Below are 279,067 nucleotides of genomic sequence, written 5' to 3'. Positions count from 1 at the left end.
GGCACGTGCCTAAAGCCTCTCACTCTTCACTTAGCCCACAGTGTTAGTTCCATTGTTCTCTGCTGGCTTTCTGCCCTCTGCATAGCCTAACCCTGAATGTTTTACAGACCATAGGAAGGTGACTGAGTTACCTCCAATTTAGTGCTAACACTAAACTGTCTAACACTAACATTGGAGCAAGTGTTCAAATGAGTCAGGAGAGTGAAAAGAGAACAGAGAACAATAATCTGACATTATTTACAGGAGATGTTTGATTGTTCCTTCTCTGTCAGCATCCTGTTCAGATCAGAAAGAAACAGAACTAAAAGAGAAGCATGTTTAAACATTAAATGCCTTCAGAATGATATTCTGAAGAATAATTCTCACTTCAGACAGAAAGTGATGTCACTGTATCTTTCCCACAAATATTTGCAGCTTAGAGTGGAAGCTAATGATAAAGGAAGTCGACTACAGACTTGCCATAAACTCAAGGAACTCATGTATCTGAAAACACAAAAGTCCACGGACTTTATATTCAATAGGCAAAGGTGTAATTAGTTTTTAAGTAACTATACAGGTGGAAACAACTAAACAAACAAATTATACAGACACATTCACACATAAGAAACAAACAAATTACACAGACACATTCACACATAATAGATATTTTTAGGAGGCAAGAGTATTTATAAAAGACATTAGTATAGAATATTTTATCTTCATCCTGCAATTTTTGGGAGAATAAACTTATTCCTAAAGACTGCAGCCACTGCACCAATTTAGGAATATCACAATGAAGTGTTCTTCCAGTTGGGGACTACTGCTGACCTGTAAAATAGCAGAGCCCTGAGACAACTGAGAAAATCATCAAGACCATAGACTTATTTTCATATAGCAAAGAAATTGTGGGAAAATAATAATCTAAAAAGTACCTTATATTTGGTTTTATGGCGAAATAAAAACATGATGACAACACTGCCTAATATGGCTCTTAAGACAATTTTTCAATTTAAAAGTGTTGGGAAATGGAAATACCATGCCCTTTTTTCTTTTTTCCCACTCAAGTTGCACATAACAGTGACACATTTCTACCACCAGTAACTACTTATGTCTATTGATTTAAAAAAATCCAAAAACTTCTGCAGCAAGTATGAACACAGCAATATTTATAATAGACAGCAGTAGCCACTGCCTGTGGATCAAATGGAGCTGAACCTGCAGCTGTGTGATATCTCAGCTACTCTTTCCATTTAAGCAAAGTTAGTTTGTGCCTCTGCTTTCTTCCTGGTAACCCTGAGATATGATTATCTTTCTAAAGATCCAATACCAGCATGTTTAGTATATGGGCATTGTTCTCTATATTTCCAACACCTTTTCAAGCATTTTATTATTGTAATAAGAATAGAGAAATAAATAAATAAATAAATCTTCAAATTATTTAAAGAAGCATTTCTCAAGAGTATGAAAATGTTCAAAAGTGTTTATATCTCATGAAGTCTAAAATACATTTTCTATTTTAGAAACTCTAGAGGAATTGTTTCCAGGTTTGTTTTTTCCTAGAGACAGAACTCTTTTGTTAAGAGTTGGCTGGATATAATGTAGGGATTGGAAGGTTAAATCAATTGAGCCCCAGTCAGAGATGATCACTGTAAAAGACTCCTTCTGGCAAGAATTCAAATTTTTTATTCTCAGTAATATCACTTCACTTTGAACAAAAACAGAGGTAATGTTAAATACTTGTTTTCAGTTGGCAGCAAGTGTCGGCTGCAAGATCCACAATACTGTTTCTGTTTAGTCACTGAATGAGTCTCAGTGGTCTTCCCAGACTTAATTTACAGAATAAAATGTAATTTGCTGTCTTTGGTAAGAAAATTTGTTTCTTTTCTTAATGAGTTGAAGGTCTACAGTATACTATTCAGCTTCAAACATGATAAATTAAAAGGCATGCAAATGTTATTATACACCCAGGATTTGGGATTCTCTTCCATGCACAGGAGGGTGCTTGGTGTGTGGAGCAGGACACCATTCTTGCTTGTCATTTGCAATTTGTTCTACCAAATCTGGAACAGCCACTTAAGGGCAGGCAAAGTGCCATCTTATGCATGTGGTATGAGCACAAACCACCAAGAGATTATATATGAAAATCAAAGTTGTTCAGTGACGGCAGCATTTCAAGCTAGGAATGTCCAAGCAGCTGTGAGGGATGATATACCCTGCCTATTTTTAATGGGATATCTTACTGGGCCTAGATTAATTTCAGAAATTAAAGATGCTTATGTAGACATGTGAAGGGAGTTTCTACAACTCTGCTGAATTCAAATCAGTACAATGCAATAGTGGTGTACTGGAGATTTCCAGGTGCTCTGGAGGACTCTGCAGGGAGCAGTGCTGGGCACCCTGCAAAGCTGGGGGCAAGTGTGCCACCATGCAATGCACAAGCACAGGCTCTCTCCCAGACACTGCTAACAGGAAGGCTGCAGCTCACTTTTTCCCTGGTAAACCCAGAATTACCCAGAACAGGATACACAAAGGTCTACGTCCCATCATGCTCCTGTTGAGATTAGTGGATATTCTTCCACGAGCTCCTACAGAAATCTGTATGGCTTAACCTTGGTAGAGGGCCAGGACACATAAATCCTGTCCTGTGAATTTAGATCAGAAGACCATTTCTGTGACTTTCAGATTAGGAGATCTACATCTCCATTATAATACAGCTGACTAACAGGATTTAGCTTTATATGCAGTTAAGCCCTTTAGGGTTACAACCACTTGATTCCTAATTCAAAAGAAGTAGGTGTGAATGCTCACATACTGCTTTCTCATACTGTCATGGCAACAAAATCCTCATAGCTGCAATGTCATTGTTAGTCACATAGCAAAGGACAGCCAGAGGATGATCTCTGCCTCCACCCCTCTCAAAGGTTAATTACACAAAAAAGTCCTGCTCCAAAACACTGAAACATCTACTACTGGAAAACCTATTTCAAGATCACTGTAATGCAATTTTTGTTCATACATGTTGACATTGTCTTTAATGCCCTGTGTTTTCTGCTCTTTTTTGATAAACCAATATTATTACTACTCAAACCTACCTGTTTTTTATGCAATATATTTTAATAAATATGAAAAGGCTGTCTGGGTAAGAATAAATACGTTACAGGGGACCTCAAGATTAATTTGTGAAATAATTCCAAATAAAAAATATTGCATTTGTAAACAGATACCAGTCTGGTGTAATATGCTGGAAACTTCTATGAACTGACTTCTACATACTAAAAAAAAAAATTTAAAAACAACTAGAACAAAGTTTAAAGTATGTCTTTTAATAGATTATTAATTTTACAGTGCTACAGCATTAACAATCTTGAAAACAAATATCTGAATCTATATCTCAATAAATATTATAATTTTTTGCAAATAAATAAGTTATTAGAAGTATCATACTGTGTTGTTTTCCTGTCCGTGTAAACTTCTAAGGGTAACGCATTTCAGAAGAAATAACAATAATAAGCAGTTGCAGTGCATTTACATTCTTAAGAAACTTTAAGTACAATTCTATACATATACATTCTATACATTTGGATACATTTTTCTGCACTTACACTTTTACAAAGCCATAAACTGAAAGGACATTCAAATACATTCAAGACTGAACAGAGGCAGGAGCGGTATGAATGAAAAGACATGTTTCAGGTGATTCAACCTGACACAGAAAGTTCTGTACATCACCAGCCACCAACAGCTGCTGGTGTGAAATTGACAGCAACTTCCCAGAGAGGGCTGGAGTCACCCAACATCCAGTTCCCCATAGCTCTCTTGGGACAGCTCCCAGTTCACTTGTCAGATTGGCTTTTGTGACCTAGGAGTTCCCCAGACAGCTCCTCACCACCTGGGAAGTCATAGGGATGAATAGCTGGGGACATCTGCAGAGCTGTCAGTCCTTCTGAAGGCACCCGAGACCCCAGGACAGCACAGTGGCACAGTGGCACCGACACTGACCCCAGAGTGCCACCCACTGTGGAGCTGTGCCCTGCTGGGAGCAAGCTCATGGAGCCACCCTTGGAAACTGAAACCTGCCCCCTTAGCAGCCTGGCAGAGCATCACAGGCAAAAACAATACTGCAACTCACTTCAGCAAGAGAACAGAGCTCTGCAGAAAAATGGGGAGTTTGTTTTTTAAACAGCCATTGTAACAAACACAGAATGAAACATTTTAATGGGCAACAGTTAATCATCTATAAAAACTGTAGGTTCAGCATGTATTTAAATTGTAAACTGGCAATAAATAATACAGTAAGTCTCAGCACATTTAAAAATATACATTATTAAATAAACTTTGATTTTCAGAAGTTTTCACCTTTTTTGTTCAAAAAACCTCACTTAAAAATCCTTTAAGAACTGCAGCCAGTTTGCTTGCCCGAAAATTTTGATTTATGAAGCCCTACTGCCTCGTGCAGAACATTTATTTGTATTAACATTCCTTGCTTTTTTTCTTTCTAAGATGGATTAAGCAAGAGCTCTACTCAAAAACTGTTAATGTAATTTAAACTAATTTAAAATTATAAATTATTATAACAACCATAAATCGGTTTCATTCTGGTTTATTTAGTAACTATACACAAATACAAATGTCCACTGAAGGAAGCTGCTGTGAAGACTGAGAGTACCACAGTCAGAGCAGTAACTAAACCTAGATTTAAAATGGACATATTTCCATATGGTCACAGAAAAGGTGCATGCATCTCCCTCCATTAACTGGCCTTGCAATCTATCCATGAGCCTGAACCTGGCTAAATGTTATGTTCAATGGGAATTAGCAGCAGCACCCTGCAGCATTTCTGCAAGGCAGTGGATGTTGAGCTGTACTGTTGAGATTGGTGTGCCATGCCCATGCTGGCACACCTGTCTGTCTCAAGGCTAACAGATAGCAAACCACAGCTGAGAGGAGTGGGAAAGCCCTCCCTGTAACACACCCTTTGTGCACAGACATCCTCCCAGCCCATCTCCTGAGCTCCCTCAGCAGATGGTAATGACAGCACACTCAGCTTCCTCTCACCTCACTCACACCCTGCAGGGTGGGAGAAATGACATCAATCAACTGCTGCCCACCATGGCCCGAGAGACCCTTGGCAGATAACATAGAAGATGCAGTATCTCAGCACCATATTCCCTTCTGCTTCCCATGCCCTGAGGCCGAGATCTGACCTCCAAACATTCTGGGCTGAGCTGTAAAACAGCCCAATCTGTCCCAAAACAGCTTTTCACAGTATGGGAGTGCTGGGGAGAACATCAAGAAATCCAGCTGCTTTCAGGTGGAGTTTATACAAAAAACGGTTTCTGTTTCTACTAATAGTAGGAAATGTCACCTGATTAAAAGGAATCTTCCTGTTTCTATGTACTGCAATTCAAAAAGTTTCATAAAGCCATGCTCTATATGAATTAATTTCAGAAGGCCTATACAGAACAAGTAAGAAAAAAACCTTTATAAGGACAATTTGTTAAAGACTACATGAAAACATTAGAGATGTTGATGTTTGAATACATTCCTAATCTTACATAAGCAGGAGGATTTAAATGCTTTAGAAAAGTAGGAATATTGCAGAGAGGAAGAAAAAAAGATGCAAAAAACAAGTTGGAAAGAAAGCACCATATGAAAATCATACTTAAGTTTCAATATCTATTTAACAGGTTTCAAGATGGTATATTGAAATTTAAATAAGCTACCTAGGATAAAATCCCAGCTTATCTGAAGCCAATAGGAAGAAGATTTTACCTGCAATTCTCACTACATTTCAGAAGATATGTTAACAGACCAGCAACCAGACAAGAGGAAAAGGCCTCAAGCTGTGCCAGGGGAGGCTCAGGTTGGACATCAGGAAGAATTTCTCCACAGAAAGGCTGGTCAGGCATTGGAACAGGCTCCTCATGGAGGTGGTGGAGTCACCATCCCTGGAAGCATTCAAGAAGCAGCTGGACATTGCACTTAGTGCTATAATCTAGTTGACCTGGTGGTGTTCAGTCAAAGGTTGGACTTGGTGACCTTGGAGGTCTTTTCCAGCCTTACTGATTGTGTGAAAAGGAGTCTTCAGTGAAAGGTTTCAGTCAAAAAAACAGGAGGAAGAAAAGAACATGTTGCTTACTTTTTTTAGGAAAATGCCATGTAATCTAATCTCCATGGCAATCTCTCTGGTCAATGAAACATTGAATGTGATACTGTAAGTAATTTTTAGCTTTACTTTTATTAATTCACTATTTAGCAAGATTGTTTTGTAGCTATAAATCCATTTTTAAATTGTATCATTACTTTGTACATTGTTGCTTTATGGAAGTACAACCCAAGATTGTAGCAAACAGTGTTGTATTTTTTTCATTTCACATGTACAAAAGGATATAAAAATAGGTCCTTGATTAACATATAATAATATCCTTAGGCCACAATGAAAACAAATAAAACGCATTCTTATAGTGCAAGTATTCCTTTTAGAGGGAATACTATCTACAGGATACACTCATCTGATCAAGGATTTCAAAATCACATCCTTATGTATCCAATGCATTTTCAATAAATTCATAGCTATGGTCTTCATTGAGCTGCCCTGACAGTAAAAAAAGAGACACAGAACTTAATCTAATCTTAGTTTCTCATATTTCATCACACTATTCTGCTTGCTAATGGAGTTATATTTCCCAAAACTGCCAATATGTTCCTCATAGTTTATAAAACAGTACTGAAAGAATGTTGGACACAAACAACAGCTAGTCTGAACACACGTAACACAACTATTTTGTGATTCAGTGTTGTAAATGTATTTTATATTTTAAACTTTCAATAATTTTAGCTGCATATAAAACAGTAGTAGTAAGTTAAATCAGAGCACCTTGTGTGAAATTTAAGGAACATAAAGATTATACCTTCTAAAATTTAAAGAAATACAACTGTTCTGTCTCAAGTCCAGTATGCACCTGTCATATAAAAGGAAACTCATTTACGTGTAATGAAGACATGCATAAATATCACAAATTCAAGGCACAACATGGAATTTGAAAGTTAGGGATATAGCAAGTCCTTGCTTTTTTATCCAATTACCTTATACACCTTATTCTGGCCTACCTACAAATTTCAAAAAAGCTGTATTATTATATAATCTTTGAGGCTAAAAAATGGAAACTGCCTATTCAAATATGTAGTTCAATCTCTTGCCAACTCTACCTGAAAACCTTCCAAGACACTGCATACATTGATAAGCACTACTACGTCATTCTGTAACCTAAGTGTTCTTACTGGTAGGACCTTTATTCTGATATTCATTGGCTATTCACCTTGTTTCAAATTCATCATATCTACACCTCCATACTTAGAAAAGCTCTTCCATGTATTTATCATATAACAAAGAATTACACATATTAACAACTCAATCTTTCTGACTTCTTTCTCACTTGTTTCATTATTGTTTTCGGAGCTTTCAGAAGATTATCCAATTCTTCATCCCTGAGGTAGCTAAAATATAAGACTGTACTCCTGAAATTACCTCAGCAATCACAAATATTCTTATTTACAGCTGCCTGCTGCAGCTCTTCCATGCATGTTTACAGTTCTTTTGACATCAGTGAAGCCAGAAGCAAGACTGGCTTGCTGCCTACATTTTGAAGGCTTCATGCCACATTACTACATTTCCATCTTCTCTCCCTCACTAAGTATCCACATTTCCTCAAAGGCATCACCTTTTCTCTGAATCTGCTAGGCTGTTAGATCAAAATCTAATTTGTTGGCTCTCTCCCACTCATATAGTGTAATATCATCTGTAACTTCAATCAACATACTGTAGATACTTTTTGCGGATTATTGAAAACATGAAATAGAATTAAGTCAACACAGTATAAACAATTAATGGGGAGGGAGCAATTAAAATTGCCCCGTGGGATGAATCAAAGCACAACTTATATTTTAAGACGCTATTTTAAATATATTTGAGCTGTTTAAAAGAAGTCAAATATCTCAGCATAGCTACAGTTTTTCAATGCAATACTGATTTTTCTGCATACATAATTTAAATGTAGAATAGGAAACATGCTGACTATCAGCTTTGTTCTGCAAAGGAGCCTCATTCCAGCCACTGATTAGAGAAAGGTAGGCACATCCTGTCTACTCCTCAGAACTAACTTTTAACCAGTTAATATTATATCTATTATTCTAAGTATCTTTAAAATTACAAATGAAAATACAGGGAAGTCTAAATTTGCACTGACAATCAACAATTCAACTCCTTTTGGAAGTCCTTCTGGAATTCTGCAGTGTGATACTGTAATTCAAAAAATGTTGAACAACGTGCTACAGTACTTTTAATTGGAAAGGTATTACTTAATATAAAGCTTAAATACCATTCAATTCACCTAGTCTATGAAAAACATCATTACCTAATTTACACTCTGATTTCCACAAAACTCACTTTCAGTACAACTTATCAACTCTCCTTCTGTTCTTGATAACGAGTACAGGTCATAACAGAACTTTCAGAACAGAAAGCACAGTAGCCAACTATTCTAATTCTTAAAGCTACTTGTCAACCTATTGAAAATAAGAAAATATTTCTTTGAAGAAATTAACAATTAAAAACCAAAGTGAATCTAGGATGAAAAGGTAGGTCTGAAAATATATTAATTGCAAAAATAATACAGTCCATGATATTTTAGGCACAGCTGTTTATTCTTGTTCCATGTTTTATAACTTGGACTCAGAAAAATCAGAGGAAGTTTTGGGTTTTTACCCTCTCTTCTTCTCCTTTCCATTAAAAGCACCATGGTTACACAGCTTGATTCAATCGTCCTTTTCCACAATCACTTCTCCATGAAGCACCCTTCTTCTCTGCCGCAGCATGTGGAAGTAGAGTTGTGGAAATACTTGATCAAAGCATAAAAGAAAGCAAATTAGATGGAAAAATTCAACAGATCACATAATGGAAAACCACAATTCTACAGAATGATGAACTGACTAAAAATTATAGCACACAGTGGTTGAGTTGATTGAGGTGAATAATAACAAGTCATGAACACTGCAGTGATTTAAAAAAACAATAATTACTCAAAGGTCAGACAAGGCCCCCTGAATAAATACCCTGTATTCAAGGAACTTCACTCCAACAGTTTCCTGGTAGAAACAGGATTTAACCAAATTCTGGTAGTGCTTGAAGACTTCAAATCTGTCCTAAGCATTTTTCAATTAAGACTTGGAAGAGGATACAAATTTACCCTATTTCTTCAAGTCTGAAGTAACGAGATCCCTCTTCCTGTCCCTCTGCCATCTATTACATTACTGTCCTGCTGACACAGTCAGGCTAGAAAACTAGATTTATTCTTGAAGTGTTGTTACATAAACAGATGAAAAACTGTTAGTAAGTTATTACACCTTAGAATATTTTTTGTTGACATATATATCTCTTATTTGCCTTCATGATTTCTTGGGACAAAAAATTTCAGTGTGTGTGCATATTGTAAAAGTCCATATTGAAGGTCACCTTCCTTCTCAAATGAACATCTTTCATGAATGCAGATCACAGACCTTTTAATTTCAGTTTTCCTGCTTTTCAATTTCTCTCACCAATCTGCACCCTCAATTTACAGATTATTAAAAAATGTTACATATTCTATTATTAATATTATCTAAAATATTACATTTGCCTAGTTTGGTCTAGCCCTATTCATGTTATCTCAGGTTGCTTTCTCCTTGTCTTCACTGCTTGGGTAGCAGTGGAAAGAACACTGGAAGTGAAGGACAGAAGCTCTCTCTACTGTTACCTCCATGACTTTTGGTATGCATAAGTATAAGGACAAACTCATGAAATCAGGGACTGCAGATGTTCAGAGAGGTTTGGGTGGATTGATTTTTGTGAAAATTAAATCTTAGAGAATAATGATTTAACTTTTTCCTGAGCATGCTTGAATGGTGATTTTTCCAAGGTAAATGGTTACTGGTAGCAAAAAGCCACAGCAAATCTCTGGCACAACTTGCAGGATCATTTTAAAGTCATTACTTCAAAGTGAGAGAGGCACTACAAAAGTCTCAGTGACAAAGTTACAGGCATTTCTGTATGTAAGCAAAAAGTTTTCTTACTTCGTCAGGGTCTGAGAAATAATTTTAGCATTTTCATTGAAATTTTTAAGACAGATTATGTTCCTAAGCAGGTCACAGGACAGAAAATTACAGCCTAACCAATTAAAACATAGAAAAGCTTGGAACAACAGAAAGGAGGCTTTTATAGTAGAAAGTGTTCAGCAAATTTTCATACAGACAGTTCTTATAGCATTGGTGAAGACTGATTATTATGTTGTTAAAACCTTTCTACAGTTAAACAGTACTTACATGGCACGTAAGAGAACATGACAATAATAAGGAAGTAATAGTAGTCAAAGGAGACATTGTATTTGTTGGGAAGTCTCAGTGAAAACATTCCTGTTTTCTTCACATAGGGTAAAGCAGCATATATGGTTAGCAGTTCACCTGCAACTCCAGCAGGATACAAAATGATAAAAAAGTTGTATCTGCATTGAAAAAAAACCAAAAAAACACCTTGTGAGAAACACCCCATAAACTTAAAATTTTCTCTTTTTGGTATTAGTGGCACAGCAACGCATTAAAGTAGTTCCTGCACCAGAATCAAGGATCACATCCTGACTTGACAGAGTTGCTTAGAATGACAAGAGTATGCATTCCTCAGTGCTTTCTTTAAAAAACAGTGAAGTATCAAAATGTTTTCATGTCTTTCTAATAAAACAATCCTCAAATTTTTAGTCTCCAATGATAATTTTTAAAAAATGTACATTCTTACTCCTGTTGTCACTGAAAGGATTCAGATCAGGACTGAATCTCAAATTCAGATGATTCTACATATTTTCATCACAGTGCACACACATTGGGTTAATGTATGTACTACAATTTGTTTGAAGATAATGAAAATGTTGAAAAACATCAGAAGCTGTTTTACTCACTACAACATGGGAATACTGCATTTACCACTAATGGAAATTGGAATAAAAAGAAAAAAGAAAACGACAGTGTAAGAAATTTATCAGACCTATTTTAAAGTGGCATGATATTCAAATAAAAGGCAAAGTATTCAGTTGAAAGAAAATGTGGTTTCAATGCCAAAGGCCACATAGGCAGTGACAGAATGAAAATTGTAATCAATAAGATTTGTGCTGTCCTTTCACACATTGCAACATGGATATGGAGGTTCTCCTAAGGAACCATGCTCCAGTTCATATAGGGAACAGCAATGAGAGCTGTCACACAGAGAGAAAGGTAGTGTGCACTCCATGGCCAAAATAAATGAGATCCAAAACAGCAGCAACTAAACACGAAACCCTCCTAGAAACAGAAGGGCTTAGAAGACTCACAGAGGTGGGGAATCACAGAATAGTTCAGGTTGGAAGGGACCACAAGGAGCCATCTGGTCCAATCTCCCTGCTCAGATAGGGTTATCCTAAAGCACATGGCACAGGATTGTGTCCAGATGGTTTCTGAATATGTCCAGTGAGGGAGACATTAGATTGTCTCTCTGGACAATTTGTTCCAGTGCTTGGTCACCTGCACAGTAAAGAAGTTGTCTTTCATATTTAGGTGGAAATTCCTGTTCATCAGTTTCTGCCCTTTGCCTCTTGTCCTACTGCTTGGCAGCACCAGAAAGAACATAGATTAGATAAGAAGGAACTGAGAGCTTATATATAGTTTGTCTCTATGCACTTATAAGGTAAAGATCAGAAATTCCATCTCTCTGAATTACTGAACTCAATACTGAATTAATGCCTAGTTGTGCTGTTTGTTTATCCATAAATCTTGACGGGATATTTTAGACTATGAAAAAATAGTATATTTTCAAATGTTTTGTTTACATTAATATTTCAACATATATCTTTTCAGTGAGAATCTCGGTTTTCCCTATTGTCTATATTAACGAAACAAAATTCTGTTATTCAAGGCACACTGGCCTGATGGGAAAAATTATTACCTGTCAAAGTAATATGTTCTGGTTTTATACATATTTCTTTCTGAAATCTGTATAAAATCTACTGTTGATAGCCAATTTGGCTATTTTTAAGTTTGTCGCTTACTGCTTAAACAAGTCTCTCACTTAGGCACTAGCGAAAAGGTAATGTTTTACAAGAATGGACATAAATATCAGACATATCAAAGAAATGTGCTAGAAGCACCAAATCTGCATTATCTATGAAACAAAAATAAAGGAAAATAACAACTCTTTAAAATAAGAGTTGCCTGTACTGAATGTAGGTTAGATATTTTTCTTCTTACATAGTAAGTGTGCCTTACATGTATTTTTCAAATAATGACTACATAGAATACTATTCCAGCTAAGTCTCCTGATAAACACACACAGTGTATGTGATCTAGTCGCCAAACTTAAGTATTCTTCAAAATCAAAACAGTTTTGATGTGGAACACAATTTTGGGTGGGTCACCCAAACTAAGTCAGTATTTAACTTTACTATATGGATATAATCTTTAAAAAAGCTCTGATAAAGCAGAACTTCTTACAAAGTAATAATAACACAGATTGAGTGACAACAACTCCCACATTTTCAAAGAACTAGCATCCACAAAGACTAGCACAGGTGCTTAATTTTGGGCACTGTATTCAAGAGCATTGTAAAGAGTCATAATGCAAATTAAAAGATGACTCCAAGGATCGAGAAAAAAAATTAGAGTGAGTTCAAACTGTGAGACATAGAAAGCAAAGTAAAATCAAACCACAAAAACCTCAGCTAAAATATTTTTAAGATTTTAAACCAAGCAACAATGATCCCAAGTACAGAAAGCAACTGACTTGCACTTTGCTGACACATAACCAAAGCTCAAACATCTGCTCTCCTGTGTGTTAGTTTAGCATGCATGAAACCAACATGCACAGAATTATGAGAAACTCAGTGCAAGACATCTCCACCTGGCCCATTTAATGAAGTATGGCAAATGGTTGAGCAGGTTGAATGTGTAGAAGGAATATCGAGTAATCTCTGTCACAGTCCATACGACCAGAAAAAGAATAACGCTCTCCTCATTCTGGATCTGCAGAAGTATAAAGAACCAACATTTTCTTCATCCTTAGGCTTTTTTTCTGTGCAAACTGCAACAGACTTCTCTTTAAGATACACAGAGCAGAGCTAATATCTTGTAAAGAAAGACAATTCTGGCACAAAAGTGATATGCTGAAACCATTACCATGTACAGTTCATTGTCATTATCATATGTGTTTACTAACATACAGACATTTGTCAACTGAGCAATCTTCATCCATTATGAAAATAATCAAAATATAAAACCTTATAATTATGCTTATTCCTTCTCTTTATTATTTATCTAGATTCCACTACACTATCTAACTACCCCTTTTTCATTTGTGGTTGCCCTACTTTTTTACATTCTTACTCCTCAAAACACCAAGAACAAGAAAATGCTACAGAAGGTATGTTCTCACAATCACTTTTTAATCATTCTGCACTTCGCTACTCCATGTCCTAGACTTTCTCTTATTTTTATCTTCTTCATCAATGTATAATGCACATTTTCATGAAACTTTAGACTAAAGTAATTGCTTTATATAACCGACTAACTGGAACTTGGTCACGGAAGATCGAGTTTGGCAGGCTTCAGGGAGCCCTAAGATAGTTAAGGAGCTGGAGCACAGACAGCTCACTAAATGAGGAGTAGTTAGTAGATCAGGAGCTTTGGGTAATCTCAGTCAACAATCCCATGTAAGGTTTAAGTTCTGAGTCATTAAACTGCCTCATTGGTAGGTAGCACATATCTGCTGTTTCAAAACACCACTTCTTTTTCACTCTGAGTGAACAAAAGACCAAAAGTCCCCAAATACCAAGAAAGCACCTGGGGTCTATTACAAACACTACCTTCTGTGAGGAAGAATTACACACAAGTAATTTTCTTTCCTTTAAGAGGGGAGAAATTTTGTAATACACTCTGCCTGAAGGCTGAAAAGCTCCAGGAATGTCTGTGAAATAGAATAAAGCAACACAAGTTTTGTTAAAACTACGAAAAAAAGGAAATTATTTTTCAAAATAAAATGCAACATGGTGACAAAGCTTAATATATCTCCAAGATGATGAAAATCCACAACTCTGTTAAAAATCAAGAATTGTAAGCACTCATAAAATCGCACTCTCAATGTGTCAGCAAAAGAAAGTGCACTTTTAGCATAAGGATCTCACCAACATCATAGAGAAAATCGAGACATAAAAATAGCACCAAAATCACAAACAAATAGCAGCAACTGAAGTGCAAAGACACTCAAACAAATAAACAAAGGTAAAGACAGAATTAGGCTGTTCTTTGCCTCATGCAATTAGAGACAAACATTGATAAGTCAAACTTGGATTCATGTCACAGTGCTAAATCCAAGCAGAAGAGCTTTAAATAGGGTATGCAGAGAATTCCTATCTGCTGCCTTGCAAATCTCAGTCAAGTGGGGAGGTCTGGCTCTGGCTATTATCACTGATGTGCCTCTCACCACCTAAAGTGACCCTGAACATTCATGCCTGCTAAGCAATAACAGCGTGAAATACAATCAGACACACATTCAAAAGTATTTCTTTTTGGACACAGCTTGGCTTATAGTAGTGTAGGTAGAGGAAATAAAAGAAATTGCTGGATATGCTAAAGATTTAGTCCACTGCAGATAATAAAACATGGCAAAATGCAGTGCTATAGTCCAGCTCACATGCAGACATTCAATATAAAAATCTTTTTTATCTTTGAGACATTTTGCCTTACAGAAAAATATAAAAAGTTTAAAAACAAATAAGCAAACAAAAAGGAAACAAAAAAAAAAACAAGAAAAAAGAAAAACCTAAAAAACCCTTTGAAAAGCCTATTTAATTTATTTCATATTAAGAAAATTGACAGTAAAGGAAAAGATGCAGTGTAGAAAACAAGTCCCCTTGTGAAATGAAATGAAGATTTGACAACTGAGGCAGGTGCTAGGATAATTCATCTGCAGAAAGGCCTATGCCATCTGCTGGTGAGACAGTTTAATGGCTCAGCTTTTCAAGTTCTGAAGAAATTCAGGAGCACAAAATCTATCACTTAAGTTTTTTACATGCCTTTCATAGAAAGCACACCTCACAAACTGAACCTAATGTCCTACCTACCAGCTGTGAACTGCTTCCTTCATTCTGCTAATGGATCACTAGCCTTCCAACAGCCACCTACAGCCAGGCAAATAAACCACTGTCATTTACACAGGTCCTTAAGCGCCATTGTGACATATTGGATGTCATCAAATGTTAATACTACCATAACACGAGTAAAATTTTAAAATTTTAAAATTTTGAGAAGGTTTCTAAAAAAACTGCAAAATCCCAACCATGTTTATCCATGTGAATTCAATTTAAGACATAAATTTAAAGAAATAAATTGACATTTTATTTAGTTTAATTCAGCAAGTGACAATTAAAATTTTTGAAAGAGAACTGTTAATACTAGGGTAGTTTTCCTTGTAAATAATAGGAGTAGTCATTGATTTCATTTAGGCAGACCACAGAGGGCACGATGCTGAAGACACTGCTAATTCACAGCTAAGACCCAGACTCAGTCTCCTGGCAAGAATCACACAAATTCTATTTTGCAACCCTAACTTCCAAAACTGCACTCAAATTTGTAAGCATTCTCTACAGGAGTATCATTAATTTTTAGATTGGTCTTCCTTGTGAAATGAGAACTGTAGTAATAGCTTTTCCTTAAATGCAATCAAAGCATCATTTGCTCACACACATACCTGTTTTATACTATGTGCAATAAACCACACCATGAAGATTCTTGAACTCACTTGGACCCCAGTCACAAGCACAGATGTGCGAACTATTCCTTAAAAAGAGAAACATGTTATCTCTGTTCCACAATTCTTGTTTTAACTAGTTACAGGAGAAATTTAAACAAAGAACTCACCAATTGCACAGTGGATTACCTGTGAACAAAAATAAATCAGAGATTACTGATGTGCAGCATGTTACTAGCTACCCTAGAAACATGGCCTTTTTATATTAATATAAACCTAGGCTCAATTCTGGCTTTTGTCTCCCACTAAAAGTCTTAAAAAGAAATACATGGTGGAGCCCTGGCAATCAGTGTTGGGATGGTCTCAATATCTGACCTGTGCAAATACATGAAAGACATTTGTTTTCCTAATTAACTGTAAATATTAGATTAAGATACTTACAAAGCATCTTATTCAACTAGTAAGCTTTTCTTCCTTTACCTTTTTCAAAGAAGAATTTTACAGGACAGCGTAGAGGAAGTCATATAAGGAACGCTAAACACTCAGCAATTTTAAAATGTTCTACATTCATTACAAATTAATTACATTATTATACTTTTGTCAATGACAGCTATGAAGCTCTAGATACAGTGCATTTTCTGGTCAGTAATGTTTAGCAAATAAAGTGCTTTTCATTGTTTTGGCAGGTATTAATAGAATTACTTACTATGAAAGTTTACAAAAGCCTATATACAGCTGGTGACATGATTTTAACAGTTTGAACTCGAGATGTTGTAGGCAAATTGAGAAAAAAAGTTAAAATGCAGATAGACATTATTTGTTGTGCCTGGGAAAGAACTGCAAGTGCTCCATAAACCCAGCAATAAAGCTTCATTCCACAAATGTACCAGAACTGAGACCACTAGTGCATAGCTAGCAAAAGTAAAAGTAATTACTTAAAAGTATTACTTTGCACATCTTGCACAGACCCCATTGCAATGGATTATATGGGGTTTGCAAATCCCACCTTGAAATAAGCAGAAGCAGGAAAGGTACAGAAGGATAGTAAGTCCAGTGTAAAGAATTTAAGGTTAGTTATAATCTCTGAGATGGTGATATCTACTACACTAAAGGGCTGATCTGCTGGCTGTAGTGCCTTTGAGATTTTGCCTTTTACAATAAAGACTCTCAAATCAAAGCAGTTCCCAGGCACTGATTAAAAGAAATATTAGAATTAAGTTTGAAAAACACGTGCACATTTGTTTCAAGTAATCACCTTGCCCCACCCCCAAAACTTCATTAAATAATAAAGTAAAAAGGACTTTCAGTACTAATAAAATTTCTATTTTAAATTCAGAATAATAATGTGTTTTACCTATGATATGCAGCATCCAGTAAAGCAAACTAATGTTTAAAATTTACCTCAAGCAAAGCAAATGTCTGGAAAAATTTAAGCGTCTTTTGAACGCTTCTGAATAAGCCTCTATGTGTTCCTTTCTGTATATAAAACCGCACCATGGCAATACCTAATACCAGCCACCTATAAAAGAAAGAGAATGGATACATTTCAAATTAGAATTCTAAAAATATCCATCCATTGTAAATAATTTAGTAGAGTATTTTTCTTCACAGATTAACTTTGATTCTTCACTTGTCGGTGTTCAACTTAGATTATAAAAATATCTTTAGACACGAATAGTATGTAATATTATGTACACATTACACTCATCTCTTTACTTGGAAAATAATGGAGAATAACTTGCTGCCTTCTGAGGATTGATGTAATTGAGGGAGACTCCCAAAACCACCCATCCATCAGACTTTTCTTTAGAAGTGACTACATATTTTTACTGTTAAATCCTCATGCATCTTGACTATTAAATCCTATTATTTGAAACCACACGATGACCTTGGCACTGAAGTCACTGTTTGGGTTGCTAGTTTGCAAAAGTAAAGGAAAGGAATTTATGCACATCAGTTCTACATTTTTCATGGCCCCTCAACTCACCGATTTCAGGACTGACTAGTGATCTCAATGCTCCTGTTTGTGATTGTCCAAATGAAGTTACCACTACAATTATGTTTTTCAAAGTGTTGAGAAGTGTTTTAAAAGTTGACTTAAAAATCAGACGCCAAGGTGCTGAAAGATGGGTGCTCTATGCTCCAGACTTCCAGAAGCAGATATATTTAACTAACACATTTGAGGGCATTGGATAAATTTATTTTGGTTTTTTTACGAAACTGAACAGTGATACCAACTAATAATCTTGCCAATGTAAAAGAAAAAAGTAACAGCATATTTTAATCGTAGCAGAATTTGACATGAAACTTAAATTGAGATTTAAAATGGAAATCGAGATTAAAAAAATAAATGTCTGAACTGTGGGTTTATCCCACCACCAGCACAGACTCTGTAAAATAATCCAAGGCATGAGGAATTCCTTCCACGTAATAAACTTCTTTTTATATAATAAGAATTTTCAAAACAGTGTACTATATCTCCCTTAATCATGGGATTGATTGGGTAGGAACGGACCTTAAAATCACCCAGTTCCAACCTCCTGCCATAAGCAGGGACACCTTCCACTAAACAAGGTCACTCAGGACCCATCCAACCTGGCTTTGAACACTTCCAGGAATAACACAGCCACAGGTTCTTTGGGCAACCTCTGCAAGTGCCTCACCACCCTCTGAGTAAAGAATTTCTTCCCAATATCTAATTTAAACCTGCCCTCTTTCAGTTTAAAGCCATTATGCCTTTTTCTATCACTATAGGCCCGTGGGAAAAGTTTCTCTCCAGCTCTATCATGGGCTCCCTTCAGGAACTGAAAAGTCACAATTATGTCACAATTATTTCACCCTGGAGCCTTCCATTCTCCAGACTGAAAAAATCCAACTGTCTCAGCCTTTCAGACCTATACCTCATTCTCAAAACATCGCATTAGCAAGAAGACTGAAAACTTCAGCTTTCAATCCAAAAATACTGAGAAAGTACAAAAATTCTTTAACATGGACATAGGCGTAACAAGAGCTATGGATAGCTATTTTGAGAGGTAAAAATAAAAATCAGAAAGGATAAAAATTTTAGTTTAATGTCTTCTCTGATGTTGCTGGGAACAATTACTCAGTCCTTTCATTCTCCATAAAGCCATAGCAAGTATCTTCTACAGCAACATAAGCTCTGGCTGAGGAAGGGCCTAAGTGACAAAGCAGAAGGGTCTCAGAAATCCTCAGAGGCAGATTCAGAGAGATGACAAACATTCAGAGAAATATTTACATAAACATTGGGATAAATATTTAACTTCTTGTAGTCCTCCCTGAGCATAAGATCCATTCTTCTGTAAGAGTGTGAGAGCTGCCTGGATCCTGACATCTCCTGCTCACCTCGGATGGCACAGAGCTCCTATCAGCCCCTTCACAGCTCCTACACACGGCGGCCACTGCTATGCAGTCACTCGGCGTGCCCCATTCCAGCACTCCATGACAGCATTTCAAACTCACAGAGAGTTAGTCAGGCTTCCCCACACAGCAGGAATGATTCCCCTCTTTGATCCCTTCTACTTTAAGCCCATGAATCCGATCTGTCAGCGCTCCAAAATTTTCCCCTGCAAGTGTTACTTAGATTTTATAACGTATTTTAAATATGAGTGCATTTATTTCAGGTTGTCTCCCACCACTGTGGAAAGGAGGAATTACTGGAATATCACTGGTAGTCTTTCACAGTGGAGCTGCCCTGTTTCATAATGAAGTGTTTGACAAGAGGAAGGTGACAGTGAGTTTACATCCAGCTGGCAGCACAAATATGGCAGCAATGGCTATGTCCCAGACTTAGGCTGAGAAGTCATAATTCATTTAACCTAACAAGGCATTTTCTGCATCTCATTCCACAACCAAAGCATTGCAGAGAGAAGTAATCTTGGACTACACTCAAAGACAGCAAATGTATTTTTCTTAAATGATTTTTTTATGTGGACATAAATTTCTGTAGATAGATTTATTTAGTTGTCAGTGCTTTGACTTTGCATCTAAGGAAAGCCCTCATACTGATTATTACAAAACACCAGGAAGTGGAAAACACTTTCTGTAATAAAGGCAGCATCTCCAGTTGGGACTTTCAGCAAGACTGAATATTGATCTGTCATTTCAGTCCCTTAAATATGTTTAGAAACAAAGACAAGCTGCAGGGTTTTTTTATTAGAATGGTTGTTAACATGCAGTTATGCATTCTTCTGTTAAAAACTCCAGAAACATTTTACTATATTGCCCTGCCTGGACAACTGGACAAATATACTGTTCTAGTTAAATATTTATCCTGTGTAGTGTCTCTGCTAAATATAGTTGTATTTCAAATGCATATTTTTCTCTTCAATTGTACCCATAAACGATTATAAGAATTAATTCCTAATTTTTTTTTGTCTCCACATAAAAAATCCAATTTTGCATGTCTTGATTTCTTTTGATATTAATGGAAAATAGAAGAGAAGGAAGTGGGAGATACTGAAGCAGCACCTAAGGTCAAAACTAATACGGTTCGATAATCTTTTAGAGACATATAAAAGTCAGTGGCAAGAGTCAGTGTTCATTAGCAAATTCACACATGGAGCACAAGACTGGTAATTCAATGAGGTAACATTAACCTCACGTAAAAGCACTTTTCAAAAAGTTCTGCAGTAGTATATGAACAGACTCGAATACATATTCAAGATTCAGAGTTGCTAGTGAGAAGAAAGCCATTACGATCATATTTCTGGCTTTTTCCATCAGTGCTTGAGCTCCTGCCTCAACTGTGGCATGTTAGTTTTACTCCACGGGATTCAAAGGGCAGAGAGATCACCCAGCAGTAACCAAAGTAAAACTGTTCTCTTGATGAATATCACAGTAGAAGTTACACATTTCTTAGCTTTCTTTTAAGCATGTGGAAAATTAATAGGATGGGTTTTTTCCCCCCCAAGAGTTAGTGAAGAGGGAAAATTTTCAAGAAGTGAGAATATGTGCTTCGAGCGATAACAATACAAACCTGACTGCTCTTTTGACCTGTTATTCCAAATAAACATCCTCTTTTCTCACAGCAAAGCCTCTCAGCGCGAAGCAGAAGCTCAAATGAACCACCTGGGCTAGTGCAGCTCCTGCCCCTGCAGCGGTGCCCGCTGATCGCTGTTGCCCGCGGCCGCGCTGCCTTTGGACAGCTCTGCCTGCCGGGAGCCGGGGCGGGCTCTGCTCGCTCGGACCCGGGCGCACCGACCCGAGCGCGCCGCCCCGCACGGCACCCGGCCCCGGAGCCCCCGGTAGCACGGAGGAGCGCTCTCGGCTCCCCGCGGGCGGCCAGCAGCCCCCTCCGCATCCGGCGGGGCCGAGCCGAGGGACGCGGCTCCCCCGCCCGGCATGCCGCTCCCGGCTATACTTAACCTCCGCGGCGGGCGCGGGGTGACACGCCGGCGGCTGGCAGCGCTGCACCGTATTAGGCAATGCAGGCAGGAGAGGAGAGCCCCGCTCCGCGCTCCCCGTTCCCCGTTCCCGGCGACTCCCCGGCGTCCCGGCTCTCCCGCCCGGCTCCGCCGGCCCCCGCCTCGCCCCGGCCGCGCCGCCCCCGCTCCGCGCCCCGCGCCCGCTCACCCCGCGGTCATGGCGACGTTGTAGAAGATGAGCCAGGTCGTGGCCAGGGCGCCCAGCTTCTTCTTCTTGCCATTCTCCTTCTCCTCCACCGCGCCGTTGCCGCCTCCGTCCTCCTCGCTGGACGCCATGGTTCCCCGGCCGGGAGCGCGGCGCACACGGCGGGGAGGAGGGGCTCCCTCCGCGGCGGGGCTGGGGCCGCGCTGACAGCCGGACCGAGCGCTGTCTCTCACCCCATCTGTCTTCCCCGAGGGCCGCTGCCGCCGCCAGCGGCTCACATGGCCCTGCGCGCTCCTCCCTCCGCGCCGCGGGTCTCCCCGGGTCAGCCGGAGCCCGCGGGGGCGGGTGAGCCTCCATCGGCGGGGCCATCCTGCTGCGATGGTACCTGGCCTCGCTGCTGACCGTCGGGCACGGCCCACCTCAGGAAAAGTGACAGAAAATAGCGCACTTCTTGGAAACACAGAAATACGTGTCTGAGACTGAACACATGGGAGCCTGGCCGGAGACCGACCGGTGGGAATATGCCCAAGCCCCCACGTCAGAGGCCAGACAGCCACCTGCCAGGGTGACCTCGAGACTCTGGTAGGTCTCCATAAATACCACCCTCAATACATGAGGAACACTAAGGCTCACACCTGAGAAGGGGAAATTTCTTCCAAAGGCCTGAAGAGCACTCAGGTGGCAGACTGAAGGATGAGATTTGAGCGTGCATGTTACCTTGTAATGTCTGCTCTCTGTGCAAGTGCACAGGACAGCTAAGGCAGCACAGGTAGCATTGCTGGGACTGGCTCTGGAAAGGGGACAGCTTTAGCCTGAGCTAATGTGACATGATGCTTCAAAAGTGAGGGCTGCACCCACTGTCCTGACACCTGGCTCAGTCTCTGCTAGCCTGGGGATGCAGGCTCCTCATTTCTACAGATAGCATGGTGACCTTGGCCTCTCAGCCCAAATACCTTGGACACAGGCATATACAGACAGAAGAATCCAAAACCGGCTCAGGATGTCTTTGAAATGCTACTTGTTCAGTAGAATTTAAAGAGTTCAAGTCTATCTACTTTAGAATGGGGTGGGTATCTCAATATTGAAGACAGTTGGAGATCTCAGGTTGAGAGCCGTCGTGTAAAGATAAGCAGATGTACCAAACAAAACCTAAGTCTCTCCCTCCTCCTCACCAAAGCACACAAGCAGAGGTTCATCTTTCAGCCTCAAAACACACACCCACTGGCAACAGCAGAACATAATGTGCAAAATGAGTCGTTGGCAAAAGAGCACATTATATATGCTGGTAAGATTACAGTAAGTACCAATATTATACATGCACAGATGCTTTTTGTGTTCAAGTCATAAATATAATCCCGTTTGAGAATGCTGTAGTTAAAAAATCAAGACAAAGAATTTACACACAGGATTGAATGACCCAACTCAGAAGTTTTTGCCAATACAGGTTAATCTGAGCCTACATATCATCTCAGTGTGCCAGCTATAAGTTGGTTTAAACTGTAGTTTTCCAAAATATGTTAAATATTTATTATTTTAATTCTGGATATTCCTGCTATTTTACCGGTTTTCTCCACTTGAATTAATCTTCTCTCTTCAAACCATCCTAACTTTAGTGGAAAGAGGCATCAAAAATTAACCACATTCTATGATCAAAGTGGGTTTTTTTCTCATTTGATTTTGTCAATTTATGAATTCGTTAACTGATGAAGACTTTCTTAAATTATGATGTATGGAGAAAGACATGACTCCAACCCAATTTTTAATATCAGTTTTTATTTTTTACTACTTTTAGCTGTCCTTTTCCATTTTTCTTTTGAGATTTTTCCACAGCAGATTTGAGGCAACAAATCCGATTTTCTTTTTGAAGTAAAAATTTTCCTTTTTTAAATCCCTTCTTGGATGTTTTCCATGCTTTTGCACAAAATCTTTTGAAATTTCATAAGCAATGTTTGTCTAATTCTCATTAGAATTCTGTGTTACTTTCCTTCCCCTATTTATTTGCTCAAATTTATTGATTTTGGATGCACACATTATCTGAATTGATGATTGGGTTTGTCTTCAGTTAATTTAGTCAATTCAGAACTTAGTGGTGAGGATAAGCATCTCAATGTGTTTGCTCTAATATTGTGGTTACTATTTATTAAGCTTACAGTTTCTCTTGCTATCACACTATTCATTCACCCAATTGATGAAAACTTTCTGAATATCCCCATAATCTTTTCTTGTATTTAAATAAACTAAACATTTTGTTCCATTTGCTAGTTTTGTCATCCCCATTTGGCTATGTTTCCCAATAATTTATTAAAGTATTAAGCACAAAACATATTGCAGAACTTTTATAAACACCCTGCTGCTCTAATTTTGCTATAATAAACTTGCTCCTTGTTTCCATTTCCCATGTTTTAATCATGGAGATATTTTATTCCTTAATCTGTAGCTACTTCATATGCTGGGTAATTCCTGTGTGACATTTTTCAGCAGCACTTTCAAAAAGTATTTGTTGTGTTAATGATTTTTTACAAATCTATTTTAATAATTATATGTTCCAGGAATTGCAATAAATTAGTTGAAATGTAATTTCTTTTTCATGCTATTTTTTCTATTGTTATTCTTTAAATCAGTATTTTTGTCAATTACAATGTATATATTTGTGATTACTAGTCTTTATTTTCTGAATACTTCATTTAGATTTGATAAAGTATCAGCTATTTTCAAAGTATTAAGTACAGTATCTGTACTTAATTAGAAATAACATTCTTTTACAGTAGCAAAATTACATGTAATATTTGGCTAGCACCTTTTTGACCTCCAAAGAATCTCAAAATTATTCATAAGACAGACTTTCTTTACATACAGAAATTTAATCAATAGAAGTCAATAGGCTTATATATTAATTGCATTATCTAAATTGGCTTTTAAAATCAGTTATGACTGGTTTATCAATTGAGGAGAATTTGCTGTTATTCAAACACAAACCAACCTTTCCAATACATTTCAAGACAGTCAGATCAATGTCTTTTATGTTGTAGGTGAGAGCATCATTGTGTTTCATGTTCATTCTCAGCCTTTCCTGGCAGTTTACCTTTATTTACTCTAGTTCCAAATCATCAACACTGCTATACTGTCACTACAAAAATGAGGGGTTTTCTTGGTCTTCTTCATGATTGATAATATCAATATATATTTTACTTCTAGATTCCTATTGCACACAGAGATAATCAAAACCTTATAAAGCTGAATGGTTTTTACTTCCAGAAATAAAAGTGAAGCTTGTATGAGATTATTTTCTGATGAAATATTCTACGGTGTTTTGGGTTTTTTGTTACAAAATTTATCTATTCAATATAGAAACACTTCTATGAAATGAAAAATTATAGTGCTCTGAAAATAATGTAATGACTTATCAGCTCCACTATCACAGAGGAAGGTCCTCTACTATTGAATACTTCAAGAACTACTTGATATGAACTCTGCAGAATTACCTTTATACCTCAGACTAGTTAAATGCTAGACAGTAACTTAAAATCCTGGAAAGAGGAATTTGTTAAAAAACTTAAAATTGAACAGCTTCGATTCTGCTTGTCCTTCTGCCCTGTCTTCAGTTAATGTTCCCAACACGCTGCAAGAACAATGTGTTTAGACAACAGACTTTATATATACGAATTGCACATATTCTAGGTTTATGGTATGCAGGAATCAGTGAGGTATTCAAGGATAAATGTAAATAAACAGAATTTTGTCTAAATTGAACAACACTCTGTGTGTGTCTTTTTGTGTATTCATCCAGGTGTGTATATCTATTATTTAATTTACTATGCTAAGAATTTGGTAGAAGATGTTTTCAAAAGATGTGATGTAGAATGGATTGCATAAATCTTGTGGGAAGAACTAGAAGATCTCATATTTGGCACTTCTGAAGCAGTTGAAGTTTTGCACTGCTTCTGCAAAATAAATGATTCATATTAAGCCTCTGACTGTACAGCTCAGTAGTCAGCAAAGGAAGTGTCATGAACACAGGCTGAAGTGGAATTTTATATTTCTGTTATAAAAATACAAAAATTCTGGTGTGAACATTTAAAATGTTTTGTATGAAAACTATTGATTCTACATATCCGAAACCCCTTGGTTTATTAAATGTTCTGAAAAGCATATTAATCCAAACTCAGTGTACTTTTTGCTATAATAGACTAATTGAACTCTGTACAACAATTATTTTCTTTATGGGATGTTTTATGGGATCTGTGCAGTTGAAATCTTTGCACACTGCAAACTGGCTGTATCAAGAAGCTAACCCCATTCTAATATTCTAATTTTGTGTGTGTGTGTGTGTATTTATATATAATTATTAAAACTGAAATGAGTACTATTAACTTCAATTGTACTGTTCATGTGAGTAAAATAAAATACACTTTGGAAATTAACTGGTAGTATAAATATATTCTTAAATTTCTTTTTCTATATTATGCAATAAAAGTAATATTGTTCTTATAAAGAAGCTTTTCTACCTGGCCCAACAGATATCAGGCAAATTTTTCACAGGGTTTCACAAAACACACTTGAATAATACCAAAAATTCCTTCAGATTTTCTGTATATTTCAATGGTAGCTTGCTTGTGTGGGAACTACAATCTCTATAGAGGAGACTGCTTCCATTATTAGTTTCAGAGCAGACACAATCTAAGCTTGTTAGTTAGTTTTATTTCAAGAGCTTGAATTAAAAGTGAGTAGTGCTCCAATCTGATGCCCATTGTGGTCAGTAGAAGTATTTTTATTTCCTTCTTCAAAGAGTAGTAGAGAACAAAAATATTAATTTTAACCTCATCATTGGTTGAAAACTGGTCTGAGTTATCAGCATGAAAAAGTGCCCATATTGGGTGTAGTCAGTTTGGCCTCTCAGAACAGGTGTTCGTGCCAAAAAAAGCACTAGGACAAGTGGTTCCCTACAGCAGTGTTGGGAAGCTGGCACAGAGTGATGCTCTGGCCATTATCCCCAGGGAACCCCAGGCACCCAGACACCCCAGCAGCCAGCTCCTTACAGGTTATCTGCCTTCCAGAGGTATATCACAATACATTACCATAAGATTACTCAAGCAAATAGCATAAACACACTTTTGTTTTTGAATTCAGTGAACTCGTTTTCCAAAATCACTTAACAAAACTTCAGTGTAAATATATGAAATATTACTCATGTGAGTTGCTTTGAAATTACTGCTTTGAATTCAGAGAGATTGAGGAAGACAAAACCCCTTGTTTCTGGCATCTATGTGCAAATATTAACTAGAAGGTTGCACATCACAATTTTAACGTGGTCAGGGCAAAATGAATTATTTAATAAAATGTATTAGTAGAATCTTTGCCTAGTTCTAAGATTACATGGGTTTGAAGAACTTCAGTTATATGCTTCATATAATCCTACTTGCCTACTTCATAAATATTAGAGTAAAAAGGGGCAATTAAATAATTTTAGCCTGATCTCCCAATAACAGATACCAGGCTTACTGTATTGATATGTTTCATATATTTTCTCCATACATAATGGAATAGATAAGAATACTGTAAGCCATGTTACTTGGGCACTTGCAAAATATTAAAACATATACAGTAAGATTATAGATGGGAAGTAAATCACTGTGGTCCAGTAGTTAAAGCATCTACATGTGCCCTGTAACTGGGAAAAATTTTCTCTTCATCATTTCATCATATTGTTATGCATTACAGCATCTTGTATGCCATCCAAAACATTTTGTACTTGCCCTGTCAAAGACAAAAGCTGTTATTAAATGGATGTCTGGCACTTGCTCTATTCTGAACCTTTTGTCTTTTCCTTTGATTATCTTTTCTTCACAGCTTCCACTTCCAAAAGCAATGTACACAGCAGACTATAACGAAAATGCAGTTAAAAGAAAGGTCAGTGGGACTGATTTGTGAGACAATCATTGTTCTTTATATCTGTCTCCTTGCTAGAAGTGTACTGGACTTTTTCCTGGCATCATACACCTTGTTTTTGCTATGCAGCAGCTATAAAACTATGATATGCTAAAATAAATGGGCACGACAAATAAAATACTACCCCAGCAAACAGGAACTGCAGTGGACCTCCATGGCTACAGTGGTTTTGCCTTACTTTAAGAAAATGCTTATCTAATGCAGATAGGTGTCAGCTGAGTGATTGTGAAGAACATTAGAACTTCCTTAGCAGATCGTTATTTACAAGTTACTGCTCCTAAGCATCATTTCCTACTGAAGACTATAGAGAAATGCATATCATCAGAATCCAGAATTTACCTTCATATGGACAAACCCTTGTCATAATTTAAAAAATAAATCATAAATTGTATAAACAAACAACCCAAATAAAACACCTAATCAAATTTAGAAGCATGTCACATCTTTAAAATCCAGGAAGTGCATTACGCTGGAAATTAACGGAATATCTGCATTTATGAGACTCCACCCGGAATACTGCATTCAGCTCTGGGGACCCCAACATTAGAAGGATGTGGGCCTGCTGGAGTGAGTGAAGAGGAGGCCATGAATATGATCAAAGGGCTGGAGCAGCTCTGCTATGGAGATAGGCTGAGAGAGTTGGGGCTGTGCAGACTGGAGAAGAGAAGTCTCTGGGAGACCTCATTGCAGCCTTCTGGTATCTGAAGGGTGCCTACAAGAAAGCTGGAAAGGGACTTTTTAACAAGGACATTGTAGAGACACAGCAATAAGACAAGGGCTTTAAACTGAAACAGGGTAGATTCAGATGAGATATTAGGAAGAAATTCTTTACTGTCAGGGTGGTGAAGCTCTGGAACACGTTGCCCGGAGAAGTTGTGGATGCCCCAAAGCTGGCAGTGTTGAAGGCCAGATTGAACAGGAGTCTGAGCAATCTGGTATAGTAGAAAGTGTCCCTGTCCATGGCAGGCGGATTGGAACTAGATTACCTCTAAGGTCCAGTCTAACCCAAGCCATTCTATGATCTCTTAGCTGTATCTGTACTATATAAAAAGAGAAGTGTGCAAAGAAAAAAGAAATGTCTGCACCGGTCATCTGAGACTGCTTACTTCAGACAAAAGTAGCACATATTAAAAAAAACAAAACACCCTACTTAAAACTTGCTATAAGGCTGTCTAGAGACAAGCCCTACGTCACAGAACTGTTGGACAGATAGGCTTATCTGTGAAATCAACAGAGTCACTGCTGCAGAGGCCATCTTCAGAATGAGGTCCAAAATAGAACAGATGAATAATCCTCTGGACATGCCTGTTTTTCCTGACCCAGACCGCTGAAGTACTGTCCCCAGCCATGCCTTCCCACCTCTGCACATGCCTGATCTAATTCCAAGGTGAGTCAGAGGTGTGACATGACCCAACAGGGAACTTCTTTGCAGTGAGGTAGTTTTCAGCTGGATCAGCTGATTGTGCAGCCACAAATGAAATGGATCAAATTCCAAATCTAATACAAGAAATGTGGTGGCAGCACATAGTTGTGGGCACAGGGCAGTGTTGCTACATTCTCTTCAGCTGTAGATACCCCAAAATTAGATGCAATATGAGACCATACCTTTGAACTAGGCACCTTACTTTTAGATAGCTAACTTAGGCAGCAGTAGGAAATAATACAAGCATTTTGAACTACATCCAGTAAAGATGTAGTTCACACCTGTTTATTAATAGCATATAAAGTAACACACCTGTTTTTAATAGCATATTCATTATACTACTCACACATAAGGTGGAAAAGTTGGTTCCTATAGCCATTTATGTTTGAGAGGGCAAACCCCACACTTCCGGGGAGAGTGCTCTAACTACCACGCATTTATATAGTACAGTGCCATGGAAAAATGCTAGAGCCACGAGACAGGGAAAAGAGGGAGACACAATATAGTATAGAGTTTTGGAAGGACTTCACACTGTGTCCACAGTAAAATAATAATAAATAATAATAAATAATAAAAATAATCATTACAGAGTCAAAATATGAGCCATAATTACAGGGTCTTAAGATGCTTCCTGGTACAGACTGTCTTTTTTCAAAATGTTGAGTAGGGTGTTGGGAAGGAAAGTTGGGTTGGAATGCTTTTAGGCTGAAGGCAGTCTAAAACCCCAGTTCCCCACTTGTGTTGTGTTAGCTCTTCCTGCAGGACTACTGAATAAAAACTCTGCTTGTTTTGAAAGGATTCCTACAATTCGTTTTGAACCCATCAGAAAGAAGGGATGAGAAAGGAGAGGATAATACAGGCTCAGAGAACATCCACCATATGTCTTTTGTGAACATAATGGGAGATGATGAATGGGGAGGAGGTAAAGCATCCTCTGAGAATATCTAGTTGTTGAATTGAGGTAGAATCCAAAGAAAACATGCAATTCCTTACAAGCAGTCAGTTCTACACAGTAGATCAATGCTGACCTACATTTCAGCAGCTAATGCCTCTGAAAACATTTGCTATGGATAGGTAAAGAAGCAGAACTAGAGGTCTGGGAAAAAAAATTAGTAAAATAGCAAAGTGCCTAGTGACTGTAAATCCTTGTGGGAAGAAGCTTGGTGTGCAGTTTTCATTTGATGTGTCAGAAGTCTGCCTGATGCATGCAATCACATTCATTATTGAGCATGGTTAGTGCTATTGATTGCATCTACTGTTCCTGCACTGCAAACAGTCATAGTACCCTTTTTCATTTCTTGTTTGCACGCCTGTGATATGCCCTTATTGCTCTGTGTCTGACTCTTTCCCCAAGTGTATACATGAGCCTAGTTTTACTTAATTTGCAATCCAACAGGTTCAGAGTAATTGAACCATACTAAAAGGCCTTAAGGATAATGACTGGAGTTTTATATGACAGCAGGAATAGGCAGAGGATGTCTTATCCTATGAGTCATATTATTAATGTGGGACACACCCCACTGGAGGCAGCAACATAGACTTACAAAGGGGAACACCAAGCTAGGCGACCAGAGACTATGGCATATTCCAGGCCCTGTGACCAACTCATAGCTCCTGCTTTCCATGGCATGTGACGGCGGAGAACCGCTCAGTTCTCGTGCCATGCTGTGAGAGATGCCGGCACAACCACCAGCCTGCACTTTGCCGTCAGGCTCACCATGTCACAAGCACCATGGCAATACCAATGAAAACATTCAGTCAGCCCAACGCATAGCGAAGCTCCAAAAATCTTCCACAAAAAGCAAACGTCTTTGGGCACAAAACCGTCTCTCTTCCCGAGCAGGGGGACGAAAGGATTCCACGTAACTAAATAACATAAACCTCCGCCTAGGGTAGCCAGCCGGCCGGCCTGGGGTGGTGGGCACGGCCTGGCTGTGGCTGCCGGGCCCCGCGGAAGGCCGGGCGCCGGCGGTGGCGGCGGCCCCGGCCCGTTCCCGGCGTGCTGCGCGGGAGGCGGTGCCGGCCCTGGGAGGAGGTGGCGGCGGAGCTGCCCGGGGCAGGAGGAGGAGCCGTCGCCGCCGCCGCCGCCGAGGGTTGCTCTCGCTCGCCCTCGCTCGCCGCCGCTGCCGCCGCGCTGCCGGGAGGGGCGGCCGCCCCGCGCCCCTCGCCCCGCCATGCCGCTTTTCGCCACCAACCCCTTCGACCAGGATGTGGGTGAGTGGCTCCCGCGGCCCGGCCTCTCCCCGACGTAACCCCGCGGCCGGCCGGCCCTCCGAGCCGCTGCCGCTCCATCCCCCTTGGGTGGCCGGCCCGCTGACCCGGCCCTGCGCTGCTGGGCTCGCTGGCGCCCGGCCGGGAAGCGGGAGCAGCGGCGGCGGCCCGGGCGGGCCGGCGGTCACGGTGCGGCGGGAGCGGCCGGGCCGGGCCGGGCCGGTGACAGCGCCGGGGCCCCCGCGGGCCCTTCTGGCCTTGCGGGCCGCGGGGTGAGCGCGGGGATGCTCATGGGGGACGAGCTGGCCTGCTCAGCACGAGTAACGCTGCAGCACAGCAAAACAAGTAGTGAGAAAGGTCCGCGCTGGAGTGTTTTTGAAAGGACGAACAGTAAAAGACATCTACAGTTGCTTCACAGACAGGCATGAAAAAATCGTTAAAGCGTTTTGTAATTAGTTCTTTAAAGGGGTTTCCTGTAGGAGCTTTCTCTTTTGCTTTCAAGTACAACTTGACGTGCTGAGCTCAGGTGTTATCCCTACCTTGCTTGTTCCAAGGCCAGACTACATGGAGAGGAAATATCTGGCTTTTACTTGATAAAAATTTTTCTTAATGCTGATGTGTTGAAACTGAAGATAAAATAACAGTTAATAATATCGACAGTTAATAATTCGTTTTGTGTGTCTTATTTGAGATTGTGTAGTATGGTTTGTTTTCGACCTGCTGCAGACATCTGTTACTCTGAGCCATAAAAGCTTTGTCTGGGGAATCCCATAACATAAGGGGACTTTTTCTCATATGTGGATTAGCACACCCCTCCCCACCGTTATTTTCTTTCAGCAGTGTAACATTGTATAAGTCTCTTGAAACTAATTTCTTTAATAGCTAGACTAGATGTAACTTTGAACCACAGATACATTGTTTCTTAATGTTTATCAAACTTTAGACGTTTAGGCTGCAATTCTTCCAGCTCTTCAAAGAAAGACCAAGTCAAAACCGTTTGAAAAGTGTGTATCTTTTCAGGAGAAAGGATTAGTGCATAAACAAAGTACTGAGATATAAATTCTGTATGTATGTTATCAGAAATTCTTAGTCTGTTGCACGAAAATAAAACAGACTGAACAAAATAGTTCAGTCTTCTCATTTTGAACTGTTAACACTTCTAAGCTGAAGACTGCACTTCAATTAATGATTTTGTTGGTAGCAAACTTGACTGACTTATTTTGGAAAGTAGTAAATAATTCTTCTTAGTTGTTCTGCAGTCTTCTAGTGTGATTTGACAGCTTAAAGTGAGGAAGAGATTGTACTGCTTGCCAGTTTTCCATGGATTATTAGAGAATGATTTGAACTAATAAGATTAAAAAGTGACAGGCTCAGGTTCTGGCAGGTGCTCACTTTTTTCCTTTTCTGCCTCTGGCTGGCAGGGAAGCTCAGACTGCTTGAAGGGGGTCTCTAGAGCTCAGTTCCCTGGATGTGCTCCTCAGCACTGTGAGTCTCAAGGCAGGGCAGTAGCACCCAGCATTTACTTCAGTGGCTCATTTGCTCTTTTCTAGGTGCAGAGGATACCAATGCCTTACCTACTGTGCTTGCCTAATGTGATCACCAGTAAATAATATTTAAAAGCGTTATTTTGTAAGCTGTATGAGGAGATAGAAATAACCAGTCAGTACCAAATTGTTCTTGGAAAAGCAGATAGTGAGCAATGGGCTCATTTTCACTGTTAAACAGACTCTTTCTTTTGGCCTTTTTCATTGTGTCCTGAGGGAGACTGAAGGAGCAGCAGGCTGTTCAGTTGGTGACAGCCTACTTTCAGTAGCCTGCTGCCTTTATCCATCACTTAACTGGATTTATGCCAGGGAGATGGGAATGATGAAGTCTCCCGGAAAGCGTCCCTGGGCTCTTCTTCTCCGGGGCCCCTTGGGAATGTGCTATTATCTGGATGAATTTTTTGGCAGGCTTCATAAGATAGCATCAGCTGTAGAATAAGCTCTCATGTTCTCAGGAAACTTCCAAAAGTTGTCAAGCCATAGTGCTATTTTTCATTTGTTTTCTCTGAGTGATAGTTGAGTGCTCTGCTTTTGTTCTTATCCAGCAAGAAAGTTTTCTTTTTAAAATCAGATGAAGGAGAAAGGCAGTCAGCAGCTATTCTTAATTTAATATTAATTTGAACATTGGTGTAGTTGTGATAGTTATGCATTCTTGTCTATTGAACACTGATCAGTACTGTGGAGTAGTTGGAAATTATTTTGGAACCATTTAGGATAATGGATTGCAGAGAACATATCTGGAACTGAATTGTTTTCCATAATTTTGAGGAGCATAAATATGTCTTACATTCGGGAAAAATTTTTCAGTTTATCTGGCCAATTAGCAGCATTTGCCTAGTCTTGTTAGCATACTGCTGCAGTGGAACCTAGTCATCCATAATGGTTTACCATTTAGTGTCAACTTTGTACACCTGATTTTTTTAAGGTGTAGTTGGCTAAAGAATGTTGTTTAAGACTGTTATTAAATTAGAAATATTAACGAATGCCCAGAGATTTGAGGTTAACCATTGTCATCCTCAAGAGTCCAAATCTCTGGATGAACCCCAAATACTTTTAATTTTCTGAAGTTTCTTTTTACCATATTTAGGAATATTTCAGCAGGAAGGGATACTAATCAGTGGTGACACAAGTTTTCACAATCAGATTGGGGAACCTTTGATGATGTGCCTAAGTAAGAAACATAATAATGGAATTTAAAAAAAGAAAAAATCTTCAAGTCACTGGGCCTTTTGAGAGTATAATTAAGAAACTCTAATCCTTCATTTAAGGGGTTAGAATTAAAAGTGTTTTTATTAAGTTCATGGGAGGTTTGAATTGGTTTTCTTTTTTCCTTACACACAGTAAAGGATGAAGGTATTTGCATTTGCTCTGGATGCTACTCTGGTTTGAGGTGGTGATGGTTTGAGGCAGCACAGGATTGGGAAGAAATTCAGGCTTGTTATTTACAGGAGTAGGAAATTAAGCAGGTGGTTTAGTAAGGTAGTAGAACTTGATGTGACTTGCAGTCATTTTCCCCATGTTTTATTAACTCTAGCAATTGTTGATAATTTTATGCTATCGACTCTTCAAGTAATTAATAATGTGCTTGAATTACATATGATCAGGCTATAGTTTGATGCTATTAGAATGTAAGAAATGGTTTGACCATGATTCCCATGGTGCAATTTCTTGAATAAAATCCTCTTGCTATTTAAACTCATTGTTTTTAGATTTCTCCATTGCTTAGTCAACATTTTCAAAACATCTGATTACATGTCTCTCTGAGCTGGACTTTTTGTATTGCACCAGGTTTGCCAAAAGAAAGGAAAATTGTCACAGATAAGTTTCTTGACCCCAGATCATTATGGAGACTGCAGACTGTGAGTTAACATCTGGCTGCAAAGGAAGATGAATTCCAAGGATTTCAGCTTGTCATGAGACTGGCACTTTTTTGCCTGAGTTGGCCTACTGATTTTCTCAGCTTTGTTTTAAGTGTCTTTTTTAAAAGGGACAGGGAGACTGAATAGAAAATGTGTTGAAAAGGAGCAATAACCACGCCCCTTTTCAGTAATTTATAAATATTTATAAAAAATAAGAACTTCTTAAAGATACCTTTGGCGGTAGGTTCTTAGTGAAAAATGGCAATGCTCACAGGATAAGACTCAGTGGAATACCCTTTCAGTATATCAGCCAACAAAAAAATTATTTTCCACTATCAATTAGCAGGCTTTCAGTTCAGTTGGGCACTTTGAAGCCAACATAGTATGTTCCATAGTCCAAGACTACTTTTCTGGTAATTCTTTCTCTTTCCTCCCAGGGAAGAACTGTCACTTAAGTGCTTCTCCTTTCAGCTGTGACAGTGTGCATTATAATAATGAATATAGGAGAATCAAAGTAGATCTTCAGCATGTAAAATCTGTTCCTCTAACTGATAAAAATAACAGTGCATACCTGATGGGGAAAATTAAGTTTCTTGCTGATCTTCCTTCTGAAATGCTTCTTGTGCTGTGGCTTGGCTTATGGGCTTCCTCAAATATATCCTGGCACCATTTGTTCATATGACATGTCTGTGATACACCTTGTTTACAGACTATTCATCCTTCTCATGTGTCTCTAATGTGCTCACCTTCCTGTTATGTTGTAATATTTCTGGGTGAAAGGTAATTTGAGTTCTGTGCATTTGTTAGGGTTCGCATGAGGTATCTAAACATCTAAATTATTTTTGCTCAGCTTGTGTTATGATTTCAGCCTTTTCTAACCAGGTTGTGAATCCTTTTGTCTTTATTCTGCTCGGCTCATTGAGCTGAGCGATGCTCATTTTGTTCATTTTCATACACTGCATGCACTATGAGATCCTACATGGTTTTCTGAAGGAATGAGTTGAGGTGGCCTCAGTCACTGCTGCTTGCTTTGCCTCAGATCAGCTGCAGTGCTTTCATAGGACACCTTCTACAATTGCTCCCAAAAGGACTTGGGAACAGTGTAAATGTACAGCTTAACTGCAGAAGTTGGTTAATAGCCTTATCAAAGTTAATGGTACATGGAATTCAAGTTTGTCTCCATGGTGTTGTTGACTGTTAGGGGTTATTTTCAATCTTGTCTAAAAGGAGTCTGACTGGACATATTCTTCTTGTGCAGTTCTGAGCAAGTTACTGAAATGCAAAGTGGTTAATATTCAAGTAGTGGCTTTTGTAGAATGGACCAACAAATGTATTTGTTCTTTTTATTTGACAGACAAAAAGAACAAAATTTAATTGCATTTAACTTCAGTGATGTGGAATGGTATGTAATCCAAATTTCTCAGCAAGTGCCTGCAAAATAAAGAAAAAAATTGCAGTCTTCTTTAAGGGCCATTTAAACTATGTTGCTTTGGAGTTTTAGTGTTTGCAATTTCATAGAGATGGGGAAATTATTTATTTAGTCTTGTGAAGAAAACAAAACTTTGAGCAGAAGAAGAGAGAAAACTGAGGAGAGTGTTGAATTTTTAATTAAATCTGTTATTTACAATGATATAACAGATTTTTAAGAATTTTTTTATCATACTAAAAAGCTATTGTAATATGAGTCTGTGAATTGAAGACTTTTCTTTAGCTATTCTTTTGAAGACTTTCTGTAGCCATTCTTCTCTTTGTAATTGAAGTTACAACTTCAGTATTTCATTTTAATGATGTCCAACTGTGAAAATGATGTTACATCCATGGATAGAGTAAGAGCAAATAAATAGGATGGTTAAAAACCTTAGTTTGGTAGAATTTTCTGACAGTTTTTACTGATACTTATTTTGAGTGCTTCAAATAATGTACATTTTAAGTGTTGGATTTGAGGGTGTTTTGATGCAGATTTGTTATTGAAATTCTACTAGTTTTAACATCTTTGAGACTTTGTTGTGGAAAAATAACTCAGTTCTGAGAATGTGGTTTTTCTTGCAAAATAAACTTCAGTAAAAACTAAAGCTTGGAAAGCTCAAGCCTGCCAAGACCTCCCTCTGAAAATGATGTTAGGAATGGATAGTAACTAAGTTTTCTGGCCTAAGAAATGCATCATGTGGTTCATTGCAGTGTCTGAACAGTGATGAGAATATTTGCTCTTGCACATTTCTAATAAGGTAGTAAAATGCTATTGTTAAGGTGCCGAACTAAGGCAGAGAAATCAAGTGACTAGCACATATTTCCATGGAAAATCTGCAGCAATATTTATATTCCTTTTACCAGCACCTAAAGCATCAACCACTAAATCTGGCAATGGATTTTTTTCAGCATGCACTACCTTTCTTCTGTCTAATAGTACTTGGTAAATCTGATGATAAATTTATTTTAGGATAAGCATGAATTTTAGGAAATTTTAATTTTTCTTCTGAGAAAATAGTTTTTATTTTTTTTATTCTTCTGTCCTAAAATAATCAAGTGCAATTGTGTTTTGTATGTAATAGGGAACTTCAAATAGAATCACAGTGCAAATATTTTTGCTTAGCTTATAATTTATAAATAATGCACAAACCCAGAGGAGCAAGCAGAATTTTATCAATGCACCAAGCATTACAGGTTTGTGTAAATTAAAGGGAAATGGGGCCTCAACACACTTAACGAACTTTACAACACAAGGAAAGGCAGTTTGGTTTAGGTATCCCAAAAGAGCCCATGCAAGAGCCTGTGTGCTTTCAACCAAAGTATAAGTAATTAAACTCATATACTTAGATCTTTTTGGCCTGGCTTCTCATTCAGTAGGTGTAATGCTGTCTTCTGGGTTTTAGGTATGGTATTTCAGTGAGAGCCTATGGCATTTGTAATGACGAATAATGTTTTCCTTAGAAGCCAGGTGCTGTTCAGTGCCATATAGATTTTATTCAGGGGTTTACTTGAAAAAAGATGCAATATGTGTTTGGAAGAATGATTTCAGCATCTAGATGCTGTACTTGAAGGACATTATATTCTACAAATTAAGAAGCTAAGGATACAGACACAGCTGAGATTTCTGTCATAGGAGGTGCACTTTGCTTCAGAATATTATTTGTTCTATATGTGATTTATGACAATGTTTGTGTGGTTGGAGCACCAATTCTGACTCAGGAGTTACAAAGCTGCAAACTGTTGGTCACTGAAAGGTGTGTTGGTAGGGAAGTACAACTAATGCTAACCTTGTTCTCTTATGTTTTCCTAAGTGTCTCTTTTAGATATATTATATGTTTTAGAGACTAACTGTTGGGCAAGATGGGATAGGTCTGACCCAATATGGCTAGTGTTTTGAATGAAGAAGTATAAGGAGAGAGGCCTAGTGATTCCAAGCTCTTGTGCCTTGAAAAGTAGCCAAAAAATTATACATTGGTTTTGTGTCTTTTGTGTTTGCTTCAGGAACTAAATAAAGTGTTGTGATAATTAAAAAAGGTATTCTTATATTATGCTCGATCATTGTTATTTTTGACCAAAGAACCCTAGATCCAAGTGTTGTTTTCTGCTGAAATTATGGCTCTTATGAATATGTGTGTCTGTCTTTATGGAATTACTGCTAAGAAAAGAATATTAAATAACTCCTGAAAAAACAAAGGTGAGCTGTAAAGAAGTGTAATGAAAAAAGAAAACCAAGGAAAAAAAAAACCAGTTAAAAAAATTTAAAACTACTATTTTACTAACTACTATTAATAGTAATTAGGATTAATAATAACTATTAATTACTACAAATTAACCTAACGCAACATAAGATTGTACAGTCTTGCACTGCTTAAAATTACTATGTTCAATTGTAGGCTCGTGCTCAGAAAACAATGCCTTGAATTTGAGTGGTGCAGCATCATGGAAGAGAGCTGTGATGCAGTCCTGTTTCCTTTGTGTTTGGCATAGCATTAATAAGCTTTGAAATATGCTGATTTCATGAAGGAGCCAGTGCTTTCTTTTAAAGTTGTTTTTGTAAAGTTTGAAATGTTATCTGATCCTGGCTTGGCATTCACTAAGTTGAGTGAGATTTTGAAGCAATGATAAAGTGGAGGGATAGGGTCTGAACTAAATATTAATTCTGTTATGGTGGAATTATTTTCAGTCAGGGATGGAAGATGAGCATTTCTTCTTTAGGTTATCTTCTATGTGCTGTGCTAATCAGTCCTAAGACTTTAAACACAAATATCTGTTTTTCCTCCCCTCTAAGGGTCCATTCCAGTACTAATACAGTCTGCCATTGACATATCAAATGTACCTGAAGGCTGGGGAAGTGCCAGCTGTTAGGCAGGGTAGGCAACTACTGAATGCACATAAACTATTTTTTTGCCTGCGAATGTGTGCTCATGTTAGAAGAGAGAGTATTCATGGATTTTAAGTGATAATAGTGTAAATAATTTAACTTAAGTAGATTTAAGTAATAATTTTGTCTACAAAGCTTTGATGCAACAGAAGAATTTTGTCAAAGTGTCTTTGTTGCTTCTATTCCCAGAGTAGTGAAAGGCAATAATAATTTGCTAATGTTCTGACAGAGATAGTGGCCTGTTTTGTGGACAGTCAGTTCAGACAGTGTGCTGCTAACATTTTTAGTATGTTCTTGACTTTTAACTCCCCTTGTTTGAGACAGAATTTAAGTAAAACTCTAGAGGCAATAGTTTGTCTCATGTCGTACCATGAATTTTATTATCTAATTGATTTATTGGATGGTTGCTACTACAGAAGACTGAAAGTATACAGTGAAACTTGGTATCAGGCTAAAATTTAGTAAAAAACTAACTAGTGTTTGTTGGTGGAGGAAGTACCCTGGGGGAAGGCATTGCAAACAAATGGTACTTTTTATATAGGACTAACTTTGCCAAGAAAGAACATGGCCATAGCAGAAAACTTGTAATTTTACTCATGGATAAATTTGCAAAATATTCTCATTGAGAATTAAAATAAAGGTTATAATCAGTGTGGTTAATGTGGGTTATCAATCACTATCTTATTTGTAGTTTTAGCCAAAGTATTTTAATTAGCACAAAGCGCAGTTTGCTGTTATAGTAAAATGTTAAGCATACATTAGTTTATTCCTTGGTTTGTTAAAGACATAACTGATTGCTATGCCATTTCTCTTTGCTGACATTGTGAGGAAAGAAGGATCAATTGTTATCAAAAATACAGACAACTGTCTGTTATGTAGAACAATGGATAAGACCAAGGTTTCAGTTCTGTTGGATTGCTCATCTCTGCTGAAGGATGTGCTAGCTGAAGTGCAGCATTGGGCATGAGTGAGCAGTCTGGGTTTGTGAGCTGCTTGTGTGAGCTCAGAGCCTGGCAGAAACTTAAGGCTTTGGAGAGAACTGTGCAAGCACACTTTGACTGGAGCTAGTCCAGCTCCAGGAGAATTGGCAACAAACTGAAGCAGTGGAGTCCTGGAAGTAAACTGCCTCCGTGTGGTCTGTTCTCTGTGTCTCTGGACTGTGCTTATCAGCTGCTTTCAGTTCGAGGAGTGCAATGTAGGCAACTCAGGCTCTGTGTTTCAAAAAAGCAGTTCTGGTGCTGCAGTTGAGGCTGTCTTTGGTAGCAGGATAGCTGCGATGTGCATAGACTGCAATTTCAGAAGACTGCCTTGGTCTGTGATGGTTCCTGCAAGGCATTGAGTTCAAGTGTCTTACTTGAAAAATCACAAATTTCTATGATTGTTGGTCATAGGCATGATTTGGAGCAAGAGCAGACTGAAAGGAAAATGAAATGGTTGGTTGATCAGCTGGTATATCTTAGTGCCAGATGTTAGCGTTGTGTCTACCCATAATTTTTGATATTTCTGTTAATTCTGAATGCTTTTTCTAATCAAACAATTTTTCTGATAGGATTTAGAAAAAAGATATAGTGCCCTTTTACTCTATCTGAGACAACATATAGAATTGTAACTAACTTCTATTTAGGATTTTCCTATACTGTTTTGCTCTTTTCCTTGCACCAAGGAGTACAGCTGATGTGTTATCGTTTCAGTTGTATATATGTCAGTGTTGAATTTTTCCTCAGAAATACTTTGGGAGCACATAACCATAGAGTTTTGCTTTTCTGCATTTTTGTTCCGAATTCAGAAACTAATTAACTGTAATCTACATCAATTTGTAGGACATAGAAACACATTCATAAGAAGAGCCATCAACTTTGATATGAATAATCCTTGTAATTTTTGGAGATTAGATGTTTTGCTTTGTCTTTCTCTTTGCAATTTTGCCAGTGCTAATCTAGATAATGCATCTTTCCCGGCAGATAAGTTTTTATAGGAAATCTTTGGTTCCTTTCATAAAACTAAGTAGTCTGAGACATTGCCTGAAGGATGGTACTCGTTGCTGACACATTTTTTGTGTTTTGTGGATAAAGCTGTAAACACTAGATGAAGCAGGGTTGGGAAACAAAGTTTCTGTATTATTCTGTGCCCATTCTCCTACTGTTTGGTTACTAATTAAAGATGTGTGTGCATTCCCTTATGCTCTCCAGTCCTGATCTGATCTATCAGTATTTAGATAATCTTCTATTGCACTGTAAGGCTCAGTTTCCTTTAATGCTTTTATTTATTGCCATCCTTACTGTAACTAAGCTTTTCTGGGGAGAAATAGGGATGGAGTCTATTTTTCCTTCTGATATTGAATCTATTTCTTTTCTACCTCCTCTCTCTGTTTCTCTAGTCTTCACCAGGGACTCTTGTCCTAGTAAAAAAAATTGGAAGGAAGAGTCACAATGGCTTTTTTGAGATTTTGGTTTAGCAGTCTTTATAACTGAAAAGAAACAGTGAAATATATCATCCAAAGCAGAAATAACAACGAGAATATTAAGTTTAGTGATTATGATGACTTTTTAAATCCTTCTTGTTGAGATGTAATAAATCAAGCAGTTTAGTGTCTGGGAAGGTGATAAATTTAGTTGTATCTGACTCTGCAAACAGTGAGCCAGTGCTTTGGGTACTCGTATCCTATTAAACTTTATAGTTCAAATGGAAAAAGAAATCTGTTGGTAGCTATACTACTTGTGTCATGTTCTGGTACATCTATGATGTGGTAAAACAACCCCAAAATATGTTTCCTCATTAATTAAAATTAATGGTCACAAGTGAACATTAGAAAATTAAAAATAATTAGATGTAACATTGTTAATATATGCATTTTATTAAGTATAGGGATTTGTCATACATTTGGAAATATAAAAAGATGTCATATTTCAACATCATTGTTGACAATTTTTAATTTTCTTTTTAAATTTGTATTTTGATTTACTTATGCTTTATTTATCAGAGAAAGCAACCAGTGAGATGAACACTGCAGAGGACTGGGGCCTCATCTTAGACATCTGTGACAAAGTTGGACAGTCACGCACAGGGTAAGTGACTTTAGGAATTTCCTCCCCAACCGCTTTTAATTCTGTTGTTTCAGTCTTATTCCCAGGTGAGAGGAATTATTTTTCTGTTATCTTTTATAAACTTCTGCAACAGCTAACTTTTACTTAAATTGATTACAAATAAAAGGAAAATGTATGGGGTTTCTGCTGTAATATTTTGCAATCCTTCCTTTGGAGACTGATCTGTTAAAATTAGGACTTGTGTACAGCAGTTTTTTGCCAGTGTTGCAGATAAATTGATATGTTTTAGCAGTATCACTGTAAACCCAGGAGGCTTCATGAGGCATTTTTCTTGCAGAATCATTATCTAAGTTGGAAGTGACCTCCAGAGGTCATCTAGTCCACCCCCTCCCGAGCTTCAAACAGGTCTAATTAGATCAGGTTGCTCAGGACCGTGTCCAGTCTTGAATGCCTCCAAGGTCAAAGGTTCCACAACTTCTGTGGGCAACATGTTTCAGTATTTAACTAGTTGTACTTACTAAGTAAAGAAATAAAATAATAATCCTGCAATCTGATTACAATTTTCCCTGTTCCAACTTACCTGTTGCATCTTGTCCTGTGACTGTGCAGATCTAAGAAAGAGTCTGGCTGCATATTCTGAATATACTCTGATGAACTGGTTGTTGAAAGCAGTAAGGCCCATTTTTTGTCTGCTCTTCTCAAAGCTGAAAGCACCTCTCCCATCTTTCCTTGTATGTGACCCTCCCTGACCATCCGGGCAGCCATCCATTGGACTTAGGGCAGTGTGTAAAGAGCCTTCTTGCACAGGGGAGCCCCAAAGTGGACAAAGTGCTCCAGATGCAATCTTACATGTGCAGAATGGAGGGAAAGGGTCAATTTCCTGACCTTGTTGGTTGTGCTGACCAGTAGTTCTTGCCAGGATGGGGCTGGTTGTCTTAGCTGCTGACACCTCTCACCCAATCGGACCTGCAGATCATTTCCTGCTTTTCATGTGGTCAGCTCCCGTCCTCATTTAAAATGCAATAACTTACCCTTGTTCTTGTTGAACTTCCAGTCTGCCCATCATTTCTCCAGCCTGTCTTGGTCCATCTGAACATTAGCCAAGCTCTCCAGTATATTGATTATTCTCCTTCAGCTTGCTCAGGTCAGTAAGTTACTGAGAGCACTGTTGGTCCCAGCAGAAATCCTTGAAGGACACTGCCTGCTAGCTGGAATCTGCACTACAGGTGACAACTCTTTGAGCCTGGGAGACCAGCTTTCTACCCACCTTTATCCAGACCATATTTCATCAGCTGTGTTATAAGGACACTACAAGGGCTTCAGCTGTATCAGCTGTCAAAAATTTGCTAAAATCAAGGTATAAAGGATCCACTTCCCTCCATTGTTCTTGCCATCAGACCACCAGTGTCACAGAAAACAACAAGGCTTTGTGTTTCTTCCCCTTGTTTTCAGAAGCCATTCTCTGTCATCAGGTCTTGGATAAATATACATTTTGAAGATGTGGTACTAAATTAAACACATCTTGATATGGGCTGCTAAAGTTGCCTTTTTTAATATTTACTGAGCTCTTTCATAGAATTTATTAATGAACTTTTTGGACAAGAAAAGATAATTTGAGCTAGCAACTAAAGTGCATTTTAAAGACATTATTTCAGTGTATTTCTAGTGCTTTCAGTCAGTGTAGTATTAGGACTTGGAAATGTTTTAAATATACCTTCTCAAAGTATTCCTTGTAACAGTTCAGGTAAGGAACAGACTCAAAAAGAGAATTTTCCCACTGTTGCTGTGAAAGGCTTCTCCAAGAATGACTTGTAAAACTGCCAGAAACAGTGTGAGATGCCAGAGAGCAAAGTCCCACCTTGGACTTTTGTTGCAAAGGACAGGTTTGCAAATGAGCTTATTCCTTAGGATTAGAGATGGTCTCTGGTGGAGTACTTAAAAATAGAACAGCATATTGAGACTTTTGTGCTGTTGTGTGTAACTGTAGTTAAGATAACAGCTGGCAAGTTGTTAATAATGTTTCATATTAATATTTATATGTAAAACTGAATTTCTGTTCTTTGAGCATGTTGATACTGAGCTTGTAACAGTTAACTATATTATTGAGTGTTTCAGTATTCTATTTAATCACTGAAAGCCTTTCCATAGATAAAATTTAGTCTTACAGCAACATAGCCTGAACAGTGCTTAAATGTGTGTACCTGCAAGAGACAGCAGTACAGACAAAGCTAGAGCTCTTCTGGTAATGTGCAGCTTAATTTCTGTTGGGATTTGTGAGGTTTGTTGGTGTTGATTTTGGTCTTTTTCTTTTGTGTGTTTGTATTTTAGTATTTTTCTTAATAAAACTGTTTTATTAAAAAAAAAGTGGGACTTTAACCTTTGTAATATTTATCCTGCTTGTAATAGGCTGCCAGCTGACTTGTTGCTTAAATTCAGATTCTGTTAAAACTTGCTGAGAATGGGGTTTCTTTGTTTTTGATGGATTATGACATGCAGTAGCAAGGTAAAGCAAGACCATGTTTACCATTAAGAAGTTTAAATGGGATGTGCTTAGCTGTTTGAAATTCTCCTGCAGTTTAAGTTCCTCTGACAAAGATGCAAGTCTTCTTAACTGGGATTGGCTTTAATCTTTTAACCAATTTTGCTCCAGTACAAGCTGTTTGTTACTGTTCTTGGCAGAAGTTTAGATTACAAAATCTCTCCTTTGTGGATTTTCTTTATAGCAGTCTGTAAGCTCCATTGCATCCTGCAGCATTCTAGATTTGTGTTACCTTACACCTGAAGCCACAGCAGCCTAGAAAAACTTATTCATTAAGTAACATTCTGGTATAGCACATTGTCTGCCAATTTGTTGATATTCAGATTCATTGTTGGAAAACTGTTATGCTACAAAGGTGTTGTATTTTCTCATAAGATAAATTAGTTACGGTTCCATAACGTAATTGCTACTGTTATTTTTTACATGGTCATACTTCCCATACGGAGAATTGCAAATTGATGGAAATGTTATCTTGCTTCCTTTAATCCAAAGAACTAAACCAGATTTTTAGCAAGTTAGAATTCCACTGAATCTCTCTCTTTTACTGCTTTCTCTGGTTTTTTGTGTATTTCAAAATTAGAGTTGTTATTAGAATTTTTATAGAAAACACAGGAGAGACAGAAAACATGTAAATATTTTAACAATATGACTTACTTACGATAGTCTATATGAAGTACTATTCTATGTAGTATAGAATTAACACTTTCTGCACATTTCACATATCAGGTTTTTAGATGATCTAAAATTTGTCTAATGATGAGACCACACATTTTTTAATCTCTGAATTTCCTTTAGGATCTCATACAGCTTAGCAGTTGCCCATCACATTGTTTGCATCCTGTTTTTTGCCAATATTAGCTCAGCGAGCAAGTTGCCTTTTCAACATAGAAGCATGATTAAAGCAAATGTTTTACTGTTAGAGGCAATCCTTTCTGTCTCCTGATTTTGTACAGCATTCTTGAAAACTTGTTTATTTTTAAAATTTTAATCACATGGTGTGATTCTTGAGGCTGTCCTGTGCAGAGTCAGGAGCTAGACTTCGATGATCTTTGGGGGTCCCTTCCAACTCAGGATATTCTAAGATTGTGTATTTGACTGACATTTTAGATCTGACTACAGGAAAGGACTTTTGTATAGTGTTGCTTTTCTGCAGTGAAAATGCTTACAAAACTGACTCTATTGTTTATAATCTCAGAATAAAATAACATTATTGAATTTGAAAATTTGAATGGTTCATTGAGCAGAATAAAAGGAAAAATTAAAGGACAGGTATGGTGTATTTTAGCAAAGATGCCTCCCTTCTTCAGTCGTTTCAGTGCTAGCCAGTTCCTAACTCTAATTGTGTTTGCATTTGGCTTTGGGACAGTTGTACTGTTTATTTCATAAGACATATCAGTCTACATTGAAACTATCACAATTTCAGTTTTTTTCCAGAAAAGTTGCTTAATTTAAAAAAAATGATGGCTGAAAAAAGATGAAGTCAGTGGCTGAGAGACTACACCAAAGGTTGAGAAAATAAAAATGTTCGTTGCAGCACTCTCCACTCCCACTGGGGGTGGGTATTGGAAAATAGTCATTGAGAAATGGTTTGTCCATATTGCTGCTTGCCTAACTTTATCTTGATCCCTTAAGAATTAATCACTGCCTCAGCAAGTCAGTGTTCTGGTTAGCTTTTTCTTCTTTGGATGCTTTTGTGCCTGTTCATGCAAGAGAGAGAACAGCAAAACTGCTTACTTGATAGTTTTCCGATGTGTCTTCCATCTTTTCCCCCTCAAATTATGCAATCTTGGTAGCATTTTACATTGTAATTGCAGTGTATGTCTATCAGGCTGACCAGGAAGCTTTATGACCAGCCTGTTTCTGAAGGAGCAAAGAAGAAAGCTGAGTCCCACGGAGTTACCTTAGACTGTAAATGAACAATACATTCCTGAACATATCAGAAGTGTTTTGTGCAAAGTAGTATTTTGGATTGCAAATGCTGCTGCTTGTGTCCTTGTTAAATACAATACAATCAGAATTTTTTTCTGCTTTCTAAAATTAAACCTGAAATTCACTGTGAACATTTTCTGTATATATTGGTATGTGATGCCATATGATGCCACGTATGATACATAGCTTCGATTGTATCTTGCCATATTTTCACTCTACTTATTTGTTATTGCTACTCCTTGTGGTGCCTCTGAAATTCATAGCATCATTTGAGTGGAACTGTGGCTGAATATTTGTATTGTATGATTTGGAGAGATGCCTAATAAGTAGATATATCTACACTCATAGTGCATGCTTCCCTCTGGTTTCTGCATAGTGCTTCTCATAATTTGCACACTAAATGATGAATTATTTAGAAGTAAAAATAAGAATTACAGGCCTGTCTAGAATACGTGTTCTTACCCTTGGTGACTAAAGATTGGTACACTCGGATTATTTTCTTTATCTACATGTAATAAAAAAAATTCTTATTTTTAACATATGAGTCTTAATTTTAAAACATTGAACACTCAAGTATTGATCATTACTGTTAAATATATGAACAAGTAGATTGTACTTGAGACGTGGGGATGATAATTTGGCTTTGAGGCGTTCTTATTACTTCTAATAAGACTTTGGATTCCTTTGTAAAAAAAAATCGTATGTTAATGGTCCTGTTCCAGAACTGGTAAGCTCTAGATCCTGCACCCTGCCTTTATAAATACTGGCTTCACAATGGGCAAGTACTTTTTTGAGCTTGCAGTCATAGAACATTGTTAATGCTGTTCATCAGCTAATGGTTAGAGAAAGCAGTTATTTCTAAGAATTTTAGTCTGTATTCTTTCTCAATTAAACTAAACACACAAGAATTCTAGGATATTTAGTAGATAAAAGGCAGTACTTGCCTTAAAGCCTTCATCTGTAATAATTGGTATATAAAGGTATACACTGAATGATATGTACTTGTGTTGTGTGACAGCACTTTCTAAAATTAGTGCCACTAAATATGAGGTGGACATTTCTGTAAAATGTAGACACTGCCAAATATAGTATAGCCAAGCAATGGTGTAACTTATACCTGAGTTTCATGTTAATTTTTGGATATCAGTTCAACAGAAAAATACTTTTGCTTCCAAAGACAACCATGCTATAAATGTTGAACTCCGTAAATGTGTAAAAAAAATCTCTTAGTTTAGATTTACTTTCTCTTTTCCTCTTTTTCTACTTACCCTCTTCCAGGGCTGTTTTTTCTGGTATATTCAACAGATAATGACTGTATACTCATGATAATTTCTACCTCAGCCTGGTTTAGCTTTGCACTACTTTATAGATGGAACAAAGTATCAGAAAGTCACAAAGCTTTTAATATGCTAAACTCTGAAATGCCCTTTCAAATTCTTTGTTGAGTTGCTTTTCGTGTTATTTTTGTCTACCACAACATAGGTAAGACTTGAATTCTGTATTTAATTGTTTTGAAACTTTGATGTAGATTGTCTTACAGGTTTTTTTTTTTAATTATTGAATCATTATATGTCTTATTTATAAATGCTGTTCTGTAGATTAAAAGAGACTCTGAGGTACATGATGGTAATTCAAAATAAAAGTAGCAAAAAGGTGTTGGTAAATCAGTATGTAAGGAAATATTCTTGCATATATATGTGAAATATAGAAGAGTAGGTTCATGGAGCATAGAGAATTCCAGTTCTCTTAATTGTAAGGGATTTTATGCATTTCTGGAGTATTTACAGTAATTTGCTTAAAGTACAAGAGGTAATATTAATTACTGAGGGGTTTTGATAATTAAGAGAGCTACAAATCCTACAGATAGAAATGGCTACAACTGTTTCTGGTGTTTAATTTGTATTTAAAAAAAATTTAAAAATAAACTACAAACTAATTTATGGTGTTGAGGACATCTTTGTTAATGTTGTAAGCATTGTCATGTGTGCAATAGGAAATATTTATTCCATTACATATTTTTAAGCTATCCTGTGTTTTTTAGGCCTAAAGATTGCCTCCGCTCTATTATGAAGAGAGTGAACCATAAAGATCCGCACGTTGCTATGCAAGCATTAACAGTAGGTTCTTTTTAATGTAATTAATTTTCTTCCTGAAAAGTTACATTGCAAAAAAATCTCTAAGTTTTAATCTTTCTTTCATTAGCTTCTAGGAGCGTGTGTATCAAACTGTGGCAAAATCTTTCATTTAGAAGTCTGTTCGAGAGATTTTGCCAGTGAAGTAAGCAATGTGTTGAATAAGGTAATGTATTGCATTGATTTATACATTTTACCTATAGGTGAAATTAGATAGAGAGAAGATTATTCTAAAGGCTGTGGCTCTCAGAACTTCCTGAATGCCACTTCATACTAGTTAACACAGGTATTCTGCTTGGGGGAGGTGTGGTTTGTTAGTTTTTAAATAAACTACTTTATTTTCACTTTAAATAATATGGTAAAACACTAAATACAAATATGATGAAATGGAGATAAAACAGGGTTCTATGTAATCTTATTTTACTTTATTTTGGGCCTAGCATGTACTGTACTGGTACAAACAGAAGTCTGATGTATTATTCTCACTTTCTAATAAAGACTGAGTGCTAAACTTGACTACAAAATAAAGTTTCTATATGTTTTATATTGACAGTAACATGCAATTACTTGAAATTAAGATCAGATTCCTACATTATTTAACTGTTTTTTACTGTCTGTGCAGGGTCATCCAAAAGTTTGTGAAAAGCTGAAAGCCCTTATGGTGGAATGGACTGATGAGTTCAAGAATGACCCACAGCTTAGTTTAATATCTGCTATGATAAAAAATCTCAAGGAGCAAGGAGTTACTTTCCCAGCTATTGGTTCACAGGTATATTAGATTTTTGTGGTTGCTTTTTGTTGTCACAAATTCTTTTTATCCTCAGCTCTGTATTTTATAGTTTGTACTCTTGAATTCTAGAATGTTTGGCGAACAAAATGAAAACTATCTTAAACTTTTCTTTGAGGAGTGAAATGTTCTCAACTACTTTAGATATTTATATATATTAGATGAATACAAAGTGATGAACTTAACGCACTGTCAGTTTTTTGCTGGATTCATTTTTGCATCTTTTACTTTGGTTAGGCTGCTGAACAGGCAAAAGCAAGTCCAGCTCTAGTTGCCAAAGATCCTGGTACAGTAGCCACCAAAAAGGAAGAGGAGGATTTAGCTAAAGGTGAGTGCATTTATTTACTGACATGATGCATATTGATTTATTTAAATGAACGTTAGCCATTGTGTTCAGTAACACTGTATGTGTTACTAATGGTTTCTTCAATAGTCAATCCACCAAAGTCTACTTTTAAAGAGATCTATGTCATGGATATCTGCATGAGTTTCATAATGTTTGTATCCACCCTGACCCTTCTTAAATATGATCATTTTTTTCTACAAACTCGAGCTGAGTTTATTATGAGAGAAACTTCTCTGCTCAGTCAAGCTTAATTGAAAATGACGCAGAAATGTGAAATTATTCAAGGAATGGCAGGGAGGAAAATAAGGAAGGGGCAAATTTTTGCTTGTTTAAGCAAAAATAATTTTGTCAATTATGAATTAAAGAGGGACTTTAGAGTGAAGGTGACCAAGTACTGGCACAGCTTTCCCAGAGGTGTCATGGTGTCTTTATTCTTGAAGATATTGAAAAGTTGTCCTTGGCAGTCAGCTGTGGTGACCCTGCATGAATAGGGGATTGGACCAGATGACTTCCAGAGGTGCCTTCCAACCTCACCCAATCTGTGTAAATCTGATTCTGTGAATCCAGGCTAAAGTCTAACAGAGAACCAGTGTGCACTGGAACAACAGCATCTTTTTAATGTTTCAAGCAAGCTGGGAAAGTTCAACACGGTGTAAGATGTAAAGTAAGAATGTAAATATTTTACATCTGTTCAAAGTTGTAACAATAATATAATAATAACAATTGGATGACTTTGTGTAGTTATTCTATTTGTGCTTAAGTGCTATTTATTTATCCTGTCCGTGTTGGGAGCCTCAGTAAATTCATAGGCAGAATTCTGCTCTCTCTTTGTTATTTTTCATTAATTCTAAGAGAAAGACAGAAAGTCATTAAAATGCAACAGGAATAGAATTATACTAAAAGTTTTCACAGAATTAAATTTTCATATCAATCAACCCATTTTTATAGGGAATTTTCATCTGAGTAACTCTTCTTTTGTAGCTATTGAGCTGTCACTAAAAGAACAAAGGCAACAGCAGACAACACTTTCCAGTTTGTATCCAAGCACCTCAAGCCTTTTAACAAACCACAAACACGAGGGACGAAAGGTTCGTGCAATCTACGATTTTGAGGCTGCTGAAGATAACGAACTAACTTTTAAAGCTGGAGAACTTATAACTATCCTTGATGACAGGTAAGTTATATAGAATGCCTACTAGAATTATTTTAAACTGTAAAAATTAATTAGAAATAATTTTATCTTCTATGTAGCAGCATACCTTGACATACAATGAATGGAAACATATTTTTGTGTTAGTACTTTATTTTGCTATCTCCTAGATTTCTTACAAATAAATGTATTTGCATAAAAATTATTCTGTAAAGATCTCTGCATATATACAAATTATATTTATATGCTAGTAATATAAATGTCTTTACTGTGCAATTCCTAGGAAAGTTCCATGTGAGTATAGGATTTCTGATGGATGAGTGCTTTATTTATTTATTTTTAATCTTTAGTGATCCAAATTGGTGGAAAGGTGAAACTCATCAGGGTATAGGATTGTTTCCATCTAATTTTGTAACAGCTGACCTTTCTGCTGAACCTGAAATGAGTAAGTAACATTACATTTATCTATATATGTTTAACCCTGCCATGGCTCATGGGTGATTTCCTTTCCCTTATGAAGGAGTTCACTTGCAAATTAATGTGATAATTGAAGTAAAACAGAGGAGCCCTTGCTATGCTATCACAAACAACAGTCAGACCAAGCTTGCCCAAACTGTCTTCTGCTGAAAAATGCTGCTGTCTGCTGCTGCCTTTGTCAGCAGCTTCTTTGAGACTCATGGAATCACTCCATTGACACCTAGATAAACGTGGGCAACACCAGCGTTTTTTCCAAATCACCTTTTTATCCAGTTGCAATGGTGCATGTCTAATTGAGATGAAACTGAAGGCCCCATGGCAGATAGGACTTGGAGACAGATTACCAGTGTTTTAACAGTTCCAGAAACCTACATACTGTAGGTATGTACATGTGCATAGTGGACAGAAGGATTTTCTGCATGCAGCTTATTTATTTTTACCTATTTATATCCATCCAATCTACTTTAAATATTAATAAAAATACTAAATATTAGACAAGACTTCAAGATTCTAGAGCCTATTTCTGTAAATCTTGTGGGTTTGCAAGATTAATCTTCTGTGATCTCAATCTGAGGGTGCTACAAGTATAAGCAGGTCAGTGGAATTACATCCTGTAGCAGTCATTTGTGCTATGTTAAGACTATCTCATAAGAGTGTATAATAAGAGTTGTACTTGGCTTTTTTGCTAAACATGGAGCTTTTTTGTACTAGTCTTCACTACTGAGGAATGAGATGCTTTGCATATAGAATTTGGTGAAGAAGGAGTAGAGAAATTTGAGACCTTTGGGTTGTGTACTTTGCTCTGGAGAAAAGGAGGCTCAGTTTGTCATAGATTATTTTATCAGTTTTATCTTAAATTTGACTTGCTAGCCCTATTGTTTCCAATCACTCTTTCTGAGTCTCTTATCCTGATGACTTTTTAATGTGTGTATTATGTGCAGGGAGACTATGATAAAGCCATTTACTTACTAAAACATGTTTCTGCTGAGCTTGTGTGATCTATTTTTTTACAATGTGGAAAATTATTTAGGTCTGTGGCTTTCAAATGTCAATAAAATACTAATTTTTAAAATTTTCACAGTAGAGGTTTCAAATGCAAAGAACCTAGCCAATATATTAGTTATATAATGTTTATGCCACTGATAATTTTTCTTTTTAAAAATTAAATCTGACTGTTTATCTTACAGTGAAAACTGAGAAGAAAACAGTGCAGTTCAGTGATGAAGTTCAAGTAGAGACAATAGAACCTGAGCCAGAACCAGTTTATATTGATGAAGTAAGCATGGTAAAAATACTGATTGGTACTAAATGCTGAGACATTTAAATATGCAGTGTTTAACCATTTCATCTTGTATGTCAACAATATGATAAAAAGAGAATGGAAAGAAAGGTTTCTTTTAAGTAATAAAATAAATCTGCAATATTCTCTTTTGTTTAGGGGTCTTGAAGGAATTAAGGAAATTCTTAGGAATTTCTGAAACTGAATTTGGAACTGCCTTCCATTTAGGGCCATACTCGGGTGTTGTACATCTGTTTACTTCCAAGCTAGAATCTTAATGTTGATTGGCACATCTACTTTCAAACTTTGCTTAAAGTATTTCAGGATACCATAGAGATAGCCATCTTGGCTGCTCACTTAGATTTATTTCCAGTAAAACCACACTGTCTATCCTCAGATGGAAAGATCTCTTTCTGTCCCTGAAAAGTCTGAATTTCTGTTCCTCTGTAAGTAATATTTAGTAAGATATTTACAATCTCACCACAGTGATCCTGTAGGGTTTACAGGAACATGCCGTCCAGGATGTTTCTCCCCTGTTTGTTTTTTTGTTTGTTTGGTTTTTTTTTAGTTTTGTTTTGTTTTTTGTTTGTTTTGGGGTTTTGTTTTTTTTCCTTCAACCTGGGCTCTGTCATTGTTTTTTGAAATGAGAAATCAATTCCTGCCTTCCTGAAAGTCCTATTTAAGTCCCATCTCAAAAACTTCTTCCCAAGAGATAATAGTTTGTAACCTGCTGAAATAGATTATCTGAGGCTTGCCTTGAGGTGCCTGCCAGCTTTTGTTTTCCATGAGTCCATTGTTGATTTTTGGTTTAGTATCTTCTTTTGTTTTTAAATTTGCCACAGTTTAATTTTTAAGGAAGTAGTTAATTTGATGTTTCCCCACTTTTCCGTGGTTTAAGGAGGACAAAACGTGATGTTATTTTTTTTAGTTTCATACAACCTATATAACTTAGTGTGGAAAAGACTATTTATTTGATAGTGTTCAGCTAATAAATGATTAAAATAATTTACATGTAATGCTTTTGGTACTTTAACCAATATAGTCTACTCCAAGGCACATTTTTCAAAGACTTTATGCCTGTTTATTTTCTAACCTTTGATATTTTTATTATAAAAGGGTTGCACTTGAACTCCTTATTTAAGCTTGACTTAATGCTTGATGTAAATCCAAACATCTTAAAACAACACTTCCATATACATTGGTAATGACATGGCTCACGTACTGAATAGGCTTCATGCACTTAAAATTGCTTTTCAGTGAATTTGAAGTACTCTCTCAATGTATTCTGTCAAAACATTTCCACTAATCCCACTAGGTGGTGGTATTGCATATGTAATAACTAGGCTGAAAAAATAGGACCTGCTCAGAAAATAATACATGTTTAGAAGGACTTTTAGGAATAAAGGAGTATTCTGCACATTCCACTTCTTACCACTATTTTTTCCTCATTTGGCTTTTCCTTGTTCAAGCATCTTCATTTCTGTAAAGTAGTATCTTGTATCATTTGTATTTCCTTAAACTTAGTCTAGTTGATTGGCAAGTGCCAAGACATCAAAATGGCTGTTGTGAACAGCTGCTTTAGTTTACTATCCTGAAAGGGCTAATTGCCTTGCTGCCACTTTTGCCCTAATTATACAATTTGTGTTCTAGGATAAAATGGACCAACTCTTGCAGATGTTACAAAGTGCTGATCCATCTGATGACCAGCCAGACCTCCCAGAATTGCTTCATCTTGAGGGTAACAAAAAGGAATGAGTATTTTCATTGTTGTTTTCCTCACTGGTAATTTTCTGTATCAAAGCAAATTGAAACTAAGCTGAAACTACGTCAGCTTCATGTGCATGTGAGAAGCATGCCTGAGAAAAGTGCCCGAGCCGTAATTATCTTCTAACTTCTTGTTCCCACATTTATGAGACCAAAGTGCAAAATGTTAACTTAAAACAAATCAACTTTTCTGTAAAGAAAACTGTTTCCTATATTACTTTCCTTTTCAAGACACATAAATACTTAATTCAATCATATTCACCCATTATTTTTTTCCTTCATAGAGTAGCACATCATGAGTGGTGAAAGGAGTGTCAGGAAGATTTCATGAGAGGAAGCAGAAATACTACGAAGGTTTAGGATAGACCTGTGGGTGTCCCACATGCTTTTCACTTGCATATGTATTTCTGGAGGAGTTGCATATCAACAAATACCTCATAGAGTGCTACAAATTGTTCTACTCTTTTAGCATCAAATTATTCAGACTGCCTCTTCATAGAGGCGTTATAGATCATTTTACTTAGGTTGACAGATGCACAAAAAAGTTTTGAATGGAATTTGGAAAAGGAAGAAAGGAAACTTCCCAGTTATGAGACAGAACATAGGCTTAAACTGACAATTCAGATACCAGACTTTTATTTTAAAATATACTTTTAAAATTGTACCACTACTAAAAACTTTAGCTGGGTCTCGTTCTTAAATTGTTCATGATGCTACCTCTGTTATTAAAATTTTTTTTGGCATAGAGATTATAGTAATGAACTAAAATAAAATTGGACTAGCATCTATTTTTATCTATTTTTTAAAATTGCTTTCTGGCTTTGCAGTATGGAAATGTTTTACTCTGATATATTTTAATGTCTTTCTATTCTAGCAATGTGCCACCAGATGGGACCTCTCATAGATGAAAAATTGGAAGATATAGACAGGTAAAAAGAAATGTCATGTGCATTGACTGAAATTAAAATTCATTCTTAGAAATACCAGAGTTGGAACTTGATAGTATCTTAATTTCTGTGAATACTGGGGGGAAAAAAAGTGTATTTATTAGTAGTTTCTCTGAGAAGAGATCTGAAGATTTTTTTTTCCCCATAGTCGCATAATAATTTATAGTGTCGTACCATTTGACTCTCTGGCACTTGTCAGGCATCACTTCACAATAAGAAAATGTTACTTAACATACCTCATGAAATTACTCTGTTTTGTCTATCCTATACTAAAGTTATCTAAATTGTAGAATGAACTGTAAAATATATTTTCTAGGAAACATTCAGAACTTTCAGAGCTCAATGTTAAAGCAATGGAGGCTCTTTCTTTGTATAACAAATTGGTGAATGAGGACCCAATGTATTCCATGTACGCAAAACTACAAAACCAGCAGTACTACATGCAGTCATCTGGTGTTTCTGGCTCTCAGGTATGGATGTAACCTTTAATAGCCATTGACCTTATCAAGTTCACACTGACTAAGCAGTGTTTTGTCTCAGGTTTTTGTACAGTATGTAAAAAAATAAAAACAAAAATGTTTGTTTTAAGCTAAAAGTTTTGAGTGCTCTTCTTTTGTGGGTTTTAACGCTTTTAGTGTTTTTCTGTTCAGTTCTTTTTGATCAAGGAAAAAGCCTATCCTGGGCTTTAAGTTGCATAAATTAAAAAATAAAACAGCCATGGCTTTGCATCAAAGAAAATAAATAACCAAAGGAGTACAATTTCTCCCTATCTACTCATAGATAATTTAACATGAAAATGATGCTAGGAAAGAATTACCATTTTTAACTTCAGTAATTTAATGCTAAATGCTCTTTATGATTATTAAAAAAAAAAAGGAAACTAAACGATTTGAGAGGATGTTCTAAAGTCAGATATTAAATAGCAAATTTTCTTATATTTTATTTCTAATCTTTATTTAACTTCCTAGGTTTATCCGGGGCAAACTCAAGGTAATGCATATTTGGTGGCAGGGAGTGCACAGATGGGCCACATTCAAGGTTACAACCTTCCTCCAGAACAGCTCCCTTCTCTCAGCCAAGGCACAGTTACTCCATCTGCCAGCTCAGTAATTCCTGGTCAGCCTGCACAGACATCTTACACAAAGTAAATTTAAATATTTTTCTATTCAAGTTTAAATCAATTTCAACAGAGAAATTTTAAATTACAGGAGTATACTTATTAATTACTTTTTTAAATTACAGGAGTATAATTATAAATGCAACTGAACAATACTTTAGTGCAGTTATTTCCAGAGTGCTTATTTTTGGTGTCATGTATTTGGTAAAAACTACTTTTTTATTACTTTATTGTTTTATTATTTTTTCAATTTTTATCTAATTTTTCATTTTCTATATAGGAAATATGTAATTTATATAGCTCTATACTTTTTTCTATAAAACAGAGAAAATTATACAGACATGATTTAGTAGTAGTAAGTAACTTCTAATATACTTTTAATGTTAAAGATTATCTGCTGCTCTGGCTAGCTCTGTATAATTTCTGAGAACGTATATTCTACTTCCTTTGTCAAATATCTCACCACAGAAGACTGGGGAGAATTCTGCTCATTTTGGGAATGAAGTGAATAGCCTATGAATACTTACTAAAGCTTATACATTTTACCCAAATAAGGAAGTTAGAGTAGTACATTGGGTAGATGGCCAAAGATGCTAAGTATTGGTTAAGTTACCTATATTGTGAAAAGGTTGGTGGGTTTTTGTTAGTTGGTTTTTGTTTGTTTAGGTTTTTTGTTTTTGTTTACTCTCTGTGGAAAGTTATTTTATTCTAAAAAGTTGGGAGAGACATTCGTCTTGAGGCATTAATGTATTTGTTAGTCTTTGTCCTCAAAGGTTTTAATTTGGGCTAGTAAAGCATACAATGATAAAGTGAGTTTCTGCATATTCATCTGACTTGTTTTGCTATTTAAAACAGTTTGCTGGGTTTTGTGTTTTTTTCATGAACAGAATGGAAAATAGATGATATTCCATGTTGCACCTTAAAAAAACCCACAAGTACAGATTCATGGTCTAATTTTAAATTCATTGGGAGTGTTTATTGTATGTTTAAATCAGAGGAGTGTGTTTGAGTTTTAATGGGAACACTCATTGGCTACAGTTTTAAATATGCAATGTGTCCAGATATAGAAGATTTTTGTGTTTATAAATAGAACAACTGAAGAAGCAATAAAGTTTTGCTGTTGGTAAATTTTTGGTAATTCTACTTTAAATATTTTTTCTTTTTTTTTTTTTTTTTTTCTTTTTTTCCCCAGTGCAATGGTTGGTTCTGTTGCTGGAAGTACCTACTCTAACCAGCCTTCAGTGTACAGTCCACCACCTGGTACTGTTGATGTTGCTGCTTATCAGAATGCTGGAACTAATATGTCCCAGGTGCCAAACTATAACTTAGCACCTACGGCTCTGCCACAGACATCAGGCAGTCAGCAAGCACCTCCACAACAGCCACAGCCTCCACCACCTCAACAGCCACAGCATAGTTACTCACAGAAGGCTCTGCTATAGGATCCAGGACTTCTGATTCCAAATCTTCTTTAACCTCTGCTAAAGGCGGTTGGCGATTCTGAGTTTCTTCATTTAGTCTCTTAAACTTTGTTTATCCTCAGCTTAATAAGAATCTCTCTTGGTGAACAAGTTCAATTTGCACTGACTTTTTAGGATTTTTTTTTTTTTAATTTTGCGGAGGAACTGATATATTTAGGAAATTTAATTCCTTTTAAAATGCCTAAAAATTGGTACAAGATTATTTATGTATGGTTAAATTGGCTAGTTTGTGAGAACTCAACCATTGCAAACTGTTGTGGCATATATGTTATGTACATATAGTGTGTGATTGCAGTAGTGCCCATTTCGTATAACTATGGTGGTCATGTGAATATATTTAACACAATGTTTAAAAATAATTTGCTTTACTATTTTATTTTAATCATGAACTGACAACCGTATTTCATGTCTAGTTTTAAGACAGATGCAATGTCTTTTTCCAGTGCAGGAAAAACAGCAATTCTGCATATCATGGTTAAAATTACAAGCTAAGGTCTATATATGAATTTACAAACTTAGACAAGTTTCACTACTTCTTGAATTGAACACAAGTGTATCATGACTATTAGATTGCTTATCAACCAAAGTAAATTTGTTAACTAGAAAATGATTTGGGGGGATAACAGCAAATTATGATTCTGCTTTGGACATAATTACTAACTTAAAACTACTATTCAGAGGCTGCTAACTTATCATGGGACCATGAAACAGATCAAGATCTTGCATTTTATCATGAGAAGCATGTAATTTTATTTTTCCAGGTTGTTTTTTAAAGTGAGAACCAGAACTATGTGTGTTGGTAGAGATTACACCAAAGACAGACAGAGGAATTGATTTGAAAGAGAAACAATGGAGTTTTAAACTGGACACACAACATGAATTACACTATTTTATTCAAGTCTTCTTAATTAGAACATGGAGAATTATGGACATGTAAATCACTTTGCTGACCAAACCTTCAGGGCTTCGTTTTATCTCTTGTGGCCTTGCTTAGCAATTTGTTCTGTTTACTGTTCTAACACAAACACTTCTGCCTTAAACGTCTGTTTCAATTTCCAGTTGTACCACTTGAGTTTATTAGCCCTTCTATAGTTTGAATAGTTTAGGAGGCATCTCATCTAAATCCACTTTTAGTTTACTTTAAATTCTCTTCTGCAGCAACGTGCATTAGGCTGTTTTATACCCTTGTGTTCCTCAGTAACTTAGCCACATGGATTTGTAAAGTATGGTATTTTCTTTCTGTGGATGAGGTGCTGCAAAAGAAACATGGTAATGGAAGGCAGCATTTCAGGTGTGCTTGAGCAGAGTTTTTTGTACAAAGACTGTTGTTACTTTGTGTTTGTATTCCATCTAGTAATGCATCCTGGTTTTGCCTTTTCCAGCAACGCTAATTCCACTACAGCAATACTAGATGGCTTCAACATCAGATCTGCTTTCAGTCCTGTGTGTATGTCAGAAGTTGTTTGTTTTGTGTACTGTATTTTAGTGTGATGCTTCTGGAATTAAATGTTGCAATTGTACATTATACTATAAAATGAGCTCTGTTATCCCATATACTTCTGCATCTGTTCACAATTACCTAACCTTTGTTTCACTATTTTAATTGACATCAGTGTTTTGCTAGATACTTTCAGATGACTGCTTTGCATAACTTCTGACAAAACATGTTCATGGTTGATTTATTCCAGTTGGGGATGTTCTAGCCAGCTGATTGATCTAAGTCTAGGATTTTCACATATTTATTTTCTCTAAAATTTTTAAGTATCCTCATAAACTGTCATTAATTATTTCAGTACTTGGTGTCATCACAAAAGCCTGTGGAATTTGAAAGGAAATACTAAAGAAAGAATAATAATCCAACATACTGTGTCATGGGTGACTTTTTATGGGTTGAAGAAGTTATGTCTTTAGAAAGGACTTATAGTATAATTTATATAGTGTTCTCTTTATGCATTAGGTATCTTATTCCAAAATCAGATATTCAATGTGTACAGAAGTGTGTAATTTATACACAAAAGTGAAAATAATTTTTTATTCCATTGTTCGTAGTCCCTGACTCAAGAGGAAGCTTGAAGCATCAAGATAGTCTTTTTGATATTAAGTATTGTATTCTTGTGTTGTGTCACATGTTCCCTAATAAGGGCAGGTGGAACTTCTGTACAGAAATGACCCAGAAAAAAATACTTTTTGTTAGTAATTTGTCATGGTTTTTAAAATTTTTGAAGTTTTTCCTTGATATACAGAAATGCTAGATCCTGGTTTCTCATTTGAACCTTATGTGTATCACAGTTTTTCTGCTCTCCAACTTGTTTATTTTGGCCATTTATCCATTTTTATGAAAATTAAAATCACCTTTCATGTTCATCATGACCATAAAAAACCACTTGCCAAAATTCAGTGCCCCTTTAAATTCAATATAATAAAAGTTGTGAAAAAAGATAAACACTTTCTATTTTCCTTCATGCTTTTATTGAAGTCACTGCTCTAAGGTATCTCCTGTAGCAGGCTGGGAATTTTAATTGACTTTGAATCAGAGTTCATTGTCTACAGCTGGTGGAGTAGGTCACTATAATTTTAGGTTCCAATTCTTAGTGTTTCTGTTGCAATCTACATTTTCCATTTTATGTGAAATTTTCAGATTACCTTGAATTTGGAGCTGTGTTGCTCCATGTTGATTTTCTCTTATCAGAAAATACCTTCCTGCTTGGTTGTGTTGGGTATGCTCGACACTCTGAAGTGATGCCTTCTCCTACTTTGCTTGATGCAGTCATTGCATGAATTCCTGCAACCATCCTCTCCTATTCTCTGATAGCTTAGAAATGATACTTCAGCTCACCTCCTCTCTGCTGGTTTGTTATCATGAACCTGGAGATGCCATTGCTGGTGCTTCTCTGCCATGATTTATTCTCAGATTCCTGGTTTATGCATTGTTTTGACCAAGTTCACTTATGCTCTACCTTACTATGGTACTGAACACTGAAATGTTAGTGAGCAGGGGAAAGTACACACACAGCTACTGTGTGGAAAATCTTTTTAGCAATTAAATGAAGTGTTAGAATGTACACTATTTGAAAGTAAGGAATCATTGGAAATGTTATTCATGGTCCAATAGAAGACCTGTTTTTTTAATGTCTTGTTTCTTTACATGTAAATTGTCAATTTAAGGCTAAAATGTGTTCAAGGTATTTTGTATAACCCTTTTTTACTTAACCCTTTCATTAAGGAATACGAAAATGCTAATTAACTTTGGAAGGGATATTTCAGTGGTTTGGTTAGCATGAACTGGAGCAAACTCTAGAAAGTGCCTTCTGTGCATTTCACTTCTATAAGCAAATTTTTTTTAGCCATTTGTATCATCTCATAACAAAGCTGTCAAGATTTACTGTAAAACCTCCCAGGAAAAATACTGGAGTACTGTGTAAAAATTTTCTGTACTGGCGTCATGGCAGTGTGTTCCAGAGTGTGCAACTGCAGAAACAGTCACAATGTATTTTCCCACCTCTGTTTAACTGGTGCTGTGTATGTGTGTCTGTAATGTCATTGGCCAAAGCATATAGAGACAGCAGTAAAAAGGAGAAAAATATCAGAATTCCTGCGTGCTTTTCAACGGGTGTGGAGCAGCATAATGCCTCATGTTACAGTTACTGTTCATGAATTTTGAGTCAGGAAGAACTGAAATAAATCTGAACTTCAGAAAATTCTGCCAGATTGCGAATGGTTAGATGTAAGAGAGATAGATTTGCTTCTAATACCATGTAGATATTTTGCTGATCGAATCTAGGCTGCTACTATAGTTCTCAGATTTCTTCTAGATGGCAGGAACATCAGATTTACACTGGAGAACTGCTTAATACCTCATTCTCCTTTTTTTTTGTATTTTCTCTAATATCACTTACTTTATTTTTCACTTATATTTCAAAGATATCTGTGCAGTCTTTATATACAAAGGTCTTACCTTATTCCTTCTCTGCTGGGGTTCACAGTACGAAAAAAGACATCTCTAATTAGAGCAGCTACACTGGCACTTTGAATTACACAACTGCACCTTCCTTTGGAGAGCATGTATGTATCTGTTTTGAAGAACAAGGGAGCATAATTTCTCCAGTTAAAAACCGGAAGAAATATTTTTAAAGAAAAAGATAGGTAAAAGTTATAAAAACCTCCATTGCCAACAGCAGGCAGAATCATTTTTTACTCTGTTACTCAATCTTAGTAAAGCTGGTCAACTCCACACTACAGCTATTCCCTTCTCATTTTCATCTGCAGTGAAGAATATTGACCTTCATACATACACTGTCCAACACCATAGGAAAACATGGAGAAGGCCTTGACATTTGAACTTTTTGCTTCAATATGTAAAGAACACTGTACGTTTTTGAAGCCTTGTTTCTTAAATTAGGATGGTTGTGTTTAAAGACATTCCATTTGCTACTATGTAAATTGCAGATCTAAAGTTCCCTTTTCATGCTGCTGCCTTGGCAAAAAGGTGGTAGGAGTTTTTGTTCTATCCTGCATGTTCTGGAATCCAAATAATTTTTGTCTTTGTCATGAAAAAGAAAAAACTGCTGCAGTCTGCTTTGGTTTTAATAAAGTGTACACAGTAGCAAAGTGCATTTTTGTTTGGCTTTGTTTGTTTTGATGCTCCCTTTGATGTTGGCATATGTATATATTTAGATATACTGCACTGTTGTACAAGAATTGTTTTAGTAAATAACACTATTTGTAAAAACTGTTAATTGTTTTTGGTATGAATGCAAAATATTAAAGTTGGAGTATTTAGTTCATTATGTTGCAAAGTCAATTTATAAATTTTATGGAAGAGTAATTGAAAAGGACTTGATGGAAGGTCATAGAGATACAATAAGCAAGGTCTGTTAGACGTACTTAAATTTTCTGGTTTCAGTTGGGGTGAAAGTGGGGTTTTTGATTGTTCTGGTTGGGGAGGATTTGTGAGTTATTCTTGTTTGATGGTTACACATAAATTACATTATCTGTTTTAAAATAATATGTCATTGATTTCCTTCAGCTAACCCAAATAATCAATTGTAGATGTTATTTCAAGTATGCTGCATGTCCTCTACCTTTTGGTATATACAGCATGAGTATTTTAAAGGGATTTTAAAGAACAAATGGAAACAACTGTGTCTGTACTGTCATGTATATATTCAGTTACAGATGAATAAGTAGATTCTATGGTAGCTTGACAGTTAATTCCATTTCTGATGACAGCAACACAAAGTAGGGTAGAACCTGGTGTTTTGATTGATGGGAAAGATCAGGCTAAAACCTAGTTTAAAAAAAATGCTGTCAGAATTGAAGCTTAGTAGACTTGACAGCTGTATGCTGTGTTCTTAAAACAATGTTAAGCATCAATTTCTTGCTTAAACCGATGTAGACCATGGGACTTTGGGAGCAGTGGGCAGCAGTGACAGTTTGGCCTGTTCATAGGGTCTCTTCCTGAAAATGTGAGCCAAACCCCTTAGGATAAGAGGTTATGTGGATTGTGAGTTAATTCAGTAGGATAATTTGTGTCTTTCAAGAGAATATTCAGTTGACAGAATTAAATGTACTGCAGATTGTGTAGAAATGAAACTTGTTCTGTTTTGGAACAAAGAAGGGCAATTAATGTGGAGTTTGCTTTACTGCCTGTCTTTTATAGATAGAAAGCATTTCTGTTGAGATGCCTATGATGAAAATAGATTTTGAGAGTTTGTTTCATAGTATTTAAAGTTTATTGTAAATCTGCTGCCATGAACCTGGCCAAGAGGTAATATAAGCATCAGTCTGTATTTAAGGAGCTGGAACCAACTCTTAAACATTTGAAGAGCTGGTTCATATGCAGTTCTATTCATAGCACTTGCTTCATATCACATTTATGAAGCTGAAGACCTTAATGAATTGTCTTATCACTGTAGCTTGTTTTTGAAATCTTATTCTACTCTATTACAGGATAAAGATATTTCTCTCTCACAATATTTGTAAATTTAGATTTCTGGATTATTTTAAATTGAGTTTAGTTTTGTTAATACTGATTGTGATCTATGTTTTAAGTGAGAAATGAGAATTAAGCCATTATGAGAGAACTTCCACTGATTAAGGCTGAGTTGTACTTTTTAAAATTCACATCAACTCTGGGAGTGTACATGGGCAACCTGCAGTAATGCAGATAATTATATAGGACTAAAAAAGGCAAATATGTATTTTGAGTTAAAGGTTTAGAGCACTTTTAGCATACAGACTTCTGATACAATATATAAGGAATGTGGTGATTTTAGCACCTAATATTTTTCTTTGACTTTGCTTAACACTGTTAAGCATGGATTTTGAGACCTTATGCATGCCCCCTTGATTGCTCACAGATAGTGCAGCTTGGTGCCTATGCCTCATGTTCCCAGGCTTGGTGACATCCACTGCCAGAGCAGCTGTGCTTTGGGCCCTCATAGAGGAACAGAATCCAGCAGGAACGTGGAGGGAGCTCAGCAGAGCCTGTTGTCATTGGGACACTGCTCAGTAGTGCAAACTGACTGGTCAGCATCTCTGTCCACCATTTTCTGGCTACAGGAAGCACACATATCAAGGAATGGAACACCTTCAATATATACATACCTGGACCACTCACAGTTTTGAAGCTTGGTTTACTAATGGCACTCTGACTGCTACTGAAATCACACTATATCTATTTCTAGCCACCCCGACTGATTCATGCATCCTCAGGTATTTGTGAGTTATGCAGATGTGTTTTATTTTGCAGTCTATGTGTCAGACTATCCCAACTTACTGTGCTTCTTGAAGGAGTGTGAACATTTAGTTCCCTTTGTTTTAATAGCTTTTAGACTTGTGAAAATTTCTCCAAATCTTTTGCTTTGCCTTGTGAAATACTGTCATAGCTGATGCTGAGAAATGGTTAGGCAAATCCGTCAGTAAAAATCATACAACTCGATGATTTATAGGTAATACAATGATTTTCATAAAAATATGTTGGTTTACATAAAAACAAATGGAAGTCTCCAGCGAATGGCAGAGAAGTCATGGTTCTCTGAACCTGAGTTTGAACATAGGGTCAGGACAAAGCATCTCACTGAAATGTACTATTGAAACTTTCAAATAAGTTGGTTGGGTTTTTTTCAGAGAAATTGTGGGTGGTGTCTAAAAAACTCTTGTTAGGGGTGTGTTTGTTCAGAGAACTCTCTTTCCTCTTGATGGGGTTAGGCAAAACAACTAGTGAAGAATTTTTTGTTTTGTTCAAGTCCACAATCTCACTTTTTAGCCATTTCTTGCAGCTTCTCTGGACTCCTGATTAAATTATCTGTGTAGCTAATGATACTCCACTATATCCACTGGGATATAGCATTAGTAATTTTTAAAGCTCTTCCTGCTCACTTAAGTATAAAGTAGGTGATTTTAATTTAGTAGTTTATTTTAGTAAACTTGTTCTCTGAAAACAGACATGCTTTCTACTCTTGAGCACTTCTTATCTTCCAGATAATCAAGGCCTTCTGTAAATGTTAGCTGTTCCTTCCAGGGTTTCAGAGTCCCACTGATCACTTCAGGGGGCAGCTATGTGTCCTAGTTGCTCAGACCAGTTCCTAATTGCCTCTTCCAGGAACTAGGCTCCTTGAATTTGAACGTCCATGAGGCTCAATTTGACACCAGATTTGTTCCTGAGCTTTCTTTATTCAAGACAGAGAGTAGGTAGCATGAAACAATTTTGTGTATCTGTGAACAGCACTGAGTTGAGCAGCATTTAGTGGGATTCTGTACTGCAGCAGCAATGCACAAAGTGCAAATCCCAACTCTCCTCTATATATATATTAAATCAGTTTTATTTAGTATATGTATTTTTTAATGGTTATCCCCTTTCATGTGCTTTTTCATACTTCATCCTTCCAGCAAGCATGCCCAGAAATACTAATGGTTAGTCATAAATCTAATTAATTTCATATATCCACATATATGCAACCTTTGTCTCTCTCTCTTTCTCTCTGGATGTTTCCAATCTGCATATCATCCTTTCACATAATGCTGATCTTTAACCTCTGAAGTACTGTGTCCCTCATCACTGGTTCAGTCATGCAATTGCTATAACTGAGCTTTGTATTTTTCATGTTTCTTCAATATCCCTTTGGCCTACCAGCAGCATGTTGCCATTAACTTGGGATCATTGCTTTCTTGTTCATTTTATTTTCTATTTATCAGTGGTGCAGTTTCACCAAGGGAATTGGCCATATTTCAACCCAGGAAAGGAGCACTTCTGATTTTGGGGACCAAAGTTTGGTTCCAAGTTGTTTAGTGATACATGCTGATAGTTGCATCCTACTTGCTGGTTTTATTCATTGCAGGATTCAGAAACACAAATACCATAATATGTGTGGCAAGTCCATCATAAAATTTTATGAGTAGTTTGCCATACACTGTGTGTTCCTTTTAAGATTCACAGAATCATAGAATGGTCTGTGTTGGAAGGGACCTTAAAGATTATCTAGTTCCAAGCCCCCTGTTGTGGACAGGGACACCTTCCACTTCCTCAGAACCACATTGAGCCTGGCCTTGAACACTTCCAGGGATGGGGCATCCACAACTTCCCTGGACAGCCTGTTCTTAACTGTTGGTAAGAACTGTTGTTATTACATTACAACACAGTTTCAAATGCAGGCAGCAGTCAGGTAAAAACAGTGTTGACCTCCTACATGTTCAATTTTATTTTTATAATGTTCTACAACTGTATTAAGGAATATGATCTCCTAGCTGATCACTGCCAGAACAGTTTTTATCAGCAACTTTACTGCATGTTCTACAACAGTTAAGCCTGTAGGCTTAAAAATCTTTCCTATCAACAAAGTCAGAAAAAAGACTCCCTTTCATGATTCCCTCTTAAACTCTGGGATCCTTCAGGATAGATGTAGCCTTGTCTGCATGTTCACAGAATATTTAAGCCTGCCTTGTACACTGAGTTTACTAAAATATCAAAAATTGTCTCTCTTTTCTTTTTCTACTGGGGTTACAAATTCCTTTGGAAAATAAAGGATTTGGCCTCTGAGGTACAATAGTCTTGGGTTAATTTCTATCAAGAGTAATAATCAGTTCTGCATAAGATCAGCAGCACAAGACTAAAGAGATTCTATTTCGCTTGAGAAAGTTGGTAAGAAAGCATCTTTGCCTTCTTTGATAGGAGAATGCTGTATTAAGGTATTGATATAGATGTCACCTTTTGGCATATGCTTTGCATGGATAGTAATCTTTCCCTCACTGATTTTTCAATCTTCTAGCCATTGTGACTCCTAATGCAAAACTGTAAGGTATGTTGTGCTGTTAAGTGACTCTTGACTACAGGTTCAGTCTGCCTAATTAACCAGAAATATTTTGTCTGAATTTCTCAGCTAAACTAGACAAGCTATCCATAGCTTGTTACAGGTATTCAGTCTTTTTTATTTGTAATATTTGTTTGTCTTGCAGAAATGAACAGAAGAGGCAACTGTTGAAGGTATCTCTGGTAAAACATGGAATGTAGTAGTCAATATTTTCGGGTAATGTTCTACTTTGGAATAGCAATGACAAGCAAGAGACCATGATGAAATGTTTTTAATTCCTATTCTTGGTGCTTTACTGCCAAATATGGCTTCTCTATGATTGTGCATGACATGTGGGGCAGGGTTTCAAGGAATTGAGAAAGGTGGAGAGATTGAAAGAAAAAAAAAAGCAAGAGAGAACTTGATGCAATTAAAAGAGATGAAGAAGACTTTGTGCAAATAAATAAATCTTTAATAATAAAGCTTTGTTTCTAGGAGGACACAGATGCTTTGTATAGAGAGGGTTCATACATAGAAACACTCAATTTCTGTAAACCAAGCACTATTTTAAGTCTGTGTCAAAAGTAAACCAGGCATCTGAGTGAAATCAGTTATGGCATGTTCTGTAATTTCAAGACATTTGCAGAAAGTTTTCTGCTTTGGGTGCAGTAGTTAAACATCTCACTCAGGAGAATTATTAAAACAAACAAAATTTAAGGATGTTTAAGGCAAGCCTTTTTGGACCATGTTCTGACTCCAATGGCATGCAATATCTTGAGCACTAAATGTTCACCTTCAGTTGTTTACATTTGCACTGGGTAGTTTGTAGGGAGAATCAATTTTAAGATTTATGAAGCTCTTCAGCTTTCTTTCTCTCCTATACCTATGTTTGCTGTTTGCCACTTGGGTCTCAGCTTTAAAAGTGTAAAGGAAGCACGGGATGTATAAGTGGAGCATGGTTTACTATATCCTGCTTTGCTGCCTGTGTGACATTTGCTGATTTGGTTTCCTGTGAAAACTGATGGATCAGCTCACTTTTGGTCATAGATAACAGGCAGGAAGAGCTGCTAGGACTCCTAAGAATAGTCCATTAAAATCCTGCATGTAGAACAGAGCTGAAGTGAGTATTTTTATTTTAGGAAGAAAAAGCAAATGGCATGTTTTGATACTGCAGAAGGAAGCTGTTCTCAGAAAATACAGATATTTTGAGTTGTTCATGATTTCAAACACATTACTCCACAGAAAGCTTAGATAAGGTGACAATGTCAGAATGAAACACAGAGAGGACGAAGCTGTTGTCTTGTTGCTGTCTGGGTTGCTTGGCAGGCTGCCACAGAGGGGCTGCCTGAGCAGCTACACACTGTACTGGGGGAAATAACAAATGGCACAGTTGCTGCTGTACCTTCAGAAACAGACTCTAGGATTCTCTCGTGCTGAACTGAATGCTGCAGATATCTAATTTCTGGTTGAGGTAACCTAACTTGGGTTTAAGTGCAGATAGCATAGCTAGCTACTAGTCAGTGAAAAATCAGTTTGTTTTATCTAGGGACTCTCACAGTGCTTGAAATAACAGAAGTAATTTGAAATATTTAAAAGTTTTTTTTTATGAAATAGTGGAGATAGTCAATATCTTTTCTACATTTTTCTAAATAAGTCTCAAGAAAGGCAAATGCCTACCCTATCAGGAAACTGTTCTTAATCCATCAGAGTAGTTATTTCCATTTGACTATTTTTCTTATTTAACTGCTATTTGATCAGTCTTGCAACTTCACATTCAGGATTAAACTAACATCTAGGTTTCATATTTTCAAAGTTATTGTTAAGCCTAACTCCCACTGAAATGAGGCATCAAAATAAAACAGTAACAATTGTGGCTGATCTCTTACTATTAGCCAAGGCGCTAGGAAAGGTAGGTAACAAATCCAAACTCTGGTCTGAGATTCTTATGCCTTTCCTCTTTCATAGGACATTCTTTCACAGTTGTGTTTTGAGGCTTTGGCTTGTTTGTTTTTTTTTTTAATTTGACTTATATCAGAAATGTTCATCTGTGGATATACCAACAGAAATTGGGAGTCTAGGCCACCCATAGACAATCTATATCTGTATGAAAAAGGAGATGAAACTCTCCTGGGAACAGAACTGCTGCTATTTGGTCAGGGAGGAGGTACAGGACCATTTTGTAGGAGAGATGGAGAGATGGTATGAGGCTCCTCAGCCCTGTAGTGCTGTCAATATCCACATCTGTGAGGGCTGATCTCCACTGCTTGTACAAAAATGATATAATAATCACAGAAAATACTGTGGAAATATTTTACCCTGAATAATTTTATTAAACAGGACATTTTTCAGCTAGGACCCAGGTGCTGTTGCCTTCTCTTTTGGTCTTTGATGTGGTTTTCAGACCCACCTGGCTCCCTGCTCTTTTGTGGGAAGCTTTCATGATTGTACTTAATTGCTCCATCTGCAAACAAGTTTTATCATGATGTAACTACCTCACCTGGGAGAGGCCACTGTCCTGCAAGTATTGATAGTCCTACTCAGGACACTACATCAGCATGTCTTGAACTGGAGAAATGAGGCATGGGGTGACTGTGCCACGTACCATGAACAAGCAGAAAAATTGAATCAGAGTCCCTTACTCAGGTGCTACTGGCCTGAGTCATTTCAGTACTAGTTCACTCAGCAGTTTTCAGGTGGCAGGTTTTTCAGGGTTGTGTAGTGCTGTACATGTATTTAACATATTGCTACTTTTTTAATTAACTTTAGAGCTCTGGCAAAACTTCTTAAAATTAAAGGCAAGACTGTTGAATTTCACAGAAATTATTATCTACAAACTTAGACTCACCCCTTCTATGTCATCAAAACTTTGTAAGAGGAAGAGAACAACGTAAACTTCTGTTTTCTCTTTATCTTTGTCCCACTAAGCCTTGTGCAGGAGACTCTGCATCAACAAGAGGTGGTAAACTCTTTATCTCTTGGAGCCTCACTGCCCTGAAGTTCAGTTACAGAGGAGCAGAAGGAGGAAAAAGTGAAAAGGCTCATTATTACAACTCCAGGAATGCAGGCTCAGGCTCAAGTTAGGTAAGACCAAGCATAAGAGTATGACATCTAAATTGGTCCTCTATTTATTGCTCCTGCTTTGCTCCATTCCCTGACAGCAAGGGGAGGTTAGGATGACTGTACTGCAGTTTTAGGACATCTAGGAGCTGAATATACTTGTGTATTTTCTTATTTTTTCTTTCGGTGCGATTTAAAGTGATTACAGAGCAGTGATTTAAATTTATTGGCAGTGTATTACTACATTAGTTTTCTTTTTTTTTTCCTCACCAGTGGTTACAATTTGTTGTTAAGGTAATGGTATTGTAAAACCAGTGCTGGACTGGATCCTACTTATGTATTGTTTTGTTCACTGTTCCTATTAGCTGTGTCGTGTGCTTGGAGAAGTCAACAAGATGAGCTTGAGCCTTGTAAAGCAAGAAATGAGATGAAAAAGTGCTGAAAGTGTTCATAACCCTTTCTTTTACTGGCTCCTGTATGGAGAAAATGTGTTTGATTCAGCTTAACTACACTTGAAATAAACTGTAGTAGCTGTTGATCCACACCCAGCATTCACAGGTTTCTGTCCTGGCTCTTTTAGCTCATACAAAACACTGTATGAACGAAACAATTTTGCCTCAACTTCATAGATAGATTTAGTCTGACTGTCATTGAAAATTCTTTGAGAAAATTTAAGATTTCTCTCCATTTTCTGTGATTTTCCTCTTAGCTTTTAACTCCTTTTGATCCTGAAATATTCTAGTTTAGACAAAAATTGTCTCACTCCTAAATACTAATTAGAATTAGAATGCATAGGATAGTAAAGTTCTTGAAACTATTTTAATAAATGTCTGTGTCTGTTGTAGTTTAACCCCAGCTGGCAGCTCAACTCCACACAGCTGCTCACTCACTCTCCTGCAGAAGGATGGGGGAGAGAACAGAAGGGTGAAAGTGAGAAAACTTGTAGGCTGAGATAAAGACTTTTTAATGGGGAAAGCAAAAGTCTGCATGAACAAAAAAAAAAAAAAAAAAAAAGGAATTTTTCCTTTCCTACATTCCAGCAGCAGACAGGTGTTCAGCTACTTTCCAAGGAAATCAGGGCTTTGGAAAGACAGACACCATAATTCTGAATGTCCCCCCTTCCTTCTCATTCCCCCAGGTTTTATGGCTGAGCATGGCATCAGTGTGGAATATCTTTTGTCCATTGGGATCAACTGACCTGGCAGTGTCCCCTCCCAACTTCTTGCCCACCCTAGCCTGCTCACTGATGGCGTAGCATGAGAAGCAGAAAAGGCCTTCAAGCTGTTCAGTAATAACTAAAACATCCCTGTGTTATCAGCAGGGATATCAAAACATATCACCATCTGAGCTGCTACAAAAAAATTAACATCCCAGTCAAATACAGTACAGTGCCTAATTTTAATGATCTTCTTAAAACAGTACAATCTTCTAGAAAGCTCTCTCCCAAGTCATTCAGTAGTATGAGAATGTTATTTAAATACTCTAGGATGACTAATGAAATATAAAAATGGTTTTAGCCTTCTACTTCAGGTAACCCACTGCAGCACCCATGCAAATATTAGTAATGTGTAGATAACTATTGAATACTATCTGAGAGATACAGGTTCCCACAGGAAACATTAAAAAACATCTTGGATGCAAATGTAAAAGCATGGATAATAATCCACTTGTTTTTCTTACACACATACAATACAGGCATATTATATTTCAAGTCTGGATATGATTTCATTTAGGACTGAACTTTCCATTTTCCAGTCTGCTATAAAAGTCAAGGGCCACTGTGGCTTCAGGATTTCAATGTATTTTGCCAGGAAGAATGACCGGTTGCAAGAGCTGGTCTGACCTGTCTCAGAGGAATGCAAGGCTTTCTGCTCTGTGTAAATGTCAGCTGGCTTCCTACCCACGGGGAAGATGAAAACATATGTCTATCTAGGACATGTACCCTGTCATTAGTTATTTAGCAGATTGAGCTTTTGGTTACTTTCTGCCTACAAATCACTACACCCCGAGATTTTGCTGTATTCTTTAGTCTCAGAAGAGAGAAAATATTTCCCTTTGACTATATCAGATGAGAAAAGACGATTGATGATGAAAGAGGGAGCCAGATCCAGATATAATTACTGATGAGTGTGCTGCAGATGAGACACAGAGGTGATGTGAATAAGCTCATCAAGACCTGTGCTGCTCTAGACAGTGGGTATGTGTAGACACATGTATACACACATAGATATATATGTGTGTATCACATATGTCTGTGTCAAAAGGGCTTTGTACTGGTAATATCTCCAGTATATCCAGTGATGTAAGGGACAATGAGAAAAAGGCAGTTTTCAGATCAGGAAGGGAGGCTGGAATATGTCTCTTGGAAGTAGTTCTTCTGAAGTCTTTTTGGTTGGAAGAGACCTTGGGAGGTCATTAGCATGACCTCCTCTCTAAAGAGGGGATGGCTTGGATCAGGTTGCTCAGCATCTTGCCCAGCTCAGTTTTGAGACACTCCAAGAATAGCCTAAAACAGTTTTCTGTCACTTCAGAGTATAGCTCATTCCTCGTACAGCCACTGAGAGTCAAAGAGGTATCACTACTCATCTACCTAATTCCCTTTTTCTGACATTCACTTCAGCCATATTCAGCCTTTGCTGCACATAACCATTACATAATCAGTCTTTACATAACCATGTAAAGACTTTGGTGGCAGGTTTTTTTGTTGTTGTTGTTTTTTGGGGTTTTTGTTTGTTTGGTTGGTTTTTTTCACTTTGAGACTGAACTTCATAAAGCATCTCCCTTCTCTGTTTATCTTAAGCCAGAAGAATACCACAAATACCCAAACTTTCAGTGATAGTCTTAGAAATAGCAGTGTTCTGTTTAGGGCAGCAGCATTTTTCTGACTTGTTTCTTTTAGAACTAGATGTTTTCCTGGGCGTTTGGGTTTTGCAAATAATTAGGGAAAAATAATTAGGGTAAAACAAATATCTCCCATACACTACAGCAAGAGATTAAGTTTCCCACATGACAATTCATCAGCATAACAATACAGAACATTGCTGATTATGGATGAAATACTTCCCACCTCCTGTCCCTGGGCCAGGCTGTTCCTGACCTTTTTGTGGTTCTACAGATGTTGAGAGAAATTATGAACCACTTCCTCTTTACTCCCTTCACATAGCCCCCAAAGAGACCCAGCACAGCTGGAGTGCCTGCTGGAATCCTTTCCAATGTTAACAGGCGTTCCATTGATTTCAAATGAGCTTGTTTTTCATCTCCATTGTTTCTTCTCCTCTTAGAATAGTGTCAAAATACCTTCTTACTCTGCCTCTTTCCATACTAATCTCGTATTGGTGTTTCCCTGGATGTGCTGTACTTTCCCATCCACAACTTCCATCAAGGAGGATTTTGATGATTTTTTAATACTTATCAGAGATTTCCAAGTGCATGACAACACGGGTATAGTCCACTGCACAACAGGCTTTATACACATGGTAGTTCTGATGCCTTACAGGTTCATAGAATCGTAGAATTTTTAAGGCTGGAAAAGACCTCTAAGATCATTGAGCCTCACCATTAATCCAGTACTTCTGAGCCCACCAATAAATCGTGACTCTAAGCCCCATATCTCCACATTTTTAAACATTTCAGGGATCGTTATTCCACAATTTCTCTGGGCAGTCTGTTGCAGGGCTTGGTCACTCTTTCAGGAAATAAATTTTCCCTATTATTCAGTCTAAACCTCCCTTGGTGCAACTTCAGGCCATTTCCTCTTGTCCTGTCACTTGTTACCTGGGAGAAGAGTCCAACCTCCACCCCACTAAGCCCTCTTTTCAGGGAGATGTAGTGATCAATAAGGTTCTTCCTGAGCCTCATGTACGCCACATCAAAATACCGAATAAATCCCATACGTTACAAAAGCCTCTCTATGTAAAACAACAGTAAGACCGATGTTTTCAATCCATTTGGGACTTTTCAGACTGTGTATTGGTAGTGATCTCGAAGAAATAACATGCTGCTCTGTATATAGCAGAGCAAGAAGTTGTAAAAACATCAAGGAGGACTGTGCTCTGAGGGCACTTTTCAGAAAGATCATCTAATTCCAGGCAGGTGCTTCAGCTTGTGAAACCCAGCTAGCAGGTAAGGTTTTGTCTTTACCCGCACTGATTCACGATCAAGATTTGAGTCCTGTTAACAGCAGATAGAACCATCGCTGTCAGTAGAATAAACAAACAAATCGGCTGAAATTCGTTTATTGGCCTTGAGACAATGCCTCCTCGGGTTCTTAAGCCCCCTCGTCCCCTCCTTGGCAGCCCAGCCCCGGCCGCGCCCCGCTCCCGGCGGAGCCCCGCTGGCGCCCGGGGGAGGAGTGATGGGGACGGGGGCGCAGCCCAGATCCCGGGATCCCAAAAGTAGGTCTCTGCTCCTTCTGCAGTCCTCGCTCTGGGGAGAAACCCTGGCGTTCGAGCAGGGGTTTTCCTCGAGACTTGGGTTTCTTACCCCTTATCCTTCTCCTTTCCTTACCCCAGAAGAAAAGAAGAGGGATCTCCTCCCTCCGAGCAGGGTTGGCTAATTTTCTTGGAAGACAAGCCATTGACCCAGATGCAACGCTGTCAGAGTCGCAAAGGGGATAAAAGAAAAAAGACAAACACCCCACACGACGGCAACAAGGAAAAAAGCAGCGCTCCTCTCAGCTATCACCGCTTTATCACCTGCACATGCCTGGAAGGAGGCTCTTTCCTCCGCTAAGGGAAAAAAAATCAGCTTAGGAAAGCAAAGTTTGAACAGCGAATTCCTGTTATTTCAAAACGCCCCATGTGACAGGATATTTCCTTATCATTTGGAGCCCAGAGTTTTCCCCCGATCCAGCAGCCCTTGCCGAGCCGGCGGAGCTGCCCGGCGGGACGCGCTCTGCTCTCGGCCGCGGGGCGCCACGGGCGGAGCCCGGCCATGGCTCGCTCCCTGCTCCTGCTGCTCCTCGGGCTGCTCCCCCGGGCTTTTCCGCTGCTCGGTAAGTGCCCGCAGGGGCTGTGCGGGCGAGGCGAGCGAGAAACGAGGGGTCACGGCGGGCACAGAGCCGGACCTGACCTGGGGCTTGCGGGGGCGCAGTGGGGAAGGAGCAGGTGGAGCCCACCAGCATTTTAACCCTTGCGGCGGCGGCGGCGGGCGGGATAGAGGTGGGCTCCCTTCGGGACCTCCTCCTCGCCCAAATCCAGAGGTGCCTGGTGGGCAAAGCTGCCCGGCAGGGAGGCCTTTGGGATGCCCGTGGCGCTATGGACACCGAACCGGGCTGTCACCGGCGCTGCCTCAGTTTCCCCCATCGCTCCGATGTGGCCCTGATTGATTGAATGCCATCACCTAGCTTTCCCCCAGAGAGCTGCTCACCGCACAGCTGCCTGGTTCTGGGGCTGTGCCTGTCCTCCAGCCCTCTTGGATGGGCCTTGCTTTTGGCAGATGGCTTTTGTGGGGGCATGTTAGGGTAGCTGAGGTGCTGGTATGGCTAGAGGAGTGAAAATGGGAAGTTCTTTTGCTTGGTGATACCTGGAGTTTGCTCACACTTACTCTGCGATTTACCATGATTTCCAGCTCACAGCTGTTTTTCAGTGAAAGTTTTGCACCTGCCCTTCCTGTAAACCTCTCAGCGTCCTCTGCTCCCTAGATTGAGATTTAGCGATGCAAATCTGCCTTGTAACCTTTCTTCCTTTGTGTAATTAGCAGCAATCAGTTCAGGCCATTTGGTAAGCATGAGTCTGTGTAGAGAAGACAAACACCTAACTGCTTTTGCCTCCTTGCTCTCTCTTCTTTTGCTTCTGGCTTTTGGTCTGCTCTTCTGGTGCCCTCCATTAGTGTTTAACACTGGTAGCCCTTCACTGACTTAACAAATTACTTCTTTATTTACACTCATTTAATCTGTGGTGGTTTGCAAATGCTGCAGAGCATGAAGTCAGTTTGGCATTCTGCAGATCTTTTGTGGAAATTATACTGTCCAGTGGGTTTCTGTAGTACTTGGCACAATTCTCAAGATACAGCTTGGGGCCAGAGATAGATAGGCAAATAGTCACAGTGTGGTGAGTTAAGAAAAATAAAAGCCTGTGAGAAAAATTCTTTTGGGATCTACTTGGGACATTTGAGGGAAAAGATGCTAGATCTCACTGAATGGCTGGTGGTACACTGGTAATGGTGAAGTTGTTTCCTAAGCCTGACACGTTCTTATGTATTTTTAAGACTTTCCTTCCAGGAGTAAGTTTCAAAATATGAATTACTGTCAGAAATAGGTTTAATTCAAAGTACTAACACTGTGGTGGTACTCATGAGCACGCTGTGGTGGACCCTAAAGTGTTCCACCCACGGTTTATCTGCAGTGAGGAACAGCACCTGTCGCAGATCTCTATGACAAATGTTGCTACAGAACAGTGACACACAGCTAATGGTGATATGTGTGATTCTGCTCAGCCCATTTTACAGATACAGCTCATCATATTGGCAAGAGTGGTATCAAGTGTTTACAGAGAGGAGTTGGCAGGGCAGAGGAAGTGCTGCACAAATACCTGGCTTCTTTCTTCTAGACTATCTAATTGCTCACACAGATACTGTTATACAGGAATCCCCTTTGGTGACCAAGGTGGCAGAATAAACAGAAATAAAGATGTAAACTTGAGCAATGCAGCACTAAGTTATGAGTCTGCTTGATGGCCATGGGCTAGAGAGGAGCAGCACTGAGGGAAAGGAAATCCTGCGTTACAGCCTCAGCCACAGTTACCCCAGCATCCTGCTACGTCTTGTTTTATTCTCCTGTTTTGGTGTCAACTTATTTTTGATGCCTTCTTGGCTGTGTTGTCCTTTTAGCTGCTTACATATGTACTAGTCCCTGCATTGGGAATATGCCCTTGTATTAGCAGGTGTGTTGGGTTTACACACTTCTAATGCCTTGTAAAGGCACTATCAGAATAGTAGAGAGCCTAAGTTCTCCCCCCTCTCCATCCCCACTGGCCAGACTACTTTGTTCAGCTTTTTAAACTTCATTTCTGAAGTCAAAACTCTGCACCCTCATACTTGGATGCAGCCATCCAGGCTTTTGACTTAGGGATAATTTTTTCATGTGCATAGCATCTCTTTAACACCACAAGAAACAGAAAATAAGGACTGTTATTTTAAGCTACAGATACAATTTTAGCAGTTTGAAAAATCAGGTAGTGTTTTCTATACATGTGAAATTGTTTGACATCTCTTTTATCCAGAAACTTTAAACACGATTTCAGGAAAAGGAGAGTTGCAAGCACTGCATATATCAGTTTACAATAACATTGTGCTAAATGCTAGTAGAAGAGCAGAATAAAAAGAAGTTGTCACCAGTGGTGATAATTATACATTTCCTTGTATTGTCTATGAGTAAAACAGATTGGCAAAAGACGACAATTTCTGCCTCCAGTGCTCATCAGTTTTACATTACTTCCCAGTGAGTTGGAAGCCAAAGGACAAGAGAAGGAAGCTGAACTATAGATGAGATAGGTCTAGGTCAGCTCTTTCTCTGAGAGAGAGGTTATTTTTTCCTAGATTGTTCTTCTGCAAAAAAGTATGATCATTTCCACATTAGAGCCTCAGCAGAGAAGGGAAGACTTTCTGTGGTTAACCTGTTTTCCCCTTAAATGTTTCTTCATTATCGAATTTGTTTAGTTTGGTAGTCATACACTAAAATGAATAGTATTTTAATTAGCTTCAATCCCCAGAGTCCCTTAGATTAATATTTCTCCTTCCTAGCTCATAGCCCAATTGAAATGCAGCTTTAACATGTTGGGCATCCTGTTACCTCATGCGAAGGAGCATGATTAAGTTACTGTCCTAAAATGTATCTCAGGTGGATCAGAGAAGAGACATTTTCAGTCTTTCAGCGAGATCAGCTCAGAAATGTTACACTCCATAGTACATCCAAGTGCAAAACATGCTAAAAACTTTTCAAGTGGTTACAATTTTGAAATCAACCTTGAATACGTGTGAATGCATGCTGTGAAGCACTGCTTTCTAAGGGGGAGAAATAACCTGGGAGCTATGAAGAGTTTTGTATATTTTCATAAGTCATGAAGAGGCATAACTGGTGATGACAAATCCCACTGCTATTGGTGTTTCATTCATAATAGAGAGATGCAAGAAAGAAGTCACTGATGACTGTAGTGAAAAGGAAATATATTCTACAAAAAGCTTGAGTATAAAGCTTACAAACATATCCTTCTCCTCAGTTAATACTTCAAAGATTTTAGCGGGGTTTTTGAGAACAGAGCTCCCCACTGTGAGGAAATGGAGCCTGAAGAACTTAGTGGCTATTGTCATCTCCCCACGCTCGGGAGCCAGTGCTGCTGGAGAGTTCAGTGTCAGGACCTGCTCTCTACAGTGTCCGTGCTGCCTCATTGCAGTAATTCCCGGGGAGGCAGCTTGGATTAACAGCATCAGAGTGTTTTCTCTCTTCACTTTAACCCATGCTTTAAACCTACAGTCGACACTAGGTCTAGAGCTCTGCTGCCTTGTGCTTTTGTGTGTAGATGCTTTCACTCACACAAAATAGTTGAAATGTCCTCACATCTGAACTAGTAGCATCATGCAGCCACTTTAACAGGTGTAGTCCACACCTTCTTTTGCTGAACAGATGATGAGATTTTCACACCAAGAGGAGTCTCCAGATTCATATTTAGATAGTAGGTAAGGTTTCTTCAACCTAAATAATTCTAGTGTTTTTTTTTTTCTTACAGATACTAGCATCTTCTTAATATATAATGAAGATCACAAGCGCTGTGTACTGGCTCAAAGTTCTAATTCAGTAACTACTGCTCCTTGCGTTCAAGAAAATGATGCACAGAAATTCAGGTGGGTCTCAGATCACCAGCTTATGAGCATAGCATTCAAATTGTGCTTGGGAGTGCCTTCGAAGAAAGACTGGGTTCCGATCACTCTGTATCCTTGTGACAAGGCTAGTGAACTTCAGCGATGGGAATGCAGAAATGAGACTCTCTTTGCAATCCAAGGGGAAGATCTGTTTTTCAACTATGGAAACAAACAGGAAAGGAATATTATGCTGTACAAGGGATCTGGTTTATGGAGTAGGTGGAAAGTCTACGGAACCACAGACGATCTGTGTTCTCGAGGCTATGAAGGTAAAGTTCTGTAAATTATTTTCTGTAATTCAAACTCATTTTTATGTGTAAAGAATTAAAATATTGCATGTGTAGAAGAATTTCCTTAATCTTATTGATGATCAGTGAATGTAAATTCAGGTGAAATCAGCAATACTTGAGTGAGTGTGCTTTTTGTGTTTTGAGCAGCTAATTTTAGTTTTTTGTCAAACTTATCAAAGTACTGATAGATGATTAAACATGCATGGTAGAGATTCATTTGGAGAGAATAAAAACTTCTATGGTTATTCAAAACATGTATAACTATTACACAGCAGTTGATGATAGCTTTTACTATTTACTACTTGTGTACAAAAAGACGTAGTGTGAGTGTTTAGTCTGTTGGTTATAACTTTTTTCCTTGGGGTGCAAGTATTAACTGGCAGTAAGATATTAGTTAACTCTTGATAACTTCATTTCCATTGTATTGTAAATATCTTCCTAGGTGTTTGAAGGGAGTCTCAGAGTTGGTGCTAAAATGTTAGACAAAGAAATAAGATATTTTAAATAGTTAAATTTGGAAAAGTTACGTATAAGACGTCTCTCTATATATTCATGATTAGTATCTGGAAATACATTTGACTTCCCATTTAGTATTCTTTGATAAACAAAAATGGTCACAGAGGGAGGTATGGATGCAGTTTCTGTGGTTGACACCGTGGCTAATTACAGTACCAGTCCTTGGGCAGAAGCCAGAATTAAAGAACCCTAGCAAAGCAAATTATGTGAAAGAAGGCAGGGGAGATGGAATAATGTCCTGCTATTCCGTCCTCCTCTGTTTTCTAGAAGCTCTGTGAGACAGTGACCCTGGTATGTCACCTCTCCAAAAATCCTTGTCATGTACAGTTCCCCTGTATGTCCTTCCATCAATGAATGTACATTACATGTGCACACACTGAAAGCTGCTTTAGTTACTTTCATAAGTTTCATTGAGCCATGTTCCTGATAAAACAAGAAGTATCTTTAGATGCAAATATAAAATTTATTTGGGCATAATATATTGGAGTCACTCCATGGTATATATCTTTAAAGTCTACATGTACATGCTCTTCCATGTCCAATATGATCAGCAGTTGACTGGGTTATTGACAGAACACTCAACAGTCTTTTGGACTTTAAAAAATTGCCTAAGTGTGTGGATTTTATACTTTTGATCGTTATGCATGGGAAACTTAGCATGGGAATGTACTTGTGTTGGCTCAGACTTTTGTGGTCTGTTGTCTCCTTTAGCAAGAAAAAATTATCTCACGGTGAATGTAGGTATCAGCTTAGACCTAGAGTAAAATGATCAATGTTCCATTTCTAGTACAGTTGTATACTAAGCTAGCAATCTTTCCTTGCTATAATATTTTGTAATAGGATCATAGATGAATTCCTATATATCCCATGCTTATTAATTTTTATACATTTTTGAATTGTTGTGTCTCCTTAGATACCTACACAGTGAAAGGAAATGACAATGGAGCCCCTTGTGTATTTCCTTTTAAGTTTGGTGGTAAATGGTATGCTGACTGCACAGATGCTGGCAGATCAGATGGCTGGTTCTGGTGTGGAACCACTTCGGACTATGATGTTGACAAGAAGTATGGATTTTGCCCAATGAAATGTAAGCTTTTTACATTTATGGTTCTGCTGTGCTGTTATTCACATGCCTGGAAATATGTCCATAATATGTGCTTTACAGTTTGAAATGGTTCAGTTTCTGCCTTGTTTAGCCTGCTTTCCTTCTAAGACCCAGCATAAAAAACATTGCCCAATTATTTTTGGGTGAAAGTATGTTAATCTTATAGTGGAATGTCTACACACACCATTTGCTTAAATACAAAGTCAATTAGGTGTAAAGCTGTTACATTAGCATAAGTAGTATATATAAAAGGTCAAAAAGTAGAAATCTGTGAAGTGGAACTGAAAGCTAGAATACAATTTAGTTGAAAATTAAGATTACTTTGGAGAACGAGTTGCCTTTTAGACATGAAGGAGCTTTCATGAACTCTTTAGTACATTCCAGCGTTTCCCAAATCTGTGTACTATATTTTAGTTCTGTCTTTTAACTCAATTAGAAGTATTTGTATTCTAAATTCCCTGGTTTGAATATACTTGTTTAAAATGCAGTATTATCAACATGCAGAACTTTATTTAGAAATGTTGATCTTACTTTAAGTAAATGGGAGTGATTTATGCCTGCTTGTATTTGAATTCTTTTTAATTTTGATGAATTTTCTCTGGACCTCTGTAAAATATGTACTGAACATTTTGTCTGCAATCTGATTCTTCTCTCATGCTGAGAAGGGTAGCACTTCTCCCTCCTTTCTTCTTCATTATTGTGTTTTGCTGTAAAGCGCCAGCTGACTGCAAGCAGAGCTGAGGAGAAAAATATGCCTTTCCTTTGATGTGAAGAAAACTGTTTGGGTTGATCTTAACTGGTTTGATTGCAAAATAGTGGTGCCCTTACCTGATTTCCATGAATGTTGCATTCAGTATTTCAGAAAATAAAAATCACACTTTTTTTCTCCTATGCCAGTATAATTTTCAAGATAATAAAAACATGGTGGGAATATCAATGCCATTAATGAAGCACCTGCAAAGTTGACTTAAGAATACTCCCTGCCTAGTATTATTTGAGTTCAACAAATAGGAGGCATCATTAAAATTTTGTTTAATTCTTTGACATAATTCAAGGAAATCCATTCAGATGGCAGTGATTGTTTTTGGAAAAAACTGCTTTATGCTGACTGCCTGCATGTTTCCTTCCTGATTCTTCAGTACTGGCTATAAAATATTCAAGTTTGGGTCATATATTTTAGTGAGAGACAGGCCATGGTAGCAGAACTTTTAGTCATCCCTATGAAAGAGAAAGAAGTGAGATATGAGAGTGTGTTAATAAGCTTCAACAACATCTTTAAAAATAGAATGTTTAAACCTGTGTGTGTTAAATTTTATTTACTAAAAATAAAGTGCTGTTTCTTAAACTGTCCAGGAGACTAAGGGTACCAGCATGAAAATATGTGATGCAAACTATTACAGCTGCCCATGCTGGGGCCAGCACCTTCAGTGACCAGTCACTTCTCATTGTGACCAAAACCACCTCTCATGTTCTCCAAAATGAAGAGGGCATGAGACTGTACTTGCAACAGCTATTATAATCAATAGAGGTGGAGAAATTTTATCAGTGGAGATGACACAATTGTGATTATGACCCTTTATTTGGTGATCTAGAAAGAGATGCTGAGATGGTAACAGCAGAAGCTTAAACCCCAAGGAAAGGAACTAAGCAGTGTTGCTACAATTTTTAGCAAACAATTTTTAGTAGCCTAGGAAATGCTGCTTCCTTACAGGTTACACCATGTCTTTTTGAACTGTATGCTGCACTTCAAAGAAGGTGTTGGGGAAGAAAACAAGCTGAACTGTGTAAGACCATCATGAGTCACTCAATGTGTACCTGTAGCTCTATTCCAGTGGGAAAAAGTCCACTGAGGCTTCTTTCTTGATGGATGAAAGAGCCATATATTTAGTGAAGGATTCAGAAAGCCTTCTAATCAATGCATAAAAATGCTGGTGACTGTGACAGAAGCAAAAACTACAGAGATAAATGCGTGATGCATGATAAATTTATCTGTGTAGGGATAGAGTCCAGATTTTTATTAATTTTCTACTTATGAACTGAGGACAGGTGTGATTTAACATTAATTTAGCTCAGGTGCTAAAATACATTACTCCAAAAAAATTATTAATCTTTTTTGTTTCTCTGGGGAACGTTAAACAATACCACATAGATTTTCCAAAATTCTGCTCTTTAAAGAAATTTGAATTCTTAAATGTCATATAAGCAAATTTTCCGAGATTTAGAAACTACTTTGATTTTTATGAAAGGCCAAAATTCTACAAGAGAGCACCATATGGAAGTCAGCTATAAATTATGAGACTGGGGAACTGAGATGGAAGATTGGATGAATGCCCAAGACCTGTTTACCTCTTCTCTGTAATAATTGCACAGGATTTATAAACCCTTTACTATCAAGTCCGAGACAGTTTTCTTCACTGAATTGTAGGGTTTTACCATTTTTGCAATATTAATTTTATCCCAGGCATGTGCACAGGGATTTATGGTCTTTTAGAACATAATGTATCAACAAAGTTTTTATTTTGATAGTTATATTTTGGACAGAAGTTGATTTGTGGATAATGATAATCAGATGAAAGTTCCCATTTTTACTGAAATGTCATTATTACAGTAGGTTATATTTTATTTCTTTTTAAAATAAAGATAACATGAAAAGAAACACTTTATATTACCTATAATCAGATTTTATACAGGAAAAAGTGGAACTGGTAAGTGACCTCCTGATATTTAACATGTATCATGCTTTGTTTTGAGTTTTGTTTATTGTACTGTTTCCCTTTATTTGCAGACTGAAGTTTTCTGAGCACTCTGAATTCAGATGAGACCTCTTTCTCTCAATTTTTTCAGATTGCAACTTGAGAAGCTGATAAAGGCTTCAGGAATTCAGTTGTTTTCTCCTCCTTGGCAGACATGCAGTGTTCTCTTCTGTGTCCTGCTTTAGTCATGCAACTTTATTTCCTTTATGTGATATTTAGCTCAGTGTTGGGACCTCACGTAGGTTCCATTTTTGGCAGATCCAGATCACAGTGTTTTCTGTTGCTTGTTTGGGGAGATGCAGTTGAGATGAGCCAGGAGAGACTGCAGCAGTGTAAAGGGTACCTGGTGCCTTCTGGGGCAACTTCTAGTGTTGAATCCTTTTGGATGACGCTTTCACTGGCATTGCCTAAAAGTGCCAAGTTCAGGTGTCCGAGGAGTTCAGTCAGGCTATGTGGCAGAGGAGAAAGTCATACTGTCAGACACATGCTTAAGAAATCAGGAATTGCAGGAAAATGTGAGATGGATGCTGATGATGTCAGCTTTGTATTCAGCACTTGAGTCTGATTACCATAATCACAGTAATAAAATCCATAGCCACTTCACATAGTGATCCAAATTAGTTAAAAAAACTTGTGGTGTATCTCAGAGAAAAGGTCAGCTTGATATGCACCTTAACTAGCATCAGCCTGGAAGTTTTTTGTCTTTTTCCCCACATTCACAAATCAACTATTTTAGCACGTTTTTAGCCACTTATTGTTTACCTTAAACAGCAGATTTGTTGTACCAGAGAAAACGCTGACTTTGTTTCATTCCCTGTCTATTGTCCTGGATCTACTACTACACTCAAGAACCTCAGGATTCCTTTCAAACTATTTGTCTATAGCAATGTTCAGACATTTTATGTCTTTTGCTATGCAGTACTTTTGGTATATTTTATCTGGTTCTGTTTTCATGATGAGTTACAGCATTTTCATTTCTCCCTATAGTTACCAGTAATGATTTGTGGAACACTGACCCTTTAACAAATGTCCAGTACCAGATAAACTCCGAGACAGCTCTGAAATGGCATCAGGCAAGAAAAAGCTGCCAGCAGCAGAAGGCAGAGTTATTAAGCATCACAGAGTTACATGAACAAACATACCTGACAGGTAGGTTAATATCACTTTTCATTTCTTTTAAAAAGTGTATTATTGCAACTAATATGGCATGTTCCAACTTGAAAATTATATTTGTTCAATTCTAGTAATTAGTAAATTGAAATAGATGTATTGAATTATTTGTCTGGAAGTATAGGACAGAAATATTTATTTTTTCATGATCAAATATTGCCATTAACTAATAGTAACATAAAAAATACAAAAATTAAGTAATGCAGACAATAAAGAATGAATGTTGGAATGCAGAAAAATACTAAGTAGCTTGTAAACTGACGATGTAGGTACCAAGACTGCATCCTTTTTGCATTCTTGTTGTAGTGTGTGTTAGCCAGCAGTTTTGCCTATTTCACTATAGCCATTGCATCTTCAATATATCCTAAAATATGAAAAGAAAAAGACTAATAAATATTCTTGTTTAGTTTCGATCTCTTTCAGTGTTTCTGGAAGGAGTCTCTACACTTCTCCTTTGAGAAAATCCTTAAATTTTACTTGAATATATTTACATTCTAGATTGAGAAAGTCCTGTGTACAAACATGAAATAGTCCACTGATTCATCTGTTAAATAGATTAAAATTGTTTTTTAATGTTACATTAGTTGAAAGATAAAATATTGTATACCACAAGCTATATGTTGTGCTCTAAATTTGTAGAATAAGGGGATTAGGGAATGGTTGGGGTTGGAAGGAACATTTAAAGATCATCTAGTCCAACCTCTCTGCCATGGTATAGGACATCATGGATTAGACTATGTTGCTTGGAGTCCCATCTAACCTTACCTTGAGCACTTTCAGTGATGGGGATCAACAATATCTCAGGGCAACCTGTCCCATCAACACTGTAAAAAATGCCTTCCTTATATCCAGTCTAAATCTACCCTCTTTCATTTTTAAACTATTACCCTTTGTCTTGTCACAACAGGCCCCGGTAAAAAGTCTTCCTCTAAATTTCTTAGAAATAATTTTCATTTATGATAAGGTCTCCCCAGAGCCTTCTCCTCTCCAGACTAAACAACTCTCTCAGCTATTCCTCACAGGAGGCTGTTCCAGCCCTCTGATGAAATTTCTTGCCTCCTCTGGACTTGCTCCATGCCTTTCTTGTACTGGGGACCCCACAGTTGAATGCAGCCCTCCAAGTGTGTCTCCCCAGAGAAGGGTTGAGGGTCAGAATCCCTTCCCTTGCCCTGAAGGCTGTGCTGCTTTGGATGCAGCTCAGGACACATTTGGCTTTCTGGGCTGCAGTACACATGGCCAGGCCATGGCCAGCTTTTCATCCATGAGCACCCTGAAGTCCTCTGCAGTGCTGCTCTCAATCCATTCACCCCCAGTCCATATTGATATTGTGAATTTCCATGACCCAGGGGTAGAACCTGGTGCTTGGCTTTGTTGAACTTCATGCAGCTGGCATGGGCTCACTCCTCAAACCTGTCAGAGCCCTCTGGTTGCCATCTCTTCCCTCAAGTGGGTCAAATGCAACCCTTGGCTGGTGTCATCTGCAAACTGGCTGAGGGTGCACCCAATCCCACTGTGTGACTGACACAGATATTAATGATGTTGGTCCCAGTACAGACCCTAGAGGGACACCACTCTTCTGGTGTCCATTTGGGTTCTAAGCCATTGACTGTAACTCTTTAGATGCAGACATCCAGCCAATTCCTTATCCATCGAGTAGACCATCAATCAAATCCATATTTCTCCACTTTAGAGGAATGAGAAGTGTATTTTTAATGCTATGGACAATTTGTTCTGTCTAAACTTCTGTTTTCAATTTGAAGATTTAGTCAAAACATGGGTTGTTTTTTAAATGACTGTGAGAAAATGATTGTTGGAGTTAGTGCTCAAGGGAGCAAACTGGTGCTGACACAGGACGTAGTTATTAGTTGATGTGTTTTAATTGCAAACTGAGAGACATGGTTGCTAAATGTATTTGAAGATCAGTTTTTCATTATACAACTTCTCTGGCAGTACAAAGATTTCCTGTCGTGCTCAGTTCTCCTAACCACAAGTAGTTTGTCCAGAAGAAGTAACAGAGCATGTCAATGTGTTGGTGCAAAACCAGGCCTGAGATTCCAATCCTTTCCAGTCAACCCCTTTCTCCTTTTAACTCTGCTGTGCTTCCAGTGCTGCCCATCACTGTGGTGTCAAAGACAACTGCAAATTGCAACACCTTGGCATGATGCCATCAGTAGAAGCAGAAAGAAATGATACACATTGCACAATGACTTTCTGTGAACTATGCAGAAACACACTTAAATTAAAAAAATCAGCAGGCATCCAGCTGTGCTTCCAAGCCTTATACTAAGGCCAGAGATAGAGAATTGATTAGTAATGACTGTGAGTAATGTTCAGTAAGGCCTTACATAAGCATGATATTTCTTAGTGCTTTTCAGAGCTAGAGGAATACATTTGAACTGGGTTTTTTTGAAGCCTGACATTGGCTAAAGAACTGAAATCAGATGAATCTGAAAAATGCACAAGATATGCTGTTAAAAAGATGATGTTTGCAATGATTGCATTTTAATGTATTTTGATAAATGAGAGTAGGTTTTTTACACTTTGAAATTCACACTTTTTAATTTTATGGAAGGGAAAACACACACTGGGAAACGATATCTTTCAATTTAGAAAATTGAATTTTGTTTTTGTGACCTTTTCTACAATTTTATCCATTTAATATTTTATAGTTCTGAAAAAAAGTTTCATATTGTGATCAATGGTAGCAGAGTCATTTTGCTTTCTGTTGTAATAAAATTCTCCAAACCTAAATATGTCAAAACTCTAAAACCAAACTGACCAATGTAAGATGACCTGTTTCTCAGGTTTAGTATAACCACCTTAACCTTAACCTTAGAATGGTAATAATTGTTAAAACTTGTACTAGGAGAAAGGAGAAGGCTTAACAAGAGTTCAGCTCTCAAGCTTTGAGGAGTGTTTGCTCTTGCTGTGCACTTCCAGTATCTCTCTCTGTCTCTGTTCCCTAGGTCTGACTCGCACACTGAGTTCAGCTCTCTGGTTTGGTCTTAACAGTTTGAATTTCAACAGTGGATGGCAGTGGGTTGGTGGTGCTCCTTTTCGGTACCTAAACTGGGTTCCAGGTAAGGTTAAACTCATTGCTACTCAGTTCAAACGGCAAAAATTTGTTCATTGTGTAAAAAATATATTTTCTAGCACTCTGTTCTCCTGCAATTATTGAGCTTGTTTTGATGCTGAAAGATTCTGATTGTGATTATAAACACTGTGAGTAATGACTCTTATACTAGGGGTATACACCAGGCTTAATTTATTATTCACAATAGAAATGATAGCCTCAAAGCACACAGGAAAGTTTTAAGTCATCTGTTGAAGCTTCATTTGCATATCTTCCTAATTTATTTTATTTCTGAATACAGAAGAAATCAGGTGCTGTAGGTGTTTTCATTTGTGATGACAGATGTATATCAATGCTTGAAGTCAATGATGTTTTTGTTTGGTTTTAGTTTTTTGTTTTTCCTTTTCTTCAAATTCCTTTCCAATTTCTTTTTGTTCAAGTGTTTTTATTTGCTTGAAGAATAGCTTTTCATTTTTGTTTGGGATTAAATTACCTTCAGCAGTAACACATATCACACTGAACATTTGAGGGTAGACTGAAGGAAGCCCAGCCAGTCCACAGCTGTGGCTGCAGTGTTGAATTCTGGTGCTGTCACTGAAAGGTTTCTCTGCCATCTGTGCACGAGGTGAAGGGCTGCATCTCTGGTTGACGACTCAGAGTGCCAGTGTAATAGTTGTTTTTGCAGGACCCTTGCCTTGTTCATTGTTCCCTTGCACTGGCTATTCAGGGAGCTTTTGGAGACTAAAGCAGGTGTCTGAAGTTCTGCAGTGTAAATGCTCTTTATCTTCACTGAGCATTTAATCATCAGTAACTAGAAGTGCATGCTCCAGTGTGTCACCCAGGGCCTTCCTTGTGTCGATGAGGCCAAAAGCACATTTTAGGTGGACAAACTTCTTGAGCAGGCAAGCTCTGAAGAGTGAATTGAACTACTTTATAACAACTAGCTCTGCAGTGGAGTGAGCACACAGGCAAAGAGATGAACTGCAAGCTGCTATGAAGGTATAGATCTGTCATCCCAGTGCACCGATGAGAATCTGCACACAAGGAGGGGTGGGGGAAAGAAACACAGTTGTGAGATGGAGCCAAAGCACCAAGAGGAGCTGTTCGTGGTTGTTAAAACTGCAGACAACTCTCAGTTGTACTGTAAAGAATTAAGTTGTTAAGATGAGTTTTGATGTAACAAAAATGGACTCCATTTATCCTTAACTCCTCACATTCCTTAATTTCATTCTAAGGTAATACTCTGCACTTATGTCCATATAACATATTTTATATTTGTGCTGTCTCCTTCATCGCTTTATGTTGGTCAGCCTCTCTCTGTCTCATCCCCATTACACTGGATGTTTAAGACCTGGCTATTTTTCCATTTACACACTTTAAGGGAATAAGTGGAAACTTCATAATTTTTCATCTCACTAGCTCTAATTAAATGGAAAAAAATGGAACTATTATCAAAGTTTAAACAAAACTGATTTTGCTTAGACATTTTGGGGATCTAGCTGCCAATAGCTGAACTTCTTTGTGCAATAAAATAATTTTAAATTGTATTTTTGAAGTAAGCATACTTATTTCTCCTATGGGAAGAAGATAGAACATGACTGCAAATATAAATAATATATAATATATTTATAATTATAACTGTAAAATAATTATACATTATAATAGAGACAATATATATAATTATATACATTAGATATTAATTTATATTAATATTTATTTAATATATATTAACATATATTAATATTTAATATATATTATATATTCTATATATAGTATAAAATATAATAGTATAAATATAAGACTATATTTAATCTAAAGTAATGAAATCATAATAGTGTAAGAAAATGTCCGTGAACAGTCTTGGACTCTAAAAATATTGTTTTGTTGTGTTTATTCTGTGTAGCACCAATACTTGTTATGTAGCATAGTGAAATATGGTCAGAAATTAAAGAAAAAACATGGTAAGTTTTATAACAGTATGTCAGATCTTGAAAAATTCACCTGGTTTATTGCTGAAATTTCTGTTCTACACGTTCTACTTTTCTTCTAAGTTTTTTTGTTAGTGGTAATGCTAATCAACTATTACAAAAAATATACAAATATCCTGATATTGTCATGTTGTTTAGGCAAACAAGCAGGAAGTTCACATCAACAAAATAATTACTTATTATTTTTCTTATACCAAGTGCAGAATTTGACTAGCTTACGAAACAGTTTTTTTTTCCTAAAGACCCTCCTCTGGATCTTAGACATTCTCGATTTAGAAAAGGAAAAAATCCCAAAGAAAATAAACACATACACTGTAATACCTTCTACCAGGACTTTGAACATGTAAAGAGGCTGTTAAATTATGAATTTGCAACTTGTGGCTGCTGCGGAAAAATCATCTCTTAAGGCAATGAACTTGGCCCTTCAGGCTAAAGGACTGTCAAGTACCAGAGCTGCCAATGTGTTAATGCATTCTGTGGCTGAAACATGGACCAGAAAGGGGATGTGAGATTTGGGAGTGTAACCATATTGTGCTTATACTCTGTTGTTGTTGAGATTTTGGTGGTAGTTTTTCCGATTGTTTGTTTATTTGTTTGTTTTTTTAAGGTCATCCTTCTCCAGAACCTGGAAAAATCTGTGGTGCATTGAATCCTGGCAAAGGTGCTAAGTGGGAGAACTGGGAATGTGATAAGAAACTTGGCTATATTTGTAAACGAGGAAATGCTACCTTAGAATCTTTCATTATTCCTAGAGGTAGGTTTGGTAATCAACCCTCAACAAATTCTTAATGACCAATGTTTTTTATCTGTAACTGGAGTAGGTGTTATTGCATGTGGTAAAACCAAGTAAAGGACTCTATAGACTGTGGTTTGACCAAGATTCTCTCTAAAAGTGAACAGTGTGTACTTCCTTTTTGCTCTGGCCTCCCTATTTCCTGTGTAATAATCTTTCTTCAATAGTCTTAAGTTCTAAATTGCCAAATTCTAGAGTTCTCTTTCCCAAAACCAAGCACAGCCATCAGATTTTGATTACAAAATAATAAAAAATGAACTTAATGTTTTTAAAATGATGTAATTTTCTGAAGCCCCATGTACACAATTAAACTAATCCACTTCTTCCTGTAATTTTTACTGCTTTTGAGTTGTTTCAAGTCAGTAGTGGATTAGAAAAAAATTTAAAAATTCTTTTGAAATAGATATTTTTAATATATCTGTGTGTCTTATAAATATAGAAATACTTATATAGAAATATAAAAATATTTATTTGTATACATATAAAAGCAGATACAATTCTTTATGAAATTATTTAAATTATATATGTAGAGATAGTTTTTCAGAAGAAATGTAATTCTGGAACTTGCCTCATAAGAAAGACAGAAGAGGGATAAGATTTATTTTGACCTCTTTCCTTATTATCTCTTTGTGTATTATCATGTTGTAACTTATTCCTTTGTTTCATCACTCCTTTTCTCTGTTCTTTCCAAGTTCCTTTCTTTTTCCAGGACATACCTGTTTCTCTTAGATCCACTGATATTATTTTGTATAGGCTTTAGAAGCAGAAGGCTGAACTGGAACTAGATTTCCAATTCATGTATTAATATGCATCAGTACTTGCAAAACAGAAGTTTTGGAAAACCAATGTTTGATATTTGGCTTAAAAAACAGTTGTTGTTTTTCAAATTTTTTCTGCTTTTGCCAATATAGAATCAGTCCCGTTAAAAACACTTAGGACAGAGGATTCTGCCTCATTTTTTTGCTTTGTTGCTAAGAGAAGAAACCACAAGAATCAACTGGTGTCTCATTAATTAGATAGCGAAATACATATTAATTAAATTAACATGTATATATTAATAATATATAAGTGATATATCAACTAATTAAATTGATAATTTTGTATTGAAATCAAGTACATTCATTACCTTAGCTGAGAAAGACTTCAATGCATGTTTAAATGATTTCTTAATTTAAAATATAAAGTTTCATTAGTATTTGTATACAGATGATACGCAAATAATTTCATTTATATAGGTTGTTTTTGGATGTTTGGCTGGCCTCAGCTCAGCTTTTCAGGTTTCATACATCAGTTCTGAAACACAGATGCCTATTAACATACTATCAATTTAAGGCTGGCTGTTGTATTATTTATATTTCAATTCAGGGCTTTTTTTTGGAGGGAGGTGTGTGTCTAATTGCCATTACTTTCCTTTGCATTTGGCTTTTGTTCCTAACTGCAACCTCCACCCTCTGGTTTACCAGCAATTTGAAGGAAGAGAAAAAAGTTTTCAATTAAACAGAAATTGCTGAGTAAACACTGTGAAAGATAAATGAGAGATTGGCAGTGGTTCACTTAATAAAATATTTTCCAAAATGTCCCATGGGGGGAAGTAATAAAAGGAGTAAGCATGGAATCATGCAAGGTGTTAGGTGCACTCTGCTTCTAAAGGTATAAAGGAAGATTCGTGGCAGATTATGTTTTCCTGAGCTAAGAAATAAATTAATTGCAAATTCATACGTGCACTTAGTTGTTCGCCTGACATTAAACACAAAGAAAAGCCTTTGAAATTTTAACCCTAGAAGTTACAATTGCATCTAACAGGGCAGTATGTGGGACAGAGGAACATTTTATAACAGAATGTAATAATGCACGTCTTCAAAACAAAGTCGAGAAAAATCTTTACAGAATATTTGTTTTCATTACAGATGGATTTTCACAAAGCAAACATCTGCAGGATTGTTTTGCATTTTAGTTTTTTGTTTCTTGCAACAAAATATTTTTTCCAGCAGGGGGCCACATCATGTTGTACATCAAAATATCTTCGGGCTACAGAGCATTTGTTCTGTAACCCAGCAAAGTAGATTTGCAGATTATAGAAATGCATTAATTTCAAATTCAAAATGCTGAAAGGAAAGACTGTCTATCTACCTCCACCAAGTGCCTGCCAACATAGATTTCATCCCAAGCCAACAAAGTGTGGTGATCTTAAAGTACTGTTTGCAAATGTTTCTTTGAATATTCAGTTAGGAGAAATAAATGCTCTTGCTGTTATTGCTGAGATGGTGTGTATCTCTGTCTTTTCAGACCACGTATGATGGGTCTAAGAGAGAAATCTGAATGTCTGAATCATGAGAATGACTTCAGCTACTGCTTTCACCCTTTTAGACACACAAGTCATCCTTTTAGACACACTGTGAGATCTTTCAGGCTTCAGAAAATCAAGCTTACAAGAAAGTCAGCTTCTCAACAGTATTTGCTCTCTATTTGAGGAATAATTATTCTACAGTTATAGCCCAATAAATTTATCAGCTTGACATTTGGAATAATATTGTTTATACGTTAATGTAATATCATCTTTTACCTTTTGTTTGTGATAATTTGCACTGCTTCTTTTGTTTAAGTGAAATGATATCTAGGGAGTAGTGCTTGTTTCCATCAGGATTAAAAAGTAAACAGGATTACTTTGAGTTGTGTAGTAGCTTCTTTAAAAGTAGAATGGGGAAGTACAGAGTTAATTTTTGCTGAGTAGTTGAAATGAAGAACTGAAGAGTTTCTTGCTGTAAGAAATCCCCAGAAATGTAATAGTACTTACACCAAAGAAACTAGACCATCAACAGCTTTTTTTTTTTTTTTTTTTTTTTTTTTTTTTTTTTGTGGCCTGCAACAAGTTCCCTGGTCTGGGAAGCAAAAGTTCCCTGGTCTACAAGCAAACGTTTTACTGCCCTGCCATAGCTGCTTTAGTGTTTAGTGAGTAATCACAGTCTGCATCCTCTTTATAAAGAGATGCTTATGGACACACCAAGACATAAATATCTTTGTGACTCTCTCTGTGGCCATGTCTGAACTGCTGATTTCTGTTCTATGCAGTGTTTGCAGAAGGGTATGTTGAGTGCTCTCTGATTTATGGCAAAGCACTGTAAAATGCATAGGCTCAGAGCTGAGACCAGGTATAAGATGAATTAGGCGGCTGTCTGAAGCATCCGACCAACTTCCACAGCAGCATTTGGCATCTCTGCGCTCTCTTGTTTCTCCTAACATCACCATGTACATCCTATTTGTTTTCCTGGGCTTCCCCAACCCTCTTTTTCACTTTTTCCTCTCCTTTGGTAGAACTGAGAAGTCTTTGACCAAGCATTGAGCCCCTTATCCTGGGGAAAAAGTTTAGTTTTACTAGAACTTTGTGAGGACGTGTTAGCACTTTTTAGACACAGGTGTGAAAGAGCAGGTACTGTTTGTAATAGGAATGTGTGTTGTGACACTAAGTATTAATCATCAGTATAGTTCAGCTGAAATAGGATACATGCCTGCAACATGGACCTGACTGGTCATGAGTTTGGGTGCCTATTTAAACATTTATACAGAATATATCCCACTGTTAAACAAACACAATTCTTCTTCTGACATACACAAGTTTTTTTGCCAGCAGAATTTCTGAAAACCTGCTGTCCTTGTTCTAATCTATATATTGGTATTTGCTAAACCCATCTGCTGATTATAAATAAAGAGCTGCAAGAATCATAATTTGTTTCTACAACAGCAATACTCTGTTTGTTATATGTTCGGGTGGCATTCCTCCCAAGGCTGAATTGTTTGCTGAACAGTAATGTGTTTGTTGGCAATTCTCTGATGCTCTTCTACTGAGCTTCTGAAAGCAAGTTTTCAGCATAAATCATTTACTTTGACAACATAATTTTCTCAGTTAAGCTTCTGAAAAGGATTCCTAAAAGCTGTAGTCCTATTTGGTTTCTCTTAGGATTATGTATAGTCAGTTATTTCTTTCAATAGTGTAGCAGATGGGCTAATCCATAAAGTGCCTAAGCTTTTGGAAAAATAATTACTCTCATAAATATGTTTTGTAAAGTCAGGTTCTTAACATATAGCATGGGGGTTAGAGAGAGGTGCTGACAGTGTAGAAAATTTAGAAAGCACCACTGCAGACCTTACATTTTAGTACGCATACATGCATGCATGTAAAATACAAAACTGCGTTATAATTGTCTTTTCTCCAGTTGCAAACACTTGTCTGCAACTGTAGTGTTCTTTAAAAACAGTGTGGAAATTTCAGCTTTCAATTATTCATGCAGATTTTTATCACTGTGCATATTTTTTATCTCTGTCGTTCTTCGTGAAGAAATAGATGATTAAATTTTTTTGTTAAATATTTTCTGACGTGATGTTTAGTCTTTAGGTAAGAACAGACTTCTGAAACTCTTCATGGCAATTTTTCTTTTCAGAGACTAATGTGCCTGTTCGGTGTCCTGATCAATGGATGTCATATGCTGGTCACTGTTACATGATTCATAGGGACCCCAAAATATGGAAAGATGCCTTAACATCTTGCAGGAAAGAGGATGGAGATCTGGCAAGCATCCATAATGTCGAAGAATACAGCTTTGTTATTTCTCAACTTGGGTACCGTGAGTATTTTTTCATAATAACATATATATATATATATACACACACACACTCTAAGTAAAGAAGGTGTTTCAAAATGGTATTACCTGTTAATAAAATGAGGAAAGGATTTAAAAATAATTGTCCTGATCACAGGGTGCAGAAGGAGTTAAATTTTAAATTTAAAAAATCAGAGGAAGAAAAAACACAGAATAGGAGCACAAAACTCAAACAGACTTTACTGCCACAAAAAAGCTTTGGTAACTGATGCAAATTGCATTACCTCCAAACTCCTGCTTCTTAGGGCTGCTTCTCCTTCCTTTCTCCTTTATATAGGTTAAAGAAATTTAAAACTTTTTTATCAGATAAAAGGATTTTAAAATCGAACTTCAAAAATAAATGGGGGGAAGCAACATCTGCTGGTTTGGGAAGATGTGTGTCCTTTTATTAACACTACCATGTCCTTATGTTTCAAGTCGTGCTGATTGTGTTTCTCCTGAAAAAGAATCCATCTGGCCCAGCACATGGATTCAGATGTGCCCCATGTCAAATACAGTACTTAGGTACTTGTTTTCTGAGCACACATTCGAGCTGTTGCAAAGCAAGTTACAGATGCAAGATATGTTCATTAGGAGAATGCAGCTGTGCTGACTCTGAGGCAATTTCATTGTTGCTATTACCTTACATGAGCTTGCTCTTGCATGGAGGAACAGTTACCTGCTTTTTGAGGGAGAAGCAGGTCCACACCCAGCTGTGTTTCTTTGCAGTGGCTGATCCTATGCTTTCAGTGCCAGGTAAAGATGAGTTAGTTTATCCTTCACTTAAAGTGTAGCCATGTGCCTAGACCTGCAGCATAGCAGCAGTCCTGGAGTGGAAATCATAAAACAGCTGATAGGCTTTACTTTTGTGTCCTAGCTACCTCCATGGCAACTTGTGCTTACCTTCACATTCCTGAAAGAGTGTCTTGGTCTTTCATGAACACCATGAAACTTCTACTCTGTTAAATAATATTCTTAGGAAAGGTGGGACCTCTTGATGAGACATTAGGACATTTCATAGAAGTTAGGTTCTAAAGGAAACTAGTTGTATTTTCACCTTACATATGGGAAGTAGGTTATTTCATAGCTTAATACCTCCTCCAAAGACCGTTCCTGAACTGCTGTTCTGTTTGAGTAAAATTGAGTGTTTCTGAAAGGCAAATTATTCTAAAGGAAACCAGGCTTCTCACAAATGGCACACTAGGTGCAACAGCCCATTTTAAAAGCATTGTTAAAGCATTCTTATTTTAAAAGCATTCTTTTCAGAAGAGTAAAATTGGAACACTTAAAGAAACCTTTTATGACAGTTTATGACTGTATTGGATTACTCTTGTTCACCAATGAGAGGAGAACACCATGTATTGCAGTGCCTAGAAAGTCTTGTCTGCATCAGAACTCTGCTGTACAAAAAGAACAAAAGTCTGTCTTTGTGCCAAACAATTCACAATCCCATGATAAAACAATGGAAGAAGGGGTATAATGAGATTAATATTGTCATGGTAGCTGAGTTTTGTTGGCATCATCCACAAAGGAGAACTTTAGAGAGGAACATGAAGAATAAAGAAGTGTATTCTGGATGTTTACACGGAAGTCCAGCATGTGATATGGCACAAATGTGGCCTAGTGCATGACTGAGAATGGGAAGCAGCTTTACAAACTGCTGGAAAAAAACTCTCTTAGTATTTATACATACAGCTGTAGAGATGATTGCAAAAAAACGACAATTCTAGTGAGGAAAATAATGTTATGTAGGAAGAGACTCCATAGATTTGCATGGCTTATTTAGATGGCTTTGGTGTAGCTATTTTGTTGAAGAATTTTGTTTATTGTTTGTATTACCATGGTGTGAGTCCACCACAGCAGGAGCTCTGGCTATGACCTCTGCTGTGCCAAATGCTCAATAAACACAGACAAAGACTGTAAGAGATAACTAAATAAAAAATAAGTTAAAGAGCATGGATGGCAGTGGGCAAGGAGGAAATGAGAGCATGATGAGCAGTACAATTGGAACAGCTTTCAGTTGTGTTAGCAAAAGAGAGTTTAAACAGAGGTATTGAAATGTAATTTTGGGGGACTTCTGAACATAAACCACAATCTGCAAGAAAGGGTAAAGATATGTGTTTGAAAATGGAGCCTGAGAGCCTGTGAATTTGAGGGCTTCTTAATGGGGGAGAAATGGTAAGAAGTTATGGATGGGCTATGAAGGCTGATCACACTCAGGTATAAAAATGGCAGGAGAGTCAAGGAAAGGAAGGAGAAAGGACAGAGGGTTGACTCTCTCTGTCATTCCAGTGACTGGCTGGGAGGGTGATATTTGCAGTATCTTGGTTGGCCAGAATGGGAAACCTCCATGTTCCTGAACTAGCAGACAGCAGAAATGTCACTGAAGAATTTTAGGTTGTGGTGGAATCTAGGAAAACCTCAATTCTGAAATGCGTTAATCAGAAAGAATGCCTTGGGGACAATGACTTTTAGCTTATTTATAGGCACTTCTGTTGCTAGGGACAGAAGTAACAGAAAAGAAACAGTTCCAGTTCTATTGAGAGACCTGCTCCTGCAACTAGTGTCCTTTTGTGTGGGCTCACAAAATCTGATATTTTTAACTTCCATGGGTGATTTCATTGTCAGGTTGACTGTGGTCAGTCTGGATAGAGTGTGTTAGAGGAAGACTTATGCAAGAATGCAAGAACTTTGATAACAAACTGAACAGGAGAAAAACCTCTGAGTTTGAGGACTAGAAATAAAAGGTCATAAATTAAGGGAAAAATTGTTAAAATGTAATCCTCTTATTGTTCATGAAGAATGTTTATAATGAGCAAATTCTAGCAACCAAGTCATTTATACTTTGCTTGGAAAGACAGCTATCCAAGGAAAGGACTGGGCATGCAGTTGGTCAGTGTGAGTAGTCGTGCTGCAGACAAAAGCAAGCACTTACTCCCTATAGTATATGCTGGAAATAAATTATGGAAATAAATAATGAAATTATATTTTAAGAAATGCCAATTTCGCTGAACAAAGTCAAAATATCAGTTCTCGGTAGGAATACCTTGTGACAATTGTGCAATTCAGACTGATTATAAATGCCCAAATTTTTAATCCTCCTTATTCAAATAGTTTATTAAGAGCAAAACTAGACATGAACATTATAGTAGCAGCGTGTTAGAGTGGAAGAATTTAAATACAAGCAAATAAACCTCCCCAAAACAGATAGTGTGAAGTAAATTCCTTGACCAGTCCTGCAGTTTCCTCCAGACAAAAGCCAACAGCTAACTTTACTTCCTGTAAAGTGAAAAAAATCAAACACCACACGAATTTCATTTTACCCTGAAATGAAATAAAATATAGGAACACATATAATGGGAAACTTGCAAGTAGTCTGGTTTTCAGCTCTAAAAGACATCACTGGGTGTCTTAGCAATAGAAAATAGGACATTTCTTTCTTCAATGTAGTAAAACTAGGAGGAAAAGGGGAAGTAATATTTTATTAGGTGTTTATTCTTACCTCGTTAAAAGAGTTTTGAATTGGAAAAGAAGATGAACCTAGTTGTGTTGCAATATAATTCAGCAAAGTGTTCTGTGAAGTTGAACACACTTATTTTATTGCAACTTTGGTGAGTGGCCTTTCCTGGTGACTGGAGTGGGTATATGAGAATCAGTCTGACTTCTATGAGGCTGAGAATCCTAATTTCCTGACTGCATTTTCAACTTCCCGAGAATAAATTTTTTTTCTTTTTCACAAAGACAAAAGTTCATATTATGTGACAGAATTGTTATTTGTATGTTTTAGAGCCATCTGATGAGCTGTGGATCGGGTTGAATGACCTCAAGGTTCAGATGTATTTTGAATGGAGTGATGGAACACCTGTCACCTACACTAAGTGGCTTCGTGGAGAACCCACTCATGCAAACAACAGGCAAGAGGACTGTGTTGTTATGAAGGGAAAGGTAAAGTCACAAAGCTATTGACTAAATTGACTTATAATTTCATTTATCATTTGAGCTTTTCCTATGCAAGAGCAAATAATAAAAAGTAATTTTAAAAACGGAGATATTACTGCTTGAAGCAGCCTATTTTAGAGTCAGGAATTAATTTTTTAAGGAAAGACCTCTGTTTGACGTTGCCAGAAAATTCCAGTGTCTTCCCTGAGAAGCAGACAAGTAGTGGCAACTGCCCCCCAAGATCCATATTTCTAAATTTCAGTTTGTGCATGTGGACTTTTAAAAGAGTTTTGTAATTACACTGGGAAACAGTTGAACATGTAAATGTGTTTCTTCAGGAAGCTAAAAAGACATTTTGGATATGTTTGGCTTTTTAATGCTTTGACTGAATATGGGATTCACCTTAAAAATTGCACTAGCAATTTTCATTGATGATAGAGAGAAATACTCTCTTTAGAAGAAAACAGAAATCTTAGTTTTATGTTTCTAGGCAAAGTTATAAATCTTGGATCTAGGTGGTTTAATTACTACGCTTGTATCTGCACTGCACATGAAGAGCTGTGAGAAAAGTAGTAAAATATTTAGCTGTGGCATTAGTGAAAGTCTGTGCTGAGTGATTGTATACCTGCAATTTAAAGGCTGCTTTGAAATGGCTGTCTTCTGGAATCAGGCAATGATCAGTGACCTGGGAGTATTACAGGAACAGAGATAATACCTGGCATGAAAGTCAGTCTGTGTTGATGTTGTATTATTCCTTTTTGTGACAATTAAAATATCAAACTTCCCACCTCTAGAGTTTGCCTATTTTATCCGGAGGGAAGAAAGTGTGTACATGTTCCAAAGGTTATTTTCTTATTTTGCGAAATTAACAATGCGTAACTATAAGTTGACCTTCTCAGTTTGTTGTTTACCTACCTAAGTGCATTTATGTTTGCATTGTTGCTATTTTTGAGTTGATCAGTCCTTTGCAGAAGCCATCTAAATCCATCACATATTTTTATGGAGCAAAGCCTGGCCCTGTCTCTAACACCACCTTCTTTTTCAAGGAGGTATTTGGGTTTAGTTAACAAGAAAGAGAGCAGAGTTGTATTTGCAAAAGGCAGCTCATAAGACATAGTAATAAGTATCTAGAAATTACTGCATGGATTTCCCACTGAAAACAAAGTTATGGAAAGGCAGCAAATTATCTTCCTGCAACTATGGACCCATAGCTTCAGAGTAGGTTTTCTTGTGTTGGAGAAGTCTGAAGGTTTTGCAAAGCTGATTTCTCCCAGTCTGAGAAGGTCAGAGATTTGGGTGATTATTTGAAGGGTTTACCAGCCTAATGAGACAGACATGGTAGGAGATGATGGGACAGCCACCAATGGACTTGCCTTGCAGTAGGCACAGGACAGATGCAAGCACCAGGTGAACATCCAAGGCTTTGTTGTTGGAGGCAGAAGTATTGAGCTTTGGGAGAATTTTTTGCTGGAAGCAGGGTTTTTTGAGTCTCTTGGAGTCTCTTGAGAGCTTGGAATTGTGGCACAAGTGTCCGTGAATTACCATGATAATTATTTTACATTTGCAGGGAGGAGGGGGTTGCAAAAGAATAAAAAGAATAATAAAAAAAAGAAATTACCACCAACTGCTATGAAATTACAATTACAAAGGTGTAGTCTTTAAGGCACAGCTGAATGGCGCACAAGTTTCCCTTTGTCTCTTAATACCTTAGTTCATCTGTTCAGCAAAATGTGTGTAAATTATTTTGGGAACATGGAGTGATGTTCCTTACTTTCAGTACAACTCCCACTGAATGTCATTGTTCCTTCTAAGAAGCTGCAGTATGAGGAATAAGAATATTAATTCTAACTTTGACATAGAACTTTTCACATCTTCAAAGTTTTGTGTAAGTATTAACTGAGGAATGCAGTCTTCTGGCATTGATTTTTTTTTGCTGTTAGAGCTGTATATCTACAGCAAATGCAGTATCTATGTGGGGATAGATGATATCTCCCTTTCCTCCAACATGATTATTAAATCAGTAGTCTTTGTAAAGATGGTGTATTGCGGTCACCCTCAAGGGATTGCTTTTCAGAAAGGTAGAAAATCAAAGAAAGTGTAAGTGAAGGTAAATCAGCTCCAGAAGAAGTGAGACAGGAATGACATTGGAGCTAAGTATTGAACTTAGATGAAGGATTTTCTCTGTTGAAAGCTATCAAAAAATTAATTGTTAAATACTTAGAAGTGTAAACCAGTTTTTTTTTGGAGATTAAAGCTCAGTTGACTGAGGTTCTGTTTGTATGTTCAGGATGGATTTTGGGCAGACCATTCTTGTGAAAAGAAAATTGGCTACATCTGTAAAAGGAAACCTATGTCAGATGCTCCTACAGAAGAGGAAACTGTTGACATGGGCTGCCAGAGAGTAAGTGAAGAAAAAGCTGTCTAATCTGAATAGACTGCTAAGAATGATGAAAAAGACAAACTGTCACCTAGGTGACAGAAAAAAACAGGAAAAATAGGTTCTGTTTCATCAGAATCAGAAGAGTTTGCCTTCTCATTTCTGTGGCAGATGGGCTAGGTGATATATATGACTAAATCTAATCTATGACTGTCACTTGGCTCTTGATACTCCCTTTCTTTTTCCAGAATTTAAACCAAATCTCAAACCTGTTATGTCTGCAGCAGACCATTTATCCTTGATTGGCATTCAAGCTTCCCTAAAGAGTTTGCCTGTACCATCAGCTGCACTTCAGCTCTGGCTACAGTTTTCTACAAAATTGTTCATAGCAGGGAGGGCGTCCCTGTCTAAATACTTTTCTCAGGGCTTTGCTGTGCTCTCTGGCAGTGCTTTCTACTTTAAGCAACTTATTATGAGTGGGCAAGTAAAATGACTCTATTGTGCTTCTTCTGAATTGTCAGCAGATCTGTTGTTTACTTGCTTGCCTTTTAATGACATAACACCCAGTAATTACAAAAAACTATTGCAATATATTATGTCATAGGAAATATTGTTATTTATTTTCCTTGAAGAAATTGCCTTTTCTTCCAAGTCTGCTTTACACAGCTTTAGAGAAAGTCTTTGGTGATTATTCCCAGTATTTGTAAAGAGTACCTGGAATCCTCACAAGTGTTGGAGGAAATTAAGTGTTCCTCATGCTTATGGATGTTTATCATTGCCTACAGAACCAAGTGCATGCTTGTAGGAAACGTCTCTCAAAAGTGAGCAATTAAAAGCCATCAGAAGAAAATTTTTTTGAACTGTGGCTGTTCACAGCAACCTTCTCTCATAGCATGCTCCTGAGTAAACAATAATTGAATGTAAAAAACTTTAGGAGTGGGTTTTAATGTTAGCTAAGAATAAACAAACTTGTTTGAGGTCTCATTCCCTTTCTGAAAATTCAAGCTGAAGTTTGCTTTTCAAGACCATCCTCGTGATTGCATAATGCCTATTTGCTTGTTTTAATCCTGTTCTGAGCACAAAAGGTGCACAGCAAAGCCTCTCACCCCTTTGTGAGTAGAATACATTGATTGACAATTCATTACATATGAAAAATTATTTTATGAAACAAAATTATAAAAAAATTTGAAACTGCCTGCTTCCACTCTTTTTCAGTTACGTTGTTCCTTAGTCTAGTGGTTAGGTAATGGTGGTATAAATCAACTTTCTGTTTTGTTGGTTCCCTTTCCTTTTCCCTTTCCCTTTCCTTTTCCTTTTCCATCTCCCTTTCCCACATGTGATCACTTCACATTTGTTTTAACAGGGCTGGAAAAGACATGGGTTTTATTGTTACTTAATTGGAAATACATTTGTAACATTTCCACAAGCAAATCAAACCTGTGGAAGGCATCAGGCTTTTTTAGCAACTGTTGAAGACAGGTAGGTAAATGTTTACTTGTCTGAGGGGGTAACATGAAGATTCAACTTCTAGCATCACCTGCATATCAGAATAAAGACTCTGATCTGGGAAAAAATCTAGTTTCAGAGGACAACTATCTGTCAATACAGAACTTCTCACAGTTTTTACATATAAATTCAAGTCCAGGAATCTGGTTTATACTGAAAGTAGGTCCTGGCTATGAAATCAGTATTGATATAGATGGTTATGTCAAATAAAAAATAGAACTATATCTTCCACTTCTAAATTTTGATGGCTAACTTGAGTGAGGTATACCGAATCAAAATTTGATTATTAAATGAAGAGATATGGCTCTGAATTCAAGAGGTAGTACAAATAAACAAGAGGATATAATTTTCAACTATCTGGTCTTTGAATTGAGGTACTTTTAAAAAAATTAAGTGAGAAATCAAATTATGTAAAGCGCTCAGTACCTGAAAATCTGTCACAATGCAGCCAGGGTTCAGTGTGTGCAAAATTTCTGGAGTAGTGCACATTACTCTATGTGAAATATAGGAAAAAAATAAGGTTTAAGAAACGAAATACTTTTCCTACAGATGAGTTGATGCTTTATACAATCTCTTATTTGTTTCTATATAATCAAAATAGGTATTTTCTACTATGAAAGCTCCAGCTGTCACAAATGGTAGCTCTCTAAACACAGATAGCACTGCAGCTGCCATAAAAATGTTCTAACATTAATGTGGCCTTCAGACCACACCTTGTTTGGGGGAGTTTTTTTTTAAATTTGCTCTGATTTCTTAAGAGCTGTTTATTTAAACACCATAGTGCACTATGACAGACTTTACCTCTACATAGGTTTGTTTGCTAAATATAACTACTTGTCTTGCTTAATCATTGGATCTAATTTACAGTGCTCCTTAGTTTTATAATTTAGTGTCATATTACTTTAGTCTCTACTTTTTGTTACTTTCTTTAGTAATGCTGAGATTCCTTTTTCAGTTTTGGATTTGTCTGGAGCAAAAAGTAATAAAATGCAAGAGTAGTAGAAGCTCACAAAATACAGTGGCATAAAACATAAAGCATGTCAGGTTTCTTCTTTACCACCTTATTTCCTGTCAGCCCATGATTAGGCCATCTTATTCACTGGGCATCTGAGAAGAAAGCAAAATACTCTGATAGCAAAGCTTACAAAATGTCTATTATTTAATGGTTTTGTTATATTCTTTGCTAGAGAAAATCCATCCAAGCTTTGCTTTCAAGAAGGCGCAGTGGTAATTCTGAGAAAATAGCAAACCTTTTGCAACTTTAAAAAATAAATTTAACAGTATTAATTCATTGACTGATTTCTTTTGAACAGATATGAACAAGCCTATCTGACCAGCCTGGTTGGACTGAGAACAGAAAGATACTTTTGGATTGGACTTTCAGATGTAGAAGAAAAGGGGACATTCAAGTGGGCTAATGGTGAATCTGTCTTATTTACACACTGGAATTCTGAAATGCCTGGTAGGTATGACTCTGTGCTGTTTAATGAGTCCAGGGCCCAAAATAAGTCTTTTCTTTAGGGCCCTCTTGATGACATAATGGCCAATGGCTTTCAAATACATCCAAGTGCTTTCCCCAAGAATCCAGTGTGATTGCTAAGTTCCTGCCTAGTGCTGAAATGAGTTTTTGCAATGAGCTTGGGAAGAAACTTTTCATTGAGATCAGTTTCTGATTTGCTATTGTTCTGGGGGAGTCAGTGCCTGTGCTACTCTGGAGGAGCAATCTCTGCATGCCTAGTGACCCTCCTTGTGAGTGCTGCCTGTGCAGCCACATCTCATAGCACTCTTGTTCACTGCACCTTCTGAGTGTCTCAGATCACAGCATGCATGAAGCATCTCTGAGTCCTAGAGAAAATGGGATTGTAAGGTAGGACAAGAGAGACAAAATATGGCAATGGGAGGTAATTTAATCTCCGACGTGATCACATCACAAAGAAACATTTCTTTATTCTTCATGAATTAAAATCTTAGGATCACAGAATGGTTTGTGTTGTAAGAACATTTAAAGAACATCTAGTCCCCATCCCCTACCATGGACACCTTCCACTAGACCAAGTTGCTCAAATCCTAGTCCAACCTGACCTTGAGAACTTTCATGAATGAACTTTTCTCCAGGCAAACTGTTACAGTTACTCACCACCTTCATAATTAAAAAATTCATTCCTTATGCCCTATCTGAATCTACCTTCTTTCATTTTAAAATGGTTATCCCTTGTTCTGTCATTCTGGCAAAGCTCTTTGATAAGTTCTGGTAAAAAGTCTTTCTTCATCTTCTAAGCACTCTTTAGATATTGAGCGGCCATAATAATGTTTCCCTGTAGTCTTCTCCAGGGTGAACAACCCCCCTCCTAAGCCTCTCTTTGTAGGAGAGGTGTTCTCCTGATGATTTTCATGGCCCTCCCAGGGACCTGCTCTAGTATTAGAAACATTTTTGACTCTGTACAATGACTTTCTTTCTGCCAGGATAGAATATGAAATTTTCTAACTACTTATAACACCCTAAATGGCATTTTTGTACATTCCTGTTTACAATCAGGAAGAAAGCCAGGCTGTGTTGCCATGAGGACTGGAATAGCAGGTGGACTATGGGATGTAATAAAATGTGAAGAAAAGGCAAAGTTCATATGCAAAGTGTGGGCAGAAGGAGTGACACTTCCACCTGTTCCCACAACAACTCCTGTCCCCCGGTGTCCAGAAGGCTGGGACTCAAGCAATCGTATTAGCTTCTGTTTCAAAGTAAGTATGTTCTTATTTTTGCATTAAGGTAGTTTCTGTTTGCTTCACATACATGTGATTAGCTCAGTTTGTCAGAACATAGTGCTTATAATGCCAGGGCTGAAGATGTGGTCCTTTGATGGGCCGTTCACAGAAGAGTTGGACTTGATGATCCTTGTGGGTCTCTTACAACTAAGAATATTTTGTGATCCCAATAAAAACTGGCATATTGTTTTATAATCTTTTTTCCAGATTATATGTAAAAGTCTTTTTCCTTTCTACTGAAATGCTCATGGTCTTGTTTATTCTGTTAAAAACTAGTCTTCAGGTTTGACCTTCCGTTCTTAAATTCCAGTTCTGTTAAGCTTGTTGTCTGGTTGTTGCCTTGCAGTGGACACTCCTATCAGCAATGCAGAGAGCTAACTTGACTTAGAGAGTTCATTCCAAGCCTGTGTTTCACAGAGGAGAGCACTCCTAAGCCCTGGACTCAGAGTTTCTGTAATCCCCACAGAATATAATTGCAAATCAATTGCTTTGGGGTAGCTAATATTTCTTGATCTTGCGCTCTATTTGTCTGATGGCAAAACGGTCTCTTTAGCCTTTTTCCAGAGCAGAGCACAAGAAGACTTGGCTGGAATCGCAGGAGTTCTGCCGCTCCATAGGGGGAGACCTGGCCTCCATCAACGGCAAGGACGAGCAGTACGTGATATGGCGCTCCATCGCGTGAGTATCCGCGGGGACCGGCAGCCGCTCCAGCCTGCCTCCTGGTCTCCCTGGAATGTTTCTTCTTCTGGGTTTACTTCTGTATGAGCCAGTCTGCCTTCCGTGTCTGTGTCAGTGTCAAACACACAGCAAAAGCATAGAGCTGATGAAATGGCAGGAGTTGTATGGCTAGCAGCAATAACCTCAGAAGCTAGTGCTGAAATAACATTGGCAAGATATCTACTTAAGGCAACATTTATCATCTGAAGTAAATCTATTTACTGAGGTGTTGTTGATATTATAAAATTACTACAGATGTCAGTTTTCACAAAAGTGTACAAAAATGGTCACAGTTTAATAAATCTGGATAACATGGTGATTTTTTGTCACTTTTATGAACTAATAAAAAAGATATGACGGAGGTAAATAAGGTTGTTAAGTCTCTGAACTGCAAAAAACAGATGTGAGATTTCTAAATAAGGTGAAAATCTAACACTTGCAACATGACCAGAACAAACCAGGCTCAAGGATCTTGTACATTCCTGGCTAACCAAGAAGCAAGAAATGTCATGGCCCTACAAAATGCTATGATCATACTAGAATCCCGGCTGTGTATTTACAGTAAGGAAGAAGTGTCAGATGCTTCATTGCCACAAATTGACTGAATATATTCAGATAAATCAGTAAATCAGTGTCTGCTTGCAGAGAAGGATTAGTTAAAGGTGATATTTTAAAAATGTGATTCAACTGCAGAAAGTAACTTTCTGTTTGAAAACTGTAAGTACATTTACAGAGAAAATGAAGAGTTGAGAAATGGAGCAGCCAGGGAACCATTATACAAAGGTATTAAGTAACTTTACGAACAGGAGTTGTATTTGATAATTTTCTTGATCTGCATTGCAATCTGAGCTCATGCATAATGATGACAGCTAAAAGCAGTTGCATTTTAATTTATTTCCATCTTGTTTGTTATTGTTTTTAACAGCATTAAGTTATCCTTAGAGAACTCTTAACTGTAGTAAATTATAGATTGTTAAAAATATTGTAATGCCCTTACTAGTATTGGTACTTGTTTGGGTTTTTTTTAGAAACAATGGCTATTATCACCAGAATTTCTGGATGGGTTTATATTACTTGAATCCTGACGATGGCTTTGCTTGGAGTGATGGATCTCCAGTGAGTAATTTAATTTTCCACAGCTGTTATTCTGCATTCCCCGTGCTTCTCATTTATGTATAGTGTATGTGTTTCTGTGTAATTTTATGCTTAATCATAACCCTCTGTATTGTGCTCTTTTTGGGAAAGCTAATGAATAGCAATTTCATGGCTTGATATTTTTGGCTAAAACATACTGATTTTTGATTAGAAGATACATATTGAATCAACAAGGAAATTAAATACATGTAGACTAGAAGGGTGTTCTTATAAATGAAAGGTATTTTTGTGTGAAATGGTCTTTCTTTAGTTGTTCTTGGCTCATTATCTGCAATGGCTTACATTCCATGGAGATGAAGATACTTCTTAAACATTTGACTTACTGCACTTTAAATTAAGGTATAAAACTGTAGAAAGAAAAGTGATTTTGGAGATGTAGGTGTACTTGATGCAAGGTTGATCAAGATATATTTATGGCAATTTACAGTAGAGAAACCTGAAACTGGATTTTATACAGGAAAATTAGGATAGCAGTAATGCTTTCTGAGGCAAATGCCAACATTTTTATTGTATCTGAATAAAATCCCATTTTACTCATACTGTAAATTAAATTAATTTAATACCAAGATGTAGCATGCCACAACATTGTTATTAAATGTATTTCACAGAATTTAGGTCCCATAAAAATGTTTATATTCTTCCATGTGTGAACAAAAACAACTGTTACCTAAGCTGCAATCCATTTGTAATCTGAAAAAAGTTTGAAATGTCAGCATTTGCAGAGGAAGATTCTGGTTTCCTCCTACCTAAGTTTTTAACCTGACAATAGGAACAATTCGTAGGTCTGTACTTTGATGCTGTCTCCTCCCTCTCTCCCTTACTTTATTTCCATATAATAGAATCTTCTTCTGTCATAGGTGAGGTATGAAAACTGGGGCTTTGGAGAACCAAATAATTATCAAGGAGTTGAACTTTGTACAGAGATCAGTGGTGATTCCAGCATGCGTTGGAATGACAGGCACTGTGATTATATGTATGGATGGATTTGCCAAATAAGAAAAGGTATTTCTTACTCCTGTGTATCAGTGTAATAAAATAATATTCTGGGTTTATTTTTACCTTAATTTTAATAAAAAAAATGTCAAAATCTCTTTATAAGAATAGTTTTCTCCTTCACTTGCCTGAGTTGCTGTTTTGTCTGCTAAGAATGTATAGTTTCAGGATGGAGCCTGGTTTTGAGACACTTTATTTCTATTTGCACATGTCGATTACTTGCTGAATTCTCATGAGATATGTGTTTGGATGCTTTCTATTTACTGACGATATCAAGACAATATTTATAATTTAGGGAACACTTGAGTTTCATTTGCAGTGCATCTATCTAAATTTGAGCTTTTTAGAAAGTGCACATTTAAGTGCTTTAATGCATTCTTACAGTAAGATGGGATGGAGAGGAGCAAAATAAAGATAGATGCTGCATTAGATTATTGACAATAAATATCGGCTCTGCCTTTTATTGGTAAGAGAATTTCTTTGGCATAGATTTTCTTAATAAATGTTGTTATTTGTGAGATTATATTTAGTACAAAACTAATTGGTAAGCCTAAATTGACAGTTTTTCTGTATGAAAAATTGCTTTCCTGAGATACTAATGATGACATCCAAGAGCCCATCTCCATGATGCCATAGCAAAAACAAACAGGGGATTTCTTTAGTCTAAAGTTTTCCTTTTCTTTAAGGACCGGTTAATTTCTTGAGATCTTTTCCAGTGAGATTTTATCTAGGGAAATTTATAAGATCAAGGTAGAAGTTACTCTCAACCAGAAAAGATGGAAAGAACCTCATGTTGTAGCAGTTAGGACACCACATCAGATGATAACCCAGACTCCATTCGTGCTGCCTCTGGTTTAAGCCAGAATTCAAGTATTTGAGACCTGGGGAAAAGAGAGAGATGGAGATCCAGGACAGCTGTCTTAACAGAGTTTATGCTTTGGGACATAAGGTTTACTGCTTTCAACGAATAATAAAAATTACTTGATTCAGGTAAAGTTCAAGGTATTTATTATACTTTATATGTAAGGAATAGCCTCAGGCAACAAGACTATATATTTAAAATTGAATAGTATACCAAAAATAAGAGATTTAGGCAACTTAGTTCCTTCTACATTTTGTTGTTAAATCCACTGCTAACTGTAAAAGTCAATGTCAGTATTAAAACATGCCTATCAGTCACAGTAAATGTCTTCTCTTCAGACAGAAAGTATACAATCTTAATAAATAGATTTTTTTCTCACAGGGGCAAGTGTGAAGCCTGAACCAACAGAATCTTCTGCACCTGGTAGGTGTTACTGCTATTGCTCTTTTTGTGAGTGTGTGTTCAAAAGCATTGTTAAAATTTTATTAAGGAGGATGTCTTGTATCTCAGGAGCAGAATAGTTATCTTGGCAATTATCTTGCAGAATACAGGACTACTGAGGATGGGTGGATTATCCATGAAGACAAACAGTACTATTTCAGCACGGAGACTGCTCCTATGGAACAGGGTCGTGAGTTCTGCAAGAAGAACTTTGGAGACCTTTCTGTCATTGAGAGTGAAAGTGAAAGAAAGTTCCTCTGGCGATATGTAAGAAAAATCATTAATACTATGGAATAAACCATCCAAAACAAGTGAGCATGGGCACAGATCCTTTTCACCGTGGCGTTCTCTCTACAAGTTTTATATGAAATTGCAGTTACACTAAACCAGATTAGTATAAAGAACAAACTAATGCTAATTTTTAAGGGATCTCTGGTTTCATTTTAGGAAGAAGTATTACACTGGTGAGCTATGATTGTGTAGGATATCCTAAGTAGTGGGTCAAAGCAGCAAGTGACTTACATGCAACATTCAGAACATTGGCTTTAGATCTTATATGTTTATCTGGGCTATAGTCTACCTAACAGTCTCTTTTTGGTCCTTAAGTTTGCTCCTTTGGCTCCTTCTTGTTGTGAGAATATAATTATGGAGAGAGAAGAAACTGGGACATGGATTATGTCATTAGAAAGAGCTTTGAAATCCTATTTCTTATATCATTGGATTTGTTTACTTTATTATGCTGGTTGAGGCCAACTTATTTTTAATCAGGAATTTGCTTAAAAGTTATACTAGAACTACGTAGAACATTTCCTGAGCTGGCTGAAGAGTGACAGTGAGAAGACACAAGGACATGTATCAATTAATATCCAAAATGTGGAGAGGGGCTTGTCTTTGCAAGAAATTTGTCAGATAAATCCACTGCAAAGATTGTGCAATAGGTGCTGATTTCAGTGGCTTTCAAGTAAAATGTGAGAAATGCTGATACAGGGACTACACCTTTTTGTCAATGGTGAAGTTTGCCTGTGGGGTCTCAGCTGTGATCTACTTTCACTTAAATGTTGTAGCTAGAGAACATATCCAGTTCATATCCTCTGTCAGTTAGAGGTATATTACTCATCAGTAACATAATAGAGGGCATTTGTAAAATTTTAATTTTTGCATTCCAGATATTGAAAAATGGCAAAGAGGATGCATATTTCATTGGTTTACAACTGAGTATTGACCAACGTACAAGGTACGTCATACCCAGTTTTGAGACCTAATCTAAAAATTATTGTATTCCCAAGTGGCTAATTACATCTTGATTTAGCTCTAGATTATCCAGAAGAAATGCTGCATGTTTTCTAAATAGAATTCACTCAAAGTTAGGCAAAAAATTACAATGTAGCTAATGTATTTTGAATTTTTATTCAGGAATTCTAGTTTCCTTTATTCTGTGATTTATACTGAAAATATAAATAGCTGTTCTAACTGGAAATATGTAAGACTTCTGGTAGGTAAAAATGTTCTTTTTCCCCATCCTTAACTGTTGAGAACAGACTCTATTAAAGGAACAAATGAAACCTATTTTCTTTTTCTAGAACAATGATGGCTGTTGCACTGTGAGGTCAAGCAGGTTTTCTGCAGGCCTTTCAGTATGCAGCCCAGTATTGATTTTGACATATGATGTTTATTCAGGCCTGGATTCAGTTCAGTCTGTGTTTGAAGTGCCTGGATAGATGCCTAGTAGTTCTCAGTTCTTATAGTCCACAGTAACAATGAGGGGCTTCCAGAGGATAATTAGGATGCTAGGAGAGCCTCTGAAAATGAGATGTTTCTGCCTTACTGGTTTTGTAGGGACCTTAAGATACTTATTATACCTTATGCATGTGTCTGAAGGGTGAAGCTGAGCACCTCTGTCACTTGCAGACCACTAAAAATCTGTATCCTAATAATTTGCCTGGTTACAATTTTGTTCTTCATTGCTTAATCTACATGGATGCTCAGCTTTCTCAATGTTTGTATTTTACATGTCTGAGCAGAGATTAAGTGTAGTGCAATTAGTAAAGAGGCAATTTGGTCGAAAAACCTTGTGCACTTTACTATGAACAGCTATGTTTAGCATATTGCAAAGTTACCTTTTTTAGCATGGGAGAAGTTCTATTTTATGTTAAAGAAGCATTTTGTTGGATTGTTTTTCTCAAGCTGGATGGATGGCACTCCAGTGGATTATTTGGCATGGGCACCACATGAACCTAACTTTGCAAATAATGATGAAAACTGTGTAGTTATGTATAAGAATTTAGGTGAGTTTTGTATGTTCTCTCATGAATTTCATTGTTTGTGTGTTTGCGTCACAGCATTTTTTTTCTTCTGAGAAGCACCTCTTCCTCCTCTTTTCTTTTGTCTTTTGCAAAAAGTTATAGAAGTATACCATAGTATTACTTACAGGATTTAATAGTTTTGTACTCTAGTGCTTTCCTTTAGCCTAACATGGGGAAGATCTGATAGAAGTCTGTGACTAGAGGTCTATGGTTGTGATTGCTGATTTGTATTTTTTATTAAAATTGATCTAATGTGTCACTATGAAATTTCTAGTACCTGGTTCTACAAAGCCTTCAATGTTCTGTAATTACAGCGTGTACAAAGTGACATATTTTTCCTAGACACTGATACTGAATGATAATAAACTGAGAGACAGCTTTGATCTTATCTTTCAACTAAAAGCACTGTACATGAGAATGAGTGAAACTGATTTCCATTAACTGACTTGAGATGTGGTGTCACACCGTTCCCCCTTTATCTTACACCCAGGATTTTGGAATGATATAAACTGTGGCTATCCAAATCCCTACATATGTGAAAGGCACAACAGTTCCATTAATTCCACGGTTCCTCCAACAACATTTTCAACTCCAAGAGGATGTCGTCCAACTTGGCTTTCTTTTCGTAATAAGGTACCATAACAAATACAGTCCATGCTGGATGTTTGGCAAAGCATTAAACAGAAAAAAAGGGAATTATTTAGTCAAAATGTTTCTTATTAAAACAAAATATTGTTATTTTTTTGCAGAGAGCTATGGCACATGCACGCTTTTCTTTGTTTGCCTATCCATTTTTTTTGCAGGAAAACTGCTTTTCTGATGCTTCTAATGAAGCAAATTCAGTCACAGTTGATGAAAGACAATTCTCTAGTCAGTTCCTCAGATCTTTTGATACACATTAAGTCAGAATTCCTAAAGTATTGATGCCTTGATCTTGGTGTTTTTTATCCAAACAGTAATACTATTTACTGACTACATTGTGTCTTCCTTAACTTTACTAACGTGGTATGTGTTGTAGAATAAAATTAATAACCAGGCGGACTAAGATCAGTCATGCTTAGCACTATTACCTGTCTATGGAAAAGTCAGGATTTGCTTATTTTCTAGGGATTTCTGGTCAAATTTAGTTGTTGAGCAAAACACTGTAATGAGACTTCTAATTTGATATAGAACCAGGACCAACACAAAAGCTCATTTAAAGTTAAATGTAGTTTTTCAGATAAATGCATTATTTTACTGCCTTTTCTCCATCCTGTTCTGTTTAAAATTGTGATTATCAATTGGGGCATATTGGAAGTAAAGATTATATATAGAGAATTTGTTCATATTTTAGTGTTACAAAATATTTGGATCTACAGAAGAGGAACGTGTTACTTGGCATGCTGCACGAACAGCTTGCATGAATTTAGGAGGAAACCTGGCCTCGATCCCTAATGAACAAGTGCAAGGTACTGTGCACAGTTTTGTAGCAACTAGATGAGATGACATTTAATCCTTACAGCCTGGCTGAGGTTTTAGTCTGAATACAAGCAGATTTGAATAATGATTACACATCCGATTTTTGTTTCAAAACATATAATTTTTAGAAATCTACAATGAAATCTTCACTTGAATCTACCAAATTTTAGTGTTGGCTCAGATATATCTATATGTGTATACTGTTCTGGCAGCCAAAGTAGTGTTTTTTTCTGCTTGCATATGACACCAGCTGGACCCTGCAATTTCCATTCCAAACAATGTGGTTTCACTAGGTGGCATAAACTTGCTGCATGGCTTTTCTATTAAATCAAGCAGAGCACCTTTAGGATGAGAACTTGCCTTTGGGCAACTTGAAACAGGCTTGAGTGCTCATACACATAGAGCTCACCACATAGACCTGCCACTCTTTTCACTATTGTCATGAAACTAGGAGCTGCATCCATGCCTCAGGGAGATGAGCTGGGGAAAACTACCTCATGCTTGAATAAACAAGGCACGTGTCCAAACTAAAGATGGGGAAAGATCTTGATAGATGTTAGATTGACTTTGATAGATAGACCTTTTTTTTTAGGCATATTGTTTTACCCTACATGTGAATGTGATGATAAACAGATGCTGCAAAACACATCTGTCTATGAACTCAACACTGAAAATTCAACCATTGTAAAAGAATGCATTGAAGTCTGAGCAATTAAATAGATTTAATTTAAAGTGCTGATAAGAGCTTAGTACTAATTATGTTTTCCACTTGTGAAGAGCTGAAGAATCAAACTTCCAGTTTTTAAACAGTTATAGTCTCACCTTATATAATTTCTGCAGTACAGATTTCAGGTGGTTAGTGCACGCACAGGACTTGAATTCTAGGTAAAAGAGAAACGAGCAGTGGAGCTGTTAGCACAAAACTATTATCACTGCAGGAAGTGCAGGCATAATGGCAGGTACACAAGTGGCAGGAGCTCAGTGGTGCAGTTATGTCACTGCGGGGCAAGCACTCTAGTGGGACTATCAAGAATGTGTGTGATCTCCACAGCTGTTAATGTCTTGAACTAGGATTCACAAGTGTCTTTAGACATTATAAAAACCATTTCTGTCATGTTTTTGGGGTTCATTCTAGTACCAGATTGGATACTTAGATGAAGTATTTTGCCCAAAGCTGCAGTTATATATCTAGTTCCCTGTTCAAACTCAACATTCATCTCCTTTTCATTTCACCTTCTTGTGTTACCAGCAGTGGAGTGTTCCAGTGTTCCATATTTCAGAAAAAGTATTTAATATCACCAATCTCAGCTAGGCCAAACATTTAAACTGTCCTATATTAAAATTATTTCTCTTTTTCTTTGCATTTTTTTATTCTAGCTTTCCTTACCTTCCATTTAAAAGATTTTCCCACTGAGACGTGGATTGGATTAAATGATATAAATCATGAAATGAGGTTCCTCTGGACAGATGGAACAGGGGTTTACTTTACAAACTGGGCCAAAGGCTTCCCATCAGGACATATGGATTTATATGCATATAGCGGCCAGGTAAATAGCAATCACAAATTGTTCACTGAAATTTGATTTGATAGAATCATAGAATCATTTAAGTTGGAAAAGACTTCTGAGATTGTTTAGTTCAACTGTTAATGCAGCATTGCCAAGGCCACCACTAAACCATGTCCCTAAGGGCTGCATCTACACATCTTTTAAACACCTCCAGGGATGGTGACTTAACCACTTTTCCCTGGGCAGCTTGTTCCAATGCCTGAAAACTCCTTTCGTGATGAAACTTCTCCTAATATCCAATCTAGCTGTGTCAATTTGTTAGCACAACTTTGGGCCATTTCCTCTGGTCCTATCACTTGTTATAGTCGGGAAATAGACTAATACCCACCTCGCCTAAGATTGAATTCATGCATTTGTGGTGATTTTAGGTATGTTGCTGCTTGACTTACTACTTTCATAGTTGTATACATGTCAAATATAAATCCAGGTAGAGTGAATGGTTTTGGGCCCTTGTGCAGTTGCTGTATCAGCTGGTGACAGGATCCGTGGAGTGCTCCTACAAAGGCTTGTTTCAGTTTTCAGTTCTCTGTTTGTAAAGGCTGCACAGCTTTTGTGTTCAGCCTGTGCTCTCTCATGGGCTGTGTAAAGAGGGCACTGGTTCTCCTGCCCCATGGCATTTCCCCAAAAGCACAACAATGAGAACATCCTCCCCGTCCTCTGGCCACAGCTGTGCCAGAACTTGGCGGGTTTCCCAGTTGGAATGTAGTTTGCAGGGGGACATTTACAAACATTCCCCTGAAACAGGTGTCTTACATATAAGCAAATAAGCAAATTCTGCCAGTCACAGTTGCAGAAAGGACATGACTCCATAAAAGACAGCCATTCAATTTTTACACGGAAAAGGCCCCGAACTACCAGAAAATCACTTTCTCTATTTCTCTGTCAAACAAACTGATCTGATAGGTCACAGAGTTCCTTTCTCTCTGATCATATGTGTGTAGATCTGTACTCAAACTTCAGCACTTTAAAGTGCTAACTCTATTTCTCTTGAATGATATTTTTATTCTAGAAATTTTATTTTTATGTATAATATCCTTTTCTGCGTCTTTGAAACTAACACCTGTGAGCTTCTTATCTCTAAGGGAAGAAAAAATTAGGCAGAATTTGGAGTTCTAAAGGAAAATATTTTTAAAATGCTACTTCTCAAAGAAAAAATATGTTTGTCTTCTTTATGTAAATTAATAGGATTTTATGAAGTCTTATGTGACAACTTATGAAGTCACTTTTTCGTAAATTTTAGATTTGTCTTTAAGTTTACTTGATCTTAGCAAAAAAATGTTATCATAGTACAAATTAGTACACAACTGTTCAGTTTGAAAGATTTAAACCTCAATGTTTTTTACCCACAAATGAAGTAATTATCTGAACATCTTTTTATGGACAAAAAAAAAAAAAGCAAACAAGTAAACAGAATAAAATAAATATGAATGTTTCATTGCACAAAGCCACTTGTAACCCTGCAGGCTTTTGCACTAATCACTGTATATTTAATATGTGCTAATCTAATTTATAGCTATTGTGTCCATGTCAGAGAAGTTGAAATGTCATGGTAAGGGTGGTATTGACAGCAGTTGCTGCCTTTGGGCAGGAGCTGTTTTGACTTTGATGAGTGTACTATTACAGCTTGAAACAATAAATCATTGCATTGTAATTTAAGGGTTCTCTTTTATTTCTGGGGCAAAGTTATCCAGTCTTTTCTACAATGATTGAGCTAATTTATCTTTAAATTGTCTGTGACTCCTCTCCATCCTTATGCCTGAGGACTGAGAACACTAGAATTTCTCTGGTTCTCTTTCTCACCCCAATGTAGTGCAATAGAAAGTAACAAAGAAATTTGTGAAGTGTAAGACGAATAGAACTTCCACATCGCTTGTGGAACTTAAAACTCGTGCTCTTAAATGTTACAAAGATATGAGAGTAAAATTATAGCATTAGTTGTGTCTGAAGATGTAAATGGGGGACAATAGCTTCATATATGCTTTTTCTAACTATTTTTAACTAATGTTGTATCTCTTGCCTCGAGGCTGATTGTGTTGCCATGAAAAACAAACCTGTTAAGGAAGCAGGGAAATGGGCTGATCAGAGTTGTGATAACAGCAGAGGATATATATGCCAAATTAATGCAGGTACTTCTCTTTTCAGTTAAAACCAAACTTTTTTCTTCCCTTTTTTTTTCAGGGAATCACTTAAATATGTGGATTTAAACGTAATTTTGCTTTCAATAAAGACAAATTGTTCTTCAGGAACAAAAGGGTCAAATTGTCCAATGTGTCAGAAGTCTGGTTAGTCACTGCTCTCAGCTGACCCTTCCCAGCAAATGCTTTGTTGCATCTGCATCTTTGTGTCTAGTATGATATGACATAGTTTCAAAAACATGTTGTGTTTCAAAACATGTTATGGAAAATACTGATTTGTACATGTAGCATGAACTGTCTGGAGTGAGATTGTAAGTCATCTGCACTGAACTTGAGCTAAATCACCTCCAAAAAAACAGATTAAAATATTTAAATCTAGCATCTGTTTAAGTATCTGAGTAATTTTTAAGGACAGGTCTGTTGTGAACGTTTTATTTCTTGGGAAAAGATTCTTGGGAAACCAAACAGTTTCTGCAAACCATTTCATTTGATGAAAAAAAGATTTTATGAAAAATTTATGACTTACTCCTAAGTAATTTCAGTGATACTCTTCTTGATGATTACACAGAATGCTCCTTTTCTCTGTCAGAGATTGCTTTAAGCAACTCTTTTCCTTTCTTCAGCTTTGTATTTGAATTTTACTACTGATGCTAGCTTAAAGCATAGTGCATCTAACCCATGCTGATTATAAATCAGGGAATATGAAATAAGGAAGGAAGACTTTTATTTAGTTCTATCTGCAACCACAGTGAAATCATACTCCCCTTTTGAACAATTACGTGGATTTTTTTTCATCTTTTAATTTACAGATGCTGAATTTCTGCCTTCTACAACTTCATCACTCTCCAATATTATCCGTTATGGGAATAGCAGTTATTTGTTCATCAATACCAAAATGACATGGGAGGATGCACGGGAAAACTGCAAACAAAATCAATTTGACCTCTCCAGTGTCTTAGACCCCTACAGTCATTCATTCCTGTGGCTGAAGACACTAAAGTATGGGGTGCCTGTATGGATTGGTCTTAACAGTAACATGGTAAGAACATTAAACTAAGTGAGCATGATGCTGCTTCTCTTATAGACAAATCAGGAGCTGAAAATCTTATCATCTTATCATCTCTCTTTACTTTAGCTTATTTGTTAATATCTTGGACCTAAGTACTTTGTGCTGCCATCTTCTTCTGTTAATCTGATTAAATTGTATATATTGCACATGCTTTTCACATTTTTCTATGATATTCTACTCTGTGCACTTCCAAATAAGGCATTTTAGGCTAGCATCTTGGAATATCTCTTTATATATATATCAGGTATAAATGTGATATATATGTGATATAAAAGCCTCGTATTTTAGAATTTACGGAAGAAAACATCTGTTTCAATCATGAGAGCTAATTTTGAGAAATATAAGAAGGTGAATATTTTTTCAATATGAGTATTTTAACTATGAATAGTTGAATATGAAATTCTGAAAAGATGAATATTTTAACATTTTTAAGGATAGTTAGCAAAATAAATAATTAATTTACCTAGTATAATTTTATTTGTCTCTCCCTTCTCAGTTGTTTGGTATTTTAATACTTTCTGCATATTTAAATACGATATTTTTTTCTTCTTGGCACAGACACTTGTCCAACACACTTGATTTGGCTGAGCCAGTGAAAAAAACCCAAACATATGAACATAACACACCACTTCCCAAAAATCTAAAGATGCCTCTAACATTAATCACCAGTATGAATCACTGAGTTAACCAGCTTTGGTGGGAAATGATTACGGTTTTAAATTTATTTCAAATTAAAGTAAACTATGTGTCTTCAAACTTCTGGGGAAAGAACTAGTGCAAAAATTAGTCATCAGATTTCACTCCTACTCCCACAAATTATTTTAAATTAAATTGTTATTAGTCCCAAATTAAAGGTATTGTTAATTTTAACATTACGTCAATGTTACTTTGTGTTTCCTTTTGCTGAAAAGTACTTACTGCACTGCTGTATTTCTCAATAAATAGCCATTTGTCACAACAAAAATGTCAAAGTTTGAGCCATTTATATTTGTTATTTGTTTCTAAGAAAAGCTTGCTCCAATCCTGTTAGCACAAAGTGCCACATAGACAGAGTAGATTGATAGAGTTTAATCATTCCAGGGTAAGTTTAATCATTCCAGTGTATGTGTTTATTTCTTAGACCAATGAGCGCTATGAATGGATTGATAACTGGAGAATGAAGTACACAAAATGGGGTGAAGGGGAGCCAAAGCAAAAAATAGGCTGTGTCTATCTTGACATTACTGGAGTCTGGAAAACAGGATTCTGCAATGAAAGTTACTTCTCTGTTTGCAAAAAGTCTGATGGTAAGAACTTGAATCTGACCTTTGTAATTACAATCAATATCTCATTAGAGATGCTGGGGCTTATTTTAAGAGCTAAATGGATGAAATCATTAGAATTTACTTAGGTTGAAATGGGCTACTTTAAAATTAGGGTAAACACATAGAAAGGACTAGTGTGACTGAATAGCTATCATTTTATATCAATAACGTTAGATAAATTTTGCAAAGCTTGGACTCACATAGCTCTGCTATTTATTCTACTATTGAATAAACTTGCAATATCAAAACCCTCAAAAATCAATAGGTAGTGAATGTAAGGGAGTAGTCACATGTTTTTTTTTAAAACTATTTTTAATCAGTTCAAGCTCCCACTGAGCCCCCTCAGCTTCCAGGAAAGTGTCCTGAATCAGAAGGACACAGGTCTTGGCTCCCTTTCCGAGGTCATTGCTACTACATTGAATCTTCATCTTCAAGAAACTGGGCCCAGGCATCTTTAGAATGTCTTAGATTAGGTGAGTATCCTACTTTATGAGCACATATTCCTGAATTGTTTTCCTGACTGTGGAAAGCTGAACATGTGTTATGTGTTTTTGTGATTTTGAGGATAGTCGAAGTGTTGGACAAGACAGTTGCATCCAATTATTGCCTTAATTTGGGAGATAATGGAAAATCTCTGTCTACCAATGGCCCACACTGTGTCTCACACATGTGGGACCAGGCATGAGAGGAGCTGTGTGGCCTGGAGTGAAGATCATGGAAGTGGAAAACTTGTACTTTGAACCTGATTGCAGATAAACAGCTTCATCCACAGCGGTCACTAAAGCTTAATGGAATTTTTATCTTTTGTATTGATCTGATTTCTCCACTGATTATTGCAGTTTCATGCCACTGGAGTGAAAGCTGTTTAGTCTGGGTAATATATGACTAAACTAGGGCTATTGTGCAGTTTCATTCTCTCAGCTTCCTTCTTTGGGAGAGGCTGAAGATTGATTATGCTGGACTATGTATATCTGTAGCACTGTTGTTTATGGCATTGGTGGCAATGTGACTCAGGTGTCTGGTCTCCCATTAGGTTATGCAGAGATCTCACTCACTGTCCAGCAGAATTGATTATGGCTTTATCTTCACTAGAAGTATATGTTGACATGTGGTGAATAAAAACCTGCCAGGGAAACCCATGGCAAATGTAGACACCTGGTACTGGCTGAGAAGATTCTCCCTCTCTTTTCTGATACTCGGGTTTGTTCCTGGGTTCTCATGAAGTAGTTTGCTGACAGGACAATGAGAATGCTTTCCACTGTGAAACACCTCTAAGAGATTTTTCTTTCCCTGGGTCTTCCAGGTGCCTCTTTGGTCTCGATTGAAGACTCAGCTGAATCCAGCTTTCTGACCTACAACCTTGAACCACTTGACGGGAAAACATCAACATTTTGGACAGGAATGTATAGAAATGTGGATGGTACTTTCTCTACTTTTAACATCTTTATTTTTTAATGAATAATTACTGCAAACTATTTGAAATGAGTGTTGAAAATTTCACCTTGTACTTCAGTAATAAGGAAGCTAAAGCAAGACAGAATAGTCAACAGGCTGCTTTAATTAAATCCTAAATTTCAGGATTATTGCTTTCACATGAATGCAATTAATATTCAATTAGACAGATACGTCTATCCTTACGGTAGGCTTTAAAGTACAGTCTTGTGCTGTTCGGGAAAAAACTGCCAGTGTGACTGTCAGTGGCAAGGTTGCAAAATAGTTCAGGTGACTTGACGTGGGGTTTTCTTGAATTTTGGAAGATTTCTTTTACACCTGCCTACCCAAGCAGCTGAATGACAAACCTCTTAGGGATAAGATGACTTTTAATTACATTGCTTGAATCTTAACCAGGAATAGCGAAAATTTTTGGTAAAGGAAAGAATTTGAGAGTAGTCATTTATATGCATGGCACATAGAGGAAAGCTGAGGTTTACTCATGTGGTTAATTGACACAAAAAATGTTTCTTAAAGTGGTTCTAGAGCAATGTAGAACAGCACACTTCTTACAGTGATTATAAACACAAGAGCTCTTCAGCTCTTCATTGTAGCTCTAGATGGTGAATACAGCAATTTCAGCATAACTCATAGCTAAATTTCATACCTTTATGTGTGTTTACAGATTGTTTTCAGTTGCCATATCCTCACACAAAGGGTGTCAGGAATTATTAAAAAAAACACCAACAAAACAAAAGCAAAATATGTAGAATTTTTTAAGACATCAAAATACAATTTTCATGCTGAGTCTAAGAATTTGCTTGAGTACAACTTAAAGTCACAAAGAGTACATTTATTCTAAATAAATAGCACTATTAAAAGAAAGAAAGAAAAAAGGAACCGGAAGGAAGAAGCAGAAAGTCTCAAGCATAGTTGAGCTACAGTGATCACAAGATTTTGGAAGGAGATCTATAAAAAGGAAAATTGTGTGTGTAAAGCTTGTAGAAAGGAGCAGAAACTGGAAAACAAATGGAATAAATTTGGGCCAAGAAAGACTTCAGTGTGGGCTTTGAAAAGAGTGACACAAAACCTTCATACAAATTAGTGAAATAAAGAGCATTCTGGTCAAGTTAAGTTATATTTTAAGTTAAGTTCTATTTTAACATCACTTATTTCTACAATTGGAATAAATAATTGAAACTGTACCATTGCTATGATTTGTGGGAGATTCTTCTTGGAACTGTGTTGCCTTTGCAACACCATAAGCCAGATTTGTCTGCTATTTTCCAAAATTTGATATTGTATCATTTGCATAAAAATTTAGGGGCAACATGTTTTGTCAGAAGTAAATAGTTTCCAAAACTATTGGTCTGTTTCCAAAAGTGATGACAAGTAAATTTCTCACAAAGGCAATAAATATGGAGCACGTGAAGGTGTCAGTATGGAAATTAGTACTATCCTTTTTTTCTGTATTCAATATTTTTTCAATTAGGACATTGGTTGTGGCTAGACAGCACTGCAGTGAATTTTGTCAACTGGAATGCTGGAGAACCTTCTGCTCAACTAAATGAGCACTGCGTTGAAATGTATGCAGACTCTGGGTATTGGAATAATTTCTATTGCTCTTCCTACAAAGGATATATTTGTAAAAAGCCAAAAAGTAAGTGCTGCATTTATGAATCAGTTTTATGTATGGATTATGCTCTGTATGCTAATATTAGTAGATGGCCATTACACACAATGCATTTCAGCTGGATGTTCTGAATTTTTATAAATGCCAAAGGATGCACATTTCTATGCCAACAAAAAGACAGAATTACTCTTATCAGAAAATAATTCTGGATAGTAGTCAAGTCCCTTAAGAATTGCTTTTAAAAGACTATGTTCATATCTTTACTGTACCTAGTGTATACACTTGACAAGTTTGTGTGTTTTCTATCAACAATTGTTGAGAAATCACAATGTAAGGACCATTCCTTGCATACACAAATCTATCTCACCTGTATGCAAACATATTCCTCAGGGAATCCCCTCCACTGCGCCTGTGGAGTAGCTATTGTTAATTTCCCTCTGCCAGTTTCATGTGCACATGTTTCCTGAATATGACGTAGTGTTTCTATGAATTGAGTATTTATGAAGCATGAATTATTTAACAGCTTGATATCTTTTGTCTCTGTTTCCTCCTGTAGTGAAAAGATGAATGAATGAAAAGCAAAGCAAATAGCATAGCTTGAACGTGCTAAACTGATGGTGTCCTGAAATAACTGAATGTGCAAATTTGACAGTATGGACATCTTGTGCATATGTATTCCTAAAAGTCATCATAATAACTTCTTTCAGCATATATTGCAATGCCAAAATCTCTTACTTATGCTTCCTAAGAAGGTTGAAATGTGTAGCTGAAATATACCCACTTCCTCTACAATACTGGAAACGAGAGAATTTCTGCTATCCTTTCTGTAAATTTGGTCTCACGCAAAATCATTCTTACTTACTCAAATGCTTGTAATGATGACTGTGTCTTTTACAGGAAGCACTGCAAAATCTCAGTATATCCACCCTTTCAGAGTCTACTTACCTATCTTTTTTGCAATGCCAGTGACAGAAATTCATAGATGTTTTAAAATAAATCACCACTGTTCCTTTTTGACCACTTAGTTTAACTATTTGTGCTGCTACTGGCATTCACCCGTTTTGATGCTGAGCCATTGCAAAGAGCTGAAGCAGATGAAAGCTAGTCACTTTTTTCTAGGATTAGCTTCAGCCAGTCTAGTCTACTGACCTGGAATACCATGGATTCCACCTAATTCCAGTGTCAATGAAAGGATTATATAGTCACTCACCCTGAAACAGGATGCAATCTAGTCCTACATTGTCATAATTTTTCAGAACTGTGACAATGCTCCATGTGCCAAATTTAAGTTATTAAATTTAACAAACTATTAAATAGCTACAGACCAATAAATGGAGCATCAGAAGCATGGTTTTACTGAGATGCACTGGCTATTGCTGCTTATGTTTGCTGTTTTCTGAAGAGACTGAAACACAAAATCACGACTGAAGTCTTCCCATAAAATAGACATTGTTTTCTGTTTCATTTATTTAGCTAATTTTTACCATAGTAATTTGAGAGTTCTGGAGCAGGTCTATTCCATAAAGTATATAACTTTATTTCATGAGTGAGGAAGTCTCAGCCTGGAGAAGAGAAGGCTCTAGGGAGACCTTAGACCACCTAAAGGGGGCTCAGGAGAGAGCTGAAAGGGACTTCTTATAAGGACCTGTAGTGACAATCCAAGGATGGAAATTCACAACCTCCCTGGGCAGCCTGTGCCAGTGCTCAGTCACCCTCACAGTGAAAAAGTGTTTCTTGATATTGAGAGGGAGCATCTGTGTTGCACAGTGGTGCCCACACCCTCTCTCTGTCACTAGGCAGCACTCTGGAAAAGATGTAAATGGGGACTGGCAAAAGTAATTTAAATTCCTGAGCTCACCTTTTTCAGAATGAAACATAATGCATTGATTCAAGATTTAGTAATAAACTGATTTTATATCCATGTGGCAAAATAAAGACCTTAATCTTAAATGATGGCCCATTTACCCAGCAAGACAAATTTCATGGTCCAGATGTTAAAATTTAAATGAGACACAAACCTTTTAGTTCAGATGTGGTACCTGCTAGGACACTGTGAAGTTCATGAGTGATTTCAAGTGTCTGTGCAGTCAAGGCATCAAAAACTCTTGGCAAACCAAATTTATTACACTTTCTTTGTTTATATAATAAGTACTGCAAGAATTTTTAATTGTATTAAGGATTATGTTTGACCATGTCTATCCTCAAGATGCTGCATATATTTACTTGTGGTTTCACTCTGATGTCTGGATCAGTCTTCATGGAGCTTTTTGATACTCCTTAGGCATATACAATTTTGTATTAACTAAACCCAAGTGTTTTCACACTATATGGTTTATTACCATATATTTTTCTGAGCATGATTCTCAGTATGTTCCAAAATATAGAAATAAATAATAAATGATGTAGAAATAAATAATATAATAATATAATTTTTTTAATGTTTTCAAGTTCCAGAAACTGAAATGCTACCAGCATCTGAAATGCCACCCGCTGAAATACCTACAATGGGTAAGTATATTGTCTTTCAAGTAAAAAACGCCTAGAAATTAGTTCCACATTAAGATCATAAACCAAAAAAATTCTGTTCTGTATTATACCACTTAAATTTTTTGATACACCTAAGTACTGTACCTGTTTCCTAGGATGACATTATTTGGGTGCATCTCCAAATGCAGAGTAAAAAAAAATAATTTGTTATATAGCACACAATATTAGTGATTTAAAATCAAGTTATTTTATGTTACTACATTCTCTTCTCATTACTTTGAAATAAATGAACCCCTTTTCCTTAAAAGATCATGCATTCTAAATAACTTGTTTCCAGTAATCAGATAAAGATAAAGAGTATGTAGCATTTTCTTGATTTCTTCCTATTTGTTTTCAGCAATGACAAAAGATGACAAGGCCTCTACCCTAAATCACAGCAAAACAGGAGTTATAGTTATTGTTGGTGTCATCATCCTAGTTGGAAGTGGCCTTGCAGGATATCTCTTCTACAAAAGAAGAAAGAATTGCTTACCAACAAATGACAGCTTTGAGAATAATTTGTATTTTAATGGTGATGCAGTTCCTGCAATTAGTGACACAAAGGATCTTGTGACCAACATAGAGCAGAATGAACATGCAACCCTGTAATGTAACAAAAGGAAGTTTAATGTAATGTGTAATATTAAATGTAATGTAATAAAATAAAATGTGCCTTGTTTTATTAAAATTATGCAATTAGAATGAAGCCAAAGGTATTTTCTCATGTGCAATTACTGTAATAGCCTGTTTCTGTGTGTGTGTAATGTCAGACACATGAAGTAACTGCAGTTACTTTATTTTATAGCCATTATATAAGGTGAAAGATTTCAGGTCTCAGGATTTGATGATGACATTGGTGAATGTGTATCTTAAGAAGAGTGATAATGTTGACTAATTTTTAAATGGAACAATAGAAATGGATAAAATAAAGAAAAATGTAGATAAATCCACTTGAGGAATGCAGACAAGATTTGATGTTTATGCATCAGATTTATTTTAACCCATGCTATTGCACAGATACTCAAAGCTATTCAGTAAACATCCTCTAATTCTACCATCTTTCAAGTATTCCCATAGACTTAAGTGCAGGCATAGTTACTACAGGGTAAGTCTGTATTTGGGCATATTTCCCTTTTGAACCACATGGGGAAAAATACCTTTATGATATTTCAGCTTCCACAACTTCATACAACAAAGAAAACCAAGAATGTAGTACTTGTAGTTTATGTATTCTAGGATTTAATCAGGTAAAATCTGGAGGCAGACCTCTGGAAATGTGGGAAAGAGGGAAAATGTGTCTGATAATAGGTGCCAGTTTTGGCTGGCCACAAGTGGCTTTGTTGGTGAGAGGTGCTGAAGGTCATGACAAAACTTCCTTCTTATCAGGCAACAGTGACTGAGGAGAGGGAGGAAAATTGCCTGTGCATGTTCTGAAGGTTTCTAGGAGCAGAAGGTTTCTGCACAGCTGTTATGGTGATCTCGTGCTGGTACTGCTCTCTACAGCTTCTCAATAAGTAGCATCGATTTGTGGGATGTGTGCTGCAAGTAAAGAACAATTTAGCTTTACCAATGTAATAGTTTCTACTGATTTTATTTACTTTCTAAAATGGTTAAATCAGTTGCTATTTATGGACATCTTATATTCCCCAAGGAGTTTATATTCCTAATTTTTGTAGATCCCGTAAAATGTAAATCATGCATGATTCCTCACTTGCAGAGAAAGGTTTGCAAGGATTGATTTTTGTGGTTTCAGATTTTTCTCTGTGAAATAAAAAATAACTATCTTTGATTTTTAACATAGGTTTGTATTTTATAGTCTCATCTATATAAGACACTGTGACACAATAAAGTGAAAAAGGAGATAATACCACGGGGGAGATATTCTAGCAAAAGTTGTGATCGAGTATTATATTTACCATATTTGGCTGAATCTGTCCCAGGAGTATCTGCTTAAAGACAAAACAAAAATGTGAGTTGAAGTATTTAGTAAAAATCTTAAATTACATACATATGTAGGTAAGATGGGAAAATTTGTCCAGGAACTCCTTTTCACTGGCTCTGCTCTCTTTCTCCCAACTATTTCCTTGCTCTGTTCCTATTGTTGTTTCCATTTTTAAAACAGAGTTGTTTAACCACATTTTTTTTCAGTGTTCAGTACCTCTAATGTTTTTTTGTGCGATTTGATGTGGCCTGTGACAGAAAGCTCTTGACTGGTTGATTAATGATACCAGGTATCATGTTATTTTCAATTATATGGAGGAGTAGTGCCAGTAGAAATTTATGTGAAGCAGACAATGAAAGGCCAAGAGAGCCTGACTGGAATCCCAGCCTCACTGTGCTGGCTGTTGAGCAAACAACAAACAGGTGCAGTCTCACCTAAAAGAAGCTCAGTCCTCTTCTGGGCCCTGCACAAACTTAAAATGGTATCTGTACACTGAGTCGTTCTTCCAGATAACCTTTATTCCTGTACATGTATGCAAGTTATGGTTACAAAGAAGATAAAAATAGAGGGGATGCCTCATTTCTGGTTCTTTGCCATACTTCCAGAGTACATCACTAAAAAGTGTCAAGGAGGGAATCCAGATACTGGAGCCTGGACAGTTCTGAGCTCATTCATCCACTTATTTTTCCTGAAATTCAGCATAATCTCTGAGTTGAAGAGAATTAAAAATGCCATGCTAGTTAATCGCTGGCAGTAGATGTGGGTGCTTCTGTGAAATGCTGTGTCAGTTCTGCTCTCCTGTCCAAACAGGTACAGAAAAAATAGAGGAAGTTCCAAATAAGAAGCCTTACTCTGAAGATGGAGCTACTTAGCCTGCTCATTTTAGAAAGAGTGTGAGTTAAAAAGACTTGAAAGATTTTCAGAAGAGGAGGAAATTTAAGCTGCATGGCTTACAGTACCTCCTATTTCAAGACAATGGAATTGAAGCACATTTCCCATTAAAAAGATTAAATAGAAACAGTATCTTTATACACAAACTCTAAAAGAAGGTTTTGAATAGAAGGTAAAGAAACAAACAGGCTTGAACAATAAACAATATCTGATTAATACAAGATCAAATGGAAAACTTTTACCTCGGAACAGAGATAGGTAACATATGCTTCTCTATTTGACTGGAAAAAAAGATTTATTAGAAATGATTCATGTTCATATAGACACACTCTTATGTCTTCTGATCCTTCACCAAAGCTTTCAACCATTTTCTACTACTGACTGCTATATATATTGGGATTGGTGCCTTAGAACCAAACTGTTGCTCTTGTGATCTCTTACTTTGTGTCCCAAGTAGGTGATACTACTTAGGGGAGGTCTGTCTCAGGCTGTATTTTGCATATATATATATATACATATATACACACACATATATATTCACAGAAGAATTGTGTTCTTGCTTTTAAGAAATTTACTTGCTGTAAAAACAAGGAATATAATTCCTTGAAAAACAAGATGATGAATAGTATGAACAAGGGAATATGAATAGAAAAGCAAATAAATGTTTTAACTGATCCCTAAAGTTTATATCTATAATCCTCAAATGCTGCTAAGATTTCCTATATTCAATCAGGTTTAGAAAAATGGAAGAAAAAAACCCATTCATTATGTAGCATGAAAATAGAAAGGTTGTTCACTTTTTTTTTTTTTTAAGGCTAGAATGTTCCTACTGAGGTTTAGAGTATGTTTTCTTGAAAGAAATAAATGTTTATAGCTTGGAAACTGATAGCCCTATGTGTGTGGATTCTGGGTTGAAATCTTATATCAAGTTATAGCAAGATAAATGGTCAAAAAATTACTTTCATATTTTAATGTGTTTTTTTTTTTTAAATGAATGTAGGGAAGCATCCATTTGAATCCAAATGGCCTTACCTATCCATTTCTGTGGGCACCTGAGGAATGATTTGATGGCAATATTCAATAATGTGTAAGGTTTTGTCTCTTCACATTGCTATGTTTCTTGATACCCTTGTGTTTTATTCTCGTTTCCCCTTTTCTCTGAAGAAGTTTGGACTTCAGAAGAAAGGTGGTGAATCTGCACACTGTGAGTGTAACTTCCTGCCTGGGAGCAGAGTGCCAAAGGAACAATGCTGACTCAACACAAACCCCAGCAGCTTTTGTTCCTCGCCACTTTTAAAATGTCAGGCTGTGCCCTGCCAAAAGGCACATCCTGGAGCACATCTTCACAGTCCTCTGGTTTTCTTTTCCACTTTGAGGGCTGTGATGCAATCTGCTTAGACAAACACACAAACACTGAGGTAAAGCTGACTTTAGTATGTTTTACTCATTTTCAGCCTCTCTCAACAGATTATCAATACCAGTCCCTCACCAACCACTGATTTTTGTTCAGAACAGAACCAGTTTCTTTTTCTCTGTTGTAATTGTCCTTGTTGCCTCCTGGTAGAATTGGATATTCTGAGATGTTTTATACAGCACAAGAAGACACGTTTGTCTCCGTCCTGAGCAGGGAAGGAAGGAAATTGGAAAACTGAGGTTGCATGTTCAAGCACTCTGGTGTTGGGGAGTATCAGATTGCTTGACTCCAGGCTCAATGCAGCCATCCTTTCATATAGATCATAATTTACTGAGTAATTGGATTCTGCTGCTTTATAGAGCAGCTCTCATTTCTTTCACTTTCCTCAGATCTCAGCATCCTTTTCAGGCTTCCTTCTTTGCATGGCTTTGCTCTTGCTATGTCTGCTGGCCTTGATGTCCCATTGTTCTCCCTCACTGTTGTGGCTTTTTTCTACTCTAATTCCCTGCATACATTTTCAGACCCATTGGGTCGCTCATGTACACCTGAGTCAGAGTAATAGAAGCAAAATCCCACATCTTCATGTGGCTGTCCAGGGTTTTCACTGCCTGCAGCAGCAGGAATTTTGCTGCAGATGCAATACTGGGGGAGGTATCCCACACTAGCCTCTCCTGGAGGTACAGGAATCAATTTTTTCAAAGTCCATTTGTAAAATCTGATGTAAAACTTTCTCAAGAGTCCCTTTCCTCCTCCCCGTGCTCTAAGTTTTTTAGCTCTTTAAACTATCATGGAGAAAGTTTTATCCAAGTAAACATCAGAATTTTGTCAGAATGCCTGTAGGGTGTTTTATGGGGTGCAAACTTTCCCAGACTAGTGGGATGAAAAATTAGGAAGTATTCCTCATCAGTTTAGTTTTCCTCACTATCAATAATTGAAAATCCAGTATTTTCCAGTTACAGGTCCTCTTCTTCCTAGAATTGTGTTTTCTTTCCCAAATTTCTTCAGCTGCTACTGTCAGTTGGGTAATTACTCCTGCATATTCTCAAGAATGGAGCAAAAGAAAGAATAGGTGTCTCCTGATGAACACAGATCTGACGTTCTACAGCTTTTTTTCTTATCTGTGGAATTTCAGACATAGAAAATTCTAGTTCTGTACTCTGACTTTTTTCATCATGTATTGACAAATATTTATCTTCTTTTTTACTTATTTTTGTTTATTTCTGCAAATGAGAAAGTAATCTCATCTTTTGGTAAATATAATGATTCTGAATTATAAGGAATCTCTGAAAAAATCCACACTAACATGTTACCTGTTAAATCTTTTATTTCCATGGCAAACTTTTATACAGTAAAAAAACTAGCTTAGAAAGCAAAGTTTACTCATTAATCTATTATTTCAAAATTACTCATGTGACATGACAGAGTTCCTTATTTGAAGCTCAGAACTTCCCTGTATCTGTTGGGTCTTAAAAAGGGTTTGTTAATCCACTCCAGTGCAGTGGGGCTTTCTTGCAAGGCACTGATTTGGTCTTTAGGATCAATACGAGGTGAAGGGAAGAAAGGAGGGAAATATCTGCCATGTCTCTCTACTTGCCCCTGATTTTTCTTCTCTCCATTAGTACATCTCTTCAAATGTCTGGTAAGTCTTTGTTGTCTGCTGGAGTGTGGAAGTTTCCAAGTTTTTTAACATGTGTACTAGTTATCTCTCTTAGTGGGCAGTGAATTTAGACCTAGTCACAGCATACGATTTGAAAATGTTTTGTTCAGCTCTGAATTTTGGTGCTATCTGCATAGGCATTCTCTTTCCTTAACCCAGGTTTCAACATGGTATATGAGTGAAAGGATATGCCAGCAGATGTGGCCATGACCTTGGCCATGCTGATTCTTGAGAAAACTGAATGAAAAGCTGATTTCAGTTTACTCCATCAGAGGCTAGAAGGGCTCAGTACAGAGCAGTGAACTCTCAGCATGCACAGAATCACTGATGTGTTATTTGAGTTTTTTGGCAGCTCATATAGACCATAGTATACTGATCGGTGCATATTGAAAACTCGTTTCCAGGCTGAGAGCTTTAGGAAGGACCTTAAAGTTCACCCTGTCGATTAGACTTCATACCCTCCAACTGCTGAGAGGAAAAAAAAGATGCTTTGGCTTTTCCATGGCAAGTTCCCAGCTAGAGAACTCTGGGAATCCAGTACTATTGCTTGAATGGCAGCAGGGACCAGCCAATGCACCACAGGACAATTTCTTCTGTGCATGCTTTAGGGTGAGACCAAGCCAGCTCTAACCCATCCTCTGCTAATCTTCCCAAGAACCACTGCAGCCAGAGTTCTGTCAGGGAAAATATTATCTGGCTATAGCCTTTCAGAATAACAATACCAAGGCTGTTCAACCACTCCCTGTCAGCTTTGGGGTGGGAGGGTTACAAAAGTCCCGTTAAATATTCTGGCCTTGGCAAGAAATCTTGTGTAAATCTCGATGGCACTGCTGAGTGATTGGGTGATGCTGCCTGTCACCTAGAAGGGAGCAATGGGATGCAGGCTGGGCTGCAAAAAGAGTGAAGATCTGGAGCAGGCTTTTTGTTGAAGCTGATCTTAAGAAACAAGCCCCTGATGTGCAGTGTTTCACATTTCTATTTACAAATGTAGTTATTAATAGCACTTAGGATATTGGCTTAGTTTAACTGCTCAGAACTGATGATGCTGCAAGTTGTGGCTTCCCTCCTGACAAACCTACAAATAGAACTCTTTGAAGAAATTACTTTTTGCTCAGCTGCTAAAAATTTCCAAGTTAATTAACCAAAAATGAAAAATACACCACTTTCTTGAAGAGCTGAAAACCACAATGTTGTTCTGAGCCAAATATAAACATTATTTAATATTGAGTATGTAAACAATTTTTAATAGCTCTAAAGCAAAAAGGTCCTTTAACTTGCAGAATTAAAGCCCATTTAAATACGATTTGGTGGAACATTGAAGAAATTATGAAGTGGGAGGTAATGAAGGTTATTTTTGACATGTATTTTTAGACCACTGTGGTTTCAGGAGGGATGTGAAGAGCAATTTCCCTTGAAAGAGCTGTTATTTTCAGCTTTTGTGTTTTTTCACTTTAAGAATATTTTCATTGATATCCTTCATACCAATAATTAATCTACCTTGATTTCTTTCTGTATGTGTACTATTATGGGGTTTTTTTGTTTGGTTTGGGTTGGTTGGTTGGTTGGTTGATTTTTTGTTTTTGTTTTGGTTTCAGCAGAGTTTTTTTTTAGTAGCAGACTATCTTATAGTAACTAACTGACTTTATCTCCTAAGAAACATCTCCTCAATTGTTTTCATTATTATCTTTTTTTATAGGTAGGGGAATATTTTCAATCTATAACGAAGATAACAAGCTCTGTGCCCAAGCTCAGAACTCCAGCTCAGTCATAACTACCACTTGTGATGAGCACGATGTGTTTCAGAAGTTCAGGTGGGTCTCTCCCACACAGCTGCTGAGCGTGGCACTCAAGCTGTGCCTGGGAGTGCTGGCCAAGGACGACGAGGCTCCCGTCACCTTGGAACCCTGCAACAGGACAAATGAACTCCAGTGGTGGGAATGCAGAAATGACACACTTGCAACCCACGGCAAGGATTTATTTCTCAACTATGGCAAAGGGAAGGGGAAGAAAATCAGGCTGTCCAAAGTATCCAGCAAAGGGAGCAGGTGGAAAATCCATGGAAGTGCAGACAATGTGTGCTCTCAGCGCTATGAGGGTGAGTACTGAAATTCCATCTCTATTTCTTGGTAACTTGACTGCCCTCACCCAAAGCATTCCACTGCCTACTTGACAGGCAGCAGCCATGTTCTTAGAGTGACATCAGCAGAGGAGCTAATTATAAATAGGGTTTAGAAGTGAAAGGTTAATGTATCTGTATATTTTTCAGCAAATATAACTGTATACATTTCTGCATAACTTGTAAAGTGCAATTCTTTCAAATTATAGAATAAAATGACAAATGCCCATAATGTAAGCATTAGGAAGAATGGGAAATCTGTTTGTACAACAACAGCAAAATGAAATTTATGACTGTTGTAAAATATGTTTGATCAATTTGTAGAAGAGATGATTGTGTTATGTTTAGTTTTTATTATTGCTTTTATTTGGTTTGACCACTAATAATCTCTAAGAAGTGAATTTCTAGTTTAGATAGATGTAATCCATCATTAACATTATTTATGTAGTACTTCCCAGGCCTAGTAGAAACAAAAGACAGAAAAAAGTAAAAGGAAAAATGGTGCATAATGGTTTAGGATGCAATGTTTTATCATCCTGGAAAAGGACCCTTAGAGAGTAAGTTCTCCTTTTCCGACAATTTCATGGCTCTTGGGCTATGTAGAGGGGGCATTCAGGATCAAGTAATCAATCTCCTTTCTGTTGTGACACTGATATGTTGGGAATTTAAATAACACTAGAATAAATTTTTGTTGTATACTACAGCTGTTGTATACTACAGGAATGAAGTCTGTCATAATTTTGTACAGACTGAGGAGTGATGGAAGAGTCACTTCCTAGCAGAGTCCCTGCAAATTTAAGATATAGATTTTTCTCATGAAGACTAATAAAAATATTGTGATACCTCCTTTCCAAGTTTTTTCCACCATGCAGGGAAAAAATTAAAAAAGAGAATGTATACATTATCTAAGGAGAGAAGTATGTATGCCATGGGAGAAGCTAAATCACAGGGACCTCTGACACGGTAGTCCAGAATGACAAAGTTAAACAGAAACTAATTTGAGGCCCAATTAAGTATTGAAGAGTCTTAGTTTTGAATATTTTGCCACAGTCAAACCTGACTGGCACAATAGCTTTTTAGACGTTCAGGGTAACAAAGTAGTGGTGTGTTGAGCCTTGCATGAGTCAGCTTTGTCCATGGAAATCTGGCTATGAGGGTGACTGTAGTGAGCATCTGATGCCAGCTGACTGTTGAGTATTGATCTCTGCTTTTCTCCATAGAAATCTATACACTGGGAGGAAACGCCTTTGGTGCACCCTGTGTGTTCCCTTTTAAGCACCAGGGGAAATGGTATGCTGAATGCATCCCTCGGAAGGATGATGCAGACTCTCTCTGGTGTGCAACTTCTTCAGATTTTGATAAAGACCAGTTGTTTGGAAACTGCCCATTAAAAGGTAACTTATTGATTAAAATCTCAGGAAAGCTGTTAAGCAAAAGCATCATCCGCTGTCATGGTCAAAATGTTGTTGGGGTGTGGAAGTAGCATTGGACAACAAGCTGAATTGTGGCTAGCCTAGTTCACTGGTGAGCTGTGCAACAAGGAAATGAGACATCTGCTCTTCACTCTCACTGTCCTACAGTGTCCCCAGGACTGGTACTTGCAGGGAGTGTTCTGAGGGTGGTGACTGGGACTGATGGATAGAGGAAGAGGAAGCCCCTAGGGCTGGGTTTCAAGACAAAAGGAAGTGCAGTGGATGAGGAAGGCGAGATGTATCAGGAGACTGTGGTGTGTTATAGGATGGAGGACAGAACAGGAGGGAAGGGTGCAGGACACAGGCAGTGACTTTCACCTGCCTTCAGTGCTCCAGTGCTTCCATACACAAATTCCCTGCACCTTCATCCCCACTTCACTTGAGACTGTGTGGAAATGGCAATTTCTGTATTATTGGGTGGTCTGGAAGAGCATGGGAGGGATCTGAAGGTAAGAAATGGGTGTGGAGACCAAAACTTCTGTATGGTGAAGACAGAAGTACTTGTAGAGGTAGAATATATCAGTGAGTGGATTAATGTGGACTGAAATATGAGAGAAGTAGATGAGTTGCATAAATAAAAAGGAAGAGGGTCAATGTAGAAAAATTAGGTTCGTAAGGATAAAAAATTCATTATGTGATTGAAATATTTTTAATACTGAATGGACAAAGTACATTTATGTGAGACAAAAGATATGTTAAAATTGTCAGATCACACAGTTATATAGTTTTAGTCTGCAGTAAAGATTTTGTTTTCTGGGTTAGTAAACATGATTATCTTGTCAAATTGCTGGTATCATCTTTTATAGACACCACCCACAACAACTTTTGGAAAACAAATCCGGTGACAGAAACACGCTATCAAATAAACTCAGAGTCCCTTTTGACATGGCACCAAGCAAGAAAAAGCTGCCAGCAGCAGGATGCAGAATTATTAAGTATCACAGACCTTCGTGAAGAAATGTATTTATTAGGTAAAGTAAAAATGTCCTAAAATAAATTTTAAAAAATGCACTGTTTAAAATCTAAGTCAGATCTAAGGTTTTAATATGGATACTTATATTTATCTCATAAAAATAGATCTCAGTGACATTCTTAAAATAGTTTTCCCTTTCTCACAAAAACTTGTATTAAATAATGGAAATAATCTAACTTATACTAAAAAAATCTATCCTTCATGTTTTAAAATATAATTTCCAGTAATATTGAATAACTTAAAAAATCAGAGGCATTTAATAACCTGACTGTTTGTTTTGGCCATTTAGGGCTCACTAGTGACCTGGGCATCAATGCAAAGCTCTGGATTGGTCTCTATGATGCACTTGACAGTGGCTGGAAGTGGACTGGGAGAAAACCTTTCAGATACCTCAACTGGGCTCCAGGTAAGAGCACTTTTCTTAATTGATGATCAACATCTGGGCCAAAATTTCCTCCCCTTCTCTCTCCTCCTCTCCCCTTCCCATCACAGTGATGCTCCCTTGTCACACCTCTTGGGATTTATCCCGTTAAAGAATAATATCCCAGTGGCTTTGATGCTGCAAAGCACATTCCGTCCCATGAAGACGTGAAAAGTTTCACTGTTAACAGAGGGATTCTCTTGCTCTTTTTTAAAGGAAATCCCTCTGTGGAACCTGGAAAAATATGTGGGACCTTCCAAGGTAGGAATGGGAAATGGGAAAACCAGCTGTGTGATCGGAAATTGGGATACATCTGCCAAAAGAGAAACACCTCCTTGGATTCTTTTACCATTCCCTCAGGTACGCTGGTCAAAAGCTAAAGCTAATTTTACAGTCAGTGACAAATATTGTGAGGATGACATGTATGAAAAAGCAACATATTGTCAGAACAAAAGGCTTGCATTTGTTGACTTGGGTCAAATACTGAGAAGATTTAATTTTCTGGCTCATTTTAAAGACGATGTCTAAATGTTGTTCATCATATGGAAAAGAGCCCAGGGTACCAAAGAAGGCAGGATAAGCTATTTAGCTGTGTTATCCAGACCATGAAATGCAATAAATATCCTCTGCTCTGATATATACTCTAAACCTATGTCCTGCTAAAAGATATGAGCAAGAGTTCATGCTCCTCTGCTCTCTGTGACCCTTTTTGTTCTATTCTGAAAGGAAAAAATCAGACTAAACATCTGGAGCCTTTCCCCTGTTGAGTTCCCTTTTTACTTGTGGCAGACTAGGTCTCAGCTATATGAAGAAATAGGTGTGCAGTTGCTCAACTGAGAATTCCCAGCATGCAACCAACTTCACAGTACCTCTCTCCCCTGATATGTATGAGTATACATGATTATATAGCTCAGGGGATGCATGACACATGCATATTCTGTACTTCCTGGCTGTATCCAGGCAGTTCACTTGGTAGGTTTTTGACCCTGCTAACCTTCAAACCATGTCTGGATGTTACTTAGGGGAATGCAATTTGCCCAGGTCCAAACCATGTCCAGGGAGCATCAGACAAAGCAGTTGAACACACACCAATTCTGGGCACACATCCTCCCCTCTTCAGTCTGCTTTGTAGGTGCAGAGCATAGGAACTCTCCAAACAATTGAAGGTGGGCTGGCTATACTGAATTCAAACCAAGAAATAAGTGTTGAACACAGTGTGCAGTGTTTCTGTGCAGCTGGAATTTCTGGGATAACATTTCTGGTATAATGTGGCTGTGTCTGGACTCTCTGATATATGCTTTGGGCTGTGTAGGAGCTCCAACTTGCTTCTGAGCGCCTGGTGTTTCCAAGGAAAAAAAAAATAAAAAGTACAAAATTCACCAAGATAGAGCTCCTGAGTAGGAAAAGAGGCCTTTTTCTGTAGAACTTGGCTGTACCCAGAGCCTCACTGAGAGGGATTTAATGTGGAGCTGTGCCCTGTACATTTGAATGCCAAATTATTCAGTATTTACTTAATCCTGTAAAATAGGTTTTTGGGAGCTCCAAGCACAAGTAGGAAGGAAAAAATTGTTTTTTAATCTTTGTACCCTGAGACTTTGGCTTCTTTCCTCTTCCAATATGTGCTCCAATATTTCAAATTCATATCAGTGCAGGTAATTTTCTTTTTGATGTAAATAAAACATGAATAGAACACCTCATTTATGGCATTTTTTTTTAGGTGATTCAAAGCATATTAAATGTCCCAGGGAATGGGTGCCCTATGCAGGTCATTGCTACAGAATTTATAGAACACCAAAAATATGGAAAGAAGCCCAGTCTTCCTGTAGAAAAGAAGATGGAGAGCTGGCAAGCATTCATAATATTGAAGAGTACAGTTTTACAGTGTCACAGCTTGGGTACAGTGAGTATTCCCGAAGATCACTTTTCGTTGTTGGTTTTTTTTTGTTTGTTTTGTTTTGTTTTTTGTTTTTAATCTGGGATGATACTGTTGCTATTATTCGTTTAATCATTGTAACCATGGTATGTTTTTTTTTAAGTTCTTCAGTCAAAAGTGGGTGTGAGATGTAATTATTCCATTAGAAGTTATATCCATACCTACAATTAATTTTGTGTTCCTAGAGCCAGATGATGAGCTCTGGATTGGCCTAAATGACTTCAGGGTTCAAATGTACTTTGAGTGGAGTGATGGCACACCTGTGACTTATACCAAATGGCAACATGGAGAGCCAACCCACACTTGGAATAAGGCAGACTGCATCCTTATGAAGGGACAGGTAAAAATCCCTTCCCCACTGATACTTCCTTGTTTTCTTGTCTCCTAAAATGAAAACATTCATAATAAAAAAAAATATGCTGGTTTAAAAAAATAATAAAAGTATTTATGAACCTGGTTTAATTTAGGATATTTTAGTATGGAGGGATACATGAGACCAGATCTAGGAAGCTGTGTGATGCACCAGATGCAGTGCACTCTCTGAGACAATTCTCATCTGAAATTGGTTATAATCACTCATCATCCACATGGAACATTATTGATCATGGAGGAATAGATCTTGGAGTGTGGACTTTCTCATTTTTTCTCTAAAACTACTAAAATATATGGGTTTTAGAGTTACTCTGGAGGCACAAAACTAGATTTTATTTTGTTTTCTACTCATTATAAAAAAAGTTTGTGGAAAAAACCTTACACAAGGCATTATTTCATAATTTATGTTTGGTTTATCCAGCATTTCCTTTCCATAGTCATCTGGTTATATGAACACAATAGATGCTATGCTGGTGAGGATAGAGAGGAATTCAATGTTTCTTTCCTGCTCTCATCAGTCCCTGAATCTTTATTAGATACAGCCCTCATTCTCACACCTCTGAGGAAATGTGGCACTTACTGTATGTATTTGGGAGTTTTGGAGAACAAACCAAACCAAGGAAGAGAGCTGAAACAGTCTCAGCCATAGGAAGAGAGAAGGGTTCTTTATGAGGATGGATATTCTTGGTGGATCTGAATTGTCTCTAGCTTTCACTTCTCTTTCTGACTTCTTCTTACAATACTTAGGATGGATCCTGGGTTGACAGTGCTTGTGACATGAAATTTGGCTACATCTGTAAAAGGAAACCCTTGGCTGAAGAACCAGGGGAAGCTGAAGTTACTTACCCAGGCTGTCAGAAAGTAAGTGTAAAACAAAAGCAGCAAAAGGTGATTGTGTACTACTTTTACTCCCATGATAATAACTATGACAGAAGTAAATAATTTTGGCTGTTCTTGCTGGAGCCTAGAAAACTGTTAATTTCATATGTATTGATACTTTGTAGACTGATAGGGAAACTTATGCTTTATTTAACTGAAATGTAGATAGACTTCTTTTTTTATTCCAAGTTTACTTCACTCAGGTCTTTCCTACTGCACAGCTGGTCACTGCACCCATAAAAACCACTCTCTGCAGAACAATCTTTTCAGGGCGTAACACAAACGTCTAGGGCTGCACGCCTCCTCAGTTCTATCAATCTGCCAGGAACTGGGAATTAATATTCCAGGAATGAGGAATATTTGAGCTGACTGTTTTGCAGATTGCACACTCTTGCCACAGCTGCTCATGAGAAGGCAGAGCAAGCTTTACACAGGAGCTGCAAAGTGACTGTGGTTGCCAGCCCCAAGGCACAGCCAGGCTCACTGTTTGCAAAGACCCCTGGTGTGTCCTGTACCAAGGGACAAGACACAGAGTTATGGTCACAAAAGCTATGTGTGATTATCCTGCGAGTTCCTTTCATGGCTTTTGAGATCAGTTTTGGCTTGGGGTGTGGTACTAGTGTGGTTTTGGAAGTGTACAAAGCCATGCAATCTGACAGCCTCTCTGCACATCTCTACTCTGGCAGGGCTGGATGAAGCATGGCTTTTACTGTTACTCCTTGGTGCAGTTGCCAACAACATTTTCAGAAGCAAAAAATGTTTGTGAAGAAAACAAAGGTTACCTGGCTACTGTAAGAGACAGGTATGGAAACATAATTCTTGTCCTCTAATGTGTGTAACCAGGATGGAATTGTTAAACAGAAATTTCTTCTTAGCATTTATTAATGTCTGTCTACTGTGACGCCACTCTTTCCCAGGCAAATTTCAAGCACAGCTGATAAAGCATTGCATAATACATCAGGGGCTTTTATGTCATCAATACAAACATTCAGAATATTGCTACTACACATTTACACTGTTGTTGCCTCTGGGAATTAAAAAACTGGGTCACCTGCACAACAACCCCAGGCTGACAGATTGTTTTAAAACTTTTTGAACTAAAAATAAACAGATAAACATGGAACTATATCTTAGATTAAAGCTTTTCAGCCTTTTTTTTTCTTTCTTTGCAACATCCAGATCTGGAAGAATTTTGGCATAAAAGTAGATTTTTTTTGCCACAGTAACAAGATTTAAAGATCTAGACCTTATCATAAAGCTCGGTAAAACACTGTAGTTCTTATTTATATAGAATGAGAAATATATGCACATTAACTTAAGTATTGTTTGGCTTGTGTTCATTGCACAGTATAAAAGGTGAATAGAATCATCCTAAATTCTAGACATAATTTACATTAGCAAAATGTAAGGGAAAATTACTTTGCATGATAATTAGAACTATAGAAGTAAGATAATTACCCTCTCTTCATTTCATACGTATTGACAAATCTTCTTAACTTTACCAGATTTGTTACCATTAACTGTTCGAAGAAATGAATAAATTCTGATAAAATGTGATACAACAGTTTGGTGCTTACTCTTCACAGATATGAACAAGCTTTTCTGACCTCCATAATTGGATTCAAACCAGAAAAATACTTCTGGATTGGTCTTTCAGATGTGGAAGAACATGGGACATTCAGGTGGGCCAATGGAGATCCTGTCACCTTCACTCACTGGAATGTGGGAATGCCAGGTAAGTGCCGTGGGGGCCATGGAGTTCCTGCTCTGGGGAATGACAAAGTGAGGGTTTAAAAGCTAAAAAGTGGTTTAGAAACTCTTCTGGCATAAAGCAGCAGAAAGGATAATGCTGATTTCTACTTATGCTGAAGGGATAGATCAGGGATTGTGGTAATTCCTTCTAGAAGATCACTTGGGACTGCACGTGTCTGTTGGTATCATTAGGATTTTGTTGTTTGATGGGTATCTTTAAGTAATTCCTAACATGATGTACAAGAAACTTACATTAAAAAAATCTTTTAATGATTTATTAGGAATGCATATGAGTTATTGTGAATACCGGTGTCCAAACAGAGTGGGAACAGGTTACTCTTAAATAAGCAGCAGATATTTTGAGATGATGTAGTCATCAATAAGATTTAACAACTTTGTGTTTTATAAAGGAGAGGAGTCAGGCTGCGTGGCCATGGCAACAGGAAGTTCAGCTGGATTATGGGATATTTTGAACTGTGAAGAAACAAACACATTTCTCTGCAAGCAGCTGGTGGAAGGAGTCACCCCCCCTCCTCCTCCTCCAACAACATCCCCTCTCCTGTTTTGCCCAGAGGGATGGCAGTCTATTTCCCAGAGCAGCTTCTGCTTCAAAGTAGGTATTTAATTTCTGAATGCAAATATTTGCCATTTAAATAAGAATATATTTTGTTCATGCATGGAAGGTGGATTTTACCCTGCCTACTTGACAGACAATCTATGGTAGCATGTCTGCAGCCATCCTCAAGTGGTATGGCTGGGAAATGTTGGAAAAAGTTGTGTATATGGAACTGAAGTTTGAAGCCACAGGAACTCTGAGGTGATAGGAAAAGCAATAATCAAATTTGATAGACAACCACAGGTCGAATGGTTGAACAATAATATAGTCAGTAATAGAACGAGACCAAAAAACCAGAAGATAGAAGCCCATATTTGTGTTTCTAAATATCTGTAATACCCAACACAGTGTTTAATTGCCCACTTTCTATAGATTTTTCAGGGAGGAAGGGAAAAAATGCAAACATGGTTTGAAGCAAGAGATTTTTGCAGAGCCATTGGAGGAGATCTTGCATGTATCCACAGTGAGGAAGAGCAAAAACTGATAACTAGACTGTAAGTATCTGCAAAGTCTATCATTTAAATATAAGAAGAAAAAAATTTAAATTGCCTGTCTGAAAGACATAAAGGATTTCTGTTGATCAATGTCTATTTTACAAAGGTGTAAAAAGTGGCAGAAAAAAATGGGTAAAAAGAGGTGAGCAAAAGGTTTTCTTGACACACCTCTGGGAAGGTGGTGCCATGCACTAAAAGTTGCCTGAACATAAACAAAATTGAGAGAAGTATCATCAAAATTGATTTCAACTGAAATTAATTCAAAAAGATAAAACATATCTTTTTGCCTCTTTTGTAGCTGATCAGTAGATAAAATACTCTTGATTAAAAGAATATTTTGTGCTGGTTTCCTACCTTAAGTAAGGTGGAAAATTGGAAGACTAAGAAAAGCCTGACCTATTGATGTGCTTGTATAAATGTTTAAATCAAGCACATGAGTGCAGGCAGGTCTGATTTTGAATACCTTTAAATATATTTTCATGTAATTCAGTTTTTGTGGACTTATGGCATTTGTGATCTTTCCCATAACGTTCTGTGTTTCACTGCTTCCTGTCATGTGTAGTTCCAGGCTGGTTTTCCCCCACATGATTACTTTATATGATTGTCTCAAATTGTACTTGAAGTATCAAGTGTGTTGACAATAATGTAATGCTATGCATTCCCCTTCTCTGTTTCATGCTATGTCTGATTCTCTCTATTTGTAATTATTCAGAGAGAGGGGCTATATTCACTATTCTTACTGGATGGGTTTAAGTGCCTTGGACTCTGATGCAGGATTTACATGGAGTGATGGCTCACCAGTGAGTAAATAATTTGTTACTCCAGCTTTTTGACTCTTTTTTTTTATGTCTCTCTTGGCAGACAGCTCTCATAACTCCTATATAAAATGCAAGTGACCTTAAGTCTTTAGGACCTGATTCCTCTGTAGGAATAGTCTTAAATCTTCTGATAGTTCATAGTTATAGATAAAAATACATTTACAGTAATGAAAGGTGATGGAGTCTAGCTCCTGATTTAAGCAAGTCTGATTGTGTTAATCTCTATATTCCCATTTGTCATTTGCTGAAAGAAATAATTTTGTACATCTACACCAGTTTGACTTTGCTGCCCCCATTGTCATAAGTATATCAAGATCTGCCCGGCCCAAGGCCATATGGCAACACCAATGGATTGTCTTGGGTTGGAACATTGGAGCAGCATAAACAACCCAGAAATCAGAGAACATATTCCTTTTTAGAGCTTGACCGGAGAACATCAACTCTCCTGTTAACAAATGGGGCAAGAACTTCTTGGTTTATTACTGACACGGTTTATAAACACAGAGATGAATTATTATTCTATAGAAGTGTCATGCACTTCTTAAAAGGTCTGGCATTAAAGAACAAGATGGACCATGAAATCAAATGAAGTACATTCTTCTTTAACAGAATGATATAAGAAAATTGTTTCCTTTTAAAAGGCAAATAGTAACAAAGTTGTGTTTCCACTACAGGTAAATTTTGAAAAATGGTCACACGGAGAACCAAACAATTATGATGGGAATGAAAAATGTGGCGTGTTTACTGGCTATCTCAATATGAACTGGAATGATTTATTTTGTGAACACATGCTGGACTTTGCTTGCCAAATTAAAAAAGGTAAGATAACTTTCTGCCTTTAGTGACTTTTAGAGGTAGATAAGAACATCCTTCCCAGGTCACATCACACTATCTGCATGTATTAGAGACAGCTGTGCCATCAATCACTATAAAACAGTTTGTATGTATACTTTCAGTGAAAGCAGTTGAAAACTATTAATTAATCTGTGAAATACACAGGCAGGATTGGAAAGTATATGCAGTATGCTGGAGAAGTTGGGCACTGTTTCTGTAAGCTTAACTGATGATGTGATCTAACATGCTGTTTGTATTTTTCAGATACTCTGAGAAATTCGGTGACAAAAATAAGCATATACTGAGTAATCCTTAAGATAATTACTAGGAATTAAAATGCTAACTACTGTGTAAATATAATTGAGAGAGAGCTGAAAAACATAATGTACTCAAATATTGATTTATATTGCAGGAACCCCACTGAAACCAGAGCCTAATTCCACATTCAGTAAGTCTTGTGCTTCCAATTAAAAAAAAATTAATTAACATGTAATGAAGTTAATTTCTATTACGGGCTAATAAATGTTTTAATTTGCAGATTATGAATATGCTGCTGGTGAAGATGACTGGATAATATATAAGCACAAGGAATACTACTTCAGCAAGGATGCAATGTCTATGGAAAGAGCCAGAGGCTTTTGCAAGAAGAATGGTGGTGACCTTGTTGTCATTGAGAGTGAAACTGAAAAAAATTTTCTTTGGAAATATGTAAGAAACGTGTTTGCTTGAAAAATGCACCATTTTGCTGTGAACTGAGGCACATTTTTTTCAGCTGGTTTATGAAATATTAGGAAGTGGTCCCCATCACATAAAAACCACTCATTTCCACCTTTCATCCTTTCTTTGGCTTATCTACTTAGAAGCTTTATTATAATAATTATTTTAATAACTTGCTATATGTAGACAAATTCTCAGCTTCTTTTCAGGAATGCTCTCGGGGTCCAACTTTCAAAGACTTTGCTCTGTTAAACTGAAAGCTGCAATTACTAATTATGTTTTTTTCTAACTCATTCTTTTCACAGAATTCAAAAAAGCCTCTGTCAAAATTGTTCTCATATTTGCAGCAAAAGGCTTAAGTTAGAATGTTTTCTTATAGGAAGAGAATGGCCTGCTGATGATACACTGTTTTGGAAATAGTTTCCTACTATTAAAATCAAATTTTATTACATTCTTTCCTCCACATGACTAAGTTCAAATCCACAATTTACTGGCAACCTTTCAGCAAATTCTAATTATGCTTTCCTAAAACTCTCAAAAATATTGTTATAAGCCTGCTTAAGAGGTAATTCTTGCCTTCTTAACATAGATGTTTTTTCTCCATTTCTTTTTCAAATAGTTTGCTGCATTTTTTTTCTCTAGTTATATACTGATAACTGGAGAAAAATTTTGAATTTTGCAGTTTGGGCACATAATTCCAGCAACTCCATGCAATTGTGCAACAGAAACTTCAGCATTTTTTTAACTTTAAAAAACTTTATTTAAAATCTGTTTTCTTACAACTAAAGTAAATTTGTTTGTTTGCTTGCTTGTTTTAGATTTTCTATAAAGACTGGGGGAACAACTTCTATATTGGCTTAAGTGTGAGCCTTGACAGAACGTTTCGGTAAGTGAAAACAAATTAATTTTGTCAGACTCATAATGTATTGACATTTGACATGGTTGGCTCTAGGAGACAGTTGAAATTCAATGACTGACACTGCCTGTAGACAGGTTTATGTCCTCACATAGAATTTTTAAATGGCATTCTGCTCCTCAGCGAATCACTTCTCCCATCATATTTCCACTATCTATTTCTATCCCTGGAGCCTTGGATGTGTTGCAGATATGTCTCCCGTGGCATTCTTCTCTCCCACTGCCTCTTTATCTAGAGCATTATTCTGGGATTCAAAGCTTGGTTAGATTAGTCTCAGCCTCCTCATCTTAGTCTTTCTTCTGTTGTCACAGGTTGCCTTTGGTGGCCACAAACCACAAACCACAGAGACTCTGTAGTCTCAACTCCTGGACATTCTGCTTTCTACATCACATTCACTGCTCAGATAATTGTTGTTTTCCCAGTCCTCCCTTGTTCCCTCACTAGTTTCATTCTCTTCCACTGGATGAAGCTGCCACTATTTGCTCTACATTCTTTTTCCTGGTTTATTATGAACTGTTTTTTCCAATTTGATTCAGAAGGATTGCAAGCAGATAGGCATCCTGATGAATTTCTAATCTGTAATTTGCTTCCAAAAACATGCATGCCCTTAGTCTCCGAAATTGGAAAAATATTGGATTGTCCTGGGAGTGTTATGTCCTGAAGATTGTCAGTCTTGTCTGATTAATCACTTGACTTCCAGCACACTGGGGCCTTTTCACTTTTTTCTTGGCTAGCTTTTGAAAATAAATTTGTGAATCACCAAGATAGGAAACGATTGATGCATAATTGGAAAAAAATACCAAATAGGTGTATAACATTAAAGATTTCTTATGCTTAACAAAATGGTTCCAAGTGGTTACCAGTATATGATTCAAGACTCTTTTTTACCCTACAAGATCTTATATTATTGCTTTTGACCCAGGAATTTGCTAAAATCAACTCAGGTGTCTGTTTCTGAGCTCCAGAGAAATCCAGGGACCACCAGTAAAGATGATTTGTTTAGACCCGGTCTGAGTCAACACTGTTGGCAGCTGATATGAAAATATTTTTTACTAATTCCAAGTGGAAGGTCTTGGTTTCCTTTTAACAGAGAACAACATGTGTTTGGAAGCAAAGATACACAAAACTTAAAATACAAAACTCAAATGTATCCTTTGCAAAGAAATATTAACTAAGTTGGATAACTTAGAATTAAAATTCAATCCAATTACTTCTTTCAGGTGGATGGATGGAACATCAGTGAACTATGTTGCCTGGGCTCCAAATGAACCCAATTTTGCAAATAATGATGAAAACTGTGTGGTCATGTACACCCATACAGGTGGGTAACAGCATTCAATCTGCAGGATGTGCCTTGGGTCTGGGAGGGCTGTATGGGTGAGGCTGGGTGGGTTATCATATTGAGCAGGCTGATATTTCAGTAGTCTCTTCTTTTATTTATGTACTTTTAAAAAATTGGACTCTGTTTAGCTAACACATTGAATTACACCTGCCATTTTGTAAGACAATTTCTAAGTGAACAAATCAGGTAAGCATCAGGCAACTGGCAGATAGAGCCAGTATTTTTTCTCCTCTAAACTCTGTCCATTTTATACCTACCTCTCCAGGATATTAGACATTTGTTTTCATTTGTGCAGGTTCTAAAAACTAAGGGTTTGGCCATGGCTTGGATTATTATTAAGCAATGTTATACAATATTTTATTTAAAATAAAATATTCTTTAATGTCCATTAATACAAAGAACTGGAACTAGGCAAGAACTTTGTCTCTTTTTTTTGATCAGTAAATCTCTTCTACTTTTAAACATTTCCAGTCTCAAAATCTATAGCTGAGACGATCTTCCTAGGCTCTCTTAGAGGTGAATGGAAGAATATGGACACTTTTAGAGAGTAAATATGTCCTATTTTGGAAATCTTCTTTCAGATAAGATAAGTCATGTCCTTAACTTCTCTGAATTAAAAAGACAGTATCTCCATTCAATATTAGGTGTGAAAAAATCTTCTGTAGGTAGTTACCTGTAACTGTCTGCAGTGAATGAAATGTATGCATTTCTCTTATTCATTCCTGATCTGTGAAATGGGGATGATGATGTTAATGTTATCCTCTTAAATCACACTCCAATAGGCAGAAAAAAAAATACCAGAAAACTCTAAGGCTGTGAAAAGCTCAGGTAGGAAGGTGATCAGGACTGAGGGCCTTATATAGACAGAATGATTTCAGCTACTTTCCAAATGTTAGAGATTGAAACATTTGAACTAAAATTCCCCTTTGTCAGTGCTATGGTTTCATAATATTGAAATATCTCTGTTTCTAGAGGAATTATTTATATTCTAAACTTTGCTGGAAACCTGAATATTTCGAAGAAACAGACATGCAATTACTTATTGTTCCTGAGGGACAGAAGCAAAAATGCTGTAACCAGTTTTACTTCCTACAATAGATTTTCTTTAGATAAGGACACTTTTTATTTCAGTCTCAGTTGCATTTTGCTTTATTTTGTTTTAATTTTAATTTGCTTTCAGGTACATGGAATGATATTAACTGTGGCAGTGTTGAGTTATTCATCTGTGAAAGGCTTAACAATACTGTTCGTCCAACTGTTGCTCCCACTTCACCACCACCAAAGGGTGGGTGTATGGAAGACTGGCTCCTCTTTGATAACAAGGTGCAGTATGAAATGTCAATGCATTGTATTTTTAAAAGAGCAGAATGATAAAAATGTCTTTGAATCAGTTTTTCAGTTGTAGCAGGGTTTTTAGTTATCACTAAATTATGTTCCGTTCATGTGTATTTAAAGACCTTAAAATTACAAATCCTGAAACAGAAATTATAGCCTCTGTTGGGACCACAGCAGCTTTGAGGGAGATCTTGAGACATACAAGAAGAAAGCTCCATCTTACAACTCTACATGAGGGAAGCTGCTAATCGGTCTTTGGCAACATAAAATACTAGCAAAAATGTATGTTGTCATTTACTGTGCTGAGCTTATCTGGCTCTCACATGTTGCCTGGACACTTACTCATCCCTTTGCCTACTATGCAATGGCTCTGAAGTCTCCAAGGCACCTTCCCTTGAGCTCAGAAGGTGTAATGCAATTTCTGCTAAGATCAAAAGACTGAAATATTCCTTCTTTTAAGTATATGCCAAAATATTTGGCTTTATACTTATTTTCTACTACAGGTCTTCTCCATCATTTAAACCTAAAGACAAGCTAGAAAGTACTGTTAAATTAGTTAACCTCCCCTCTTATGTAAAATATCTAGTTAATTTGTATGTTAGAAACAGATATTTTCATCAGAAATTAAAACAGCATCTAGATTCAGATTTGGCACACTTTTCTTTTTCAGTGTTTCAAAGTCTTTGGCTTTACTGAAAATGACACGTTGACATGGCATGCTGCACGAAACAACTGCATTGATCTTGGAGGAAATCTGGCTACTATATCAAAAAAGGAAGAGCAAGGTATAAAGTACCAATGTTTTGACACTGATGACACACCATGATAAAAAGATTAAAAAAATGTTAGAGCTTCTTCCATATATGCTGTTATTTATTCCATATTAATACAAATTTATGCTGAATGAGAAACTGCACTTTTGGAAAAATGTTTGCATAGGGTTTCAGTGTCTTGATTAACTATTAAAATCATAGTTTGGAGGTTAATATAAGATGTGCTGTTGAAATATTAAAATTTTTTATTAGAGGCTTGCCATATAATTTAATGTCCAATTTTTTTAGTTTTTCTTTTTAAGAAACTAGCTAGTCCTTGAGGTCACTTCCAACTCTGGTCAATCTATGATTCTATGATTCTATGCCAAAATGGCACACAAAAGGAGTAATATCCAGACCCAAATCACTGGGCACATAGCTGCTGAGCCAAATGCTGTGGGTGTCAGTGGAGGACACATCCTCAGGCACCAGAAAGCTCCAGCTCCCCCTGTTCCCCTTGTTCTGCTGGGCCTCAGCACCTGCTGGTTTTGCTGCTCAGCATGTTGCAAATGTTTTAAGAGCATGCTGCCTCAGGTTTGCTTGGGAGATGTGCTGCCTCAGGCCCTGGGGGATGCACATGGACCATCTCCTACCTCACTCCATCAGTGCTGTTCTCTTCTGTAGCAGAGGAGGGAGATTATTTTAATGGAAAGTCAGTCTAGGCAGGAGCTAAGGAGATCAGCATCTGGCATTCTGCAAATTCATACATACTTGATTCATACATACTTGGTTACTAAGTAAGGGTTTTTTTGTGTTATGCCTGTTTAGAAATGAAGTTATTAAGTCAGGTTAACAAAGAATTAACCAAAGAAGAAAAGGGAGTGCACACTTGGTGGACTCATTTTCTGCATGCCAAGGCTTAGTGTACTCATGTTCATTTCTGTAATACATTAGAATATTTTCTGTTCTTCCTCAGATGATGAACAACATAGAAGAGTGTACAAATAAATTCCTGTTTTATTAAAAATTTGCCCATCTTTGAATTTGTATTTTTTTCCCAATTTTAACTTCAGATGTCTGATGTTAAACATCTATTAATATATATTATTTTATTTTTTTCCATAAGATTGGGACCTTATTATAAAGAGAAAACTCATCATCCTTGTTCCAGGCACTCTAAAGCTGTGGCCCTGGGGAAGAGTGCATTCAGTTTCCTTCCTTATATAATTTTTTTCCCCCTTCAGCTTTCCTTATGTCCCTGTTAAAAAATGCTGCAACTGATGCTTGGATTGGACTGAATGACATAAATCAGGAGCACACATACTTGTGGACAGATGGAAGCCCAGTAGACTATACAAATTGGGCAAAAGGTTCCCGAAGTTATTACAGTATGGTAAGCATCAATTTCTGTTTGTCACTTAAACATTATAACTTTGAGAGCTGAACAAAATGTATGTAACTACTATTGTATTTCTGTCTTTTCTTTTATGACGATTTTTAGTAGTCTCACTGCTTTTTAAAAACAGAGTAGCCGTGTGGGAGATATATCTACACACATCTTTTCAGCTTCTGTATTTATCATGGTTCTGTATGAGTCCAGACAGAGTTTTGGAAGAATTATGCAAAACTCAGACAAGTGAGCAATTTCCCTCACTTTACCATGACTCATCAGGATATTCGAATTAACCATAGCACAAGCTATATAGTTTTGGAATGCAATGAGTGTTATTTAGATTTGATGAAAATACTCAGATAATTGCTTGCATTGATTGCATTCTTGGCACTGAGCCTGTCAAGATAAATGCATTGAATGAAATACTCAAAAGAGGGAGCCTGAGTCTTCCTTTCTAATTTTTATCTTCCCCAAATCTTCATTTTGAAAAATCTTTTTTCTCTGCTTTGAAACTTCTGGCATCTCTATACCTTTTTGTGTGTTATTGTAAGACAAAACTTAGTGTTACTCACTAATTGTGAAATGGCCAATGTAGAATACTGCCCAAGAGTTTATTATTTCTACACTCCTGTGCTAGCTCTACCAAGTTTCTGCCTTTTTATAAGAGAATTCCTTCACATTCTGTTAAAATGGAAAAAAGTTCTTTGAGGTCCAGCTACCATCAGGCTAGGAGGCAGATTTGGGGATCTCCAGGGCTTCCCCATCTCACACATGCCAGTGCTTTCTGCAGAAGGCTGTGACCATTGCCCTCCAGAAAACACTTCACATACAACTTCTTTCTCTGGCAGACAAGACCTGGGCTGGTGCCAGAAGGGGGTGTAGAGGTAGCATAAAGTTATACTGAGGTGAGGTGGGGACAGCTACTGCCTCCTCCTGCAGGAGGCCAAGCCACATCTTCTCACGCTGTGGGAGGAAAGGAGGAAGGTAAAGGGTCCAAAGTGCAGCAGAAAGGGTGTTGGAGGTGTCTCCCACAAAAGGTTGTTTCTAACAAACTGCCTCTATGCTGCTGCACTGTGGTGACCACTTTGCTGCCTAGTCCTGAACTGGGGCAGAAGGAGGAGTTCAGCTCTCCAGGTAAGCTTCAGTGCTGAGGAGCAACTCCCCATAACTCCCAGGAAAACAGCAAGAGACCTTTGGGCCAGACCTGGCACACACATATGAACCACAGACATGCACACACACAGGGCTGTGCACAGAGTTATGAACATCCAGATGGTCCCAGACACATCCTCCTGCCTCTGTGCTGTGCTTTCCATCTCCCTCTATCATCCAAGGGCAGACTTCCCTAGGTTGCAAAGGCTTATTGCCATCTAATGTGCCTAACCATTGGTTGTATGAATTTTATTACCTTCATATGATTTCTCTGTATCTGCCTGTATGTGATACATGAGTCTGTGTATCCAGAAGAAATAGGAATGTTTCCTACCTATCCATATCTTTTTTCTTGTTAATCTCATTTGTTCTGTAGGATGATTGTGTCTTTTTGATGAAGAACCCTATTGAACAGGCAGGAAAATGGAAAGATGAAGGATGTAAAGCAAGCAAAAGTTACATCTGCCAAAAAAATTCTGGTGAGTTTTCTTTCACCACTTTCCAGTAGACCTGATTAATTGTGGTAATTTCAAACTGGTGCTAAAAGTGACTTTCCTGTAATTCTGCCCTAACCTAACTGAAATTAATGGCAGTATCACATGCATTATGAACCATTTTGACAAGATGACCTTGCATTTTATTTTTTAGAGAAAATCTCTTAATTTTTTCTATTTCAAAGACTAGATCAGTAAATTGTAAAAAAATAGATCTAGGTATCTTCATGTAGTCTTCTACTTTTTGCAATCAAAGGTGGCTGAGTACACTGTCTTTACATCTTCAAAACTGAAATTTTTAATGGTATACTAAAAATACTGCAAGTTCTTTATTTTTAAAAAGTGCTCTGCTTGATTTCCTTTGCATTCTTTGTCAGACAATTTCAGCAGCAGCAGTCATATCCCTCTGCTTGCTCATGGTGTGTTTATCATACCCTGTTTCTTGTCAGAAATGCAAAAAATGCCAATATATAGTGGAAAAATAGAAGGAATTGTTCCCTTGAATGCCCTACATTGGTACAATACGGTTTAGGTAGGTCTGGTCCTTCCAAGGTGTATTTCTGGATACTTATGCTACAAGGTCATTCTGACAAATATTAGAAAATGTTGTCACAATACATGAAAACGTGGCTTTCATCTGCAGGGATTTTTTGGACATATCTTAATTTGTTATTGCAGTTTCTCTTAATTGCATGACAACTCCAGAAGCCTAGATCTTGTCTCAATGTTACAAGTCTAAGCCAATATAAAGTTAGATCTCTGGTTGTTCTTTTGCTTGTTACAGACCCCAGACTGCTGCACTCCCAACCCACAGTTCCGATGTTTGGCTTTAACAGTTATGGTGATGACCGCTATGAACTCATCAACTACAAAATGAGCTGGGAAAAAGCAGAGAAGAATTGCAGGGACCAGTCTGCAGAACTGGCCAGTATCCTGGACCCTTATGCTGAATCTTTCCTGTGGTTACAAATGTTAAAGCAAGGGGAGCCTGTATGGATTGGCCTTAACAGCAACATGGTGAGTCCACCAGATGCTTGTGACAGTCACACTAATACTGTAGATGAGCTATTGGTCAGATCCACAGACGTGTGGCAGGAATCAAAACGTTGCAGAAGTTCCTGACTTCCCTCCATTAAGGGGATTTACACATTTAAATGTTTGTCCATGGTGTAAACAAGAACTGCCACAGCCCACACTTCAAAGACCACCAAGAATGCAGCTGCAGCTGAGTGGCTTCAGTGGTAAAAGTGGTGGTGAAGTTCTCACTTCCTGCTCCATGGTCTACCACAAGCTCCTGTGGTGGAGCAGTGCTGTTTCTGAAGGCACAATGTGGAGCACACCATTAAATAAAATGGGTTAGAAATAGTTCTTTCTTTGTCAGTTTAAGTTTTTGTTTCAGTTCACAGCCCATCAGTGCAAGAGCTTGTGCTGGGCAATAGTGGAAAGAGCAGGGCTCTGGCAATGGAGACTCCTTAGGCTGGCTTTTGGAGCTAAAGCTGGTGCCTTGTGTAAAACTGCCAACAAACTCAGCTAAGAGTGGAAAGAGGCATCGGCAGAGGCATGTAAAAAAGAGCACGTATAAATAAAATATAGCTGGATATTTTTGGAATTGAAGCTGGGAGGAAATCAAGTGGAGAGAGGTAGAGCAAGAGTCTGGTGGAACACAGGTATGAGAGAGGGCACAGGTGCTGACATGAGAGGAACTGGAGATGCACCTGAGTGAGAGCACAGGGAAACTGGGATTAGACAGGAATCTGGAATGAAACACGGCCAAAACTCTCAAAGCAGACAGGAAAGGAAATGGCACAAAGAACAGGATGGGAGGAAGGATCTATTCTGCACAGGATGGGGTGACAAAAGCCATGGGTGTGACTAATGCCAGCCACCCTCTGCAAAATCTGGTGAAATACACTGGCAAAATACATGCTTAGCTCATCTCTGGTAGCTGGTCCATGCAAGACCCACAAACTTACTACAAGTGCAGTTATCACGGGTGACAGAGGTGTGTGGTCCAGCCCCAAGGAAAGCCTCATCAGATTTTCTCTCCAGTGAAACCTCAGATTCTTCTCTTTGCTTTCTAGATACCTAGAGAAGCCTGTGTTAGAGGAATGCTGACAATAGTTTCTCTGCAATCTTTATTTGATCTGTGTGTATATGTGGACTCATTTGATGAAATCTTCATCTGTATATTCACATTTATTACCTCAAGGCCTTTTGCCCACTTAGGGCATGAGACAAATGGTGTGAATTGAATAATGTAGGCTGCATGCTAAACTAACATCTATAGGACCACTGCCCTACCTGCTGTGGAGAGTGGGACTGTGGACCAGTTTCTTACATCTTCATGACAAAATCTTGTTCAAGAAATCATGATTCTAAATTTTTCCTAATTTTTGCATAAATTCAAGCACAATCTTAATGTTCTTCCAATCTAATTCTTGTATGTGACATAATTATAACTGTGATTTGCTTTTAGAGTGGTGGCCAGTACTTATGGTCAGATAGAAGGAGGAGCAGGTATCTTAACTGGGCCAGCGGAGAACCAAATAAAAACAAAGCCTGTGTCTATTTAGATTTGGATGGTTTTTGGAAGACAGCATCTTGCAATGAAACATTTTCATCTCTCTGTAAACAATCCAATGGTAAGTTCTGAATAGGAAAAATGTGATTCGGGAGGCTGGAATTCGAGTTAATGTCTTTATTTGAATTTAGTTTTTCCATATATGCAAAGGTTGTGACAGAGAGTGTATGCCTTGTGATAAACTCCTGCTTTTTTAAAGGAATAACTCTCAGATCCAGTCTGTCTTGTGTGATTTCCAGACATTCCATTTCACAGGCCAGTCAACACATGCACATCATAAAAACATCTGCAATATTTCATGCCACATGCCATAATGTTTTTTTGCATCTTTCTTTGTCAAGAACTAAAGAATCAATCAACTTTAACTTAACTATAAATATATTAATGATATGCTTTTACATTTGAAAGTGTCTTTTGAAATAGTGTGAGTTAAGAAACTTCTGTCCGTGTAGGAGCCAAATAAATTAATTTGTCTCTTGCTTCTGCTCAAATACTTTAGTGCTCAAATATTGCATGCAATTTTAAAACATGTTTCAAATTATATAAGAAATTCATAATTTCTGCACCAAAATTCACAGCAAATTTTATGCTAATTTAAGCTCTGTTTTGGCTTTAATGGGATGATGCAACAGGCTATAAATTCTGCTTTTACATTGAGTAGGATATATGATGTACAAGGGCAGGTACAGACAACTTCTCTGACTGATTTTTCTAGAAACAGGCTAGACACAAGCCACAGTCTTGTTCTGTCGAGATCCCTTATGTATGCTGACTCATTCCTTTTTTTGTTTCACAAGTTTTAGGTAAAAATTGCCATGTTGAAGACAATTACAGCCAGACTGGTGTAAGCCTCCTTTGGCAGACTGGAGAGCCATCTCCAACCAGAAGAGTTTATTAAGTTTGTCAGACTTAATTCGACACTTTATAATTAATTAGGTCTACACCGTATTCCTTTTCCTGGAATAAACATCATATTTGTAGGGCTGAGATGTGATGCAGGGGTACATATTTCACCTGGATTTTGAAAATCCACGGAAACCTGTTTGTCTTTTCATAGAGTTGATCCCCAGTGAACCACCACAGCTTCCTGGGAGGTGTCCTGAACCGAAGCGTGGCAGATCTTGGATTCCCTTCCGTGGGCATTGTTACTATGTTCACACCACTTCTGAGGAAAGCTGGCCCGATGCTTCCATGATGTGTATTCAAATGGGTAAGTGCCCTTTTTCATTAGGATATTTTAGAGGTTATTTGTGTGTTTGGCTTTTTAATCCAGAACCAAATGATAATATGAAATGTGAGTATGTGTATATCAATTGTAAGTTACACCTAATTTAAATTTATTATCAGGCATTTTTACTATATGGCAATGCTGATCACGAAGCATGTAATGATTTTTTATTTAGATAATTAATTTAAAATGAACAATCTTGCTGAAATTATATGTAATATTTAATTGATATTTTTAGGTGCCTCTCTGGTTTCCATAGAAGATTCGGCTGAAATGAATTTTCTCTTACTTTACTTGTCTCCACTTGCAAGTGACTTCAGAAAGTTTTGGATAGGATTATTCAAAAATATTGATGGTAATTATTTTACAATGTATACTGAGATGAAAATAGATACTAAATAAATACGGTGAATACTAAGTACTACTAACATACTAAATAATAGTACCAATATATTAAAAAGTAATAAATAATCATGGAAAAATAACGAATTAATATTTAATAGATTTTCTGCTAAAATATCCAAAACACAAACCACCAAGGGGCCTATGCTTTCTGTAACTTGTTGCAGAGTATATTTGTCTGTAAAAGGTTTAAGTTAACACTGCAGTAGTTGCCTAAAAGTTTTTCTAATTGTCTTTTTAAACTCAAATTACTTAACATTTAACCACTGTAGTATTTTAAGCAAAATGTTGTCTTGTCATTAAATGCTGAGTTAAATGAAATTAAAATTTATTTCTAGACAACACAGGGCATAGCTGCCTAAAAAAAATTATTAATCTAAATTTCAGTATGTTTTTCCATAAATTTTTGGTGGACCCTTTCATTTTAATCCAAACATATTTAGTTGTTTTTAATATTGTTTTGGGATTTTGTGTTTTGTTTTTTAACTTCTGTAATATCAAATTTGACACTGTATTCTATATCATTGTAATTCTGAATCCAGTTTTTCTCGGCAGACTTTGAGGGTAAACCTCCAGAGTAAGTCTAGACTGGGCTCCAACTTCTGCTCGAGTCTGTGGCAGCAGTGGTGGGCCAGGTTCATCTGTTCTAGCTGGAGATGAGCACTACAGAAGCAGTGACCCTGACAGCCCAGCGCTCCACGCTGTGCAAGCAGGGGCGGGAGGGAGCTGCAGCTGCAGAGGGACAAAGGGGTGGCACTGAGGCAGCTGGATTTACCGGGATATGCTGCCACAAAAGCACGTGCTGAGGGAGAGAAGATTGCTGTTATTCCCACTTGATGAGGAGATGCTTGACTGTCAGCAGGAGATGACTAAAGAGAGAGCTAATTCAATTTGCAAAGATAATTAATTAATACAGCTCTAATAGAGTCGTTATTCACTGATCTTGAATAGACACATAAAAAAAAAATCTCCTGAGCATTCTGTATGCTTGCACTGCTGTGTACTGGCTTGTACAGGTGTTCTGCTTTTCTTAAGGATCCCAGGCACAGTCCTTGGTGCAGGCTTCAGCTAAAGGTCCCTGGGTAGCTGGACAGGCCCTCCTTACATCACTGACAGCTGGGAACACTAGTGAAGTTAACTTTGGGAGCATTTGCACTTGGTACACTCCTGCCTGAAAAGCTCTGGCAGTTAAGAAAGTGAGAAGTAGGTGCTCTAGAGTGAGAAATAGGTGCTCTGTGATACTAATTTAATCAACTAAAAAATCCTTGATCTGATCTAATAATTCACAGTGACCAGTAGACTAGATATTGTTCTCCACTTCATTCACTCACTGGGTAATACATTTGATTTTAGGAGAATGGATATGGATGGACAGAAGTGCAGTTGAATATGTCAACTGGGAGAAAGGAGAGCCTACAGTACTTTTTGATGAACACTGCGTTGACATGGACGTCTCAAGTGGAACCTGGAGGACCTATTACTGCTCTGTTGACCAGAACTTTATTTGCAAAGTCCCCAAAAGTAAGTTCTGAATTTCTGTGCATTAGGTTATTTTTAAAGTAGTGGTAAATATACATCAGGCCATCAATGTTTAGGCACTGGGTACACTTCATGCATGGATGCTGATGCATGTGCATCTGAATCAAAGCCAAGACTCATTTCTGTTAAAAATGGTGAGAAATAATGTTAGAGAATAATCTGAGTCACTGTTCCCTCCCCTCAGTTTAAAAGAATAGATTTCTGGGCATTTACTGGACCCTGGGGTAGGGAAGGATATATCAGCTATTGAGAATGCAGAGAACACTCTTGGATATTAGAGTGCAAGGAGCAGTGGATGGTGAACAGATGACTAAACTAGAGAGTGCTGAGAAGAAAGGCACTTCTTTCTTGATAGGTAAGCTGAGGGGGAGCAGTACACAGTCACTGAGCTCCTGCCAGGAGTGTCCCTGTCCAGGGCAAGGGGGCTGAAACTAGAGGATATTTAAAGCTCTTTCCAAACCAAACCATTCTATGATTCCATGATTATTTAAAATTTGTTATGAACACAAAGTAAAATTTATATATGCGGTATTTATTTCAATGAACTGTTGCTTTCAAATATAAAATGTATAACATACATATTTTTTAATTTTGAAGTTGCTGAAATTCAGCCAACCCATGATTCACCTGTCAATAATGGTAAGTTGGTTTCTTTTAAGCCCAATAAATAAAAAGTTCAATAGGTTTATAGGCATTCATTATTTACAAGTGGAATTTCCTCCAGAAACTTTCATTTAAATACCCATTTAACTGTCATGATTATTTTATTTTATATATATTAAAAATGAAAACACATCTCTCAAATTGGATGTCTTCTTTTTTTCCTTACAAGTTGTATATGGAGTACAATATAATGCTCCTTAGAACAGATTAAGCCAAATTTTGCATTATTTACCTGGAACATGCATCAACTTTAACTGCTGTTATGATTGTTCAGTACTTTAGTTTTAAGTCAGTTGCTTACTTAGGGAGCTATTTGTTGTATGTAACAGCAGTCTCTGGGAATTTGCAGCAATTGTTCTGTTTTGTCTTCCACAGCTTCAATAAACAAAGCTGCTGCTTCATCATCAGGTAGTTTAGGCGGGATGATTTTTATACTGATCTTCGTTCTGCTAGCTGGCACTGGCCTCACATTGTATTGTTTCTATAAGAGAAGACGTGATCGACAAATGTTTACAGCTGGCTTTGACAATGCCATATACCGTGGTGACCTTGGAACTCAGGAATCAAATTGTCTTGTGACCAATATTGAAGAAAATGAGCAGGCAACAATTTAATAGGCTGGGTAATCTTGGGCTTGATTTTGAAAAGAATTAAAGTGCTGGCATGCAACAACTCTTAAGGAAAGCAATTTTCTCCTATGGAAATTCTACTTAATTTTGCATGGAGTGCTTCTTGCTTTCTCTACTAGCAGGAACAAGCAAACTTGCAAGGCAGATGCAGAGATCTGCTCACAGACTTTAGTACCTGGGAGGATTGTTGAGCTTTCACATGGACCTAGAGCTGTGTTGTGTCAGCCAACACTCAGGCAGCTCCAGTGTCTACTCATGTCCAGCAGCATCTTTAGGCACAAGAACTGCGTTCACCATAGTGAGAATATGATCCTTAGCATGTTCCAAAAAGTATATCCAGACCTGTAGGTATCCTGAAAGTGTCCTGTTGATCTCCAGCACAGACTGGCAGAATTGCACAGGTTGGACAAGATATCCAAGCTCACCTGGTGCAGATCCCTGTTTGAAGCAAGACCAGGTCCTAGGCTCAGACAGGCAACATGCTCCAGTGCTGTGGGTCCATGTCTTCTTTTTGCTACTGAGGTACCACAGAAACTCTTTGTGTTGTCCATAATATCAGAATTAACATAATTTCCTCCTCTGTTTATGACTGATGAAAAGCAAAGTGTAAATTGTATTTCTTCTGCTGTAATTCTGTAACATATGCATTGAAAGATGAAATATTATGAGAGGTGGGAATGTATTGTGAATATTGTGGTTTATCATTTAAACAGTCAAGTAGGGATCTCAAAGGATGCTGCAGAAGGGCAGGAAGGAAAGAGAAATTATACTTAATTTACATCTGAACATTTACATAAAAAGCATTCTTGATATCTCCAGTGCCAGTGTAGATTTCATACATTTTTAGGCCATTTTTTCAAAGCCTAACGAAATTTACTTTTAGAAAGTCTTTTCTAATTTCTAACCAAATTCTCCCTGTCCAAATCTGTTATAAACCTTTGAGTCTCATTCTAGACTTCCATCATGATGGAGCTGATGGCATTGCACCTCATACTGGTCTACTGGTATTTTCTCAGGCTTCATAAACCCTATAAGAGGGTCACATACAGGTGTTTTTCATTTTCACTTTCCAAGTATCTGTTAGGCCAAATGCAAGCAACCAAATGGCTCAAAGCTCTTAGTGCAGTGGATGTCCTTATTTAATTTGATAGTTTTTGATATTTTAATCTTTTGACAGATTTTAATTGTGTTTAAGTTAAAATATTTTGTGTATGAAATACATGTAAATAAGTTTTTATTCTGCATTGGTTCACTAAAAGGGAATAAAAAGGCTGATTCTAAGCAAAAGTGTGTGTCTCTTCTTAAACTGAACAATTTATCATAACAGGAAAAAGAGGAAGGAGGGATGGGGCTCTTAAATTTGTAGACACAAATGAGCATCCACTTTTCCTAGTCTAGCATGTTCTTAAATGGTCTTTACCAATCTTTGAAACTGTGTCACATTGCTTCTTTACCTATAACATTTGAAGGTTTTACCCTAATAATTGTTTAATGAAAGTGCTGTAATTTAAGACTACTTATGTTCTGTTCTGCACTAGTAGTTTCTGAGACAGATTTTATATATTGATAGCTCTTTCATATCTCCTCTCAATATTTGCTGATAGCTCTTCCTTTTGCACTTCACTGGCTACATCTTCCAGGTGTCTCATCCCATCTGCTGTTCCCTCCTAGACCCTGTGGTGTGGTATGTAGATCCTTCTGACAGCTCACTGCACCAGTAGATAAGGTATATCAGCCAAGATCCTCACAGCACTGAGCAGATTAAAAAGATTTAATCCAGTCTTGTAGCACCTTCCATAAAGGACCCTTCTGTCTGTCTTGTCTGAATTGGTTCCACAGGATGTGTAATTTTGGATAAAGGAGTGGCTACCAGAAAACAATAGGCCAAACCCAGGAAATATGCTTAATGAGAAGTTAATTAGTGAAAGTTTCCAAGGGCTGATAAGCCTTAGCAGTCCTGTTGCATTTGTGAGAACTGAACCCAGAGTTCACTGGGTCTGTACAGGGTTTCTGGTGCCCACAAGCATCAGCAGAGAAAGGATTTTGTGTCTTGGACCATATGGGACACAGCAATGGCTGATGCCTGGTGGTGCAGAGTAAGACCCTCTGAGGAACTTTCCAGAGTTCCTGAGGGATTTCCTGAGGATTCTCTGGAGTGCCAGTATGGCTCTTTGAAACTGAGTGTACAGCTGAGATTAGTTTCAGAACATTGTCCAACCAATATTGATCACTGCCTCTGGGTGAGCTCTGTGAGTGAAGTGAATGAAGCAAGTGTTACTTGCTTGTTATTAGAAGAGCTTAATTCTATTCATAATAACAGCTTTTTAGAGAAAAACCCAAACAAACAGTACAATTTGTTTTAAGAAACAAAATTTATGATCTGCATTTCTTCCCTATCAGTGAAACAGGAATTTACAAGAAACCTTAGTTTTCCATACACCCAAGTATGATGGATTTTGTTCTCAAACTTATTGGTTACTTATAGGGTTTTTTTATTCCAAATTAGTCTCCTGCAGCTACATTTCTGAAGGAAAGCTGGTATTGCCACTATTTCATACCAAATCCTAGCTAACAGACCAACTCCAAGAATTGTCATCAGATAAGACAGGCCCAGCACCTAGTTTGAAGACTACTCATGTGGAGATAGAAAAGAGATACTCACCAAGTGCTTGGACACAGAATTTAGAGATAAAAGCAACCTTTTCACCAGGCCTAGGAACCTTTGGAATTACACTGCTGTAAACAGAAATGTGAGAAACCCAATTTGTCAACTCGTCCTGCTTCCACATAGATTCTGGACTTGGTCTTACAAGCAACAAACTAGCATTTGTAAAACGCTTCTCCACATAGAAAAGATGTTGACACCTTCTTTCTCAGTTGCTTGCCCTTGTTTACTCTATATTAGGATGACATTTTAGAGAGAATGTCCTTCCTTTTCTCACGATTTCCATTATATCCCTAGCCTATAACATGGATGTAGAAGTAATTTATTCTCTACTTGAACTTATTATAATGTAAGAAGTAGTAGCTGCCTTTAAGGAAGGAAAAACTGTGGAAAAATTCACCATTTTTACTTTCTCTAAGGTCAGACAGTGACAGAGCCATGGCAGGCAGACATGCAAAGAAGAATGGAACATCCTCCGAAGGAATATCAGTTTAAAGAGAAAATTTGCTGATATCAGTGTCAATACCTATTAGACTCAGACCCCCGGCCAAACACAAGTCTAAAAAGAAACTGTTGAACTACGAGTCATTTAATTTTCTGAAACTAGGGGACTGAGAAAGGAAGTGAAGAGTAATTTGGAGCAAAATGTAAGGAAGTTCTATAAATACGAAGAGAATAGATATATAGTTGTGAAATGAGCTAGTGCCTTCAGGCCAGATTCCAATGAGCAAGAGCCAGATTTTCCGGGGTCAATAGGAAAGGTGTAAACTGCTCCATAAGCATAGCACTGTCCTGATGTCACTGTATCCTGACAGAGGAAGAGTTAGTGTTCACTTTGTCTCTACTCAGCTGTGTCCTTATCTGACATACCCAGCTTTCTGGGCAAACGTTTTTGCTGTGCACAACTATTCACTATCTTTTATATAATCTTTTGAAGGATTTGGTTAGTGTTTTAAGGATGTTTTAAGGTTAGTGGTTCTGGTTCCTCTGAGGAAATATTTACTCTCATTTCTGGAGAATGCATACAGTGCAACCATTATACTGGCTTTTTACCCAGACTATTGATCTAGACATCTAGATGAAATCCGTCTCACTTATTTTAGAACTGACTGGCATAATTTTGCTTTATAATTAAAAATCAAGAATATATATGGTGGACTTGCAGTTATTTCGTTGCCCACCAGAACAGGCAAATGATGACAAAAATGTTCTTGGCATAGGAGGGATTAATATTCAGTAATTGGAGGAATAAGGGTTTGTGCAGTTAGAGACATTGACTGAGGTTGGTAAGAGGATGGTAAAAAAATACAATGCAAACAAAGGAGATTGAAGGGAGAGGTTGAAGAAATGAAGGAGTTTGAATTGAGCCAGAAGTGCTGACCATTCCTAGGAGACACAGGCAAGGCTGAGCATGGCAAAGCAAAGGTCTGGGAAATGCAGATGCTGCAGGGAGAAGTGCAGGAGGATAGGACTCCTGGCTGTGGGGAAGAAATAGAGGGTTGAATACACTTTGCATATGAGATGTACCTGCTGATGTACCTGAGGTGAACTGTTGCCTCAGGAGCACTGCTCAGACCGGGAAAGAGAACGTGTGTGTGGATAGGGAAGGACTGGAGCATGCAAGATATTTATAAGTTTGTTCCTGTTTGCGTGGGTATTCTTGTGCTCTTTGGAAAGGCCACAGCTAGGGATCAGGGATGAGGGCAGGCTGCCTCTCCACCTTGCCCTGGCTCCTGATGAGGAGATGATAGTTTCTTTCTTGAGTGGTGAGTGTGCAAAGGGTGGGGCTGATGCTTCAGAGCACAGTGCTAGAGTGCAGAGGATAGGAGGGAACCCGGGGTTTTCCTAAGGGGAACAGAAAGTGGACCTGTGGGGAAGCCTCGGGGGCAATGCAAAGGAAGAGGTTTTTGCTCGAATGCTACAGAGGAACTGCGTGGGTTGTTTTGCAACCCAAGAAGCCACTGAGAGAAAGCTTACAGCAAGCACTTTCTCTGCAAAGACACTCTGAAAGGTGGAGACATTTGTTTTCAAACAACTTGTTAGAGAACAAGCATCCCCTGGTGTTCGTTCCCTCTGGAACACCTTCAGTTTGAAGAAAAGGTGCTGATATTTCAACCTGCTGGATCTGTCCCCCTTGGGGTTGACTCTCAGTGGGTGTTGGGAAGTGAGAATAAAAGGCAAAAGAAAATGTACGTTGGCCTGTAATTATTGAGGGGAGTGAGGGGGTGAATAATCTGTCAAAGGGTAAATAGAATAGTAAAAATGAGGCTTGATTACACATCTCCCCTCTGCCCAAGGATTTCTCCTCCATCTCATGTTTCAAAAAGATATTTCTTTTTTAATTCTGGGCAGTGGGAACAATAGCCTTTTCTCCTAGTAATAGTACTTTTCATTTCAGAGCTACTACACAAGATAGTCATGCTTGTCAGGCTGCTTTTGAAAGTTAATTTCTGTCAAAGACACCATTTGCTGTGTGCATTGGCCTAATGATATATTTAAAAGTGCACAAAATATAGGGTCTATTCTGAGTTACATCTGTCTGCATCAAATTTTTAACAGGAAGTGGGAAATTAGAAATATGCAATCTTCTTATGTCACAAAGATAACAAAAGTCTGGAAAAGTAGAGGTAATTTATCTCCTTGACTGTTTATTTTCCAAAGCACGTTCATTTAGTGCATATAACAGTGAAACTGTCCATTCTTAGTTGGACTCCAAATTGATTATACCAAAAAGAAATGGCTACGTTATTATTACTTCACTGAATATGTGAGATTCAATGATACAGGATTTTAGCATAGTGACACAAATTGGAAACGGATTTTAAGCAAATGAGGAAGGAAGACAAGAAGGAAGGAAATCCTTACATTTTGCTTGAAAGCCGTTTGTATTCACCTAAAGAATCACAAGAGAAAACCACAATCTGTGAAGTTTCTTCCTTTAACAATTTTCCATTGCTTCTTGTGCACTTTTATAATTTGATTAAAACTGCATTGGCTACTATAATAATTTCAATTCCAGAAGTTTAGTATTTTCTTATAACTCCAAATATTCATAAGTTGTTTTCTTCATTAATTATTCACATAAAAAATCTTGTGTTTGATAGGTATTATGTTTTGTGTAATTTTGTGTTTTAGGTGTTTGATAGGTCAGACAAAAAAAGTATCATTCGGAGTGAATTTTGTAAATGGTTTCTGCCTGTTCTCATATTTAGTGGTGCATTCAACATAAAATGACATTTTGCTCTTGTTCTCATGCCAACACAGCTTGACTCATACTGAAGATTACTTCTAAAAGAAACACCCCTGAAGAACAATACACTTCTTTTTTTGTAAATAGCCTAGTGGTAGACTATTGTGATTTATTTCAGAGGACTAAAATGTAGATTCACTCCTTTCCATGAAGAGCAATGGTAGCTCTGTGTGTGTATTTTTTACTATTACTTTCATTAAAAGAAATTTTCTCTGATCAGTAAGTTTTTCCTTACTTTGGAATCTTCAATTTTGCATTTAATTTCTTAAGCCAGTTACTGTATATTATTTATGAAATTAATTCTGTATTTTAATCTCTGGATGCTTCTGGCTGCCACTCTGCACCCCACTATTTTGGACTTCATCAGGAAGTGTACATGCCCAAAACCAGCAGGACTGGACATCTTTTAAACAGTGGTGAAAATAGTTCACATGTTTTCATACATAAAAATTCCTGAAATGAAAAGCCACATTCATGCTGGTGTGACTATTAATTGTGTCCTGTTACTGATAAAGAGTAAGAATGAAACAAATTTGGAAGGGCCAGCCTAGTTTGTGAATTAGCCTGCAGACAACATGACCTAAAGGTCCTGTATCACTGGTAATGCTTTAGGAAAAAGTCCTGCAATTGCTGAAATAGGGATGGCGATGGTAGTGAAAGAAAGGGATTCCTTGCTCTATGCTTTGAAATATTCTCATAATTTTTACTCTTTTCAGGGAAAGCTGTCTGCTCTTCATCAGTGAATGAGTGATTTTGCTGCAGCTCTGAGATGCCCGTGAGATGAGTCACAGACATTGCCAGCCTCCTCAGAGGCAGAGCAGCTGCCAGGACAGCACATGAGGATCTCTGGCACCTTTCTTGCTCTTTGAAGCAGGTCAGCCTGAGCACAAGGCTTTGGTTTCCGACAGGACTAAGGTGATCCCAGGCCAGCTTGGGTCAATGGCTCTGGCATGTGGACCCAAGCAGCTTCCCTGATATGCTGCTGCACTTTAGAGCTGCAGCATCTTTTATTTACCACTGAGTGGAGTCCTTAACAAGACTACAGATGTGCAAGTCTGGATTCCCCAATTACTGTGTGACATTTTGCTCAGAACAGCTTGGCAGTGAAGCTGTGCCTGGCATTGCAGCCAGATTGCTCAGGGCATGGGTGAGTGCTAGGCTTGTCATCAGGGTACCACAAATAGAGGGTTATCTTTTAGCACTATTGTCAAATACAGTTTCTACCAAGTATTTAATACAGATTTTTGTTTTGTTTGTTTAACAACTGAGAGACATGCTTATAAAACAATATGAATTTCAAAATGTGTGTATCTTTACTCATTATAGTTCACTGGCCCTTTCTTTGGACAATGTCTTATATCACATATGACAAGTCTCTTCCTGTGGCTGTGTTTACTACATTAACACACTTGGAAAGCTGGGTTGATGCTCCCATATATTCAAATCCCACAGTCAAGCAGATAAGTGCTACCAGTAGTTGTAAAAGTTGCATTCCAAATCAAGGTTCAAACTAGATGTGAGCTTTCAATAAATTGGGGTCCCAAATCCAGGAAATTAGTTATATTGCAAGTGTGAAATAAAACCACAACAATCAAACAATCCAAAGAAATCAATTGTGAAAAGAAAGTAAGGAAATAGGAGCTGAAAGCAGCTATTTTCCTCATCCTTGTATTTCTGAGTGGCTGTGGGTACCTGTTTGTCTTTCTGCAGTCACTTATATTGTCTCCCAGTATCAGATTCTCTTCCAAGGCTTCTCTCTGCCTCTCAGTACTCTCCTTCTTGTTCCTTAACCTCTGCAATTGCCTGTTTTCCTCAATCTCTTCATGATGAGACTGATATCCAGGGTCCCTCAAGGAGTGCCCACTACTTACTGGTCTCTGCAAAAGCCAATTGCCATGGAGGAGCACACATGGATCCAATCTCTTCTTTCAAATCACTCATGTCTGTGTCAATACACAGAGGAAGCAGAGGAGAGGAAAGCCAGAAGATGCTTCACCTGGTGTGTGTAGAAAAGTTGGTGATGATGCCTCACACGGGAGCATCCTTTCTCAGAGACACTTGAGATGTGAAATTCACCAAGGCGATTGCGAAAATAACAATTATAATTCCTAACAAACAGCATTGTGCCGATCTGTTCTCGTATTGTAACTATCAAATTCTTATCTTCCACTTCATATTCTTATAAAAACAAATGTATAAATCCTCAGTACACAGATACAATGTGCTATCCTACTAGAATGTGCCACTTCCATGCCACACTAACGGTATTGTGAAACAATGTGTCACTTCATATTTTTAAGCTTCAAAATACCTTATTTTCAATTTAGGAGGGATTTCGAAGATGCTTGAATGAGCGTGCTCTCTGTGGTTCTGAATGCCACTGAAAGAGAAGTGTGAATCCCATTTCTTTTTGCAAATGCTAAAACAAACAATAGAAGGCATGATGTAATTTAAAGTTTAAAGGCCTTGGAATTCTATATATCCTGTGAATAGGAGCCTATAATCAGATCCATAATAGAAACAGGGAACTTAAAAGGCCCTGCCCAAAAGCAGTGTCAGCTAAAACTGATCAGCTGCTGAAAGATCCAATACCTCTTAAAGTTTGCAACAGCAACCATGATTTCACCTCTTCCTGGGCAGCCTTGTCAAAGCTTCTGTCCTGATAATGTTGGAGTGCTTTGCTGTGTGGCTGGCTCCTCAGGACAGCTTAGAGTGAGTGGCCCAGCAATAATGCCTTGGTTTCTCCAGGACAGGCTGGCAATGGCTGTGTTCACCCTGCTTCATGGGAATGGTCCCTGGAATGCTGGGCATGCCAAACTGGACCTAGAAATCCCTTTGAGGAAGCATTCACTGTCATGAGTGAAGGACATATGCCTGCACTCATGTACGGAATAGACAGCCCTGCAGTATTGCCTTTTCCTGACTACTAAATTTAAATTAATTTAGGGTGCCTAGTTACCAGCTGGGCTTAAACCATGAAACAAAGCTTAAATCATTTATTAAGTACACTTTCCCTTTATTTGAGCTGTTAACATACAGAATGGCACCAAATCTTTCTATAAAACCCTTGTCAGTACACCTACCAACTCAACATAAGCTACCAATTACTGTTCTTTTTATAGGACTATGATTCCTTATTATCTTGTCATCGTCTCATGATTAGAAAATAGTACTGCTTTTTCTATTACTTTTTCAGGAATTCAAATAAGTCTGCCTGTGTTATAATTCCTTGGTCTTTTGATTCATTCAAATCTTTCCTAGCTTCCCCCAGTATTGACTGAGAATTGCAAATTTCTTCAAGTATTACAGCTTGTCTCCAAGAGTTAAAAAAATAATCAAATTCATCTGCTTAAAAAAAATAAAAATAGAATTGTCTTGCACAAACATCACATTAGGTTTTCATCTTCAATCTATCCTGTTTATTAATGCACAGTTGGACACAATTTGTGTAAACTAAACAATGCTCCTAGTATAGGAAATAGTCTTACAAATATTTCCTTATCTTCCATTGTTTACATGCCTCTTAATGGAGTGTCTGACAAAATGCTATGAAAATGAAGAGCAGGATTTAAACAGTGCATGCTATGTTCTGGTAGGAAGCATTAAGCTCATGAGTGCAGCAACACTGCCTCATGTAAAATGAGAAGAAAAATGTATTCTGCACTGAAGCTTTCCACAGCAGACTTAAGTGTGATAGACTATGATGCTGCCAAGTAAAAGTGTGAGATTATTGAAAATGTGGGCAGCAGCCCCAACTCATTTTAAATGCCCGTTGGCTTCGTAATATGGAAAATCAGCTAAATTAAGAGTCCTCTGTACATGCAGTGATCTGAACAGCATCCAAAAAAATGTACTTTGGTGGATAATGTGCCTACTTAGACGAATATTTAGAGAAAAATGGTGACTGAAAAATTCATGACATTGGCTGCAGAGAATGTGGCCTTGGATAGTCTTTTAGTTGGAAGTTGGCTCTGACTTGAATTTGAAGCTTTGACCAAGGCTCACCAGCTTTCTAGAGGCTATTCAGATCATCCTAGCAGTTTTTAGTGCAGTGTACCATGACACATGGTCTTGCATCTGAAGAACTGAAAACATTTTTCTAGATGTCATATAGATTTCACAACACCCTAATTTTGTGCAGATGCAACTATTAGAGGACTTATGGTTTGACTTGAAGGGAGGAGCAACTGATAGGTGGCATAAGGGCAGAGCTGGGAACAGATACACTAACCTTTAATTTTTTTTCTCAGCATATGTTCAAAATCAGGATGGGTTTAGGTGGTGCTCTGGTCTGAAGAAGTTTTTTTTAAGGTGATGGTTTTAAGGTGCTAGCAGTGGCTGCAGTTTACTGACTGTCCTGTTCACAGGTCAAGGTGTTGTGGAGTACTAGAAATGGTAAAGGAAGCTGAATCTAATTATTTCAAAATTCCTGAATGTGGTGCCTGGTTTACCTCAGGTAAGACCATTCCCCACCCCTGTTTTTGTGTCTCTACAGCAAGGAGTGGGTGAGGGAAGAGAGAAAGAAGAGTTAGGGGGTGGCTGGTGGCTGGTCTTGCAGGATGCCCATGGCTGGTGGCTGGGCTAGCACTTACCTGGCCTTGGCTCCCTGCAGCACGTGTAGTTTGCACAGTCAGCACCAACAAGGCAACCAAAACTTGTCTTAAACATGGGATCTGAATGATAAATCCCATCCATGACCATCACCATCACCTGTAGCTCTTTACCACTCAGCTAACTGTCTTCTTAAATATGTATTTAGGGAAAGGATAGGTGCCTTTCTCTCCAAAACAGGAAATTCTGCACAAATGGTGTGACCAATAGAGTGGCCAGGGCACGTTCAGGATAAGTAAGGTGATAGTTTCAGCATTAGACAGTCCTGAGAAGTATTTAAACTTCTGTTTATGTGATAATGACTGAGCCATAGCCAAATCACTTTCTTCTCCTATAGAGCAGAAAGTGATTCAAATGACAAAAGGAAGTAAAAAAGAAGAAAATGCACTGGTGTGATATTACAATGCTCAGACTATGCCTAGAAGTGCTGTGAGAGATTTAGATGCCCTTAATAACAAGAAAATCTGGAAACTATTTCAGATTAAAGCCAGCCCTTACAGCTATTTACAGAACTCCTTTTGCTGTTTTATTTGAACTAGTGTGTGCAACTTACCAGAAAAAAAACCAAAAAACCCAACAAAAACCTAAGCCCTACAGATCTTTTTATAGTTTTGCAGTTAAGAGACTCCTTTGGTAACAGTTCATGTGAATGTCTGCTCTCTATCTCCTTTTGTGCTGTTAATTATGAAATTTCCTTCCTCTTTCAGAAAATAGGTTTGATACAATTGTATTTGGAAGGTTTGTGAGGAGGGGAAGAACTCCAGTGTCTTCTTTGCCAGTGGTTGCAGAGAAACTTCAATCACTATCCCCCATAGAGACTGAGAGATAGGTCAGGCCATGAATCTGTATTGGGCATTAGGACATTTTTTAGGTATGGAATTTTTCACACATCCTTGTTACCCATATTTAAAATCATGTTCTGGACCTCACCAATCCACAAGCAGTGGGACAAGAAAATGTTTAGAATAAATTTTTTCTGCCAACTTTCCTGCTTCAGCATGTTTCTCTAAGGTATCAAAGTCAAATTTGGCATTTAAATTTGATAGGGAATTTTACAAAAAGAAAAGGATTTAAAATCTTTTAAAAAAAGCCCACAGAATCATAGAATACCTTCAGCTGGAAAGGACTCAAAAGGATCATCAAGGACAATTCCCTGTTTGCCACAGAACACCCCAAAACTAAACTATATGACTAAAAGCATTGTACAGATGCTCCTTGAAGTGTTTGCCCATGGAAAAGTGGTATACACTTTTTTTATAAGAAAGGAAACAGTGATAAAGCAAAGGAAGAAAACAATGACTAATCATAGAGATAATATAAAGAACAGGCATTTTCCCAGTTATTTTTAAAACTATATACTGGTATACAGGAAGTATGACTGGGCTAATTATTTTTTTCTTCCACTATCCATTATTTAAACAATAGCCTAAAAATGCATGTTGATTATTTCCAATGATTAATTAACTCAATTAACAAGAAGCAGTTAAAGGGTAGTACAAAAGGTTGATGAGTGTATCTCATCTCAGCACTCATGAAGCAGATGTTTGTCTGCTGTGCCTCAGCCAAAACATTGGAGTTCAGATTCTTGTCTCACCAGGCAGCCTGTGCAACATCTGCAGCTCTGACGTGCACCCTTGGGTGCAGTGTCCTAGAGGGGGGACTCTTCCATCCCTTAAATGTGGCCCCTGTTGTCAATGGTATTTTTCGCGATCTTTTAACTGAATTATGTGATCCACAACCTTCCAAACATTAAGAATATTATATTTATTGTTAAATATTATTTAAGCATGTGTAACATTCTTAGATGTTATGCAATTTACATACTTTCCAGGAGATTACATTAATGATTTAGCATTGCCACATGAAGTTTTTCAAAACTTCAGTCTGAATATAAGCCCTTAAGACAAAACTGATTTAATTTCAGTAAACATAATTTCCTTCCTGTTCTTTCCCAAGTTAACATAATTGACACTTGTACCACAAAAAGCTCCTGGGTTGAGTTAAGAACAGGGAGAGATCACTCACTCACCAATTACTGTCACAGGCAAAATAGATTCTGCTTGGGGAAATTTGTTTAGTCTATTACCAATCAAATCAGAGTAGGATGGTGAAAAATACAAATATTTCTGCTTAATTACTACATGCTTTGTAGTTGCTTTCACTAAGTACGTACAGAAGACAAGCAAATGAATGCAATAGCCACAGTACTTTCAGTCTCATGGCTTATTTCCCTAAATTATTTCTTATTTTGATCTGCATGGATTTCATTTGTCTGACCTTGTCAGAACAACGTTAAACTGTTACCTTTAACAGCCTGAATGAAAAGGATTATGACAAAGAGTACCTATCCTCCTTGCTAGAACCTGACCAGAAAAACAGCAGGCTCATCAAAATATTCAACGAAATTTGTCAAAGCAAGCCCATTTAAAGCCATAACCCATAACAAGGACCTTGCAATGAGCCCCCATGGCTGGGGCTGCCCTGCAGGTGCAGGAGTGCAGGAGTGCCCTGCCTGCTCTCAGCCACTGCAGCTGCATGGGGCACACTCACCCCTCCCATAGCTGCTTTTTCATCACAGCAGATCTTTGCCTGGAAGGGATCCCAAAGCACTGTGTGGGTCTTTCTATGTCACCGCAGCAGTCTGTGAACACCTAACATCGGTAACTGGAAAATTATCACCTGCAAAGCCACCGTGGCATGTTGCCTCCCCCCTCCTATCCATTCAGACCCACCAGACAGGTGGGTATAAGGTGCTGTTGAGATTGTGCTTTTCCCCTTAATCTTAGAGATAGTAGAAGTTTAATGAAACCTGGTGGGATTCCAGGGAATTCTTAACAGGTCAAGTTTTATGCTATCAGTACTTTCTATAAGAGATTAGTGTTTGGGATGTTGGCATGAAAATTGAATTTGAAGTAACAGAGAATTGTTTAAATTCATGCTGGGGAGTATAACTTTGTTGTTAGCTCAATTTCTGTCTTTCACATTGGGACTGGCCAACCTGTGCTGCATGGCTGGATGCAGGTTGTGCTGAGATTCACCTGTGAGCAGTGAAATCTGTGACATTGCCAGATTTCACAAGTGCAAAGGAACAAGAAGGCAGTGCCACCTCCTGCCTGGTGCTCCCTGAGGTGTGTGCCAGGTGCAAGGGACATCGTGAGGTTGGCTGTTCTAACTTTGCTCTTCCTTGGAGTCTGTCCTCTAGGATTTCAGTGGCCTGGAGCAGGCACCCCTTTGTGGGATCAGCACAGCACCCCGTAATTCACAGTACTGGCTGTAGGAGAGGTGCAAGCACCCAGGTGTGTTTGGGGTATCAAGGATGTGGTGCAATTGTTCAGATTTTTAGCCCCAAGACCCATCTGAAATCAGGCTGAAGAGAAACCAATGTTTGCTTTACTACCAGGCTGCAGCTGGCTCTGGCATGGCTTGAGGTGCAGAGGAGGCAGAAGAAAATAGATCCTTTCCTTTTTGTTTCTTTGTTATTACAAAATGTCCAACTGGGAAGAAAGTGGAATTCCTCCTGTCCTCATGTACAGGATAAAACAAGGCTGTTAAAATCCCTGACAATATAAACAACAATGTATCTTTTCTATAAATAGGTCACATGCTGTATGGAAATATTGTCAGCATAAGTTAACTTTGCCCTAACATCTGTACTTAGCATTTCCTTGTAATTTCTTATTTCACTGTTCAATTTCTTTCTTTTATTTTAATCCCATATATTTTGTCAGAGAATTAACTCCCTTTCTTACATTGTCTTTCTGCTGAGCAGACAAGCAAGATCAAGCCCTGTATTTGGGAAATGCAATCATCTTGACTAAAAACAGGAGAGGATGACAAATTTTCTTGGTATCATACTTTTGCTACAGGTGCCAATCAATATGTTACTGCACTTCAAATGATATTTTTATATCACAGCTGTTTTTTCCCATTTAGAAGTTTTTCTAAACAAAATACAATATTTCCATCTAAAAAAACTGCTGTGATAAAATCAGGCCTTTACGCAGTTATAGGGACAGTCTACAGTGGTCAGGAATGGAATATTGAGAATGCTGTTTTTCTCAAATTTCCATCTTTAAGTTTGGACACCAAAGTGCTGAGTGCTGGCCTGGGTATGTTCTTGATCTGGGTAAAAAGCAGTATGTGGCATTTCCTGAAATTGTGACTGACTTTTGGTAAGGCTCTCAAACAAGAATTAGCTATTTCATAAGAAAAAGCAGCATTGATTTTCCAATAAATCATTTTTCACATAGTTTTCTAGTTGCATTTCTGTAGAAATGTAGGATAATGGCAAACTCCTGTAGAAGGGCAGAAATTTTTCTAATGTCCTACAGACACAGGATATTTAAATTTCACTTAAATCTTCTAAAATTCACTACTGTCTTGTCTCACAGATGAAAATATGAGACTTCTGTGTTTCCCTGCTAGAATGTTTTTCATTCTGCATAGGTAAGATGTAAGATTTAAAAACGAAGGCTGAATTTCTGTCTTTAGCTTCATTGTTGATTTGATCCTACGAGCTCCACACGTCTCCTCAGCAGAGAGTGGGAATGGAGTGAGATATAAACTTGTGACCACCTGCTTTCCCAAGGAAGCATGGTTTGCCCTCAGTGAGAAGTCATTCTTTTTTGAGGGCAAAATTAGTGCCACGTGGTCTTGTTTTTCAGAAATGTGGCATGTGACAGAATGTTTCCTTATTTAGCACTCAGAGCTTTTACCCAACCATCCAGCCTGCAAAAGGGAGGAGGACCAGCTGCTGTCCTCTCTTCAGCAGGACTTTATCTCCAGCAACTCTCACCACCCAGGTTTTGCTGAAGGGAAGAAAAGGAAGCAGCATTTGCAATTATGTTCTCTGGGTTCTTGCTTGTTCTCTCTCTTGTTCACAGTTCTTTGCAGCTGGCAGGTAAGTGCCTCCTGCTTGCTTCCTGTGAAGGGTCTCATGAAAGTGCTTCCAGTCCTCTGGCTTTTCTGGGTGATTGTGGTTCTGTGGTACTGCCAATATGTACATTATTAGTTTAGGGATGGGGAACCTCTTAGTGGCAGGCAAGAGGCAGGGGAGCCATCTCACAGGAAAAAAGAAATGTAGAAGGAACCAGAGACTCAATTCTTAATGGCTTTATTCATATATAGTGGCTCTCTCATTCCAATAACCCCAGAAGATCAGACCTAAGAAAATAATGATATATGTTTAAATGACTTTTAAAAAATTTATTTAATTCTTCTTTGTTCTGATTTTTGAGCTGTTGGTGTCCAGGTAATGGTTTGCAAAATCAGGCAGAGAAAATCTCCAGAAGTGAGGAAATGTGGAAATATTGGTAGGACATTAAGATATTCACAGATAATGACTGTAAAGGGGGTTTTATTCACTGTTTTGAACAGACTCGTTGAATTCACTGTCATTGATAAAGTGGATGGACGAATTTTTTTTTAAATAAAATTGGATAAAGCACTACTGCTATCCCTTCACCTGCACTTCTTTCGTAGATATTAAACAGGTGGCTTCTGCAGACCTGAATATTTAAGGTTAAATTCTTTCACCTTTCTAACTCCTGAGGATTGTCACAGATTGTCTCAGAGTATATGATATTTTTTTAATCACCATGGTCTCCCTGCAGGCCAGAATAATTCTTTTCAGTGTACTGTATATTATCATTTACATTGATTTCCATTTTTTTGCAAGTTTTTTAAGGAAGCGTCTTTAACCTCTTAAATACATTTTTATTAAATATGACACTCACTGCTCAAGACATGTATCAGGGACCAAAACTGGTTATGAACCCCACAAGCTTTGGCAGGAAATACAGCCAGATGGGTCACAAAGTACAAGACAAGACAGCAAAGCAAATTCATAGGCACAGTTTACAACAGCTGCTGATAAACTCATTGCAGGACTGATATTAGCTCCCCTACTTCTACCTCAGCTTAAGCCAGCACTTCAGGTATGATCAGATAAACTGCCTGGAGAGCTAGGGACACAATTTCTGGTGCAGGTGTACCCTCTCACTTCCACCAGCCTTTACACACTGGCAAGTGTCAGAGGCTACTACTCCCAGGTCCTTGCTACTTTCTCAGACTGCAATTGGCTTTCCAAAGTCGTTCCTTGTTTTATAGTCAATGGCTCATAGTAGGGGATGGCACATCCTGTAGTCATCAAGGCTGAGGAGCCCAGAGTGACCCCTGAGAAACCCAGACTGGTTCACTCACATTGATATGACAAAAAGGAAAGGAAAGGTGGATTTGGGGGAGGGGAGGCAAATGACTCAGCAAAGATGGCTGTGTACCCCGTAGGGGACCTGTAAGATCTGGAAGGGTGAGAAAAGTTCATAGAGGTCAGATATCTACAAGGCCATGCATTTGAAGATAGGCTGGACAGAACAAGGTAATGGTATTAGCAGTGTGGTTGAGGGAATTAACTGATATGAAACCATCCAACAAGCTGTGCTCAGCTCAGCTGCTGCTGCTGCCCACCACTGATCCACAGCATGGTGGCATATTATCATGACATACATTTTATATTGTCTACTTTATTTTTAGTCAGTAGAATTGATGTTGCTGTGGACCCTGTTAAAAAATATGTTTTTATCCGACATGAATGCAATGACTTCTTGTTCATGTGAATGGGAAGCAGAATCACATAATGTATCCACTACACATATATTCTATATTAACTGTTTTCTATGTGTCGTTTTGTTTTACAGACATTAAAACATTTTTACTATATAATAAAGTCAACAGGCTCTGTCTTGAGGCATCTATTGCACAGTCAGTTAGAACTGCCACTTGCAATCAAGACAATGAGTCACAAAAATTCAGGTGGATCACAGATCATCAGCTTATGAGTGTGAAACTGAAACTATGCCTGGGGGTGCCATTGAAGAAGGATCAGGCCATGGTCACCCTGTATCCCTGTAATCAAAAAAGTGAACTCCAGTGGTGGGAATGCAGAAATGAAAGCCTCCTTGCAATCCGAGGAGAAGATTTATTTTTCAGTCCTGGCAATGAAGAGCACGATAATGTTTTGTTAAAGAAGGAGCTAAGTGCAAAGAATAAATGGAATATCTATGGGGCCACGGATATTTTATGTTCCCAAGGATATGAAGGTACAGAAAATTGATTCTTTCATCCTTTGCATTAATTCCTTTGTGAGTGTTAGAGTGTTTAGGATCTTTGACTATTCTGACTTCATCACTGACCACCAGTTTTAGAAAATCCATGCACTGAAGTACTTAACCTTGAATTTAATGTCATATTTATGTCCAAGCATGTATTATACACACACACACAGACACAATTTTAGTCTATGTATTATAGTATATTAGTATTTCAAGTACTATAAGTATTACATGTATTCTCTATATAATCTATAAATACATATTATTAGTGATTATGTATACACATAATTACTCTCATACTATGCAAAACTATTCTCTAAAGTCACTATTGCTCACCATACTGTGTCACTACATTAGCACTGATAAGTTCCTTATACAGTCACAGGGATATGAAATTTACATCCCCGTGAATGCAGCACAATATGGGTGAGCTGAGAAAGGTCTGAAAGTACTGATTTTAGCAGAGGAAGCATGGCTTCTTTGACTCAGCAGATGAGGACACTCATGGAACAATTAAAACTCCCTGAAAGGTGGTTGTAGCCATGTGGGGGCTGGTCTCTTTTACCAGGCAGCAACTGGCAGAACCAAAAGACAAAATCTCAAGCTGTGTCAAGGGAGATATAGGTTGGATATTAGGAAAAAGTTTTTCACTGAAAGAGTGATCAAGTATTGGAATGGTCTGCCCCTGGAGGTGGTAGAGTCACCATTCCTGGATGTGTTTAAAAAAAGACTGGATGTGGCACTCAGTGCAATGGTTTAGTTGAGGTGTTAGGGCATGGGTTGGACTCAATGATCTTGAAGGTCTCTTCCAACCTAGTGATTCTGTGGTTCTGTAAATTCTGTGAATTAAATTATAGTCACCAGTGCAATTACCTTTTTTGATTAGCTAAAGTCTGATTGTTCTGAATAGCTTTCCCACATCCAGAATGAATGCTCTAAAAGCCACCTCACAGGATATTTGAGCACTGAATTCTTAGCTTTGTATGTGGGGAGCTGCTTCACTGTGTGAGTTACATACTGGAATAAAACCAGAGAGAGATAGTCTAATATATGTTTACTTTTTTTCCAGGAATCAAGACTTATAAATATTAGTTCTTGCTTTTGCATGTGTTATACAGATATTAACATTATTTGAAATACAAGTATCTTAGGGTAGAGTCCTGGAACCTTATTAAGATTATAAATCATGCTGGTAAGAGATATAATTTTAGATTTCATCTATGATATATTACTTTACATCAGAATAGCAGTGCTCTAAAACATATGTCAGCAGCCGAAGCCTGAAAAAGTGCTGAAACAATTTTGTTTATGATTATGGGACAGGAACCGCGGAAAGCACTTTGAGACGCAGTTCTGCCACAGACCTTACTTTTTCCCTAGTTTACATCCATTTGTTACTTTTGACATTCATGTTATCATTTTGTCTTCTCAGAGACCTTCACGCTGCTAGGAAACGCTTTTGGGGCTCCGTGTGTCTTCCCATTCCAGTACAGGCAGCAGTGGTGGGCAGAGTGCACGGCCGCGGGCCGCGCCGACGGCTGGCTCTGGTGTGCCACCACGGCCAGCTACGACACGGACCAGCGCTACGGCTTCTGCCCCTCCGGAGGTGAGGCATCTGCTCCTCCCAGCTCCCCTCGGAGTGCACTGGCACACCAGCATATTGTCCTGGGGCAGAATATGGTGATCTTTATAATAACAGCTCATAACTCACAAGGATGTATTTTAGCGCTCGCTGCATCGCCGCACGCGATGCAAGGAAATTACACGTTGCACGAAGATGTGAAGAGAGTGATTGAAGAGTAAAACAGGATTCGGTTCCCACTGACTGTGGGGGTGTTTGCTGAGCAGCACAATAATTCTGAGCTTCTTACTGCTTCCCAGCCAGGATGTGTGCTGTCACTGTTGTACAATCCTTCTCTGAGGACTCCCGTTGGGATGGATGTGGGTACAAAAATGAGCACTGTGGGAAGATTGATGTTGTAGTTAATGTTTCAATCTGCATGTGAATATATTTTTGTGCTAAAGTGGAATGTGTCCTTTTACTCATGCTTTTAAGCCCTGCCCATATTGTCCAGGAAGCAGCCTTTCCACTCCTTTGACATCTGCCTGGCATTTCTCTGTAATTTCAATCACTTTCTTCTATTTCTGTAGTCACTTCCCCCTCTATCTCCCTTTATGGCCTGAAAAGCCTCGCATTCATGATGTTGAAATCTCCACCTGACACATCTTTCCTCTATATTTCTCCCCACGTCTCCTGTTCAGCATTGTCTTTTTTTATCAGAATGCCCCTTTACTCCACTTGATTTAAAGTGGACTTTCACTGTGGTACACATCTCTAGTAAACTATGCTTTCCAGCTTCCTGCAAAGATACTTCACACACTGAGCCTTGAAGGTGTGTGACATAGGGTATTGAATAATTGTCAGAGTTTTTGAAAGCTAGTCCCATCTTTCAGTTTTATTATAAGTTAATCTTCATACAGACTTTTAGGAATGATCAAATACCTGATACAATTTTATGTTGTGCTTGATTGAGCATGTAGGGATCTTCAACAAATCAAAGATGCAAAGGCAATTAGAGGAGGAGCATTGGTGCTGCTCAGCACCATTACTGTGTGACAGGCACATCCAGAGGCTCTTTGAAAGGGGAAGGGATTTTCTAAGAAATTTTTTGATGCTAAATTCAGGTCTAGAGCTAGTTCTTACAGCCCTCAGAGGGAGCTGCTGTCCAGAAAGAGAAGGAGATGTTGGACATCTTTTCAAAATTTTCACCTGGGACTTCTGCCACACACTCTATGCAATGTATTTTCCTGTACAATCACTTTCCTTGGGGTGATTCCTGATTTGTCTTTCTTCATGGAACAGGAGGAAGTATAGGCCAGCTTTACCTGTCAGTTTACAAGCCTGAATTTTGTCCTTCCCCATCTGCTCGTTACATTTTCAGTGGTTTTGAAAGAGCAGCCCAGGTGAAATTTAAGGAGATGAATGAGAACCTACAACTCAGTTTTCTCTGGGCAAGTAACTATGACCTCTGCTGCTATTATTCTTTCCACAGATAAAGACAGCACATGGACTACAGATCTGTCAAGAAATGTTCACTACCAAATAAATTCTGACTCGGCTCTCACGTGGCACCAAGCCAGGAAGAGCTGTCAGCAGCAAAATGCAGAATTACTGAGTATCACAGACATTCATGAACAAACATACCTTAAAGGTAAGGCAGCAAAGCAAATTCTGGGTTACATTCAGGATCTGTTCAGGCCATCATAATAGCTAAGGATTATTTAGTATGATTTTGGCCATTGCCTTTGGACCTAAATACATGTGGGCAAGAAAACAAAATCTTTTAGAATTTGCAAGTTCATATCAAAATTGAGCCACATTTACATAGAATTCAAAGTATTTCAGCGTCCTGCAAGTGTAAGAGTTTGAGTTCATATTTTATTATATATTAAAACTTATTTTTTAAATTTTGATAGAGGAAAAGATCCTGAAAAGTAAATTAAAGTTTTACTTTTGGTCAAAAAGAAACTTCAAAAAAAATTGAAAAGAAAGAAAAAAAAATCTTTATACCAAAAAAAGGACTTATTTGTGTTTAGTTTCAAATGCAGTTTTGACAGCTCTTTTTCTCATTCACTTAGCAAACTGGAAAATATCAGTTATTTATCGATATCAAATTGCAGCTTCATTTATCCACATATAGGTGAAGGAATGATATGGAAGAAATATTTATTATTGCTTTTAAGGATTAATTTACTTCTAACAGATTTATTATTATTGTTTATACTTATACTCTACGAATAATTCTACTTAAATGTACAGAATTTAGCCTATTCTGCAGAAGCAATTTTGTTTTGGATATACTCTGTGGATATAATCTGTGTTTATTTTGCATTAGTTGGTAGAATAAAACAGGATGTTTCTTTTTACAGTATTCAAACTTAGGCATATTTCAATTTTTTAGATACCATAGTATCTACAGATATTTGCAGCTAGATTTTTAAGAATTGCAAGTCTTCCTAGAAACACTGATAGTGACCATTGCTAATGCAAAGGAGAGTTATAAAATAATTTATCTTTTTTTTGTAACTTAGAATTAACAGCAGGTACGGATTCTGCACTGTGGATTGGACTCAACAGACTGGACTTGAGTAGTGGATGGGAGTGGATTGGAGGCAGCCCTTTCCAGTACTTAAACTGGGCTCCAGGTAAATGTGACTTTGTTTGATTTTGTGTTTTCAAAGAGAAAATGCACATACCTCAAACAGTGCTGTAAATTTTCTTATCAGCTAGATATGCCACGAGAGAAGTATTTTAGCTTTTCTTACTTTAACTTTAAAAAAATCTCTTTTTCTATAGCAATATAAGACAGAAACGTTCAATGTATTGCAAAAATACTTCAGCTGTGAAAGCATCACTGTCTGTCCCAAAAATATCCAATCTTCCATTTCTTGACTAACAACTAAAGTATGAGTTTACAGGTTTGTATCCACTTGCCTAACTTACACACTGTATTCCATACAGACATTTCCACTACTGGAGAAATACCTGAGCTCTTGCCAAAGCTGGGAAAGACATGGCCTCCATCACTTCATCCAGGAGTGGTCTACCACGTGCATTTTAGACCTCAGAGCTCTGTTTTTCTTAAAGAAAAGTTTTTTCTCTTTACTTTTTTACTTTTTTTCTCTGTACTTTTCCCAAAGGAAGCCCATCTCCAGAATCTGGAAAGCTCTGTGCGGTTTTGAATCCTGAAACAAAAGCTAAATGGCAAAATTGGGACTGTGATGAGAAACTTGGTTATATTTGTAAGAAAGGGAACTTTACTTTGTTTCCTTCAGGTATGTTGATCTATATTGATAATTTAAGTAGTAATTTTTCATCTTGACGAAGATGAACAAAAGAATCTTATTAGAAAGAGAACTATTTCTTGTTTCTCTGGTTTGTTTCTTACAATGATTGCAATCTTTCTAGTCTGATCTCCAGTTCCACAACACACAGACTGAAACAGATAAAAGCAAAGAATGTCCAACTAGTCCCTCCTGTCTGTTTTAGTGGCCAAGTCTCCTTCTAAGTACACACACTGCTGACCATCAAAAGGGAGAACAACACAAAAGGGTTTTTTTTCAGAAGAGAGACATTAGTAAAAATAAGCCCCCCAAAAATGTATAACTTAGTGTGCTTCTAAGTAATTCTCCCTAACTTGTGGTCAACCAGCATACAAATGAGCAAGTTTACAGTTCACTGCAGAAGTGGTGGAAGATTGAGACAATGGAAGATTGACACATTGAAGTGAGAAAAGATATTTTAAGTGTATGAAGATTTCCCTGTAGGTGTGACCCTATGTATTAATCTAGCTATAAATTTGTCTTGATGGCTTTTGCTCTATCAATATACTTAAACCTTTAAAAATTCAAAAATCTTCTATGTTAGCTGCAGATCATGTCTGATTTTTCCTATCTGACAAATATTTACTAGGTGATACAGAAGCTGATAAAACGAATAAATTACAAAACGAATACATTTGTTTAATACATTAAAAAAATGAATAATTTGTTGAAGACATTTGATAAACTTAGAATTTGTATTAGACATTATTTCTGTTAAAAAGCTTTCCTTCTCCAAGCTAAAAATTACCTGGTTTAGAGAATGATATTTATGCCTACTACATTTTGTATTCATTGTTTCCTTATAATGAGAATTTCAAAAGAAAATTCTTAGTTTGGAACTTTTTACGCAGATGAAGTGGAAATATTTTCAGTGTCATGACCCGTGCATGGCAATTGAGCCCCTCTAAAGCCTTGGTACGTGTCCCTAGGTGACCCTGGGCCTGTGACTTGCCCAGGTGGATGGGTGCCCTATGCAGAGCACTGCTACAGGATCTTCAGGGACAGCAAAGGATGGGAAGGAGCTTTGACCTCTTGCCAGAAGGAAGGGAGTCACTTGGCCAGCATCCAAAGCCTAGAGGAGCACAGCTTTATGGTGTCTCAGCTTGGGTACAGTAAGTATTTCCAGGGGGTCTCTTGCCTTTGCCTGTATGGAAAACAAGACAGCTGAATTGATAGTTCCTGCTGAATACTGGATGTTGTCAAAGCTCTGATTTTATTTATTGCCAAAATAATTGATGAAGGTCAGAGGGGCTGGGCTTAGGGACTTTTGCTGTTTTTTTTTCATTTTGTTGAAAGAAGCTAAAAAATTTTACATTCTAAGTTACATAAATCCAGTATTTTAAAATTTGACCAGTGCAATGGAATGGATAAGTAACTATTCAGAGTTCTATCATACCATCGTGGTGTATCAACATTAGGCTGGTAATTCACACCCACTGTTATGAGGAAGAAGAGCAAAATTTTTTCATCCAGTGCAAGGATTTCCGTACATCTTAATTTTCCAAAGCATACAATCTTTATTTTAATATCTATCTGAAAATATTAATTTATAAAATTATCATAAAACATACTAAATAATTTTATGCTTCATGAATTTGTGAGAGGAATTCTATGTCCAAAGCTGAATGCTTGGTGCTGTGAAAAGGGTGGAGTGCCAAAAGAGGTCTTATCTCTGTTTCCATCTTCAGAGCCAACAGACAAGCTGTGGATTGGGCTGAATGACCATAAGGTTCAAATGTATTTTGAGTGGAGTGATGGTACCCCAGTGACTTACACAAAGTGGCACCTGGGAGAGCCATCCACTACAAACAACAGGCCAGAAGACTGTGTCCTGATCAAGGGCCAGGTGACATTACTCAATACATATTGTACTTCCATATTAAAACTAACTCCTTAATTAAAGCATAACGTGCTTAGCAAATGGCTAATGCCAGAAAAAGAGATGTAGGGATTGAATTGAGAATGAGATTGAATGTGATCTCTAGAAAAAAAAAAAAGAAAGCATTACTGCATCACTGGTGAAATTTTCTCTTTGAGTACATCTGAAAGCCACAAATGAAATTATTAGAGCTATGAAACAGGTCTCTGAAGGTATTTAGAGTAGATTCTCTCCTTTTCCTCTGGTGGCAATGACAGTATATGGGGATCTCTGATTCCTGCTGGTTCCTCTTTTCCTGCTCATTTGCCATCCCATAGCACAACTCCCTGTGCAGGACCCAGCACAGCAGGTCAGGGAGCAGCTCCATTCACCCTCCTCCCTTCTTATCACTGCCACCTGTGGCTATACTGCTGTAGCACAGTCTACTGTTTCACTGAATGTGAGCAGATTTGGTTTTAATATTGTGCAGGAAAATTGGATAAGGAAAAAATCCATTTAAAAATAAAAGGAGAAAGAAAACAAATAATTTTCAGTATAGAGACATTATTTATCTTCTTTGGATTATTCATCTTTATCTTCTTTTTATTTCAAACTTTCTCCTGACACAGAATGGCTATTGGGCAGACTATGTCTGTGAGAAAAAGGCTGGCTACATTTGTAAAAAAAAAGCTACATCACAAATAGCTGGAGAAAAAGAAATTACCGCTCCAGGTTGCAAAAAAGTAAGTATGTGAGAATGGAATATCAGTTTCTCAGATAAGTATACATTGTCTGAGAATCAATTAGAATTTTTAGAATTATTTGAATTATTTGTATTATTTACATAGAAGGGTTTTTTTGTTTTATTTATTATGAAGTTTCTCCCTCTCAATTACTCTAAACTTTAGAAAATCATCTAACATTTTAGAAATCTCTGAGGAGGAATCTGTAATTTCACTGCAAAATGTTTCTAGTTCATAATATTCATGATCATTGTGCTTCATTAATTTTTAAATGGCAGATTTCACTTAATACATGATATCACAATTATTTAAATTTGTAAGAAAATCCTAAAACCATGTTACAGGGCTGGAGAAGATATGGGACCTACTGCTATTTTATTGGACATGTTCCAGCAACATTTTCAGAAGCAAAAACCACTTGTGAAGGAGAAGAAGGTTACTTAGCCACAGTTGAAAGTAGGTATGATAATGACTTTTTCTTCACTTTTAAATAGCTGAAGATTGTATTTTATGAAATATTCCTAGAAAACACCAAGTAGCAAAGTGGTTAAGTAACAGATGAGGTGTCTAGTTGAATAACAAAAAGGTCTTGCTTTTTTTGTTGTTTCTATGGAATCTGAATCCTATGGAGAGTCTTCTCCTCCAGTCTGAAGGGAGGAATAGGAGCAAAAATTCCATCATCACATTAGACTAGCAGGATTTGGGTAAACTACTTTGTTTTCACTTGGGTCTTTATGATGCCTTTGACAGGTATGAACAAGCCTATCTGACTAGTCTTGTTGGGCTGAGACCTGAGAAATATTTCTGGCTTGGACTCTCTGATGTGCAGGATCGAGGCACTTTCAGCTGGGCCAATGGTGAAGCTGTGTCCTTCACACACTGGGATGCAGGAATGCCTGGTAGGTGCTGAGAGGAGGGATGGTGGATGCTCTCTGAAACTGTAGTTCCTTTTTAAGTTCCATGGGTAATGTCCTCTAAATTTCATGTTTTAAATTTTTGGCATATTTTACAAGTACTTGCAGTTTTCAAATCCCATATTCTAATTTCAAAGGGAAAATTTTAAACTGCAGTTTTATATTAGGACATCTGTTATATTTACCCATTAGGTTAACTTTTATCCCATCTTCACAGGGAGATAAAAGGAGTTACAAACGAGTCCTGAGACTATTCCACACTTCTCCTCCTAGCATGAGAGACGAGTTTGAAACAGACCAACTGTAATATGGATTTTAGTTAGAATTCCAAACTCAAAGTATCAAAAAATCATTATGCCATTATTATTTTTATGTGTGATACTAAGAAAACTGCATGAATGGGTTCATACTGTGCAGAAAGCACAGAAAACAAATTTCATTATGCCGTGAGGAAATCTGCTCTCCATGGGATATTCTATGTTCGTCTTAGTGATCATTTGTCTGAAGATTTTCTTGAAAACCTTCAGTGAGGTTATTAAATAAAAAAAATTAAAAATTATGAAAGACATAGACTAATAAAATCTTAGCAAATGCCATAAGATGCCATGGAGTCTATGGTGTCAGAAGATGATCAGAGTATGAAGAGAGCACTCAGAGGTCATGTTAAGGAGTCTTCCTTCTCTGACCATCCAAGTGCCACTCTGGAGTCACACTCACACCGCCTGAGCTGGGACCCAGGTTTCCTCAGATGTTTTGATCCCTAAAATAATTCAATCATGGTGCAATAATAAAATAATAAAATAACAGCTTGAGCTGAGTGCCTCCAAGGAGGGTCCATGAACAAAGGAAACCCTGGGATTTTTTACCCTCACAGTCTAAATGCAGTAATGTCTGGGGTTCTTGGCCCCTGCCAAGTTATTTGGTGTCCATTCACCTGGCTGGACACTGGTGTCTGTGCCCTTTGCTATGGAAAGGGTGAGCACCAGTTCACAGCCCTTTGCCTTGGGTCCCAACACCCAGAGCTCCATCTCTATTGGCACTGCAGCTTGCAAACCAAACCACCTGCAGCAAATACATTCCTCAACAGTCAGCCCGGAACAGTAAAGAGAAATACATTTCCTTGCATCTGTGTACATTGAGAAGAAAATGGACTTTCTGTGCTGGAAAGTTTCTTCCTGAGGGTATGTTTGGAGAGTCGATTTCAGGCTGAAATATCAAGAAAATAGATTATGGAGGAAATTGATAGCATGAAGTCAGGAATAAGCATGGCTGCAAAAGTATCCAGGAACTCTTAAGATTACATAAAATAAATCCTTTTCTTTAATATGTAACTTCCTGGTAAAGCTGCCTTGATATCTAAGCTTTGCAAAAAGACAAATTTAGTGCTAACATTTAAAATGGTTACAGGGAGATATGGGGAAATACAGATGAATGAGTCATTAGTAAATTAGCTGAATCTTTAATAAAGGAGTTATAGTGGGAAAGATACATGAAACCACTTCTGGAAAGGGAGATCATGCTTACAGATCTCACAGAGCTCCACACAGAAGGTGAAAGCATATGAACGTGGGAAATCTAGTAAGTGTGGTCTATCTCAATTGCCCAAAAGCCTTTCAGCTAATCTAACCTAACACAGAAAAGTTCTTACAGGAATAAAAATACTGATAAAAAGGCACTGCCTGGAAGGTGGATTTTTGTTTTATGGAGGCTATTTTTTACTGGGGAAGTGTGTTCACCAACATAACCTGTGCCAAAGCCCATGCTGTTCAATATATTTGCAGACCATCTGGAAAATGTGCAATAGTGAGGTGACAAAATTTGCTGATGAGAGTAAATTATTTCTGATAGCAAAGTTTTCTGTGAGAAAACTCAGGAGAGTATCAGGAGAATAAGTGAGCATGATCAGTATAACAGTGGGTGAACTTTGATGCAGGTAAAGGATGCTCTTAGGAACAAACACATGCCTTGAATTGCCATAAAATGATAGATTTATAGCTAGATTTCATTTCAGCTCTGGCACCATGTAGATAGGTCCACTAAAACATCAGGTCTGTGCCCAACAGAAATTAAAAAAACCCAAACCAAACAAACAAAAAAACCCCAAATAAAATGTTAAAAATACTTACGAAATTAAGAAAGAGCACAAATGAACCATTAAAAAAGCCCATTTTGTGCATTTGACTGCATCTTGTGTGATTTAGGCAGCTCTGTTTCCCTCTGAGAGAGCAATCTAAAATTACAGCAAATATAATGGGATAAGTTTCATCCTGAAGCTGTCTAGGTTTGCACACCTGCCCTCTGTATGCACCAGTGGGGTTGTTGCCATCTATGTGAAAACCACTCGTGACTAAGTATCTCATGTAAAGCAAGCTTAACATAAATAGAAATGAGATTCTCATTTGAAAACATAAGATTTCACTATAAAGACTCTTACTCTACTTTCTACCCAAAGAATTAATTATGCAGGACATTCAAAATGTTAAAAAAAATAAAGTAGGATTCTATACTGATCATGACATCCTCGAACAGAAAATACTACTCTGCTTGTATGAAAACCACCTAAAATATAAATTTCTTTTTCAAATGTTATTGCATGTCAAAAAGTGAATGGCTGCTGCTCAAAGATTTTGACAAAGAACTAAATAATTCACACTTTAGAAAATATTCAACATGTTTGTTTTGGGTTTTTTTCTCATGAAGGAAATAATCCAGGATGTGTAGCCATGAGAACTGGGACTGCAGCTGGATTATGGGATGTTCTTGACTGTGAGACAAAGCAAAAATATATTTGTAAGCAGTGGGCAAAGGGTGCAACAGTTCCACCTGTTCCAACTACTGCTCTGGTCCCTACATGCCCTGAAGGTTGGGTATTAAACAACCATGGAAATTCCTGTTTTAAAGTAAGTGCCTAAATAGTTAAAAGAAGTAGCTTGGTTGGGGAAAAAAAAATAAAAAAGAAAACAAACAACAAACAAACAAAAACAAACAAACAAACGAAAGAAAACAAGAAAAAAGGAAAAAGGAACTGGCATTTTCATTTTGTAATATCTGAGATTGGGATTGAGCAAAAAAAAAAGCAAACCAAAACTCTTCTCAGGAAATTATCTATGAGAGGGGAGAAACTAAGGAAGAAAGATGAGGTTGAAGGGAGGGAAGGGAAGGGAGGGGAGAAGGGCACAGGAAAGAAAATGAGGAAGTTTGTGCTTCAGGAGTTGAAGGAACTTGAGCAGGAAATGGAAGCGGAACATAAATATCAAGGCCCAAGAAAGACGAGGAAAGGAAAGGAAAGGAAAGGAAAGGAAAGGAAAGGAAAGGAAAGGAAAGGAAAGGAAAGGAAAGGAAAGGAAAGGAAAGGAAAGGAAAGGAAAGGAAAGGAAAGGAAAGGAAAGGAAAGGAAAGGAAAGGAAAGGAAAGGAAAGGAAAGGAAAGGAAAGGAAAGGAAAGGAAAGGAAAGGAAAGGAAAGGAAAAAGAGAAAAGGAGACGAGAAAAGTCAGGAAACAACTCCATATTAAAATTATTACAAGGAAAATGTCAAAAACAGCTGGAGTAGCAAAGCTGGTTTGTTGGTGCTGCTCTTTATGTTAGTTGTGCAAAGATGTGGTTTTTGTCTGAGATGTGACAGTTCAGGGAATGAACAGAGAAACAGCGAAGTGCAGCCTCCAGCAGCACAATGCCTAAGGCTGGACTTGCCTAAAATCAGGACATTACCCCATTAAAAAAAGGATAAAAAGTCACATGAAAGGTTTATTAAACCAGTGTTTATGAAAGACATTGACTTGAGAGTTTCTGATGCAGAGCTACAGATAACTTGTGTTTGAATTACAGTCAGCTATATCTGAGCAGACATTGAAAAAGAGTTTGAAGAGGAAATGAGTGTAATGTGTGAACAGTGATTTAGTATCATGCAAAGTTGGAATGTGCTAAGTGTATGATATTTTTATCACTTTATTGAATTAATGAGTCCTTTTCCTTTTGCTTTTTCTTTATATTTTTTCTTTTTTCTTCATTTCTTTCAAATTCATCTGGAAAGCTATTTATTTGGGCTCCTTTATCCCCAAATCACAATATTTTTTAACTTTGGTCAAATCTGTGTTTCTTGTCTCTTCAGCTAGTTAGACATCATACTGCAAATGTAGAGTGAGAGTTGTAAATTACCATGAGGTCGTTCTTTGCCTGAATCTTCAGACTCCTCCCAGACCATTTTGCCTCTCCACCACAGTTACTCTTCTTTCCCTTCACATTGAAGTTGGCTTGGGCCCTCCTCCAGTTAAAGCAAATTAAAGGGAGTTGGGAAGATCCTTTTCCCCTTCTAGCAGTTCCTTTTTCTTTTTTTTTCTTTGTTTTCTCCTTTTCTTTACTTTTTTTTTTTTTTTTTTGTTAAACCACTCTGCTAAGTAGGTAGGCAATTCTAGTGTAAAAATTCTAGGGAGAGAGTAGGAAATACTGTTTCTCTTATGGACTTTTAGTTGGCTCATATGAAACCTCATTTATGTTTAAGCAAGACTATATTTCTTTTATAATTGTAACATGTATATATTAATTTCTCCACAGTGTTTTTGCAGATCAAAAACTAGAAAGAAATCATGGTTTGAAGCTCGAGATTTTTGCAGACAATTAGGAGGGGATCTGGCCACCATTAACACGAAGGAGGAGTCACCATTACTAATCAAAGCAATAAGGTGGGAATTTGATGTGTGCTTATTCTAGCAGATTTAAAGACTTTTCCTATGAACTATTATGAATGAGCCTAGATGATTCCCAAAACTTATGGATTCCTCAAAAGCCAAATGACCTATGATACATTAAAATTCATCTATTCAGTACTTTTTTAACCTTTTCATGGAAAAAAAAAGAGTGATTTGTGTCAAAATTTGAGAAAAATTTTGGAAGACCTCCACCAGTATAGTGATTACTAGATAGAGTATATCTAGATATAGATACTATATAGATACTAGATACAGAAAATGTGATCAGTGTATCTACTGTTGAAGTAGATATGTATCTACCTTGCAGTGGTCAGTGCCGAAACCACTTTTTGAATCTGTGAAGGTTTTCCCTAAGTAAATAGCGCATTAGCGAAATACATGATCAATACTACTAATAAGTTTGATAACTAAGCTATTGACACTGAACAACAGAAATATTACATTTCTATAAAAAACATGTATATGCACTTCACCAGAGGTAATAGGGAAATTTGCAACTGCTTTTACAAAGTGCTCTAGAAAGTTCAACAATGTATTTCTGGATTTTTTTTGTGCTGATGTTTGCACGCTGCTCTGCCCTGTAATTTCTTTCAGAACCACTCACTGTGGGTGGGAAGCAGTTTGGCTTGGTATATTTTCCTTGAATCCAGATGAAGGATTTGCCTGGAGTGATGGCTCTCCAGTGAGTATTTTAATTTTTCATCGTATCTCTTTGCTTAAGATACTTTGGTATTTGTACATATACTTTTTGCCTTTTTGCCTTTTTGCTGTTATCCTCATTAAAGAAAACACCAATCCTATAAACATTCATGTAGCTGCAAATCTGTACTGTTATGACTTATATCACAGCTAAACATTTTAATACATGGAAATTATCTGTATCTCATCAGAATCTGTAGGTCTCTGTGTAACACTCCAATTTATTTTCATTTCCAAGAGGATAATATTTACACCTAAGGTCAAAACATAAAAATTCATTATACTGTACCATGTATCCTGTCTCTGGTAAAAACATCTAAAGAGCTAATAAAACAGCAATCATGTTTCCCAGTATACTCCTGAATCCCCCAGTAAGTGCTGGCTCAGGGTCTTTTAGAATTGGAACTCATATCTGTAATTTTAATTTATTTATTTCTGGGACTTTATCCAATCATCTCTTGAGCCCATGCAAATATCTACAGTTGTGCAAAACATTTCTGCAGAATTCTACTCTTTATTACCCTCCATTTACTACTACACTCTGTTCTTTAGGGGTTTTGTTTAACACAAGCAAGGACCTTTTATCTTATCCTGTTCACATTACTTTCCATAAAGGTTTCAGAAGGGATGTTATCAAGAATTCTTGACAATATAATAAGTAGGTTGTATCACATGGGTCTGCCCCATTTGGTGTCAGTTTCTTCAAAGGAAACTCCTCTAGATTTGTAGGATGTGACTTCCCTCCCATCCTCATAAACCTCAGGGAAGGGAAAAAATAATGCTGAATTGATGCAAAACATGGTCACTGCCACCAGACAGGTGTTGGACAATGTAATTTTGAGCCAGGCCAGATGTGGAGTGGAAAGTACCCTGTCTGCACATGATTAGTGTGAGTGATATGAGGGTAAAGTTCATAGCTAGGCACAGTTCATTAGAAACAATTCCTTTGCCTGATTCTCTTCTGTCTGTGTCTATAGCTCAGGGCACAAACAAGAGGAAAAGATCTCCATGGCAAGACAGCCATGTCTGAACACTGACATCATTGGCTCACTCTAAAATCCTTATATCTATAGCTTTCCCTGCATTGCCAGCTCTTTTTAGCTAAAACCAGATTCTTTGAGAAAAAACAATTAGTTTCTGTTTTCCAGTGGAAAGTACATCTACCGAAACAGATGAAAAGAGTAACAAAATTGATTTCTTCTCTAGGTGAGGTACACAAACTGGGATGATAGTTCAAGGAATTCAGGACGACGCAAGTTTTGTGGCTCATTGCATTATGCAAGATATTCTGAACGATGGTCTCTCTTGGTGTGCCAAGTACAGCAAAGCTGGGTTTGCCAAATAAAACAAGGTAGATTTCTTCTCTTTTGGCAAGATTAAAAAGCTTTAATAAGTAGTTGCTTTCTAAGTTAAGTTACTGGAGGAAGAGACAAAATTTTGAAGAACTGTCTTTTCCAAATGGAGGTCAAGGGCATTAAGTAACATATTATGGGAAAAGATTTTTCAATTGTGGATAATAGCAATGAATTGATGGGGTTTTTATACATAAATTAGGGTGTATAAATGATCCATGTATTGCAAGATTACAAAAATGTTTAATATTAAGAAGCTTTTGCTTTTATTTTTGTAATGTTGGAGGTAAGGAGTTTTAAGGGCTTGTATTTTATTCCTTACAATATTGGTTTTTATACTAACACAGGTGAAGCTAAAAATCAAGTATGATATATTTGTCAGATTTGTTGGTACTTCAGGATCTCCTGTAGAATTATTCAGGATTCTACAGCTTTTGGAAAATCAATGGTTCACAGCAGTGCTATTTCTTTTCCTATCCCAACCAGAAATAACTCACAGTCAGTATATGTGTGTATATATATCTGTATATAAATATAAATATAAATATATGTACATAAAATATATATATAGATACATGTACATAAAGTCATAAATCCTTTTGCAATGAATATTACTCAGAGAGTTCTTTTGATAGAGATATAATAAATCTAGTGGAAATTTTCTCCCTCTGTATGAAAATACTCCCAGGTGAATTATGGAATATCTACTGATGGATCAGTAAAGGAGCCGTATGCCACAGTTTAAAGTGCTTCAGATAAATCTACTGCAACTTACAGGCAGGAAGAGCAATTTTCCATTGCCTTGCAGGAATCTGATTCAGCCAAAGCTATGGCTTTGCTGATGTGAAGCATAGTTTATGATATAAAGTTAAAGTAGACGACTTTGCATATTGAGCAGTGTGAAGGTGAACTGTGTGGCTAAGCCTGCTTGCTAGTCAGTGGCAAAGGTGTGGAGAATCCTGCTCTGTTCCTCACTCTTCTTGCAGTCAGTCTACAAGCTACATGATAACACATTGCAGAGATGCAACATGCCTTCTATTTTCTTCTTTTGCAGGAGCGTCATTAAAACCTGAACCCATTGACACATATGGTAGGTATTTGTATATATTTATTTTTATTATTCATATTTTTTTCCCTGAAATTGTTATTCTAAAAAAACCTTTTGTGTTCTACGCATATAGAATTTAAAGGTACCTTATTTATCTTCCAGAATATAAAACCACTGCAGATGGATGGGTCATATATGAAGATAAGCTCTACTATATCAGCAAAGAACAGGTTTCCATGGAAAGAGCCCAAGAGTTTTGCAGGGAGAATTCTGCAGACCTAGCTGTTGTTAATAGTAACAGTGAGAGAAGGTTCCTAACGAGAGCACTGAAAGAAAATGTAAGATTCATTATAAACAGACAGTCTAAAGTAGAAACGCTTTTGACAATCTGCTTGTAAAACTTGAGTTGTCTCAGAAGCAAGCCATCAGCATTTTCCCTAATGAAATATCCCCAAATGCACCCTTTGATCCCGTGGGATTTGGCCTCTCCTGCTCTGTGCCTGCTGCACTGATGCAGTTGACAGGAAGATTGATGCAGGAAGGTCCCAATGCTCTTGGGAAGCAGCTGGACTTTGAGGGAGAATAAAAAAGGAATACCAGTTTCTGACTCAAAATCTGCTTCTTTTCTCCTCCCTCCTAAGGGCCTTCAGTGCTGCAGGTCTTGGCTTGGATGTCCCAGATAAAATCCTGACTTCTGTGCCTGGGCATATAAACATGATGCTGTGGTTAATTGCAAGCAGGTTCTTTTCTGCTGTGCACTTCAGTGGCTGCTCTGTGGAACTAATCAATGGTGTATCAATTTCTGCTTGTTTTGCTTCAAAGATTTATTTTTTTTAATTGAAATAGTGTCTTTCTGATTTAGGAGAGCTACCAGAGAGAGCAAATAGGTTACTTCATTGGTCTAAGAGTGAGCCTTGATAAAAAGTTCAGGTAAGTTAGGATGATCAGTGCAGCTTCTAACATGTAGAAAAAATAGAATATTTTATGCAGCTGGAGGTACTGAATATGTTCTCTTGAAGGTCTGAAGACTGTTCCACATGCTATGTATAAAGCAAAATGGAATAGTCCTAAATAGTCCCAATAGTTTTGCCCAAAATTAAATAGTGAAAGAACCTTCTCTCCTTGAGTAAGCACTTAGCTAAAGAAAAGCTTAGCAGCTCTACTGTCCATACACAATTTCTCAAATTTCTTCCAGAGATTTGCTCCATAAATTGGAGTGGTACTTCACTATGCTGAATTTTATACCTATAAATGTACACACATGCACTTAAAACATCATAGGGTTTCACTTCCTTATGCTTTTTATCTATCTATCTATCTATCTATCTATCTATCTATCTATCTATCTATCAGAGGAGTTCTCCAGAGTTAGGAAGACACAGGCAATGAGTATAAAAAGCTGTCTTTGCAAACTACTGTTCCAGGAGAAAAGTCAGCAGAAATTTATAGTACAAAAGCAGCAACAAGTATTCTGGAAAGACTGACACACAAACCAACTCAAAACTAAACTAAGAGATATCAAAGAGCATGATGCCTTTTGGAAAAGGTGGTTACCTTCCTACTTACTAGTTAGGACATTTCTGGGATGTGAAAAAATATGCTTCTGAGGTTGACCTGGAAAAGGTTAGAGGAGATTTGAATTTAACTTTTCTATTTTAATGTATGTATGTATGTAAATCACTTACCTTGAGAAGGGCAGAAGAGGAGTGGGAAGAGAAGTTGATAGTGACTGAGTTGGTGGACGCCTTTAACCTCCTGATATAGTAGTCAAACTAGGGACATAGAGTGTTCCATGGATCCAGTGAGAATCTCCTTTATTCAGATCAATTGTATCAGTAGCAGAAAGACATCGATGAGACAGCTGAATTTCTTTCCCACTTCATGCCTACTGATTTAATACTGATTAAAATGTGGTGACAAGCTCTTCTTCCTTTAATAACAATATATTAAAGTAAAAAGCAGGTAAACATGGAAAAAAATTCAACTTTGGTACCTTAGAAAGGACGGTTTTAAAGTTGACAGAATATCCCTTAGTTTAGAGAAAGATAGAACACCACCACCCCACTTCCTCCCCTCCAAAGAGCAGGGTGAAATCCACAGAAAAATATTTTCATACTTGTGTTTGCCTATGAAATCAGCAGGAATGCTCAGACTGAGAAGAACTATATTAAGTAGGAATACAATAGTCATTGTAATAATTTAAGATAAAATTTTAATATCCTTCTCTGTATTATGTGTTATGAATAACTGATTTTGATTTCTCTTATTAAATGTTGTTAAAACAATCCTGGCCATTAACAGAAAATATGCTTGGTATATTCTTTTTCTATTTTGCAACCAGAAAGATTTTACAGAGATTTCTTCAAATTATAATAATCAAGTAAAGAAAGGGAAATCTCTAACAGCACCTTCCACTTTAGCCAGTTTCCATGAATTCTGATAGACATTCTGAGTCATGAGACGTTCATTAAAACTATCATATCACAACTGAAGGTATTAATTAATAGCTACTTGTATATCTTTTCTTTAAGCTGGATTGATGGAACTCCAGTAACCTATGTGGCCTGGGCTCCTAATGAACCCAACTTTGCAAATAATGAGGAAAATTGTGTGGTAATGCTGTCAGAGCATGGTAAGTGACAATACAAAACCATTAGGTTTTATTTGTCTCTGCTTGGATTATAACTGATGATGTCAAACATTACACAATCTTTGGTAGCTGTTTTCTGCAATTTCTTTCCAGTGACAAACCAACACAATGCAGTAACTCTTCCCTGTCATGGGACCACCAGCCATGGAAGTGTCTACGTCCTTAGAATGGGGATATTTCAGTAACATGAGTAATTTAAAGCAGATGTTTCTTTCTGGGCTTGTAAGGTTGATATTGCACCTTTTTACAGGGCTTTTCACTACTTCTTTTAGTAAAAATTTGAATTGTCTATCTTCTCTACCATGAATTTAAGGAAACATTTATAGCGGCTACAGGAAATGGAATCTGAAGGTACGAGTCAACGAGGAAAGAAAAAAAAATACATCTATAGTCCTAAGATATGTTTACAAGTACACTGAAATGCAAATTTCTTGCAAATCCTAGAGTTCTGTTTCCTCTTTGGTCTATTTCTGCAACTTAATAAGGCTAATGGGAATTTAGTATATAAGTATTGATCTCTCAATTTATGATTTACGAAGAATTCATGCAGTATGTTTGAACATTGTATTGTGACACTAGATTGATCTGGTATTTTCTATCTCATCCATTTCTGATCCATTTTCTTTTCAAATTTGCTTACTGGTGTATTTACCCTGCTGCCTGCAATGTGATGATGCCAGAGCTCAAAAAATACCCATAAACAGGTATAGACACAGTGGAGAGAGCTCTGAACGAGGAGCAGATGGGCCAGGGAGCTCAAATTAACTACAAGGGGCTACAGTGCTGTTACTGTTAGAGCTTATTTGAAGGTGCCATGGTTACTTTGCCTTCAGATCAAGCTGAAACCTGAAATACAAAATAGAGAAAATTGTATTTATTTAAAAAAAAGAAAAAAGTGATGAATTATTATTACTAAATATTAAATACTATAACATACTGATTTTTTTTTCAGGCTTATGGAATGACATTAACTGTGGTTCTGCCAATAAATTTATATGTGAAAAACATAACAGTTCTATTAATTCAACATTACCTTCTCCATTGCCTCCCGGAGGATGTCCAGAAAGTTGGATATTTTTTAACAATAAGGTATGTCAACAAATATCTTCAGTAAATTATGCAAAGCAGTAGAACTGAAAAGAAAATCCTGAAAACCTCACATTTTTAATGAATATAAAGTAAATGTGGAGAGTAATTACTTAGTCTAAAACGTGCAGACTGGATGGCTGGGCTTTTTTTGAGGTGACAATAGACATTTAACTTTGCAGAGAAATACAGTAAAAGTAGATGTATGCTGAATATATTTCAGAGAGCATAGTTTGTGCAGGCTTAAAATACACCGTTGTGGTTTAAGAAAACCTCTCCTCCTTTCTTCATGTATATTATTTTGTTTAGAAATGCAAGTTTGTAATAGTTAACCTTGTAAAAAGCCTGGAAAGGTTTATAAAGAATGTATTTGAACAATCCCTTTGGCCTGTAGGGGTTCACAAAGCTTTTAATTCAGAAACATGATGCCAAACTACAATTGTTTTGAGTACAGCTTTGCATTCACAGTCTGGAAGCCCTCATTGCTGTAAGAGAAGAGTTTTTGAGTTGAAGCTCCATCTACCAAAGGCTATTTTGTCTACTTTATGTAGATATAATAGCACTGTGCTGCTATTGCATCCTCAGAATGTCAGGATATTTCATATCCTTTGGCAGGATGAACAGTTGTAACCACAGTCATCAGAAGGAGAACAAAGTACAGTAGAGATTATTCCCTGCAGCTGTGTCACCCAAGGCACATTTTCTTGGTTTCAAATGATGCTTTTATTACTGCAGGAAGAAGGCAGATGAAAATGTGAGAAGTGATTATGTACTTGACCTCATTACAATCAGTTCATTTGATACCAGACTCCCAGATTACACCTTGTGCAATGAGGGGAGATAAGTGTGTGCCTGGGTAGACATCCTGACTTTCTACTCTTGAGCTCTGTCACTCATTCTAGCCCTGATTTATTTTTCTGCAGAAAAGTACATCTTAGACGTAATTGATAATATTCACATACAATAGTTCCAGTCTTTGCCAGTTTGAAAAAATGCTTGATTTGTTTCCAGTGTTTCAAAGTATTTGCTTCCAATGCAACAAGAACTCTCATGTGGCATGCTGCACGAGATATTTGCTTCGATTTGGGAGGAAACCTGGCTGCTATACCAAATGAACAAGTGCAAGGTATGTATATGGGCTCTATTGAAAGAAAAAAAAATCTCAATCTCTCAGTAAAGAAACTACTATACTCTCCAATATAGAATATGGGACTACCTGACGAAAATTTTTTATTAGCCAGGTCAGTCCATGGTTTTTTTTAACTTCAAACTGCAAGGCAATAGCTAAAATTATTACATATAAGAAATAAACTTTGTTTCTAGTTCTTTCAGCTGCTTGGTTTTCATGAAACTTCCAGTGTGTTCTGAGGGTGGTTGCACAGGTCTCTCATGCTGACAGAAATCTGTATTTCCTGCCTCTCTCGCAGGCAATAGGATTTCCTGAAACCCTATGTGTGCATACACAGTGAGGAAGGGATGCTTATCTAAACATTTAATTAACGGCAGATGCTCACTGTAGTGGAAAATGTTATCCTTTTATTATGTACCCCACTCTGGGCTTTTGCATATTTTCCCTCTTTTGTGCAAGCCTTGATGAGCTTTCCTTAATGAGAAATCTTTGCTTCTCCCCAGCTTTCCTTTTCTATCATTTGAAGTATGCCACAACTAATGTTTGGATTGGGCTGAATGATATCAACAGAGAGTCCACATTCCTTTGGACAGACGGAAGCTCTGTTTCCTACACCAACTGGGTTAACGATGCACCAGGAAAACAGCAAAGCTACTTTGACTTTTATGAGTTTGAAATGTTGACAGATGATACTCTGGAGGTACAGGAAATTTAAGTAACATGTGTACCTTGGGCAGCTTGTTGATTTTCCTAAATGAAAAGTTACAGAAGAAGTAATAGGATGATGAAACAAGTCCTTTTGTAAGCACAATGGGGTTTAGCAAGTAATCTGATAATGATTCCAAATACACCCCAATGTTCGGCAAAGGTTCTTTAGAAGGGGGATTTTAAGCCTTCCATGTGAACTACTGCAAAAAAACAGCTCTTTAAAAGAAGCTCGGAGAAACTTCTATCACTTCCTCCCCAAACTGCATTAATGCAAATAATAAAGCTGCAATACCAAACACAGAGAAGATATGAAAAATGAAAATTAAGGTTTTTTGATGCAACAATAATTTGGCTGTGTACATGTCCCACTTCTGGCTAATGTGTTCCCACACTACTTTACTCATTTCTGATGGTACAAATTGATAACTTCAGTGAAATTACTTTCTCTGGTGAAACTCAGCCTCTTTTCCAAAAAGTGGTTATTTCTGAGGAAATGTTTGGCAGTTATTCACCCAAGATTTTTAATATCAACCATCACTCAACTTGTTGATGACTAAAATTTATTTAAATCAGCATAAAGGAGAAACTTGGATGACATGCCAAAAGACTGCCACGGCCAACTTGAAATCGGGGGAGTAATGAAGGAAATGCTGGAGCAATTAAACATAAAGAAGTAAAGAGAAAATGTTTTGTTGCATCTGATTATGGTAATTTGGTGACGACTATAAAAAACCAGCAAAGAGCATCTGCTTTCTGCAAGAGAGTCTGCTTCAGTTAGACTAGAGCTCTTAATAGTATTTCTTGTATTGTTTTCCTCATTGATAAAAATGTTTTGAAGCAGATCTACATAACTGTAAATTAGAACTGAGATTTATTATAGGTACTTTAATAATTTATGCAGCCATTATAGGGTTCTTATTAAAACTGGTAAAATGGGTTTTAATTGACTTCTTTCAAACCTTAACTGGTACCAGTGGAAGCCTGGTTCAAATTTAAGGGGTCACTAATAAACATCAGATGAAGCTCCTTGGCAGAAACTGAGGAAATTTGAACTAATTACAGAGGTGTTCAATGAGCTCCTCTCTGCCATCAGGCCTGCACTAGCAGTACAGGAGCTTCAGCTCATCCCCTCCTCATTGCCTTTTGTAATGGTTGTGCCTCTTCCCCTCCCCTTCAGACAGACTGTGTCTTCATCACGAAGTCAGATGGGAAATGGAAAGATGATAGCTGTGACAATGAAAGAGGCTACGTGTGCCAGATGAATTCACGTGAGTTCTGCTCAACCCAGTCTCCTAAAGGAAAAGAATACCTTGGTTAGATAAGATGAATATATAACCTGATGTGATTTCTTCCAGCTTGAGTCACATTCTGAATCTCAGGATTTCAGAGCTCCATCAGTGTTAAGCCAGTGCTATGTTTAAAACACAATTTGTTTCACAGAAATTTGTGAAGATGAACCATTATCTTAATTGGGCTTTTGTACCTAATCATGAATAATACTAGAGAATAATAAGTTAATTTTTTTTCCTCAGCAAAGTATAAGATGTTCAGGCATCCTGTCTAAGTGCTGTATAAATCATGTTCTTGCAGTGATCTTCCCATTCTCTTGGATGAATCTGAGGAGACCATTAAATCTTCTCTATTTCTACTGAATGCCATATGATGTCAATCAAAATATACAGCTTCTTGCATGTGCCTTTATTGTAGAAGAATATTGGTTTGTTTTATTTTACACCAAAATGAGTAATGAATGCTGACTCCTCTCCTGCAGAATTTTAATTATACAAATCCCAGCTGCCCAAGCATATAGTGGAAGCAGAGAAGGCAAAGCACAGATAACAAAACAATTTTGCTTCAACTTTATTGAAGTAAAAATTATTCCCTGATCCCTCACTTCAGTCAGTTCCTGCATCTTGTTCACTCTCAGCACAGCTGACATATTTGCAAGAAGACCCTCTCCCTGCACAGCAAATATGTAGTTTTATGGAGGCATTTTTAATTTTCTTGATCCCAGCTTCAGCTCTTCTGAATACATTTACAATTACGGTGGAAATATACACTGCCTGACTCAGACATGACAGCCCTTACAGACAGGCCAACAACTTGGAGTTAACAGTGGTGATCAATTAACATCAGGTCTCAAAGTCTTAGGCTGAGACTATGGATTACAACAGTTAATGCATCAAATGACTTGTCCTAAATCCTATCCACCAGTGATCAGAAGCAAATGTATACTCGGATATTCAGATTTAGTGACATAACTTAAAGCACAGAATCTGAAATATGCAATTTAGGAGTCTGAGTCTGGACCAGTCAAATCTATAGCAAGTATACTCTACTGCAGGGCATCCAGGATTTCACTCTTTTTGTTATATTAACAAATGCTCCATGTCTTCAAAGTTATTTTCAGGACTTTTTTGGGGTTTGGGGGGATTTTATTAGGTTTGTTTGTTTGGTTTTTTTTGTTTTTGTTTTGTTTTGTTCATGAGCTTAAAAATATATTTTGACTGGGACCTTTAGACCAATTTTTTTATAGCTTGCAAGCTACAGAAGAGCAATGTGTTATAAATTTATCCATTCAGTTTTTCCTCCATAGTTCCCTCACAGCCTGAAGTACCAACAACAAACCCAGCCTCTGGCTTTACTCGTTATGGTGACAGTAGCTATTCAATAGTTTCATCTGAAATGCAATGGGAAGAGGCCAGAAAAAATTGTCAAGACAAATCTGCAGAACTTGCCAGCATTTCAGATGCCTACATCCATTCATTCTTGTGGATCCAGATGCTGAAATATGGAAAACCTGTATGGATTGGTCTTAACAGCAATATGGTAAGTGCTGAAAAGATGGGAGGGGCAGCTGCTCAGGGTAATTTCCTGCTCTAATAGTCCTCTGGATGACCAGTTTAGAACAGTGGAATAATTGTATTCTGCATGGCTTCACTGTGTAAATGAATAAAAATCTAGGGGTACTGTTAGAATTACCCAAGGATTTTCATCCATCAAATGGAATGAAGAATCACAGAAAAGGTTATGCAAGAAGCAAAAGATGAAAGTAGAAAATTCTAGAAACAGTAAAGGAAGTCAAGCTGCAGAGTGAGAGTCAGAAAGTGCAACTATCATGAAGTGACTGTTGGCTGTCCTGAAAGTCAAACACTGTGATACACAGGGGGATACTTAGAGCTATTATTATATTAATAGAAGTTACTGTGAGTATTAGGGAGATATTTTAAGATTTAAGCTAACTGTTTAATGTCAACTAATCTTTATGCACAAATAGTTCCCAATTTTAATCTAAATAAAGCAGAGCAGAGAGGACAAATTCTCTGTAATTGCTTCTCTTGATGTAGGATTTACTAAATGACCTAAGATGGCCCCATGTGACTTTCTTGCCATATTGTAGAAGTTTGTTACTTCAGAAAAAACCCTCCCAAAAGCAATGTAGTGTTGAACACTATTCATATGTAGTTCTTGTGTAACTCAAATTGCCCAGTGGCATTGCTTAGAACAGTGAATGGGGTCTAAAAAAATGGCACTTTTTTCTGAAAATATCAAATGGACATATGATTATATTTTCACTATATATTTGTGTGACAGAACTTTTATGTTAAAAAAATAATCTATTACCAGAATTCTTTTGTTTTCAGACTGGTAGCTATTACAAATGGACCAATAACTGGAAAACCAGGTACACAAAATGGGCAGCAGGGGAACCAAAGGAGAACAATGCTTGTGTTTACCTCGATCTTGATGGTACTTGGAAAACAGCATCTTGCAATGAAAGCTACTTTTCAGTTTGCATGATATCAGATGGTAAGTAAAGGCATGGAACAATTTTAAAGACACATTCCTAATTCCATGAGCCTGCTTAATCCTGGCGGCTTTGCTCTTGCCTGGGCTACCCCTGCAGAGGACTAAACTTCGGGTTAGCACCTACTTCCCAGAAGAATTTTGATGTTTGCTATTGGAGGATATATGAATTTAGGCACAGGAAAGGCTTTTGTGCCAATCTATATGGCTGCAGTGCAGTTATGGTAAAGCTGTTTCCATAAGATGAAGCTCTATCTTCAAGGTATATCTTGCTCTTTACAAGACATGACCATAAATCACGACTCTGTGTGTAATATCAGTATGTGCTGGGTTTGTGCACTGACTCTGTGAACTTCAGCTGAGGCAGCTCACACACCAGTGTCACTGAGCTGAAATAAAAGCAAAAGTTCCACTTCTATTCACTATTGCTAGAGCTAAAACTGTAAAAGCCTTGGCAATGTGAATGTTACTTTAACTCTTTGCAGATACATGCAGAGGCATGTTTACACCTAGATTTTGTAGAATCATGCTGTTTTCCCTCCTTTGTGTTTTAAGACTGCATGCATTTGGTCTGCTTATGCAGTGCAAGAGCTATAGATCCATCAAAGTGAATTGGAGTTGCACCCATGATCAGAAAGAGTCTGACTTGGCAGAGGCATGCTCCACTGATGGCTTTTTTTTTCTATAAAGTGACAGCATGAAGAGACCAAGCAGCCAGATAACATGGGAGCGTGGTATTAATGATTCATTAGCCTACAATAGCTTTCTGTGTTGTGATAATGAAAATTTGAGATTTGTACCCTCCCTCAGGGTTTGCTTTCCTCACAGTGCTGCCAGGGCAGTTAGTTAGATGTTGCAGGATGCAATTTGATTCCTTGTCCTGAGAAATGTGATTTGAGAAATAAGATGTTTCACACTTTTGACTGCTTGGCACTCCCTGTTGTTGGAGTAGATGTCCAGACAGATAAAGCTGGGTGAGAGAAATCCCACACTATTTACACACATATCACAGATGACTCACAATGCTACATCAGTTTCATACCATGTGGCTTCTCTAGAGATAGCTCCTACTGATCCTGCTGAGCTGCCTGGAGACTGTCCTGAAGCAGATGAGCTCCAAGCTTGGATCCCTTACCATGATCACTGCTACTACCTTGAAGCATCAGCTGGGAGAACCTGGGCACTGGCATCCCTTGAGTGTGCTCGCTTAGGTGAGAGCCTTCATTATCAACTAAAAAGATTTGTACCAGTGTTTACACAAAACTAACATAAAAATGTAAAGATTTTGATTAAAAAATAAAAAAATATTTTTTTTTACCTACTAAGCTGTTCTAAGGCTGGCACAATGAAAACAAGCTGACATGAGTGACTTTGTGCAGCCTTCTGTCCTCTCAGGTCTGCAGCTTCCCTGTGCATGAGTTCCCATCAGCTCCTGGCTTGTGGGATACAATCCTGGGCCAGCAGTGGTGGGCACAGCCTCTCAGTACCTTCAGGTCATTGGCTTCTGCAAGAAGCAGTGGAGAGACCAACAGAGCAGCATTAATACTGCCAGGAGCTGTTGTTTGTACAGACTAAAAAGAGGAGGTCATTACAGTGGTTGCTCACTTAGGTTATGGCTATTTGCTTATTAATGCCTTTCAGGAGCTTCCTTGGTTTCAGTAGGAAACATGGATGAATCTCACTTTCTGACTAATAAAATTCAACCACTTGGAAATAAAGTAGGAGGCTTTTGGATAGGACTTTACAGGAATGTGGAAGGTATGTCCTAATTTCAATTTTTAATGGAAAAATGCATTGCTAAGTTGACAAAATTGAAGATTATTGTAATTTTACAAAAAATATGGGTTTCTTCTGAAGAGTGGCTTGCTATAGATATTTAAAGTAAATTGCTGAGCTAAGGAGTTAAAATATTAATGAAATAGATAAGTTTTGATTTTTTTTTCCTCTGCGAGTTGCTCTGTAGGCCAGTGGTTGTGGCTAGATAATGCTGTCCTGGACTTTGTTAACTGGGAAGAGAAAACGTTCAGTGAGGACCATCAGTGTGTGGAAATAACTGCACCATCTGGCTATTGGGACAAAAGTGATTGCTCTGCTGAAAAAGGATTTATCTGCAAAAAACCCAAAGGTAAGTCTTCAGTGTGTCAGCCCTTAGTGACAGGACAGATCTGTTCACTAGTAACTGCTAAAGCCCTTCACCACAGGTTTGGAAGAAATTCCTGGAAGTTATGTTTAGCATATCCCACTTCTCTAACCATTTGTAGTTGCCTATTTTTGCAGACTGCAAGCTCTCCACATCACTGTCTACAGTCACATGGGAATTCAGTAATATCCTGCAGCCTAGGTTGAGAATGAAACATTCAGAAACTTTTGAGTGCCTAGCACAGGCATTGATATGGCACCTGTGCAAGGGTATGACTGTTCCAAGAATTGATTATTGTACCTATTATTATATCCTTGCAAAGAGGAATCATTGTGAAGAATCAGTCTTCCTCTTCCAGCTTGTTATTCTCAAAAAATATATTACTTCCCAATTTACCAAACTGGCTTTATATTGGCCCTGATTCAGTAATGCCTCAGGAATTCTAAGAGGTCACCTGTTTGTATTGTAATAATGATATGAGGAATACTTCCCTTCTGAACGAAAACTTCAAGTCATTAGAGAAGCTGTCTTATCAGCATTTTTAGAAAATTTCACACAATGCACTATATATCAGACTAATGCTTCAGAGATAAAGCACAGCATTAATTATTCCCAAGTGGAGACACAAAGGAAATTATTTGCAAGAAAGCAGTATCATTTTTTTCTTCTAACTTAGATGCTAAAAGTCAGTCTATCTAACCTAAAAAAAATGGTAGGTAAGTTAAACATTTTCACTTTCTTTTGTAGTAGCTGTGAGATCAGGTTTTCCAGTTTTTTGCATTTTGCATTGTTCCCAGTACCCAAATCATGGGTAGCATTTCTGTCCTATTTTGAAAACCTGAAAAAAAAAAAAAAGAAAATAATAAAAAAGAGTAAAGGCAAAGGCTTGCTTTAAAGATAGTTTTAAGATTCTGTTATTCGGATGAAAAGCTGAAAAAAATTTATTTCAATGCTAAAGGCGTTGCAAGACAAGACATGGTAGGTGGTGAAAAAATAACTGAAAATTTGGGGTTAGCATTTACTCATTTTCCAAGTAGTCTTTAACTAGAAAAAGATGCTGAACTGTAACCAAGAAATAGTCATCTCCCCTGCATTATTAATTTCTATGCTTAAATCTGCACATGCCCACGGCAGTAAATCAATTAATTCCTATTAAAGACTTAGTAAAAACATCCAAGTTACATTCCATCCTACATAGTACTAAAATAATAAGGAATCTCTAAAGTTCATCCATTGAATCATACTGTGTTGCCATATGTACTATTTCCTGCTTTAGTAGGGATTACTCTTTTGTATCTATTCATTTTGCATTCTTCTTTGCTTTAACTTTACATTTTACCTTTATAAATTCTCCTCTGGGTACCAAGGGTGTTTGCAAACTGTAACGTAGAGGAGCCAAGATGAGAAATATTTTCATGATAATTTAGAAATCTTTAATTCTATGTGTATAATTCTTCATTTCTGAGTGCCAAACTAGTTTTATTTGCACTTCTTTAACAGCAACAAGACAATGTTATAAAGGTATTTGCATTTTTCTCTTTCTCTGTCTTACACAGAGGCAAATAGGACGATTACTCATGTGATTCAGTAGGCGTTTTCTTGGGAAGATGTGTAGAAATCAAAAATTTTCTAACAGCTAGACATGCAGATGCTCTCAAAATATGCCATGTAAAACTAATCTCCAGAGTGATACATCATGTTCTTAGTACATTAAAATTAATATTTCAGGAAAAATGTGAAGAGGTATTTTGAATGAACATAGAAAAGAGTCAGTATTTTAATGTTGGCAATATAAAAACAATATAAAGTTTCAAAAGTGGAGAAAGTAATTTTAAGTAGGAAGGTGAAAACTTAGCAATGTATTTTTTGCATCAATTTGTTACCTTTTATAGCAGACATAAATGTTACTAATGCAATGGTAGAACTGCAGGGGTTTTTGTTCTTGTACTATTTTTGCAAACAGTCAAATGTATGGATTCTAATAAAATGTCATATGATTTCTCTCTGATATTCATTGAAGTTGAGCCAAATGGGAGTCCTATAAAGCAAAAAGGTAAGAGCTTTCATAAGAAAATTCAGGAAAATCTAAATAAAATTAGTTTTCCCAAACCATGCTTTTTTTAGAGAACAAGTCCTACTGAGGGTTGCAGGGTTATCAATCACTCCTGGTAACCCCACATGCCCAAGAGCACTCCTCTGTTCTTGGCTAACAGGACTGCTGGCAAGCTCAGCAGTGACCAGGACAGCTACAGAGGGCTTTAACCTTTAACTGGGCTGTTGGAAAATATGTAGATGTATATGAAAGTTTCTTCCAAAGATATTGTTGTAAAATGTGTAACATAAAAATACTGTGAAACTGATTTCCAATAGTTAGCGTCCCATATCCATCTAGAGCATACATTTTTATTAACTTCTTGCAAACATCCACTGCATGCATTGTACATCCTGTACTCCAGATCCACTAAAACCATATTTGCTTTAGGAACAGAGACCTGACTACTGATTAGCAACAATTCAGGGTTCAGATTTACAGCCCTCAAGTTCAGGTAGAAGAGGGCATCTCCTTTTCATGTTGTGTGTGGAAATAAAAACTATTATGGTTTCTCACAGTTATATGGATTCATTTCAGGCAAGGAAAAGAACGAAGGGACTCGCCCACCTGTTCATGTCTCTGTTTGGCCACTCATTTTCTTGGCTGTTCTAACTGTTTTTGGAGCGGGCATGGCAGCCTATTTCTACAAAAGAAAAAGACAAAACCAGCTCTCAACAGATTCTGGCAGTGAAACACTATTAAAATGATGTATTGGTGACTGAAGAATTGGTAAGAATGGGTCCTGTGGCACGTTGCTTGGAGCAGCAAGTTACTGAAATTTTAAAGTTTGATGTTATAGTGTCAAGGTGTTCTCAAGTGCCTTAGCAAGGATGGTCATACTAAAAAACTTGTCAAAAACAAACACATGTACTGAAAAAGGACAATGAAAATCAACTAGTTAGAATGAATGTCCAATAAAGAGTGTGAATGCCATTTAGGACTGCACTGCTGTGACCTTGTGGACACTAAAAATCTTAAAAATTAGAACCTCTTTTACAAACTTGAACTCATTTAACCCCACAATCTTCACTGCATCAGACCTGTACTTTTATTGTTCCTTATGGCTAAATCCTATTACACTTATTAAACTGCTTCATAATCTTTTCTCAAAACTTTGGGATAGAAAACCTTGTCATGTTCATTTTCTGCTATGGAAAGCAGTTCATGTGAGTAAAGAATATCAAGACCAGGTATAAGTTGTAATAATTTTTCAATTCAATAATGTGATTTTTAACTGTATTATGTTTACTTACATGAATTAAAATATTCTTACCCTGACATTTTTGTTTCTTTTTGTTAATGCTTTGAAATAAATAAATAAGTTTTCTATTAGTATAATTTTCAGCTTCAGCATTCCCTGTGAATCAAGTGAGGGGAAAGGGGAAGCACAATAACTCTTTTGTCAATAACAAGGAGGGCTTTTCTCCTCTCCGCTTTGAATTCAGCTTGAATAAGCACCAACTTCACATTTTTAAATGCAAGAAAAAGGAACTGAAAGCTAAGAAATGTAGCAGATGGTTCTGCACTAGAAGTCTGCAAGAGAGTAAATTTTAGATGTCAGAAAAACAGTAGAAAATACTAGAAGATATCTTTTAACTGAGTTGTGAATACAATTAAGTAACTAAACACTATGAGAAAGAGTGCTTAGCAGATATCCCCAGGAAATCGCCTGCCTCCCCAGGCTGCACAGTCTATTGAACAAGCTGGAAAACTGGGGAGGAAAAAAACCAACAAAAAACCCAAACAACTAATGAAGTTGCTTTCCTTTCCTGAACTCCCGTTTTTCCTGGTGTAAATACAAGCAAGAGTGCAGGACACTGGTGAGAACACATTATTGCACAAAGTGTTATGCAGCACACGAGATACTGACCCCAAAAAGTTTGCAACTGATATGAAGCTGGTTGGCCGTGCCAAAGAGGGAGCTCTGAAGTCCTCAGTTCCTCTTTCAGCCTGCCCCTCTGTCTGCATTAATCTTTCCCCACCACTGTAGCCCAGGATGAATCCTCACAAGCATTCATTTACACAAGAGGGAGAAGAAAGCCCAGCTTGAGCTGGATCCAGGCTGGCACTTAGTGAGGCAAATGAGAGAACTTGGAAGGAATTGTGTCCTCCAGGTATTTTCCCTTGGGATTTCCTTTGTCAGAGCAATTTAATCTTGTTATTTGAGATGTATCTGAAATAGGTTTACTCAGGAAGCTCCACTTCCATTTGTGCCCCACCACACTGGTGCCTGTGACACCATTCAGCTCCGTGAGTTAGAGCTACTCTTGTAAGCCTTGCTCACACTAAGCCCTCCCTTAATGTGACCTGCAAATAAAATAGTTATAATTAAACAATTCATTCAATTCCTAATTTTGCTGAAATCCAGACTTTTTTTTCAGAAAATATTTTTCTCTCTTACTACCAAGCCAAGTCAAAAATTTGTCCGGTTCTTGCAATAATTTTCCCCAACACTCTTTTAAAAATAAAAGCAATGATAGTTGCTCCTCCTATGACATCTACTGTTCAGCTTCTATATATATTTCACTACTGGCTATTTCACTTCTTGATTTTTTTCAATTTTGTTGTCACAACTTCTTTTAATTTCACTGATGTAAATAAACAGAAGGAACAGCAGGACTTGTGGACATTTGCAGTAGGGCTTTGCAGCATATTTGTACATAAACTGCCATGCTGATACAAGTCTTCAGATGAACACTTTGCTCACAGGTTAAAAGGACCTTTTCCAAATTAGTTTGTCTTTGGCTTTGTCCTAAAACAGCCTCATTAGGAATTTATCAGATAGATAAACACATCCTTTTACTTGGTAAAGTATTAAAGTATTCCAGGCAAAAGTTTCCTTTCTGTTCCAGGGAAGTTTACTACTAGACTACAGCGTTGAACATCTTCATTTTTTCAGGTCTTTGACAAGCAATTATGAACAGCCCAGCTCTAAAATGGAATCAAATAAACCAGTGTAATGATACTAAATTTGCCTCCAAGAAAGCAAGAACTCATAATGCACCAAAAATTGCAGTTTCTGTAAAGTTTGCTCTCTTTCTTCTACTTATATAGTGCTGTGACATTATTGCAATGCATTGAACCACTGGGATTTTGTCTGTTTGTTTCTGAGATGTAAGGGTTTTAAAACTGAGGGTTTTAATTGATGATATTTCACTGCAGATTCCTTGTCCCCGTTTCAAAAGTTGCTTTTCCAGGTCTGTTCTGTGTAGCACCCCAACAACTAACCTGTATTAATATTATCAATGTCATAGAAGATTACAAAGCTTCTACCTCTAGTTACAAGGATGGAGACTTCAGTTTTGGAAGGGACTTGCTCTTCAGAGAGCAGTATTTACAGTTTGCACTCCAGTTATTTCAAAATACCATGTGACAAGACATTTCCTTATTTAGAGTGCAGAGCTTTATCCATCAACTTGTTGACACAGACAAGAACCCGTTACTATTTAGAGAGACAAGGATTTTTATATATCGCCAATCTTCTATTCCAATTCTTGGTAGAAGAATGAGAAGCAAGTTACATTTGCAATGAGTTTCTCTGGGTTTCTAGTTTTTCTTTCCCTCATGCAATGTTCACTGCAGTCATCAGGTAAGTTTCCTGTTAGTTTTGTATTAAACTAGATATGAAAATGCTTTACCTTGGGCAGCTTTACAGTTTTAATGCATAGATTGATTATTTTATATGTTTTATCAGATTTGATACATGATCTAAAGAGTATGTTAGGTACCCTGGCAGTTCTTGATTCACAGAATAAACGGACGGATGTGCATAGAGATGATGGAAAAATTGAGGTAGTAAGAGATGGATCTTTACACTGGAATTTATTTCACTGGAAATATTAAATCAGACAGCATTGTATGGGAGGGAAATGAAAGATGAGGGAGCATGGACCTCTTTTCATTTACCTTCCTCCCTGGTGCAGTGATCAGTTGAGGGATTTACATATTTACACAATAACTGCGAGTTTCTGCCCCATGACATGAAGTATGAAAAGGAAGAACTGGCTCCTCCCCTCCAGCCTCACCAAACTAGAAGAACAATTCTACTCTGAAGATGTTTATCAGCCATTGGGCATAGTTATAGAGAGAAAATTAAAAAGCAATGTGTGGATAACTGAGTGGAGAAACGAGTTTGCATGAATGTGAGACTGAGTCTGTTCAGAAATTTCACAATAAAAGAACATTCCCACTATACTCTAAAAATATGAGGCATTATTAACCTTAAAGACTGAGTTCAGGATGAATCTGCAAGACTTCTCCAAGTGGAGAAATGTGCAAGTGAAACCTAAGATTTTCACTATGTAAATATGCTCATGACAATGTGGTCTGTATTTTCTCTGGTCAGCCACCCTTTTTCTTTCAACAGTTAAGGAATATATGGGGTGAAAGAGTGATTATGGATAGAGTAATCAAGCAAATGAAGCAAATTTATTGAGCTGTGCAGAAAACAAAAATGCAGTGAACTCACTGTTGTTTTAGTTTGCAGTTTTTCTCTCTTCAGGAACCACAATGCATCAGAAACTTTTCATCACAGAATTTGATTTGCCCACAGTGTATATATATCAAATTCTAACCTCAGCATTTAAACTTCTTATTTTACTAAAGAAATTTATTTAAAATCTGTCGTTACACTGGGGAGGAAATGATAATAAAAATAAATATTAAAAGATTGCATAACTTCTCAATTTAGATAGACAAATATATAATAGATCCATTACTAGAAAGTTAGATGCATGATTTTTTATTATTTGCATGTCCTCTTAACATTTTTTCCCCCTAGTTACTTTTACATTACGAGGAAATGCCAATGGACAGCCTTGTGTATTCCCTTTCAAATACAAAGACAAGCAGTACAGTGAGTGCACAGATGCTGGCAGGTCAGATGGGCTGCTCTGGTGTGCAACAACTGCAGATTTTGATGCTGATAAACTGTATGGATTTTGCCCACTAATAAGTAAGTCTTGCATTTTATTTATTAACTCACCATGAAATGTTGTTGAGCAAACCATCTCTTGAGCAGCCAGGTTTTTTATGAGCTACCAGCTGCACACCTTGTTGGAGGATCCCAATTGAAACTCACCTGTCTGGACACTAGTAGAGCTCTCTCTGAGAGAGAGCAAGAGGAGCCACCAAAGAGTGATTCAGCCCAGAAATGTTCTGACTCAAGTTCTAGAGGTGTCTGTTTCTCCTTGTGAACCAGAGGGGTGAAGAGGCCCTTTTATGGTACTAAAGTGCATGGTATGAACAGTATGAATTTAGATATCTATCTTATTATTTAGATATTCATCTTCCTTTCAAAAAATTCCTATTTCTCTTCATTCCTCACGCGTTTCCTATAGGTCAATTCTCACCTAAACTGCTATTTTCTAATTTTTCTCCCTTTAATTTTCTACCTTTCTCTAATTTCCTATTGCCAGCCTACACAAAAATGCTGCTGTGAAAATTATCTTCCTCTCCCAGCTTTGTTCTGTCTTCTGCACTGAGTTTGTGTTTGGATCTTTCCAGTTCAGGACACATACATTGGTCTCACCAATGCCCTTCCCAATAACAGCAGTTTCACAGGTTTAGTGAGTTGCTCTGCAAAGACAGCAGCTGAGCTGTAAATTGGTGCTACACAGACTTCTTTTATTGTTTCTCAAGCTTGTTTAACAAAGGCCAGTTTCTGTCATTTTTGGATAAACTGCTTCTCTTGATGGTGAGCTAAGAGGGAGCTCCTACCTATCAGTCATGAACAGCCTCCAGGGTTGCAGTTCACCTACAGACTTGATTTTCTCCTCTAATTTCACCCTGGAATCTCTTTATTTCAATCAATAGATATGTCTGGTTTACATAGAACTGCATTTGCAGTATGAGATAATTCAAAAGCAAATACTGGGAAACGATCCACTCCTTTCAAAAAATATAGAAATTTTAAATAGTATTTTTAACTTTTAAAAATCATTAATTTTTTTAATTTGCTGCCTAGACATTTCAGTATTTATTTTCTGATGTATAGTGTGCGTCTTTAGAGATTCTGCATTATTACACACTTTATTTTCTTTTAGTTGGTATATGTGAGTCCACTAGAACAGTACTCTATGTCAATTCTTCCAGACAACACAGAAAGATTTTGGACAGAAGATGTTTCAACCGGCATTCACTATCAGATAAACTCAGAATCAGCTCTAACATGGCACCAAGCAAGGAAAAGCTGTCAGCAGCAAAATGCAGAACTACTAAGCATTACAGAGACTCAGGAGCAAGCATATATAAGAGGTAAAAGGATAGAGAACAAGACCTTAAAATATGCTGTGATGAGGTTGGCTGCCTTGTCGTCTGTCTCAGCAAAGAAAGAGGGCAGAGTGTCGGGGTGGTTCAGCAGCCTCCAAAAGGGGAATGGTCTGAACTTTTTATGTTGTTTTTATGGGGGGCTTTTCATGAAGCATTGGTCACAAACCTCTTTGGGAGTGAAGTGTCCCCATGCCAGCATTGTGCTCCAGATGGGAGCCCCTGCAGCTCCTGCAGTCTGTCCCAGGGAAGGGTTTCCTCCACTCACCTTTGTGCAAGGGCTCTCATTCCTGACCAGGGCTGCAGGCTGACCCTCTAATTTATCTTTTTCCACTGTGTTTCAAAGATTATTAATATTTTCAGGAGAACATAAGATGATGGTTGGATTGGTCCTAATATGAGTAATTTGCATACATAAAATCAAAATAACTCCAGTGGATTTCAGATACAGGTATCACAGCATCTGTTTGGTTATAAATAGTGTAAAGGAGGCTTTGAAAGAACTCCCATTGAAAAAAAGGCTGGAAAAGATGTGTTGACACAATTACTTTTTCTTTTACTCCATGAAATCTGTTACAGGAGACTTTTAGCAAAATTCCCTTATGAAAATCAGGGCTTTTTTGCACATCTAATGAAAGCAAGTGAGAAAAATAAAGTCTTGTTTAAATAGTGAAATGAGATGTTAATTTGCCCTACTAAGATCTCTGGTAAATCAATATAGATTAATTTACAAATCTTACTTTTTGTAATCAGTGAATCTCAGTAGTGCAGAAAGTACTGGTTTGGGGCTGGTTTAAAATAAGAAATATGAATTTCTTACTTTACACTTAATTTCTTTTAGATGATCTTACTACGAATAAGAATAGATATATACAACTGAGGGATTGTTGGGGTTTTTTTTCTAATTTAGAGCTAACTAAAGAATTTGGTTTTGCCTTCTGGATTGGATTGAATGCTTTGGATTTCAACAGTGGATGGCAATGGGCTGGGGGTAGCCCTTTCAGATATTTAAACTGGGCACCAGGTAAGAGATGGATCTATTTTGTAATCTTTGAATAAATTCTGATAAGACACCAACTAATAAAAACTGCACTAGCTAATGTTATTTCAGGAAAGTCCATTCTGATTTGCAATAGCCCAAGATCTAGATCCCTGTTTTAAGATTAACATTTTTAAATCACAAAGTTCACAGTGGATATCAGTTATAGCATAGTATCTTATTCTCTTATCTAAACAGAGAGCTTGTTTATGAAAGCAGAGTGTCACTTGGAGTGATACATAACCCTAAACATCAAAGACCAGAGTTTTCTATAAATGTTGTCCACAAGTGTGAATATAAGTCAAATCTTCCAAAGGCAGCAAAATATTTAGCAAATAATGGCACTACATTGTTTGGAGAAATTCTAAACATTATTGAGAAGCTTAAGGAGCCATAGGGTGAGTGTGTAGAGTTTCTCATACTTCTCAAAGTTTTTCTCTTTGCTTCTTGGGATTTTTTGGTTCCATGTTTGCTTTGTGCCATGAGTATTCCAAGCTGTCTCCTGATTTGGAAAAGTTGCAAGGTGTTGAAGGAAAAATTAAACTCTCCTCTAAGTTTTCAAAAGACGTATCAGGAAATTTCCTTTGCTGCCTACAGAGGTTTGTACACACTGCAACAGAAAAGAAAAAAGTTAATTCATAGGAAAGCAGAACTGTGAAACTCTTGAAATATACTGGAAGAATAATAAAACTTAATATTCTAAAGTTTGGAAGTTTGTGACACAAGATAAAGGTCCAGTTTCAGCAGTTCTTCTTGTAAGAACTAGAGAGTCAGGAAAAGAAATATACATTTTCCAATACTATCCTGATAAGAAAGGCAGTGGAGGGTCATTATTTCACTCTCTGTATCAACTATAGGTAGCATCCTGTAAACTTCAAGGCAGATATCCTGAAGGAAAGGGCTTCTTCCTATTAGTGGTTCAAGGAATCATAAAAAGCAGATGTTTCCACTGGTAATATGATGTTTATGTTAATATTTTTTATTAATTTATTGCTGTGAGATTCTATTTTCTCTCTTACTAAAAGGAAGTCCTTTCCTGCTCCCTGGGAAAATCTGTGGAGTTTTGAATCCCGCAAAGAATGCTAAATGGGAAAACCAAGCATGCAACCAGAGACTAGGCTACATTTGTAAAAAGGGACCCTTCAGTTCAAAGCCTGACATTATGCCCAAAGGTAGGTTAGTCAAATAGAAAGAAAGGTTTTTATGACTTCTAAGAAGAAGAAACGTGTATGCAACATTATTTTTCAATGAAGATGTTAGAAACCTTTGAAAAACACAGCAGTACACAACACACAGACTTTTATATGCTGCCTTTTTTCTCCCTTTGTGTATTAAACATTCATAGGACAATATTATTATCTTGTTCCATCACTCTATCATTCATTCTTGCAATACAGATTGTAGATGTTCCATCATGGTAACCTGTGCCAAAAGGCAAATTTGCCTAAACATGGTAGAAATATTATTCTCATTTGCTCCAAATGAATAACCGCAGTTACTCTTATATTGATGAAAAATGTCCTCTTCTGTCTGATGTCCGCAGTTTGCAATGCTTTGGTTTCATATGAGCAGAGCAGGAGCAGCAACAACACTGACCCAGACCCATTGCACCAGCACAGCTGGGAACATGCCCCATTCGAGAGGAGTCCACTGGAGACTGTCACCTGGGAATGTTATAAAATATACTTTTAAAGAATGAGTTTTACTAAAGAAATTACAGAAGTAATTTCAGAGATTCTTTATTCCATTATTAACCTTAAAAAGAAATGCAGGATTCAATTTTTAAAGCAAGATTGAAGTACATTTTTAAGAATTTAAGTTATAAAAAGCCGTTTAGAGGATACACAAAGTCTCCACTCATTTACAAGGTTTACTGACCTGCAGTTAGCAAGGAACTGCTTCATGCTTTTCCATACTTGAAAAATATGTTTGTTTTTGAAAAACCATAGACCAGCAGGCATAGCCCAATATGAGTCACTGCAGGCAGCAGGAGACTGAGTGGCTCTGGGGCACAAAGAGAGGACAAAGCTGATGTCTGCTTTGGTCTCTCTTTCCTCACAGATCATTATTTCAAATTGCATTTCTGACACAATGTGAGCATTTTCCAGTAGTTCTTTGCTTAAGGAGACTTCATTCTATTTACATATTTAGCATGCTGTGCCTTAATGATATTTACTTTAAATTTGAATGTAATTTGCATTGCCCACTACAGCTTTATGTTTACTCATATGGTCCCATTTTTGTAAAGAGTACTCAAGAGAGCTCATTCTAGTGTCCTTTATTTTCCTCTTGTTCTTGTTCTGAAAAAAAATGTGTTTTGATTTTAGGAGAATTGAGGCCTGTCCAGTGCACAGATGGCTGGTGGCCATATGCAGGTCACTGCTACAACATTCACCGGGACCCCAAAACATGGGAAGATGCTCTGTCTTCATGTAGAAAGCAAGATGGAGATTTGGCAAGCATCCACAACATCGCTGAATACAGCTTTCTAGTGTCACAGCTTGGTTACAGTGAGTATATATGTAGGCCTGTATTGCATTTCTCCATCTATGACATAAAAACGGAACATATTAAATATTAATGCTTTCTCTGAAATATCACAAGTTAAAGACTGAATCAAACTTACCATGCTCTTTTATGTTGTTGCTGTTGCATAAATACAGAACTACATCTATGTTTATCAAGAAATAATCCACATTGTAAAGCATTATAAAGGAGGAGAAGAAAACAGAAAAAAGGTATTATTTACAGAGACACATAAAGATCTCTAATGACTGAACTTTTGGCACCTGTCTTCTATGTACAAGATTTCAGAACTGAGCTACAAAACTAGAGGATAATCTTCTTGCTGAGATTCAAACCTCTTGCTGATGCTAACCTCTCGCTATATATCCTTGTAATAAAACAGTATCTTTTCACTTGTGATACTCCTTGGATCAGTCCTGACACTGCAGATGCTGGCCATGGTGAACACACCTGGATGTGCCAACACAAGTCCTGTAATGTACTTGCAGGTGTCTTCACAGCTTGGACTCAGTACGATCTCCTGAGAGGTGGGACACCCACAGCCATTCAACATCTTCATGCTCAGGACCATTTTGTTGCTCTGAATCACAGAAAGTTGAAAAAATCTTCTGCCAGCTGTAAAGAGCCTTATGTTCATTAAAAACAACTTTTCTGAATGGAATCTGATGTTTTTTCCACAACACATCTCTTATAGAGGTCTGAGAGGAAGCAGCATTTTTATAAAAGCACAGAGACCACCTCTTGTGTGCCACATGCCAAACTTATCCGTCCCTGCTGGTTCTGTGCAGTGGACAGTAACCAAACCTCTTTCCTGTCGTGCTCCAGAGCCAACAGAAGAGCTGTGGCTGGGTCTGAATGACCTGAAGGCTCACTTCTACTTTGAGTGGAGTGACGGGACTCCTGTGACATTCACTGCATGGCAGCGCAGCCATCCCACCTACCCGAACGGGCTGGAGGACTGTGTCACTATGAAGGGACAGGTACAACGTGCACTCATCTTACAGCAATGCAATTTAATAGCTGCATCCACCCAAAATCACTCACTTAAGTATTTATTCAGGCATCATTCGTTATATTAGCTTGAAAGAGTTTTGCTCCAAAGTTTGGTATCAACCAGAAGACAAGTTCAGAGGTCAGGAGACATCAGAAGGAGAGGAAGCATTTTCCTAGCACGTCCTTGTGAAATTCCTTGTCTGATGAAAATTCTGATCCAGAAATTTTACATTAAATTCTTTCCCTTGATTTCAGCAAAGAAAAAGTTTAAGCTCTGACAGAGGAATAGGGATGAACTAGTTAATACCCTATGTGGGTACCATAGGTGCTATTTGCATACCTCCTGTTTCAATCAGACAGACAATTTTGTCCCTCAGTGTCATGTCACCAAGACTTGGCTTCGAGGCACAGAGGCTTGGCACTTGGACAAGTTTCTTAGCTGTCATCTACTTACCAAGAAACTAACGAAAAATTCTATAGTATTTTTGACTGCTTGACTCACAAACTTTATTTTCTTGCAAGACATGATTGTTTGATACATTTACCTGCATGTGCATGCACATGTATGCACATACAAAGAGTGTAATGAATTTTGAAATGCATGCTGTTACTGAGAGAACTTTTATGTCATAGAATAACTCTAATGTTTGCCAGCATTAGGCACCAAAGGAATTGATCCAAAACCAGATTTTATGGGAGGGATGAGGGGAAAGTTCTTCTTAAATAGGTTATATTTTTTTAAAGTAGTCAGTCACATTCAGATTCGTTGATGGATAAAATAGCTAGGCTTATTGCAACCCTATCAGATGTGCATTAGTTTTGTTTGATTCATCTTTTTTCCAGCAGTGTAGTGAATTAATCCTTCTCCAAAAGCAAATCCCATCAGCCCCCGATGAGATGGATCTTTACAAACCCTTTCACTTAAAAGTTATGATAAGAAGCAATGTTGAGACTTCAAAATGTTAATTTCCCTCTTTTACATCAAAAGAGTATTAAATGGTTCTTAAACTAGTACTTACAGATGTGTCTAATCTTCTAATAACTCTCCAGTTGGCCTTGTGAAAAAAGAGAAAAAACACTAGTTGTGCTTATATGTGCTCTTTCTTGACTTTTGTTCCTCCTCCCTGCTATTCTAGGATGGATACTGGGCAACTGATGTTTGTAATAAGCAACTTGGTTACATCTGTAAAAAGAAGCCTTCATCAAAATCCTCTGAAAAAAAGACAATTGAGGACCCAGGCTGCCAGAAAGTAAATGTACTCTCATAAAAAATAATCTTTGAAGAAATATACAGGAATTAATTTACTGGTTCTTGCTTCTTTTGGATACTGTCTTTGTACATTATAGAAAACCTACTGTTGGGGCAACCTGGTCTCTTCCTGGTAGCAGTTTACTAATATATTTGCATTTTCCATTTTTATCTGAAAATTTTCAAGTTGAGTTTCATTTACATGCACATGAATACTGCCTTGCCCTCCACCCCCAGAGCCACCCCGAGGTTCAGAAAATCCTTGTGTCTGTATTGGTCAGCAGAGATCTCTGTAAGAGCAGGAAGAAGCAGGGCTGTTCTACTGATATCCCTCCTTTCCATTCCCCCTGAAAACAGGCACTGTCTGGATTCCTCTTGGCCCAGAAAATCTCCTCACTTCTTGTACTTGGGAGTGGCAGGGACAACTTTGGGGATCTGTGCTGGTTTTGAATTGAGCTTGAATTCATTTCTGTATTGCAATATTTTGGTATTACATTATGTCTGACTGTGCAGCTCTGGAAAGCTGGAGCTGCAGGTCCCCCTGAATGAATCACAAGCTCCTTATAGACTCAGTTTGCATAATCTCAACCTTACAGAGCACTAGAAAGCCACAGTAAATAGCACAGACACAGTTTTCTTTGAAAAGTCATGTATGCATAAAAGAGATGAAACCTAAAATCTTAATGTCATCCCTTAAGCAGAAAGGTCTCCTGTAGGAGTGAGCAGAATAAAAAAATAGATTTTATTTATTAACAGATCAGTCCAGTCTCATCTTAGTTTTAAAGTCAGCTGCAACAAATTGAGCATTGAATATTTATACACACAAGAGCAGAGAAATTTCTACATTGAAGTCTCTTTTAATTGCATATTAAAAATCTTATATTTGTCACAGGGTTGGAAAAGATATGGTTTTCACTGTTACTTGGTGGGTTCCGGACTTTTGACATTCTCAGAAGCAAATAAGACATGTGAACACAACAAAGCTTATCTAGCTACAGTGGAAAGCAGGTGGGAAAATAACTTTTTAAAAAATCAATGCCTTTAATGGAGAAACTTGCAAAACTGTTACATTTTTTGAACCCATAAAAGTGTTTTATCAGCACTTTTTAAAAATTTTTATTGTAGCAAGGCATGAAAAGATTATCCATGCAGGAAAAATGAACCCAAAACAAACACCTCAATGTTGTAGGGTTATCTACTTAATCTATTATAGCAATTTTCAAATTTGGGGGCTTTTTGAGTTAAACAGTTTCCTCTTATCTTTCAATTCATAATTAAAGCAACTTATGGCTTTAGTGGGCTTTCTGGTCTTCTTTTTGATTGTTTGCTTGGGTTTTTTGAGGTTTTTTTGTTTGCTGGGATTTTTTTCTGTTGGAAAGTAGGTACTATAATTCTCATGTACTATTTGACAGGTTGTCTCTTGTTATGATAGGAAAGCTTTAATAAAAATATTTTTCTAAACTACCCTCTAAGCCAAATTCTGAATGAATGCAGGAAATCTTCTCCAGAACCTGCCCTCTCCCAATGACAGAATGGATCATCTCTAATCTACCTACATCCTTGTCAGGCTTCAGGGGCTCCATGGCCCCTGAAGAGCATCACTGCCTTCAGAGGTGGTAGGTAGCAAAGCTGACAGCTTGGTCCTGTCTTGGTTGTCTCTTTGAGGTATCTGAAAGATATGGAAAGAGTGAAAAGAGTAAAATAGAACTAGAAGCCCATGAGAGCAGCAATTTGTGATGTTTCAGATGCATTCAGCTGTAAGGAGAAAATTGTCCCTCTTAAAATTCTTTGACTGCAGTTTAAACACTACCAGGGTTTTTTCTGAATTTCACTGAGGAGCTGTTGGTTTTGGGGTCATGTTAACACCCCTCTGTTTGTATCACTTAGATTAACATTGCACACTAACAGCTGGTGAATGAGCACTGTTTCCCACTGCAGAAATGAGCAAACCTTCCTGATCAGTCTGACGGGGCTGAGGTCTGAAAAATCTTTCTGGATTGGTCTCTCTGACACAGAAGAACGAGGGATTTTCAAGTGGACCAATGGAGAAACTCCTCATTTCACACACTGGAACACAGCAATGCCAGGTAAGCTCGGCATGGGCTCAACTCCTGCTGCTACAACTCACACAGGTTTGTGCTTTCACTCCCTTGGTTAGAAATTAGAGTGGGCACTATGTTTTGTGCCTGTAGCTGTAGGTGGCCAACACCATCAGACCTGTGCCTGACACCAGCACTGTCACAGCTGAACTACAGGTGTTGGTCTAAGTCAGCCTCCTGCCACGGTGTGCAGAGACAGATTTTGATAGGCAGCATTGTGCAGGAATTAACAAGGTCCATGTATCATTTTTTAAAAACCATTTTTAACACCAGTTAACAACTCATCAGCTTTAGAAAAATTATTCTGGACAGTTTTTTGCCCCACAATGTGCGTATGTGAGAAATGAGGAGTGAACATGCAGCTGTTTGGCATTTCATCAATACAACTTAGCAGCTGCCTGTGAGCTCTTACCTTCACACAGCTAGTAATGCCTTAAAACAAACCTGTTGTACTTGATATCACTCTTCTTGCAATTGAGTTACCAGGCTATTGAGAGCTCCAAAGTACTTGTCAGGTCATCTATTACCTATGTAAATATAATCAAGAGTAATTTTCCCTGTGATTTCCCTGGGGAGGTAAGATAAGGAAGATTTTTTTTCTGAAGCGGCAAACCTCTGATCCTGGTAAACCTGTGTCTGTGGGATTCATTGGCCCATATCTGGCCTCTGACAGGTGCTATTAAAAATAGTTTTATATCTAGGATACTTTTTAATCTGCATAATCTGCATCTTTCTTTTCATAATCTTCAATGAATAAAAGCAAAGGTCTCATCCCTTAGACAGTAATTAAGGCTTTGGTTTTACTCATTTCTTTTCCACATCAAAAAGGGAAAGAGCAAGGCTGTGTTGTCATGGGAACTGGAGTTGCTGCTGGATTATGGGATGTTGTTAGTTGTGAGAAGACATCAAATTACCTTTGCAAACAGCGGGCAGCAGGAGTGCCACCTCCTGCTCCTCCAGGACAGGTCCCTGTGGCCACGTGTGCCGAAGGCTGGGACAGAGCCTCCCGGACAGACTCGTGCCTCAAAGTAAGTGTGTGTGCACCCTCACTGGGAGCCTCAGCACGGGCCAGGCCAGGGGACAATGCCCTGGTCACCATGATGCTGGGACATTATTTGGGAATGGTCTTCTCTTTGGTATGCAAGGCAAAAAAGCATGGGAGAAAAATCCATCAAATGTAACGGAAGCCAACAATGGAAAACGATGAGCACAGAGTGCTAGAAATATCCTTTCCTTTATCTAAATGCCAGGTGAGAACCTTACCTGATTTATTTGCTTCCAGGAGTTTGGTACTTCAGAAAAAAGCAGTATTACATCTCAAGAGCTGGCAGTGTCGTTTGCATAAGGCAATGTTTGTGAGAGACAACGTGCCCCTCTGACAGCCTTTTCTCACACAGCATCATACTCATAGCAATACTCTTGAATTTGGGTTTAGCTGGTGACTCTTCAGCAAGTAAAACCTTTGAGCATTCTCCTGTTTAGCTAGAAATGCCTTTAAAAGCTCTCCTTTTTGCAAAGGAAAAAAAGGAAAGAAAAGGCAATATAGATCAAGTAAATAAATCTCCAACATTGTTCTTCCATGTCTTTATATAAGCCTGCTCTCACTTTCTTTCCTGAGATTCTTTACCTGCTAAGAGATCAGAGCTGATTTTATTCCTGTATTTACAAGGGTCTGAGCTTCTATGTCACATGTAATTATCATTATATTGATTCTGCCATTTACCAAATTGTTAATTATCATTTCCATCAAATGTCAAGCATTCAGTCCTGTTGAACATATCCTTAGTCCAAGAATGTATGTTCTTCATGGCAGAAAGTGTATTTTGTATCTGTATGCTTGCACCTCAATACAAAAACCTTTTCCTCAGCCGGGGTCCACACTTGGCCAAACAGCTTTCTGCATCCATTCTGCTTTTTCTAGTCCAACTCACTGACTTACCCTTCCCCTTCCTTTTCTCAAAAATCTCCTGCTTTCTACTGTGAAATGCCATGGTTGAGTTTTCCATCTTTTTTTTAATCTTTCAGTGGAGAAGTTTCAGTTAAGTTACAGATAAGATTTTTTTCTTCTCTGCACATTCTGATACCTTTTGTTCTTCTCAGATGCCTCTACTACTTTTGCCTTATTTTAAAATAGATGATGCTAAGAAAAAAATATTTACTCATCACATTTTTAATGCTTAATATTAGAGGCTTGGACAGGTGTCATGTTGTCTCACTCAAGATTAGAGTGTTGCTAAAATGATGCTGATTTTAATTACATATATTTTATAAGCTTTACAAATTTACTAATTTATTTCTACCTTTTGTTCTCATCAGTTTTTTGTGAGAGAGGGAAACCAAAAGAAGTCTTGGTTTGAAGCTGAAGAATTCTGTAGAGAAATAGGTGGAAATCTGGTCACAATCAATACAAAAGAAGATCAAATTTTATTATGGCAATTAGCTTCGTGAGTACTTGCATAAAAATTCCTTTTCATGTTCCTGCTATGGTAAATAAAAATTACTTAAAACATACCTGGAGCTGAACAAGTGAATGAATAAAAACAACCAAATTTAAATTACATTGATACAAAATTTTCTTCCAGAAATAGCATCCTGTAACATTGCTTTAAAAAAACCCCCAAACTTAATTATTTCAAAGAAGCTTAATATTTTGGTAATTTTCATCACAGGTTTTAGCAAGGCTATTTTCCAGATCTTATAAATTTCTTACATGTTAGTCCCCCTCCCTAAAGGGAGAAAATAAAATATTCAGCTCTAAATGGCATTTTGTAACTGTCTGCAATTCTTCTTTAACCAGCCCATTCAAAAAATCCCTCGAGTTACTGTGTAACTTAAACCAAAATTCAAGGACTTAAAGTGAAATTTTTCTGACTGTAAACTGAAAAATCCTGAAATCAAAAAGTAATTAATTTTATTTAACCTTTGGTAGCATTGTAGATGATGCTATGTCTTGCTCATGATGTATAAACTGTGACTTTATTTTCCCCTCAAATTAGACCAATATTCTGATTGTATTCCATGATGTCAAGACATGTTAATGACACATAATATCCAGCTCTTTAACCAAAACTGTTTCACATAATGCAGAATAGAGGTTTACTTTCTGAAACAGATTTAAAACTTTCTTATTGAGGGGTTTTTGTGATCTCACCCTCCTTAATTTTAAATATATTTCAGTATTGTGATCACCTGAATGTGGTTTTATTTGTCTGTTGATTCTGTTTGTTTAGAGCATAAAGTATTTGTGGAAGGAAATCTTTGCCTTATGCAGTGACTGAAATAGTAATTTTATTTGGTCCATAGGCACAATGAGATAAATAGCATGAAATATTAACTAAACTACTTAAGAAGTGCTAAGAAGCAAATGAAAACAGTTGAAAATCAATTCTTACTATTTTTATTAGTTAAATAAACATATATTTATGCTTTACTTTTGCTAAAGCCTCTGCCTTTGAACTTGTACTACAACCAAGAGCTGTGCTGCATCCACAGGGAGGGGAGCCTGAGCTGGCTCTGGGCCACATCACATTAATTTATTTTTAAATATGAGAAGCCTTAGCCCAACAGAGCACTATCAACTCCCTGACAGAGTGCAGGGAGTGAGCTTGGCTTTGGGCCACAGCTCCCAGTTCAGGTGTGACAGAAAGCAGAAAGCAGGGTATTTTTGTGCTTTTCAGGATTTATATCTCTCTTTCTATGCTTATATATCTATATTGTATGAATTATTTTAGGGATAAAGGACTGAACACTCAGGCTTTCTGGATTGGTTTGTTTCTCTTAAATCCTGATGAAGGATTTGCCTGGATTGATGGCTCCCCTGTGAGTTTTTATTTGCTGGATATTAATTGACTTTCTGTCTTTTAGAAAATATATGCTTTAGAATATATGCTGAATAGCTGCAGTGCACTGTCTTAACATTGCCAGTGTTTCATCCCTGGTACCATGTTGTATCCCACCTTAGACAGTCTGTGCCCTTAGACCTTCACAGCCTCCCAAAATGGGCACTGCTGTTTGGCAGTACAGGGAAGTCCAGTTGCCAATTTTGTAAAACAAGATAAATATGACTCTCTCTGTCCATCAGTTGTTCTTTCATCAAACACATGGTTTTCTGTACCATGTCGTCTCTGCACCTTCTTCAGGGAGTGGTGGGGAAAGTAATCTGACCATCATGACCTTCACAGCCCTCTCAGGTCTGTTTGAACTCCCACTGATCCCATAAAAAAGGAACTTGAGATGATGAGATACTGAAATTGTGTCACAATGGCAATCTCAATTTCTTCTATTCAGCTCGAATGACACAGTAATTGATATGTATTTCTAACACAGGTAACTTATGAGAACTGGGAGGAAAATGAACCCAACAACTATGAAGAACTTGAACATTGTGTTATGTTTAATAGATCACCCCAAATGCGCTGGAACGACTTGCGCTGTGAACATTTACTTAATTGGATTTGTGAAACAAAAAAAGGTATTGTTACTTCCCCGTTTAATTGGAGCAATAAACCCAAGCTTTAAAAGCAAGTTGTATGGTTTTAAACAAATTGAAAGGAAGAAAGACACTGGGAATTGTTCATTTTAAAACCAGTTGCAGTGAAGGCAACACATAAAGTATGTGGAATGAATTGAAATATTTCTCTTGTCCTTGGATGCAGGAAGTTAGAGTATTCCTATTACTTCATCTCTAGTTTTATCTCTTTCTGCCGTGGGTTGAATAAATTTTTGAAGCAAAGGTACTTATCCACTCTCCTGTTATCTATTCCTTCTATTCCTATCTACTTCAGGCTTACCCAGGATAGCTGTAGATGCAGAACACTACAGCTCTTTCTACAAAAGTGAAAAAAGCTTTGCTTCCCACTGTGAAACAACTAATGGGAACCAAGAGAGGGATCAATTGTTGTAGGAACCAGCAACTCTGAAAACCCAATCTGATCAAAAGTGGAGACTGGTGTAACCTTGATGTACTCCTGCATCCACCAGCTTTGCCTGGAAAGCAGGGCCCCAGTGCCAAAACTCCCACACCTGGTGTCAGGCTCACAAAATGGACCTGACAGATGCTGGGGTGCCCAACAGCAGGACGTGGAAATTTGGTCTGCTTGGGCTGAAGAGTGATGGCTGATAATGAAAGAACTTGCTTTGCTTTCTCAATCCTATTTCTACATCCCTGCTTCCTGGTTGTAAACTGAGTATTTGTACACATTTTCATGGAGAAGGAGATTTTTAAAACCTTCTTGAAATGAAAAGAAAGTTGGATGCACACAGGGAACTACTAAGAGGCACAATAGGAAGGGGAAGGGATAAGCAGTTATATAAAAACACAGAGTGCATGTAATATTTGATGACTCTACCAACAAAACCCTTGAAGGGTGAATAAGGCACCATGGTAACACTGAAAAATTGCTTAACCAAAAAGGAAGAATCAATTCCCTTTTGGTAAATTAGTCACACAAATGCACCATCCAAGCCCTGATTTCTGCATACCAGCTCAAAGCAGCACATCCTGTGCAGCCCTTTCTGGCACACTGAGCATGCAGCTTTGTATGGATGTGTCTCTCTGCTCTTGGTGAGATTACTCAGGAGGAGCCCAGAAACTACGAGACAAAGACTCTGATCAGTTTATCTTGAACCTAGGTGACCTTTCAAAAGCAAGAAAAAAATCAAGAAATTAATCTTGTAATTGTGAATCTACATTACATGATGATCAACATGAGAGAAGACGTGCTCAGATGTGAACTCCCTCATGTTCCCTTAAGATTCATGTTTACAAAAGATATTCCAGCTTTCTGAAAATAATGAATGTTACAGTTATGTTAGGATTAAACAGTAAAATCAAAATGACCAGAAGTATATAAATTAATAATGAAGACATTGAAATAATTTTAGCTCTATTGTTCACTAAAAACTTAAATTTTTAAATGATCCCAAAATAATTTAACTTGATTTTTCATTTTTTTGTTTGTTTTTTGTTTATTTCGCATCAAACTATTTCTGTCATTTCTATAATACTGTGTTTCTCTCCATCAAACCACAGTAGAAATGGAGCAAGCTAAGAGAATTAGTAGTACAAAATAACAGGCATTCATATGAAAGCAGAACTTCCTTTGAGAGGCTGTAGCTGGCTTTGGGAATACCAACAGCTAATTTGCTTCCTCCTGGTTCAACCTGTAATCAGAAACTTGAGTTTGATATCTATTGGCTCTCCAGGATTCTTAAAAACAGACTGTCCTAGTAAAAGCCAAGTTATCAGGAAAGGAAGAATTTGTTGACACACTGGAAGTTACACCTGACATTAGCAATAAACCAACATTAAATTTTCATTACTTGTGGATAGTCTACTGCTATGTAGATAAGCTTTAGAATTTACTATATAGGATTATGTTGTTTGTCTCTAGTCCCAAGAATATAAAAAAAAATTGATCACAGAGTGTCAAGTGAAAATGCTAAAATAAATTTTCAAAGTAATGTTTGCTTAATCTACCATAAATTTAATGTGAATCTTGGATTTTGTGACACAGTGCTTTTGGATATACATTGCTGTAAAGTACATATTTTTCACAGCTAAATGTTTCTAAATTATACACAATTTAATATGACAGTATGTGCTCTAAATTCTTGAAAATGCATTAGCCAATTCATAGTTTGCTTGGTGGGTTTGTTTTTTTCCCTCTCTATTTTACAGAGCATGTAAACTACATAAAGCAAATATCTCTGATTTTTTTTTTTAATTTGGGATGTTGCTTATGACAATCTTCTATTTTACAGGTACATTGGTAAAACCTGAAGCAAACTACAAACTTGGTAGGTTTTTCCTCTTTCACAAAGATTACTGTATAATTTTCAGACGTTGTAAAGACCAGATAGGAAGATACATATGATTCTTTATATTTCAGACTATCAGCTCACCAATGATGGATGGATTATATATGAAAATAAGCAATACTATTTCAGCAAAGAACATGTCCATATGGAAGAAGCACGGAGAATTTGTCAGAAGAACTTTGCGGATCTTGTTGTCATTGAGAAAGAAAGCAAAAGACGATTTCTATGGCAATATGTAAGCAGAAAGCCCATTAATTATAGCTGAATTTTGAAACAGAGCAGGTGATAAAACACAGGGAACATACTAAATATTGAGCAAGGCTGGAGTCCTAAGCTTGTCTTGCATTACTTATTTATAGAGCATCAGATTTGTTCAGGACCTGTAAAAAATGACTTTTGTTTTTAATAGGTAGAGGAAAATGGCATACAAATATTAAAGGTGCTGCAAAGGATAGTTCAGGCCTAGATTATCTTTTCTAATATATGTAGTGTTCAGCACAGTGATAATTACTTTCCTGTCCAGGGAGTTCCTTACTCCAAGATGTTCCATATATTATCTGTTGCCTGCTTGAAACCTGAGTCTGAGCCTACAATAGTCTCACATGAGGCTCAAATTAAAAAAAAAAAATTAAAAAATCCCAGGCATGGTGAATTGGCTTTCAGATTTTTGCTTGACATTGAGGAACAGTTTAGTGCTTAACTGTTAATTACTTTTATTTTAGATTTACACAAAACACAGAGGAAAATCATATTTCATTGGCTTAGTTGTCAGCTTTGATCAGAGGTTCAGGTGAGTAAAAGAAAACTGGTAATGGACAACAAATTATGGCAATTTCATCTCAGGCAGCAATTCTGTGTGCTTTCATTTTACAAGTTAAAAACTTTTGTGCAATTGACTTCTGGATAGTTTTCAGGCGATGTCTCAGATCCAGTGTTATATTGTTCTATATTTAAGCAGAGAAATACATTTTCCTTCTAAATTTGGGAGAGCAAACCCAATAAAAATTCATAGCTAAGACACAGCTCACTTATTGCCTTACACCGTGAGAATTGCAACCCTGCATAAATAGTGAGGAGAAGCAGGAAATTTTAAGATGTTATTTACCTGATCCACTTTTGACATCAGCCCAAGGGTGAGATTTACCCTGACCAGATCTCCAATGGCTACAGAGGAAGCCCAGGAGGTTTTGATAAAATATATATGTAAGGACTAAACCAAATTAATCCCAAGTGGTTCAAGTTATGTGAGCTGGAAGCAAGAAGCACAAGCAGCATCTACTCCAACAACTTTCTGAGATTTCTGGCAGGAAACTTGTTTTAACAATCCGTTTGTAGAAGGCTTTCAGGATGACACCTGTCTGGGATGTGAGGGATGTCCACACTGCCTTGAAAGTGGCAGTACCACACAGATGAGAGGCAGCAGTGCTGTGGCTGTGTCCCCTCCAGGATATGCAGAACCTTTGCCTTCTGGTCACTGCTAATGCCTTGTTTATCCCTCCGCCCAAACACACCTTGTCACTGATTGCTGAGACGTCTGTCTGGCAGCCACTGTCCTCTTGTTTCTTCCAGATGGCTGGATGACACCCCAGTGAATTACGTTGCCTGGGCTCCAAATGAACCCAATTTTGCAAATAACGATGAAAATTGTGTGATAATGTCAGATTTTGGTGAGTAAAATAGCACCAAGAAATATTTGCATATATATATATATATATATATATATATAAAAAAAAAAACAAAATCAAAAATGTTTGGTACATACTTAAATTTGAGGCTACCCCACAAAGAGGTAGTTCAACAGTACTGACATTTTTTTATATTTTAACATGCTCAAGTTTGAAATTGTGTCATCACTTTTAGGAAAACAGCATACTGCAGAGGAAGGAGGAGTGTATTTGGGTAAATGTGTTTCCTTTGTGCTTTATGAATGCCATCTGAGCCTGACTTGCTGTAGTGGTTGCACAAGAGTTTTTCTGTATTCTGTAATCTTTACAACAATTATCTGTATTCCATTTCTTTACAGGCTTTTGGAAAGACATAAGTTGTGGTATTGAAAATGCCTTTATCTGTGAAAGGCACAATTCAACTTACTCAGGATTTGCTCCCACTGTACTTCCACCTCTGGGAGGATGTCCCGAAACTTGGCTTTTGTTTAACAATAAGGTACAGTAATAAATCTCAGCCATGTTTAGCATATTTGCTCTAGGTGAAGAAAAACAACTATTCCTTTTCTCTCATTAAATAAATTTTCTTTCTTTAAACATCAATTTACTAAGAAGTATGCTAGTCAGCAGTGCAGTGAATTTTCAGATTGGCAAATTTGTAACTATTAAAAAAAAAAGGTGATTTGAATGTTTGAAATTATAATTTTTGCAAATATCTCTGCCTTTAGCCATAGTTCTCTAGTTCTAGACACTTCCGCTTATTTTAGGCATACTTACTGCATGGAAATCCTGATCCATTATCCTCATCTGTAGATATAACCCTGTTTTTCTGAGTAACAAAGATGAAAAAATGAAAGGTTACACTTTTTATAAGTAGTTGGCCATCACAGCAACTCATCTTAAGCTGAGTAACACAAACTGCAATAAATGTCAAATCAAATATAAAAGTCAAGCAAGCATTGGTTTCTGCTAAGTTAAACAAAAAAAAATGGACATGAACTTTTAATAAACCCCAACAAACAACAGAGGAAAACCACGAATCAATTCCACAATGCAATCAATAGGAAAAGCTTTTATGCATTCAAAGGGCATGAAGAGGGAGGAGCCATATCTTCTGTCCCTCAGAAGATACACAAAAAATATTTTACACTGGTATTCAGAGAAAACACTCCTTCAGAAGGGCACTTCTTCCTGACACTGTTCCACTCATGTGAGTTCTCACATGAGCTGAGGTTTTAGCACTCCTTCTCTCCAGCACTCATATAATTGAAAAAACTTGACCTGAGAGATTATTACCTCCAAATTATCACAATCAGGAAATAATTCCAGTCCCTCAAAAATTCTGCTTTTCAGTAATTTAATTCCTCAAAATCTTTTGATGGTGGTCTGCTCTTTCCCAGCAGTGACCCCACATGACTGTAAGGGATGTACACATATCACTGGGACTGCCTAGGTCTCCTTCTTGCTGGCTGGCAGTATTTGTGTTTCAGCAGATCCCCCATCTGCAGCTCTTTGCATGCAGGGACTAGCATGGAATTAACCCGAAACAATGGTTTCAATATTCTTTGGCATCCAAGTCTGTCTAATCCTTTACTCTCTCCACAGTGTTATAAAATATTTGGATCCAGAGAAGAGGACAAACTAACTTGGCATTCAGCAAGAAGTGTTTGTAGAGAATTAGGGGGAAATTTGGCCTCTATACACAATAATCAAGTGCAAGGTATGACACCTGAGCCTTACAGTACTATGTATGAAGCCACATATTTCACTATCTAGTAATGAGGCTGAACCTACCTCCAGACCTAAATACCACAAACTATGAAGGAAGACCTGCAGGTGTTTGATCCAGAGGGAAGACTGGAGCGAGATAATACTTCCCTAGTTTTGGCAAACATCTTATGGGGAAGGAGTAGAATAATCTGTTCCCCATGGTCTTGGAAGATGGGATAAAATGTAATAGTTTATAGTCATGAAATGCTCACAGATATTCAAGTTAGACATTAAACAGACATCCATCAGAAATTACATATCTGCAGTTGATGCTACCTTGTGAAAGACAATCCCTTTGAAATCACTTCTCACCCTGATTTCTATAATTTTTCCAAGAAGCCTAAATAATAAATCAAACTGTTTCAATTTGATTACCCATTGTAATTATTTTCTTTTACCATTAGCTCACAGCCTAACAATACTGAGGTTGGTATTTCCAATCTATTTAGAAGATGACTGGTTGTTGTTTTATTTGTAGTTTGATTTACATGGAATTTGAAGAAAGGAAACTCCTCAGGTACTTTATATTTTATTTTTAAAATCCATTTTCTATCAGCTTTCCTCACCTTCCACCTAAAGGACGTTGCCAGTGAAACGTGGATTGGGCTGAATGACATTAACAATGAACATAGATATCTTTGGACAGATGGAAGCGTTTTTGACTATTCAAAGTGGGCCCAAGGATTCCCAATCAGGGATAAATTCACCGTGGTTGACTGGAAGTACATTACAATAGAGGTAAACAGAAATAAATCAGAAAATTCATAACGTAAATGACATCAATGTTTGAGTAACCAGCATGACTTCTGCCTCAGCTAAGATCTGATCTTTAATAGCTTAAATCAGAAGAGAACTGAAATTTCAAAGATCAAATTTTTAAAGCTACACTGAAAAAATTAATAGGCCTGTTTAAAATCTATGTTTACTCACATTACTTTATCAAAATCTAAAAATGCAGAAAAGGAATCTTTACTGCTAGAATTAATTACACTCTCTATAATTGTTATATTTTATTTCATTATTATATTGAAAATATTCAGTGTTACTAGTTGTGATTTTTATTCTGGTTTATGATTTTTCCTTGTATGATGTGAATCCATAAGAAACTTCAACAAATTCAGTGCAGATTATCATTAACTCCATAGTAAAAATAACTTCAATACATTCCAAGGAATTTTAATAAACTGGCAAAAGTTCTTGCAGCAATCTGCCAATGAAACTACATTTGTTTAAGATATATAATAGAATGCATTTGATTTCCAACAAGCAATACATGAAAAGAGCCAGGAAATTAGAAAAGAGAGCTATTAACTTTTTATCCTCACACCTATTTCTATTATTTTGCTGGAAATTTTGCACTTTATCAGCAACAATCCCATTTTTTATTTGTTCCCTAGACTGATTGCATTGCAATGACAAAAAGATCTGTAGATGCTGCAGGATTATGGAAAAATACTGACTGCCAGCATAAAAAAAGCTATATTTGCCAGATGGACAGTGGTAAGTTTTATGTTTCAGTTTGGTTTGTTTGTGTTTTTTTTCTTGCAAAACATTTACGGAACAATTCAGACTCAGAGAAGATGACCTCACCTACCCTGCAGACATCCACACTTAAACCAGGTGCCTGGCACATAAACATTTTGAAGACAGGATTCACCTTCTTAATCACAAAAGAAATGCCCAAACCAGGTTCCTTGATGGTCTATGCTTTCAAAATGCCTGTTTTCCCTTTTAACAGAAAAGTGTAGTCTTCTGTGCTTCAACAAAATTATCACAGATATCACGGCCTGAATGCAGTTATTTTGCAAACACAATACAAAAAGACAAATCCCTTGGTTACTTCCAGCTGGGGGTTAACCAAGGCAAATTAAACTGATTCGTTTGCTCATCAGTCTCCAGCAAAGTCTCCATATCACAAGAACAGCAATACTCAGAGGGCAAAAGTTCCAGTTTGCTTCACGAAGCCTTAGGGGGGGAGACACATCCGGAGCACAGCTACACTGCACAATCTACAGGAACAAAAACAGGGAACTGATGAGCAGCAAGTTAAAATAGAGGAAGAAGACACAGCTGGGTCAAATGATTCACAGCTGTCCCATACAAGTGCAGAAAGCTGCATGAGGATGGCACTAGCAAAATCAATTCCCAGGGCATCCTCAACAGTGACTGAACATAAAGTTAATGTCTTTTCTTCTGTCCCCATCACTAGCTTTAGGCCCTTGCCTTCTACTTCTGCACATATAATTGTAGGTACAAACACAATTTCCTTTTTCACTTCATTCTATGAGGGCAAGATATAGCAGCACCGTCATAAAATTTGCATAGAAAGAAATTATTTTGAGACTGAAGTGGTGTGAAGATCCTGTCCTGTGCTCATGCCTGGGAAAAACTTCACCTGCACTGAGGTGGAGGGACATGGAGAGCTCTGGGGGGAGGATCATGGTGGAACCAGTATTTACACAATTTCATCTGATCAGTCTGTGTCTACATATACACACAGCTCATGCTGTGCCTCTCTCTAATCCCTGAATATATTTTTACACCACAATTTAAAATAATTCCAAACTGCCATTAAAATAAATCTTTTTGGTTTTATGTAAGAAATGCAGTTACTTGATGCTTGTGCTGCCATGCTATATTCCTCTGTTACACAAAAGCAATACTGCTATCCAGCAGCTAGTAGTTTTTCACTGTTTTGTTCTCTTCCTTTCAAATTTATACCTCTTTCCTACAGAGCCTGAACTGTTTCACCCCACAAGTGCTCCAGATTCTGATTTTGTCCATTATGATAACAGCAGCTATTTAATCATTCCTTCTAAAATGAATTGGGAAGAAGCAACAAAAGCATGCAAGGAGAAATCTTCAGAGCTTGCCAGCATTTTTGATTATTACAGTAATATATTCTTGCTGCTGCAGGCAGTGCAGTATGGAGAGCCCTTATGGATTGGACTCAACAGCAATGTGGTAAGATTAATAAATTCATAGTTGGTAAAGTTAAATGCTGCTACTATTAGCACGAGAACTGTAGCATGAACAGATTTAGAAACCTTGGACTGGTGGACAGTCTCAGAAGGATGAAAACCTTTGGTGGTGCTGGACTGTCTTCACTAGTTCTGTGTGAATCTTGGAAACTTAGGTAAAAATACCTGGTAGATTTTCAGATGGCCATTTTTAGGACAGGTGACCACTACTCAAAGGGTCCAAGATGGTCAGTAGGGCTAATGCCTCAGGACCATTGGCAGCTGTAGCTTTTCCATTACATTTTGGTTCAGAAGGGTTCATGGGCCAAACCACACACCTTTGAACACACAGTCTTTGTTACATCTGCTAGGTCCCAAAGGTTGAAATCAGTAAAAGCTATACTGTATCAGCAGTGAATACTGAGATGCAGGTCTACCACTTTTTAAGGGAACACTTGAGTGATAATCAGTCTTATTAGCTCTGTGACTGATTGTGACAAATTGATCTTCAGCTTTCCTACTGAATATGCATTTGCTAAATGCACATAATTATCATGTTTCTATTGCATTATCCTTTGATCTGACTAAACCACTTTTATAATAAAATGAGCTTTTCATCAGAATTAATCACCTTAACTCTTCATTGTTTTTTACTAATTGTGATTCTACACTGATATATAACATAGCAAAACATGTCAGAAATTCAGTATCCCTAGGGATATTTGTAATAAATATTGTGTAAAAATAGCATTTCCAGTTATATGATGCAGCAACAATCGTCTACATTGTCTGAGAAAACGAACTTGTTGCTGACAAAAACATATTTCCACTATTCTAACAGTATCATCTCTGCCCCCACCACCAGAAAAAGTGCTCACATAAGTGATGGGTACTCACCAGCCTTAAAATAAATCCATCCACTTGTACAAGTACACAGGGCATCTCTACCCAAACCAAAATAATAGTGTTTCATTCCACTTGATAACTAAATTTGTTGCTTTTAGTCATAGCAGTATGATTTAGAAAGCAGCTAAAATTTCATTTTGATCAAGCTTGAATCACCAGGCATTCCCCTGGTACTTATAAACAAGCCATCCTTGATCTTGCAAGGTCAAGCTTTTTGGTTTCTCCTGTTCCCCAGGCAGTGAGTGACCTTGCCCTGATGATGCCCTGAAGCTCAGTATGACCTTGTGCATCTCCCTTGACACAGACACTGGAGTGAGATCACATCTTATCCCCCTCTTCTTAATGTCAGCAACATATTGCCTGAGTCTTTTCGCTTTTCCTTGTAATTCTTCTGATTCTTCCTGGAAAAGAAAAAAGGGGAGGCAGAAAGACTAAACAACGACTCAAGAATTCCTGCTCAACATATTTCTCTTTTGCTTCTTAAAGAGTTATAATTTCCTCAGGTTCCCCATAGCGATAGCTGCAGTTTACTCCTGAATGTTTCTCCTCAAAACTGCTGGAGCTTAGAATCCTTGTTTGATAGCCAATTCTGAGACCCATTTCCTCTTCAGCTTTCCACAGGTCTCAGGATCTTATGGCCTTGCTGCTTTTCATGCAGATCTGACTCTTCTGGGCTGGTGATTCCACCTTATAGCATTGTCCAACAAGGGACTGAGTCCCCAGGGAGCATTATTTAGCCTTCAAAACACTTCCATGGGCTGTTCCAGCATGGGAGCCATACTGCTGGGTCTGGTTTTTATGTTGCTGAGTCCTGATTTAGTTAGTATTTTAACAGGCACACAAACTGAGCTGCCTGTATCACTCTGAAAATGTGCTCCTGTATAACAGCACTTAGCTGAAACAGCAGATGAGAGTTTAGAACAGTTATGTCAAATGTCTGTTTCGATTTTAGAGTTATGGATATTATAGATGGACCAATAAAAGGAAAGTAAGTTTTTCTGAATGGGACTATGGAGAACCAAAACAGAAAATAGCCTGTGTTTATCTAGCCCTCTCTGGGACCTGGAAAACAGCACGTTGTAATGAGAAACATCTTCCAGTCTGCAAAAAATCTGAGGGTAAGCAACGGCAATGACTTTTGGTTTTATGGCAGAAACCTTGCTTTATCTGCTTGGACTGAATTACAAATTTCTAAGTATATATCGAAGAATAATAAGGCTGAGCATGTAATGTCAATACCTTTCTTTTGCATGACAAGGTTTTATTTTGATGGAGTTGGCATTGACCAGCCAAGATCCTGCCATTTTACTGGACTGAAGTGCTAGCTCCCATGGGAGCAGACAAACAGATCACAAAGTTTGTGGGAACATCAGGCATTTCACGTTGAGTCAGAATGCAAAACGTTTTGCTGATTCCAAAAACTGGATACAGGAGATAGAGTGGTATCTGATAAAAAATGGTCTGTTATTGGCCCCAAAAAAAGTTCATACTTCATAGGGTCTCTCTGGGTAGCACTGAGGTGCTACACAGTAAAACTACAGGCAAACCTCAGGATGAGTCTGGGCTTTTTTTTGCTTTCTCATTTGTGTCACAGTAACATCTGTTAGCTCTAGTGACACATACTTAATGGAAAGGCAGAGTTTATTTGGGGATTTTTGGATTTGTTTTTGTTTTATTTTTGTTTTAGGTTGGTTTGGGGATTTTGTGGGGTTTTTTTTGATTGGTTTGTTGTTTTTAAATTTCTTTTCTAGGCCATGCTCTGAACTTCATAGCTGTTAATTGGCAACTTTTGTTTTAAAAACACAAGTACTAAGTAACAATGTAGCCATTTCTTTCCATTATGTCATTACACATAGGAAAATGAGGAGTTACTAAATAAATATTCAATGAGCCTCAGGTATATATAATGATATATAGTGATGTTCAGAAATTTTATGTTAGGATTGTTATCTTGAGGAAAATATTAAATGGGAAATTTCTATTATATGATATTTGATTTAAAATAAAACTTATTTGAACTTCTTGGGAGTTTGGGAGTTTTCTAGGTGTGGTCTTTTCCTGCTTTTTAATGCTTCTTTCATTTATATAAATTTGTTGGTTATAACAAAATAAACTAGAACCAAAATCCTTGAACACTCAAATATCCTTGAGACAGTCCAAGTTTGATTTAGTTAGGAACACAGAAGAGCACAGGTTCACACTGAGTCATCCTCTCACAGCTGACCAGTCCTGATAATTGTTGTCACTCTTGACTTAGACACTGATATACTTTAAATACTCTTAAGAAAAGGTGGTTTTAATATTTGATTTCATATATGAGGAACTGCAATCCTTATTGAATGAAAGCATTTATAGTATCTCATTTCTTCTAGATGTACTTCCTTCTGATCCTCCCCAGGATATTGGACAATGTCCTGAATCTGATCACATATCTTGGATTCCCTTCCGAAGCCACTGTTATAACTTCAATGCCAATGAAATGAGCTGGGCTCAGTCTGTGGCTCAGTGCATTCAATCAGGTAATTATTATTTTTACCCAAATATAGATCTTCAATCTTGACATTAAAAAGAAGTCTTGAGAAAAATCTTGAAAAGTAATAATGCAAAATCTACAAATATTAAAAATAAGGAATAAATGTCTCATTTTTTATTGTTATGTGCTTTTCACTTATGTTGAGTTTAAGGTGATTTCTTTCTTTTATCTTTCCAGCTGTGCTTATTTCTTCTTATATTTCTACATTCACAAAATTTCTCCTTTTAGTAAGATCTTAAATTTTATGTGATTTGAAATAATCAATTTGTTTCTGGCCTTATCTCTCATTTTCCATATCTCTCTCTACACAATAGGCAAAGTAAATATCATGATAACAATCATTCATTTTTAACACAGACTGTGTGATTCCGAAAGGAGTTGATCCAAAAGGGGTTGCATGTGCTGCCTGGTAGCCCTTGCTCTATCAGCAAGGCTCCCTGGCAGACTGCAGAGCCTGGAGAGGGAAAATGCTTCCCTTCTCCTTGGAGACATCTGTTCCTGGCCAAGACCAGGAGCAGTACCTTGGCACTCTTTCACCTTTGCTGCTGACTCATCAGCTATCTCATCCATGTCTCAGGAGGCCAGGAAAGAGAGAGAAAAAAAAAAAAAGATTGTTTGTTTTATAGCTTTGTAGATCCTTATAGTCCTCTTACTCTTACACTGCCACAAAAATTAATAAATCAGTTTGAATTGCAGATTTGTTTGTTGCACAGATTTGCTTGTTGCGCAGTATTTCATGAGACATATTATTCTGTCAAACCATGAAGAACAAATAAATAATCACTCATAATTCCTATGAACAATATCATCCAATCACTTGAAAATACAGTGCAATTTACCTGGTATTTAAAAGTCATCACCTTCTTTGTATCTTTCACTTCAGATGACACCTCTCACTGTCGGTGCTGCTCCCCTACAGCTAGACACTGCCTTTGGTCTCTATTTAAATTCTTCTTCACTCCCTACCAGCAGGAGAGGTTTTTTTATTAATCTGTTTCAAAAGCTGTAACTATGTTGGGGATATCTCCAATCATCCTCCGTTGTTTTTTTTTTAATAGGTGGTATGTTGACTTCTGTAGAAGATCTGGATGAATCAAACTTTTTAATAGAGCATGCAGATTTATATGCAAGCAAGATTAGTGGCTTTTGGATAGGAATATACAGAAATGTAAATGGTAACTATATTAAGTTCTATAAATAATCATAAACAAACTTTATTAAATGGACAAAAATATTAATAAATAGGTTTTAAGCAACCAATTGAAGTACAGTAGAGTTCAGACCTGAGTCCTCTCTGAGGTTGTCTCCTATTCCTGGTCTCTGAGAAAGCTTTTCCTCTTGGGAAAAAAGTCCTGACTGGCTCTCATTTTCTCTTGGCTGGGGAAGACTCATGTGGGACCTGTGGGAGTCCAGCCAAAGCCCCCAGTATCAAGCTTCTCTGTGACTATATATGGAGAAAATTAGGCGGCTTGTTAAACCGTACAGTAGAAAATATGCATCAAGAAGAAAACACTGTTATCAGATTAAAGCCAGTCAGAAAGGTTTTTATTTTAGATTATTTTCAGCCCATTGAAACATTTAGAGCTTATGAAAAAAAAAAGTTTTAATTTTAACTAAACATCTGTTTAAGCATTACAGTAAAAACGTCTTGATTTTCATTGTGTGCTGCTGAAATAATAATTCAGAAATTCTTCAAAAAAAGTCTGAATTCAGCTTTTTCCAGTTTGAAACTTTAATATCCTATGCAAACATATGGAAAAACAGAAATGAAAACTAACTTATGACTGATAAATCTGCAAATCATAATTTGGGAAAGCAATTATATTGTTTTGGAGACGAGAATCAAATGAGATAAAATGCATCAGAAAACAACCACAGATGGAAGAAAGTAATATTTCTTCTTCAGAAGAAAGTAGTATTGCTTCATTAGCCAGAATGAAGTACTATTATGTAGTATTCAGTAAGGTGAAGACATTTCCTGTGGCTCTATTAGTGTTGATATCAAACATTTGCCACACCAGGGCAGCTGCTTTGGCAAGACAACAGTGCCTTGGACTTTGTCAACTGGGGTGATGGGCAGCCCTCGGGGGGCGAGCTGGCTTTCTGTGTGGAGCTGTCTGCAGCCACTGGCTACTGGAGTGTCCTGCCTTGCTCTTCCCAAAAGGGCTTTATTTGTAAGAAGCCAAAGAGTAAGTGACTTCTTTAGTATTCCTTCTTTCCATTTATGGCTTTATTTCAGTAGTAATAGTATGAGAATTACTAAGGACTGACACAAATGTTTCAATGTTCAGACAAAAATAATACGAGTGTATTTTATTGTTTGCCCTGTTTATGATTTCTTGTTTCGGAATCTCAGATTTTCTTACATTCTGCGAGGAATATCCAATTAATAACTAAAAATCATAAATATTTCCTGAAAAAAAATAAAAATCAAACTTCTTTATTGTTTTGTTCCCCTCCAGCATAAACACATTTTTTTTCTACTGACATTCCTATTTTCTTGCTATGGAACAAGAGTACCATCAATAATTTGCTATTCTTCCTCTTGCTGTACTATGATACATGCTGTTCCAGCAAAAGATGGATGAAGCAATTCTATTTAAATAGGAGCGGAAGTGCGATCCAGAGAGCATATAGTGACCTTTGAAAAGAGTAGAAGTGTTTTGGTTAGCTTTTTTTTTTTTTTTTTTAATATTGTGTTTCTGTATAACCGAGCACCATCTGCTTTAGTCAGGAAGTAGAAATATCAGAATATTGTGAGCCAAGCAACCATGTGGTATTTTGGAGTTTAACTGTTAATTCTGCAGAAAAGTCCAATTTCCTGCCCTGTTTCACAACCCCAAGGTTCAGGATGTTTCTGAGGTTCAGTCCTTTCCCCCACCAAAGCAAACCTGCAGCTGGCAGGGGAAGCAGCAGTCACAGCATTGTTCAGGGCACGTTCTCAAAAGGAAAATTCTGCTTTTAGGACAACGCCTAGTTTTCTTTGCAGGCCACAGACACTGCTGATGGACAGTTCTCTGTTACCAGACATCAGAAACTGAATGTCACCACACACTTTATTTGATGGGTTTGACTGTGAGTGGCCCTGATGTACAGTGCCAAAGTACAGAGGTATTCCCTGACCCCGCGTTCTCCAGCAGAGCAATGCTCCAGCAAAATCAGATCTTTATTCCATTGCAGCCAGCTCTGCAAATTTAGCAGCTGCTTTTCCTTCGTGCTCGCAAACACACCAGAGCCCAATGCACTGCCCTGGTTCTGCTGCAGCAGCCCGGCTCCTGGCGCATCCCACACTCCCCGGCATCCCGCCGCCCACCGGGAGATCCGTCCTTGTCGTGCTCATCACCCAGCAGCTCCCAGCAGCTCCCAGCCAGCAGCTCTCAGTAGCTCCCAACAGCTCCCAGAAATCCCAGAGATCCCAGCAGTTCCCGGTAGTTCCCAGCAGTTCCCACCTAGCAGCTCCCAGCATTTCCCAGTAGCACCCAGCAATTCCCAGCAGCTCCCAGTAGTTCCCAGTAGCCCCCAGCAGCTCCCAGTAGCCCCCAGCAGCTCCCAGCCGGCAATTCCCATCAGTTCCCAGTAGCCCCCAGCAGCTTCCATCAGTTTCCAGTAGTTCCCAATAGCCCCAGCAGCTCCCAGCAGTTCCCAGTAGCTCCCAGTAGCTCCCATCAGTTCCCAGTAGTCCCCAGCAGCTCCCAGTAGCCCCCAGCAGCTCCCAGCCCGCAACTCCCATCAGTTCCCAGTAGCTCCCAGCAGCTCCCATCACTTTCCAGTAGTTCCCAGTAGCCCCCAGAAGCTCCCAGCCAGCAGCTCCCATCAATTGCAGCTCCCACCCAGCAGCTCCCAGTAGCTCCCATCCGTTCCCATCCGTTCCCATCCGTTCCCAGCAGCTCCCAGCAGTTCCCAGCAGTTCCCAGCCGGCCGCCGGGAAAAGCCTTGCAGACGGCGCCCTCTGTGCACCGCCGCCGGGAAAAGCTGCACAAGAAAGCTTGAGTTTATACATGTGATTATGGATGCAAATAAATGATGGTAAATTCAGACCTGCTGGGTCTCAAAAGAATTATGTGTGACACAGTTCAACTGTCCTCAGCAGTCGATCAAGTGTTCCCAGTCCCCACAAGAAACAGACCCGGTGAAAAGGGCAAGGTTAATTAATTGGGGAGAAGAGAGTCCTCTTCAGTCAGAAACTACTACTAGTACTTAGCTTGGAGATATTCTGTTTATTACAAAAGAAGCAAGAAGGGGAATTTAATATGCAAAGCGCTGCAGTTTTATTGAAGGGAATATGGGGTTAAAAATCTTCCACACCTTTTCAGTTCTCCTAATTTAGCAGATGTGTTTCCAGAAGTGATGATGATATGCAGGTTACCAGACCTTTTGCTAACATGAAACTGTCAGGAAGAAAATGTGACCTTTTTAGATTTTCACTAAACATTTGTCTTTATCTTTGACAGCTATTCTTAAAGCAGCTGGAAACGTGGAAGGTAGGATTTTTTTCGCTTTCAAATAATTTCAAATATAAGTGTTTAAATTTAATATTATTTATTTAGTGTATATATATATATATATATATGCACATATATATATATATATAATGTGAGCTGCATTTACTTAGTTGCCATTGAGTTTTTTCCCAGCCTAATTTATCAGTATCTGCAAGACCCTTAGGGAACCCCAAGATAATCAAATACTTTGGTAAATTGATCACACCCTCTCTGATCCTCCTTTTGTATGGTAAGATCTATAAGAAAGACTGACACAGAGACATTATAATAGATTTTCTGCCGGATAATTAAGGGAGAAATTACACTTTTCAATAGTCTTATGTTTATTTGTGGCTACAGTTCATTAATTTCTATTTACTTTTTATTTATTTACAGATGCCAAAAAGGACAAAGCCAGTGGTCACCTGAATCTGTGGATACTTTTTACTCTGGTCCTCATAATTTTATTGGGGGTGGCTTTCATGATTTATTTCTTGTTCAAGATCAAAACTGGAAATGGAACTGGAAGAGAGGTGAGAAGGGGCAGCAGGCAGCTGGAATACAGCCGTGCCCTAGGTGCAGGGGACAATGGAAGTGACAACAAAGAAAAAAATGAACACAGTGCTGTCTGATGGGATAACACAGCCAAGCTAAATGGTTAAGCTGAAAAAAGTATAGCTGAACTGAAGGAAACCTTAGTCTCTCTTAGGTGCATGTAACTTTAACTATGAAGTAAAATTGGCAGTTATTCCTTTGGTAAGGTTTAGGAATTATTGCTGTATGCCCCTCAATAAATACTCTCAGGCATTTATTGACTTAGTACTGTACAAAATGGCTAATTAAGCAAGCATGGAAAATAACAGGACCAGTGGGAATTTAGATTTAAAATATATGGGTCACTTATTTAGGAATTTGTGACAGCATCACATACAGAGTCAAGACTAAAACTGAGCACTCTTTGCAGAGCACTCAGGCCTAAAACCTGCACTTTGAGAGTGTCTCACCATACTGTTCTGAAGCATGCACACTGTTACTTAAGGGATGTTTGGAATAAACAGAGATTTACATGAATTGTTTGTCCCCATTACTGCCCTTTTCTTATACCCTTTACACAAATATCTCTTGTGATAGTATTATAAGTGAAATGCAAATACTTGTCCTTCATTCATGGCTTCAACTTGGATTTTGCAAAACAAATAAATCTTTGCATACAATCTTATTCTATGAGTTTGAATGCTTTTTATTAATTATGAACATGAGACTATATCAATAAACTATATATTACACAATAACATTTCAGTGTTTAATTAGCATGTGGAGATGATATATGGTTTGTTGAACTAATGAGTTTTCTTCCTTTAAGAAAGAGTCTGACAGGAGCAGACACAGAAACATGAACAAGGCATACGACTAAAAAAGCCATAAATAAACTATAAAATAAAGTAGTTGTCAAATAAATTTTGGAAGAATGCATTCCTGGTTTTATTCCACTTGATCACTCATTTTAGCTACTTTAGGATAGCTTTTCTTACTATCCTCCACCTCTCTGATAAATGGACTGATAACTGGACACTGTGTCCATGATTCAGGCCAGTAAATAGTGGGGCACAAAACAGTGCCTTGCTAGTGAAATGTTTTAGAGATTTACTGAGATGATTAAGTTTTCTAGGAATTCTCTGTTGTCTGTGACATTCTGAAGAAAAAAAAATCTCAAAGTCTGGGAATAACAAATCTTTAGAAAGTGCATAAGAACTGCAGAGGAGACGTTACATGACATTGGACTGACAATTTGTAGATGTGGCAATTAAACAAAACATATTGCAGAGGATAAGGAATAAAGGCCATTTGTTACTCAAACTACTTTTAATGATAGTCCTCTGGAAAATACACTCTTTTGGTTTTTTGTAAATACTGAACTGGATTCTATGCTGTTTGATGGCTAATCATAAAGGCAAAGTAAACGAAAAGAATAAACAGTTAAAAAGATCCAACATAATATCATTATTTAAATATTTTATATTGCTAACACAACTCCAAAAACTCTGTATTGTGTGAATGAGTTTCTTCTATCTTATTAAGTGATGCTTTGCTCTTGCAGAAAATACTGTGAGATTTGTCTTCATAATAAAGGCAAGAAAAATGGGAGAAAATTTGAAAGGCAATTTCAGCTGCATTTCTTTCCTCCCTTTTTTCAAAATTACTAAGGGATTGTACGTCATAGTTGTAGTTCATTTCCACTTAATAAATGACTGAAGCTCACTTGTAAAATTTGAAAATATTCCTCTATCCTTGTCTCATTTATGCTTGGTACAAAAAAGAGAATAAAGTTCATTTGTACTTTGTGGATGAAATAATTTTGAAAGGCACTTTTTTGCCTGAAGATTTGTAAAGATTTGGATAATTTGTATTGGTTCTTCTACGATAAATTCACATAAAGTAACAGCACACTACTTCTACTAGTTGATACACTGGATAGATAAAAGGCAGGTGTATGCATAGTACCCAGTTTGTCAAATCACCGAGCAAAATTAAATTATACTGTGGGAGTTAATTTTTTCATGCTGAAATAGTCAAAATTGCTCACTGCAGTAAATTAAATCAATATATCTTTTGCAGCAGTGAAGACCTTTCTGGCCAAGAAGTTTGCATGTATTTTTCTCTGAGTTTTTCAGGTATATATGTCTGACATTTAAGGTACATCAATTTAAAGTGCACTCCCTGGTTCCTTGTCTTTGAGGGTCAGAATGTTACAATTCCAGCAGAGAACCAAGAAAGTTAAAAATAATTCAGTGGAATGATCTTGAACTGTTCAAACTTTGCCATATGCCTTTGAATGGATGGAAACTTCACTTTCAGATGCAAAGTTTGAATTTTGTAATTATTTATAGATTTCAAAATACCACATGTGACAGGATATTTCCTTATTTAGAGCCCAGAGTATTCTCTTTCAACTAAAAATCTCCAAAACTGAGAAGGACCCAGCAACAACTGATTCTTTAAGGACCTCTACTGCAGCAATTAATTTCATCTCATCTCTTTGTGAACAAGAAGACAGAATGAAAAACTTGACCTTTTCTACAGTTTTAGTTTTCCTCTCATTTGTTCATACTGCTTTTCAGACGCTTGGTGAGTCTATTTTTTCCTATCCCCTGCAAAAGTGGATGTGAAAGCGGGCATCTTTGTTGTCTTGCTGCTTTCTCAGGATCTTTAAGATTTTCACATAGCTTTACTACTCTGCATTTCATATTTTCCTAATGGGAGTGGTCCACAGAAGTTTCCACAAGACAGATACAAAGATGTTGATTTACTTTTAAAGAGGGGTAATATCCAAAATGGGGTAAAACTGGGAATCAGAAGTCAGGACTGAGTCACGTATGTGAATAAAGATTGACTTTTGGGTACAACTTATTTGCTGGTTACCTTTGCTACTGTAAAGTAGATGGACTTCACAGTGTGCTCCATAGCACTGTGGAGTCTATATATGTGTCTATATATGTGACTGACTCACCAAAAAATGAAAAGGATAAAGGAATTAAATAGGATGTTGCATGTGTATCTCCTAGCCTTAGCATGAGATTGTGTGGGATGAGGTGGAACTTGTGGGTTGATGTAAGATGTAGCAACATGGCTGAAAAGAAGCCAGTGGAAAAAAGAAATAGAAATATATGAGCGTCAAGAACAGCTGTGGAATAGCTACTACAGCAGTAAGGGTGAGAGGGATACTTAAGGCTCTGAAGGTGGCCAAAGACAGATCACAGCTCCCTTTTTGAGTATGATGATAATGTTCAAAGATGTCTTTTCTTCATCCTTCAGTTCATTAGATTTGTGGAGTGGGGTACATATCACAACTTCCAAAAGCAGACACTGCTCCATGTGAGCTGTGACAGCACTACCCTGTGCAAAAGGGGGGTCTCCCACCTGCTCCGTGAGCTGGGAACCCAACCCAAAAGCAGAAATCTCACAGCTTCCAGCAGGAACTCCTATTATTAGACCAAACATTTCTTTAAGGGACAATAGCTGGTACTTAGGGGACTACACTAAGCACTTATTTACTGAGCACTAAGAAATAAAAGACTTTATAATATATAAAACTTTTTTCCCAAATGGACAAGGAAAGAAGAAACTAAATTTCAGCTTCAAATTTAGATTTGCAGAAGTGAAACTCCTACATATTACTGAGCTGGTCAAAGTAATACAGGAACCTTCTGGAAGAGCTCAGGAACTATTCTTTCTGTCATACCCTCCCAGAATATCCCAGATACTTCCTCCTCTGTTCACCACCCAACACTGGCTTGCCCTAACATCCTACACTTGTCCTAAAAATTTACTTTAGTGTGTGGAGAGGTATCTCACTGCCTCCTGTGAGTTATTCTCTCAGATGGATATGGCAATGATGCCGCATCTCTGTTTCCAGGTATGAACTTGAGGCATAGAGGCCTGAAGGGCAAAACCTTGCCCTCCTGATCTACAGGTCCTAGAATATTCCTTGTAGTCCAAATTTCAATCCCTCGTGACCCGAAGCCAGTGAGAGCTGCATGCTACCTGACATTTTTAAGAGCATGGAGTTGTTTGCCCGGGAGGACTCACCTTGTGTGTCACAGCACAGGTGCAGTTCTGGACAGCTCTTCCCAGCAGGGCTTATTTATCTCAATGCATTCCTGCATCAGGCTGCTATAACCCTTTGGGAGTGTTAACTGTCTTGTGTGGCACTCACCATGCACAGGCATGCAAGCCCACACCTATAGGTTTTCAGTCTTTGTTCTTGTGACAATGTGATTTATTGTGCAAGCTATGTTGATTAAATTCTTATGATAGATGCACTAAGGATACTGGATCAAGGCAAGGTAACAAGTCACCATTACATGGTTTTCAATTCCAAAAAAATCCCCAAATAATAACAGAACATGTAAATTCCAGAAGGAGCAGACTCACAAAAGGCTCTCACTAACTGTATTAAGAACAAATGTGACCCCATGGAGATGTATGTCACAGGAGATAAATATATAATGCAGGAAAGTGATGGCCAGCTTCTAAATTTTCAGTAAAGGTCTCTTTCTGGAAATCTTGTATGAAATGTGCATTTCAGAAGAAGATAAAATTCCATTAATCTGATCATATTTTTGAAGCTGTCTTAATGTAGTTTATATGTTCTTACTCCTTTGTATTGTGTTCCCATATATTTTCTGAGCTGTACTTACTTTTCCTCCCCAGATTGAAATGTGTCTTGGAAATATCATTTGATCCTTGGAAAAATTTGCAGCCTCCTGGCACGAGTCAGATCAGCATAGAATAAACAAGCTCCCCTTACCATTTGCTTAGCCTAACCACTTATTCTGAATGTTTTATTTTACAGACAAGGAAATATTCTTAATATTCAATGAGGATACTAAGTTCTGTTTAATTGCTCAGAGTTCTGAGGCAGTCACAACAGCCTCTTGCAAGAAAAACAATGACTTACAAAAATTCAGATGGGTCTCTGATCATCAGTTAATGAGCATGGCATTTGCACAATGCTTGGGAGTGCCCTACAAGAGAAACCAGGCTAAAATTTCTCTATACCCATGCAACAAGAAAAGTGAATTCCAGAAATGGGAATGCAGAAATGAAGCCTTGGCAATCCAAGGGGAAGATTTATTTCTCAGTGCTGGCAAAAAAAGGGAAAATATTGTGCTAAAAACAGGATCAGAGGCAATGGATAAATGGAAGATCTATGGAACCATGGATAATTTGTGTTCTCAAAGCCACGAAGGTAAAGTTTAAAGGTTATTTTTGGTGTTTTATTGAATCCACTTGTTTGCCATCAGAGATAGGGTCTTTTGATTTCTGCCCCCCTTAGCCTAACACCAGCTGTTCCCCCTGAGGCAATGATGGACTAGAGAATGATTAATTCACATATTCAGGCTTGTATCCCTCCATCCTGGAGAAAAACAGCTGCTTAGGTTCAGATAGAATGCAGTATGTGCCAAAAATGTTCATATTTTTTGTTCTTTTAAAGAAAATGTGCATGTAGGTTATTTTAAATTCTTAGTGTTAATTGCTCTTCTCAGTGGTGTCTAGCAATAACACAATGGGCAGAAACCAAAGCACAGGAAGTTGAATTCCACTTGAATATGAGGAAGAATTTATTTTACCAAGCACTGGAACAGATTGTCCAGAGATGTTGTGGAGTTTCCTTTACTGGAGATATCCAAGAACCGTCTGCACACAATCCTGTGCCATGTGCTCTAGGATGACCCTGTTTGAGCAACAAGGTTGGACCAGATGACCCTCTGTGATCCCTTCCAACCTGAATCATTCTGTGATTCTGTGACTTTGTAATCAAAACACTTTATTTAACTGCATACTATTACTACTGAGATTGAGTTAGTATTATTGGATGAAAGGGAAAAAATCTCTAAGTTTAATACATCAATATTAAATGCAAGGAAATCATTCCATGCATAATATTTTCAGTTGCTCTATGAGATTTCAATGCCAAAAAATCCCACAACATTAAGCCACATGAAGTGGAAGTTAAGCCATATGATAAAAAGACAACAGTATTTTTAGAAAATTATATTTAAATATATGAGATATAAATCACTGCAGCTTTTTCATAGTTGTCTTCAGCATGATACTGCTTAATTTCTAGCTGGTACAGCTGCTGATGTACCCCAGAAGCAAAGCATAAATTGTGAGACCTAGCAAGAACTTCCATGAAAGTCATTGCTGGTGACAGCAGTTCCCCAGCTACACTGGTGGAACAATTGTAATGCTTTCTCCACGTAGTCTAATGGAGAGTACAGACCTCTATTCACAGAGCTATATTAAAACTTCTCTTTTGCCCCCTCAGACCTGTTTACACTGTTGGGAAATTCCAATGGAGCTCCATGCGCCTTCCCCTTCCTGCTGAGTGGAAGATGGTACGCTGAGTGCACAGCTGCTGGCAGGTCAGATGGATTGTTCTGGTGTGCAACAACGCCCAGCTTCGACCAGGACCATTTGTATGGGTTCTGTCCAGCTGCCAGTAAGTCCCACACACTGTCACAGACCCTATAACACAACACTGCTGTGTAAATATATCAATACTGAGATGCTGTTAATCATGCAGAAGGGAAAAACCTTGCAAAAATGTCTCTTTTATGCAACAACATTCCTGACAGAAGTAACAAATCTGTTTGCTTATAGCCTACAGTCAGGCTGAAAGTGGTCTGGGTGTGTCCATCAGTGGTTAAGACTCAGGAAAATAACAGTGTGCTTTCAATATGACTCTCTTCAACATAGAATCACCTGAAAACTGAGATGCTATTCACATACTTAACTGATATTTGTGATAGCAGTAGTCTAACCTCTTCTATCCAAGCTAAGCCCTGTTCTGTATAACAAGATTGGTCTACAGTTATTGGGAGGATGTAGTTTGTTTTTTGAAAGATATAAAATTAAAAGGTTGGCTCAAGGGTTTTACTGAGATGTTAGTGCCATCAGCATTTCCCTTTTAATGTTTCAGAATATATTACAAAATAATGCTATCTTAACAGGTAAAAGTATGGTCGTGGGAGTGCAGGATCAAGAACATCAAAATACATGTTTATGAAGAAATTAAAAATGCTTCCTGAAACCTAAGTTTTCAGTGCAATACCACAGAATCAGAATCAAAATTTGTCATTTTGATAGGAGCATTGCACTGGTAAACCAAGTTCAACTCGTTCTGAACCACCACCAACCACCATCATTCTGACTGATTTGGTGAAAATTATTCTCTGGTGCAATATTGCAAGCAGTAACTTCAAAAATCCCATGACATCCTCATTATCTAAACTAGAAAATATGAAGTATTTGGCATTATATGAAGTATTTGGCAATTATAAAATTGTTGAGACATTAATACTTGAGTCTACAGTTAAAAAAGAATGTTAAAAATCTCTGAATCAGCAATAAAGATATACACTAAGAAATAGAAAACTTTTCCTCTAACAAACCATTCAAGAAATTTATTTTTTTTTCTCAAACAAAGAGAAATTTAGAACAAGTTGTAATCACAGCGTATTTTGGTGCTTGCCCAAGGAACCGTTTTGCTAACAGTGAGCTCTCAGAGGACAATTTCAGCACTCCAGTAATCTAAAACACATGCAGACCACAAGTACAATCTCAATTCCTCAGCTGCTCCTGACAGGGCCCTTCCCCAACTCTCTCGTCCTCCTCTGGATGTGCTCCAGCACCTCAAGGACTTTACTGCAGTCAGGCTCAGGACTGAGATGAGCATTTGAGGTGTGGCCTCACCAGTGCAGAGCACAGAGGGACAATCCCTGCCCTGCTCCTGCTGGCCACACTATTGCTGATACAGGCTAAGATGCCACTGGCCTTCTCGGCCACCTGGACATTTGCTGGCTCATGGCAGGCTGATAGCCAGCCTCCCCCAAGTCCATTTCCACTGGACAGCTGCTCTTCCCCAAGCCTACAGCATCATAAATGTGACTAGTGATGGTATAATTTCACAAGAAAGGTTTAATTACTGCAAATGTTTGAATTTCAGTGGTATTCCAGCCAAGAATTAACTTGGGCATAGCCTATAAGCTTCTGAACAGGTTCTCAGGGTAGACAGTGACCAAGATACAATTTTGATTTATTGGCCTCTTTACAGTATTTTTTTTTTCTCCTGGAGATTATAAAATTGGAAGGGGAAAGTGCAAATAAAGGATGAAAGGCTCATTACTGATAATGTCAATGACACATCCTCTTTTCTTAACAAAGATCAAGATAACTTGTGGGTCAGAGCCTTAATTGCTCCAAAATGTTATTTCACAAATAAGCTTGCAGTTAAAGTTTGCCATAACACTTTGTATAAAATGTTTATCACAAACTCAGGTACTAAATCTCCTTTCTCTCACACAGACATTGACAGATTTTGGAGTACAGATCCTTTGACAGGAACCTACTACCAGATAAACCACCAGTCAGCTCTCACATGGCACCAAGCAAGGAAGAGCTGTCAGCAACAGAATGCAGAATTATTAAGTGTCACGGAGATACATGAACAAATATATCTAAGAGGTGAACTAATAAGCAAGATTCAGTAAAAACTCTTTTGAAAGGTTTTCTTGACTGATTACAAATGTTTCAATGCTTTAATCACATTACAGTGAATAGCTGATGTAAGAAAATGGTATCTATACTAATAGAAATAAAAAAATTACAGTCAATTAGGCTTTTTATACGTGGAAGTTTAGTAAGTTGAGGAATTAACATTTGAAATTATTTCTATTATTATTATTTTATCAAGAGAATCTAAGGATTTCCAGCTAATTAAGCAAAAGTTAGCTCAAACTCAGAAAACATCAAAAAGATCCTGGAAAAGAGACTTAAAATAAGAAACATTTTAGGAGACAGCCATTATATGACAATTACATGATATGATATGTTTTATTATTATATTTTGTGTTAATAAATCAGTATTCTTCATGTATAGCTAATGAAATAGTTGTTTTGAAATATGATATAAATTTTATACAGACTTTATAGTCTTTATAGACTTTATAGATTTATAGATTTATGCATGCTGTAGAACAAAGGTCCTATATCAATTGCACCACAAACAATTAAACTTATAACAATATTAATAATAGAAATTCAATCTTTCAATTTTCAAAATTTATTGTCTACATATAACTGTAGAATAGCATTACATTCAGATAAACAAATAAGTAAAATAAAATTTTTCAATTCTCTACCCTTTATCTACAGAAAGAAACCTCTGAATTTATTACCAGTAAACATGAATTCTGTACTGAACTTACAAATCCCTAGGAAGACTTTTACTATCTTCTTCTAAACTTTGGAAATTCAGAAGTTTTCCTAGAAAATCTCATTAGAATTCAATTCTTTTGGTCACTTAGATTTGATTGACAGCAAGAGATCCTCTCTCTGGATTGGGCTTAACAGTCTGAATCTCAACAGTGGCTGGCAATGGAGTGGTGGCTTTCCCTTCAGATACTTTAACTGGGCACCAGGTAGTAATCTGTTTAAACAACTTTTGGAATTATAATGGGAGAATTATGCTTTCCTTCATTAGATATAACTCACGGAATTTTAAACAGAAGACATAAATCACCTCATCTTCTATCAGATAAAGTAAAAAGCACAAGTTGAGCTATATCATACTGGGAATGCCTTCAAGTCAGTGAAATCTTCTGTGTCTTCACAACTTTCACAGGGTTATCAGACCCTGTATCCTGCAAGGACTCAGCTGCCAGCAGGCATTGCTCTTGCAAAGGCTTCCTCTTCACTTCTTATGCTTTTTTACTCTTCTCTCATTCTAGAGTTCATGGCATTGACAGTTTATCATTGAAAGTCAATTATTGCCATGGTAACAGTTGCAGCAAATTCTGAATAAATGCAAGCATAGTCCAACTTTTGGCCTTCCCAAATCTCAGAGGTGCCACCTGCTTTTACCTGGCACAGAAGATGAGTGGAAAGCCCAGAGTTGTTGAGTTTGGTGAAAGATTTTCTACCTTCTGTTGAGCTGGTCAAATTCCTCAAGCTTTGCAGGATCCTGTATCTCAGCTCCTGTATCCCCACTCAGTGGCTATGATCATGAGTTAATTTACACACTTCCAGTTCACTGCAGAATTAAGCTGCATCTTTTGTGGGGAAAGGGGAAAAATTCATCACACTGTGGGCCTCTCTGAAAAGAAAACACTGACCATTCCCCAAGGATAGTGGTCCTATGGAGAAACTCCAGGGATGTTGGTGGAAGAGGCAGGCAGAGAAGAGACAGCAATGGTGAGGGAATGTCAGGAGGTTCTGCTTGCACCAAGGAACAAATCTGCATGCAAATTCCAAAGGGACATGCAGAAAGAACCACTATTCTGTAATCAAGTGTGGCAGAAAGTGTGAATTATGCAACAAGCATAGAAAGAAAAAATTTGATGGGCACTTCTAAATTACATTTTCTTTGGTAGAAAAATCTCTATCTCTGGTAGTGAAATGATGAGCCCATAATAGACACATGAAAAGGCTATCAGTAAATTGCTCTTTTAGCTGCTGACATAAACCCTGTGTCACATAAAAATGATTTGGTTTTTTCTCATGAAGGAAGCCCTGAGTTGGAGCCCGAAAAACTCTGCACAGTACTAAACCCCAGAAGAGATGCTAAATGGGAAAACCAACCATGTGAACTGAAACTTGGTTATATCTGCAAAAAGGAAAAATCCACAAAGGATCCTTTAATTCTTCCATCAGGTATGTCAAGCAAATACAAAACCATTTTGATAAAGACATAATGTGTGTCACTAAAGTTAAATTTAATGGCTATTTAAAATACAAAGAAAAAGCAAACATTGAAATTTGTTTTTCTGCTATGATGACTGGTATAGAGCAAAATATATTCTTATTTCTTTAGCGAAATATATTTATATACTGAAAATGTTCCTGGAGCCCAGTAATCACATAAGCATTTTTACTTTTTGTTATTATTCACAATTCCAGAGGCACTGGGTTAAGCCTTATAGTTTCATGAAAGTATCATGGTCTGCATGGACATGAAAATAAAGTTAGAGATGCTCCACCCTTCCTGCAGTGCATACTAATGGAAACACTGAGGTTTGTCACAGAAGCCTTGGGAAAGTGGTATCAGTAGGCTCAGAGCAAATTCTTGAAGGGGTTGCCAGTAACCTAGAAGGATGGCAAAAAAAAGAGCAACTTCCTTTGGACCACTTTTCTACTATACTTCTCTCTGGTTTATTTAATGAGAGTTGGCATGGAAAGCCATGTGTGCAGAGAATTACTTGTGCTGTAGTAATAATGCCTTTCCTTTATGAAATATTAAAAAGCATAATTGGATGGGGTATATTGTGTGGAAATGCTACATATGAAATTCCAAAATATTCCTCTGGCCAGTGAATACTTCACACTAGTGAAGCCTAGTAACAACTGGCTCCATTCTTTTCTTCTTTTGTTTAAATGCAGCATGCTTTCTGTAAAAGTACTATGAGCAACAATATACAGATTAAAATAAATGTGTGAGGAGTGAAGTATTGCTAATTTGTTACCTCTTCCTGTTCATTGTAATTCATTAATTAGCTGATTTTAAATGTAATTGCACTTACTCTAGACGTCAGTTTGCACCATTTAAAAACTTTAAATATCTATTGATTTTGAGGGGATGTAGAGCCTGTTAAATGCCCAGAAGGATGGTTGCCCTATGGAGGTCACTGTTTCATGGTTCATAGAGACCCCAAAGAATGGAGAGAAGCCCTGATTTCCTGCAATGACAGCAATGGAAACCTGGCCAGTATCCACAACCCTGAGGAGCATGGCTTCATACTGTCTCAGCTTGGCTACAGTGAGTACTTCTATAGCACAGTACTATTAGAAGTCTTACAGGATTTAAATGAAATAATTCTTGCTATTTTAAAATTAATGTTTCTAGGGAAGGCCACAGATATATAGGTTAGAAAAACTCGAAAGCCAAAAACCCACAAGAGGAGTCATCATGTGAAAGAGCCTGATGGAGAGATGGAGGCTTTCAGCCAGCTTTTAAAATGCTGTTTATTGCATTGATGAGGTTACAGCAGTTGAGTGTGGTGGGTGAGCCTATAGCTGCTGGCTATAGGCAAGCTGTGTGTCCTGAAGCCCATCCAGTTCTGGTTACAATGCATCATATACTTTTCATTACAAAGCATCTTAATACATGACTGCCAATCAACATCATACATAATACCTTTTACATTTACATACAACCTATCCAAACTGCTAAAATTACCATATTGTGTTAGTGACTAGCCAATCATTGGAGTTAGTAGTTACATGTTAAATTTTGGGACTCGTTCTGCAGGGGAAATTTCTGAGATCTTTTCTCTACTTGCAACATTGGCTTTCTTGTTTGCCTGTGAAAATCCTTTTGTTTGGTAGAAACATCTTTTGTTTGAGTTGGATTTATCCTTTGCTCTAAGCCATAAAAGCCCCTTCCAACTCATTTGCTCTTTGCCTTCTAGTTACCCAGTAAGACTGGCTCAGCAATTCTTTTCTTCTATATCAAACCTTACTTTCATTCCTATAGAACTTTCTGTATATCTGCAAAACTTCTCCGTTAAATTCTCGTCCTTCCCAACAATTATGGTCTTTTCATTTTGATTTTCATTTGTTTTTCACTGCATGAAATCACTCGAAGGAAATAACAGCTCTAGCCACTGCAGCATTTGAGTGGATTATCTGCACCAGACAACCTGTAGCTGTAGATACAGTATTGTACTTTACTGATAAAGCTGACGAATCTGATTTCCTGCTGGTATCTCATTTTTAACTTCTTGAAAGAAGAATGAGAATTGCATTTTAAAATAAACTCCTCTGACTAATGCAGACGAATTTGCACTGCAACATTGCAATTTCAGCTCATCTCCATAAAATCTTGCTCCTATGGACTGTTTCAACTTGGGTAATAACACAGATGAATTTCTGTCCTTAGGACCTGAGGATGAGCTGTGGATTGGCCTGAATGACCTCAAAATTCAAATGTACTTCGAGTGGAGTGATGGGACTCCTGTGACATATACCAAGTGGTTGCCTGGAGAACCAACCCATGAAGTCCCTGGCCAAGAAGACTGTGTCTTTATGGCAGGAAAGGTGAATTATTTCACATGAATCATACAGTGTAGCACTGCACTATTTGAGTTTCGGTTATATTTCCAGGGAGATTTTTAATGCAACTTGGCATAGTTGATAAGTTGCATAGAATCAAAGAATGTTACCTTTATTTACTCAGACATATGGTTGTTCTAAATTAAATTTAAAATTAAATTCCATGTAATTAGTAAGTGTTCATATCTGATTGTGAGTGTACATTATATGCCAAGTAAACCTTAACAGTCTGGCCGTGCCAGTTAGTTTAACACACCTCCAAGCTCAGATACTTGGAACTCACTACAAAATACAGATATTCACATTGAAACAGTATTTTGAAAATAATGAAAATGTTTCTAAAGTAAGAAGGTTCTGCCTCACTGTTTTTCACCTCTTCCCAAACTGCAACTAGGATGGATACTGGGCAGACAGTGACTGTGACAGGAAGTTAGGCTATATCTGCAGAAGAGACCCTCTACAAGGAGTTTCTGGAACAGCAAAGACTGATCCTGCCTGCCTGAAGGTAAGAAGAAAGCATAAACCAAGAATCTGGTTAGCAAAGCTCCACAAGCTCCTGTTGACATTGAAACTATCTTTTTTTTCTTTTTCTTTCTTTTTCTTTTTTTTTATCCCCCCTAACAAGTATTAGTCCACAACAAATTCAGGGTGATAATTTTCACTACATTCCCATATAAAGAATAATAATAATAAATCAGGCCTATTACCTCTCAGAACTTTCTGTGAAAGGGGCTAAAGCCAATTCTGCAGTTGCCAACATATTTCTTGTATTGTTCTGCAACCATCTGTGGTAATTGAGAATGTAGTAGGGACTGGTAACAATTTCTGGACTATGCAGCATGATGCAAGATGATGACAAATCTCACTACTAAAGTCAAATCAAAACAATAAAATCCTTTTTATAAGTGAATTTGTTTTGAGCAAGTTATTGTATCCTACCACTTTTTTCCATTCTTTTCCTTCTTTTTAGTTCCTATTTACTACTATTCTGTATTTAGGAACCATTTCCACAAGCCTATATGGGGAACAAGCCTGAGACTCATTGTGCTCAATGGAGTTAAGCAACAGCCAAATACTGAACACAGAATTTATTTACCTTTCTTGGGTGCAGCAAGCAAATCTTGAGATGGCATAAAAGGGAAAAGTGACTTGGAATTCAGCTGTAACTTTGAGGATTTTGCTCTTCAGTGGTTTCTATGTTACCTCTTCAGTCAGACTTTTTAGGTGACCTGATGTATTAAATCAATTAATTATTCTATTTACTGTTCCTTTAGCCTCGAAAACATAGGAAACTTGAGTCAGCATTTCTACTATAATACAAACTATTCTTTTTGGTTCTGAGCAAAGAAGAACTTTATTCACCTGATTCTGAATGCACTCTCCCTTCTGTGTCCCTCTGACTTTTCTACCAGTAAAAATTTATCCATTATTGTCAAAGAAGTGAGACTCATAGGGATTAACTCTCTTCTTTCTGCACTGAATGTTTGCTAAGCTGAAATTAGTATACTGGAATTCAAATTTATACATAATCATGTCAAGTTATATTAAAAATAAGTTAATGTGTATTCATTGAAATTCAAGCACTAGAACATATGTTGTTTTTAATTGCAAGTTTATTTCATGTGTTCTTGACAGGGTTGGGAAAGATACAGTTTTTACTGCTACCTGGTTGGACATACCTCTGTAACATTTTCAGAAGCAAAGAAAAGCTGTGAAAGGAGCAGTGGTTATTTAACAAGTATAGCAGACAGGTATGAAAAGAGTTTAAAAATTGTATATCTGATGCAATAATATTGGAATTAAAAAGACTAGTTGAGAACTTTTGGGGAAAAAAACCAAAAAAACCAACCAAACCAAAACACAAAAACAAAAACAAAAACAAAAACAAAAAACAAAACAAAACAAAAACTCGAATATCCTTTTTCTGAAGAAAAAAAATAAATACAGCATGGTTTTTCTGACTAAAAATAATTTACACATTAGTGTTTTCTAGTTCTTTACTTTGAAAGAACAGACAACAGCACCTTCTGCTCTGTAAGGAATAGTTTTTCAGTATAGCACAGCTTCACCCCCTCTTGCAGCTGGGACACAGTTAAATAATATACTCCCCATAAGAGGAAATTTAATTGAGAATCTATTCATTCTATCTGTGTGAAGTTTGGATGCTGAGGAGTGGAAAATGGAAGGAAATCTAGGCTTAATCCCATTTGACTCCTGTCATTTCAGATATGAACAAGCCTACCTGACCAGCCTCATTGGTCTGAGCACTGAGAAGTATTTTTGGATTGGTCTCTCAGACATGGAAGAGCAAGGGATTTTCAAGTGGGTGACTGGTGAAGACGTTCTGTACACAAACTGGAATGCAGCAATGCCTGGTACTCCACTCATGCTGAATGATTTTTGCCTTTTTCCTGTTATTTATTCTCTGTATACTGAACACATATATTTGTAGCTTATTATGGTATTGGTAGCTAGTCCCAGTACTCTTCCCTACCTTTTCCCTAGCCAGAAGGAAAACATATAACATATGAAACAAAACATATTCCAGAGGTCCAAGCCCCAGGGGTTACAAGACCCCTATCCTACCTTGGTTCTTTATGGGAACCAAGGCTGAAAAATAGTGCTTCCAGACATATTTTCCTAAACAACGTTTAATTTCCATGTGAGGGGGAAGGATGTTCATAAATCTATGGGCCCAGATGGGATCCATCCAGGGTGATGAGGGAGCTGGCAGATGAGCTTGTAAAGCCACTCTCCATCATTTACCAACAGTCCTGGCTCACTGGGGAGGTTCCAGATGGCTGGAAGCTGGCCAGTGTGACACCCATTCATAGAGTGGGAAAGAGGATCCTAGTAGTTATAGGCCAGTTAGCCTGACCTCAGTACCTGGTAAGGTAATGGAACAGTTTGTACTGAGTGCCATGACACAGCACTGTATGTAGAGAGGATGGTCAGGGTGTCAGACCCAGCCAGCAGAGGTTTAGGAGAAGTAGGTCATGTTTGACCAACCTGGTCTCCTTTTATGACCAGGTGACCCACCTGGTGGGTGAGGGAAAGGCTGTGGATGTTGTACCTGGACTCTAGCAAGGCCTTTGACACTGTCTCCCACAGCACACTCCTGGAAAAGCTGCAGCCCATGGCTTGGACAGGAGCACTCTGTGCTGGGTTAGGAGCTGGCTGGATGGCTGGGCCCAGAGAGTGGTGAATGGTGCTGCATCCAGCTGGGGATCAGTCACCAGAGGTGCCCCTCAGGGGTCTGTGCTGGGGCCAGTCCTGTTCAACATTTTTACTGATGACATGGATGAGACGATTGAGTCTTTCATTAGTGAATTGGCAGCTGACACTAAGATAGGAGTGTGTGTTGATCTGTTGGAAGGTAGGATGGCTCTGCAGAGAGACCTGGAACGTTTGGATGAATGGGCAGAGTCCAATAGGATGAAGTTTAACAAATCCAAGTGCCAAGTCCTGCATTTTGGCCACAACAACCCCTTGCAACATTATAGGCTGGGGACGGTGCGGCTGGACAGTGCCCAGGCAGAAAGGGACCTCGGACTACTCGTCCACAGCTGGCTAAACATGAGCCAGCAGTGTGCCCTGGTGGCCAAGAAGGCCAATGGCACCCTGGCCTATATCAGGAACAGCGTGGCCAGCAGGAGCAGGAAGGTCACTCTCCACCTGCACTCAGCATTGGTGAGGCTGCACCTTGAGTGCTGTGTCCAGCTCTGGCCCCTCAGTTTAGGAAGGACATTGAGACTCTTGAGCATGTCCAGAGGAGGCAGCGAGGCTGGTGAAGGGCTTGGAACACAAACCATGTGGGGAATGGCTGAGGGAACTGGGATTGTTTAGCCTGGAGAAAAGGACACTCAGAGGCGACCTTACACTGTCTACAGCTCCCTGAAGGGTGGTTGTAGTCAGGCGGGGTTGGTCTCTTTCTCCAGGCTGCAAATGACGGAATCAGAGGACATTGTCTCAAGCTATGCCAAGGGAAATATAGGTTGGATATTAGGAAAAGTTTTTTATGGAAAGAGTGATCAAGTACCGGAACAGTCTGCCCGGGGAGGTGGTGGAGTCACCATCCCTGGATGTGTTTAAAAATAGATTGGATGTGGCACTCGGTGCCATGGTCTAGTTGACGTGTTAGGGCATGGGTTGGACTCGATGATCTTGAAGGTCTCTTCCAACCTTGTGATTCTTGTGATTCTTGTGATTTAGAGACGGTTGAACTGAGGGAAGTTACGTCTTATGTCTCTAATTGGCGATTTTTGTCAGTTATGCTAATTTGCTAAACTTGTAAGATTGTATTCACCCCGCAGTGGGGTGGGAATTTTGTGAGCATTTTCCATATCTGCCCCTGGAGGCCTCCAATAAAGACCAGACTCCAATACTAATATTACCTCGAAAGTGTGTTGTTTCATTTCTAGATTCTTTAAGGCGTCACCACCATTGGACTAAATCTATGCTACTAAGGAAGCCTCTGTGCTCCCTAATTCTAAATTTTTTTCCAACTTTGATAAATCCATGACGACACCAACCTAAATTATTCTATGATTTTCTATGATGCCATAAAAATACTTATTTTCTGACTCCTCATCATTTTCAAGAGCAAAATCAAACTGAGCAGAAAGGATGAAATCCCTTCCAGCCTTGGTGATGGGCTGCCAAAACCTTGCCACAAGTGGCAGAGGAAAGAGGCAGGCAAGGAGTTGTTTATGCACTCAAAGGGAAGGGAAATGATGAAGGACTTGCTGGTTTCCTCTTTTCACAAAGCTCCTCCTCTAAGTAGACACTACTACAAATAGTCTTTTGTAAATTAATTACATGACCTATAAAAATGTCAAAAGAGCCTCCTTAAACCACATTTCAACTCTCTTTTTTATCTCACAAAGGGAAGGAAACTGGTTGTGTTGCCCTTAGGACTGGAAATGCAGCTGGACTTTGGGATGTTCAGAACTGTGAAGTAAAGGCAAAATTTCTCTGCAAAAAATTAGCTAAAGAAGTCACTGTTCCTGTTGCTTCTGAAACCGTTTCTGATTCCCATTGTCCCTTTGGTTGGGATAAAAGCAATAGCACTAATTCCTGCTTCAAAGTAAGTATTGTTTTTTGCCACAATCCTGCCTGGGAAACAGGAGAGCACCAAATAAATAGGCAATCTAAACATCACAGAATGGCCCCAACTTTTTACACACCTATTCAAATATCGCTGCACTTTTCACTCTAGCAGTGACAAGTAAGGTTACCTAATTACTTTTGAATTCATATTATAATGGATAATTGTAAAGGAAAGTTTACTTATTTTTCTTATGCAAGGCAGCCATCAGATTTATGTTCAGCACACTGCAAACACAGTGTTCTACCTGCATCTACAGGGTTTTGTGAGAGAAGAAGACCAAAAGAAAACATGGTTTGAAGCCCGAGATTTCTGCAGAGAAATAGGAGGAGACCTGGCTGCCATTAGAAATGAAGAGGAGCAAACAGTGATAGTAAAGTTAATAAAGTAAGCAAGCAAACTGTCTAATAATTGATATTTTGGTGTAACAATACATGATGCAGTAATAAATAGTAATACTCTTGTTTTGTTCCTGAGATAATTATTTTAAAATCTATGTGGTTTCATCACAACAATAAGAAAAATAATTTAGAAAATGTCCCATGAATAATGTTTTCAAAGAAATTTTTGGAGCTCCTGAAATGTAACCTGCAAACATTTTAATTCAGATAAAAACCAACCCAACAACAAACTTGATGCGTCTCCACAGACCCTATTCTAATCTTTTTAGTGAATCATTTTGAAACCAAATTTTGTCTTCCAGTAGCCCTGAACATTTTCTTTCTGAGAAAAAACAATATAATCACAACATCAATGTAGAAAAAAAAATAGTGCTCTGTTTTTAATGCAACCATTTGCAAAGTAGGAAATTTTAAAGAGTGAACTTTATGTACTAGCCAATGACAGTTTGCTGACCAACAGTACTTTTTATTTTTAAAATTTCTGCATTTGAAGCGTTCAATAAGTGTCAGAGTTATTGTCCCACGTAACTTTTAAAACTGAGCAGAGCTAACACTATATATCCTCTTCCACTATACATTGTTTTTCCTCACTGTAGAAAGAAATCCCCATCATTTCAGCCTTTCTGGATAGGTTTGCAGTGTTTGGATCCTGACGGTGGGCTTTCCTGGAGTGATGGTTCTCCGGTGAGTATTTCACCATGTCAGTTTCCTTCTGTTCTGACCCTTTTTCTGTTGGAGAAGTTTCCATGACCAGTGTGTTTGAAAGCTGTATAAGAATTGCCAAAAATGTCTATTTTGCAACTGGGTAACTCTGAATCATTATTCTTCATACTGGATTGGAAAAAAACAAAAGCAGCCCAAAAAACCCTGAGGTTATACCATTATCAAAATGATAAGACAAAGGACTACTTTCAGCTACAGAAATTATTATCCAAGTCACAAATATATGAGAAAGGTCTCTCCTGATTTTTGTTAGTCTATGGTGAAAAATTCCTTTTTCCTGTTTTTTTATTTATAATCTCATTTGATTCCAGCTTTTGTGGCAGTGCTACAGTCTGTTAGACGTGCATAAACTCAGAGCCTTTCTTTCGTCTTGCAGAGTGTTTGTAATTACTTTAATAGCTCACATTGGCTTCTCAGCCAGAGGAGGAGGAAAAGGAGTGGTTGGAAACTTCTGATCTACTTCTCATTCCTTAAGAAATACAGTTTCTTCCCCTGTAGATAAAAATAAAAACCACAGGTGGGTTTTCTCTGTAGGTGAATTATAAAGCAAGAAACTATTTTTATGATACTGCATTTCAAGATTGTGGAGCAATCAGTGAAAACCCTCTCCCATCATGGATTACGGAGCACTGTGAATACAGTCATAATTGGATTTGTGAGATAAAGAAAGGTAGGCTACTTTTTACTTTAAACTCACCTTAGGAAGAAAGTCAAGCTGAACCCATTCATTCATAACAGGAAGCTCTACAAGTTACATACTGGTAGAAAGTTTTGTTGATTTCACAAGAATTTTGCACACAGAAAAGTAGGTAAAGAAATATAAATACCTTTGGAATACAAGATTTCAGCTGTTAACAATAAATTTTTTGTTTCATTATAAAAAGTATATTCCATTATAAGCTTTACTAAAAGTGCACTGCTTTAAGTAATCGTATAATAGAAATATGTGTAATAGAAAAATAGAAAATATGATGAAAGCAATCTCAAGTGCTTACCTTGCAATATTCACTGCTCTTCCCAAAAGCAGATTTTTATCAAAACAGAAGTTCTGACTGGTGGAGGAAGAGAGGACTACAATTTGAAAAAAAAAGGAAAAAAAAAAGAAGAAAAATATTATTTTAGATTTCCATATCTTTTGTGAAGTGAAACTTCACTGCTCTGCTCAGATGTTGGTACACAACAACACAGTAATCATCTACTCTAAGTTAAACAACACTACCAGCATCATAGATTCAGTCTTTTTGTAAGATGACACATAAAGACAAGCCTGTAACAACAGGCCTGCTGTACCAAAAAGATGGTAATGAAAGCTTCAAAATACTTAATACTTTAAGACAGGTTCACATCTCCCTCTTATACAAGTAGAAACATCTTCTCTGTTTCTCTGGTTTTTTTTTCTCGGTTACTGTTTGGGAAAAATATTCAGTGAAATTTGAGAGGAATCAGTTATAGCTATGTGTTGTGTACATATTTTACTTCCCACAGTAACAGCAATGTTCCTTTGGTGGCTCCCTGGCCTCCTTCACAGTAGTTTCAATTGCTACTTTTCTTAAAAGCATAATTTCTGTACTGTTGAATTATTCAAAACAATATTCTAACCAAGGCACAGAGCCTCAGCTTCTCATACTTATAAAATAATAATCATAGATCTCTATCAGATGTGAAGATATTTTTCCTGGTAAGTTCCTTTGTGAGTTCTCACCTGCATAATCACCACAGCTAAAAATCATTAGCAGAAGTGTCAATAGTAGCTGTTTATTGTTAATTAGTAGTGGCATATGAATGGCAGAAATTACAGCCTGAAGAAACTGCCATCATTAGTCAGCAGTGCATAATGGCAAGCAGAAAGATGCTGAAATAGACAGAATACTTCATACTCCCAGAGATATATTAGGGTTTTTTTCTTTTAAATCTTGTAACCATTTCCTTTTTAAGCTTGGAACCAATCATAAAATCGATTATTTTTAAAAGCTGACATATTTCTTTTTCTAACCCAAGCATATGTTCACACAATAAAATGTAATTACACACACAGCAACACAAACATTGCAATAAATTCCTATGGGAAAAAAAACCCCACAGAATGGTCTGAGTTGGAAGGAACCTTAAAGATCATCTAGGTCCAACCCCCAACCTTAGACCAGGTTGCTCAAAGCCCCATTCAGGTGGCCTTGAGATCATAAAGGTGACATTTGTTTTACATTTTTATAGCTCTTGGCCTTGAATATTTAGAGAAACATTGCTCCAATATCACACTCCATGTGATGTGGAACTTTTTGTTGAAATTATTTTTCAGAAAGTGGTAATGTAATTCTTATCAAGGCAGCTACACAGAAAAAAAAAGTTTCACAAACAAATTAATACTAATAAAATGTTAAATATAAATTATAAATATAAATAATGCAAAAAAGCAAAACTTTGTTTAGTATTTGAATTTCTTGTTCAAATACAAGACAATGTCCATAAAGAATTGTTCAAAGTCTACAAACATTGGAGTATTTTCCCTATTTAGTGTTCTTTCAGAAACAAGTATTCATTCAGACTAACTTCAGCCATCCAATTTAGGCAATATTAAAGATGTTCAAGATGCACTTACCGAAAATCTACCAAGACACAGATGTAGGCCTGTAATGCATGTTTTATTCCCTGAACATCCATTTTTAACTTTGGACCAAAGATACCATATAAATATAGTTTGCATTGAATATGTAAAATGTGAAAAGTTAATAGACATTAAAATGATTTCCACTGATTGAATACTTATACTGCCTCAATGTTTGGGAAATACTTTGTATCATCATTTTTTATCCCATTTCATTACAGGGACACCCTTGAAACCAGAACCTCTGGGTCCTTCTACCAGTAAGCTTCTGTTTATTTTCACTTAAGGGTGGTGTGATGTAACACCACCAGCTTTGTGAAACTACTGAGAAGAATTCAGAGATTTCTCTGTTGCAGCATATGAAGTCACAGAAGATGGCTGGATTGTAAAAGGAGACAAACAGTATTTTTTCAGCCTAGAAAAGACCTCTATGGAGAAAGCCAGAACATTCTGCAAAAACAACCATGGAAATCTTGCTACTATTGGAAATAACAATGAAAGAAAATTTTTGTGGAAATACGTAAGGGGAATTTTTGTTTTGTTATACACTACATGTCTTACATACACCCTTTGTACATATCCTCTGCTTGTGAAGTACTGAAGAATGTGCTTGTTGCATAATATTACCACTTTTACCAAATACTACTACTACTAAAATTTTATTAGGATTAGGTTTAAATATTCTATGAAAATATATTTATTCTACTAAATGAATCTTCACTTTAGGAAAAAAAACCACGTAAAATATTTCCTGTTTACTAGGATGGGTATATTCTTGTCTATTCTAGTCTGAATGGAGTTCTGAGCAAATACATAAGGATCAATGAACAGGCAGAGTAGGTGCATTCTCAGAAAACTCTCCTTCTGTCAGGGTGGCTGCCTCCTACCTGAGTATCATATTCTAGAACACAGTAAAGATGCACAGAGATGTGAGGCAAATGCCTGTGTAGCTTTGATGGTCCTACCTGATGGCCATGTTGCTCTGCAAAACAGCTTTTCAAAGAAAGGCTTAGACTGGTCCAGGCTAGACTGATCATTCCAACAATCCCTCATGGATTAGTTTTCCTGCACCATGACCAGTGCACAGCAGGGGAATGCTGACAACTTAAGAGCATGGATGGTACCTCAAACCTGTGCAATAATTCTGTCTGGTTTGCTAACACCAACGTAGCCACACACACACCCTTCTGAGTCACCCTATTAGATTTTTGCTTTCATTGTGGAGAAGGCAGCAGAAGAGCTCAGACAGCTTGAGACACAAGAATGACATGGCTGCTTAAAACCAGGAAAGAATCAAAAATTTTATACTAAGTGTTTTTCTCAAGTCTTCTTTGACTTTTTCTTTTAAAATTGAGAACAGAACTTTGAAAGCTTTGATGATTCCAGTAATTAATGAAAAAATGGAAATGTATCAATAAAAATAAAGCAAAACTAAAAGTAGTATGGTATCTCAGGTGACTGTGCACAATCATTTAAAGAATATGCATTAATTTCTTTGCATCCACAGCACGAAATTTACACTATTTTTTATTAGATGACTAATAAATATCAGAAAACACTAATCAAAAATATATTTTTATGTTTAGATATTAAAAAACGGCAAACTGAACTCATATCTCATAGGATTAATCCAGAATGCAGACCAACAGTTCAGGTAGGTAAATAAGCATTAAGATCTACAAAGATCCACTGAAGGAGTATTGTATTGCTAGAGTTCCTTCTGGAGGAACCACTGCAAAGGAGTTAAATGCAGATTCAGAGAGTGATAATGCATGTTGAAATGTGCTCTCCCTTGGTTTAACTACACTGTACACAGTTCTCAGTGGAATTTTTGTATGCTATGTCGATAATATATGTTAAAAATAAAGGTATTTTTGTCTTTGACTTGATATGCAGGGATTTAAATATCTAAGGTATTTTAGTCTTAATACAAATTCAATTTACAGATTTACTCGGCTGTAGTTTTTTAAAAATATTTTTAGTATGTTAAGGAAGATTTTTCTCAACTGTTTCATGGACATTGTCTCAGCACCCACTGCTGTTTTTCAGTTGGATGAGTGGAAGCCCAGTGCACTATGCAGCATGGGCACAGGGCGAGCCCAACTTCGCACAAGCTCAAGAAAATTGTGTGGTTTTGAATAAAAAAGATGGTGAGTTACACAATTCTGATTTTTAAAGTAACTTTATGGGTGCTGGTCTTCTAGTGTTAAAAATGTCTTGCCAGTTTTCACCCATTGTTTCCCAGCAATTTTGAGAAATATGCATAATTAAGAATAATCCTTATACCTGAGGTATCTTCAGGGGCAGTATCATCCATAAAAGTGGAATACTGATTTTAACAAGGAATGCACCAGCAATTTGATCACTGATGTTTAAGCTGCACAAACTAAATATGCTATTCAAATCAGCAGCAATGTTAAAAAAATAATAAATTGATAACAGTTATTTTAAAATTTTTCTTAATAATATAGAATATTTTAATTTTAAAGTAATATTTTTATAATATATTTTTGAATAATAAGATAATTGTTTCAATAATAAGAAAATAGGAAGAACATAGAAAATATATGGAGTTTCACATTCTGCACTCACACAGTGATAAAGCATTACTTTATACTTGCATCTTTCAGTTCAACAAAGCTCTTTGGGAGGGTTCCACTGAGAAGCCATCTCATCTGGCCACTTCTCCCCCAGTCACAGCAGGACCAAAGTGCCCCTGTATACAGTCATAAGGGGAGGTAGAGTTGAGCTGATGCAGGTTATCTCACATTCCCAGGCAGATTGCTTCTGAACTTAAAAGCACAGAAGCCAGCTCACTTTCCCACAAATTTCAGTCTTATTCAGTGTCTTAGTACCTGAACTTCAATTGATTTCAGGTTTGTGGAATGATGTCAGCTGTGGTTTTTCCAATGGCTATATCTGTGAGAGGCACAGAAGTTTTATAAATGCAACCCTCCCTTCAGCAGTGCCTTCAGCTCCTGGAGGATGTCCTGCAGATTGGATTTTATTTAAAAATCAGGTATGATACTTTCATCTAAGCACAATGATATTACTGCTTGGGAAGGTACTTAAAGATATACAAGAGGCCTTTGGTGTCTCAGACATCTTTTGTCAGTTGAATTAAAAATATGAACCCATTGTCTGATTACAGCAAAATGGTGGTTTTACAGATTTCTAATTGTTTTCTTGAGAAGCGGCCACCTGAGGCACACTGGGAAAACTGTTACATTGTATATACACTTACAAAAACTGAAGAAGTAAATTAATCTGAAAGCTCCAGGCATAGCACAAAATCAGTCATTTGAGATGGAACAAATCAGAAATAAGACTTTTTTTCCAAACAGGCTTGCCTCTTCCCAAAAGGGACAAACTTGATGTGCTTAGTAAGTTTTACTAAGGGTTCTATTTCCTAATGTATACAGTACTGTTATGAAGGCATCCATGGATATCACACCAGGTGAGCTCATGCCAGATTACAGTCATCAAGGTTGTTATTTCCCACAAACCTTGCAAGATAATTCCCTGACTGTGCTACTGGCATGGCACAGAGCAGAGGGTGAGCTGCAAGCATGGAGAGGGCACATGAGGCACACTCACAATTATCAGAACCTGTTAGGCTGAATATGTGTTGGTAATGTGGTTGCAACACACTTTTTTTAAGAAATTAGTCATATACTTCCATTAATAAAAGAGCTGTACAATGAAGAAGGCTGAATACACACAAGAGTACTTTGGCCATTGACACTAGGCCAAAAACGTTTTTCAGAAAGTTCCAGCAATTCCACACCTGGGCTGGGCCTTTCCTATAGAATGAGAACTTCTTTGTCTTTTACTTGTGGTGATGTATGGCTTCTTGAAATCTCTGAGTCAGTTAAAACATTAGATTCTCATCAGACTCCTACTGTGGTTTGTAAATAGCTATTTGAGCTTTGTTGTGACTTTCTCAGTCCCTTGAAGAAAGACAGAGAGCAAATTTAAAACTTGTAAATGGTTTTGGCTTGGCTCCAGATCCAAGTTAACTTTGAAAAAACATTTTGGGGGTCTGAGTTAGGCTGATTTTTACTTAAACTAGTGTAATTCACACCTAAATTCTTTGTGCTGCATTCGAACAGTCTATACTTGTTTTTCCCTAGTGTTACAAATTTTTTGGCTCTGGCTATGATTTCTGGAGTACTGGAAGAAGAGTTTGCATGAACCTTGGAGGAAACTTGGCAAGCATACCTAATGAACAAGTTCAAGGTATAGTGCAATAGCCTCTTAGGTAATAGAGAGCCTTTACTCTGTATGCAGTGGACATTTCCTGCAAAGAAAGCAAGCATCAGAATGTAAATATATGCTTTTTATAATTTGTATACTCAATATTGGTTTTATGTCCATGGCATGAAATGTTTTTAGAACTGAACAATCTGTTTGGGGCACGTCTGTGATGCTAAGGATAGCTTCCTCACGTTTCATGCAAAGTGTCTTACATTATTTATAGGCATGAATTAGGATAAAATTAAAAACCCAGATCTGGCATTTGTAGCTTTAGGCACAGAGAAAAAAACAGAATACATGGTCCGGTTTTGCCATAAATAGAATGGGATATACTTCTATACCTCTGCCTAAGTTCTGAATTTCAGTTTAGTAGAATGTCAGAGAAAGGTATATTTCACCTTGCCTATATTCCCGGGCTTCCATTTGCAGCTGTACATAGCCACATAATTCCATCAGTCAAGTGGCTCATCCTGACAGCTGAAATAAGTTAACTCATTAGATATCGTGGTGGTCAGACAGGTTTCTTTGGTTTCTTTCCTCTTTCCAATCTTGCTTCATTCTTCTCAAATACTTTGATTCTTTGAGAATTTTCATGGGCAAGGGCTTGGGATAACTTTGAAATAATGGACTCAGGTAAATTTCTGATCAAACATAATTAAAATGTTTTTACAAGACTGTAATGAAAAAAATAGTTAAGTATTTGTTTATGAGTTGATGTTTTGATTGATCACAGGACACATTAATTTTCTCTGTTGGGTTTTTTCCTAGCTTTTCTCACTTACCATTTGAAGGATGCTTCAAATGATCTTTGGATTGGCTTAAATGATATGCTCAGTGAACTAAACTTTGTTTGGTCTGATGGAAGTGCTGTGTCATATACAAACTGGGCTAAAGATTCCCCAAAACTTGTAGAACCTGTTTTGTATGACAGTCTGCATCCAGAAGATGGTCAAAATCTGCAACAGGTAAATATTGCTCAGTGTTAACCATCAACTCTAAATCTGAGGAGCAATACCACTTCCAGTAAGCAGCTCACTTCACTACAGACATTGCCCCAGCCTTCTCCATTGCTTGGTCATCTATCTTTACACTGGCACTAGACATAAAACCTCTCAATGTTTGAGTATTCTACCTATCTCAGGGCATAAAATGGCATTGCTGTAATTTTGTGAAAGTATTTGGCAAAATTGCAGCAATGGACAGATTGAATAAAGATTGGATATACTGAATAAAGCTTTCTTTTTCATAGTAAATTGTTAATTTTTCAGAGAATATAAATGCAAACTTTGAATTTTAGAAGTTAATACACAATTATTTTCTTGTCTGTTAAGGAAGGAGAAGAGGATGCAAGAGGAAAGAGTTCAGCATTTTAACTTCTTCCCTTTTTAAAACTGTAATTGAATTACTAAGGGCCAATAGATGTTAACTACTTTCTAAGCCCATCAAACCCTCTCCACTGCTAGCACTGAAATTAAACCTCATAATGTTGTAAATAAAATAGCATTCTACATAATCATACCAATACATACTGATTTGCACACCCACATTGCCTATCTTCTCTTTATTTCTATATCTTGCTTTCCAAACTTGCCCTTCCCAGTATGCCATTCCACTCACTATCCATTCTCACATCATTTTGGTATCCATACCTTTAGAGAAGCCAGGGGTCTGGACAACTAGCTTAATCTACACATGTTGTTCTTGCCCATGTAGCCATTGGTCAAGGCATGCAGGCAGACATAAAATGACACTGCACATCCATAGCTCCATTGAAGCTCTAATAATATTAGGAAATACCAAGCAGGAAAAAAACCAAAAATTCAAAGGTACATCCTACTTTTCTCCTTCACCTTCACTAACAGCTCTGTCCTTCAGAAGATCCTTATCAAAGGCCCAAAGGCCCAACAGTTACCCCATGGCAACTTAGCAGAGGAGATTGCAGCTTGTATAATAAATTTGACATTTCAAATTTAAGCTGATCTCATATAGCTGAAAGAGAAATTCTAAGAACTAGAGCTGATGAGAGCTCTGCCAAGGACTGTAATCTAGGTGATTTTGTCAAGAATCACCACTATTTATAGCTGTCTTTGCAAGCGAAATACATAGTCACTCGTAAGTTGGGATAGATAATGTGGAAGAAAGTTCTTGAAAATAATAAAACATTTTTCAAGTATTTCTCCTGGAAAATATCTAAATGAACAAGCAGGCTGAGCTGAAGAGTGTATAACAGGGGAGCTGGCCACCACAAGGGAGGGACAGAGAAGGGACAGAGAAGAATGAATGAAAGGTATTTCTAGAGTGGTAACACACCCTGCAACATCAGAACTAAAAAAACCCAAACCTGAAACTACTCAGTTATAGTACTCTATTTTTTATAACTTCTAATATCCATGTACATTCTTTCCCTTACTTCGAACAGTTTGATTGTGTTTCTCTGAAGAGAGGTCCTGCTGATGACACAGGAAAATGGAATAATGAGGAGTGTTATAAGTACAGAGGGTACATATGCCAGAAGGATAGTGGTGAGTTCTCTATTGTTAATCTTGAAAATTATAACATAAGGATTAAAACAAATTTTCTTGTTTAACATACTTTATTCAGTTCAGTTTTGGTTTGGTTTTGTTTCATTTTAGTTTGGTTTTTGGTGAAGGATCAGTAAAACCTAAGGGCCCATCCTTCCTCCCAGTGTTACTTAGCAATGTTTTTGAGAAAACATGGCAGAATATGGGAAAAGAAAATTATTTTATTTTTAAAAGTGTAATTGAATACATGAAGCCCACAAATATTTTAATTACATACGTTCATAATGATCTATAGGGTTTCAAAACTAGTCAGTTTAACACTTATCCATGTAAACCTGATAGTCATTAAGCTGCAAAGAGTATCTTAAAGGCAGTGCAGGTGTGATATTTTTTACCCCATAATGATGGGGTAAATTTACCTCTGCATGATGGGGTAAATTTACCTCTGCAATATGAAATACTGTGCATTTACTGATTCAAATTTGTCAGAGGTTGAAAATACATTTCTTTTATCAGAACTGTTGTTTTGATGTTATATTTAATTATAAACAGCTAAGAAGAAGATGCTCCATTCCATTAGTAATTTTATATTAGGTTTGTAAATAATGAAGATGTTGCTCAATTGCTTGAGTCAAATATGTGACTCCAGATTTAACTGCTCGTGGGGCATTGTTTTTTTTTTTTTTCCTTTTTCCAACAGATCCTGAACTCTTTAAATCACCAGCAACAGTGCTGGACTTTGCTTTTGACCATTCTAGTGGGATTAGCTATTCTGTCACCCATTCCAAAATGAATTGGGAGGAAGCACACCAAAACTGCAATAACAATGCCTCAGAACTTGCCAGCATTTTAGACCCATATAGCCAGGCACTGTTGTTCCTACTTGCAAAGGAATATGGAGAGCCTTTGTGGATTGGTCTTAACAGCAATATGGTAAGAACAAATACATCATGTACAAGCAGTCAAGCTGACACAGGACCTGATTTTACTTTATGCTCTCATCTTGTTGCCCATTGGGATTTCTGCCAGTGTAGTGCTGCAAACAGCCTGTTACATCAATGTAATAACATCCATTTGCACTGGAAATCTTCAAATAAGACTCATAAAGTAGATATTTCCTTTAGCACAAGGAAATGTTCCTGTAAAACCAGTCTACAACAGCTCAGTGTATTGTTTGGAGTCTTTTAAAGTATCTCAGATATAAATTGTAAAATTTCCTAAATTTTGAGTTGATTTTAGTCTAAAAGTAATTCCAGGCACAATATACATCCTGGTCTCCTGCCATGTGTTTATGTACCTCAGTGTTCAGTGACAAGGTACCAGAGGTCACACACACCTGACACCTGAAGAGGAATGATTTTTATGTGTGTGTTTATGCTCACACATTTTACTAGAGCAATTTACAGTGGCAATAGCAAACTACAGCTGTGAACAGAAACAGAAATATTAGTAAAAGGAATATGGAGGCTATATCCTAAGGAACATTTTGACCAATGGCTGTATTTTTAAAATTTGAAAATGCAATTGGTATAATTACTCCCATTAGAAGTTAGAATATTATGGAAAAGTAATCTTTTTCTGTTTGCAATCTTTTCTGTCTACATCAGTTGTATGACAGGAGAGGAAGAACATTTGGATGGTAGGTGTATTTTGACATGCTATACTCTTGACCATGAATCACAGTCACGATAACTACAACAAAAGCAACGGTGATCAGAGCTGCTTAAGAACACTCCCCCACACACTCCCATTCCCCATGCAGATGTCTGGGTGGCCATACCAACACGATGTCTTATCTGCTCCTAGTTTCATGCCTTCTCTCATGTCCCCTTTCCTTTTTCCCTTTCCATTTCCCAGTGCTTGAAAAATACTCTGAATTACTGTTAGATACTTTTTGAAGACATTCACATTAGTGGATGAGAGACACTGTGCATTTTAGTCAGCTGGCATTTACAAGCTAAGAAGGAAGGGGCACTAGCAAGCAGATGATTCCACACTGGTTATGTGAGAGTCCTCTTGAGGATCCTGTATAGTACCTCTGTCACCATAAGCAAATGTGAAATTACCATATAGATTTTACTTCCAGACCAATGGCAAATATCAATGGATTGACAGGTGGAGTTTAGTCTACAGCAAGTGGGCCAGTGGAGAACCAAAACAGACATTAGCATGTGTCTACCTAGACACTGATGGCACCTGGAAGACCGCTTCTTGCGAGGAAAAATTCTTTTCTGTCTGTAAAAAATCAGATGGTGAGTAACTCCATACATGTGTCTTGACTAGAGGCTGTATAGTGCAATAAACCACTGGAAAAATACTTTGTTAACACACCAGGATTACTTAACTAGTTCTAAATACTGACATGAATTCTTTCCGGAAGTTAATTGTATCACAGTAATTGCTAAAAGGCTAAGAAACAAAGGATTGAATATTCACTTTTTAAAGCTATTCACTCTACTAGGAAAAGTAATTTACTTGCTATAAGATCTGTTTTTATTAGGCAATTTATGAAATTTGTACCCAGTTTGGGGTACCAAAGTTTGAAAAGCTTCTCAGTTGACGGGGGTTTTCAGATGATTGGGTAACAATAATTAAAAGAAAATGTTGGAGTTGGACAAAAGACTAAGAAACCAAAGACTATGAGAAACCACATTCTCAATACTAAATATTAAAAAATTAGTCTTAAGGCATAGAATTTAATTTTTCCATGTGGCTGATATGAGTTGGAAAGGGGTAACCGACTTAAATATAGCAAGGAAAGCCTTCTAATTTTATGAGTACAGAAGTCTTTAATAAATACTCTGGATCAGTGAATCTCCATTGCTACAGCTTGCTAAGGACAGAGAGGACTAATATCTGTTAAAAACAATATATCAGCTTCCTGTCACCTGTGAGCACAAAGATGAAGTAAATAACCCTTTGGAAAGCCTTCCAAGCACAAACTTGTATAATTTATACTGAAATAAGTATAAATATGATTTCAAAATTTAGCTATATTCTTGAATTTTTCAACTTTATGAAAGATCTTGAATCATTAGCAAATATAAAATTGCATGCCAAATTACATTCTAAGACGTTTTAATTTGACATCCTCAAAAAAATCTTCAGAATTCGTATATAATGACTCTTTCCACTTTATGATTCTGGAAACCTCATTTGAGAGCTGAGTGTTCCTTATCAGGGAAAAGAAACAAACTGTAGAAGACTTACAGGAAGAAAAGGTAATTTGGCAGAATATATAATTTACATTCCATCTGCATTTATCTACCCATTCAAAATCTTCCTATTATATCAGTCCCTATGGAATGTATTCAGGATGCAGTTTAACAAAAAATCCTGCAAGCAATGCTTAATTATACCAACACTTTCATTCATTATCACACTTTCTACTGTAAGGTTTTAAAAGGTTTGATATTGTCAAATCACATTGATAAATAATATGAAGAAAAATATTGTCTCAAACAGAAAGAACCATATTCTACATTTCCTCTAAGATTACAAACCTAACATAGTCATTTAGTTTTGTCATGCTAGTATAATGGGAAAAAACAAGTTATATTAAAATAACACTGGACTCCAACTACCTGATTTCTTAACAGTAATGGCCCCTACTGAGCCCCCACAACTTCCTGGAAAATGCCCTGAATCAAGAGGACACAAATCTTGGATACCTTTCTCTGGTCACTGCTATTACTTTGAGGCTGCCAAGAAACGAAGCTGGTCTCAAGCTCATGAGGAATGTGCCCGACTAGGTGAGTGTTTAGTCTTAGAAAGATTGATGATGTAATTAAACACATAAAATAATGGATAATATTGCTAAGCAAACCTCAAATTACTTTAAAACTTCACATTTAATGTTTTTTTTTTTTCAGTTGCTTTTCTGAGCATGCTTTTGCACAATAAACGTAACCATTGTCAGAGACAGCAGCATCTCAAATATCTCAAATATCAGGTGAAATACGAGTACCTCAAAAATATTAAATTCCTACTAGTTTTATGGAAAAAAAATAGGTAGGGAAATAAACACTTTTACAGACCCACTAAGGCACAGGCTGTAGGACTGCCTTTCCCTTCCCCAAGCAAAAGGGACTCCACATGCAGGGCAATCTGGGACACACAGAGTCATAGGGCAGTTGTGTTTGCTGGTTCCAGGGCACAGTTCATTCAGTGGATCTCAGTGGCTGGACAACAAATGAGATGGAGCAGCTGTCTACCTTTCGTGAACCAGTAAAACACACTCAGCCGTGCAGTTCCTGCTCTTGAACTCTTCTTTCCATGCTGCCCCCACGGAAAGAGGAGCAGTACTTCATCAGGGAAGGGAAAAGACACTTTGCTCCACATTTCTGAGAACTGGTGCAATGCATCACATATTTCAGTGTAAGAATAACATTTCTAAAGGCACTTCCTCATAGATCTGAAAACATTGACTTATAACTGAGTAAACAGAATGAGTAGCTTTGTAATGGCATTTTCCTCTACAGCTGTAAAGACAACAGAATTCCTGGAGTGCTTTTGTAGAAAGATAAACCACATAATTACTGCAAAAAGTAAACATTACACTAATAACCAGGATGAAAGGTTACAATTGGACACTGCTCCATGTTCTAAATTCCTATACTTTTGCCTGCCTGTTACCCGCTGGCCAGGCCAGGAAGGTGCTCATTTCCTTGTGTTCCCAACACAGCTTTGTGTATTTGCAATGCCAGGGTGTATGGCAATTATAAATCAACTTCAGGACATCTTCTGCACTGCAACCTCCATCTGCTGACACAGCCTGCCTAACCTGCTATCATCAGGAACTGCCAAAACTGCTGCCCAGCCACTGATGAGGGACAGAGCTGTAATGGCAATAGGGATGGTCATGACTACATCACATGTATCTGTTTCAGCTTACTAGCACCACAATCTGGTCAGGCCTGTCAAAAATATTGCAGGAGAGTAATTGTTCTTCTGTAAAATAGCAAAGATTAAAACGATCCAGAAAATTTCAGAAAAGCCATATCTTTGTGCAGATTTGCATCCGTACAACATGCAGTCATTCTCAAAATAAAAAATACCATAGAGTGATATAACACTTAAAGCAAGACTAATGAATAATATAGAAGAGTTGGTGTTTTTAATATACTTTTGCATAATTTTTATGTGTTTATTGACTTGAGCTCTAAGAAAATGAGAACTATGATGTGTTCCTTAATATTTTTTCAGGTGCTGATTTGGCATCAGTAGGAGACTATAGTGAAACAAACTTTCTGTCAGAAACCATTAAGATGCTCCATGGAAAATCACTGAATTTTTGGGTAGGGCTAAAGAAAGATGACAGAGGTAATATCTTTCATCATATATTACACTATTAAATGAAATTACACATTATATTAAAAAGAAATTAACTTCGTATACTTTAAAGTACATATATATATAAATTACATAAAGTTCATTTCAAAGTATGTTTAAATGTGCTTAAAATTATAATTGAAACATCTAACTAGCTATTCATGTTATAAATTTTTGTTTTCTAAATTACAACTCATTCTATTTGTCTAAACCCATGTATTTTATACATATATGTTAATTTTTAAATATTAGAACAGTGGATGTGGACAGATAAATCTGCAATGGATTTTGTCAACTGGCAAGTGGGAGAACCGTCAAATAAAAGGCTTAAAGACTGTGGAGAAATATGTGCATTGTCTGGCTCCTGGAATACCAACCTCTGCTCTTTCAAAAAAGGATATATCTGTAAAAAAATTAAAAGTAAGTAGTATTTCTAATATGTTAAGGTTAATAATGTCTAATAATGTATTTGCATTGTACAACACAGAAATATAAAATACTCTAAGTTTGTGTGCAAAACCAATTGACTCTAATGGCAGGATGTGGCTGCCTAAATACTGACAAGACCCACATGACTTCTGACTGCCTTCTCAGAAGGCTGCATCCCCCTGTGTCCTCTAGAGATACCATCAGCCCTGTGCAGCCATTTATATTTCAGACCCTTGAGTTTAGGCAAAAGCTAAGCTCAAAAGCAACACTGTCTAATTTCAGCTGAATGTACTCTCAAACAAAATCTTGTTCTGATGAGTTCAATCCAACTGTCTTGTGGAAATGCTGGAATTGGTGATTCCTTTCCTTACTGACCACTGATCTGATGGATTACAGAAATACCATGACAAAAATTCTTGTGGCACTCTTTATCCACGCTGCTACTTAGGACTTTGACATGCCTCTTTTTTATTTTTAAGCATTCAGAATATTTTTTTTTTCCTTTCAAAAGCTCCTGAAAACAAAGAGATGTCAACAGAAAATACAGGTAAGCATACTTCCTTTTAAGTAGAATAAAAAGACCAGACTAAAATAAAACAGAAACATAATACCATGGTTTCTCAGTATTTGTTTTGGGAGTGTTTAAAAATAAAAAGTCCATAAACTTTTCCTTTGGATGTCAATATAGGGCATAGTGGTTACCCTGAAGTAAATACTGATTTACTTGTATGCTTTTATTTTTAATATTGGGCTTTGATCAGATTTAATTATATTTTATTTGCTGTTTGTAAAAAAAATCAAACCAAAAAAAAAACCCCCAAAGCACATGTTGAACTGAAAATTTACATCCACATTGAATTTTTTTGCTGTCTTGTTATAGAAGTCTCATTTATTACTAGATTCTGAAATCTTTTAACTTCAAAGGTTATTCCATTGTATATCCTCACAGAAGAGAAAATGGAGACAGCACTTTCTGCTGGCATCACATGGCTGTTCATTCTTCTAGCCCTTTCTACAGCTGGAGCTGGAAGTATAATTTATTTCTGCTTGAGGAGGAAAAGACAAAACCTGCCACATATTTCAACCAGAATGAGTGGATCAGAAGCAACTGTGGATATTCAAGAAAAAGACACACACTCAGAGATGTAGTCTGACCAAATGCCCACGTGATCCAAATACCAAAAATCAAACTATAAATCAGTGAAATCTTACCCCAGCTTTGTGTTTTCCCACCCAGACAATACTCCCCTTTCTTCTCAAACACACAGTTCATGGATTTATATAAATACACACATATATCTTTCAGAATTCCTTCTGAGGCTTACAGAGTTGTTTAGTCTGGGGAGTGTATATGTGTTTTTCGTATAAATGGGCATGGCTCAAAAGCTGGCTCCAGAGGTGTTAAGGGAAAAGTCTGACAGATATTTACTATGTGAAAATTACTTCATTTAGCTTAGTGTAGAAATTGTCCCTTTTTACACACAGGGGAAATAATTATTCATTACTTTAAATTGTTTTTCCCTATGTATTACTTCAGTGGTATCTAGGCTATGATGGGAATTACAGAATTAACTAGGCTAGAAAAGATCTTTGAGATCATCGAATCCAATCTATGACACACTGCTAATTTCAGGTTTTCAGCTTCATGGTTTATGATACTATCTTTTCATTCATGTAAAACCTGTTATGATACCCACATCTGTGAAGTAAGTATTATTTGTTTATTTAAAAAAAATAGAAAATTGTAAAAAAGTCGAAGAGGCTCATTTAATTATACCTTCAGTCTGAATTTTTGAATTATACCATTTCCTATGGCCTTGCACTATTTTAGTATTCTACAAATACCTCTATTTTTCTGCAGTTCAAATTAATAATAAAGATAGAACAGGAGATGACTTTGCCATTGGGTTTTATTTCAGTAATGATTCTCCTAGTATGCAGAGCTGCCCCTTTTTAAATCCAAGCATGTATAATAAGTGGCTGTCTTATAGTGCATTGTGTAATTCTTTGGTGCAGAGATATAAAATCACTGACGTACTTTTTGAAAATACATCCATTCTTTTTTGTTGTGATTTTGTTTGACAATGTGCTGTCTAGACCCTTCTCAGCTTTTCTTCCATTGTACACAGTAGCAGGGTTTGCCTCAGGGGGCAATTTATAATTCTGCATGTTTTAAGACATGCATCATCCCTTCTGAGGAATGGAAACAC

At 37.4% G+C, this 279,067-nt stretch overlaps 7 protein-coding genes across 11 annotated transcripts; 6 read left to right on the top strand and 1 right to left on the bottom strand.

The window, feature by feature from the left end:
- Nucleotides 1-3,286: 3,286 nt before the first annotated feature.
- Nucleotides 3,287-21,522, bottom strand: HACD1 (3-hydroxyacyl-CoA dehydratase 1). Of its 2 annotated transcripts, none has more exons than XM_014893276.2 (7): nt 21,368-21,522; nt 17,177-17,294; nt 15,946-15,964; nt 15,776-15,864; nt 12,932-13,053; nt 10,336-10,514; nt 3,287-8,876 (listed from the first exon to the last, which is right to left on the bottom strand). In XM_014893276.2, the coding sequence occupies exons 1-7, from the start codon at nt 21,493-21,495 to the stop codon at nt 8,794-8,796; spliced, it is 738 nt and encodes a 245-aa protein (XP_014748762.1). In that variant the 5' UTR covers nt 21,496-21,522; the 3' UTR covers nt 3,287-8,793. The 2 variants fall into 2 exon arrangements, with proteins under 2 accessions (XP_014748762.1, XP_014748763.2); XM_014893277.2 differs by having other exon boundaries at nt 15,776-15,858.
- A 9,275-nt stretch (nt 21,523-30,797) lies between these two features.
- Nucleotides 30,798-59,547, top strand: STAM (signal transducing adaptor molecule). Its single transcript, XM_014893272.2, has 14 exons — nt 30,798-30,947; nt 41,676-41,760; nt 48,249-48,324; nt 48,410-48,505; nt 48,962-49,108; nt 49,364-49,454; nt 50,454-50,646; nt 50,973-51,067; nt 52,287-52,375; nt 54,029-54,116; nt 55,017-55,071; nt 55,406-55,559; nt 56,058-56,233; nt 57,399-59,547. The coding sequence occupies exons 1-14, from the start codon at nt 30,908-30,910 to the stop codon at nt 57,646-57,648; spliced, it is 1,635 nt and encodes a 544-aa protein (XP_014748758.2). The 5' UTR covers nt 30,798-30,907; the 3' UTR covers nt 57,649-59,547.
- Nucleotides 59,548-74,632: 15,085 nt separating this feature from the next.
- On the top strand, nt 74,633-127,182 carry LOC106863716 (mannose receptor C-type 1). The gene is made up of 30 exons (XM_014893268.2): nt 74,633-75,024; nt 78,755-79,156; nt 80,607-80,780; nt 84,539-84,700; nt 87,688-87,801; nt 90,390-90,536; nt 95,012-95,194; nt 98,997-99,154; nt 101,436-101,549; nt 102,889-103,004; nt 104,345-104,493; nt 105,568-105,767; nt 106,345-106,469; nt 107,537-107,624; nt 108,521-108,665; nt 109,900-109,941; nt 110,063-110,226; nt 111,126-111,193; nt 112,144-112,244; nt 112,753-112,895; nt 113,596-113,710; nt 115,098-115,267; nt 117,312-117,414; nt 118,233-118,462; nt 119,613-119,778; nt 120,117-120,269; nt 121,100-121,216; nt 122,720-122,887; nt 125,309-125,368; nt 125,745-127,182. Exons 1-30 carry the CDS (start codon nt 74,964-74,966, stop codon nt 125,993-125,995), a joined length of 4,389 nt encoding a protein of 1,462 aa, XP_014748754.2. The 5' UTR covers nt 74,633-74,963; the 3' UTR covers nt 125,996-127,182.
- Nucleotides 127,183-131,114: 3,932 nt separating this feature from the next.
- LOC106863718 (macrophage mannose receptor 1-like) lies at nt 131,115-160,400 on the top strand. Its single transcript, XM_014893269.2, has 30 exons — nt 131,115-131,272; nt 132,987-133,385; nt 134,627-134,800; nt 135,685-135,849; nt 136,141-136,257; nt 136,489-136,632; nt 137,990-138,172; nt 138,391-138,545; nt 139,325-139,438; nt 140,143-140,258; nt 141,043-141,191; nt 141,619-141,821; nt 142,197-142,318; nt 143,031-143,118; nt 143,811-143,955; nt 144,383-144,418; nt 144,509-144,678; nt 145,506-145,573; nt 146,824-146,924; nt 148,126-148,268; nt 148,951-149,065; nt 150,277-150,425; nt 151,954-152,056; nt 152,856-153,088; nt 154,548-154,713; nt 155,710-155,862; nt 156,119-156,235; nt 157,636-157,803; nt 158,419-158,460; nt 158,860-160,400. The coding sequence occupies exons 1-30, from the start codon at nt 131,212-131,214 to the stop codon at nt 159,096-159,098; spliced, it is 4,338 nt and encodes a 1,445-aa protein (XP_014748755.1). The 5' UTR covers nt 131,115-131,211; the 3' UTR covers nt 159,099-160,400.
- Nucleotides 160,401-174,233: 13,833 nt separating this feature from the next.
- On the top strand, nt 174,234-207,837 carry LOC106861291 (macrophage mannose receptor 1-like). Of its 2 annotated transcripts, XM_088161000.1 has the most exons (30): nt 174,242-174,539; nt 176,335-176,736; nt 178,181-178,354; nt 179,802-179,960; nt 180,841-180,954; nt 181,450-181,584; nt 182,562-182,744; nt 183,321-183,478; nt 184,120-184,233; nt 184,578-184,693; nt 184,984-185,132; nt 187,848-188,047; nt 189,700-189,827; nt 190,449-190,536; nt 191,760-191,904; nt 192,960-192,995; nt 193,116-193,291; nt 193,816-193,883; nt 195,485-195,585; nt 196,556-196,692; nt 197,701-197,815; nt 198,322-198,518; nt 199,704-199,794; nt 201,123-201,355; nt 202,171-202,336; nt 203,392-203,544; nt 203,975-204,091; nt 204,297-204,458; nt 206,494-206,526; nt 207,103-207,837. In XM_088161000.1, the coding sequence occupies exons 1-30, from the start codon at nt 174,482-174,484 to the stop codon at nt 207,270-207,272; spliced, it is 4,278 nt and encodes a 1,425-aa protein (XP_088017126.1). In that variant the 5' UTR covers nt 174,242-174,481; the 3' UTR covers nt 207,273-207,837. The 2 variants fall into 2 exon arrangements, with proteins under 2 accessions (XP_088017132.1, XP_088017126.1); XM_088161006.1 differs by lacking the exons at nt 206,494-206,526; nt 207,103-207,837 and having other exon boundaries at nt 174,234-174,539; nt 204,286-204,421.
- A 2,131-nt stretch (nt 207,838-209,968) lies between these two features.
- LOC106861298 (macrophage mannose receptor 1-like) lies at nt 209,969-243,163 on the top strand. Of its 2 annotated transcripts, XM_014889593.2 has the most exons (29): nt 209,969-210,154; nt 211,346-211,519; nt 212,659-212,820; nt 213,743-213,856; nt 214,897-215,043; nt 216,199-216,381; nt 217,223-217,377; nt 218,527-218,640; nt 219,532-219,647; nt 220,578-220,726; nt 221,567-221,766; nt 223,055-223,182; nt 224,470-224,557; nt 225,065-225,209; nt 227,501-227,536; nt 227,629-227,792; nt 228,280-228,347; nt 229,127-229,224; nt 229,581-229,720; nt 230,827-230,941; nt 231,548-231,729; nt 232,389-232,491; nt 233,726-233,955; nt 235,810-235,975; nt 237,230-237,376; nt 238,449-238,565; nt 239,412-239,579; nt 241,842-241,871; nt 242,268-243,163. In XM_014889593.2, exons 1-29 carry the CDS (start codon nt 210,094-210,096, stop codon nt 242,501-242,503), a joined length of 3,936 nt encoding a protein of 1,311 aa, XP_014745079.2. In that variant the 5' UTR covers nt 209,969-210,093; the 3' UTR covers nt 242,504-243,163. The 2 variants fall into 2 exon arrangements, with proteins under 2 accessions (XP_014745079.2, XP_088017157.1); XM_088161031.1 differs by lacking the exons at nt 238,449-238,565; nt 239,412-239,579; nt 241,842-241,871; nt 242,268-243,163 and adding an exon at nt 238,274-238,440.
- Nucleotides 243,164-244,814: 1,651 nt separating this feature from the next.
- Nucleotides 244,815-278,749, top strand: LOC106861297 (macrophage mannose receptor 1-like). 2 transcript variants are annotated; one of them, XM_014889591.2, is made up of 30 exons: nt 244,815-244,997; nt 247,225-247,620; nt 248,704-248,877; nt 250,743-250,901; nt 251,744-251,857; nt 252,942-253,088; nt 254,017-254,190; nt 255,313-255,470; nt 255,880-255,990; nt 257,121-257,236; nt 257,712-257,860; nt 260,372-260,571; nt 260,852-260,979; nt 261,590-261,677; nt 262,251-262,386; nt 264,540-264,578; nt 264,675-264,838; nt 265,905-265,972; nt 266,368-266,468; nt 267,195-267,337; nt 268,452-268,557; nt 269,344-269,540; nt 270,995-271,097; nt 271,798-272,030; nt 273,184-273,349; nt 274,697-274,849; nt 276,303-276,419; nt 276,681-276,848; nt 277,369-277,404; nt 277,807-278,749. In XM_014889591.2, the coding sequence occupies exons 1-30, from the start codon at nt 244,928-244,930 to the stop codon at nt 278,004-278,006; spliced, it is 4,314 nt and encodes a 1,437-aa protein (XP_014745077.2). In that variant the 5' UTR covers nt 244,815-244,927; the 3' UTR covers nt 278,007-278,749. The 2 variants fall into 2 exon arrangements, with proteins under 2 accessions (XP_014745077.2, XP_014745076.2); XM_014889590.2 differs by having other exon boundaries at nt 254,008-254,190.
- Nucleotides 278,750-279,067: the final 318 nt, after the last annotated feature.

Source organism: Sturnus vulgaris, chromosome 1, assembly GCF_052056855.1.
Source record: "Sturnus vulgaris isolate bStuVul1 chromosome 1, bStuVul1.hap1, whole genome shotgun sequence".
Taxonomy (NCBI): Eukaryota; Metazoa; Chordata; class Aves; order Passeriformes; family Sturnidae; genus Sturnus; species Sturnus vulgaris.
Note: the sequence above shows the minus strand (reverse complement) of the source record. Positions and strands in the feature narration are given on the sequence as shown.

Bases quoted from the DNA above. Each gene is read 5' to 3' on its own strand.
- LOC106863718 (XM_014893269.2), top strand. From the start codon at position 131,212: ATGTCTCTCTACTTGCCCCTGATTTTTCTTCTCTCCATTAGTACATCT. The intron at 133,386-134,626 runs GTGAGTACTGAA...TTTTCTCCATAG, and splicing joins GTGCTCTCAGCGCTATGAGG to AAATCTATACACTGGGAGGA. The intron at 140,259-141,042 runs GTATGGAAACAT...TACTCTTCACAG, and splicing joins CTGGCTACTGTAAGAGACAG to ATATGAACAAGCTTTTCTGA.
- LOC106861297 (XM_014889590.2), top strand. From the start codon at position 244,928: ATGAAAAACTTGACCTTTTCTACAGTTTTAGTTTTCCTCTCATTTGTT. The intron at 260,980-261,589 runs GTAAGCAAGCAA...TCCTCACTGTAG, and splicing joins GTGATAGTAAAGTTAATAAA to AAAGAAATCCCCATCATTTC. The intron at 265,973-266,367 runs GTAGGTAAATAA...GCTGTTTTTCAG, and splicing joins AATGCAGACCAACAGTTCAG to TTGGATGAGTGGAAGCCCAG.
- STAM (XM_014893272.2), top strand. From the start codon at position 30,908: ATGCCGCTTTTCGCCACCAACCCCTTCGACCAGGATGTGG. The intron at 50,647-50,972 runs GTAAGTTATATA...TTTAATCTTTAG, and splicing joins ATAACTATCCTTGATGACAG to TGATCCAAATTGGTGGAAAG. The intron at 51,068-52,286 runs GTAAGTAACATT...TTTATCTTACAG, and splicing joins TTCTGCTGAACCTGAAATGA to TGAAAACTGAGAAGAAAACA.
- HACD1 (XM_014893276.2), bottom strand. From the start codon at position 21,495: ATGGCGTCCAGCGAGGAGGACGGAGGCGGCAACGGCGCGGTGGAGGAG. The intron at 17,295-21,367 runs GTGAGCGGGCGC...TTTCTTTTATAG, and splicing joins AACGTCGCCATGACCGCGGG to GTGGCTGGTATTAGGTATTG. The intron at 10,515-12,931 runs GTGGAGATGTCT...TTTTCAATGCAG, and splicing joins TACTTCATTAAATGGGCCAG to ATACAACTTTTTTATCATTT.
- LOC106863716 (XM_014893268.2), top strand. From the start codon at position 74,964: ATGGCTCGCTCCCTGCTCCTGCTGCTCCTCGGGCTGCTCCCCCGGGCT. The intron at 101,550-102,888 runs GTAAGTGAAGAA...TTGTTTTAACAG, and splicing joins TTGACATGGGCTGCCAGAGA to GGCTGGAAAAGACATGGGTT. The intron at 119,779-120,116 runs GTAAGAACTTGA...ATTTTTAATCAG, and splicing joins TGTTTGCAAAAAGTCTGATG to TTCAAGCTCCCACTGAGCCC.
- LOC106861291 (XM_088161000.1), top strand. From the start codon at position 174,482: ATGTTCTCTGGGTTCTTGCTTGTTCTCTCTCTTGTTCACAGTTCTTTG. The intron at 180,955-181,449 runs GTAAATGTGACT...CTTTTCCCAAAG, and splicing joins GTACTTAAACTGGGCTCCAG to GAAGCCCATCTCCAGAATCT. The intron at 192,996-193,115 runs GTAGGTATTTGT...TTTATCTTCCAG, and splicing joins TGAACCCATTGACACATATG to AATATAAAACCACTGCAGAT.
- LOC106861298 (XM_014889593.2), top strand. From the start codon at position 210,094: ATGAGTTTCTCTGGGTTTCTAGTTTTTCTTTCCCTCATGCAATGTTCA. The intron at 216,382-217,222 runs GTGAGTATATAT...GTCGTGCTCCAG, and splicing joins AGTGTCACAGCTTGGTTACA to AGCCAACAGAAGAGCTGTGG. The intron at 227,537-227,628 runs GTAGGTTTTTCC...TTTATATTTCAG, and splicing joins TGAAGCAAACTACAAACTTG to ACTATCAGCTCACCAATGAT.